Below are 228,463 nucleotides of genomic sequence, written 5' to 3' on the forward strand. Positions count from 1 at the left end.
CGTTTTCTCTCCCCACCCCCTGCCAGTATGAAATCAAGCAAGATTATTTGTGGGTACATTATTTGTTCTTCTTTTCTGGGAACTTACCGTTACAAAATTCTTTCCCCCCCCTCACTAAAAACACAAATATACACATGCAAATATTTGTTTTCCCCTCTGCTTCCCACGCTAACAAGACTGATTAATCAAGTTACATATTATGAAGTCCCTGCTTAGCGCTCTGTAACTTTCCATTTGCCTGTCGGTATTGACAACAGGGACGCGGGTGGCGCTGTGGTTTAAACCAGTGTTTCCCAAACTTTTTTGGGCAACGGCACACCTGTTTACTGAAAAAAAATCTCACGGCACACCACCATTAAAGCCCCGCCCCGTGACGTCAGCGCGCAGCGTCACGCCGGGAGGGACGCACGAAAGTGAAAGTTTTTTCCCTCCCCCTTGCCGGGGAACCTCCAAGCTTTGGGGGTGGGAGGAGGCAGCAGAGCGAGGGACTGAGGGACGGCGGCAACTGAGGCGGCGGCGGCTGTTGTGGTGGTGGCGGCGATAGCGGGCGGAGGAGGGGGCGGCGGCGGGGCTTGAGGAGCCGTCGCCGGGAGTTGCTGCTGCTGTTGTTGCTGCTGCTGCCCGGACATGCCGGCCTCCTCCTCCTCCGCTGTCTCGCGCTCCTCCCTTTTTCACGCGCTGCCCCGCCGCTCGGCACCACCACCGCGGAGCCGCCCCCGGCTCGACGCGGATCCTCGCCGCCGCCGCCTCTCACCGCCCGACTCCCTCCCACGGCACACCAGCCAATGTCTGACGGCACAGTAGTGTGCCGCGGAACACCGGTTGGGAAACACTGGTTTAAACCACAAAGCCTAGGACTTGCCAATCAGAAGGTCGGCGGTTCGAATCCCCGCACCGAGGTGAGCTCCCGTTGCTCGGTCCCTGCTCCTGCCCACCTAGCAGTTCGAAAGCACGTCAAAGTGCAAGTAGATAAATGGGTACCACTCTGGCTGGAAGGTAAACGGCGTTTCCGTGCACTGTTCTGGTTCACCAGAAGCAGCTTAGTCATGCTGGCCACATGACCCGGAAGCTGTGCGCTGGCTCCCTCGGCCAGTAAAGCGAGATGAGCGCCGCAACCCCAGAGTTGGTCACGACTGGACCTAATGGTCAGGGGTCCCTTTACCTTTACTATTGACAATGGTGCTATTAAAGAATTGAAGGCAATCTAGTTTGAAGCACAGCCAATTCCTTTGTGGGTTAACAGGCAGCTGTTGTAAGATTTGGGTTGTAGGAAAAAGGATGGAGAAGGCATTTGTCTGTATGTCTATCTATCTATCTATCTATCTATCTATCTATCTATCTATCTATCTATCTATCTATCTACAGTATCTATCTATCTATCTATCTATCTATCTATCTATCTATCTATCTATCTATCTATCTATCATCTATCTATCTATCATCTCTCCCTATGCCTTTGCCACTGGAAGAACACAAGTACTGACTGCCTGTTCATTCCTGGGCCCAATTCAAGATGCTCACTTTAAAGCCCTAAATGCCGTAGGCCCCCAATATCTGAGAGTGCCTCCTTCCCGAAACCCTCTCGGGTTTTAAGATCAGCAGAGAGGACCTTGAGGTAGTTTTGCCTCTGTCAGAAGTTTGGGGATGGTGGCGGCCCAGCAGAGGGCATTCTTTGTGGCAGCCCCAAGTTGTGGAATTCTCTCCCAGCAGAAGTGCACCTGGTACCTTCATTGCAGCTTTTGGCGAATGAATACATTCTTTTTCCCCTGGACTGTGACACCAGAAGGGTGTGCGGGCTGGCTAATATATCGTCCAAAACCAGTTTGAAGTCCATATTGTGATACAGTGGTACCTCGGGTTACAGACGCTTCAGGTTACAGACTCCGCTAACCCCGAAATAGTACCTCAGGTTAAGAACTTTACTTCAGGATGAGAACAGAAATTGCGCAGCCACAGCGTGGCAGCGGGAGACCCCATTAACTAAAGTGGTACCTCTGGTTAAGAACAGTTTCAGGTTAAGAACAGACCTCCAGAACGAATTAAGTTCTTAACCCGAGGTACCACTGTATCAGTTTTAGATTTTGACCTGGCAATATATTGTGAATCAAGATATGTGTTAGGGCTGGGCGATATAACCTCCAAAACCAGTTTGGAGTCCATATCAGGATATTGGTTTCATAGTTTACCTGGCAATATATTGCAAACCATGGCGTGCTCTGCAAAAAGGTGGGGAAACCGTGAAACCAGCCACTGCTTCCCCATAGCTCCATCCTTATTTCAGACATTGCGATATATCAGAATATCGTGATGTTTAGCTGGTGATATATCACAAAATTGAAAGCCAGATATAGTCTAGCTCTACTATTTGCCGCTACGTAGTTCCAGACATTGTGACAGATCGGTATATCGCGGTGCTGAAAAGCAGATATTGACCCAAACAAGAGTGTGAGGGCCCACCCTGTTTCCAGGGCTCACCCTATTCCTGCAGTGGTGATGTGCTTTAACTATCTTTAATGCAGAATTTAAAATTGCCATCTCCCCTGGGACCTGCTGGCGAAGAAGAGTGGGGGGAAAAATGTCACACCAGATGGATGCCCCAGCAGGAAACCCCCCCACCAGCTCAACCTGAGTGCAACTTTCCCCATTCTGACAGGGGAAAAGGGATATTGCAGAGCTGGGGGAAATGGCAAAAAGGGCAGCCGGAATGATTCAGGGAGGTCCTAGAGGCCTCCCACGTCCTTCCCAAAACCTAGTTAGTGCTTCCCCAGCTTTGGGAAGGAAGTGGGAGTCTTCTAGGACCCTGGCCCTTCAAATAGCCAGCTTTGGGAAGGCAGCATGAGGGCTGGTGTGGGTGTGCAATCCCTGTTGTGTTCAGTGGGGCTTCCAGCCAACTGGGTTTAGCAGGCGTTGGAGACCAGAGGCGGTCAATGGGCCATATCCTTCTCTTTCCCCACAGGCCATGTAGACAGGTGGACAGGCTAATCCTCTCATAGCACCTTGACCCATTTTTGCACAGCACAATGTACCAAAGCCTCATGTGATGGCCTGGGAATCTGATTCAGAGGCTGAACCGGAGGAATCCCAGCCTGCACAGGAGTCCCTGCCTCCAGGGCCGGCTGAACTGGGGCAGGGCCTTGATTCTGAGGAGCCTGCACCTGGGCCGGATCCTCAGGAGCAGGCACCAGGTGAGTCCACTCTGGCTCCAGAGGTGGTTGAGGACTCAGTGTCTACAGGTGAGCCTCCCCTGGGGCCCAGTAACCCTTCAGCCTCTCCTGAACTGCAGAGGCTCAGGGCAGAGAGGCAAAGGGAACTGGTTTCTCCCAGGAGGAGTGCTCGCCTTAAGGCCAGGGGAGGCGGGGCTCCTGGGGGCCGGGACCGCCCCTGGCCTCAGAAAAGATAAAGGCCAGTCAGCCTGGTCCCAGGTTGCGGGAGCAACGTTGTCATTGAAGAGCTGTTTCGGCCAGCATCCAGTCCTGTTCCTCCAGTGTTCCTGTTCCCTGCCCGGCTTCCTGCTTCTGGCCTTCCAGCGTTCCTGTTCCCCGCCCGGCTTCCTGCTTCTGATCTTCGAGTGTTCCTGTCCCTGCCCGGCTCCCTGCTTCGGACCTCGCCTCGCACCTTGTGGACTATTTCCAGGCTAGTGACTCAGGACTGAACCTTGACTACGGTAGCAGTAACCTTCCCCCCGGGACCAGCACTCCTCAACTCTCTGCCCTCTTGTTGCTTTATGCAAGGCCAACAACTCAACCTTCCCCACACTTGGCGTCACGCATGACATACGGGGAGCAAGCGAGCATGGCTTGGCCAGACAGGGAGGCCTGGTGGCCACAGTGGCCCGGAGTGCCTTCCATCAGCTTCGGCTGGTGGCCCAGCTACGCCCCTATCTGGACAAGGAACCTACCCAGACCCTGAGATCAGCTTCTGAGGCCCTCCTTCGTCTCTCACCTCCTCAAGAGGTTTGGAGGGTGGCAATACGAGAACGGGGCCTTCTCTGCAGTGGCTCCCCATCTGTGGAATGATCTCCCCAGGAAAGTTCGCCTGGCACCTTCATTGTACACCTTTAGGTGCCAGGCAAAAAAGTTCCTTTTTAACCAGGCCTTTGGTTGATCTGATTTACATCCTATGCCCTTTTAAAATGTGTTATTTTTGTAGGTGGGTGGGGGGCTACTGGGTTGTTGTTTTTATTTTTATTATGTATTCCGTGGTTTTATTTCTTGATTTTATTCTGTGAACCGCCCTGAGACCCCCAGGTATAGGGCGGTATATAATTTCAAATAATAATAATAAGCGAACCTTCCCCCTCCGCAAGGGGACTGTTGGCGAACATTCCATAACATCAGGACAATGCTTGGAAGCAACTCTCTTATTTCTCCTCGCGGCGAATAAAGCCAACCCTCACGTGAATGTTTACTTCGTTCAGGATTTATTTTGCAGCCACCGCCACCAAGACAGGATGGGCGGTTGGTGACAGGAAGGCATTCTACCTACCCCACCTTGTAAAAAACCCACTGCCTTTCCGTAAAGTCCCATTTCCAAAGGACACATCTCCCCACCCGCATGAAAGATTCCTTGATCAGACCATAAGAAGTTCAGCATAAACAACATGAGCGGGAGTAACCCCTTTCATGGAAGCTGATTGGTGCACGGGGCACTTTCCCAGAATTCCAGTGGCTCTTTAGTCTGTTTTGGACATGGGGTAAAGGGGGGGAGAGCCAGTGCTGTGAATCCCACTCAAGCCCCACTCGCTCGACCCCCTCTTTTGGCTTCCGAGACACCTCCAAATATCCTGTGTACGCATATAAACTTTCAAACCTATCTTGGCACAAATGATGACTAGAAACTTGCTTTGATTTTTTTAAAAAACCAAACTCATCAACAGGAGGCAGAATTCTTTGTCAGATCCCAATTTCGGCAGATACATTGGGCAAAAGTTAGTAGTCCACAAACACTAAGTAGTAAGTATACTCGGGAGACGGGCTGAGTTAGTCACTTGTGGAAAACGGCATCGAAAAGCCGTTTTCGTAAAACGTCCATGCTAGTCGCTCGGGGCGTGTTAAGAATCGGTACCAAGCAAACAGGCTTTTACAAACAAGGCGGACTGTAAGCCAGGGGCAGAGCTTGAGGGCAGAGGTCCAGGGCCTACTCAGCAGAAGGAGCAGAGGAAAAGGCCTTCAAACACAGCAGGACTGGCTCGCCACATTTTGAAGTAATGCACTTTGCCATTTACAAAACAAAAACCGGAAAGTCCCATCGTGTCAAATTACCTTGCGCTATAAGTAGCCCCACTCGGTGTGGAGAAGGACACACATATGCCCCACCCTCACGTCCTTCTGCGTAGCGATCCTTTGAGCCGCTTCCGCCGCTTCCTCCTTCGCGGGAAGTCCAATCTCGGCCGGGCCGAAGCCTTTCCCGCCCTCCAAGTGCTGCGGGTACAGTTTCTGCCTCGTGTGCCTCCTCTCGTGGGTGCTGCAATGAGACCTCTGGCTGAAGCCCTTGCCGCAGTCCAGGCACTTGAAGGGCTTCTCCCCCGTGTGGGTCCTCCGGTGGCGGACCAGATCCGAGCGGTGGCGGAACGTCTTCCCGCAGTCCGAGCAGTTGTAGGGCCTCTCCTTGGCGTGCATCCGCTGGTGGCGGCCTAGGAGCGAGGGCTCGCTGAACTTCCGCCCGCAATCCGGACAGCGGTAGGGCTTGTCGCTGGCCGTATGGGTCCTCCTGTGCACCACCAGGTTCGAGCTGTCGCTGAACCCTTTGCCGCAGTACGAGCACTTGTAGGGCTTCTCGCCCGTGTGGGTCCTCCGGTGGCGGACCAGGTACGAGTTCTGGCAGAAGCTCTTGCCGCAATCCAAACACTGGTACAGTTTCTTCTCTGAGTGGATTCTCCGGTGTGCGATGAGGTTGGAGCGGTCGCTGAAGCTTCTCCCGCAGTGGAGGCACTGGAAGGGTTTTTCTCCTGTGTGGGTTCTCCGGTGTTTAAGGAGGTCAGAGCTCCGGCCAAACGCTTTCCCGCACTCGGTGCACACTTTCCTCCTCCGGTCCTTGTGGATCCTCTCTTGAGCCGCTAGGTCGCCAAGTTTCGGGATGACTCCCGGACAGGCCACCGGTTTGCACTCCCCGTCTCCCAAGGGGACGTCGTGTGGATTCTCTGATTTGTGTTGGTTTTCAAAGGAGCCCAACTGCTCAGGACATAGGAAAGGGTTCTCTCCGTACGACCCAGTTTTCTCAGAACATCTCATCCGAGGTTTCTCTTCGTCATTCTCGCTCGCCCACCCATCGCCTGCTGGGAATTAAGAGAAGGAAGAGACACATTGATAATTCCTTGCAAATAACAGAACTGAATGATGAATCGATTTCTTTATACAGTGGTACCTCAGGTTAAGAACTTAATTCGTTGCAGAAGTCCGTTCTTAACCTGAAACTGTTCTTAACCTGAGGTACCACTTTAGCTAATGGGGCCTCCTGCTGCCGCCGTGCGATTTCTGTTCTCATCCTGAAGCAAAGTTCTTAACCCGAGGTACTATTTCTGGGTTAGTGGAGTCTGTAACCTGAAGAATCTGTAATTCGAGGGACCACTGTACAACGTAAGGAGAGACTGGGCTGCTGGACCAAGCCAATGACCCATCTCATCCAGCATAAATGTTCACAGATGCAGGACAGATAAAATAACTTCTCCATGCGGCACACAGTTCATCTTTGGAACTTGGGTCTCACAGGAGGAAGTGTGACCACCAACTCAGATGACTTTACAAGAAGCCTGGTCCTGAACGGGGTAACTGTGCCCTGAGTGACCAGGTGCGCAGTCTGGGAGTGATTTTGGACTCCCACCCATCCATGGAGGCGCATGTCATGGATGGGCAGCTGTCTACCACCTCCATCTGGTATGCTGGCTGAGACCCTACCTGCCCGCAGACTGTGTCACTCGAGTGGTGCATGCTCTGGGTATCTCCCGCTGCAATGGGCTCTATGTGGGGCTACCTTTGAAGGTGACCTGGCAACTGCAACTAATCCAGAATGCGGCAGCTAGACTGGTGACTGGGGGCGGCCACTGAGACCATATACTGTAACACCAGCCCTTGAAAGACCTACATTGGCTCCCACTACATTTCTGAGCACAATTCAAAATGTTGGTGCTCACTTTTAAAGCCTTAAAGGGCCTCAGCCCAGTAGACCTGAAGGAGTGTCTTCATTTTTGAAAGGTTCAGCCTGCCATCTTGATTCAAAAGATGGCACTGGAGAGCCAGTGTGGTGTAGTGGTTAAGAGCGGTGGACTCGTAATCTGGTGAACCGGGTTCGATTCCCTGCTCCTCCACATGCAGCTGCTGGGTGACCTTGGGCCAGTCACACTTCTCTGAAGTCTCTCAGCCCCACTCACCTCACAGAGTGTTTGTTGTGGGGTAGGAAAGGAAAGGAGAATGTTAGCCGCTTTGAGACTCCTTTGGGTAGTGATAAAGCGGGATATCAAATCCGAATCCATAAAATGGCGTCCAGTGGTATCCATACATAACACCCTGCTCTTTTTCAAAAAATTTCAGGAATTTTGCGCAGAATTTGGCTGTGATATCCAAATGTGTCCAGATCAGTAGAGCATAAACAACCTTCCAAAATATATAGTAGAAATAAAATGTATTTTATTTCTCTCCACCCCCATCGTCCAGCCTGGACACTGAGGTCGGGCTCTGAGGGCCTTCTGGCGGTTCCCTCGCTGCAAGAAGTGAGGTTACAGGGAACCAGGCAGAGGGCCTTCTCGGCAGTGGTGCCTGACCTGTGAAACTGGGCAAAGGCCTAGGCCGTGTTTTGTCAGAGTACCCTGATATATTTATTTATGATAGCTTTGATATGCTGTGGGGGGTTTTAACCTCAGGCGATAAAAAACTAACACCCTGCAGGGGTTCCCAAGAAAAGTAAAATACAACAAAAACAAGAGAATATAATTAAAAAAAATAAAATGTGATCAGTAAAAGAGAAATACCGTTGCAAATTAAAAGCAAGGCATTTTTTTTAAAGAAGACTTCATAACTCACCAAAAGAGCAGGGGTGGGAAATGTGGCCCTCTGCACACCTTTAATTGGCCCTTGGAACCTTCCAGAGACCACACCCCCTGCACAGGCAGGAGGAATACTTACCCATCGAGCTGCCATCGCTGTCCTGCTTTGCCTCCCTGTACAGCTGCCACAGCCCCGCGTCTGATGGAGCCTGCTCCGCCTTGGGCATTTCCTGAAAAGGCTTTGAGATCTAGAACCACAAGGGAGAACAAAGAAGGTTTGTGGAAGATGCAAGGCAGACTAAAGGAAAGGTTTCTTCACACAAGAGAGCAGAGTTAAACTGCGGAACTCCCTGCCACAAGGAGGAGGAGCGGCCACCAACTTGGTCGGCATTAAAATAGGATTCTAAAACAAATTCTTCACATGTTGAATATGTAATTTCTGGGAAATAGTTTCTGGTGATGGTGTGTGTGTGTATGTGTGTCTCTGTGCTGTCTGTCTACATCCTAACACATACATAGAGCTGAAAAGTAAGTCAGGTCACATGCAGTCCATATGAGATTTTAACATAACATTTAGTGAATTTTCTGATGTTGACCATCCTTTTGAAGCAGAAGACAGTGCATCTGTAGAAAGGAGTGACTGACGGTTTGGGTTGCTGCAACTCTAATAAATTCTTGACCTCCGTTGGGCCCTGTTCCTGCAGGAAGACACATGTTTGTATTTCAGGCAGATGCTCCTAATCCAGGACTAATTCCAATGCTGTAGGAGTCACAGTTGTGTTAATCACCTGCACCTACAGAGGTCAAGAATTTTTTAGAGTTGGCTATTATGTGAACAATGAATACACTGAAACAGAATTGAGAGAAAATCCTCCAGTAAAACCAAATTTTTCTAAGCTCCAGAGGAATATTTTGTCATCTAACCCCAGGGTCACAAGATTCCACATTAATTGGGAGGACAACACTGAAAAACTGACAGATTCAGAGAGCAGCAACCCAAACCTTCAGTCGCTCTTTTCTACAGACGCACTGCCTTTTGGTTCAAAAGGATGGTCAACATCAGAAAATTCACTAAATGCTATGTTAGAATCTCATATGGACTGCATGTGACCTGACTTACCTTTCAGCGCTATGTACCGTAGATTCCGGCGTATTAGGCGACTGGGAGTATAAGATGACCCCCCAAATTGGCAGCTGCCAATTTGGGGGGTTGGTTTATATGCCCAGTGTTATACGTGGCAGTTTCGCTGGGCAGCGGCAGTGGGTGACGGGTTCCGCGCCGGGAGGAAGCTGCCTGGTGAAGCTGCCCAGCGATGCTAAGCTGGCTTCACTGGGCAGCTTCCTCCTGGTGTGGAACCCGTCACCCACTGCCGCTGCCCAGCGAACCCATACCCGGCGTATAAGACGATCCCCAACTTTTTGGAGGATTTTCCAGAGTTAAAAAGTCATCTTATATGCTGGAAAAGGTCCGTATAGTTAAAGCTATGGTTTTCCCAGTAGTGATGTATGGAAGTGAGAGCTGGACCATAAAGAAGGCAGATCGCTGAAGAATTATGCTTTTGAATTATGAGGCTGGAGGAGACTCTTGAGAGTCCCATGGACTGCGAGAAGATCCAACCTCTCCATTCTTAAGGAAATCAGCCCTGAGTGCTCACTGGAAGGACAGATCCTGAAGCTGAGGCTCCAGTACTTTGGCCACCTCATGAGAAGAGAAGACTCCCTGGAAAAGACCCTGATGCTGAGAAAGATGGAGGGCACAAGAAGGGGACGGCAGAGGATGAGATGGTGGGACAGTGTTCTCGAAGCTACCAGCATGAGTTTGACCAAACAGAGGGAGGCAGTGGAAGACAGGAGTGCCTGGCGTGCTCTGGTCCAGGGGGTCATGAAGAGTCAGGCACGACTAAACAACAAATACGTTGGAATCTATGATGTTAGGATGTAGACAGATTGAGAGAGGAGATGGCTGTCGATGGCTACTATGAGCCACAATGGCAATGCTCTCTCCCCGCTGCGGTTAGGGGCCCTGCTTCTGCGACCCCCCTAAGTCCTGAGGGACGGAAAGCTGCCTCACCTGCTGCTCCCACCTCTTGGGCTCCCGGGGCCTCCTCAGGAAGCCCTCGGCCAGGGCCACCGCCTGGGCGCAGGTCTCCGGCCCCCATTCCCTCACCCAGCTCTGGATCTCGGGTGGCAGGATGGTCAGGAACTGCTCCAGGATCAGCAGCTCCAGGATCTGCTCCTTGGTGTGTCGCTCGGGCTCCAGCCACTGGCGGCACAGTTCCCGCAGCCGGATGCAGACCTCGCGGGGCCCCTCGGCCTCCCGGTAGCCGAACTGCCGGAAGCGCCGGCGCTGGGACTCGGCGCTGACCAGGCCCGGCCTCGAGCTCTCGGCCTTTAACTTCCCGCTGGCGCCGTCGCCTCTGTCTCTGCCTTCCGGAGGGTGTTGGGGGGCTGCCTGCGGCTCTACCGAGAAGGGCCGGGCCGCCCAGTCCCCTCGGGGCCACATCCAGGCGTCGGCGGCTCCCTCAAAGGCCTTGCTGCTCTCCTCCCACGCCGCGGGCAGCTGCGGGTTGCCCCAGCCTGGATGCGGGGACTGAACCGCCTTCAGGAACTCCTGCCAGGGACCGTCCCAGCCCTGCGGGATCCCGTCGCCCGGCTCCTGCTTCACTTGCTGCGAGGCTGGCCATCGCAGGAGCTCCGCCGCCATGCTGGCTGGAACGGTTTTCCTGGCTCTTTTGTTGACGTCCTTGTCGGGTTTGGGGCCTGCTGTGTCGTCTTCCTCCTCGCCTGCTCTCTCTCCGGGCCGAGGCCCTTGCTCAAGCACTGGCTGGTAGGGAAGGGCTAAGGGCATGGCGGCGCCACTTCCCACGGCGGCCATCTTCTCCCTCTCTTGGCCTAGAAATGTTAAGAACGCAACAAAATCACCTCTCTAGATCAGGCCTAGCTGAACCCGGTTCTCGGTTTCCTACTGTGGGCAGCCTGACTACCTCGGAAGGCGGCAGGCTCTCTTTAAAGCAGGGGTTGGAGGGCCATTTGTTAGGGATCCTTTAGCTGTGGTTCCTGTTTTGCTGGGGGTTTGGCTAGATGACCCTTGGGGGTCCCTTTAACTCAACAATTCTATGGTAGTAATAAAAAACAATAAAAAGCCTAATGGAGCTGGACATAGGAAGCTGCTTTATATACAACTGCACTATGGCAACAGCTCTCCTCTGTTTCAGGTGAGGCCTTCCCAGCCGTACTTGGATTTAATCTGGAACCTTCCGCAAGCAAGGCAGAATCTCTAACTGTTCCTCCTTCTCCAGCATCAATGATTAATAAAACTACAGAGTTGGAGAAGGCCCAGCGTCATCGAGTCCAACCCCCTGCAATGAATGCAATTTCAGACACAGAGACTTTCCTGTTAGATTATCATGGCTACTGGCGATCTAAAACCCTGTCCACCTTGGAAAACAGATTTAATTTAAGGAGGAGCTTTGAGTTGCTAACTAATATTATTGTCACTGATTTATTCATCGCCTTCTGAACCACCCTCTCATGGTGATTCACATATAAGGTAATTGAAAGCAGTTAAAACAGACAAAGATAACAAATGGGTTTATAACAAGACTAAAATCCCTAGCAAAGAAGACACTTGTGGTAAAGACTCCCTTTATCCAGCTGGGAAAACCTGTTGGAATAAAAATGTCTTCCATGGTTGCCCAAAGTGCAGATTGACAGGGATGCTATTCCACAGAACAGGGGCAGCCACAATACAGGCCCTGCTCTGAGCTTATGGACAGTGGGCTTCTGAGATCTTTGGAACTTGCAGTGATTTTTTCTCCAGACAGCAGCGATATGCTGGGTACAGAAAGGATAAGGCGGTCTCTTAAGTTGTGGTACATGGAGACTGCAAGGAAGCTACCAGCATTTCTATTCTCTGGCAATGCTCCTGTGTTACTAACAGCCTCACACACGGTGGGTTCAACAGGTGCAGCTCCCCATCCAGATCACTGGGCAATCAGATGTAATAATAATAATAATAATAAATTTTATTTATATCCTGCCCTCCCCAGCCGAAGCCGGGCTCAGGGCGGCTAACAACAATCAAATAATCAAACAATCAAATAATCCAACATTCTAAAAACATTTCAATTATAACAATTAATTAAAATCAAATTGATGGCAACCGTTAAGCAAAATTCTGTGCAGGTTGCCAGAGGAGGGAGTCAGGCTGCGCCCTAACCAAAGGCCTGGTGGAACAGCTCTTTCTTGCAGGCCCTGCGGAAAGATGTCAGGTCCCGCAGGGCCCTAGTCTCTTGTGACAGAGTGTTCCACCAGATTGGAGCCGCAGCCGAGAAAGCCCTGGCTCTGGTTGAGGCCAGCCTAACCTCTCTGTGGCCTGGGACCTCCAAAATGTTTTTATTTGCAGACCGTAGGTTCCTCTGTGGGGTATACCAGGAGAGGCGGTCCCGTAGGTACAAGGGTCCTAGGCCGTATAGGGCTTTAAAGGTAAAAGTGACTGTGGGTTCCCTGTTGCAGTTACGCAGAAGGGGCTGAACGGAACCAGCACAGCTTGCGGAAGGGCAGTGCTTGGCATGTGACCGATGGGTCTCCATGTGCAGCAGTAGCATGAAATGTTATCTTATGATGCCTCCTGTTTCCCTGCTCACTGCAGTCAATACCAAGCTATTTCTTTTTACTGATTTATTAAATTTGTCAGTCGCTTTGTCTTGCCCAGGGCAACCCAAAGCAACTTAAAACACTGATTGAAATGGGAGCTACAAGGACCAATGGCCTGATTCAGAAAAAGGCAGCTTCCTCTCTTCCTCAAGGTTAACCGCAGCCACCAAATATATAAAAAAGCAAAACATAAAAGCCAACAGCGATCGAAGCCTCAAAACAAAACTGATCCAACTAAAAGGGGAAGGGAGGAAACAGCTCAGAGGCAGGACAGCTGTTCTGCATGCAGAAGGTCCCAAGTAGGTCTGGGAGACGGTGTCCCCTGCCTGAGACCCTGGAATGCATCAAACCAAGCTCTACTCATAATAGATCCACTCAAATGAATGAACCTAGATTAGTCATGTCTGTTCACTTTAGTGGATCTGCCTTGAGCAAGACTAGAAATGGCATCATGGGAGAGCTGCTGCCAGTCAGTGTAGGCAAGTCTCAGGCAGATGGAGCAACTTGGTATAAGCAGCTTCCTTTGTTCCTTTGCAACTTGTCCCCAAGGAATGAGAAACAAAATTAAATAAACTTGTCAAAAATCCCCTCTTCTGCACAACGGCTAAAAGACCCAGGAATCTCCCTTTCCTTGAGAAGGTACCTTCTACAGAGGCAGGCCACTGGCCCATCAAGCTAAATACTGTCTACACGGACTGGCAGCAGCTCTGGAGGGTTTGGGGGCAAGGGTCAACCCAACTGGAGATGCTGGGGACTGAATCTGGCACCTCCTACATGCAGTACAGATGCTCTACCCCTGAGCTACGCCCCTTTCGGTGAGGATCAACTAGTAACATCTCCGCGCTTCACCTGCTGAACATCTGCCTGCTGCGCTTAAAAAAAGAAGAAGAAAAACACACAGGAACCTGATTTGGGAACCTGCGAGAGGAAAATGAGCAGCTAGAGATGGGTGCAAGGTTAGTGACTGAAACAACCCACAAATATCCTAACCTGCAAAGGAACATATGCATTTTCAACCCCCCCCCCTGCAGGATCCCTCCGCCCCCCCCACCCAGGGGACCCCCCCATCTCCCCGCTCCCATTTTCCCAATCTCAAGGCTTTGCTTCTCCTCCTCCTCCTCGCCCGCCCGTCTGCCTTTTGTCCTTCAATGCAGAAGCCCCAGCTTAAGGCTCACCCTTGGAAGGCAGCACCCCTCCCCCACGTGGGAGGCAGGAGGCGGGGCAGGAAGGAAGGAAGCCAGGAAGAAAGAACCCTTCTCTATGGATCGCCTTCACTTCCGGCTCCCGTCTTTTCCCGCGACTTGTCTAGGCCCACGCAGCTCTTTGGCCACATTAACTCTTTCAGCGCAGGCACTTGGCCTCGCCGGTCTCTCAAAGGAGGGGCAGCGAGTGACGTAGCCCTTCCTTTCCGATGCAAAAAACCCCCCCAAAACTTTCCATTTTTATATGAAAAATTTTGCAAATGACTTTGAACTCATCCTTGCAGTATGCACTGTAGGGATATTGATTTATTGGTTTTTGGTTTTAAATCACCGCCTGCTTTTATCTACTATTTATTTCTTTTTTTAAAGTTGTTATCAGCTGCTTGTGGTGTGTCAGTTTGTTGCTTTGACGTGTATAACATTGTTTTGACAGCTGTAATGCTTCACCCCCCTTTTCTGTCTTAATTTTTTTTTTTTTTAAAGAAAGATTAACCTAAAATAAATGGGCAGTTGGAAGGGATCCCAGGGATCATCTTGTGGGATGTAAAGCTGCGGTCAAGTGCAACATTCCAACTAACGCCCTCCATGTTCTAACCAGTTGCTGTGACAACCAGTTTGTTGGTTGCTGGTAGTTTTGAAAGATAACTGCTCAGTTTTAGTCACCTCAGGACCAACTTTCCTCTGGTATAGTGTTGTGACGTGGGGTTTGTGATTCCAGCTCTCTTGACATAATATGCTGGAGACAGTTCTCTAGTACAGTGTTTCCCAACCGGTGTTCCGCGGCACACTAGTGTGCCGCGAGACGTTGCCTGGTGTGCCGCGGGAAAAATTTAAAAATTCGAAAGATATCCGGAGAGGCGGCCTTCAGGCGAGTTTTAATTTTAATTTTCCTTCTCCCACTTAATGCCCCACGCTCGCCCGAGCAGCTTGCAGTCCTCGGTAACCACGGCGACCCGAGGGAGGGGAGGGAACAGGGAAGTCGAGGGCGGCGGCGAGCCACGATGACGTCAGTGGGCCGCGCCGCCTCGCCCTGGCACGGTGTGAGAGCCCCGACTAGTGGCGCGAGCTTCGGAATAAGTGGGGTCCGCGTGTGCGAGACCGAGATCGCGGGTAAGGAGCTCAGCCCTGGGCAGGAGGAAGCGGGGCCGCGCGTGTGGGCCACATCCCCACAGAGAGCGAGCCTCCCCCGGCCCACCACTCCGGGCAGGTCCACTCGCATGAGGGGGCGGCGATGGCGACGGCCAGCAGCTTGCCTGCAATGCCATCCCTCGAGCAGGCGAGGAGCCCGGAGGCTACCAGATGCGAGTCCTCTTTCCCACCATGCTCGGGAGTCCAGAGCACTTGGTCGCATTCAGGATCTAGAGTGGGGAAGCGGGGCTTGTGTCTGGGCTGGACACATTGGGCTGCCTGTGCCGCTCGACCTGCGGGGAGAAATCAGGGTGGGAGTCACGACCGTGAGGCAGGGCTGCCAAGTGTGGCAGAAGAGGACACGGCCGTTGCACCTGTCCTTAGGTAGGAGCTTCTTCCGTGTCGACCTGCTGCCCTAAAGTCTTGGCTTTTTTCTTGGCTTTTTGGCGGTTGGCACAGAAGGAAGGCAAGGGGGAGGGGAAAAAATTGAAACTTACACTTTCGTGCGTCCCTCCCGGCGTGACGCTGTGCGCTGACGTCACGGGGCTGTAATGGTGGTGTGCCTCGAGATTTTTTTCATGAAACAAGTGTGCCTTTGCCCAAAAAAGGTTGGGAAACACTGCTCTAGTACAGTGTTTCCCAACCTTTTTTGGGCAAAGGCACACTTGTTTCATGAAAAAAATCTCGAGGCACACCACCATTAGAAAATTAACTGTGTGCCTATATTGACTATATATAAAGTAACGCTCTTTAATAGGCATCAAATAAACACAATGAAAGTATTTTATAATTACTTTATTATGAAATAGGACGCACCTACTTTTTTTGGGGGGGGGGAAATAAAGGAAAAAATTTTTTCCTTTATTTCCCCCCCCAAAAAAAAACCAGGTCGGGGAACAGTGGGATGGCAGTGCTGCGCCTCCCTGCTGTTCCCCGAGCTTGTGGGGCTGGCCCATGTCTGCCTGGCGCGAGGGGCGCTCTGCTTCAGGGCGCCCCGCGCGTCGGGCGGCAGGCTACAGCTACAGTCCGCAGCATGGGGAACCCTCTGTTTCAGGGCGCCCCATGCGCCCCCCGGGTGCGCAAGGCTTGCCAACACGAGCGCGGAGCACGGGGCGTCCTCCGAAGGGCGCCCCGTGCTCCGCGCTGCCAGCTGCCGCCCGCAAGCCTTGTGCTCTGGGGGGGGGGAGATCCCCTGGGTGCGCAAGGCTGGCCAACACCAGCGCGGAGCACGGGGCGTCCTCCAAAGGGCGCCCCGTACTCCGCGCTGCCAGCTGCCGCCCGCAAGCCTTGCGCTCTGGGGGGGGGGAGATCCCCTGGGTGCGCAAGGCTGGCCAACACCAGCGCGGAGCACGGGGCGTCCTCCAAAGGGCGCCCCGTACTCCGCGCTGCCAGCTGCCGCCCGCAAGCCTTGCGCTCTCGGGGGGGGGGGAGATCCCCCGGGTGCGCAAGGCTTGCCGACACCAGCGCGGAGCACGGGGCGTCCTCTGAAGGGCGCCCCGTGCTCCGCGCTGCCAGCTGCCGCCTGCAAGCCTTGCGCTCTCGGGGGGGGGGAGATCCCCCGGGTGCGCAAGGCTGGCCAACACCAGCGCGGAGCACGGGGCGTCCTCCAAAGGGCGCCCCGTGCTCCGCGCTGCCAGCTGCTGCCCGCAAGCCTTGCGCTCCTGGGGGGAGATCCCCCGGGTGCGCAAGGCTGGCCAACACCAGCGCGGAGCACGGGGCGGCCTCCGAAGGGCGCCCCGTGCTCTGTGCTGCCGGCTGCCGCCCACAAGCCTTGCGCTCCTGCCGCCCGACTCGCCCGCCTCCCTCCCATGGCACACCAGGCAACGTCTTGCGGCACACTAGTTGGGAAACACTGCTCTAGTAACACTTCTTTATTCAAGCAAACAAGACTGAGACCTGAGGAGGGGAGAGCTACATTTATAGGAACAGGGAACTAGCTAGAAGGATACATTTTGGAGGGAACAATATCAGGCAATCACAGTCCTGCCTTTTGGAGGAAACCAATAAGACAGAGGATCCAAATACAGCAGCTTAAATGAACCAATAGTAGCTGTACCCTCTGGAACCAAAAGGCAGTTACTTTACCCTAATGCAAATACAGACAATAATAATACAGATATAAAATCCTTTGACTCAGTACACAACAATAGTTTATTTGCTTGTTATGTAACTGAAGGAAGGTGAGGACAGGTGACCTCACCTAGGCCCGAAGTCACCCCCCCCCCAAAGCAGGCTCAAAGCTTCTCAGAGCTTTTCAAAATCATTTTTCTCAGCAGCTAAAAGGCATTAGCTAAGCATCAGAAACATTCCGCTTGCTGTAACTAAAAAGATTGCAACAAAGGTAGGGAACACAGTCCATTGTTTCTCAGGCCTTTCTGATGCCTTCTGGCCTTGCTAAAGAACCACATTGCAACTTACTTACTGTCCGGGAACCAGGCCAGAAGAAGAGATTGAAACATATCTGAACACTCTGAAACCCTTTCCTGGGAAGGGTTCCAAGAGTCCCAAGACAGCTTTCTGTTCATGCTCAGAGGAACTCCTGAAGGAGGAGAAAGGGGGAGGGATCTGCAATGGGTATATATGCTTGTGCACATGACTGTGAATTTCGTGCATGCTTTTTGTGACTTATCACACTTGCTCCTTCTACCAGTTCATGGATGGTAGAAATAAAAGCCTTTTCTCCGAAACTATTCCTTGAGTGTCTGTTGACTCCCACTTCCCTTTCCCAGGCGCAATATTTTTCCCACCCAAGGGCAAAGCCTCATAAGGCTACATAACCTCAGCCTGCCTTCAGGTACGGCTCTATAAACCTGAATGAATCTAAGAGTAAAATACAGTGGCACCTCGGGTTAAGAACTTAATTCGTTCGGGAGGTTCGTTCTTAACCTGAAACTGTTCTTAACCTGAAGCACCACTTTAGCTAATGGGGCCTCCTGCTGCTGCCGGTGGGCGATTTCTGTTCTCATCCTGAGGTAAAGTTCTTACCCTGAGGTACTATTTCTGGGTTAGTGGAATCTGCAACCTGAAGCGTCTGTAACCTGAAGCGTATGTAACCCGAGGTACCACTGTAGTTTCATGTTAACATGAATCAGATTCGTGTGTGTACAGTGGTACCTTGGCTTACATATGCTTCAGGTTACATACGCTTCAGGTCACAGACTCCACTAACCCAGGAATAGTACCTCGGGTTAAGAACTTTGCTTCAGGAGGAGAACAGCAGCAGGAGGCCCCATTAGCTAAAGTGGTGCTTCAGGTTAAGAACAGTTTCAGGTTAAGAACGGACCTCCAGAACAAATTAAGTTCTTAACCCAAGGTACTATTTCTGGATTAGTGGAGTCTGTAACCTGAAGCGTATATAACCCGAGGTACCACTGTATTCTTTAAGAGGGATTCAAAGGGATTTTTAACCAGGAAGGCATCTTTATTAGTAGAACTCAGACGAGTCAGCAACAAGCTGATCGCTGCATAAACTTATAAAGGGGATTGTTTAACTCTGCTAAAGGAAACCTTCCTACAATTGTATGCACTGCAGGGATGTTGATTTATTGATTTTTGGTTTTAAATCACCACCTGCTTTTATCTACTATTTATTTCTTTTTTACAGGTTTTATCAGCTGCTTGTGATGTGTCAGTTTGTTGCTTTGACGTGTATAACATTGACAGCTGTATTGCTGTTATGTACTGAATTGAATAGGATCCAAACTGCAGCAGTCTGATTGGTCCTAGAACAATAGGATTCAGAATGCAGCAGTCTGATTGGTCTTAGAACAATGCAGCAGTATGATTGGTTGGCAGGAACCACCCAATCATGCTCCAGATAGAAGTGAATCCACAACCTGATTGGCTTACAGTAGAATTCCAGAATTAGCCAATCATGTGCAGCCCATTGTGTAAATAATGTATATAAAGCAGATACTTTGAGGGGACTTTCATTCATTCCTCCTCACCACTATGAGCTGAATAAAGAGCATGAAATCACTTTGCGACTCTGAGTATATTTCAATTGCTATTGCTTCCCCCCCTTTTTTCTGTTTTAATTTTTTTTAAAAAAGATTGACCTAAAAGAAATGGACAAGTTTGAAGGATCCCAGAGATCATCTAATCCAACCCCCCTGCGATGCAGGAATCTCAGCTAAAGCATCCATGACAGATGGCCACCCAACCTCCAAGGAAGGAGAGTCCACCACCTCCCGAGGGAGTCCTTTCCACTGCTGAACAGCTCTGACTGTCATAAAGCTTTTCTGTGTGTCCATCAACTCCGCACGGGGTGGGGGCTTCAGATCAGCCGTGATGAAGCTCACTGAGTGAGCACCGGCTCTCTGCCTAACCTACCTTGCAGGGTTGTTGTGGGGCATAGCTGTCAACCGTCCCTTATTTGGCGGGAAACTCCCTTATCCCAGAGCCGTGTCCCGCTGCTGTCCCTTATTGATGATGTCCCTTAAATTTCCCGGGTTTCATGCTCGCCCGGCTTGGGAGGGAAGCAGCGGTTTGGGGTCCTCCGCCGAGAGAGAGAGCTGCCGCGTCTCCGTCTCTCCCAAGGAGACGGGCGGCGAGGGCGAGAGTCTCCCTCCCTCCCTCTCTCTCGGGGCGGGGAAGGGCCGATGGAACTCCTCGCGCCAGGACAACGGCAGCCCCGATGTGCTGCTTAGCATCCCCTCCAACCATGTAGTGATTTCCCCCTCTGCATCCCTTTCATGACTCTCTTTTTATAAATCATTTGTCCATCCATAGTTCAAATTTTTACTACAAGTTTTCTGTCAGTCCTACCAATGTATGTAACTCTTGACAATAGCTTTTCAACTAAATTATAAACGTTCCTCATTCTTTATGAAAGAGGTCCTCTTCCTGGTTTCCAATTCTGCCTGTAAGCTTTGCCATCTCGACGTCCTTCATCAGTTTTGTCTTCTTTGGTGGGAGTTGTGGACCCTTAGGATCATCTAGTCCCACCCCCTGCAAAAGACAGTCAGTGGCAGCCAAAGCAGCCTGGCTCCATCAGTGGCGGATTTCTGTATAAGCCAAGCAAAATCCCTTATTTTGGCTGCTGATCCCTTATTTTCAAATCTGTAAGTTGACAGCTATGTTGTGGGGTGGGGGGGTTGAAATGAGGAGGGAGAGAATATAAATGCAATAAATAAAACATCTTGACCGCCACCCTGGAGGAATGGCAGGTGAAAGTAATAGACTACCGTATATGGAACTGGCGGAAATGACTGGCAGAATCCGGGACCAGGGAGAAGAGTTGGTGGAAGAAGATTGGAAAAAATTAAAGACTATTTGCAGAAACACTGTAAAATTACTGAATGTTAAAATGATGTCGGATTGAAATGAAGTGGTTTTAGCAACAAGGTTAAAAAGAACATGTAAAAATAGATTGACAACAGATGAAAATATTAAGTTATAATGTGTTAAGATATAGAAATAAGATTAAAACAAAGAGGGAAAGGATTTGCTGAATTAAATATGTGAACTGGAATACAAAAAAGGGAGGCGTGAGGAGGTCAGGGAAATAAGTAAATGAAATATAAGGTATGAAAGGATGGATTTCTTTTTAACTGTTTTTTATTATTTCTTTTTTTTTCTTTTTGTATTTTGTATTTTTTTCCTTGTATCATTGTATCCTTTTAATTTTTCTTTTTTATATTCTTTTGTTACTTACTTTGTAACTTTTTTCTCTTTGTAAAACTTTAATAAATATATTTGGGGGGGAAATAAATAAAACATCTTGACCGAAGCGCTACCAAGGGGTGGATTTCGAGAGCTTGCGAGTCAGAATGGGGCGCGGGGGGGGGTCCTTCTCTGCAAAAAAAAAGCTTGCAAAAAAGTGCTGTTGGGTACAATCAACTTTGCACGGCTCCAGCCAGCAGAGGGCAGGTGGGGAAACCGGCCGATCGCCGGGGAAAATGCACTTTGCACTTTCCCAGGAATCCTACCAAGGCTCCTCCTCTTCCTCCCTTCCTCCTCTCCATTTCTCCCTCTCTCTCTGTCTCTTTCTCTCCTTATGTAAGATCCATGTGGTTCAGCGCCTAGGCTTGCAATCTGAAGTCGTCCTTGCAAATATAAATAAACCGTAAGTCAGGAGACTCTTCTCCCCACCCCCGATTTCCAATAGGGCGCGTTTTATTTGATATTTCAAGAAATGCTAGTTGATGCGCAGATGAGACTGGGGAACCGGGTGGATGCCGCTTCCAAGTTTTTAACACTTGCAAACCAGCAGCCAACTAATGAAAAACCCAAGAATATTGAGTCAGATCATCGGTTCACCACGCTTAGCGTTGCCTGCGCAGACTGGCAGCGGCTCTCTAAGGCAGTGTTTTCCAACCTTGGGCCTCCAGCTGTTTTTGGACTACAATTCCCATCATCCCTTGCCACTGGTCTTGCTAGTCAGGGATGATGGGAGTTGTAGTTCAAAAACAGCTGGAGGCCCAAGGTTGGGAAACACTGCTCTAAGGTATCTGGTATCTCCAGTTAGGGCTGAGAGAGACACTCCCTACCCCAAATCCTGGAGAGCTGCTGTCGGTCAGTGTGGACAGTATTGAGCTAGGTGGACCAGTGGTCTCGCTCCATAAAGCTGCCTCAGTTCCCAGAGGAGTTGTATAATGCTCCAACCATGCAAGGTTGACACCCACTCTGTGTGTGTGTGTGTGTGTGTCTGTGTTTGCAGTTTGCTTTCCTTTCATTAGCTAAGCCAGGAGCTCCTGGTCCCTGTCAGTGAAGCACTTCCTTAGAGCAGTGTTTCCCAACCGGTGTTCCGCGGCACACTACTGTGCCGTCAGACATTGGCTGGTGTGCCGTGGGAGGGAGTCGGGCGGTGAGAGGCGGCGGCGGCGAGGATCCGCGTCGAGCCGGGGGCGGCTCCGCGGTGGTGGTGCCGAGCGGCGGGGCAGCGCGTGAAAAAGGGAGGAGCGCGAGACAGCGGAGGAGGAGGAGGCCGGCATGTCCGGGCAGCAGCAGCAACAACAGCAGCAGCAACTCCCGGCGACGGCTCCTCAAGCCCCGCCGCCGCCCCCTCCTCCGCCCGCTATCGCCGCCACCACCACAACAGCCGCCGCCACCTCAGTTGCCGCCGTCCCTCAGTCCCTCGCTCTGCTGCCTCCTCCCACCCCCAAAGCTTGGAGGTTCCCCGGCAAGGGGGAGGGGAAAAACTTTCACTTTCGTGCGTCCCTCCCGGCGTGACGCTGCGCGCTGACGTCACGGGGCGGGGCTTTAATGGTGGTGTGCCGTGAGATTTTTTTTCAGTAAACAGGTGTGCCGTTGCCCAAAAAAGTTTGGGAAACACTGCCTTAGAGCATAGCTGTCAATTTGTCCCTTTTTTTAAGGGAAATCCTATTATTCCGAAGGGAAAAGTTGACAGCTATGCCTTAGAGCAGTGTTCCCCAACCTTGGGCCTCCAGCTGTTTTTGGACTACAATTCCCATCATCCTTGACCACTGGGCTTGCTAGCGAGGGATGATGGGAGTTGTAGTCCAAAAACAGCTGGAGGCCCAAGGTTGGGGAACCCTGCCTTAGAGCAAGATTGCCCTTGTATGTTTGCAGCCGACTCCATCACCTTTGCCCCAAGTGGCTGGAGCCAGAGAGACACACCAAGCCTCAGATCCTGGACTTTGCGATCCTGGAGTAGTTCCTGGCTCTCCTCCCCCTGGAGATGGAGAACTGGGTGATGGGATGCAGAAAGGAGACCATTTCCCTGGACAAAGGTTTCCGCCTGAGCCGGGCAGAGGACATGAAGCAGGAGGAGGAACAGCAGCAGGTGAGAGATGGCTTCATCCAGGTGCTTACACTTTAGGTCAGTGGTTTTGAATACAGTGGTGTCTTGGTTCTCAAACGCCTTGGTACTCAAACAACTTGGAACCCAAACACTGCAAACCCGGAAGTAAGTGTTCCAGTTTGCGAACTTTTTTCGGAAGCTGAACATGCTCCATTTTGAATGCCACACTTCCGTTTTGAGTGTTACGCTGACGATTTGAGTGCCACACTTCTGTTTTGAGTGTTAACGCTGAGGTCTGTCTGTTTTTGATATTTATTTTGCGTTTTCGTTTTTGCGGTTCTTTTTTTGTGACTGTGTGGAACCCAGTTCAGCTACTGGTTGATTGTGTGACTGCAGTACATGGTTTATTGCTTTCATTTTATGGATCAGTGGTCTCATTAGATAGTAAAATTCATGTTAAATTGCTGTTTTAGGGGTTGTTTTTAAAAGTCTGGAACGGACTATTCCATTTTGCATTACTTTCTATGGGAAAGCATGTGGGGAGGTTTACTTTAGCAGAGTTAAACAATCCCCTTTTTAAGTTTATGCAGCGATCAGCTTGTTGCTGACTTGTCTGAGTTCTACTAATAAAGATCTCTTCCTGGTTAAAAAATCCCTTTGAATCCCTCTTAAAGAATACACACACGAATCTGATTCATGTTAATATAAAACTGTTTTACTCTCAGATTCATTCAGGTTTACAGAACTGTGCCGGAAGGCAAGCTTAGGTTACATAACAAGCAAATAAACTATATCAGAGGGAAGTTGGTCCTGAGGTGACTGCAACTGAGCAGTTATCTTTCAAAACTACCAGCAACTGATAAACTGGTTGTCACAGCAACCGGTTAGAACATGGAGGCCGTTAGTCGGACTGCAGCTTTACATCCCACAAAGCACGCCTTGGTTTTAATAATAATAATAATAATTTATTATTTATACTCCGCCCATCTGACTGGGTCTCCCCAGCCACTCTGGGCAGCTTCCAACCAAATATCAAAAACAATGCAGCATCAGACATTAAAAACCTCCCTAAGCAGGGTCGCCTTCAGGTGTCTTTTAAAAGTAAAATAGTTGTTTATTTCCTTGACATCTGACGGGAGGGCGTTCCACAGGGCAGGTGCCACTACCGAGAAGGCCCTCTGCTTGGTTCTCTGTAACCTCACTTCTCGCAGTGAGGGAACTACCAGAAGGCCCTTGGAGCTGGACCTCAGTGTCCAGGCTGAACGATGGGGGTGGAGACGCTTCTTCAGGTATACTGGGCTGAGGCTGTTTAGGGCTTTAAAGGTCAGCACCAACACTTGGAATTGTGCTCGGAAATGTACTGGGAGCCAATGTAGATCTTTCAGGACCAGTGTTATATGGTCTCGGCAGCCACTCCCAGTCACCAATCTACAGTGGTACCTCGCAAGACGAAAAACGCGCAAGACGAAAGAGTTTTCCGTTTTTTGAGTCGTTCCGCAAGACAAATTTCCCTATGGGCTTGCTTCGCTAGACGAAACGTCTTGCGAGTTCTTGCGAGTTTGTTTCCTTTTTCTTAAAGCCGCTAAGCCATTAATAGCCGCTAAGCCGTTAATAGCCGCTAAGCTGCTAATAGCCGCTAAACCGCTAATAGCCGCTAAGCCGCTAATAGCCGTGCTTCGCAAGACGAAAAAAGCGCAAGACGAAGAGACTCGTGGAACGGATTAATTTTGTCTTGCGAGGCACCACTGTAGTTGCCGCATTCTGGATTAATTGCAGTTTCCAAGTCACCTTCAAAGGTAGCCCCACATAGAGCGCATTGCAGTAGCCCAAGGGGGAGATAACTAGAGCATGCACCACTCTGGTAAGACAGTCCGCAAGCAGGTAGAGTCTCAGCCTGCGTACCAGATGGAGCTGGTAAACTGCTGCCCTGGACACAGAATTGGAATGCTTTGGTTTTGGAACGGACTTCCGGAACGGATTAAGTTTGAGAACCAAGTTACCACTGTATGTAGGTCAGTGATCCACATTTTAAGCGCGGGGATACACAAGACCCTGGACTGGGATTCCGGTCTTGTTTAAAACTGCGCCCATGACTCTGTGGCACAATGCACAGGAGCGTGGGGGGGCAGTGGGGGCGTGACTCTGCCCACCTGCGATTCCCAAGCCTACCCGGAGCTGTCGGGTTAGGACGGGAGCTGCTCTGCTTTGCCAGCAGCATCCCCCCTCTTCCCCCTTCGTTTTGACAGCTATGGGGAGGCTTAGGAGTTGCAGGCGAGCGGCGCACCAAATGTCCACCATGGGTAGAACCCGAAGTTCCACACTGGTTGTCTCCACTAGAGGTTATGAGTGTAAAGAACATTAACATGAGAAGGAATTGGATTACCTACGGAGATTTACTAATTAAAGAAGGGGGGAAATGGAAAATGAAGCCATATGAACAAGTTAAAGATTATGTCTTTGATTGGTTGCATTATTTTCAGGTAAATGAAATGTTTAAAAAGGATTTTAAAGAGAAGGGTTATACAGAAAAAGAATCGAAATTTCAAACAGAGATAATAAATAGTGATTATAAGATAATGTCAAAAATGTTGTTGGAATGGCAAACAAAGGATGAGGAGATAAAGTCGGTTATGATACAGTGGGCCAGAGACTTTGGTTATAATATACAATTGGCTGACTGGGAAAAAGTATAGAATGAAAATATGAAATTTACTGCATGTACGGCGTTAAAGGAGAATATTATGAAAATGGTATATAGATGGTACATTACACCGGTCAAGTTTAAAAAATGTTTAAAACATGTAATAAGTGTTGGAAATGTAAAGAAAAAGAAGGATCGTTTTTCCATATGTGGTGGGAATGTAAGAAGGTAAAGGGCTTCTGGGAAATGATATATAATGAGCTGAAAAAGATGTTTAAATATACATTTGTAAAGAAACCAGAAGCCTTTTTGTTAGGAATAATAGGAAGAGAGATAAACAGAAGGGACTATAAACTTTTTCAATATGCAGTAACAGCGGCAAGAATATTAATGGCCCAAAAATGGAAACAAGAGGAAGAACCTGACATTTGTCACCATTGAAATTCATTTTGTTAGCTTGCGCCCAGTTCTCCAATCCTGTTTCCACAGCGGTCAACCAGATGCCCTAATGGGAAACCTGTTGGAATATTCTAGAAAAACTTGAAGATTGGACAGGCTGCTAGGCAACAAAAAAATCTCCCCAGCAACGGGTGCCTTTATTAAGGGCATGTGGTCAATAAATGTCAGTCTGTGTGTAAATGAGCAGAAGTGCAAATGAGTCGGCAATTGAGTTTCTGGCCAGATGGCTAGAGGAGAAGGAATTGTGTTGTTTTATTTGACCAATGTAATTTTTTTTTTGTAAATAATAAAGATTCTCTGTAGAAAGAAGCTCTGCTGTCAGCCTTAAAAGAATAAAACCCAAGAGTAGGTGCAGAGCATACCCATCATAGCTAGAGGCCTTCAATAGCTCTCTCCTCCAATAATTTGTCTAATCCTCTTTCAAAGCCATCAGAGTTGGTGGCCATCGCTTGCCTCCTTGGTGGGTGGGTGTGACTCCCCCGTGGGCGGAGCCAGAGGCAAAAAGTGGGTGGGGCAATGAATGTGACTCTTAACTTTCGTATAGTAAGCATCGTTCTAGCTGTGCAAACAAGAGACATGCTCACATTTCAAGTGGTACGTTCCAACCGGGGGAAAGCCCTTGAGGAGGTGTGGCCTTGGAGGGGGGGGTCAGAGGGCCAGGCAGAGAGGTCTGGAGGTCCACATTTGGCCTGAGGTGCCCCCCGCTGTTGCAAAGGTCTAAAATGCCCTCCGACCTTCTTTTGTCTCCCTTGCAGATGGTGAAAACAACAGAACCACAGAATTACAGAACTGGAGAATTAGAAGGGGCATCTAGTCAGACGCCCTGCGGTGCAGGAATCGCAGTCCTGGTCTTGTGGCCGCCACCCCCGGACGACAGCCCCTGCTCCGTTGCAAAAATGATGGTGACGTTTTCTTCCAGGCCGTCTTCTCCTCCGCGTGGAGCAGAAACTGTTTCTGCAGAGCTGCTGAATCGGTTGCAGGAAGAAGGAATGGAGAGCTGTGCAGGATCTGCCCCTTCCCCTCGGCTTCTGGTACTGTTGCCCGATGTGCAGGCTTTGAATGCTCTGCATCAGGCATAGGCAACCTCGGCCCTCCAGATGTTTTGGGACTACAACTCCCATGATCCCTAGGACCAGGGATGATGGGAATTGTAGTCCCAAAACATCTGGAGGGCCGAGGCTGCCTGTGCCTGCTCTGCATAGTTTCTGTTTTCTTTTTTTTTTAAAAAAAAATATTTATTAAAGTTTTAAAGGTTACAAAAAGAAAAAATAGAAAACACCATATTAAACAAAAACAAAACAACACATCACAATAAGGAAAAAGAAAAAAAAGAAAACAGAAAAATAAGAACAATTTAAAAAAAACAGCGAATCTTCCCAGAACTTATCTTTCATTTGCTTGTTTCCTTGACCTCCTCACACCTCCCTTTTTTGTATTCTAGTTCGGTTAGCTATTTCAGCAAATCCTTTCCATCTTTTCCAATTTTTGTCCTGTAATTTATCTTAATATAATGTAACTTTACTTTCCCTCCTTTCACCAATTAACAGTCTGTTATTTCTTAATCCTTTATAACATTTCTGCTAAAACCACATAACTTAATTCCAACATCCTTCTAACATTCCTTAATTTTACAATGTTTCTGTAAATAATCTTTAAATTTCTTCCAATCTTCCTCCACCGACTCTTCTCCCTGGTCTCGGATTCTGCCAGTCTGTTTCTGTTTTCTTTTTGCAGCTCTAATGTGTTCTTCCTTAGCTGCAGAAGAACTTTGGAAGAGCCTGGCTGCAATAGCCAGAGAGGTGCCACAGTGAGAAGCCTGCAAGCAAGACATGAGCTCAACAGCCTCACTCTCCCCACTTGTGATTTCCAGCACCTGGTATTCAGTCCCATTGACATCTTTAGGATTTCCTTTCAGTAAGAACATACAAAGAGCCGACTGGATCAAGCCAAGAGCCCATCTAGTCCAGTATCCTGTTCTCACAGTGGCAGTTTCCGAGCACAATACAAAGTGTTGGTGCTGACTTTTAAAGCCCTAAACAGGCTTGGCCCAGTATTTCTGAAGGAGTGTCTCCACCCCCATCGTTCTGCCCGGACACAGAGTTCCCTCCCTGCAAGAAGTGAGGTTACAGGGAACCAGGCAGAGGGCCTTCTTGGTAGTGGCACCCGCCCTGTGGAACGCCCTCCCATCAGATGTCAAGGAGATAAACAACTATCTGACTTTTAGAAGACATCTGAAAGCAGCCCTGTTTAGGGAAGCTTTTAATGGTTGATGTTTTATTCTATTTTCAGTATCTGTTGGGAGCCACCCAGAGTGGCTGGGGAAACCTAGCCACATGGGCGGGGTATTATTATTATTATTATTATTATTATTAATAATAATAATAATAACCAGATGCCCCAGTGCAGGAAATGAGCACATCAATGCTGCTCTCTCTACGCTTCCCAAAAAGTATTCAGAGCGCCTTTGAAAAGCTTTATTAGCTACCAACGATGCTTTGAAAGAGGATTAAACAAATTCAGGCCACTGGTGTTAACGAACCCTGACGGTTGTGGACCGGGCAAGAATGCTTCTGAATACCAGTTGGTGAAAACCACAGGAGAGGAGAAGGCTCTTATGCTCAGGTGCTGCTTGAGGGTTTCGTACAGATTTATGTCTTGCCAAATGCAAGGTGGTTCTTTTAGAATGAGATCCAGAAGCAATACGAAATACACAAGTGAATGAGAAGATTAAATATTTCATTCTGAAACAGCAAGCAATGTATATGGACCAAGCAAACACTTCAGTCTGCCACTTGGAAGCCCTCAAGAAGCCTCAGTTTGCACAGATCCGCGGCCATCAGTCCATGCATGAGCTTCATAGAAACCTAGCCCAGACCATCTGATTTTATATATAGCCTGTGTGGCGACTGGCTACATGCAGATCATCCATTAGCCATCCCCTCCCAATACCTCACTTTCTAAAAAAAACAATGTCCAACATCAAAGAAGGTACCGTATTTTTCACCCTATAGGACGCACCGGCCCATAGGACACTAGTTTTGGAGCGGGGAAATAAAGAAAAAAAAATTATTTTCCCCCCTGGGGCGGGGGAAGCCTGAGCTTCCCCCGACCCCGGCCCACAGAACAGGCAGCTCTCCACAAGCCTTGGGAGACCGTTGCGACTTCCCGCCGGGCTCCCACTGCTTGCGGATAGCGGATATCTGCCTGAAGCCCAAACCAGGTCGGGGAACAGCGGGATGGCGGCGCTGCGCCTCCCCGCTGTTCCCTGAGCTTGTGGGGCTGGCGGCGGGGAGAAGCGTGCTTCTCCCCGCCGCCAGCCTCCAAACCAGGTCGGGGAACTGAAGTCTTTGAGATGCAGGCTTCTATCCCCAAGCCTAGGGAGCCCAATGGGAACTTCCGCGGGCTCCCAAGGCTTGCTGAGAGCTTCCTGAAGCCTGGAGAGCGAGAGGGGTCAGTGCGCACCAACCCCTCTCACTCTCCAGGCTTCAGCGAAAGCCTGCATTCGCCCCATAGGACACACACACATTTCCCCTTCATTTTTGGAAGGGGAAAAGTGCGTCCTATAGGGCGAAAAATACGGTACCCAGCATTATCCTCCCAACTGATTATGGCAGCTGTGTGTGGGGCTTTACCGCCTCCCAGCATTTTCAGGACATTAAAGACTCTTCCCACGCCATCAAAAAACTTAACAAGAGCGAGGAAGGGGGAAGGAACAGAGGCAGGAAGGGTAACCGTGTCAGATCACTAAGTCCTCGATACATTCGAAATATATTAAAAAATTATCCAGTAGCACCTTAGAGATCAACTAAGTTTGTTCTGGGTATAAGCTTTTGTGTGCATGCACACTTCTTCAGATTCTTCAGGTATTCTTCAGATTCTTCACAAAATTTTACACCCAGAACAAACTTAGTTGGTCTATGGTGCTACCGGACATTTTTTAATTTTTATTTTTTTTCTGACTGTGTCAGACCAACACGGCTACCTACCTGATCCTCAATACATTTTTGGCTTCCAAATGCATTTCCCATAAAGTATGTAGATAGCCATTGTGAAAACAGGGAGTTGAAGTAGATGGGCCATAGGCCTGATCCAGCAAAGCTCTTGACATGTTCTCCAGCAAGGGTGACTCCTTTTCCAGGGAGAAACCGACCTTGTCTAGTAGCCACAACGGCTATGTTCCACCTCCACGATCGGAGGCACCATAACTCGGAAGTAACATTCGCTGGAGAACAAGAGAGGCCTCTTCTGCTCAGGTCCTGCATCCCATTGGGGCTTCTAGGCTCTTCAGACATCCTTTGGGTTCCGCAGTGGAACCTGCAGTCGCCTCACCTTACCTACCTCTATGGATTGCTAAATTATCTGTGAGATAAAGCTCTTCCCTTTTTTGTGCTTTCAGGGCCCGGTGACCTTTGAGGATGTGACTGTGCATTTCACAGAGGAGGAGTGGGCCCTTCTGGATCCGGGCCAGAGGGCCTTGCACAGAGAAGTCATGGAGGAGAATTACAGGAATCTGGCCTCTCTGGGTTAGTATCCTCCTTCTCTTAGCCTGAGGTTCCCCACCCACCCAGGACAGCACCATAAGATCATAGCACGAGGTCTCAGTTGTTGTCCCTGCTGCTTTTGAGCTCTGCTGACAGAGGCGCTAAGGATGAAATGTGTGACCTGATACATACCGAGGGCTTTGTTGATGTTGTTTAGTCATTTAGTTGTGTCCGACTCTTCGTGACCCCCTGGACCAGAGCACGCCAGGCACTCCTGTCTTCCACTGCCTCACGCAGTTGGGTCAAACTCATGTTGGTAGCTTTGAGAACACCGTCCAGCAATCTCGTCCTCTGTCGTCCCCTTCTCCTTGTGCCCTCCATCTTTCCCAACATCAGGGTCTTTTCCAGGGAGTCCTCTCTTCTCTTGAGGTGGCCAAAGTATTGGAGCCTCAGCTTCAGGATCTGTCCTTCCAGTGAGCACTCAGGGCTGATTTCCTTAAGAATGGAGAGGTTTGATCTTCTTGCAGTCCATGGGACTCAAGAGTCTCCTCCAGCACCATAATTCAAAAGCATCCATTCTTCGGCGATCAGCCTTCTTTATCGTCCAGCTCTCACTTCCATACATCACTACTGGGAAAACCATAGCTTTAACTATACGGACCTTTGCTGGCAAGGTGATGTCTCTGCTTTTTAAGATGCGGTCAAGGCTAGGTTTGTCATTGCTTTTCTCCCAAGAAGCAGGCGTCTTTTAATTTCCGAGGGCTAGATACAACTAAATAGTTATGCTAGTGGGGTGTAAAATGAACCCCACAAGTGCTGTGGGCCTATTTTTCTCTCCTCTTTTCTGCTTGTGTGGCCCTCCAAATCATTTCTGGCAAGTTGGGAGAACCTCAGGAACAACACGAGGGGATTAGGAGAGGGGAGATTTTGTTGCCTGGCAAGTGTGATGTCAAATTTGCTCTGGGCTTCCAGAGCTCTATAATACACAACCTTCAATTTTGAGGGTCTGATTTACAAAGCAAATTTATCTGACCTACCAAGACGCCACTGATTTTGGCAGCAGATGCAAAGAGATGAGGGGTGGGTGCAGCCCAGTGTTGAGGATGAAACCTTACTCCTTCCTGCTTCTCAGACCCATCTGAGAACTCCCAGCCCAGCTGATATGCACAGTTCAGGTGTGAGGTGGGGGCTGTGTGTGTGTGTCCTGTGTGTGTACATGCAAGGGTGTATGTGTGAGAAAGACCATGTGGAGTGGCCCTGCTCACCTTTGGCTACACTTACCACATTTTTCGCTCTATAGGATGCGCCCGACCATATGACGCACCTAGTTTTAGAGAGGGAGAACAAGAGGGAAAATATATCTCCCTCTCTGCTCAGCGCCCCTTCAGCAAAGCAGCAGGAGAAACGGAGCCCCTTCCATTTCTCCTCCCGCTTTGCAGAAGGGGTGCTGTGCAGAGAGGGAAAGATGTGCAGCACCTCTCCAGCGAAGCAAAGCCAGGAGAGCAAGAGGGATCGGTGCACTCCGTAGGCTTCGCGTTGCTTTCGCTGAAGCCATGGAGCCTGCATTCGCTCCATAAGACGCACACACCTCCCCTTAATTTTTGGAGGGGGGAAAGTGTTTCTTATAGAACGAAAAACACGGTGCCTTCGGCATGCGGCCCGCAGGAGCATTGATCAAGGGTGAACGCGGCCCAGTCTTAGTGCCCATCAACAGTGGCTGCCCCCTGGCTATCCTTCCTCTTCTGCTTTTCACACAGACATTAATTGGGATTGTTCTCAAACTTTGGTGTCCGTTCTTCCCTGATCAGGTCTCCCTTTGTATTCCTGCAGGTGATGGGAGGGAGAGCAGTGAAGAGAATGAACCCCAGGGAATTAAAACTGAAGCAGAAGAGAATTTGAGGAAGGACACTGTTGTTCCAGACGGTGCTGGCTTCAATGAAACTTTGATGCTGGAAAAACATCATACAGGCAAGAAACAGGAAAAAGTCTCTCCTTGTGTAAGAAACCCAGCTGGAATATTGAATCCCAGCACCCTTGGGAGAAAACATAATGGGGATAAACTGTTTCAATGTTCAGAGTGTGAAAGGAGCTTCAAGTACAAGTCACTTCTTCATCTACATGAAAGAACCCACACAGAAGGGAAACACTCTAAATGTTCAGAGAACAGAAAGAGTGTCCGTTTGAGCTCCAAGCTTCCTGCTCGTCAACAAATCCACACTGGGGGGGAGCTATATAAGTGCTCAGTGTGTGGAAATAACTTCGCTGATAGCAATAAACTGTCTAAACATGAAAGAATCCACACAGAAGGGAAACCACATAAATGTTCAGAGTGCGGAAAGTGTTTCCGACAGACCTACAACCTTTTTAATCATCAAAGAATCCACACTGGAGAAAAACCATATAAATGCACAGAGTGTGGAAAGAGCTTCACAGACCGTAGTGGCCTTACCCGTCACCAGAGAACCCACACAGGAGAGAAACCACATAAATGTTCCAATTGCGGAAAGTGCTTTAGCCGCTACAGTCACCTTCTTAGTCATCAAAGAATCCACACAGGGGAGAAACCGTATAAATGCTTAGAGTGTGGAAAGGGCTTTGCTCAGAGCTCTGCGCTTCTTTCTCACCAAAAAGTCCATTCAGGAGAGAGACCGTTTAAATGTTCTGAGTGCGAAAAGTGTTTCCGTCTGAGCTCCAAACTTCTTGATCATCAAAAAATCCACACTGGAGAAAAACTATATAAGTGCTCAGTGTGTAAAAGCAGCTTTGCGTACAAGAGACACCTTTCCTTACACTCAAGAATTCACACAGGATAAACCATATAAATGCTTAGTGTGTGGAAAGAGCTTCACTCAGAGCTGTGTGCAGTTAAATAAAGAATCCATTCTGGATGGAAACAGTATAAATGCTCAGTGTGTGGAAAAAGCTTAAGAGATCATAGTAGCCATTCTCATCATCAGAGAAGCCACATAAATGTTCCAATTGTGGAAAGTGCTTCAGCCGGAATAGTGACCTTCTTAATTATCAGACACTCCATACATGTGAGTTTGGGAAAAGCTTCAATTGTAGCCAAACCCTTGCTTTACATACAGGGGAGAAAGCATTTTCATGTTCAGAGTGTGGAAAGTACTTTGACCATAAGTTACTAACTACCAAAGGGCCCATATAGGTGAGAAGCTGTATGAATGTTCAGAGTGTGGAAAGAGCTCAGCTAAAGCAAGAGCCTCTTTAACCATAAAATAATCCATTTTGCAGAGAAAGAATATCATTGTTTGGGATGTGGAAAGGGCTTCAGCTGAAGGGTACGTCTTAGTATGGAATGTGGGTGACACTGTGATCTAAATCACTGAGCCACTTGAGCTTGCAGATCGTAAGATTGGCGGTTCGAATCCTCACAATGTGGGTGAGCTCCCGTTGCTCTATCCTAGCTCCTGCCAACCTAGCAGTTTGAAAGCATACCAGTGTGAGTAAATAAATAGGTACCACTGCGGTGGGAAGGTAAATGGTGTTTCCAGGCGCTCTGGCAATCATCACGGTGTTGTGTTGTGCCAGAAGTGGTTTAGTCATGCTGGCCTCATGATGCAGAAAAGCTGCTGCAGACAAACGCTTGCTCCCTCGGCCTGAAAGTAGAGATTAGCGCTGCCCCCCCATAGTTGAATTTGAATGGACTTAACCATCCAGGGGTCCTTTAGTGCAGTGTTTCCCAACCTTGGGCCTCCAGCTGTTTTTGAACTACAACTCCCATCATCCCTAGCTAGCAAGACCAGTGGTCAGGGATGATGGGAATTGTAGTTCAAAAACAGCTGGAGGCCCAAGGTTGGGAAACACTGCTTTAGTGTACATCAGAAACCTCATACAGGAGCAAAATCATATAAGTCCACTGAATGGAAAGAGCTTCAGCCACGTCGGTGGCTTTAGTTTCCAACAGTGAGTCCACACTGGAAAAGAACAATATACAGTGGTACCTTGATTCTCGAATGGCTTCGGTCCAAAACAAATCGGCTTCTGAACGCTGCAAACCTGGAAGTAAGTGTTGTGGTTGCGAATTTTTTTGGAAGCTGAACGTCAGACGTGGCTTCCAATCGAGTGCAGGAAGCTCCTTCAGCCAATCGGAAGCCGTGCCTTGCTTTTCGAACAGTTTCGGGAGTCGAATGGACTCCCGGAACGGATTAAGTTCGACAACCAAGGTATCACCGTAGTTGCCATGGAAAGAGTTTTCAGGTGAGTAGAGTTGGTTGCATATCACCACCAAATCCACACAAGGGAATAAGTCATTTAAACCCTCAGTCAGCTGTGGTATCTGTCACAAGGACAGCACTTGCACAGGAAAGACCATAGTCTCTTTTGCACATAACGACAAAGCATGGTTAACAGAAGAGCTTGCTGGATCAGGAAAACGGGCCCTCTCCACTCCTGTGGTTTCCTGCAAGTAAGGACAGAACATTGCTCACAGCACAGCCTTCCAACCTCCTCCATTGATGGACTTAAAGGTAAAGGTACCCCTGCCCGTACGGGCCAGTCGTGTCCGACTCTAGGGTTGCGTGCTCATCTCGCTCTAGAGGCCGTGAGCCGGCGCCGTCCGAAGACACTTCCGGGTCACGTGGCCAGCGTAACAAAGCTGTAGCTGGCGAGCCAGCACCGCACACGGAAACGCCGTTTACCTTCTCGCTATTAAGCGGTAATAATAATAATAATAATAAATTGTATTTATATCCCGCCCTCCCCAGCCTTAGCCGGGCTCAGGGCAGCTAACAGCAATAATTTGCGGTACCTATTTATCTACTTGCACTTAAGAGTGCTTTCGAACTGCTAGGTGGGCAGGAGCTGGGACCGAACGACGGGAGCTCACCCCACCGCGGGGATTCGAACCGCCGACCATACAATCGGCAAGTCCTAGGCACTGAGGTTTTACCCACAGCGCCACCCGCATCCCTATTGATGGACTTACCCTCCTTTAATTTCTCTAAACCTCTCTTAAAGCCATCCAAGTTGGTGGCCGTCACTGTTTCCTGCTGGAGTGAGTTCCACAGTTTATCTATGTAAAATAAGTACTTTCTTTACCTGTCCTGAATTTTCCAGCTTCATTGGATAGCCACAAGTTTTCGTGTTGTGAGAGAGGGATAAAAACTTTCCTCTATCGACTTTCTTCCTGCCATGCATAGTTTTGCAAACGTCTGTCATTCCATCTCTTGCTCGCCTTTTTTTTATAAATGATGTTTTATTAAACCATGGCTTAGTGATATCTGTGAAACTTACCCAGCAGTTTAACTATGGTCTGTTAAATATTAAAAGTCACCTGTTAGCAAAAGTTTGTAATCCTCATTTGACATTAGCCAGGGTTTTGTGTTATATTTGAATGCAGGAATTTACTGCTAAAAGCAACAGAGCCATGAATGAAGAGGGGCCAACAATGGAAATGGTTCTCAAGGTTTGGCTGCTCTGATGTTAAGTGACCATCCGCCCAGTGTCTCGGCTTCAGCTATGGCTTGTTAACTATGGTTCACCTTGACAGTAATAAACCACAGCTTAGCATTATGTGAGAGCTAAGCCAGTGAATCTTAGGAATGTTGGCTGAGAAACAGTTTCTACCCAAATGCAATTCTGGTTTTAAACGCAGTATAAGGAGTCTCTATAGTATATTGTATTTTAAAATGGGGTTTCAGAGTTTTTAGGGGTTTTTGAATGTCTTGTGTAGATTTTTCAATTTCATTGTTCTGTATGGGACAATGACAATAAAGAAAAATAAAAGGGGAAAAAGCATGGAATGATTGTGCCAAAAGATTCACACCGAAGGAACATCCTATAAATAACTAAGACCAGAGTGTTTTGAGCAATTGAACACTAGTCCAGGATTTCAAAGTGACGTCTGGGGGGAATTTCCAGATCTTTGGTATTCAAACTGAAAAATTATATTTTGGGGGGCATTTTCGTAAAAAAAGAGCTAAACTTTGGGGGTTTATTTTTAAAAAAGTTTGATAATATTTGGATCTTCCTAGAAAAAAACACAGCAACTTTTACTTTTTGAAATACGGCAATCCTAACACTAGTAAGAAGCAGAGGGAACTTCAGGGTGGTGGACCATAGCCAGCCTGTGGCAGAAACACAGGCCAATTGTAAGGGGATACAGCTGAAATTGACATCTCCCACATGCTCCTACTGAAATATATTTTAAAAACGAGGTATTCACGAAGAAAGGGGCATGGATAGCAAATGGGTTCAGAAGTGGCAACAGCATAACTAAAGTTTGGGGTATCAAATGTGTATCTGAAGAAGTGTGCATGCACACGAAAGCTCATACCAAGAACTAACTTAGTTGGTCTTTAAGGTGCTACTGGAAGGAATTTTTTTTAAAGTTTGGGGAGCGAGAGACAGAATAGCTCATCTCTTCTTTCATATTGACAGTGACATCCTCCAAGGAAATGTTTCGGCAGTGCCGGATTAAACCATGTGGAGGCCCTCAGGCAGCTGAAATCTCGGGGAGGAGCCTCGCAAATTATCTCCTAATAACGTTTTTTATTTTACCAAACAACTATTTTAATGAACCAAATCAATATTACTTTGATCTGTTGTCACAGGGTCCCTAAAAGGTCTGGGGCCCGTAGGCCTGCACTGCCTTTGGTAATCCGGCACTGTGTTTCAGCTGTGCAAGAGGGCGAAGGAAGCCAGCCGTGAATTAACTCCTCAGGAGATGGGCCACAGCTGAGTATGCACAAAGTCAGATCTGTTCAGATCCCCACACATCTTGGCCAGCCTTCCCCGCAAGGTTGCTGTGCATGATGGAAGGGGAGAGCCATGCATGGCATTAGGCGGTCCCTGGTGGGGTTTAAATGCAGTCCACTAAGATGAATGGTTCAGACTGAACCAGAGCAAACCCCCCCCCCCCCAATCCCTCCAGAAGACCCGGGCTGCACAATCCCAGACTCATACAGTGAAGAATACAGTTTTAATAATTATTTTCTTTTTCTATTATTTATTATTATTTTTATGCGTGTGTCTCAAAATCCATGCCTGACTTGAAACTACACACATATTTTTCAAATTTTTGACTTCCCTTTTGGGCAAATCTAGCACCACCTCTTTTGTGCAGGAATGCTCCTGCAACAAACAGCTGCATTAAAAAACTTTTTTAAAATTGCTGTTGCAGGGAGAGGGAGAGGGGAAGCAGGCGTGTTTTAATAATAATTTATTTATTTTCTATTTCTATTAATTATTATTATTTTTATGCGAGTGTCTCAAAATCCATGCCTGACTTGAAACTACACATATTTTTGTTCAAATTTTTGACTTCCCTTTTGGGCAAATCTAGCACATCACAAAACATGTATTTGAAAACATCATTTTCTAAAAATTTGCCCACAACGGAGCTAGGCTTCCTGGCTTACAGCAGCCCTGACACCTTCGGTTTTGCTCCTCCTGCAAATCTGAGATACAGGTAACCAGAAGTGCAATCCACTAAAATGAATGGTCCGGACTGAACCAAAGCTCCCCAGTCGCGGGCTGCACAATCCTAGACTCCCTGCTGCCTGGAGATTGCGATTGTTTTGTTGATTTGTTAAATTATTCTATATGATTGATGTTCTATTTGAGATGTTCTACTATGTAATATATTGTCGTTGTTATTTAATGCTTGTAAGCAGCTTTCGGATCCGTTTGAATGGAAAGTGGCCCAGAACTATAATCCAATCCAATGAATGAAATCCACCCCAGGGGAGCTTGGAATGGAGCCGAACTCTCCGCAAAGGGCGAATCCTCCCGGAAGCGAGAGCGCGGCGCCACCTGCAGGCCGGGAGCCGCCACGACAAGACAGAAGGTATTAATAGCACCATACCGCTCTTCTTTCCCCTCCCCTTCCAATCAGCGCGGAGCAGCTGGACGTTCTAAGTCCTCCCTTCGCGGTGGCTGCTGGGAGTCGTAGTTTCCTCCCGCCACCTAGACGGTGAGATTCCGCGGCAGCCGCGCTCGGCGGCACTGGCTTTCCCGTCGTGCCTTGGGGCGAGAGCGAGAGGGGCGCGGAGGGCGGCGGCGGAGAAGGACGGCGGTCGAGCGGCGCTTGAGGTGGGCGCAGCGGGGGAGGGGCGAGGTTTCTGGAGGCCGCAAAGGGGGCCTCGGGGGCCGCTCGGGGGATGATGAGGGAGGTGGGGGGAGGGGAGGGAGGGAGGAAAGCCCCGTCGCGGAATCAGACCAGTGGTCCAGCCAGCTCAATATTGCCTGCACGGGCTGGCAGCAGCTCTCCCTGGGCTCTTCCCGGCCCAACTGGGGATGGAGCCCGGGACCTTCTGCATGCCAAGCAGGTGCTCTGCCCGTGAGCCTCCTCCCTTCCCCCGAAGCTTAGGGATCCGCCTCCCACTGAATCTTGCAAAGGAGGCGACTGGGATCGCACAATGGAAGTTTCCACAAAGCTCCCTGCGCCCCAGTCCATTGGTCAGAGCAACAGTGTTGCCCACACGGACTGGCAGCGACCTAGAATCCTAGAGTTGGAAGAGACCACAAGGGCCATCGAGTCCAACCCCCTGCCAAGCAGGAAACCCCATCAGAGCACTCCTGACATATGGTTGTCAAGCCTCTGCTTAAAGACCTCCAAAGAAGGAGACTCCACCACACTCCTTGGCAGCAAATTCCACTGTCAAACAGCTCTTACTGTCAGGAAGTTCTTCCTAATGTTTAGGTGGCATCTTCTTTCTTGTAGTTTGGATCCATTGCTCCGTGTCCGCTTCTCTGGAGCAGCAGAAAACAACCTTTCTCCCTCCTCTATGTGACATCCTTTTATATATTTGAACATGGCTATCATATCACCCCTTAACCTCCTCTTTTCCAGGCTAAACATGCCCAGCTCCCTTAGCCGTTCCTCATAAGGCATCGTTTCCAGGCCTTTGACCATCTTGGTTGCCCTCCTCTGGACACGTTCCAGTTTGTCAGTGTCCTTCTTGAACTGTGGTGCCCAGAACTGGACACAGTACTCCAGGTGAGGTCTGACCAGAGCAGAATACAGTGGCACTATTACTTCCCTTGATCTAGATGCTATACTCCTATTGATGCAGCCCAGAATTGCATTGGCTTTTTTAGCTGCCGCGTCACACTCATGTCAAGTTTGTGGTCAACCACAACGTCTTGCGAGTTTTTTTCCTTTTTCTTAAAGCCGCTAAGCCATTAATAGCTGTGCTTCGCAAGACGAAAAAACCACAAGACGAAGAGACTCACAGAACGGATTAATTTCGTCTTGCGAGGCACCACTGTAAGTACGTAACCAGAGGTACCACTGTACTATGGTCTGTTATGTGGGAATTAAACTCTCGTTCCCGTTTGCAGAGTATGCGGAAGGCAGCCCTGGGTCATTTGACCTTTTAATTAGTTCTCTTTTCCCTCGTATAAAAACTACGCAAGACACTCCCTTTCAAAATTTAACATATAACTTAGTGTGCTTGCAGTTGCAGATTACCGTATTTTTTGCTCTATAAGACTCACTTTTTCCCTCCTAAAAAGTAAGGGGAAATGTGTGTGCGTCTTATGGAGCGAATGCAGGCTGCGCAGCTATCCCAGAAGCCAGAACAGCAAGAGGGATTGCTGCTTTCACTGCACAGCGATCCCTCTTGCTGTTCTGGCTTCTGAGATTCAGAATATTTTTTTCTTGTTTTCCTCCTCCAAAAACTAGGTGTGTCTGGTGGTCTGGTGCGTCTTATAGAGCGAAAAATATGGTAAATAGACAATGAGGGTAGGTGATACTGAATTTGCTAAAGCGTCTTACAGACTGGCTGAGGCAGACAGCTGCGCAACCAACATAACATACCTGCTGCTCTGTTAAGACTGTTCAGTACTAGCTGCCGTAACTGAAATAACTGCCATAACTGCCACAGAGTGTATGATGTCATGAGAGTTCTACAGCTCTTGCAGTTAACGCTTCATAAAAGCATTTTGGATGCTAACATCCCTCATGTTAAGCTTTTGGTTAAGTCCACTAGTTTTTAATCTGCTGATTTTAATCAATTTCCCCCCTATGAATATGTTTTATGTAAACAGCTTAGATTAAAAAAAAAATTCAATGGCATATAAATCTTGTTAAATGAAATGCTTTCTTTTAAACGTGAGCTCTTAATTGTTGTTGTTGTTTAGTCGTGTCCGAATCTTCGTGACCCCATGGACGAGAGCACACCAGGCACTCCTGTCTTCCACTGCCTCTCGTAGTTTGGTCAGATTCATGTTTGTGGCTTCGAGAACACTGTCCAACCATCTCGTCCTCTGTCATCCCCTTCTCCTTGTGCCCTCCATCTTTCCCAACATCAGGGTCTTTTCCAGGGAGTCTTCTCTTCTCACGAGGTGGCCAAAGTCTTGGAGCCTCAACTTCAGGATCTGTCCTTCCAGTGAGCACTCAGGGCTGATTTCCTTAAGAATGGATCGGTTTGATCTTCTTGCAGTCCATGGGACTCTCAAGAGTCTCCTCCACCACCATAATTCAAAAGCATCAATTCTTTGGCCTTCTTTATGGTCCAGCTCTCACTTCCATACATCACTACTGGGAAAACCATGGCTTTAACTATACGGACCTTTGTTGGCAAGGCGATGTCTCTGCTTTTTAAGATGCTGTCTAGGTTTGTCATTGCTTAATACAGGGTGGCAAATGTGACCTAACAGGCATTACTGAAACCTGGTGGGATGGGACTCATGACTGGAATGTAGAAATTGAGGTCTCCAACCTGTCACACCACAGCAGTGACCAGAGGAGGAATGACTTGTTGGGAAGAGCACAGGTAAAAAAAATGCCATGCTGCATCTATCTGCAGCAGCACAACCGGACTCCTTCATCTGCCCCAGCTGCAACAAAACATGTCTCTCCCATTTCAGTCTCCAAAGCCATAGTGGATGCTGTAACTCTCCGATGGTTTGACTTCACCCTTGAAGGCGCACTCTTCCATTGTCTCCCGAGACAGACAGATGCCATCAACAACCTGTTCAAAAGAAATATATCAACACGGAAGGGAGAAGGAGTAGCAATCTGTAAAGGATGTGTACACTTGGAGTATGGAAGGTGTATGGAGAGCATATGGGTACAAATTGTAGGAGTAGGAAACAGCAGTGACCTTACTGTGGATATCAGCTATAGACCTCCAAGCCAGACTGAGGACTTCGATGATGCTTTCCTCCCCTCCCCCCAAATGCAAACAGCGTTTTATTGATGTCATTCACTTCCAGCCCAGACAGCTTCCCTCTTCCCCGTAGTGAATGCCACCTTTTAAAAAATAAATAAAAATAAATCTTTTTAATTGAATTTTACATTGTACGTTTAAATTCAAACAATAAACATCATCATCATTAGGATTCCCTGAATCCTTTGACTCCCCTCCATCCTTCTATCGTTACAATTTTCAATCTTTTTCCGCTGCTTCCCTTATTTTGTCTATTTTTCTTAAATAATCCAATTTTACCTTAGTTTATAGTACATTACAAACGTTACTCAAATCCTGCCAAAGTTTTTAGTTGTTTACAGTGTTCTCTTAAGTACATTGTGAATTTTTCCCATTGCTTCTTAAATTTCTTCTCTTGCTGGTTTCTGATTTTCCCAGTCAATTTGGCCATTTCGGTGTAGTCCATCATCTTCATCAGCCATTCGCCTCTGGTTGGGACTTTATCTTCTTTCCATCTGTGGACCAGTAGTATCTGTGCTGCTGTCATCGCATACATGAATAATCGTCTCTGATGCTTTCCTATAGCAGATTACCAAACATTCGAAAAGGAGAGATATAGTAGTCATGGAAGACTTCAGCTACTCCAACATCAGTCCAGGAATCCATTTTATTGTGCATTCATGGGATTTGTGCTATTCCACAATTCCACCTGCAAAAGTTTCGAGCTAGTCGTAGCCACACTGCTTCATTCCCAAACAGTGCAGCTCACATACCTTCCTGCTGTAATCCCATAATTTTTCATACCACAAACGTATTGGTTTATTTGTTTCTTTTGTCCCTCTTTTGTTGCTCTAATAACGTGGGGATTTGGGGACGCATCACAGAACAAATTAGATAGAATGATTCCAAATGAGAACTTGAAGTCCCTTTGCCTTAACTGCAATCTTTGGATTGCTAAATTACCTGTGAGATAAATCTCTTCCCTTTTTTCCTGTTTTCAGGGTTTGGTGATCTTTGAGGAGGCGGCCGTGTGTTTCACAGGCCAGAATCCAGGCCAGAGGGCCTTGCACAGGGACATCATGGAGGAGAATTATAGGAATCTGGCCCTTCTGGGTAAGTCTCCTTCTTCTCTTGGCCCAAAGTTACTCACACACCCAGGACAGCACCATAAGATCACGACACAAGGTCTCAGTTGGAGTTGTTCCTGCTGCTTTGGAGCTCTGTTGACTGGAGGTGCTATGGATGAAACATGAGGCCTGATGCATAATGCGGGCTGGATACAATTAAATAGTTGATATGCCAGGGTGTAAAACAAATCCAGTGAGTGCAATGTGCCTGTTTCCATCCTCTCTTCTGCTTGTTTGCCCCTCTAAATCAGGTCTGGCAGACTGGGGGAAACTAGAAAATGGCAGGTTGTTTCATATGACGAGTCTTGTGCAATGTCAAATTCACTCTGAGCTCCCAGAGCTCTGTAATATAAAATGAACAACCTTCAATTCTGAAGGTCTGGTCTGCCCTCCCCACTGTCCACGGAGCAAATTTCTCTGACCTCCCAAGACCCCACTGATTTTACCAGCAGAGACAAAAAGATGAAAGATATTGGAGCGGACCCAGTACTGGGATAGGTGCAGCCCAGTGTTCCAATAATAATAATAATAAATAATAGTAATAATTGTATTTATACCCCACCCTCGCCAGCCAAGACCGGGCTCAGGGCGGCTAACACCAAATATAAAAAGATTGAAATACAACTTAAAAACAAGACTAAAATACAACATTAAATTGCAGCCTCATTTCAGCAGAAACTCAAAATGAGGAGGAAAACCGACTCTTCGCTGGTTCTCAGAGGTGGGGGCTGTGTGTGTGTACAAGGAAAGGTGTATGTGTGAGAGAAACAGTGTGGACTGGCCATACCCACCTTTGGCTGAAATTACCGTCATCTTGTGTCCCCCAGAAACATTGGTCAAGGTGGAATGTGGCCGTCAACCTTCCCTGCTCTATACATACTCCACATAAGCAGCCAGTTATCGCCCATCAACAGTGGCTGCCTCCCTTCCCTTTCTCTGTTTCAGATGGCTGTTAATTGGAATTGTTCCGTAATTTGGGTATCCGTTCCTCCCTGATCAGGTTCCTCTTTGTATTCCTGCAGGTGATCAGAAGGAGAGCAGTCAAGAGAATGAACCCCAGAGAATTAAAACTGAAGCAGAAGAAAATGTGAGGAAGGATGCTATTGTTCCAGATGGTGCTAGCTTCAATGAAATTTCAATTCTGGAAGGACCTTACACAGGCAAGAAAGAGGAAAATGTCTCTCTTTGTGCAAAAAGCCCAACTAGAATATCAAGCCTTAGCACCATGGGAAGAAAACATGATGGGGATAAACGGTTTCAATGTTCAGAGTGCGGAAGGAGTTTCAACTACAAATCACATCTTCTTGTACATGAAAGAATTCACACAGAAGATAAACCGTATAAATGTTCAGAGTGCGGAAAGAGTTTTTGTCTGAGCTACAACCTTCTAACTCATCAAAGAATCCACACTGGAGAAAAACCATATAAGTGCTCGGTGTGTGGAAAGAGTTTCACTCAGAGCAGTACGCTTTTTAATCACCAAAGAATCCACACAGGAGAGAATACACATACATGTCCCAGTTGTGGAAAGTGCTTCAGCCAGAAAATTGACCTTCTTAGTAATCAAAGATTCCACACAGGGGAGAAACTGTATAAATGCTTAGAGTGTGGAAAGAGCTTCACTCAGAGCTCTTCACTCAGAGGAGAGAAACGGTATAAATGTTCAGAGTGCGGAAAGAGTTTCCGTCTGAGCTCCAACCTTCTTACCCATCAAAGAATCCACACAGGAGAAAAACCATATAAGTGCTCAGTGTGTGGAAAGAGCTTCACTGACCGTAGTAGCTTTTCTCGTCATCAGAGAATCCACACAGGAGAGAAGCCGCATAAATGTTCCGATTGTGGAAAGTGCTTTAGCCAGAACAGTCGCCTTCTTAGCCATCAAAGAATCCACACAGGAGAGAAACCGTATAAATGCCCAGAGTGCGGAAAGAGCTTCACTCAGAGCAGTACGCTTTTTAATCACCAAAGAATCCACACAAAGAAGCCACATAAGTGTTCCAGTTGTGGAAAGTGCTTCAGCCAGCAAAGTGACCTTCTTAGTCATCAAAGAATCCACACAGGAGAGAAACCGTATAAATGCCCAGAGTGTGGAAAGAGCTTCACTCATAGCAAAAGTCTTCGTAGTCATCAGAGACTTCATGCAGGTGAGAAACCATTTAAATGTGCCGAGTGTGGGAAAAGCTTCAGTCATGGCAGCAACCTTACTTATCATGAAAGAACCCACACTGGTGAAAGACCTTATAAGTGCTCAGAGTGTGGAAATAACTTCACTGATCGTGCTGGCCTGTCTCGTCATCAGAGAATCCACACAGGAGAGAAGCCACATAAATGTTCCATTTGTGGAAAGTGTTTCATCCATAACAGTATCCTTCTTAGTCATCAGAGAATCCACACAGGGGAGAAACCGTATAAATGCTTAGAGTGTGGGAAGAGCTTCACTCAGAGCAGTACGCTTTTTAATCACCAAAGAATCCACACAGGGGAGAAGCCGTATAAATGCTTAGTGTGTGGAAAGAGCTTTGCTCAGAGCAATGGCCTTCGTTATCATCAGAGGCTCCATACAGGTGGGTGTGAGAAAAGCTTTACGCATAGGGGAGAAGATTGTTTAAACAACTGTTAAATGATATGGGTCTACCTGTGTTGGAGCCAATCACAATATTTGAGGACAACCAGACCTGTATTCATATGGCTGAGTCCAAGAAAGTCACAACAGAGATATAAACACGTGGATCTCAAATATCATGATGTAAGAGACCAGGTGGAACAGAAACTAATTGAATTACGATTCTGCCCCACAGAAAAAAATCTGACAGATATACTGATAAAAGCCTCTTGCAGCATGTAACTGTGAATAACTGGTGAAACGGCTAGGTTTTCTGCCAGCAAATGAAAGCCAATATCATGAACAAAATTAAAGAAGGGGTGTTTGAGTAACTGGATATGAGAAAGGCTTAATTTCCTTTATGAGCGTAAATCACCCCTGGGTGAGGTAAACAAGGTGCAAGGTCAGCCAAGCCAGTTGCTATGGTAATGGCCCACTGCCCCTATATCTGTGGTTAATGCATGTAAGCTCAGTAGTAGAGTCTATTTGTTGTCCAGTGTTATGTCCTGAATTGGTGAGTTTACTTAGAATAATGGAAATGCCTTGTACTCTTATGTATCTGTATATATCTGTATCTGTAGAAGCCTACAAGCTGTGTATATCTATGTCTGTAACTGTTTTACTGAGCCTCATCTTCTACAACAGTAAACTATTTGGATCTTAAGCTGCTTCTGTGTGGTGACTGCATTATTATTTCAATACAGTGGTACCTCAGGTTAAGTACTTAATTCGTTCCAGAGGTCCATACTTAACCTGAAACTGTTCTTAACCTGAAGCACCACTTTAGCTGCTACCGCGCCGCCGGAGCATGATTTCTGTGCTTATCCTGAAGCAAAGTTCTTAACCTGAAGCACTATTTCTGGGTTAGCGGAGTCTGTAACCTGAAGCGTATGTAACCCGAGGTACCACTGTATATGTTTCCCATTTTGGGCTGCAACAGTGGATCAAGATACCGGTAAAAAAATCCAGGCTGGATTGTGAATCGTCGCCAAGTGGAACAAGAAACACCATGTCTTTTGGGTGTAAGTAAATAGATAGGGAGGGACGTGGGTGGCGCTGTGGCTTAAACCACAGAGCCTAGGACTTGGCAATCAGAAGGTCAGCGGTTCGAATCCCCGTGACAGGGCGAGCTCCTGTTGCTCGGTCCCTGCTCCTGCCAACCTAGCAGTTTGAAAGCACGTCAAAGTACAAGTAGATAAATAGGTACCACTCTGGCGGGAAGGTAAATGGCGTTTCCGTGCGCTGCTCTGGTTTGCCAGAAGCGGCTTAGTCCTGCTGGCCACATGACCCGGAAACTGTGCGCCGGCTCCCTTGACCATTAAAGCGAGATGAGCGCCGCAACCCCAGAGTCGGTCACGACTGGACCTAATAGTCAGGGGTCCCTTTACCTTTACCTTAAATAAATATGGAAGTTTTTAATGTGTGATGTTTTATTGTGTTTTTAATATTCTGTTGAGAGCCGCCCAGGGTGGCTGAGGGAACCCAGCCAAATGGGCAGGGTATAAATAATAAATCGTTGTTGTTGTTGTTACAACCAGTGCTTTTTCTGGGGGTACACAGAAACATTTTGTGAATCTAAGTTTGGCCTCATTGAGAGGCAGTATTTCAATATGAATAGGAAAATGAGAGTACCATTTTTTAAGGAAAAAAGCACTGATAACAACTTTATGGAGGGTGGTCATGCATAATGTGTGGAGTCTGAAAAAATACTCGTGACAGGAGAAGGATTTCTACATGGAAAGAACCCACTCATCTGAGCAGTGTGAAGCAATCTTAGGTCAACACACAATGACACACAAACCATACAGAAAAACGATTTAATTGCATGTTCTCAGCAAACATCACAAGTAGGCAAACCTGAGGTAGGGTGGCCTCTTTCATTTTTGCTTTTTTTTTGGTATGGTGGCGCATTTATAACTACAGTGGTACCTCGGGTTACAGACTCTGCTAACCCAGAAATAGTACCTTGGGTTAAGAACTTTGCTTCAGGATGAGAACAGAAATTGCGCAGCAGTGGCGTGGTGGCAGCGGGAGGCCCCATTAACTAAAGTGGTACTTCAGGTTAAGAACAGTTTCAGGTTAAGAAGGGACCTCCGGAACGAATTAAGTACTTAACCCGAGGTACCACTGTACCCCACCTAACACTCTCCTGGAAAGAAGGAGTAATGAAGCCATGAGCAAAAAATATTCTGGCAGTCTGAGATTCTTCTTATTGACGGCCCTGGCTCCATTCCCACCTCTCCCCGACCACATTATTAAGTTCTGCCCTTCAGCAATGTCACAAAGTTTAGGGGGGGAGTCAACCTCGTATTCAGGGGTCATCAATGTGGTGTCCTCAATCCCCAGTATGCCTTCAAACAGCACCAGTGAAAAGTTAATATCCTTTCAAAAATCCACAATCCAGGAGAAACAGCGTGACCCTGTGGTTCAGCTTCTGTTTGCATTGGTTTGGTTTCCCTATACAGTGTAGGGGTGGTGGGTAGATGTAGGAGTAGGGGTAGGGGTAGGGTTCCCATCTTGGCAGGGAACTCTGGGAATTGTAGCTCGGGTTAAAGGTTAGCATTAGTGTTAGAGTTAGGGTTATGGATCCCTTTTTGCCAGGGAACTCTGGGAATTGTAGTTCTGGTTAAGGGGGTAGGCGTAGGGTTCCTTTCTTGGCAGGGAACTCTGGGAATTGTAGCTCGGGTTAAGGGGTAAATGTTAGCATTAGGAATAGAGTTAGAGTTAGGAACTCTGGGAATTGTAGCGGTAGGGTTCCTTTCTTGGCAGGAAACTGGGAATTGTAGAGGTAGGGTTCCCTTCTTGGCAGGGAACTCTGGGAACTGTAGAGGTAGGGTTCCCCTCTTGGCAGGGAACTCTGGGAATTGTAGAGGTAGGGTTCCCTTCTTGGCAGGGAACTCTGGGAACTGTAGAGGTAGGGTTCCCTTCTTGGCAGGGAACTCTGGGAATTGTAGAGGTAGGGTTCCCTTCTTGGCAGGGAACTCTGGGAACTGTAGAGGTAGGGTTCCCTTCTTGGCAGGGAACTCTGGGAATTGTAGAGGTAGGGTTCCTTTCTTGGCAGGGAACTCTGGGAATTGTAGAGGTAGGGTTCCTTTCTTGGCAGGGAACTCTGGGAATTGTAGAGGTAGGGTTCCCTTCTTGGCAGGGAACTCTGGGAATTGTAGAGGTAGGGTTCCCTTCTTGGCAGAGAACTCTGGGAATTGTAGAGGTAGGGTTCCTTTCTTGGCAGGGAACTCTGGGAATTGTAGAGGTAGGGTTCCTTTCTTGGCAGGGAACTCTGGGAATTGTAGAGGTAGGGTTCCTTTCTTGGCAGGGAACTCTGGGAATTGTAGAGGTAGGGTTCCTTTCTTGGCAGGGAACTCTGGGAATTGTAGAGGTAGGGTTCCCTTCTTGGCAGGGAACTCTGGGAATTGTAGAGGTAGGGTTCCTTTCTTGGCAGGGAACTCTGGGAATTGTAGAGGTAGGGTTCCCTTCTTGGCAGGGAACTCTGGGAATTGTAGAGGTAGGGTTCCTTTTTTGGCAGGGAACTCTGGGAATTGTAGAGGTAGGGTTCCTTTCTTGGCAGGGAACTCTGGGAACTGTAGAGGTAGGGTTCCTTTCTTGGCAGGGAACTCTGGGAATTGTAGAGGTAGGGTTCCCTTCTTGGCAGGGAACTCTGGGAATTGTAGAGGTAGGGTTCCCTTCTTGGCAGGGAACTCTGGGAATTGTAGAGGTAGGGTTCCCTTCTTGGCAGGGAACTCTGGGAATTGTAGCGGTAGGGTTCCCTTCTTGGCAGGGAACTCTGGGAATTGTAGCTTGGGTTAAAGGTTAATGTTTAGGATTAGGGTTAGAATTCTAGTTAGCGTTAGGAACTCTGGGAATGTAGGTCTGGGAGGGGAACAAGGGCATCTCCTAACGACTCTCAGCACCCTATTCAAACTATAGCTCCCAGTTTCTTTGGGGGAAGAAGCCATGAGTGTTTAAAGCGGCTTCATATTGCTTTAAATGGTGTGGATGTGGCCCCAACCTTCCTCACCCCACTGCCCCTTATTAAGAAATTGAAAGGATTTCCCCATTCAAATCTCTCGCGAACAGGAAGAAGAACTTTGTATCTCATGCTATTTTGGGTGGTTTCTAACACTTGATTGTTGAGATCATATGAGCATTTCATTTGGAAAATTATTTAATAAAGATATATTTTTTATTAAAACCTTTGAATGTGTTTTGAGTGTATGGAAGTTTTAATTTCATCGTTGTGCGTTTTTACAGTGAAATGCATGGAGATATGTGAAAACACAAAAAAATAAAAATATTGCAGCTGCCAAAACAATATGATGCACTTAAAAGAAATGTGAAATCCAGATAAGGAGTTCTGACCTTATTTGACTGGTGAGTGAGTTTGTCTTTTTCCTCTTCCTCCCAGGTCCCTTTTTCCTTTTGTGCCATGACAATCGTAAGCCTGCGGGCAGGAACCACTATGTTCTACCTGCATATGTTTCAAGGCCCTGCACTTCTGAATACCATGTGCTGGAAACTATAGGAGAGAAGTGTTGTCGTCGCACTCGGATCCTGCTGTGGGGCTTCCCACTGGGGAATATGACCCCTCTGACCTGAAAAAAGCTCCCTAGCTTTGCAATATGTTAGTCGGACATAACTGTAGGGAAGGCAAAGCCAGCCTAGAACCAGAAGCCCATAATTAGCCGCAACCAATTAACAGTGTTACAGCACAGAGAGTCCATCACATCCTTGAAACCCACTTCGGTCAAACCTGCCCTGTTGCAGCAGGTTAACACAGGGGTCAGCAAACTTTTCAGGGCCAGTCCACTGTCCCTCAGACCTTGGGGGGGGGCAGACTATATTCTGGGGGTAAAAATGAACGGATGCCTATGCACCACAAATAACCCGGAGATGCATTTTAAATAAAAGCACACATTCTACTCATGTAAAAACACCAGGCAGGCCCCACAAATACCCCAGAGATGCATTTTAAATAGAAGGACACATTCCTTGTAAAAACACACTGATTCCCAGACTGTCTGCAGGCCAGATTTAGAAGGTGATTGGGCCGGATCTGGCCCCCAGGCCTTAGTTTGGGTTAACACAAAAGCAGGAAGGCAGGGGCCGCTAAACCAATTTTTGGGGAGGGGGTGTTTATTAACAAATCATGCTGCCAAAGGAGATATTTCAGACTCCAAGCATTATCTTTTCAGGGTGTCCCCGGTCCCCTGGCATGTTAACATTCACACATTCGCTCTCTCTCACACACACCCTTAAGATACAGTGGTGCCTCGCAAGATGAAATTAATTCGTTCCGTGAGGCTCTTCGTATAGCGGTTTTTTCGTCTTGCGAAGCAAGCCCATTGACAGCTTAGCGGATTAGCGCTATTAGCGGTTTAGCGGCTTTTAGCGATCAGTTGTTAAGCGGCTTATCAGCGGATCAGCTGTTAAGCGGCTTAGCGGCTTAGGAAAAGGGGGGGAGGGGAAAAAACCCGCGGGAACTCGCAAGACATTTTCGTCTTGTGAAGCAAGCCCATAAAGAAATTCGTTTTGCGAAGCGCCTCCAAAACAGAAAACCCTTTCGTCTAGCGGGTTTTCCGTCTTGCGAGGCGTTCGTCTTGCAGGGCACCACTGTATCAATGACTTTCCTTCTTTTTCCATGGTTCATTTTGCATATCCTAAATCCCTGCATATTTTACAAAAACGAAACCATTCAGTATTCCATTATTGTACCCATCAAAACTTGTTTAAACTGTTGAATTTATCTTAATGCTGTCCTAGCAGAGTGACTGGAATAAAGCAGGCATGAGTCCATAGAGAGATGAGAACCTTTACTGAGGTAAAATTTGACCAAAACAGTACATACAGCTTGAGGAGAAACATGTGAAGAGGTTTGTCTTTGTTAGGTCAGGCCTACGCAGGAGGAAGCTCCTTCAGAACCCTTCTCCCCTCCGCAAAGGTTGCAGGTTCGATCCCCATATGGGACAGCTACATTCCTCTATTCCCTGGGGTTTGACTAGATGATTCTCAGGGTCCCTTCCACCTCAACAGTTCTATGATCTGTCAGTCAGACCAGTCAGGGAATGAAGCCCTGAAGTCATACAAAGAATTCCCAGTTGTACTTCCAAGAATAATAATGCAACAAAAAAAAGAACAAACTGCTGTCTTTGGGCAAGAGGTAGTAGTAACAACATGAATTGCTCCAGCCCTGGAGCTTGATGTCTCCATGCCGCAAGATATCCAACTCTATTGTTCTGTTAGCAACACCAACCTTCATGTTTTCTTTAGTTAGGGAAGCGGGTGGCGCTGTGGGTGAAACCACAGAGCCTAGGACTTGCCGATCAAAAGGTCAGCGGTTCGAATCCCCGCGACGGGGTGAGCTCCCGTTGCTCGGTCCCTGCTCCTGCCAACCTAGCAGTTTGAAAGCACGTCAAGTGCAAGTAGATAAATAGGTACCACTCCAGCGGGAAGGTAAACAGCGTTTCCGTGCACTGCTCTGGTTTGCCAGAAGTGGCTTAGTCATGCTGGCCACATGACCCGGAAGCTGTACGCCGGCTCCCTCGACCAATAAAGCGAGATGAGCGCCGCAACCCCAGTCGTCTGCGACTGGACCTAATAGTCAGGGGTCCCTTTACCTTTTTTTAGTTACAGCTCCGGCTGAGAAAGCTCTGAGGATGTTCAGTGGCAGAGCACATGCTTCTCATGGTTCAATCCATGGAAGAATCACAGAATTGTAGAGTTGGAAGGGACCCTGACAGTCATCTAGTCTAATAGTAATAATAATAATTACTTATATCCCGCCTATCTGGTTGGGCTCCCCAGCCACTTTGGGCAGCTCCCAACAGAATATTAAAAACACGACAAAACATCAAACATTAAAAACTTCCCTAAACAGGGCTGCCTTCAGATGTCTTCTAAAAGTCAGATAGTTGTTTATTTCCTCGACATCTGATGGGAGGAAGTTCCACAGTCCTCTGTCTGGTTCCCTTTATCCTCACTTCTTGCAGAGAAGGCCCTCGGAGCTGGACCTCAGTGTCCGGGCTGAACGATGGGGGTGGAGACGCTCCTTCAGGTATACTGGGCTGAGGCTGTTTAGGGCTTTAAAGGTCAGCACCAACACTTTGACTTGTGCTCAGAAATGTACTGGGAGGGAGTGTAGGTCTTTCAGAACTGGTGTTATATGGTCTCAGTGGCCGCTCCCAGTCGCCAGTCTAGCTGCCGCATTCTGTATTAGTTGCAGTTTCCAGGTCACCTTCAAAGGTAGCCCCACGTAGAGCGCATTGCAGTAGTCCAAGCGGGGGAGATAACTAGAGCATGCACCACTCTAGCAACACACTCCAACCCCAGCAATGCAGGAATCCTGGCCACCGCAGTCCCTGAGCACAGGACCTCTGTTAAAAAACCTTGGAGTGCTGCTGCCAGTCAGTGTAGTCAGTATGGAGCTAGATAGATCAGTGGTCTGATACTGTGTAATGCAGAGTCCTTTGGAGAGGGACTATAGGAGAGCAACTGATTTCTCTGCAGAAAGACTCAGGTACAGCCCCTGGGCTTTCCAGGTAGGGCTGGCAATGTCTCCTGCCTGAAACCCTGGAGAATCACTATGTTTGGAGCAGGGTATGTGGGAAACTGTTCCTGTGAAATATTCTACAGAAGGAATATTTGAGTACTGTCAAATAACTAGTAACATTTCTGTTTTACTTTTTCATTTTTCACATCACTATGAGTGCATGTAACAGGTAGCAAAACCTATACATCTTTACACACCACCACAAGAGAAACAACCCAGTCCTCCTGCCCTATTTTGCTACAGTGAAATCCAGTGTGCACTTGGATTCCACATGTTTTTTTTTAAAGAACAAGAAAAATATTGAGCTTTGTGGCCTTGTAAAAGCTAACAGATTGACTGCAGCATGGTCATCTTTTGTGGACTATATCTTAGAGGGCTAATAGTCAAAGGGGAAAACAGTAAGGTGGTAGCTGAATGGCAATGAGGTTCAAAAAGTAGAGCTTGTGACTCTCTTGAGTTCAAATATGTGTAAAAACAGACACACCACTGACCTTTTGCAGTAGCAAACTGGTGATTTCAGTAATTATAATCTGTAGGGGAGTACAGAATCATTTGCATGAAACAGGCGAAGGTGGCAGACATTCTGGCACCGCTTAACTGACACAGGTGATAGAACAAATGCAGCCACCCCAAATCAACAGGGTATATTCAGACCTATTTCCAACATTATAGAAGAGTCACCTGGTCTGATCTTGGTGCCCTACCAGGGATGTTGTGAATGCTGTAGTCAAGGGCTGGACAGGCTAGTAGGCTGCACATTTTTAGGTGGCCGTTTATGGGCGAACCAGGGTCCTGATCCGAGTCCCGCGAGCGCTCCACTGTGTACACCATGTTCCAACCAGGTCTCTCTCCTTCATTTCAGCCAAGCACACCAGCACTTGACATAAGCTGATGGACAGGAAAGCAGGATTCAATTCTGCCTTGGCTGCACAGGTCTGCCCCCATGATGGAATGGGCAAGCGCAGCCAAAACAGGATGTAACCCTCTGCCTAGCAATGCATGGGGGATTGGGACCATTTCATTTTGCAAGCGTCGGCAGCAGGCTTGCAAAACACAGGCTTGTTTCTCCTCTCCTCAACAGCTGATAAGGAGGAGAGAAAGAGGCACTTTGCTGGTCCTGCGCTTGGAGCAAAGTGCTTGCGACGCTCCTTCTGCACGGCTCCCAAATGCCTGGCTGATGGCCACCAGGGAACACTGCAAGGGTTTTGACTGGCAAGTGCAGCAAGCCACCTGCCAGTCATGCGCCGTCGCGATGACATCATGTGATTGACAGGTGGTGTGTTCCACCCACCGGTCCCGTTTGGCCCTCTTGGTGGGGCCAGATAATGATCTGGCTCCCAGAGCCCAAAAGGATCTCCACCCCTGATGTATACGATTTCTCTTCCGTGTGGATTCTCTGATGATAAGAAAGGCTAACATTATTAGTGAAGCTCTTCCCACACTCTAAGCATTTATGTGATTTCTCTCCTGCGTGGATTCTTTGATGGGAAGAAAGGCCACTGCTCTGAGCGAAGCTCTTCCCACACTCCGAGCATGTATATGGTTTCTCTCCCGTATGGAGCCTCTGATGATTAGAGAGGGTATTGCTTCGGCTGAAGCTCTTCCCACAGTCTAAGCATTTATATGGTTTCTCTCCCGTATGGGTCCTTTGATGGTTAGTGAGGTGAGTCTTCTGGTTGAAGCTCTTTCCACACTCTGAACATGTAAATGCTTTCTCTCCTGTATGTAGTCTGTAGTGTATTGTTAAGGTTTGGCTACAACTGAAGCTCTTTCCACACTCTGAGCATTTAAAGATTTTTTCACTTGAATGGGTATTTTGATGGTAAGTAAGGTTACTGTTGTGACTAAAGCTTTTCCCACATTCTGAACATTTAAATGGTTTCTCGCCTGTATGGAGTCTCTGATGATTAGACAGGCTACTGCTATGAGTGAAGTTCTTGCCACACACTGAGCATATATATGGTTTCACTCCAGTGTGGATTCTTTGATGATTAAGCAGGTCATAGCTCTGACAGAAACTCTTTCCACACTCGCAACATCTAAATGGTTTCTCTCCTATATGAATTTTTTGATGGTAAGAAAGGCTGCTAGTATTAGTGAAGCTCTTTCCACACTCTGAACATTTATACGGTTTCTCTCCTGTGTGGAGTCTCTGATGACTAGAAAGACTACTGCTATGACTGAAATTTTTGCCACACACCAGGCATTTATAGGGTTTTCCTCCAGTGTGGATTCTTTGATGATAAAGAAGGCCATAGCTCTGAAAAAAACTCTTTCCACACTCAGAACATTTAAACGGTTTGTCTCCTGTGTGCATTTTTTGATGGTAAGAAAGGCTACTGCTATGAGTAAAGCTCTTTCCGCACTCTGAGCATTTATACAGTTTTTCTCTTGTATGGATTCTTTGATGAGAAAGAAGGTGATTGCTCTGGCTGAAGCTCTTTCCACAATGAAAACATTTATACGGCTTCTCTCCTGTGTGGGTTCTTTCATGATAGGAAAGGCTACTACTATTAGTGAAGCTCTTTCCACACTCTGAGCATGTATATGGTTTCTCTCCTGTATGGATTCTTTTATGTTTACAAAGGCTACTGTTATGAGTGAAGTTCTTTCCACACACTGAGCATTTGTATGGTTTTTCTTCTGTGTGGATTCTTTGATGAGAGATGAGGCCACTGCTCTGACAGAAACTCTTCCCACACTCGGAACATTTATATGGTTTTTCTCCTTTATGAGCCCTTTGATGATAAGAAAGGCTACTGCTGTGAGTAAAACTCTTCCCACACTCTGAGCATTTATAAGGTTTCTCCCCTGTGTGGATTCTCTGATGAGAATGAAGCTCACTCCTCTGGCTGAAGTTCTTTTCGCAATGAAAACATTTATAAGGTTTCTCTTCAGTGTGGACTCGTTGATGATATGAAAGACTGCTGCTGCTAGTGAAGCTCTTTCCACACTCTGAGCATTCAAACGGTTTCTCTCCTGTATGGATCCTTCGATGATTAAAAAGGGTACTGCTCTGAGTGAAGCTCTTTCCACACTCGGAGCATTTATATGGTTTCTCACCTGTGTGGATTCTTTCATGCACAATGAGATGTTTCCTGTAGTTGAAGCTCCTTCCACATTCTGAACATTTAAATGGTTTCTCCCCTTCATGCAATCTTCTAAAATTTCTAAGGTTTGATATCCTAGTTAGGGCTCTTGTACCTCGGGGGATTTTTGCCTGTTTCTTTCCTGTGGGACATTCTTCTGGCATCACAATTTCACTGAAGCCGGTGCCTTCTGGAACAACAGCTTTCTCCCTCAAATTCTCTTCTGCTTCAGTTTTAATTCTCTGCTGTTCATCCTCTTTGTTGCTCTCCCTCCCATCACCTGCAGGAATACAAAGGGAAACCTGATCAGGGAGGAACAGCTCCCCAAATTAGGGAACAATCCCAGCCATTTACTGTGTGAATGACAGAATGGGAAAGACAGTGGGGAGGCAGATCCTGCAATGTACAGGTAACAACCGATTTGCCTGTATTAAAACAGCTTTGGGTCTCAGGTCTGGCTCTGCAGCTGCAAGCAAGATTGATTACCTGACAGAAAGAGAGGTTCTCCTTGGCAATACAGTGGTACCTCGGGTTACATACACTTCAGGTTACACACTCCACTAACCCAGAAATAGTGCTTCAGCTTAAGAACTTTGCCTCAGGATAAGAACAGAAATCGGGCTCTGGCGACGTGGCGGCAGCAGGAGGCCCCATTAGCTAAAGTGGTGCTTCAGGTTAAGAACAGTTTCAGGTTAAGTATGGACCTCTGGAACGAATTAAGTATGTAACCCGAGATAGCACTGTACAGTCATAACTAAGAAATACTCACAGCAGGAGAATAACATAGCAGCTGGCTCCACTTTCCAAGGGTGTCACAACTAAGAGAAAACAAGTAGAGGGGAGCTAGAAACAGAGGGTGAAATGTAGAGATTCAGCAAGTGAAAAATACAGAGGGTGAAGGAGAGAAGAGGAAGAGGGGGAAGAGAGAGCAGTGTGAGACAGAGAATGGCAGAGGGGAAGTCTGGTGGAAGCTTTACTTTATTTATTGCATTTCTCTTCACCTTTTTCTCCAAGGAGTTCCAGGTGCCATACTCGGCTCTTCCCAACCTCAATTAACCCCAACAACCCTGTGATGAGAGACAGTCCCAAGAAACTCATTCTAGTGAGTTTCCTGGCCGAGTGGTGATTTGAACCTTGGTCTCCCAGGTTGTCCAGGCATAGGCAACCTCAGCCTGCCAGATGTTTTGGGACTACAACTCCCATGATCCTTAGCTTATTATTATTATTATTATTAATTATTATTATTTATACCCCGCCCATCTGGCTGGGTTTCCCCAGCCACCCTGGTTGGCTTCCAACACAATATTAAAATACAGTAACGACCCAAACATTAAAAGCTTTCCTGAAAAGGGCCTTCAGATGTTGTCTAAAAGTCTGGTAGTTGTTGTTCTCTTTGACATCTGGTGGGAGGGCGTTCCATAGGGTGGGTGCCACTACCAAGAAGGCCCTCTGCCTGGTTCCCTGTAACTTGGCTTCTCACAGTGAGGAAACTGCCAGAAGGTCCTTGACGCTGGACCTCAGTGTCTGGGCAGAACGATGGGGGTGGAGATGCTCCTTCAGATATACTGGACCGAGGCCATTTAGAGCTTTAAAGGTCAGGACTAGCTAACAGGACTAGTGGTCAGGGATAATGGGAACTGTAGTCCCAAAACATCTGGTGGGCTGAGGTTGCCCATGCCTATTCTAGCCAGACACTCCAACACACTGGTTTTACCCCAGAAGGGAAGGAAAACAGAATTAGAAGGGGTTGGTAAGGGAGGGAGGTCTGGGGGACAGGAAACCTTCAAGAACAGGCTGAATGAAGGGATTTCTTAAGTCAGGGAAAGGAAGGCAGGGGAGTGTAAGAAGAAGCACTTCCTGGAGGAAGCAAACTTACAAACAAGACAGGATCAAAGGTGACAGGCGGTCTCTGAAAGCAAGAGAAATTCTGGGCTTTTGACAATCCTTCGAACAGGCAGAGGGGGTAGGGAGCGACTGTAGTGCAAATAAACAGGGGACCCTAAACAACTGGGGAACGGGTTTTAAAGAAAGCACAGAGGAACAATTTATCGTTCAATCCATTTTGGACCACTCTGGTCCTTTGTTACACAGGAAGGCCAGGGTGGTCTGGAACGTAATGGACAATAAATTATCCTTTTCCCCCTACCCCATGGTTTTCTGAATCCTGAGACAGAAAGGATCTGGCATGGCTGCAGGAGATTCTTCACACAGATAATTAAAAAAACAAACCACCAATACTCCCTGCTTTCAGTAACTCAGCCAAGAAAACGAAGGAACCTTACCCACAGAATCCAGATTTCCATAATTCTCCTCCATAACTTCCCTGTGCAGGGCACTCTGGCCTGGATAAAGCAAAGCCCACTCCTCCTCTGTGGAAAAGGGCACAGCCACCTTCGCAAAGATCACGGGAGCTTGAAAGCTGGAAAAGGAGGAGCCTTCCTCTCACAGACTGCTGCATCCCAGGAAGGATACTGTAGAGCGGTAAAAAGGGACAGAAAAAAAGCCACCACAATGAAAACACTCTGGTTTTCTTTAAAGTCCACTCCTACGACAGCTGAGTACCATGCTCACCCAGGCCTCTCCCCTTAATAATAATAATAATAATAATTTATTATTTATACCCTGCCCATCTGGCTGGGCTTCCCCAGTCACTCTGGGCGGCTTCCACAAAAATATTTAAATACTGTAATACATCAAACATGAAAAGCTTCCCTAAACAGGGCTGCCTTCAGATGTCTTCTAAAAGTCTGGTAGTTGTTGTTCTCTTTGACATCTGGTGGGAGGGCGTTCCACAAGGCAGGTGCCACCACTGAGAAGGCCCTCTGCCTGGTTCCCTGTAACTTGGCTTCTCGCAGGGAGGGAACCGCCAGAAGGCCTTAGGAGCTGGACCTCAGTGTCCGGGCAGAACGATGGGGGAGGAGACGCTCCTTCGGGTATACTGGGCCGAGGCCTTTTATTTATTTAACCAGATAAACCAGGACATCTGGGCATCTTGGGGAAGGGCAGTGGCTCCGTGGGAGAGCACCTGCTTTGCATGCAGAAGGTCCTGGGTTCACCTCTGGGTTTTGCTGGGGAAGAAGATCCTGTGCCTGCCATTGGGGAGAGCCGCTGCCAGTCCGTGTGGGCAACACTGTTGCTCTGACCAATGGACTGGGGCGCAGGGAGCTTTGTGGAAACTTCCATTGTGCGATCCCAGTCGCCTCCTTTGCAAGATTCAGTGGGAGGCGGATCCCTAAGCTTCGGGGGAAGGGAGGAGGCTCACGGGCAGAGCACCTGCTTGGCATGCAGAAGGTCCCGGGCTCCATCCCCAGTTGGGCCGGGAAGAGCCCAGGGAGAGCTGCTGCCAGCCCGTGCAGGCAATACTGAGCTGGCTGGACCACTGATCTGATTCCGCGACGGGGCTTTCCTCCCTCCCTCCCCTCCCCCCACCTCCCTCATCATCCCCCGAGCGGCCCCCGAGGCCCCCTTTGCGGCCTCCAGAAACCTCGCCCCTCCCCCGCTGCGCCCACCTCAAGCGCCGCTCGACCGCCGTCCTTCTCCGCCGCCGCCCTCCGCGCCCCTCTCGCTCTCGCCCCAAGGCACGACGGGAAAGCCAGTGCCGCCGAGCGCGGCTGCCGCGGAATCTCACCGTCCCGGTGGCGGGAGAAAACTACGACTCCCAGCAGCCACCGCGAAGGGAGGACTTAGAACGTCCAGCTGCTCCGCGCTGATTGGAAGGGGAGGGGAAAGAAGAGCGGTATGGTGCTATTATTAACTTCTGGCTTGTCGTGGCGGCTCCCGGCCTGCAGGTGGCGCCGCGCTCTCGCTTCCGGGAGGATTCGCCCTTTGCGGAGAGTTCAGCTCCATTCAAAGCTTCCCTGGGGTGAATTTCATTCATTGGATTGGATTATAGTTCTGGGCCACTTTCCATTCAAACGGATCCCAAAACTGCTTACAAGCATTAAATAACAACAACAAGATAGAACATAGTAGAACATCTCAAATGCAACATCAATCATATAGAATAATTTAACAAATCAAATCTCTAGGCAGCAGGGAGTCTGGGATTGTGCAGCCCGCGACTGGGGAGCTTTGGTTCAGTCCGGACCATTCATTTTAGTGGATTGCACTTCTAGATACCTGTATCTCAGAATTGCACGGAGGAGCAAAACCGAAGGTGTCAGGGCTGCTGTAAGCCAGGAAGCCTAGGTCCGTTTTGGGCAAATTTTTAGAAAATTATGTTTTCAAATACATGGTTTGTGATGTGCTAGATTTGCCCAAAAGGGAAGTCAAAAATTTGAACAAAAATGTGTGTAGTTTCAAGCCAGGCAAGGATTTTGAGACACTCGCATAAAAATAATAATAAATAATAGAAATAGAAAATAAATAAATTATTATTATAAATTATCATTAAAATACTCCTTCTTCCCCTCTCCCTCTCCCTGCAACAGCAATTTAAAAAAAAGTTTTTTAATACAGCTGTTTGTTGCAGGAGCATTCCTGCACAAAAGAGGTGGAGCTTTTTTGGTTTTTCTTTTTAAATGTGAAATTATGGCCATTGACCCAAAGTATTTCTGATGAGCTCAAATGTAAATGTTTAATTAAGCTCATAAATGCTTTCTCCAAAACCTTGCACTTAAGCAGTTGTATAATAAAACTCCTTCTATGTAGGCAAATACTTCTAGTGAAATAGGTAAAAAGGTAAGGTAAAGGACCCCTGGATGGTCAAATCCAGTCAAAGGCAACTGTGGGGTTGCGGCCCTCATCTCACTTTCAGGCCGAGGGAGCCAGCGTTTGTCTAGATAACTTTCTGGGTTATGTGGCCAGCATGGCTAAATCTCTTCTGGGAGCCAGTGTGGTGTAGTGGTTAACAACAGTAGACTCATAATATGGGGAACTGGGTTCGAGTCTCCGCTCCTCCACATGCAGCTGCTGGGTGACCTTGGGCCAGTCACACTTCTCTGAAGTCTCTCAGCCCCACTCACCTCACAGAGTGTTTGTTGTGGGGGAGGAAGGGAAAGGAGAATGTTAGCCGCTTTGAGACTCCTTCGGGTGGTGATAAAGCAGGATATCAAATCCAAACTCTTCTTCTTCTGTGACGGAAACTAGAGTGCATGGAAATGCCATTTACCTTCCTGCTGCAGCAGTACCTATTTACCTCCCTGCACTGGTGTGCTTCCGAACTGCTAGATTGGCAGGAGCTGGGACAGAACGGGAGCTCACTCTGTCATGGGGATTCGAACCGCCGACCTTCTAATCGACAAGCCCAAGAGGCTCAGTGGGTTTGACCACCCGCGTCCCTACTTCTAGTGAACTATTTAATTGTCAGAGGAAAAAAGATTGGAGCATGCTCAGATACAATGATGAGGTCTAGTTCCTCATCTTTCACTCTCTCCCATAGTGCTTTATGTAAAGATGATGTGGTCAATACAAGAGTAAGAATTATGAACCTTCGGGGGTGGTACACCTTTGGGGTGTAGCACTCAGCACATGTCCAGGAAGTCAAAGACAGAAGATCATTCAGTTTGCTCTCGCAAACAAACATTGCAACAAACATTGCAACAAACATTGAAGTCATCTACTAAGATAATAGTACTGGTTGGAATGGATTGTAACACTTGCAGAGTGTTCTTTAAAAAATTGATCAGCTCGGATTTCCAGGAGTACACTGAGCAAAAGGCAAGTTGTTCAGTTAGCAGTGTTCCATTTACGGGGGGCCACTAGGGGGCGCATCGGAAGATGGCTGACAATAACATCTCTCCAACCCACACAAGGTAATTTGGAGGCTATGATGGGGGTAATTAGCCTCCTTAACCCCTCCAAGATTGTGGGGGGGGGGCAGCCCTTGCCTGCTGTGCCCTATACCACCCCCGAATTTGTGGGGATGGGGGCACTAGGCACAAAGCCCTCCTGTGGGATTCTGGCACTCCTCAATGCTGTCCCTGATTCGCGCCACTAGCTGCAAGAATCTTCAAAAGAAACAATTTGGACGAGATAAATTGCACATACTTCAAGGAAAGAGGGGGAGTAAAGACTGCTGACAGAAGAGATCTCTGATAAACAAGACAAGAATAAAATATGAGAAGATACGTCAAGATACGGTATGGCAAATGACTGACGGGGGAGGGGGGGAAAACCCTCCTTTCTTTCTCTATGTGATTAAACAAGAATCCCCTCCCCTAATGAGTCAGAAATGTCGTTTTAAGGACTTAAGCTGTGGATTTAAGGCTGTGTGGAGATAAACTTTCGAACCAAAGCAATGTTCCAAGACGAAGCTGGAAAGTTAAGAGTTTTGGAACGACACAGTTAAAAATGCCGTCGCCATTTTGGGAGGCACTGTCGGAGGTCTTGAGTCTGGGAGGAGAAAGAGAGAAACAAAGCTGTTTACATATCGTGGATTAACTCCTCAGTGGGAGACAACTGCCTAATTTATGATGGAAAGAGTGATGTTATCTACGAAGGAGATGATATATGGAAACCATCTGGACTTAGATTGGAAGAACGGGAAATTCACACAGGATTATTATATTTGTTTATCGGCTTAAGGAGACTAACAGAAGAGATCGTAAAGGAAAAAGAGAAATTATATGAACAAGATATGATGTGGCAACACCAAGATAAGACTGGATAGAACTATGAACTCTGTTTGCACTGATTGGGACTGATTTGGACATCAACGCAGTAATAAGATGATTTGAATCCCCCTTTGGATCTTGAAGTATGGGTCCCCCCAACAAAATTTAAAAATTTGGCTTTGCAATTCGGAATTTATGTGATGTGATTTAATTTGATGTGATTGGCCAGTTAATAAAAATTATTATTTTTTTAAAAACAACAGTGTTCCATTTACATGCACATACTTCCACTGCTTTCCCCCCTAAAAAAATGTCCAGGGGCACTCTCATTTTCCTACTCATATTGAAAAATACTGCCCCTCAATGAGGCCAAACTTTTATTCACAAAATGTTTAGGGGTATGCATACCCCTGCTTCCCCTAGAAAAAAGCACAGAATACTTCCCTTTAGGATCTATCAAAATTTTATTAATAACAAGTTGACATTTCTTAATTACAACCATGGCAACTCCGCAAGGTTTTGAGCCCTCTATGCAAACCTTGAACACAACGGCCCCGCGGGGTCACCAAATTGTCTCAAAGTAGTCTTATTAAGCTTTTTTACATTTCCACCAAGCACAGCAAAATGTCCCTTATTTTTCAAACTTCCAACAAACATTTGGAACTCCTTTCTACTTTCCAAATTATTTCACAGGTTTTAAATACCAACAGAACCTCATTTTATAAAATTTCTCTTGTAAATTTTGACCCTATGGTCCAGATGTTGCCACTGTTCCATCTGTATATTATAACCAATTTTTGCCCATTTAATCATGCATGCCTTCCTTAGCTTCTCCTTGCATTTCAGATTTCAACAAATGCTGATACATTTTTGCAACAACATGCTCGTCGTCTGTCTCTCTTTGGTCTTTACCAAGTCTTTTTATCCGCCTTTTCTATTAATACTAAGTTGGAGAACATTCCAACTATTTTCCCTCTTGTTTAATCTCAGGCAGAATTAGTTGTCCTTTTTTCCTGTCTTTCTTTTGAGTAAAGAATTGTGCTGTACAAATGGTTTGCTTGCACCCCCAACCATTTGTATCCCTATGTCCTTACCTGAATTATTCTCAAAGAATTATTTTAGCTTCTGTTTGCAGTCCTTTTCCTGTTGCAGCTACATTTCAATGAGTCACATCTAAAGAAACCATTTTTTTCTTTTTAAAAGTCACTATAACTGGATTGTGATCTGAAGAAATCTATGGCAATATGTCAACTTTATCAACCCCAGTAGCCAGTGTTTTAGATAACCAAAGTATATTTATAAAATGCTGTTTTTTCTTCATTTGGGGTACGGAGTTCTACAACCAAAGTTTGTCCAACATACATACCTTGTTCACCAGAAAGTATCAACAGAGTTGAGAATGTATATATAGAACAACTCACTTTCTTTTCTTCAGTCCTGTTAGTCCTCACCTAGGTTCTTTTTTATTCAAATAGTTTATACCCTTTCCCCTGTGTTCCTTGTAAACAATTCTACATGCAGTTTTTTTCCCTTCAAATTATGAAATATCCCTAGCTAAGCAAGTGATTTAGTCCATTCCTTTATCACCTAATTTTGTATCTTCAAATCTCCACTTTCTTGTATTTGTGTTTATTCAATTTCAGATTTAAATTTGCCCATAAATCTTTGTTCTTCAGAAGTAAAAATTACTCCCTCTGGTATGTCCCATCTAAGCTGGATTCCTTTCTGTTTCAGTTTACCTGTAAAAATAATTAGTCTTTTCTCTTACGCAATATCTTCAGGGGAATCTCTTTCAGAACAATTACATCTGTATTGACCATTTTCAGCCTAGTATCAAAACGTTGCTGTAAGACTTGGTGTCTTAGTCCCTGTCCCGTCCCCGCTCCAACAAAATGTAAAAAAGCTAAGAAATACAAATATATTAATTGTTGCAGAAGATTTTAGAAGTTAATGTTCAGTTGAAGCAAGTCTATTTCCTTCCAGGACTAATGGATATGCAATTAGAAAATGATTGTGGACGATTATTTGACTACATGATTATAGCAGCAAAACTTTTATTATGCAGAAAGATGGAAAGATCCTGCTATGGAGGAAGCGTTGTGGAAATTACTGGGCTTGGCTGAGATAGCAAAGCTGACGTGCTTAATCACAGAAAAATAATTCTTATTTAATATTTATTGGAAACCCCTTATGGGCTTTTTGTGGGTGGGGGGAATGAACTTGTGATATCTAGGTTTGGAGATTGAACAATATACAGGTTTATGGAAAGTATAATTTTGGAGTGAAAATTTTGAATAATTGTTTATATATAGCTGACAAAGGAGGAATTGGAATCCCTCCCTTCTTTTTTTTCTCTTTTGCCTTTTTGTATTTTAAATATATATTTTGTATTTGATACTAATCTTTGTATCTCTTCTTTACAGCTTCAATAAAAATACATTTTTTTAAAAAGAGGCCTTATTAAGAAAAGGATTTAATCACACACGTGTGTAAAGTTTCTCCCCTTAGTGGTTTCTTTGATGTTGAGCAAGATTTGATTTAAGACGAAAGCTCTTTCCACACTCCTTGCATTCATACGGCTTCGCCCCTGTATGGGTTCTTTGATGCTTAGTAAGACCTCCTGTTTGGCTGAAGCTCTTTCCACACTCCTCACATTTATATGGCTTCACTCCTGTGTGGATTCTTTGATGCTTCTTAAGGCTTCCGCTGCAACCGAAGCACTTTCCACATTCCACACATTTAAATGGTTTCACACCTGTGTGGATTCTTTTGTGTGCAGTTAGGTTTCCTTTTGTAGTGAAGCTCTTTCCACACTCCTCACATTTAAATGGCTTTTCCCCTGTGTGGGTTCTTTGATGTTGAGCAAGAAGTGATTTAAGACAAAAGCTCTTTCCACACTCCTTGCATTCGTACGGCATCGCCCCTGCATGGGTTCTTCGATGGGTAGTAAGACTTCCTGTTTGGCTGAAGCTCTTTCCACACTCCTCACATTTATATGGCTTCGCTCCAGTGTGGATTCTTTGATGCTTAGTAAGGCTTCCGCCGCAACCGAAGCACTTTCCACATTCCACACATTTAAATGGTTTCACGCCTGTGTGTATTCTTTCGTGCGTAGTTAGGTTTCCTTTTATAGTGAAGCTCTTTCCACACTCCTCACATTTATATGGCTTCTCCCCTGTGTGGGTTCTTTCATGAAGAGAAAGAGAGCTGCCAACGGTAAAGCTCCTTCCACACTCAACACATTTATATGGTTTCTCCCCTGTGTGAATTCTTAGATGTATAATAAGATAATGTTTCTTACTGAAGCTCTTTCCACACTGCGTGCATTCAAAAGGTTTCTCCCCTGTGTGGCTTCTTTGATGTACAGTAAGGAGTTGTCTCTGGCTGAAGCTTTTCCCACACTTATCGCATTCATACGGCTTCAAACCTGTGTGAGCTATTTTATGCTGGAAAAGATTTGAGCTATATTTGAACCTCCTTCCGCATTCCACACACCCATACGGCTTCTCCCCTGTATGACTGATTTGATGGGAACTAAGGCTTCCACTGCAACGGAAGTTCTTTCCACACTCCATACATTTATATGGTTTCTCCCCTGTATGGATTCTTTGGTGGAGAACAAGGCTTCCGCTATGGCCGAAATTCTTTCCACATTCCAAACATTTATATGGTTTTAGCCCTCTGTGTATTTTTAAATGTCTAGTTAGATAGCTCCTGTTTCTGAACTTCTTTCCACACTCCACACATTCAAAGGGCCTCGACGCTGTGTGGATTGTTTGATGTTTGTTGAGTACTGAAGTACAAGAGAAGCTCTTTCCACATTCCTTACATTTATATGGCTTCTCCCCCTTGTGTGTTCTCTGATGTAAAATGAGGTGTGCCTGTTGACTGAAGCTTTTCCCACACTCCATGCATTCATATGGTTTCTCCCCAGTGTGGCTTCTTTCATGGACAGTAAGGGCTCCTTTCTGACAGAAGCACTTTCCACACACCAGGCATTCATATAGTTTCTCACCTGTGTGGGTTCTCTGATGTACGTTAAGGGCTCCTCTCTGAGCGAAGCGTTTTCCACACTCCATACATTCATATGGCTTCAACCCTGTGTGGGTTCTTAGGTGCACCGCAAGTTTTCCAGCATCTCTGAAGCTCTTCCCACATTCTATACAATCATATGGCTTCTCCCCTGTGTGGATTCTTTGATGGATGGTAAGGGCTCCTGTTTGACTGAATCTCTTTCCACACTCCACACAGTGATATGGCTTCTCCCCTGTGTGAGTTCTTTGATGTATAGTGAGGATTTTGATACAACTGAAGCTCTTTCCACACTCCACACATTCATATCGCTTCTCACGTCTGTGAGTTCTCCGATGTGAAGTAAGGTCTTGCCTTTCACTGAAGCTCTTTCCACACTCCTCGCATTTATAGATCTTCCCCCTTGTGTGGATTTTGCAGTGTCTGTTTAAATTTGATATAGATGTGAATGTCTTCCCACAGTCTGGGCACTTTCCCCTTCTTCTCTTGTGGTCTTGTGGAACAGGGAGTTTGCGGACGTTGGTGCTCTGAGAAGCAGAGGTTTTATTTCTCTGGTTTCCCACATTCCTCTTTCGACCCCTTTTCTTTCCAGTCATCTCTCTTCCGACCTTTTTCCCCGCAATGTCACTTCAGAAGACTGTCAGAAATCGGCTATTATGGGAAAAAATGAAAAGAAGGTGGCTATCCTAGAAGTTCAAGATTTTAAAAAGGAAGTAAATATTCCAGTTTCTTCCCTAACTCTACAGTTTGATGTGAAGTATGGTTTTCACTACAACTGAAACTCTTTGTACCATTCATGCGTTTATAAGCATTCTTCCAGGTATGGAATCTCTTATCCTTAGGGCAGGACTGCAACGGAAGCACCTCCTAATTTATATGGTCTTCTCCCTTCTGCGGGTTCTGCAGTGTCTATTTAATTTATATTTCACTATTTCCCCCAAGACTGGATACTCTTCCCTTCTGTTCAGTTCAAAAACTTCTTGCGGGCGCCGGCATTCATGGGCACCAACACCTCAAGCAGCTCAGAATTTCTTCCACTTCTCTTTTCTTTCCTGCTGATTTTTAAATATTTGTCTCTTCATGTTATACTTGCTCCTTCCCAAAGAATTCTCACTCTCCTGCCCATCCACTGCATAGAAGGATTTAAAAACAAAACAAAACACCACATCAGGAGTTTGAACCAGAAACTAAAGATCGTGTTAGGGATAAAGACTAATTAGCTGCCTCCCTTAATTCAGTTTTCTCCCCTTTCCTCACTGCACGAAAACTGCTTAGGACACGAGTATGACTGCTATATTATTCACAGATATTGAAAGCAATATTGGTATGCATCTAATTGAATATAGTAAATAATAAACAGGACACTGAAAAATAGGTAACAGCGCTTAATGAGAAGTTAGCGTGGGTTTGTAAGAACAGCTAATGGATTCTGCTCTGAGACCTGCGGTTATAGGGCGGTATACAAATCTAATTAATAGTAATAATAATTCCTGGTTGGTTGGAAATCAAATGGGCGGGTTGTGACTGTTGTGGGAAAAGGTGTTCTAATTATGTGACCGGTTACTTATGAATATATGTTAGTTCAGGAGGTATAAAATATCATGTCTGAGAGCTACAACATTGCAGCCCCTTTGGGATTTCTGGATGTTTGTATTAATAAGGGCATAATTTTTCACTTAAAGCCACTGCCTGCTGGCATTCCTTTTTTTCAAATTTAATTTTTTCTCATATATAATTTTTCCTATATCCACTATGTCACTCTTTCTCTTATATTTATTTTCTCTATTCTTACAAAAAAAACCCCCGACACCTTCCGCACTCCCTCTATCTCTCTTTGTTTTGAAACAATTCTTCTGTCAAGTTGGCTGTTCCCAAAACAAAGTTCTGTTCACACAAAGAAGAAAGATTCAGGTAGGTAGCCGTGTTGGTCTGACGTAGTCGGGGGGAAATAATAATTGTCCAGTAGCACCTTAGAGACCAAATAACAAACTTAGCTGGTTGTTGGTCTCTAAGGTGCTACTGGACAATTTTTTAATATTTTTCAACAAAGAAGAAAGTTATTTTTAGCCTTTCCTGCTAGTCTCTGCAGCGGAAGGCGAGGTGGAGGGGAGGAAAGAGACCTTGGAGATGGCTTTAGTTTTTTAAGCTTCTTTTCTTAAATCCAGTCAGGTAGCACCTCTAAAATGGGACGCAGGTGGCGCTGTGGGTTAAAGCCTCAGCGCCTAGGGCTTGCCGATCGAAAGGTCGGCGGTTCGAATCCCTGCGGCGGGGTGCGCTCCCGCTGCTCGGTCCCAGCGCCTGCCAACCTAGCAGTTCGAAAGCACCCCCGGTGCAAGTAGATAAATAGGGACCGCTTACCAGCGGGAAGGTAAACGGCGTTTCGGTGTGCGGCTCTGGCTCGCCAGAGCAGCGATGTCACGCTGGCCACGTGACCCGGAAGTGTCTCCAGACAGCGCTGGCCCCTGGCCTCTTAAGTGAGATGGGCGCACAACCCCAGAGTCTGTCAAGACTGGCCCGTATGGGCAGGGGTACCTTTACCTTTACCTTTAGCACCTCTAAAAGCAAATTCAAGCCTTCACCCAATGAATAACTACAACAACAACAACAACAACAGGGCAAGAAGAAGAAGAAGAAGAAGAAGAAGAAGAAGAAGAAGAAGAAGAAGAAGAAGAAGAAGAAGAAGAAGGCAGCCAAGGTATCAAGAGGAATTATCCCTCTAATAGGGAATTGAAGAAGGAGGCCAAGGTATCAAGAGGAATTATCCCTCTAAATAGGGAATTTTTCTTCCACTCCAAAGCCCCCTCTCCTGCTCTGCATTCCCTTCCTCCTTCTCCTTTCCTGTCATGGGATCTCCTTTGCATTCAAAGGCACTCTGCACTCCTCACACCTCCCCTTGGGGCTGAATGGGGTATTTGGGATATCAGCGGCTGCCTCCTTTCCCCGGCCAGACCCTGCCGGCCAGTGCAGCCAATACTAGTTGAGCCAAGGAATGCAAGTCAGTTTCCTCCGCTCCTACTGAAGCAGCTCGCCCTTTTGAACCCCGAGGGAATCTCGCTTCGTTTGCAACGGAAGAGACCACAGATCATGGGCAGAGGGACACACTTTGCATGCAAAAGTGGGGCAGACAAACACACACACGGAAATCCCGGATAGCCGCTGCCAGTCCGCGCAGGCAACGCTGAGCGAGGTGAACGGTTAACTGATGGTCTGAACTCAAGATTGTTGAGGTTTTTTCCTTGGCTGATTGATGGTTTGTTGTAATAAATAATAATAATAATAATAATAATAATAATAATAATAATAATATATTATTTATACCCCGCCCATCTGGCTGGGTTTCCCCAGCCACCCTGGGCGGCTGCCAACAAAACACTAAAATACAGTAACTTATTCAACATCAAAAGCTTTCCTAAACTCGGTTTGCAGCCGGGTTTCAAATGTGGAAGCGGCATCCACCCACTTCCCCAGTTCTGTCTCACCCAGGCATCTAGCATTGCTTGAAATGTCAAATAAAACGCTCCGAGGCCCTATTGGAAAAGGGGGAGGAAGGCTCCTTACTTACAGTTTATTCTTATTTGCAAGGCCGGCTGCAGATTTCATGCCTACACCAGGGATCTGGCATAAAAAGAGAAAGAGAGATTGAGAAAGGGCGGGAAGGAGGGAGGAAGAGGAGGAGCTTTGGTGGGATTCCTAGGAAAGTGCAAAGTGCATTTTCCCCGGGCGATCTGCCAGTCTCCCCACCTGCCCTCTGCTGGCTGGAGCCGTGCATCATCATCATCATCATCATCATCATCCTCCTCCTCCTCCTTTATTTATACCTCGCCCACCTGGCTGGGTTTTCCCCAACAGAATATTAAAAACACAATAAAACATCAAAATTAAAAACTTTCCTAAACAGGATTGCCTTCAGATGTGCACACAGACATACACACACACCTCAACACATAAAAAAAAATAGGCGATGTGTTTTTTGGAATACTAAGTTTTATTTCTAAACAATATTTTTGCCCTTTTGATGCTTCGGAGTCCAAGAGAACAAGTGGGAGCAACCAAGAGGCTCCGAAACGGTTAACAGCAGCGACAGGGCTGCCGTTCCTAGAGCGGAACGAAAGGCTGGCGAGAGAGGAGGAGCTTCCGCTTCCTGTTCCGGTGGAAGTTGGGGCAGCTGCGTCTGTCCGTCCTCGCAGAGGCGCTGGAGGCGGGTAACTGGGGGGAGTCGCCAGGTCAAGGGGCGGAATTGGGGGGCGAGAGGGAGGAGGAGGCCAGGAGGAAGAGGCGCAAAAGGGAGGGAGCCACGTCCCTCCTGGGGGGAACAAAGGGGCGACGGGGAAAGGTCTTCATCTCCTGGGAGGGGAAGAGGGAGACTTTGAATGGATCGTCCTTAAATTGTAAGTTTCCCTTCCTAGGGAACTTGAAGGGCTGCCACAGAATGTCCTTCTCTCTTGACTGCAAATTTGACAGTCTTAACACTCTTAACTGGGGCTAAGACATATCCAGCCCCATTAATAATAAATAATAATAATAATAAATTTTATTTATATCCCGCCCTCCCCAGCCGAAGCTGGGCTCAGGGCGGCTAACAACAATCAAAAATAGTTCAACATTCTAAAAACATTCATTATAAAATTAATTAAAATCAAATTAATGACAACCATCAAGCAAAATTATGTGCAGGTTGCCAGAGGAGGGGGGTCAGGCTGCGCCCTGACCAAAGGCCTGGTGGAACAGCTCTGTCTTGCAGGCCCTGCGGAAAGATGTCAGGACCTGCAGGGCCCTAGTCTCTTGTGACAGAGCGTTCCACCAGATTGGAGCCGTGGCCGAGAAGGCCCTGGCTCTAGTTGAGGCCAGCCTAACCTCTCTGTGGCCTGGGATCTTTAGGATGTTCTTATTTGCAGACCGTAAATTTCTCTGTGGGACATACCAGGAGAGGCGGTCCCGTAGGTACGAGGGTCCTAGGCCGTATAGGGCTTTAAAGGTTAAAACCAGCACCTTAAACCTGATCCTGTACTCCACCGGGAGCCAGTGCAGCTTGTATAGTACTGGATGAATATGATCTCGTAGCGAAGACCCCATAAGGAGTCTCGCCGCGGCATTCTGCACCCGCTGGAGTTTCTGGGTCAGTCTCAAGGGCAGCCCCACGTAGAGCGAGTTACAATAATCCAGTCTGGAGGTGACCGTCGCGTGGATCACCGTGGCTAGGTCAGGGCGAGAGAGATAAGGAGCCAACTGCTTAGCTTGGCAGAGATGAAAAAATGCCGCCTTTGTTATAGCTGTAATCTGCGCCTCCATAGAGAGGGAGGTATCGAAGATTACACCCAAACTCTTAACGGACGATGCTGGCACTAATTGCACCCCCGCAAGAGATGGGAGCTGCCCCCTCAATCCCATATCGCTCCGTCCCAGCCAGAGGACCTCTGTCTTCTAAGGATTTAACTTCAACCGGTTCCCACGTAACCATCCAGCCACAGCTTCCAGACATCTGGTCAGTGTATCTGGGGCCGAGTCAGGATGGCCGTCCATCAACAGATAGAGTTGGGTGTCATCGCCATACTGATGGCAACCCAGCCCAAAACTCCGGACAAGCTGGGCGAGGGGGCGCATAAAGATGTTAAAAAGCATCGGGGAGAGAATCGCACCCTGAGGCACTCCACACACCAAGGAGTGGCGCGATGACAATTCCCCCCCAAGCGCCACCCTCTGTCCCCGACCAGAGAGAAACGAGCGCAGCCATTGAAGGACTGTGCCCTGGATCCCCAAGTCGGCAAGGCGGCGGTCCATTACTTGCACACGTGCCATAAAGGACCAGAGCAGTACATTTAAGATATATTCATGCCACAACTGCATTTCAGTTTTCTGTGCTTTGACTTTCACTGCCTTTCAATAAAGGGTACAGTGGTACCTCGGGTTACATACGCTTCAGAATACAGACGCTCCAGGTTACAGACTCCGCTAACCCAGAAATAGTACCTCGGGTTAAGAACTTTGCTTCAGGATGAGAACAGAAATCTTGCTCCTGCAGCACGACAGCAACAGGAGGCCGCATTAGCTAAAGTGGTGCTTCAGGTTAAGAACAGTTTCAGGTTATGAAGAGACCTCCGGAACGAATTAAGTACTTAATCTGAGGTACCACTGTATATCCAGGTACCTAAATGAGCAAGTTTGTTCTGTAGCTGGCTGATCTAAGCACCATTTATACTCTTGTTGGCCGGAAAATCATAATCTCAGCCTTATGTTAATTTATCGGCAGGCTTTCTTGTTACACTATGTGCTGAACACCTCCAAGTTATTTTTGAGGCCCAATCAGAAAAGTGAGTGGAATACAGTACTATATCACCGGCATACATCAAGATTGAGTTCTTTCTGTTCCTAATTCTTGGACACGGGGAGTTTGTATTGCCTAAACATGGCACCAAATGATTAATATAGAAGTGGAAATGAGTGGAAGCCAGAATGCAGCCTTGCTTCACTCCTAACAATGTTCCTAAAGCATTAGTCTTACTGTCATTTAAGCCTACTCTGAGCTTCATTTCTGCATTGTTCTTGTATAAATAGCAGAAGTCTGCAGTTGATGTTGGCTATTTGACATTTCTCTGTTTCAATTATTCTTAATGTTCTTAGTGTGTTTCCTTATAATATAGTTCAGAGTAAAACATTGGTCCATGGTACAAGCAGTGACCCTCTTAAGGTGCATTCAATTGATGCGCAATCGCTGACACGGGGAACAGGGGCGGTGAACTCAAAGCAATCTATGATATGATACAAAAATCAAAGGCACTCTAAAACAAAGCAAAACAAAAGCTATATGAATGTTTGTCACTCCAAACCCAAATTTTGGAGTCGCTTGCATCAAGGGCTGCTGTTTAATTTCCTCTCTTTCCTGCACTTTTCTTTTGCTAACTGCTACACTTGCAAGGGCAAAAAATTATGTTTCTGTTAAGTACAGCAGTTTCTGCAAGAGCATTCCAGGCAAAAGTGGTAAAAAAGAATAGAGAAACAACCAACTTCAGGTCCACATTAAAGTCCAGTATTACTGAGGCCTTATTTATTTCCATGACATCTGATGGGAGGGATTTCCACAGGGTGGGTGCCACTACTAGGAAGGCCCTCTGCCTGGTTTTCTGTAACTTCACTCTGTGCAGTGAGAGAACTGCCAGAAGACCCTCAGATCTCAGTGTCCAGGCTGAATGATTGGGGTGAAGATGCTCCTTCAAGCATTTTATCAGTTTGCCTTTTTATTCCATCAGGAGATGTTGAGGGGATGCTGGCAGAAGGGGAACAATCAGAAGTGTCACCGAAAGGATCCAAAGAGCAGGTGGAGCAAAGGAAGCTGAGGGTTCGAGATGGAGGCAGCTGGCAAGAGGGGAGACAAAAGCAGAAGCCGGAGGGTAAATCAGGTGTGTCTCAGGGTGGTGAAAATCAAATTCACAGAGAGGAGAAAAAGCATGAATGCACAGTGTGTGGAAAGAGATTTGGTTATCGCTCAAATCTTACTTCACATCAAAGAGTGCACACAGAGGACAAACCTTATAAATGTGCAAAGAGCTTCATCAACAAACTCATAGAGGGGATGAAAAGGATGATGAAGAAGAAGAGTTTGGATTTGATATCCCGCTTTATCACTATCCGAAGGAGTCTCAAAGCGGCTAACAATCTCCTTTCCTTTCCCTTCCTCCCCCACAACAAACACTCTGTGAGGTGAGTGGGGCTGAGAGACTTCAGAGAAGTGTGACTGGCCCAAGGTCACCCAGCAGCTGCATGTGGCGCAGCGGAGACGCGAACCTGGTTCCCCAGATTATGAGTCTGCCACTCTTAACCACTACACCATACTGGCTCTCAGTGTGAACCTTATAAATGCTGGGAGTGTGGAAAGAGCTTCCGCTGCAACAGTGCCCTTACTGAATTCATGCAGGGGAGAAACCTTACAAATGTTTCGAATGTGGGAAGAGCTTCAGTGGCAGTTGCTCCTTTACCTTGCATTAAAGAATTCATACAGGGAAGAAACAGGAGGTCTTGTACTTGACTGCTTATGTTACATCGCATAGTTTTGTGTGTGTGATAGGAACTGCCTTCCATTTTCCTCCAGGTTCTGGTGTCTTTTGAGGAAGTGGCAGTATACTTCACCCAGGAAGAGTGGTCGCTCCTGGGTCCAGCTCAGAAGGCTCTCTACAGGGAAGTCCTGCTGGAGAATTATGAGGAATTGGCTTCTCTGGGTAAGCATCCTTTGGTTGAGAGATGTGTATGTTTGTTTCCCCAAACCCGTTGACCACTTAAAACGTTAAAGAAAAAGAACCTCAAAGCAGTTTGCAGAAAGAATAAAGCAATAAAATTATCAGGAAAATAGCTAAAAAAACAACTATGGTGGACGCTCGGGTTACGAACACGATCAGTGCGGGATGCATGTTTGCAACCCGCAGTGGCGCGTCTGCACACGCGCAGGTTACGATTCAGCGTTTCTGCGGGTGCGCAAAGCGCAATTTAGCCCTCCTGCACATGCACAACCACCAAAACCCAGACATAACCCGTTCTGGTACTTCTGGGTTTCGGCGGTCTCAACCTGAAGCGTCTGTAACCTGAGGTATGACTGTATTTAAACCATTCCAAAAATGATTGAAACCAACACTGCCCTAAAAACCAGATTGAAACACACGGCAACTGTCTTATTTGCCTGGAAAAAGTGATGTAAACAAAATGTTTTTACTTGTTGTTGTTCAGTCATGTCCGACTCTTCGTGACCCCATGGTCCAGAGCACGCCAGGCACCCCTGTCTTCCACAGCCTCCCACAGTTTGGTCAAACTCATGTTAGTAGCTTTGAGAACACTATCCAACCACCTCGTCCTTTTTCATGTTGCAAGCTGCCTTGAGCATGGTTTAGTTATGGAAAGGTGGCCTACAACTAGAGAATTGTTTAGTTGCATCTGACTCTTCGTGACCCCCTGGACCAGAGCACGCCAGGCACACCTGTCCTCCACCTGTCCTCCACCGCTTCCCGCAGCTTGGTCAAATTCATGCTGGTAGCTTCGAGAACACTGTCCAACCATCTCGTCCTCTGTCGTCCCCTTCTCCTTGTGCCCTCCATCTTTCCCAGCATCAGGGTCTTTTCCAGGGAGTCTTCTCTTCTCATGAGGTGGCCAAAGTATTGGAGCCTCAGCTTCAGGATCTGTCCTTCCAGTGAGCCCTCAGGGCTGATTTCCTTCAGAATGGAGAGGTTTGATCTTCTTGCAGTCCATGGGACTCTCAAGAGTCTCCTCCAGCACCATAATTCGAAAGCATCAATTCTTGTTTTTATTAGCAGGTTCAAAATAGAGAGCCATGAAAAACATACCCCTAACAATGATGTATCTTCTGCTTTTCCCTCAAAGAAGGGCCTCTGTTTCCTCAACCTCGCCTCATCTCCTGGTTGGAAGAAGAGGAAGAGGAGTTTGTCCAGAAGAAAGAAGCAGGTGGGTTCCTAAAGAACACAGGAAGTGCATCGAGCCCGGCTTCCTGTTCTCGAGGTGGCTAAGCAGATCCCTGTGGGCAGGCCACGAGCTGTGAGCACAACAGTTGTGATCCCTGTTGTGAGGTTTTTTGGTTTCCCGTTAATTGAATTACTTGTTTTTTTCAAATTACAGTTTTACAATCACATATCCAACATACAACAATCTAGTCCGTTTCAAGCACTGAGCTGCTCTGTGGTTGCTCAGTCATAACTGTTTATATTTATTATCTGCTTTGCTCATAAAAAGGACCCAAAACGACTTAACAAAGAACTCAGATGTGTTTCAGAGTAAAACATTCCTTCCTCGGGAGCTGGAAAACTGGGCAAGCTGCTTCCAATCAGTCCAAGAACCAGCTTGAAAAAGTAGTTGAGCAAACACACGCCACCTTCCTTCCACGTACATTTTGAAGGGGAAAAACAAAATGTTTTATCCTGCTACCTTTTCCATGCCACTTTTGCAGGTAGTCGAAAATGCCGCAGGTCCTCTCCTCTTTGGGATGAAGTGGAAGGAATGGCCCTCCCTTCAGCTCAGGTAATTGGGTCTGGGGGGTCTCCTCCTGTGGCTTCTTCATTTGTTTAATCGGTTGGCGTTTTCTGAGGCAGCATGGTAGAAATAGAGTAGAAACGTTAACTCCATACAGCAGGGGCACAGAGCCTCTGCCCACAGGTTCCAAATAGGTGGTTGGCACAGATGGTGAGCCCTCCCCTCTTATTGGGATCCCCCTAGTGGAGCTGAGGAGCTGACTGGCGCCGACTCTGAGCCCTGCTTTGTCTGTTTGAAAGCATGGTTTTGAGAATAATAAGAATTTATTATTTATACCCCGCCCATCTGACTGGGTATCCCTAGCCACTCTGGGCGGCTTCCAACAGAATATTAAGAGCATGATAAAACATCAAACATTTTTTCCTTTTTTGGGGGGAAGGTACCATCAGAATTATGGATATTTCTTCCTTTTTTCAGAGTCTGGTATGCTTTGAGGAGGTGGCTGTGTACTTCACCAGGATCGAGTGGGCTTTGCTGAATTCAGGCCAACAAGAACTCTACAAAGATGTCATGCTGGATAATTACAGGAACTTGGCCTCTCTGGGTAAAGATCCCTCTGCACTCGCTTTCTTGAATTCCTTATCGTTCTCTCCATATAGGAAGTCCATGGTCAGTTCTGGCTAAGCCAAGCCTTCCTGTGCTAGCAGCCAAAATTAGACAGGAGACTGAGTGTTAGAGATTGTGTGTAGAGATAAGGTTGCTGCTAAGAGCAGCTGCAGACACTCAGTGAAGTGCAGCATTCTTTATGCTTAGACCAGTGTTTCCCAACCTTTTTTGGGCAAAGGCACACTTGTTTCATGAAAAAAATCTCGAGGCACACCACCATTAGAAAATGTTTTAAAAATTTTAAAAAAATTTAAAAAATTTAAAAATGTTTAAAAAATTAAAGTATCAAAGCTCCCACAACGAAATTAAGCAATCCCCACACAAGTTATAACGAGATCTATAAAGAGTAGTTTAGTATCACGAACAGCATGATGGACGTAAACAAAATAAAATATTGACTCTAACAACCCCACCCGGCCTAAATCTCCTGCGCGCACCGATGCCCACGCAGGCATTTCCAGCAGCTCTTCCTCCTCCACCTCTTTTTGCGTTGCCAGCAAAGAAGGAATGAGGAAGAAAAGGCGCAGCGGCGAAGAAGCGCGCCTTCTCAGAATGCCGCTGCTGCCCGAGGACTACATTTCCCAGAATGCCGCGGCCGCCCAGCCGCGATGCGCCCTGATTGGACGGCGTTGCTAAGCCGCTCGGCGCCGGGGCTGAGCGTTCGGTAGAGGCGCGCGCCATAAGACGGGCGTCGCGCGCGGAGCCTGGCTCGGGTCGCCAATGCTGCGGGCGGACATGGCGAGCTGGGCGGGACTCGGGCGCGCGCTGGGCGCCTGCTGCCTCCTGGGCCTCTTCTGCGGCGCCGCGCTGCCCTTCTCGCTGCAGGGCGCGAACGAGAAAGCCATCATCAACGAGAGACCCATCATCGGTGAGTCGTCGCGCTCTGCGCTTGTAAGGGGCCGAAGCGAGCGGCGATGGGATGTGGGAGGGAGCTCGCTCGCCGCCCCGCGTGTGCTCGCCGCCGCCGCCCCGCCTCTCGCCGCCCGACTCGCCCGCCTCCCTCCCACGGCACACCAGGCAACGTCTCGCGGCACACTAGTGTGCCGCGGAACACCGGTTGGGAAACACTGGCTTAGACCTCATTTAGCTCTGTATATAGTTGTATAATAGTTGTAGATACAATAAAGAAGATATTCTACAGAGCTGCTCTCCGAGTCGTTTATGCTCTGCTATACTCTGCTGTGCGACGACTGTCTTCTTGTTGGAGTGAATCCGGTGCTCACAACTCTAAGCTGTGAGTCCACAGCACTTTGACCTGTTACTGTCCAGAAGGTGGTCTCTGGAAGTGCTACCCAGCTCGCCTAGCCCAGTCGGGGCTGAAGTGCATGAGTCCAGTTGGTGGTACTTGCTCAAGGGCGATGCTGACACTGAGGTCATTTTGGGCTAAAGAAGATTTTCCCTTGAGTTTTCACCTACGCATTTGGTCATTGATTCTGCTCGTATTGTTATATATATATCCATATACAGAGATTTCTCAGAATCTGAGGACTTTCTCCCACCCTCTCCATAGAGTCCTATTTTAAACATTTAAAACCACATCATCTTCTAAACTCTTAACTTTTATATCAATCCATATTATCCATGGTAGTTGTTACGCTACAAGTGAAATCAAAATCCTGCCAATGTTTCCATCTGCTTAAAGTGGTTTCTTAGATAGCTTATAAATTTTTCCCATTCTTTTGAAAAGCTTTGGTCCTCTTGGTTCCTGAGTTTTCCTGTCAGCTTTGCCATTTTGGCATAGTCCATCAGCTTGGTTTGCCATTCCTCTCTGGTAGGGACCTTGCCTTCTTTCCATCTCTGGGCTAGCAACATCCGGGTGGCTGTTGTTCCTTACATAAAGAGTCTTTTCCGGTCCTTTGGGATGTTGGTACCTGTAATTCCTAATGGAAAAGCTTCTGGTTTTTTAACAAAAGTTATTTAAAAAATTTTTTTCATTTCTTTATATATCATCTCCCTTGCAGTCCACTGCCACATTTTCTTTACATTTCCAGGAGATATTTGTACTTGTCCTATACATTTTTGCCAGTCAAATACCAGCGGTACATCATTTTCATAGTTTTCTTTCAAAGCACAACATGCCGTGAATTTCAGCTCTGTTTTCCATAACCTTTCCCAATCTGCCATCTGAATATTACGTCCCAGATCCTTTGCCCAGTGTATCATTACCGACTTGACCAGTTCATCTTCTGTACATGGTTTGGATTTTCTGCAAACCTATGCAGTCCTGGGTGCCGTCAATAACGCTTTTTGCTCTCTTTCTTTTTGTTCCATGAAGAAGGGCCACTGATGCCCCAATCGGACCTCATCTCCTGGCTTGAAGAAAAGGAAGAGTGGTTGGTCCAGAAACGAGAGGCAGGTGGGTCCATGGGTAGAGAAGAAGATGGAGAGCGGCGAAACCTGTGGCTTTTCGGAGGTTGCTGAATTAGAATCCCCATGGGTGGTTTCGTCATCTCCTGGTGTTTTTGTAGTACATTCTACATAGAATCAAAGAATTGTCGAGTTGGAAGGGACCCGGAGGGTCATCTAGTCCAACTAACTGCAATGTAGCAATCTTGACTGAAGAATCCATAACAGTGTGGATGGAGTGATTGGTGATAAATGGAGTTGGTTTGGAGATGGATGGATGTTGCTATAACCACAGTTGCTTTGGTGATGTGGTTGGTGTCAGTGGTGGATGGCTATGGTTGCTTTAGTGGTAGATGGAGTGGTTTGGTGATTGTGGGAGTTGCTTTGGTGACACCAGACTGATGTCTATAGGTCCATCTAGTGCTCCCCCTCTCCCATTCCTGTCCTGTTTCGAATATCTGGTCCTTTGGGTTGGAGTGGAGGTATGGAAAAGAGATAGCATGGTTTGGGTTTTCTATAAATCTAGAACCTAAAAAGCCTAGGACCCTCGTACCTATGGGACCGCCTCTCCCGGTATGCCCCACAGAGGACCTTAAGGTCCATAAATAGCAACACCCTAGAGATCCCGGGCCCTAAGGAAGTTAGATTAGCCTCAACCAGAGCCAGGGCCTTTTCAACACTGGCTCCGGCCTGGTGGAACGCTCTGCCTCATGAGACCAGGGCCCTGCAGGATCTGATTTCTTTCCACAGGGCCTGTAAGACAGAGTTGTTCCGCCTGGCCATTGGTTTGGAATCAATTTGATTCCCTCCCCCTCTTTCTTTTTTCCTTTCTCCTCCTGTGATGAGGCTGCATTTTAATGTTGTATTTTAATCTTGTTTTTTAAGTTGTATTTCAGTCAACTTGTTTTGATTACTGGTTGTTAGCCGCCCTGAGCCCGGTCTTGGCTGGAGTGGGTGGGGTATAAATAAAATTAGTATTAGTATTAGTATTATAAACATCTGCACTCACATGGGCCATCAATAAAAAATTTTGCTTCTTTTTTAATCCCATCAAGTAGGGCCTCTGATGCTCCAATCAGACCTCATCTTCTGGCCTGAAGAAAAGGAAGAACTGCTGGTCCAGAAGGAAGTGGCAGGTAAGTCCTTGGATATAGAGCAAGGATGGGGGAAACTCTATGGTCTTCTAGCTGTTGCAGTAATGCAACTCCCATGAGTGGTTTCGACATCTCCTGGCATTTTTGTAGTTCATTCTAAGCAGAGTGGATGGAGTGGCTGGTCATGGGAGGAGTTTGACGATTGAGAGGGTTTTTTGATGGATGGAGTGCTTTGGCGATGGTGGGAGTGACTGGTGGAGTAATGGATGATGGTCAAATTGCTTTGGTGACCCCAGATGGATGTTTTAAGGTAGGCACCCCCAAAGGTAGGCACGGCCCTCCAGATGTTTTGAGACTACAATTCCCATCATCCCTGACCACTGGTCCTGTTAGCTAGGGATGATGGGGGTTGTAGTCCCAAAACATCTGGAGGGCCGAGTTTGCCAATGCCTGCTTTAAGGTCTGTGCATTGCTCTCCAATATGCTTGTCTTCTTTCAAATATCTGGGTGGTTGAGATGGTGTCAGGGACTGGACTGAGAAAGAATGATGTAATCCCCCCCCTTTTCCTGAACCTTCCCAAGGGCAGGAGGACAGTATTGATTTAGTTTGCAGAGTGGCATAGCCCAGAGGGGGAAAGCTGGGAAATACTGAGTGAGGAACAGGAGAGAGACAGCTGGCAGATTTCAGTCCTTGGACATCATTTCTGATGCCACGCCCCCCTTCCCCTAAGACTAGATGGACTTGGAAAGTGATGGAACAGAAAGCGCAACGGCAACAAGCTCAGATTACCCGTTGTAGGAGTGATGTAGATTAATGGGGACAGAAGGGGTAAACCTTTCCTGGGAGCAACGCCATTTTTTAGCATGATATGCATTCCTTGTCTCTCGCTGTGATTATTAAAGAACTTATCTGGTAAGAGCACTCTTTTCGTTTGATCTGCTTAATTACTGCCACCCGGAGAGGGATCCGATTCCCCGAAGCCTGGCAGATGGGATGGAGGGCTGAAAAGAGAATACATGGTTCAGAGTTTCTTCGACCTTTTGCAGGTGGCATCAGTAACAGTTTTTGCTTTCTTCTTATCCCATTAAGAAGGGCCTCTGGTGTCCCAATTAGACCTCACCTGGTTTGAAGAAAAAGAAGAGTTGTTGGTCCAGAAGAAAAGGACAGGTAAGTCCTTGGATATAGAAGATGGATGAGAGAAACCTTGTGGTCTCCAAGATGTTGCTGAACTGGAACTCCCATGAGTACTTTCATCTTCTCCTGGTGTTTTTGTAGTACATTCTGTGTAGAGTGGATGGAGCTGGTTTGGTGATGGATGGATGTTGCTCATATATAGTTGCTTTGGTATGGAATTGGGGTTGGTGATTGATGGAATTGGCTGTTTTGGTGATGGCAGAAGTAACTAGTGGAATGGTTTGATTGTTGGAGTGGTGGTTTGATGATTGAGAGGGAGAGATTTGTTTTGGCAATGGATGGAGTTGGTTAGGTGATAGTGAAAGTGGTTGGGGTCAGATGGGATGGTTCAGTGGTTAGAGCAGATGGAGTGGTTTGATGACTGAGGAAGAAATTCAGAGTGATTTGCGCTTTTTACAGGATCTTCATTTTCTGTCTGCCCCCTCCTCATGCAGGTGATGGACAGGACAATGAGAATTATCAGGCACAATATATAACGTCAGAAACAACCACACATAATATGGGGAAAGAAATGTTTGGAAATCAAAGAGAAAGGCACAAGGCGAACCAATCAAAGCCTAGGCAGAAGAAGCAATCTGCTTCCCAGGGGGCTGAGGTCCATGAACTCCTGACCCCTCCAGAAGACTGTAAAGATAATAAGAATATTACGTGTCCAGTGTGTGAGAAAATATTCCAGTATAGATCACAGTTAAATACACATAGCAGAAGTCACACAGGAGAGAAACCGTACAAATGCACAGAGTGTGGGAAAAGCTTCAGTACAAGCAGTTCCCTTACTGCACATAGAAGAACCCACACAGGAGAGAAACCGTATAAATGCATGGAGTGCGGAAAGAGCTTCAGCCAAAGAGGAAGTCTTATTGCCCATCAAAGAACCCATACAGGGGAGAAGCCATATAAATGCATGGAGTGTGGAAAGAGTTTCAGTCAACTTGGACATCTTATTTCCCATCAGATAATCCATAAAGGGGAGAAACACTGTAACTCCGGACAGGTGGACTGTGGAAAGGGCCTCCATGATAGCATAGCCTTTACTGAACATCAGAGAACCCGCACAGGAGAGAAGCAGTATAAATGTCTGGAGTGTGGGAAGAGCTTTGATATGAGAGGAACCCTTGCCAAACATCAAAGAATCCACACAGGGGAGAAACCATATAAATGCATGGAGTGCGGAAAGAGCTTCCGGGCGAGCTGGACCCTTTGTATACATAAACGAATCCACACAGGGGAGAAACCATATAAATGCTTGAACTGCGGAAAGAGCTTCCGGGATGGCGGAACCCTTGCCAAACATCAAAGAATCCACAAAGCGGAGGAAAGATATATCTGCACAGACTGTGGAAACGTCTTTCGAGGGAGCGGTAGCCTTACTTTACATCAAAGAGTCCACACAAGGGAGAAACAGTGTACTGGGTGGAACCTTTCCGAACATCAAATAATCCACATGCGAGAAACCATGTAAATTTATGGAATGTCAAAATGCCTTCTAGTATACAGTTACTGACTCATCCTTTTATGCATGAAAGCATTAACCTGAGTCAGAAATGAGCTCTAGTTAACTGCTCCCAGCAGCCATTCTTTTCCCCTCTCTCTTTCTCTCTGACTTCCTGAAAGACACCATTACCCGGCATGGCTCCCAGCTCGAGAAAACCACACGAATGAATCTTTCTACAAGAGTTTTCTACAGTTCCCGTCTTTGCTAACACAAAAGACTACATGGTTCCTTTTTTGTAACGAAACCAATTTCTTTTCAAACAGTTTGGAACCTTTTCTTCGTTGCTTTTACCGCCAATGGGTGGAGACTTTTTTGCTGTAACTTCTGAAACCAGCCCAGCTGCTTTCATGGGGAACATTTGTTTAAAGGCAAATGAGGGCAGATGTAGAATCTAACCAAATTTTTATGTGCTTGGTAAAAAGGTAAAGGGACCCCTGACCATTAGGTCCAGCCGTGGCCGACTCGGGTTGCGGTGCTCATCTCACTTTATTGGCCAAGGGAGCCGGCGTACAGCTTCTGGGTCACATGGCCAGCATGACTAAGCTGCTTCTGGCGAACCAGAGCTGCGCACGGAAACGCCATTTACCTTCCCGCTGGAGCGGTACCTATTTATCTACTTGCACTTTGACGTGCTTTCAAACTGCTAGGTTGGCAGGAGCAGGGACCGAGCAACGGGAGCTCACCCCGTCGTGGGGATTCAAACTGCTGACCTTATGATCAGCGAGTCCTAGGCTCTGTAGTTTAACCCACAGTGCCACCCGCATCCCTATGTGCTTGGTACCAATCGGCAATTGTGCTAACTCTGTATGAGAAAGTAAATCTTTTTGTCCGAACGTCTCTGCAGCATCAGGTTATGGGGCTCAGGCAACATGTAGGTTGGAGGTTTTCAACCTTTTTGGGTCCACAGCTCCCTTGACCAACTACCTTCTTTCTACGGCACCCCTGTGGGGCTTAGCAGCCCAGTTAGGTCACTCCTTGCCTGCAGAGCTGGCAGACTCTCTCCCTTTTTCCAACACCCTCCCTTGCGGGGTGTTTCATCAGTCTCCTCTCCCCCCTCCTTGGGAGTCCTCCAGCCGTTGCTGCCGCCTCTTTAACGAACTTGTCTAGAGTAGTAAGCTCTTTCATAGAACCATAAAATTGTAAGGTTGGAAGGGATCCTGAGGGTCATCTAGACCAGCCCCCGACAAAGCAGGAATCTTTTGCTTAATGTGTGGCTCAAACCCATGGCCCTGAGACTGCAGACCTTGGACTGAGTAAATGTGAACCTATCCAGATGATGCAGGCCAGCAGTACAAAGCTGTCAAGGACCAATAAATTCCTGGCATGCACAAAACACATTGGGGTGAGATATCACTACATCTGTGAACATGTCCATTGTGGAACCAGTTTATTGCCCCATCAGACAGCTGACATACTGAGCAAAGCTTTACATGTGAGAAGCTTTGAGTCAAGATGGGACTCTTAAGGGGGAGGGACTTAACATGCTATGTTTGTATGTTCTTTGCATGTACACATCCGCTTGTCAGAGAGGAGAAACTGGCAATATACTTCATATCTGAAGAAGTGTGCATGCACACGAAAGCTTATACCCAGAACTACTTAGTTCGTCTCTAAGGTGCTACTGGACAATTTATTTATTTATTTTATTTATTATTATTTTTTGCAATATACAGTTACTGACTTACACCTGTGTGCACGAAATTGTTAACTGGGGGCCAGAAAGCAGCTCGTTAACATGGGAGAGACTCCTAGCAGCCTTTGCTTCTTCCTCCCTCTCTCTTTTGCTCTTGCCTTCCTGGAAGACGCCAGTAGCCAGCATGGTTCCCAGCTCAAGAAAAATCTACATCTTGTTACATTAAATTAAACTTAATTCTTTTTGTAATATAACTTATTTATTTTCCTTTTAAATTGCTTGGAACCTTTTCTTCCTTACTTTTACTTCCAATGGACGGAGACTTGTTTGTTGCAGCTTCTGAACCTCTGCAAGTAAAATCTTCACTTTTCCAAAGCTATGTGTCTGAGATTTATTCTAGCCTAAGTATTTTCATGGGGAACAATTGTTTGAAAATGAATGAGGGCAGATATAAAATCTAACCAAGTTTTAATGTGCTTGATACCAATGTGCTACGAGAAAGAATATTTTTTTCAATCTCTCTCTCCAGCATGGGAAAAACATATGAATGTATGGCATGTGGGAGGTGTATGAACACCTTACACTGTATCAGGAGTGGGAACATCCAGTCTATGCTTGTCTCTCTCAGGCAGGGCCTCCCATTAGCCTCTAACTCTTATTCCGGCACCCCTTTGAAACATCTCCATTCTCCCAGGTGTTTCATAAAATCATACAGTTGGAAGAGACCCCAAGGGTAATCTAGTCCAACCCCCTGCAGTGCTGGAATCTTTTGCCCAATATGGGGCTCACACCCATGACCCTGAGATTAAGAGTCTCATGCTCCACCTACTGAGCACGTCCAGGTCTTAGGATGTGTTGAACTAGTTTTAAAGTTAACATGGTATTAGCTAGGTTTCCCCCCCCCCCCCAATTATTTCTAGCTTTAATATTTGAGAGGCTTTAATTCGGCTGTCATTTGGTGTTACGTTTTTGTGATTTTTTGTTGTAAGAAATCGTCAGAGTAAGAAGTCTGCAAGCTCTTCCCATCTTGGGCGACTGATGTACCGGGTACCTGTTGTCTCCATGAGCCTCCCACCTTTTTCTTCTGCTTTGTCACAGCCCATCCCAACTCTTTATTTGGCAAGAGAAACACTTACAGCAGCTTCTACAGTTACACACACTTCTCTAGGCAGCAATCCGTAGGAGGTCTGAGCCCTATAGAGTAGTTGCAAAAACAGAGGTGGTTGCAACTTTTCCTTCTGGCTTATATACTGTCCTTTGATGGGTTACACACCCACAACCTTATACTTTTATTGTATGGAAGACAACAATGCTCTTTTTGAGATTCTCTATTATATGTTACTCTTTTTAATTTATTTTTTCACTATTATCATTTAGCCTCACCTGTCATTTTTAAAAGGCAATGTCTTCGGTTTTCCGAAAGGAGCTTATGTGCTTCTTTACCAAACGTTGACCCTATTCTGAACTTAAAACTGCAAAGCGTAATGCTGGTGGTCAACAAAAGACGTTTAAAGATTCAAGGCAAATCTTTAAAAATGTAGTATAAACACTGACAACTGGGAAACCCTGGCCTGCGAGCGCTCCAAAGGCTTTGAAGACACTCGAACTCAGGACCTCAGGCGAAAGGGAAAAATGTGCTAAGAGGAAGGCACATTTGGCAAACTCTCACCGTGATCAACTGCTGCCCGGAAACCTATATCCCCACTGTGGAAGGATGTGTGGACACAGTCACTTACGGACTCACTGTTAAAACCGTGTTTATGGAAGACAATCTCTCTCGGCTACAAAAGTTGCCCGCTCACAAAAATAAAAGCAGGTTTGAATTCCTCACACCCATTTTTTGTGGCTGTCATTGGAGATAATGAAGGTGCACCCTTTGAGGGTGCAACGTATTTTTAAGACCCATTGCTGATTCCCCCCCCAAAAAAATAACCCCCTAAATTTCACCACCTGAAGTGACACGTGTCCTGGCTAGGGCTGGTCAAACGCTCCCGCCTGCAGGGCTGCTGCCAGTCTGTGCCTGCAATAGTAGGTGGGCCAGTACCTAATCTGTATAAGGCAGCTTCCTGTGTCCCTGCAGCAGGGCTTCTCCTTCCAGACAACTTGAAAACACGCAAAAAGATACACCCAACCCACTTGCTTTGAATCCCGCGCTCCATCTCATGACTCCTCCTGGCGCTCCCCTGGCGTCGCTTTGCCAGGGCAGGAAGCGGCCGCCCCTTCCTCCTTTCGCTGCCTCTCTAGGACGCCGCGCGTCTCTCGATTTAACCCCCAACAAGCCGGCAGGCGGTGAGAAGATGAGCCCGGCTGGATCAGGAGGTGCAAAGGAAATTTTGGTTTAGGGTAACAGATGCGAAGGACGCAAATTACCTCCATCCCCCTAGGAACGGTATTTCAGGAGCCATAGAAATCCCAGAATTGTAGAGTTGTTGGAAGGGGTCCCGAGGGTCATCTAGTCCAACCCCCTGCAATGCAGGACGAGGCAGCTGTTCCTGCGACCAGGCGCCAAGCAACCCAGATGATCAGATCACATCTCTTTAAAAAAGCAGGATAAGGCAGCAGGATTGTGAACCTCACCTTTAAATATATTGTTCATTGTAGTGTAATATACTTTGCTAATGTTTCCCTTTGCGGAATTCATTGTTTTCTGTAGCATACAACCGAAATGAACGAACGACTCTGTTAATTAGAGCCTTCTTTCTTTCTTTCTTTCTTTCTTTCTTTCTTTCTTTCTTTCTTTCTTTCTTTCTTTCTTTCTTTCTTTCTTTCCTTCCTTTCCTTTCCTTTCCTTTCCTTTCCTTTCCTTTCCTTTCCTTTCCTTTCCTTTCCTTAATTCATCTGGCCATCTGTCATGGATGCTTTTTAAATTAATTAAATTTGTATATTTGGTTGACCTGATTGACATCCTATACCTTTTTAAAATGTGGCTCTTCTTTGGGGGGAGGGATGTTATTGGGTTATTGTTTTTATTTTGATTTTATATCTTGTGATCTTTTTTGTGAACCGCCCTGAGACCTCCGGGTATAGGGCGGTATATAAATAATAATAATAATAATAATAATAATAATAATAATAATAATAATAATAATAATATACCACACATCATCTGCTCTCAACATAAAAATAACAAAATGCCTAAAAATAACAAGAGCAAATAATAATAATAATGCACACAAACCTGTAAACCCCCTCCTCCCCCACATTGCTGGGGGTTGGACTAGATGACCCTCAGGGTCCCTTCCAACTCGACGCTTCTCCGATTCTCCAGTTGATGCTATTGTCGCCACTTTGAAAAGACCAAACTATTTTACATGCCATCGGGGAGTTTCTTCATCCCTGCTGCAGGAAATTCAGAGGTGCAAGAACATTGCTCTAGTGGCCACGGGTAGCCTTGCTCATGAATTTGCCCGGCCCTTTTTAAAAGTCTTCCGAATCTGTTGGCAACAACAACACTCCTGTGGGAGGGAGTTCCACAGTTCAAAGCTTCCACTGTGTGAGGAATGACTTGCGTTCACCTGTCCTGAACCTTTCCTCATTCCTCCTCCCTGGGTAACCCTGCTGGTTATAGAGGTCCTTCTCCTCCTAGGAGACCCAATGGGGGCCCACCCAATGAAGCTGAATTACAGCTCATCACTTGTATAAAATACAGTGGTACCTCAGGTTACAAACGCTTCAGGTTACAGACCCCGCTAAACCAGAAATAGTGCCTCGGGTTAAGAACTTTGCTTCAGGATGAGAACAGAAATCGTGCTCTGGCAGTGCAGCGGCAGCGGGAGGCCCCATTACTTAAAGTGGTGCTTCAGGATAAGAACAGTTTCAGATTAGAACGGACCTCCAGAATGAATTAAGTTCTTAACCCGAGGTACCACTGTATTTTACTGGGTCCCCAAAGGGACTTTGGCACCTAGAAGTTGACCCCTATGTAGCCCATCAACCCTTAGTGTGGAGCATGCGTAGGCAAACTAAGGCCCGGGGGCCGGATCCGGCCCAATCGCCTTCTAAATCCGGCCCGCGGACGGTCCAGGAATCAGCGTGTTTTTACATGAGTAGAATGTGTCCTTTTACAGTGGTACCTCGGGTTAAGTACTTAATTTGTCCCGGAGGTCCGTTCTTAACCTGAAACTGTTCTTAACCTGAAGCACCACTTTAGCTAATGGGGCCTCCTGCTGCCGCCGCACGATTTCTGTTCTCATCCTGAAACAAAGTTCTTAACCCGAGGTACTATTTCTGGAGTCTGTAACCTGAAGCATCTGTAACCTGAAGTGTATGTAACCCGAGGTACCACTGTATTGAAAATGCAGCTGGGTTATTTGTGGGGGCTGCCTGGTATTTTTACATGAATAGAATATGTCCTTTTATTTAAAATGTATCTCTGGGGTATTTGTGGGGCATAGGAATTTGTTCATATATTTTTTCAAAATATAGTCCGGCCCCCCACAAGGTCTGAGGGACAGTGGACCGGCCCCCTGCTGAAAGAGTTTTCTGACCCCTGGTGGAGGGTCTATGAGGATAATTTTTTCATGCACCAAGTGTCCCCCGCACATGGGAAGGGTTAAAGTAGCAAATGTGCCATTCCTAGAGAGGTGTGCATGTGAGAAGTCATGTTTTAAAAAAGAGAATATCTGCTTTTCCGGTTCCTCCACCTCCTTCCCTTAATTATTTCCTCTTTTACTTACTGGAAACAGAAAGCTGGCTGTCTTGAGACTTTCTCCTAGCCGGAGATTCAAGGTGAAGCTGGCTGGTGAGTGGAGAAGAGGAAAGCTGAGGTGGTGCCCCCTAGAAAAGCTGCCTTGTCCCCACATTCTGACCCTTGGTGCATCTACCCTAGTGCTGTCGACACTGGCTGGCAGCAGCTCCCCAGCGTATCAGGTGTGTTTCTTACCTGGACATGCCGAGGGGACATTGTGCATGGAAAGCAGATGATCTGAGAGGCAGCAGCCCTCTGCTGACATAGGAACATTCACCCAAAGAATTCGGGAAACACTGTTTTGTCAGGGAGCTGCTGAGAGCTCTCAGGTGACATTTTCTATTTCCATGCCTGCAGAGCTACAATTCCCAAGATTTCCCTGGCAAGAGGGAATGGTTTTTAAGCCACACTGGTCTCCTAACATCTCTCAGCACCCGCTGGCAGACGAAATTGATGGAACATGTAGAAATGGCTAGTTTAACTGGAAGAATAAGTGATCAGGAAGAAAGAACTTTAAAAATAATAATGGGGAATTGCGGAATGTTCGAAAAACTACTGTAAACCACTTTAAACTAAAATAAATTGAGCAGTTAATTTATAATGGAAGGGAAAACCAGGAGAGGAAAAGTGAGGATTAATTAGAATATGTGGCAGTAAAGGGAAAATAAAATGAACCATAGAAGGGAGTGAAGGGAAGTTGAATATGCTTGTATGGTTTAAACTCTGTAATTTATGTAAATGTAAAATGTAGAATGATAAATAAACCGCTCTCTACCCTTAGCAAACTATACTTCCCAGGATTATTTGTGGGAAGCCATGGCTGTTTAAAGTGGTAGGATAACACCTTTAAATAACTGTTCCTGTGGAAATCAGAAAGAGACCTGCCATCCTGGTATTTTGTTGTCTGCTGTTTCTCCAAGACTTTGAAGAGAATTCATTTGATTCCATGTCAGTCATTCGTCCTGTATTTTATGATTTGATAGTGTTAAGGTTTTTAAACGTTTTTTAATTATTTTAATTATTATTATTATTTATTAAACTTCTATACCGCCCTTCACCTATACTGTGCGCTGCGAGAAGCCAAGTTACAGGGAACCAGGCAGAGGGCCTTCTCAGTGGTGGCGCCTGCCCTGTGGAACGCCCTCCCACCAGATGTCAAAGAGAAAAATAACTACCAAACCTGTAGAAGACATCTGAAGGTAGCCTTGTTTAGGGAAGCTTTTAATGTTTAATAGGTTATTGTATTTTAGTATTTTGTTGGAAGCCGCCCACCGTGGCTGGGAAAACCCAGCCAGATGGGCGGGGTATAAATAAATTATTATTATTTATTATTATTATTATTATTAATTATTATTATTAATCCATAGATCTCAGGACAGTTCACACCATGAAGATACAAGATAAAACCACAAAATATGTAATAAAGAGAGCAACAACAACCAAAACAATAAAACCCACCTTCCCTGCCACCCCATCTCAGAAACACATTTGAAAGCGTATAGGATGTTTCTGAAAATGCAAATAACAAATTAAGAAATAATAAGAATAAAAGGGTATAGGATATTCTGTGATATTTCCATGATTTTACTGGACACTGCCACACTAAATAAATAAAAAAGAACTGGGGGTTTTATATCTATTCTTCTAAATAAATAAATAAAATAGTTTGGTCTGTGTTCTTTTCTCCTGCAGGCAGATTTGGTGTTTATTCTGGAGTTTTCACCGCATCTTTGGCAAGAAAACAATAGACGCCACCCGAGGAGAACTGGGCACCTATTACTGCTCCAACAGCTATAACTGCCCTTCTACAGAATCAGGTCACTGGTCCAGCAGGCTTAGGACTTTTTTTAGCTTCCAAGGTTCAGGAGGAAGATTCCCCATCCTTATCTTTGGGTGGTGGGCAATGGAAATGGCAGAGGGGTTTGTCATGGCATCGCCGGATTCCCGAGAAGAAGTCCCTTCCGGGCAGGAAGGACGGCCCAAGATCAAAACAGAGGAGACAAGCTTCTCAGAATTTGAACCCGAGATTGGGGCGAAAGGGTCCGAAAGAGCCCCTCGCGTCTTCCAGGCGGGGAGCATTCAGGAATTGCTTCGCAAGGCATCAGGGAGACAGCTGACGCAGGTTCCAGGCGAAGGGCTCCTTCAGGAATGGGAGAGCCAGTGGCAAGAGTTCCTGGGGACCTTGGAGTCCCCCAACTTGAGGTGGGAGGCCACCCAGCTTCCGGAGGAGCCCACCCCCTGGGACGACGCCAAGGCCTTTCTTGCCTCCTTTGAGCAAGTGGCCCAAGCCTGCCGGTGGCCCCAGGAAGAGTGGGCGGCCAGGCTGCTGCCGGCCCTCAGCGGGGAAGCTGAGCGGGCCTTTTGGAGCCTGGAGGCCAGAGACAGAGAGGATTATGGGAAAGTGAAGGCGGCCATCTTGCGCGGGGACGCCCTCACCAGGGAGAAGAACCGCCAGTACTTCCGGCGCTTCTGCTACCAGGAAGCCGAGGGGCCGAGAGGGGCCTACAGCTGCCTCCAGGATCTGTGCTGGCGGTGGTTGAAGGTGGAGAGGCACTCCAAGGAGCAGATCCTGGAGTTGCTGATCCTGGAGCAGTTCCTGGCCATCCTGCCAGTGGAGATCCAGAGTTGGGTCAGGGATCGTGGCCCAGAGACCTGCTCCCAGGCGGTGGCCCTGGCGGAGGATTTCCTGCTGAGGCAGCTGCAGGTGGAGGAACAGGAGCAGCAGGTGAGACAGGGTAGTGAACCCCCATTATAATTCTGTTAAATCTCAGGAATGGGGTGGGGAACGTACAGAAGAACCTGGACCATCTCGTCTAGCATCTTAATCTCACAATGGATCCTTAGCAGGACCTGAGGTCAACTGCCCTCTCTGCACTTGCATTCCCCAACAATGGACGTTGTTGGTCTTGGCCACGAAAGGTCTTCATCAATATCAATGTGACAGCCATTTTGTGTGACGCGACACACAGCCAACATAGCTGTTTTGTGTCGTGCCGCCCTCCACTGGGGAGCCGTTTTGTGACGGGCGGCCATTTTCTTGAAATTCCAATTGTGTCCTCTGGCCTAGAAAGGTTGGTGATTGCCTCTTGCCATATGAACCTACCCGGACCCTGAGGTCATCTTCTGAGGCCCTCCTTCGTGTGCCACCTCCTCGGGAGGTCCAGATGGTGGCAACGCGAGAACAGGGCCTTCTCTGTAGTGGCTCCCCACATGTGGAATGTTCTCCCCAGGAAAGTTCACCTCTTGACTTCACTACACACCTTTAGGCGGCAGGCAAAAACATCCGTTTTTAACCAGGCCTTTGGTTGACCTGACTGACATCCTATACACTTTTAAAATGTGGCACTTTCTGGGGGGTTGTTATTGGGTTGTGGTTTAGATTTTGATTTTATATATTGTGATCTTTTTGTGAATCGCCCTGAGACCTCCAGGTATAGGGCAGTATATAAATTCAATAAATAATAATATTATATTGACAACTTTCAGCGCGATTGGCGGGTGCCAAATCCGATTTAAGCTCACAGCGGCCACACTCTTGATTTTTCTTGCTGTATTTTGTGCCTGATTCAGGTGCCTACAGAGGCGAATGTGAATCCCCCCAAGGAAGAGGAGGTTCTGGAGCCCGAAGAGGTGCTGGGGCCCAGCTGGGAGATCAGTGATGCTAACCATGCTGGTTTTCTGTTGTGTAAGGCTGTCTTCTTCTTCGTTAGACCAGGGATGGAGAAATCTGTGTTATTAGATGACTCCAATTCCCACAATCCCCATTTCTGGCATGCTGGAAATTCAGGTGTTCTTGCACGACTCCAATTCCCATAATGCTCCTTTCCGTTCTTCTGGGACTTCTCCCATAATTCTGTTCTGGGGCTTCTCCTTACCCTCTAGATCAGATCTGAGGAAGCCACAGGGGGCACATGGGAGGAAGAAGAGGAGGGTTAAGGTTAGGGTTAGGGTTGGGGTTAGAGTAAGGGAAGGGACGCGGGTGGCGCTGTGGGTTAAACCACAGAGCCTAGGACTTGCCGATCAGAAGGTCGGCAGTGATCAGAAGGTCGGCAGTTCGAATCCCCACGATGGGGTGAGCTCCCGTTGCTCGGTCCCTGCTCCTGCCAACCTAGCAGTTCGAAAGCACATCAAAGTGCAAGTAGATAAATAGGTACCGCTCTCGCGGGAAGGTAAACGGAGTTTCCGTGCGCTGCTCTGGCTCGCCAGAAGCGGCTTAGTCATGCTGGCCACATGACCTGGAAGCTGTACACCGGCTCCCTCGGCCAATAAAGCGAGATGAGTGCCGCAACCCCAGAGTCATCTGCAACTTGACCTAATGGTCAGGGATCCCTTTACCTTTAAGGGTAAGGGTGGGAGCTAGACTAAGATGCCTTTGAGGTCTCCTTCCAACTCTACAATTCCAGAGAATTATTAACCTGGTGATTAATCAATGCAATAAATAAAAATTAAAATAAAGTAAAACAAATAAAAATAATACAATAACTATTTTCTGCATTGGCTGGGAGAGGAACTTGATGCCCTTTGGGAACTCAGCCGCTTCTGCAATTCTAATTAAATAATGTGTCGACGTTTTAAAAGTTGTGCCATGTTCTTTCTTCCTCTTTGCAGGCAAACCCCTGCTAGACGAGCCCGTTTCTGAGGACGCAAAGACCCGCCACCTCTTAGAAAGTTCCTTGCAGCGAGAACCCCAGGGACCGCCGCTGCAAAGCCCAGGGCGAGACATTCCCTCGTCCAACAATCAGGAAGAAGTACCCAGAAGTCCTAATGGGCTGGCAAGAGGGACAGAAGCAAGTCCAAAGAAAACAGCTGCCTGGGAGCTGCCAGGGACCCCGGAGACCGAGGCCACCGCCTCCCCAAATGGGAATAGCGTCAAACCGAAGCCGCCGCTGGGCCTCCGCCCTGGGCCAGGACCCTACAAATGCTCCGAGTGCGGGAAGAGTTTCTGCCGGCGCTCCTACCTGTCCCAGCACCACCTCATCCACACCGGCGAGAAGCCCTACGAATGCTCCTACTGCCAGAAGGCCTTCCGGGCGCGCTCTCACCTCACGAAGCACAGGCGCCTGCACACGGGCGAGAAGCCCTACAAATGCGGGGACTGCGGCAAGGGCTTCCACCAGTCGTCCAACCTCCAGAAGCACATGAAAATGCACGTGGGCGCCCCGATCTACCGGTGCCCCGATTGCGGGAAGAGCTTCGGCCAGCGCGCCAAGTTTTGCCAGCACCGCAAGGCGCACGCTGGCGGGAAGACCTACCGGTGCTCGCGGTGCGGGGAGAGCTTCGGCGAGCTCCCGCTCCTCCGCGCGCACCGGCGGACTCACGCGGCGGAGCGGGCCTACCAGTGCCCTACCTGCGGGAAGGCCTTCGATCACCGGTCCAGCTTCCTGAAGCACAGGGTGACCCACACGGGGGAGAAGGCCCACAAGTGCCCCACCTGCGGGAAGGGCTTCAGCCAGTCCTCCAACCTTCGCAAGCACCAGAAGATCCACACCGGGGAGAAGCCTCACAAGTGCCTCACCTGCGGGAAGTCGTTCACCCAGAGCTCGCACCTCAGCTTCCACCAAAACACCCACAAAGGGTTCAAGTCGTACAAATGCTTAGATTGCGGGGACAGCTTCACCGACAGGTCGCACCTTATGAAACACAAGCTGAGCCACGCCAGCACAAAAGCGGCAACGACGGCCTGAAACCCCCCTTAATTTTATAAGGCGGGTAAATTACGTTAATTTTTTAAATTTATATGGAGCTTAGGCCTTTGCACGTTGACTGTTTCCCTCCAGTCCACAAATTCGTTAGGAAGACTTGGGCAATCCTCTCTCTCGTTTCTGCTCCCGCACTCAGCCCCTCTCATCCGCAATATGTGGGGCAGATGATATTGATCTACCTTAACAACAACAACAACTTTATTATTTATACCCCACCCATCTGATTATTTATACCCACTCTGAGTGGCTTCTGACACATATTTTAATGTATTTTTAATCTTTGTTGGAAGCTGCCCAGAGTGGCTGGGGAGACCCAGCCAGATGGGCAGGGTACCAATAAATTATTATTATTATTATTATTATTATTAATACAATAAAATGTCAAATGTTAGCAATAACAATCTGATCCGATACAAGAAAAATGAGAATAACTTTTCACATAACTTGTATCAAAGAAAGCAGTATACAACAATCCATTAAAATCAAAGAGTAAACCATTAAATAGCAGCAAATAACTACGGTAAACCTTGCAGGAAGGTTATAAGTCTGGAAGCAACACTAGGTGCTTGCATAGTGCCTTCGGTGAGGGGTTTCGGCAGAAAGACCAAAGTGGCTTGGAGGTTTAGAGGACCAAAAAAAAGGGGGGGTGAAAGGGAAAGGGGCGGAAAGGAATTGGACCTTCTAGAGTCATTTTAATAATAAGTTATGACCAGATGAATCAGCATTGATTTCCCCCCACCCCGATGAAATTGTTGTTTGGATGGCTTAACTGTGATTTAACTGTGAAATCTGATTCTTAAAAGATGAATTGGCAGTGAAATTGTTGCTTTGCAAAAATACTTTGCGATACCTTTTGAGATTTAAATATTTTTGATAGCGGATGCTTTTATGCACCATTTCATCAGATGCCTGCAGCATTATCTTAAGATACCTCCCCTTCCCATGGTTTAATCTTCCCCTCCTCACGAGAGCTGCAGCGTCCGTTAAATTAATTAAATAAGCAGATTAAATCAGTTTTAATATATGTTTGATCGAGCGCCTCTCCACCCCAAGATACTGTTGAACTAAAGCTCCCACCACTCTGAACCATCAGTCGGCTTTCCCCCCCAGGCTCCCCCCACCTCAGCTCCAGTCAGCCCCAGCCAACACAGCCAGTGGTCTGGGATGATGGGACTTGGGAGTCCAGCAATATCTGGAGGGCACCAGATTGGGGGAGGTTTAAGGCCTTGTGGCAGGGAGTTCCGCAGATGGGGTGGCTAATTCCTTGTTGGACTCCGACTCCCATCAGCCCTAACGAAGATCGCCAATGGCAAGGAATGATGGAGGTGGTAGTCCACAGGCCCACCCTTGCTCTAGACTAAAGAAATATCCTTAATGCTTAATAAAAAAGTTATCTGTTTTATTCTCTCTTTCTTTGCCTGTCTTTTCCCTTTGAGACAAAATTACAGGTCTAAAAGGTGATTTTGCACGGTCCATTTAAAGTACCACACTGCTTTCCCAAAGAGCTGTGGGAACTGTAGTTTTTTAAGGGTGCGGAGAGAAGTTAGGAAACCCCTATTTTTCCTATTTCTCTCACAGAACTGCAACTCCCACAGCTCCCCAGCAAGAGGGATCGGTTGATGAATTGTCCTAGCTCTGTGAGGGGCCTTCTAACAACTCTCAGCACTCTCTTTTTATACATATATACTGTACAGTATCAATTTTTATTGAGTTTTCCATTTTCCATTTTAATTCATTACTCACATTCACAACTTATATTATTTGCTCAAAGTGAGCTTTGACTTCCTTCCATCCCTCTTTCTGACATCCCTATAACATTTAACATATCTATCGCATTTCCATAATTACTTCGTTATCATATTTTAACCTTAAGAAATCCCAATCTCATTTATAAATCGGCATCTTGATTTCACATTACAAAACATTTCACGTTGATGCTACAAATGTTTTCATATAAATAGTTTTCTTTCAAGTAATAAATTTGCTCCAGTCCTTTTGGAATTTTTCATCGGGTCGGTTCCTGATTTTCTCAGCACTCTTAACAAACTACAGTTCCCAGGATTAAAGTGTTGTGACAGGTCAAAGGGCATAGGCAAGACTGACCTAGACATGACATCCCAGGATTAAAGTGTTGAGAGTGGCAGCTGCCTCGGATGTAGAAGCAGGAGATCTGCACCATTTTCGATAAAAATAATTTTATTAGGAATGGATAATGCTCACAGTGCTGTTTGCTTTAAAAAAAAAACAAATACAAAAACACAGTCCCCTGCCGCTAGGAACTTGCAGTGTGAATTTCAGGGAAGAGCTTCGCTTCATTTCAGGAAGAGATGAGGACAGCAGCTGCACACACGTCCTGCTTTCATAGCACAAGGCTTCCCCACAAAAAATCCTGGGAGTTGTAGTTTGCAGAACTACAATTCCCAGCACCCTCAATAAACTACAAAGCCTAGGATAGGCGGGTAGTGATGTATGGAAGCGAGAGCTGGACCATAAAGAAGGCTGATCGCCGAAGAATTGATGCTTTTGAATTATGGTGCTGGAGGAGACTTGAGAGTCCCATGGACTGCAAGAAGATCAAACCTCTCCATTCTGAAGGAAATCAGCCCTGAGTGCTCACTGGAAGGACAGATCCTGAAGCTGAGGCTCCAAGACTTTGGCCACCTCATGAGAAGACTCCCTGGAAAAGAGCCTGATGTTGGGAAAGATGGAGGACACAAGAAGGGGACAACAGAGGACGAGATGGTTGAATAGTGTTTTCTCATGAGTTTGCCAGCATGAGTTTGACCAAACTGCGGGAGGCAGTGGAAGACAGGAGTGCCTGGCATGCTCTGGTCCAGGGGGTCACGAAGAGTCGGACATGACTAAACGACTAAACAACAACAACAACAGGATAGGCGGGGAGGGGGGGGAGAAGGATATGCTTTAAATGTATGTTGCATACGCAAGGAAAATATGAGTTTTGAGAAGTGGGGAGTGATGGAGATTAGTCATCCCCTGGTCGCTAGAGTGGGGGGGAAATATCCTTGGCGGCTCATGCAACCCACTATTCTGAATAATGTTTTTATAGGGTAGGGGGCAGTGTTGATGCCTTTGAGACTTTCAGATCTTTTGCTTTTGTGATGGCTTTCTTTGGAGGAAGGAAACTGAATCAATAGTAACAAATTAATTCCGAAGGGAGGCTCCAGCTTCAAATTGCTGGACTAAAACTTATCAGGAAGTTTTATTCATTTGCAAATGAAGACAGACAATGGTTGCTTACAGGTGTTAACCAAGAAAGCAAAGACCAGGGTGATTGCATTATCACCATTTACCAACACTGAATGGGGCACTTGGGCTTGTTCTGCATAGAGTTCAACTTTTAGCTGAATTGTCTCAGGAGACTTACACATTTCCTTGCAATCTGTCTGCACCTTTCGTTACTTATTTCCCTCTGCACGCCACTTAGTGATGCAATTACAAATTTGCTGCAATGTAATCCTACGCGTATTTTACTCAGAAGTAAATCCCCAAGGTGTCACAAAACACAGCTTTGTGAAAAGAGAATAGTAAGGTCTGTAAAATCTGAGCATTGTTAACTAGAATGTTGCGAACGTACAAAGACAGGATAAGCAAGCTGTATTGGAGTAAATATGATTTAAAATTATGATTAATGATTTACATGGATCGAGAAAGGAAGATTAATTGTATTTGATTAATTGGGAAAATAGTCAGGTAAATGCCTAAACAGGAACTGCACATGCAGACGATGGAAACAGGAATGGATGGTAAAGTAATTTTTAAATTGGTGTTAAATTCTAATTAAATTGTTAATTTAAAATTTGGAAAACTAATAAAAATTGATTGGTTAAAAAAAAGAGAAGTAAATCCATAAGAAATATTTGTTATATGTTTGCAGCACTATCTGTTGACGCTGCCTGTTAAAAGTTGCCAGTCCATGTTCTGCAAAATTTTGGCGCATGTCACACCACATGCCCCTGAGCATGGGCAGAGTGCCACCCCAAACTCCACTGTTGAGGAGATCTAGATGGATCAATGGCCTGGCTCAGGTACAAGGCAGCTTCCTATGATTCTCTCACCATTTGGCTTGTAAAAGTAGGTAGGCAAAAAATCGAGAGAGAAATGTTCCGCGGCAACTCGCAAGTTAAGCCCCAGTGGAATCTGGGAAGCACAAACAATCCTCCTATGCTGTACACTAAACGCCAGGTTCTTTTTTTGGGGTGGGGGGTGGGGGGTATATTGCCTCTGAACCTGGATATTCCATTTTTTAAGAAAAGGAACCTATCATGTTCAGCAGGATCTGCAATGAAGTGTGGCAGTATGAAATGCTGGCTGCTGTTCAGGTTTCTAACCACTCCACTTTAACAGTGACATTCCCTCTAGTTCTGAACCTCAACAGGTGGGTCCAATCATTATTTAGCCAAAATGGAAATATAGTGGTACCTCAGGTTAAGTACCTGATTTGTTCCGGAGGTCCGTTCTTAACCTGAAACTGTTAACCTGAAGCACCACTTTAGCTAATGGGGCCTCCCGCTGCCGCTGCACGATTTCTGTTCTCATCCTGAAGCAAAGTTCTTAACCTGAAGCACTATTTCTGGGTTAGCAGAGTCTGTAACCCGAAGCATATGTAACCTGAGGTACCACTGTATACATGAATAGGCCTGGAGAAACTCTTAAGTTTTGCCGAAGTGCCTAAAAGGTTATTGGCAAGAAGAGCCCTTAACTAGTGGGCGAGGGAAACAGCCCACAGTGGACAGTTGTGTTCAGTGGTGATAGAATACAACCTACTTGCTTGTTGCGGGGGGGGGGGGGGGGAGAAGAGATGGAATGGAGTATTCTGGTATAGGGCAAGGCTGGCTGGCAAGCACCTTGTTGTCAAGAACAACACACAGGATCAATTGAGCAACTACCCAATTTTTAATAGCTCCAAACATAACAAGCTCCAAACTTGTCACAAAAGACTTTTTTTAAATTTAAGATTACAAAAAACTTGAGAAAAGAAACTTTATAAATAAAACCTCAACATGTTTTGATAGGAGTATAAAAGCGTGGGCATTCAGAACTTTAGACACTCAACAAGGGAACCAAAAAAAAATTAAAACGGTTTCATTGGTTTGCAACTGGTACCTGCAACGGGTACCTGCTGTTTGGCTCATTTCTAGGATGCTTGGGGGAAAAGCTAGGCTACTACTGAACATTTAAACAGACGGGCACAATAGTGGTAGACTAATGAGAGAACGAGAACAATACATTAGGATCAGCTTCTGGGACAGATATTATCTGGATTCACACATCAATAGCCAAACCACAGTGACTGTGCTTGAGGCTGATTTGCTTCTACCACCGCCACCACTTCCTGGTTCGGCCAAACCATAGTTTACTGTTATGTTCAAATCAGGCAGATGGTAGCATACTGAGAAGGGGGAACTTGCTGCCCTCTCGATGCTGTCAGACAACCAATCTCCATCCTTTGGCCATGGTGGCTGAGGAAGATTGGAATTAGGAGTCTTGAGGGCTGAAACTTCCCCACCCCTGGCTCCGGCAAACCATTGTTTGCCCAGTTCGAAATGTGTGTGACCCCAAGTTACCGTCACTGTGGCTGAACTCTGTGTTGCCCATTAGATGAAAAACAGCACTTTTGTATGGGGGCATATCAGTGTGTTAAACAAGTCTGGGACCAAACCATCTTTCTGGGGGTTCAAGAGAATGTAAATATAGTTATTAAATTTGGGGGACTAAGGTATGGCTTATCCATACAGTAGAATGAAGTGGTATAGTCCTGGAGGTAGTGGAATGGGCTGTACCATTTTGGAACCCAGGCGGGATTCCACATTTAATTTTAACGGTGCCTGGAGGGGGAGAAGAGCTCAAGTACAAAAACTGATCCAAAATAGAATGTCTCCCCCATGACAAGGGGCGTTTTTCTCATTTTTACTCACTAAGGTTTGTTTAACATGGCAGAGCTTTCGAAAATGGTACCCCCTACCAACATCCTAAAATAGTACAGTCCACTTTCAGCCCCCAGCCCCCTCAGGATGCTTCCCTCTAATTCTCTCCCCACACCCTAATCTCTGGAGTAGGCTTTTCTCCAACTGATGCTATTGAGAAGAACCGGCCAAATTTTTTTTCCCTTCAGAAAGGCAGATTCACAGAAACACCAGAATGCAGATAATTAAAACACACATGGAACATGAACAGTAGAATTAACTCCTGCTTGCAAAAAGCTCAACATGCCCCATAACATCCCACTACCAACCTCAAATTCAAAACTGCTTCTCCTACTTGATCTTCCCTTCTAACACGCTCCACACTCCTTTAATACATTCCAGGGGCTTAAAGCCATGTAAAAAAGACCCTGATATATTGCCTAAGCTTGGTCACTAATTCAGAACAGGATAATGCAACATACAACTTTTTTGGGGAGGGGTTGCTTTATTTTGGGATAGTTTCACCATGAGGAAGAAATAAGAGGGGCGGGACATCCTGCCAAGCGATGCAGAATGTTTACATGTGGAAGAAACACATGCTTTAAGAGGAATTTCGAAAAGAACTCATTTTGGCTGGACGGTGGCTGGATTTTGGGGTGGGTGGGTGGCCCTACACGATGGGTTGGGTCACCCCTGATCCATTTGGGCACAGCTGCCTCCTCCACATAGGCTGCCAAAACCAGGAGATGCACTCAGGTGGCCAGAAAAACAACACACATTGTTGGCAAAAAGAGGAAGGAGCTGGAACGAGACTGCAGGTCCTGTCTGAGGCAGACTTTGGAAGCTGGGATGTTCTGGACCACAAATCCCACCAGGAATTGTGGTCCAGAACATCTGGAGGGCGCCAGGGTTGGCAACGAGAAGCCCCCTTCTCCGCTTCTGCCCCAGAGAGATTTAACCCTGCAACGCTATCCACTCCCACCCCCGTTCCTAAAATCCCGCTAATTCCCTCCCGCCAAGTCGCAGGCCGCTCACAGCTTCCCCTTGCTCTTGGTGTGGATCAGCTCGTGCTTCTCTCGCTGCCACTTGCGGTCGAAGCCCTCCCCGCAGAAGGGGCACTCGTGGGGCTTCTTCCCGGTGTGCTGGCACTCGTGCCGGACCAGATCCGAGCGCCAGCAGAAGCCCTTGCTGCAGAAGCAGCACTCGTAGCGCTTCTCCCCGGTGTGGAGCATGCGGTGGCGGTTGAAGGTCGCCAAGCCGTTGAAGCCCCGGCCGCACTCGGGGCACATCTTGATCTGGCTCTTGGGGGCGGCGTCTGGAGGGGGGGAGGGCTTCTTGAGCTTGGGCTTGACATCCCGAGGAGGAGGAGATGGAGGAGATGGAGGAGGCGGCGGCGGCGAGGGAGGGGTCTCAGCCAGGTTCGGCAACTGGGCTCGCTTCAGTCTATCCGAGCGGCGCTGCTCCTGGGTGCCTCCGGCCTGCTTCCAGCGGGACGGCAGGACTGCGTTTGCTCTTCCGGGAAACCGGGCTCGCAGCTTCACTTCCCCGTAGCGGCCCCACTGGAAGGTCTTCTTCTTCCTTGCCACGCCGGCCTGCCCGTAACCTACCAGAAAGACAAAGTGTAGTATCATAGAGTTGTGGAGAGTCACCTAGTCTTACCCCTGCAATGCAGCAACCTCAGCAAGCAATAAAGGGGGGAAAATATTACTTATACCAAGCATCCCCAAACACAGCCCTCCAGTTGTTTTGGGACTACAATTCCCATCATCCCTGACCACTGGTTCTGTTAGCTAGGGATGATGGGAGTTGTAGTCCCAAAACGTCTGGAGGGCTGAGTTTGGGGGTGCCTGACTTATACCCTGCCCATCTGACTGGATTTCCCCAGCCACTCTGGGCGGCTCCCAACAAAATATTAAAAACACGATCAAACATTAAAAACTTCCCTAAACATGGCTGCCTTCAGATGTCTTCTATAAGTCAGATAGTTGTTTATTTCCTTGACATCTGATGGGAGGGTGTTCCACAGGGTGGGTGCCACCACTGAGAAGGCCCTCTGCCTGGTTCCCTGTAACCTCACTTCTTGCAGGGAAGGAACCGCCAGAAGGCCCTCGGAGCTGGACCTCAGTGTCCGGGCTGAGCGATGGGGCTGGAGACGCTCCTTCAGGTATACTGGGCCAAGGCCATTTAGGGCTTTAACGGTCAGCACCAACACTTTGAATTGTGCTCGGAAACATACTGGGAGCCAATGTAGGTCTTTCAAGACCGGTGTTATATGGTCTCAAGAGGCCGCTCCCAGTCACCAGTCTAGCTGCCGCATTCTGGATTAATGGTAGTTTCCGGGTCACCAGACCTGCGTAGAGCACATTGCAGCATCCATGACAGATGGCCACCCAACCTCTGCTTAAAAACCTCCAAGGAAGAAGAGGCCACCACCTCCTGAGGGAGACCGTTCCACTGTCAAATGGCTCTTCCTGTCAAAAAGCTTTTCCGTATGTTTAGGACCTTCCTTTAGGTAGGGATGGGGAGCCCTTTTTAGCCCCAGGGGCCGCACTGCCTTCTGGGCAACCATTCGAGGGCCAAATATAAGTAGTGGTTAGGGCTGGAGCCAAAAGAGATTTATTTAGAGCATTTTTTACCCACTCAGAAATACTCCCAGAGTGCCTTGCATACAACCAATTGCGACATGACCATCCCTGCCCACAAGCATACAATCTGAAATGACAGGGCACAAAAAGAAAAAAGGGATGAGGGGAGAAGAGGGGGGAAAACTAAACAGAAGCACCAATAAATAGTAGTTTTTATAAAGATCAGGTGGTTGTCTCTAGCTCATTTCCTGTCAAAAATGTTATGTTAACTACACACACCAATCAATGCACTCCTATTTCTCTGAAACAGAAAATCTTTACACAAGCTGGTTGCAACATATGCCCTACAGCTGGTTGATAGAATATAAAATTTTGTTTGTGTGTGGGTGTTTCCTCTATCCTTTTTTTATTTTGCTCTCTATTGGCTTTGTTTGGCTTTTATTGTAGCATATGTTGAAAACCTTGAATAAAATTGATTAAAACAACAACAACACCACTGCTCCACACTGGATCTCTTTGGAGCCAGGGACACCCCCTCTTCCCACCACTAATTCTAGGCAAAACTAAGACCCCTGCTTACCTGTGTAAGTCTTGCGTGATGATGAACTGGGCTCCTCTTGGACCTCCCTCGTAGCCCAAGTTTGCAGCGGCACCGTTTCCAGCGGAACTTCCTGCTTCTTGCGAAGATCTGCAGCCTCTTCCTGCTCCTGGGAAAAAATAAAGAGCAGAAAAAGGGAGACCACTGAGGAGCGGAAGAAAAGGAACAGAAGGCAAAGTGCTCAGGTCACCAGTGTGGTGCAATGGTTAGAGCGCTGGATTATGACCTGAGAGATCAGGGTTCGAATCCCCACTCGGCCATGAAACATACCAGGCGACCTTGGGCCCAGTCACCATTCTCTCTAGCCTGAGCTACCTCACAGGGCTGTTGTCAGGGGAAAGAGGAGAAACATGTAATAATAATAAACTAGAAGCAGCTCTTTAGTTAAGGCACTGAATGTATTCAAGTTTGGCTAGCTGTTTCCGGTGCTCCTTGAATGGAGTTTCTCCCAACACTGCGTAAGAGAGACAGATGGAGATAATCAGATAATGATGGGGGAATTTCATTATCTGTTTTCCTCTTTGGTTGGAAGAGGGACCAAGCTCTCACCCGCAGTTTGCCTGGCGGTCTGGCACTTGCTTCCCATTGGAATGGCACTGGGTGCATGGAGTACTCTGGCTGCCACGAAACCCCCTCCCCCATCCCGTTCCTGGAAGCTCAGGTTATCCTGTTAATTGGGCTTTAATTGGAGCAAACTACAGGCCAGAGACAATGAGATAAGAAACTGAAAACAACCCAGCTACAAAGATGTAAAAGGTTTGAACTGAGAGCAGATTTCTGAGAGCAAAGGGCCTTCTCGGTAGTGGCGCCTGCCCTGTGGAACTCCCTCCCAGCAGATGTCAAGGCAATAAACAACTACCGTATTTTTCGCTCTATAAGACGCACCAGACCACAAGACGCACCTAGTTTTTGGAGGAGGAAAACAAGAAAAAAAATATATTCTGAATCTCAGAAGCCAGAACAGCAAGAGGGATCGCTGCACAGTGAGAGCAGCAATCCTTCTTGCTGTGCTGGCTTCTGTGATAGCTGCGCAGCCTGCATTCGCTCCATAAGACACAAACACATTTCCCCTTACTTTTTAGGAGGGAAAAAGTGAGTCTTACAGAGCAAAAAATACGGTATTTTACTTTTAAAAGACAACTGAAGGCAGCCCTGTTTAGGGAAGTTTTTAATGTCAGATGCTGTATTGTTTTTAATATTTAGTTGGAAGCCGCCCAGAGTGGCTGGGGAAACCCAGCCAGATGAGCAGGGTATAAATAATAAATTATTATTATTATTATTATTATTATTATTATTATTATTATTATTATTAGGCCCCAGAGGCTCACTCAACTTGAACTGGAAACTGGGGGTTGGACAAAAACAATCCTGCATTGCACAGGGTTCAGTGAGATGATCCTAGTGTGTCCTTCTATTTCGCCAAAAAAAGAAAAAGCGAAGTTGAAGCCATTGGGCTTTGGTCGCTTGCACTGCTGGGATATTTGGCTTTTGCAACCATTTGCTGGCTAGGAGCTGTTTGCAAGCCTGGGGGGGGGAGTAATGCAACCTTCTTACCGGTTCTTCCCCCCTTTCGGCCGCTTGCAACCTCCTCAGGAAATCTTCCGCCAGAGCCACGGCCTGCAGGCAGCTCTCCGGCACACGCTCCTTGACCCAGTGGTACATTTCCTTCGGCAGGACGTTGAGGAACTGCTCCAGGAGCAAGGCCTCCAAGATCTGCTCCTTGCTGCTCCTCTCCGTGTTCAGCCACTGTTGGCACAGCTCCTGGAGCCGTGCAAGGACTTCCCGGGGCCCGTTGGCCTCCTGGTAGCAGAAGCGGCGGAACTCCTGGTGCTTCTTCTCGCGCGCCAGGGCCTCGCGCCTCAAGATGGCCGCCTTGACCTTCTGGAAGTCTCCGCGGTCCTGGGCGTCCAGGCTGATGAAGGCCTTCTCCGCTTCCTCGCCCAGGGCCGGCAGCAGCCGGGTCACCCACTCCCTCCTGGGCCAGTGGCAGGCCACAGCCACCTGCTCAAAGGAGGCCAGGAAGGCCCGGGTGTCGGCCCCTGGGGCCAGCTCCTCCGGGGTCTGCTCCTCCCAGACGGAACCTTCCAGAAACTCCTGGAACTCGGTCTCCCACTGATAGTGACCGCTGCTCCCTAGTCTCGGCTGGCTCTCTTGGCGTACCGCGTAACCCCCGGCGTCTGCCGAACGGCTTGCCGAGGGGCTTTCGGGGGTTCCTGCCTCACCGGCCCCCGATTTGAGACCTTTGGGGTCCTCCCGGAGCCGGGTGCGCTCAGCTTCGGCCCTCCAGCGGCGTGTGGCGGCCATTTTAGCTCTGCCGGCTGGAAGTTCTGAAGCTCGCAGCAAACGAATGGCAAAAAATGGCAACTTTTGTGCAGCTGCTCCCGACTCCCTGGGCAAGACTTGAAAAGCCGTGCAAGGGTTTCGCGGCCTGCAATTTTGTCGCCGAAGAACCGGGACAGCTTGCAAGCAACTTATTTTTGTTTTGTTTTCAAAGGCTCCGTTCCTGAAAGAGAACACAAAACAGGGATGTCAGAAGGAACTGAAACTCACACGCCAACAGCCACTTCCCAAGTCTTCTGAGCACTAGGAAATTTCACACTGCACCTTGCTGACAGACCTGGAAAAGGCAAAACTTGCAAGAGAGAGAGAGAGAGAGGCTCCTCTCGCTCTCTTTGCAAAGTCTTTTGCTACGCTTTTGCTGCTAAACCTCACATTGGGCTGGACCAGGAGATGCACAGCATTCATGCTAAATTGCTACAAATTAAAAACTTCTGCAGGGAATACAAGAAGGTTTTTAAGCGGAGGTTGGAGGGCCATCTGTCATGGATGCCTTAGCTGAGATTCCTGCATGCAGGGGGGCTGGACTAGATGACCCTCGGGTCCCTTGCAGCTGCTCTACAATTTTATGACCTAGGTAATGGAAAGGGCTGTAACCTCAATGGTAGAGCATCTGCTTTGCGTCCTGCAGTTCCCAGGTTCAATTCCAGCATGGGCTAGGAAAAGCCCCTGCCTAAAGTGCTGCCAACCAGGGTAGACAGAACAGAACTAGACTGACTAAAGCTGATTTGGGATAAGGCAGGACTGAGCTCAGCAACAGAACAGCTGCTCCGCAGGCCTAAGATCCCAGGTTCAATCCTGGCATTGAGGGCTGGGAATTTCCCCTGCTTGACACCCTGTGGGACACTTCCAGTCAGCATAGGCCAGTGCTTCCCAACTGTCTCCCACTGTCTTTGGATTACAGTTCCCATCATCCATGACTAGGGATGATAGGAATTGTAGTCCAAATAAAAACACACAGCAGGAGACCAAAGTTTGGGAAACCCTGGTGTAGACAAGAATGTGGCGGACAAAGGTTCTGTCTCAGTATGAGGCAACTTCCTATATTGCTCAGCCCAGGGAACAAATGTGGCCCTCCAAGTCCCTCTACACGGCTCTTGGGAAACTCTCCCCAAGCCTACATACCCTCCAACATTTCTCTGATGCAAACAGGGACCCTTTTTAAGCATCTTTGCTGAAATTAACCTGCTATATTGAGGGGAAAAACTGACACACCAGCAACTTTGTCAGCTGTGGCCCCTGGCTCCATCTATGTGGCCCCCAGAAGGTTGCAACGTGCAGAGGGCCAAAAGTGTTCCCACTCCTTGCCTCTAGACCTTGCTTCCAAATCCCCTTCCCAGGATTCCTCCTGCTAAACCTGGTTTTAAAACTTCCACATTAAAACAGATCCACCATCGAGCCTCAAACATTTAGGCCCCATTTGCACTACACTGGGGGGGCAATTTGAATGAAATATTGGGAGGCCGGTTAAGGCTCACCCCACATAATCGATCACATGACATGGTGCATGCACACCATTCGAATGGCAATGCCCATCAACCTTTTGGGGGGGAGGCTGGTCCCCTCAAATATTCAATTGTGGGGAGCCCGGAGCCCCCAAAGCCCCTGGGAGTTTGCTCCTAGGCACTGTGCATTTGAAGCAGCCATCATTCCACTTTAAACAGCCCGACATAACTCTGGGAGTTGTAGTATGTGAAGGGTGCAGAGAGATGTCAGGAGACCCCGTTCCCCTCAATTTCCAGAGTTCTCTGGGAAGAGGGATTCGTTGTTAAACCACTGTGGGAACTGTAGTTCTCCAAAAAGAATGGGTGCGTGTGTCTCCTAGCAGCTCTCAGCACTCTTATCAAACTACAGTTCTCCATGATTTATTTATTTTGGGGGTGGGGGGAGAGGGAACTATGAAAGTTTAAAGTGGTATGATACTGCTTTAAATGTGTAGGGCAGAGGACCTAATCCAGGGATAGATAGATAGATAGATAGATAGATAGATAGATAGATAGATAGATAGACAGACAGACAGACAGACAGACAGACAGACACACACACAAACACACACTTGTTTTTTAGATATATATATAATTAAGTTACCACAAATTCACATAAAATTCAAATACATATTTTTTTTCTTTTGTTTTATTTACTTCCCATCCCACTTTCCACAGGTACCCCCCCCCAATCTTTTAAAACCATTAAGGCTAGTGCCTCCCCCATTCTCCGACTTCCTGTGTTGTTTTTAAAACAGATGTTGGCTAGCCAGAGATTGTGAAAAGCTGTTCTGAGCCCTTTCAGGAATGGAAGGTGCCTCCAGGGCAGAGATTGGCAAATCCCATTTTACCACTTTGCTTTAAATAGATTTGGGAGGGCAATCTTTTGTCTCAAGTACACTGCCATTGTCCCCGCCAGGACTGACACAAAGCCAGTCTGAATGTGTTTGCAAGAGGTCTCCTCAGGACAGGTGTTGACATGGAAATGGCTGTAGTAGCACAGGTGAGGAGTTTTTCTAAAAAGGGAAAAAAATCCCTGCTGCCTTTACATCTTACAACTTAACTGGTTTTTAAAAATAAATTTGAAGAGTGAAAAGCTTTTAAAAAGCAACAGCGCTGTTCTAATCATACGGTGAGATCTTTCGATGAAGGGTGGTATATATATATATATTACTGCTTGGAGGGTTGTTTTTTTACAATGACGCAGTGTGCAATTTATTTACTAAATAAAAAAAATATCTGTATCAGATCCATGTTGCTAAGCACACATTTATCATGTAAGCATGCTGCTTTTCAAAACACATTACAAAACAACAACAACATCCTATGCCCTTTTAATTTTTTTTTGTGGGGTTGCTGTTTTTATTTTTATTAGGTATTTTCTGGTTTTATATCTTGATTTTATTCAGTGAACTGCCCTGAGACCCTGGGGTATAGGGTGGTATATAAATTCAATCAATCAATAAACAAACAAGACATTTTTGTGACTAATTTTTCCCTGGTTTAATATTTGTTTTGCACACTGCCTTGAGTTCATTGGATGAAAGGTGGGACTCAAGTATAATAATAATAAATAAAACAAAATAGTTGATACCCCCAGCTCTCCGCCTAACCTACCAAACAGTGTTGTGGCAAGCATAATTAGATTGGAGGGAGATCTCCCCTTAACCCCCATCCCATCCCAAATATCTGTGAGCACAAAGGAAGGATACAAACAGTGTATAAATGCAATAAATAATTTTTTAACCCTGTTTTATTTGCTCTTATGTGTTTTTATATCCCCGCTTTTCCAAAGCGGAATTAAGATTGCTGGAAGAAATATCAACAACCACAGATATGCAGATGACACAACTTTGATGGCAGAAAGTGAGGAGGAATTAAAGAACCTTTTAATGAGGGTGAAAGAGGAGAGCGCAAAATATGGTCTGAAGCTCAACATAAAAAAAAAACGGAAGATCATGGCCACTGGTCCCATCACCTCCTGGCAAATAGAAGGGGAAGAAATGGAGGCAGTGAGAGATTTTACTTTCTTGGGCTCCATGATCACTGCAAATGGTGACAGCAGCCACGAAATTAAAAGACGCCTGCTTCTTGGGAGAAAAACAATGACAAACCTAGACAGCATCTTAAAAGCAGAGACATCACCTTGCCAACAAAGGTCCGTATAGTTAAAGCTATGGTTTTCCCAGTAGTGATGTATGGAAGTGAGAGCTGGACCATAAAGAAGGCTAATCGCAGAAGAATTGATGCTTTTGAATTCTGGTGCTGGAGGAGACTCTTGAGAGTCCCATGGACTGCAAGAAGATCAAACTTATCCATTCTTAAGGAAATCAGCCCTGAGTGCTCACTGGAAGGACAGATCCTGAAGCTGAGGCTTCAATACTTTGGCTGCCTCAAGAGAAGAGAAGACTCCCTGGGAAAGACCCTGATGTTGGGAAAGATGGAGGGCCCAAGGAGAAGGCGACAACAGGTCCATGGGGTCACAAAGAGTTGGACACGACTAAACAACTAAACAACAGCAATTGTCTAGTTGTAGGCTGCCTTTCCATAACTAAACCACGCTCAACAAGAAAAAAAAATCTATACAAATATAGCAAAAGTGGCAATAGGTAGCAAATAAAAACATCTCAATAGAGTGAAGTCCCATCCTAGGGAGAAAAAGGCTTTTTATAATAGGCGTTTTGAGATCTTTCCCAGTCTGCATCTGTATTGGAATCATTTGGGAGATGTTTTTGGTTTTAAATATGTATATTTATTTTAAAGATGTTTTATTACTGGGCTGCTCTGGGAGGAAGGGCGAAAGATGAAATCTTCACCAACTGTACACCAATTAAGAGATTTTTGAACTATTAAGCAGGACACACATATAGGATTTTAACTTAACAAATTTTAATATAGGATCCACTCTATTTTTGCGATTGTAAGCTGTTTTAAATCGTTTTTAATATTGATTTTTAGTTGTAACCCTACCTGGGACTTTACGGTGAAGGTCGAGCAATTATTAATAACGATTCAAGCCATCAAATCATTACTAAATTTACACCCCACTTTTCCATACGGTTTTCACAGCTGCTGTCCAAATCGTTACTCTAAAAAAGCATTTAACTATTAATAGAAAACTTAAAAATATATTTTTTAAAATAAGAAAATGAAAGCAACAGGAATTAAAAATTCAGCTGAAGAGAACAGAGAGGATTGCAGAACTGATGGATAAGAATAAGGATTATCATTTGGGGTCAGACTAAAAGGAGGGGAAACCCAGGACAGGATTCAGTGCCGGTCCTACTCAAGAGTAGACCCATTTGAGTGTATAGCCATGTTTCATTACTTGTCCACTTAATCACTGATGCTTTGGATAACAGCACAGTTATCAACAAGGGCCATTGCACCATTGGTTTTTCTGTTAATGTTTGTTTTGAAATTCTTCACAGAAATAAAAAACAAAAAAACCACCAAAACCTTCCAACCTATGTCAATTCATTTCAATAGGCCTACTCTTGAGTAGGACTAGCACTGAAAACAACCCGCAGCCATCTCATCCACGAATGCAATGTCTTCTCCGTAGGGAGGAATAAAAGCCAGCGCTGCTCACACCTTTCTGGAAACTGGTATTTAGAAGGTAGACTGCATCTGGCAATAGAGGCTCTATCTATTCAACCCTTGCCACCATTGCCGCAACACATGCCAACCTGGTTTTACTTGTAAAAGGCACCATTTACAACACCTTTCCCCATCTGGCGACTTCCAGTTGCTTTGGGCTGGAGGAATGCGCCATGGCATAGCGACAGAACAGCTGCTTTGCATGCAGAAGGCCTGCGCAATAGTGAGCTAGGCATTATTATTATTATTATTATTATTATTATTATTATTATTATTATTATTCCTTTATTCCAGTTTAAACTGCTTTCCATTTGGAACCCTGAGGACTAGAAACTTAAAAAAGCAGTCGCAGCTCAGTGTTGAAGCGTCTGCTCCGCACGCAAAAGGGTCCCAGCATCTCCAAGCAGGAAACCTTGGAGAGCCGCTGCCAGCCCGTGTAGGCAAAACGGAGCTCAAATGGGCCAATGCTCCGACTCAGCATCTTATGGACTCCATCCAACCCCCATGGCTTGTGTTGACCATCCCCCTCCCCCCAAACCTGGCGTTTGGGCTCAGCCTGCACAGTTAAGCATAAAAGAGAGTTGTAGTTGCAGCAACAACAGCAAAAATCCCCATTTGGAAGGAACCCATATAGTGGCAGGGCGTTCCAAGGGCCCAGCTTTCACCCAGCCCCAGATAATGGGTTCAAACTCACCACCGCTTCCAGCCGCCCTCCAACACCCAGTTTGCTGGAATGAATGGAATAGACTGAGACCAGACAGGGAGGGGCTCCTTCAACAGGTTGGTCCCTCCCACCAGCCCCGCCCGCTTTTCACAAACTTTAAAAAAAGACCTGGGGAAATTTTGGGGAAGGGCATATCTCAGATTTAACCCATTGTAGGACCTCCCAGAGAAGGGTGGGGGGAGGATTAAGGAAAGAGGGACTCTTATCTGTTCAACAAGATTTGTATACCGCTTGTTCATAAAACAAAGTATTTACATTCACCGGTTTACATACAGCCAATGTGAAATATTCCTATATATCAAACTTGAAAAGCAGCAGCTTTGATAAATAAAAATGCTCTCCTTCCAGGATCCAAAGATGTGGCTGGAGTTTTTAAAGAACCAGAGACCCCGGTGTGTGTGAGCCTGGCAAAGCTGCTGAAAGGAAATGGGAGCTGGCTCGCATGATAATAGGAGACAAAGTACTGTAAACGATTTAGGAAATATTCTACAGACTTTTCCCCCTCTGGCGGGGCTCCTGTGGTTTTAACAGGACAGCACTCAACAGGTTTAATACTCTCTTTACCTTTTTACACCTGGTGTGTATGCATGTTAATTGTTTTTAGAACAGTTTTTGATTTTTGCAGTTTATAAAGGTAAAGGTAAAGGTACCCCTGCCCGTACGGGCCAGTCTTGACAGACTCTGGGGTTGTGTGCCCATCTCACTTAAGAGGCCAGGGGCCAGCGCTGTCCGGAGACACTTCCGGGTCACGTGGCCAGCGTGACATCGCTGCTCTGGCGAGCCAGAGCCGCACACGGAAACGCCGTTTACCTTCCCGCTGGTAAGCGGTCCCTATTTATCTACTTGCACCCGGAGGTGCTTTCGAACTGCTAGGTTGGCAGGCGCTGGGACCAAGCAGCGGGAGCGCACCCCGCCGCAGGGATTCGAACCGCCGACCTTTCGATCGGCAAGTCCTAGGCACTGAGGCTTTAACCCACAGCGCCACCTGCGTCCCTTTGCAGTTTATAGTTTGTTTAAAAAAAAAAGAAACCCCAGGGTCACCTAGTCCAACCCGCTGCAATGCAGGGATCTTGAACCAACTTGAACCCTTCCAACTCTAGAATTTCATGATTCTATGTTAGGAATATAAAAACAGTTAAAACCACTGCACGCACATACATAAAAGCAATTATTTTTTTAAACAAACTATTTGCAGTTTATAGTTTGTTTAAAAAAATAATTGCTTTTATGTATGTGCGTGCAGTGGTTTTAACTGTTTTTATATTCCTAACATAGAATCATGAAATCCTAGAACTGGAAGGGTTAAAGTTGGGCAAAAGATCCCTGCATTGCAGCGGGTTGGACTAGATGACCCTGGGGTCCCTTCTAACTCTACAATTCTAGGATTGTGTATTCTAGGAACACCGCGCAGTGCAAACATCTCAACACAAGCATCCATGACAGGCGGCCATCCAACCTCTGCTTAAAACCCTCCACCTTCTGAGGCACTCTATTCCACAGACACTTTTATTATACAGTGGTACCTCGGGTTACTATGCTTCAGGTTACAGACTCCACTAACCTGGAAATAGTGCTTCAGGTTAAGAACTTTGCTTCAGGATGAGAACAGAAATCTTGCTCCGGCAGCACGGCAGCAACAGGAGGCCTCATTAGCTAAAGTGGTGCTTCAGGTTAAGAACAGTTTCAGGTTACAAACAGACCTCCGGAACGAATTAAGTACTTAACCTGAGGTACCACTGTATTGTGGATTGCTTAAGTTGAGTCAGGTCCCTTAACTTCTTTTCTTTTCGCCAATTATTTTTATTGATACTCCAGAATTTTTAACAAATTGTCACCAAATTAATACAAATTCAATATGTACAAATTTGAAAGTTGACTTCCCACCCCCCGCCCGCCAGATGTCCCCTCTATTTTTCTCTCTTATTTGCTGCTCCCAATAAAATATTGTTTTACAGCTATCATTTCAAAATACATTCACCCCTTCTCCCTACACATCACCTGCTCAATTACCAATTTCTGCTATGGCTTTTATACATCGTTATAACTTGTCCTCCAAATAGTTGAGTAGAGTAAATCCTCTTCTGTCTTATCTATAGGAGTTGTTCATCGATTTTCAGGTCCCTTAACTTCAATGGGTCTACTCTGAGTTAGGACTAGCATTTGCTCCAGAGTAGACAGAGAGAGGTTTTCCTCTCTCTTTCCTAATACCAGAAATTTGGTATTAACCCAGTGAGGCTGAACGGTGAAGGACTTCTTCGCGCAGCACAGTTAAACTGCAGAACTTTAAAAGAGGATTGGACAAAGTCATGGAAGATGAAGGAGTTCTCTTTTAAAGCACATTCAAAGCATTTAAATAAACATTTGCAATTTTATTTACAAAAAAAAATAAACCTAACAGTATGACAATATAGAAGTATATATAAACACCGTTTATATATGGAGATGGAATCTTTCGAGGAGTTGGAGACAGCGCTTATAAGTGGTCCATGTTTCACAAGCAGATAGTAGTACAATAGTTTTGTAAACAAGCATTTTGGTTTTCCTGCGAATGTCCCAAAATTTTTACACATCATTTGGGAAGACAGGCAAACTAATATCAGTGTACTGGAAGAAGCAATGATTCTTCAACATCAAGAAGATGAGGGGAAATCGGAATTTTACAAGAAGTTGCATGAGAGCATGCTGGAATATCTGGACTTTGACAACATCATTATGATGGGAGATATGAACGGAATTGTATCAACCAACATGGATAAGTCGCAAAGTCAAAAAGTTACCAAAGATGGCAGACTACCAAAGACCTTTTTTGAAATGACAGACAATATGGACTGGATTGACATTTGGAGAACGAGGAACCCCTTGGAAAAGGAAGGAACATTCTTCTCTGAAGCCCATCTGACCTGGACAAGAATTGACCAAATATGGATTACTAGATGTCTGGCACCTAAGGTCAGAAAAGTGGAAATCTGCCCAAAGACCTGCTCCGACCATAACGCCTTGAGAATGGATCTGACACTAATACCATCCGGCTCCTTTCGATGGAAGATGAATGACAATTTATTTAGAGATCAGGAGATTATTAAGAAGGCCCAAAAAGTTTTGAAGGACTATTTTGAAATAAATTTGAACACAACGGTGGAAAAAAGAACAATTTGGGACGCGAGTAAAGCCGTGATGAGAGGGTTCTTAATACAACAGAATGCTATTAAGAAAAGGAAACAAAATGAAAAGAAAGATAAGATCTTGGAAAAAATAAAAGAGCTAGAAAAGAAGCTAAGAGGAAACCCGAAGTCGCAGCCGACTCTGAGAGAAATTAAACTCCACCAGGCACAATATGCTAGACTGATCAATCAGGAAATAGAATGGAAGATTAAGTCAATGAAACAAAAAACGTTTGAATCGGCTAATAAATGTGGGAAGCTGCTGGCCTGGCAGTTGAAGAAGAGACAAAAGCTGAACACAGTTACAAATCTGGAAATTGAAGGAAAAAACATCCAGAACCCTGTGGAAATCAGGAAATCCTTTCAGAAATATTTCAAGAAACTATATACTCAAGGGCCGCAAAATGAGGTTGAGATTGAACAATTTTTGGAAAAAAACAGCCTTAAAAAACTCACACAAGAAAATAGATTACTCCTGAACAGTCAAATAACACGACAAGAAATTGAACATGCCATTCAGAATACGAAGCTGGGCAAATCTCCAGGACCAGATGGTCTTACCTCCAAGTATTATAAGATAATGAGTGACTATTTGATTCAACCTTTAATGGAGGTCAGCAACGAAATTTTGGAGGGAAAGAAGGCGCCGGAATCGTGGAAGGAAGCTTTTATCACGCTGATACCAAAATCAGAAACTGAAAAGACACAACTTAAGAACTATCGCCCCATCTCCCTTTTAAATGTGGATTATAAAATATTTGCTGATGTTTTGGCAGGAAGACTTAAAAAAGTTTTGAATGAAGTAATTCACAAGGACCAGGCTGGCTTTCTCCCAGGTAGACATATGTTTGCAAACACAAGGAACATTATTGACATTTTGGAACTTTTGCAAACAGACATAAACACTAGAGCAGTGCTGATATTCATAGACGCGGAGAAGGCCTTTGACAACATCTCTTGGAAATTCATGAAGGGAAACTTAAAAGAAATGGGAGTGGGGCGGGGTTTTGAAAATGGGATTGATGCGATATATTCAGAACAAAAAGCTAAATTGATAGTTAATAATGTGGTAACGGAAGAATTCAAAATTGAAAAAGGAACACGACAAGGCTGCCCGATTTCCCCTCTGTTATTTATCTCAGTTCTGGAGGTGCTCTTGAATATGATTAGAGGTGACCGGTCGGTGAAGGGGATTCAGGTCGGAGCGAAACAATATAAACTGAAAGCTTTCGCAGATGACCTAGTTTTGACATTGCAGGAGCCAGAATCTAGCACGAAAAGAGTTTTACAACTGATACATGACTTTGGTCAGGTTGTAGGATTTAAGCTAAATAAACAAAAAACGAAGGTGTTAGGAAAAAATATGACAGAAATAGAGTCAGAACGGTTTCAGAGAGAAACAGAATTATCACTGGTGAAAAGGGTAAAATACCTAGGGGTTAATATAACAACCAAAAATCTGAGTCTATTCAAAGATAATTATGAAAAATGTTGGTCTGAAATTAAGAGAGACTTGGAAAGCTGGGCAAAGCTGAAGCTTTCCTTGTTAGGCCGAATTGCTGCAATTAAGATGAATGTGCTGCCAAAGATGTTGTTTTTGTTTCAAACATTGCAAATTGTGGACAAAACGGAGTGCTTCCGGAAGTGGCAGAGAGATATTTCCAAATTTGTCTGGCAGGGCAAAAAGCCCAGAATCAAGTTTAAGATATTAACAGATGCAAAGGAAAGAGGGGGCTTTGCCCTGCCAGACTTAAGGTTGTACTATGAAGCCGCAGCTTTCTGCTGGCTAAAAGATTGGCTACTTCTTGAGGACACTGATGTTTTAGACCTGGAAGGTTATAACAATGCGTTTGGTTGGCATGCATATTTATGGTATGATAAAGTTAAGATCAACAAGGCCTTTAAGAACCATATTGTCAGGAAAGCAGTGTTTAATGTCTGGACAAAATATAAAGACTTATTGGAAAATAAAACACCAAGGTGGCTTTCACCTTTGGAAGCTAAGGCCCGAAAAGGAACCAATATGGAAGCCTATTGGCCAAAATATTGGGAATTGCTAGAAAAAGACGGAGACAATTGGAAATTGCAGAGTATGGAGAAAATGAAGGATAAAGTGCGAGACTGGTTACACTACGCTCAGATCAAGGAAGTTTTTAAAAGTGACAAAAAGTTAGGATTCCAGGTGGAGAAATCGAAGTTGGAAACAGAGTTGTTAGAACCTAAGACTAAGGTACTTTCAAGAATGTATAACTTGCTGTTGAAATGGAATACACAAGACGAAATGGTTAAGTCGGCTATGATAAAATGGGCACAGGACATTGGGCATAACATTATGTTTGAGGACTGGGAAAGGTTGTGGACCACTGGGTTGAATTTTACTGCATGTAATGCTTTGAAAGAAAATGTAATGAAAATGATATACAGATGGTACATGACCCCAGTTAAACTTGCCAAAATATACCATTCGTCAGATAACAAATGCTGGAAATGTAAGGAAAATGAAGGAACATTTTACCATCTCTGGTGGACCTGCCCTAAGGTGAAGGCCTTCTGGGAAATGATATATAATGAGCTGAAAAAGGTATTTAAGTATACCTTCACTAAGAAACCAGAGGCTTTCCTCCTGGGCATTGTCGACCAGAAGGTGTTAAAGAAAGACAGAACATTTTTCATGTATGCGACAACAGCAGCAAGGATATTACTTGCCAAGAATTGGAAAATTCAAGATCTACCCACACTGGAAGAATGGCAGATGCAACTGATGGACTATATGCAGCTGGCGGAGATGACCGGCAGAATCCGAGACCTGGGAGAAGAAAGGATGGAAGAGGACTGGAAGAAATTTAAGACTTATTTACAAAAATATTGTGATTTAATGGAATGTTAAGAAGGATGCTTGGTTATAAACAATTGGCCATCATTAAAATAGATCAGGAAATGATGACAAGAGAGATTAAGAGAAACAAAGTTGAAGGACAATTATTTTAATGTATTTTATTGGTATACAAGTTGGAAATAAGATGATAATTTGCTTGACAAAAATTTATTAATGACGTAAATGGGAGCGGGAGGCGTGAGGAAGTTCAAAGATGACAGGAAACTTTGTTAAAGCAAAATAATATTGTTTATTACTAATGTACTTTTTTCTTTTTTCTTTAAAAATCTTAATAAATATTTATAAAAAAAAAAAAAAAGAAGCAATGATTCTTCAACATCAACTTCATTGGACTGGTCATGTTGTGTGGATGCCTGATGATCGTCTTCCAAAGCAACTACTGCATTCCAAACTTAAAAATGGAAAGCGTAATGCTGGTGGTCAACAAAGGAGGTTTAAATACTGTCTCAAGGAAAATCTAAAAAAAATGTAGTATAAACACTGACAACTGGGAAACACTGGCCTGCAAGCGCTCCAGTTGGAGAACAGCCTTTACCAAAGGTGTCATGGGCTTTGAAGACACTCAAACTCAGGATGCAAGGGAGAAACATGCTAAGAGGAAGGCATGCTTGCCAAATCCACACCATGATCAACTCCCACCCAGAAACTAATGTCTCCACTGTGGAACGACGTGTAGATCCAGAATTGGCCTCCACAGTTACTTACAGACTCATTGTTAAAACTGTGTTTATGAAAGACAAAGAAGATATATAAACAGCAGAATGTAATAGGAGATGTAACAAACCAGGGATGGAAGTCAGCAGGGAAGGGAGAAATTGAAATCTGAATGTAATGTAATGATTATAGATAATGTTATGGGGGGGATCAATAAAAATTATTTTAAAAAATAAAATAAAGCACAGTCAAAGCACATTTTTCCCCTCAAAGAATTCTGGGCGCTGTAGTTTGCGAAGGGATTCTCAGAACTGTCACTCCGCGACAGATAAACTACAGGCCCCAGAATTCTTTGAGGGAAAGAATGTGCTCCAAATGTGTTTTAGATGTATAGTGTGTAACACAGCTTTAAAGCACATTTTAAGCCCACAAACAATCCTGGCAACTGTAGTTTGTTGAGGGTGCTGGAACTGTAAACTCTGTTGAGAAGTAAACTACAGAGACCAGAATTCATATAGTGTTTACAGGCAGCCAAGGATTGCGGCTTAAGTTATTTGGCACCAAAGCCTTACTCTGTAAAGTCTTAGGTGCCATTTGTACATGTGTTTATTGGAAAGCTGATCTAAAAAAAATGTGCATAGCAGCAGACAACCAAACATAACTTTTAAGAAGTAAATTAAATTTAGAATTGATTCATCACTTCTGTACGTGTCAAGCCAGAAGTAAGCCACAGTGAGTTTAATGGGACTTACTCCCAGGTAAACACTGCAGCCTTAATTGACTTTTTTTTAAAAGTTTTCCAGTTATCCAGGTAAACAGGGTATTTCTGTATGCCTACTGGCAATACAGATTTGATTGACTGGTTGTTAAATTTATATGCTGCCCTTCCTCCAAGGATCACAGGGTTTTTGAATGTCTGATGTAGATTTTTTCAATTTTGTTGTTCTGTATGGGACAATAAAGGTTATTGTATCGTACTTTATGATCCCAGTCTGTACCTGTGCTCAGTTTGACATTGTTCTGCCAAACGGAATTGTTAGTAATTGTTGTATATATGGCACTGTATTTACATCAGGAATTGTTTCTACATTTCTTCATTTATTAATGGCCTTTGACAAAAATGCCTCAAATCGATTTAGACATATAGAAATATTTTTAAAGCAGTTTTTTAAAAAAAGAATAAACCTAAAAATAGGTTTCAAAACTTTTCAAATAATGAACATCAAAGGCAAGAGACTTTCATCCAGTTGGAGAAGCTTGTGGAAACAAACAAACAAACAAAAATTGTCTAAGGGGCAGAGCCTGAATGACCTGGTGGGATTTTTGTTTTTTGACATATGGCATGATTTTATCTGCCCGCCCTCCCTAGATTTTATCAAATCTTTTTCATACTACAATAAAATACTGTACAAATATTGAGGCGTATGGCCAAATTTTTACCAACATGCAAATATCTGGCTCATTTAAGACTATATGGAACCTGTGAGGGAATTCACGACTGGAGAATCCTTTTATTTATATAAATCTTTATTATTTGCAAAGGGAACCTCTCCCTTTAGAGGCTATTATTATCCTTTTAGAGCTGTGCTGCATCTTTTTTCCTTCCCAGGCTGCGATGCTTTGCGGCTTAAATATTTCGCGCTTCGTTTTCTTTCCTTTTGTTACTTTTGTTGCCTCTAGCGAAGAAAATGAAAATAATTCAGAAAGGGAAAGGAACAAAAAATGCCCCCATTTTCTTCTTCTTCTTCTGGAAAACACAGCACTCTGAAAAAGGAATGCATGGAATTGCTTTTAATTGTTGATGTTCTCTCTTCCGGGTATTTTTAGGAGGAAGCACAAACAGAATTAAAAAAAAAAAAAGCCGCACCTGTTGAATTTCTGCCTGCTTCGGACATGACCTGCCGGATAGCAACCTGGTCTACTGAGGCGGCAGCTGCAGGCGTTTCAAGAGCCCCTCCTGCTTCTCTGGGAGCTGAATTTACCCAAGAAGGGTTAACCCAATAGATCCGGTGACAGCTGCTAGAGAGGCCCCAGACATCTGGGAGGAGGGAGAAATGCAAAAAAAAGAAAGACCAGGGAGTCCCTTCCTTTCCTGTTCCGCCTTCACCCTCCATTCCTTCCCAACCTTTTGCACAAAGTAGATTCATCTCCCCTTTTAATTCCTCCAGGTTGCATTGAAGGCGCCTGAGGACCTGAGAGGCTGGGGCTGCTGGAGTGAGTACAAAAATAAATGCAAATATTCCTATTTGTTTTTTTATTCCGTTCATCTGTTTTGTGCAATGCAAGGGAGAGGGAGGGAGCCGAGCAAGGGGGGTGAGGGAGGCAGGGGAGCTGCTCTGAATGCAGAAGGCCCCAAGCATCCCCATTTAGGGCTGGGAATACTCCTTCCCCCGAGAGCTGCTGCCGACCAGGGTAGGCGATGCTGAGTTGGGCAGCCTGGCGGGTCAGTCGGTAGAGCACGAGACTCTGCCATCTCAGGGCCCTCACCATTGGGCAAAAGATTATTGCATCGCAGGGGGCTGGACCAGATCGCCCCTGGGTTCCGATTCTGCAATGCTGTGATTCTATGACTCTTTACTGCAGCTTCCCATTTAAGCAGCTCTTCAATTAGGACCGGGAGGACTGGAATCTTCACTCTGCCTTTAAGGAAAGAGATAATAATAATAATAATAATAATAATAATAATAATAATAATAATAATAATAATAATAATAATAATAATAATTTATTATTTATACCCTGCCCATCTGGCTGGGCTTCCCCAGCCACTCTGGGCGGCTTCCAAAAAAATATTAAAATACTCTAATACATCAAACATTAAAAGCTTCCCTAAACAGGGCTGCCTTCAGATGTCTTCTAAAAGTCTGGTAGTTCTCTTTGACATCTGCTGGAAGGGCGTTCCACAGGGAGGGCGCCACTACCGAGAAGGCCCTCTGCCTGGTTCCCTGTAACTTTGCTTCTCGCAGTGAGGGAACTGCCAGAAGGCCCTTGGAGCTGGACCTCAGTGTCCGGGCAGAACGATGGGGGTGGAGACGCTCCTTCAGGTATACTAGACCGAGGCCGTTTAGGGCTTTAAATGTCAGCACCAACACTTTGAATTGTGCTCAGAAACGTACTGGGAGCCATTGTAGGTCTTTCAAGACCGGTGTTGTGTGGTCTCGGAGGCCGCTCCCAGTCACGTCTAGCTGCCGCATTCTGGATTAGTTGTAGTTTCCAGGTCACCTTCAAAGGTAGCCCCACGTAGAGTGCATTGCAGTAGTCCAAGCGGAGGAGATAACCAGGGCATGCACCACTCTGGGGAGGCAGTCTGCAGGCAGGTAGGGTCTCATACTGCGTATCAGATGGAGCTGGTAAACATCTGCCCTGGACACGGATTTGACCTGTGCCTCCATGGACAGCTGTGAGTCCAAAAGGACTTCCAGGCTGCGCACCTGGTCCTTCAGGGGCACAGTTACCCCATTCAGGACCAGGGAATCCTCCACACCTGCCCGCCTCCTGTCTCCCAAAAACAGTACTTCTGTATTGTCAGGATTCAACCTCAATCCATTAGCCGCCATCCATCCTCCAACCGCTTCCAGACACTCACACAGGACCTTCGCTGCCTTCACTGGCATGCAGAAGGACTTGGGTTCAATCCCAGTTGGGAGGCTACCCAATCTCAAATGGGAGGCTACCCCCTTCCTGAAACCCTGAAGAGCTGCTGGCAGTCAGTGCAGACAGTACTGAACTAGATGGACGGGTACTTTGGCTTTTTATTGCCATAGCTCATGCAGAAGCTCTTGGGTTCAGTCTCTACCGGTATCTCCAGGGATGGGAGAGACCCCCTGCCTGAGCACTGCAAGAGCTGCTGCCAGTCAGTGTGGATGTAGAATCATAAAGTTGGAAGGGACCCGAGGGTCATCTAGTCCAACCCTCTGCAACGCTGGAATCTTTTGACCTACGTGGGCTTCGAACCCACAACCCTGAGATTCAGAGTCTCATGCTCTGCTGACTGAGCCAACTCTATCAGTTCCGTGGTTGGTGGACCTACGGATTGACTTAGAATAAGGCAGCTTCCTAATCTCAGTCTGGGGTCGCCAACCTGGTGCCCACAGACACACAGGCTGAGCCTTGCATGGCGCTCCTTTCCCTCCTACCAATCAGATAGGCATGAAGAAGGCTGTGCCTTGTAGCTGATAGAAAGACCGGTGTTTTATTTATATATATATATATTATTGCTCCACCTTTCCCCCCTGACAAGGACTCAAAGCAGCCTACAGATAAAAATTGCAGATGTCCCTGGCCTGGCCTTGAAAACAGGAAAAAGTCATGGAAGTAGTGTGACACATTCACACCACCCATTAAAAACCCTGTCAGTGAGTTTAACCATTCATAGAGTTGGAAGGGACCACGACAGTCATCTAGTCCAACCCCTTGCGATGGAGGAATCTTTTGCTCAATGTGGGATTCGAACCCATGACCCTGAAATTACTAGTCTCATTCTCTACCAACTGAGCTACCGTGCCGCTTTAGACAGGTATGGCTTCTTCCCCCAAAGAATTCTGGGAATTGTAGTTTATTAAGGGAGTTGGTAGGAGACCGAGAAGGCCCTCTGCCTGGTTCCCTGTAACTTGGCTTCTCCCAGCAAGGGAACCGCCAGAAGGCCCTCAGCTCTGGACTTCAGTGTCCGGGCAGAACGATGGGGGTGGAGGAGACGCTCCTTCAGGTATACTGGACCGAGGCATAAAAAAAAAAAATCTGTTTTTTTTTTTTTTACAAAGGTTATCTTAAACATTTTTTTTCAATTCATTATCTCCTCCATTCTTTCCTTTCTCTCCCCACAGCTACAATTTTGTGCTTTGTGACCTGTACCCATCACGGCCACTTGCAAATAACCGCTGGCTGCAGGATCCCTTAGTCAAACAGCAGCGTCTCCATCACCCCACACGCCGTAGGATCACGGAACGGTCGACAGAGCCAAGGAACCTTCCTCTCTCTCTCTCTCTCTCCCACGGCGGTCACTGTCCCTCCAGGCTGACGGCCGCCACTCCGCCACTGGAGCTGAGGCAGGCCTGAGATGGGATAAGGTCTCTACCAATGGCCTCCAAGAAAGCCGTTCCAAAAGAAGGGGGTGCGCCGCCAGCCCTGCGCCTCCAGGCCGCTCGAGAGCCCCGGGTGAAAATGGAGGAGAAGAGCCTGGCCTGCGGTGCCAAGCTGGGCGAGGGGGCGAGGAAAGGCCCTCGTGCGGCACCAGCCGCTGGCGCCCGGGAGTTCCTGAGGCGGGTGACGCCGCAGCAGATCAAACAGGAGCCGGACGAGGGCTTGGCCCAGCGCTGGGAAGCCCAGTGGCAGGAGTTCCTGAAGGTGGTCCAGTCCCCTCACGCTGGGTGGGGGAGCCCGGAGCTGGTGGCTTTCAAGGACCCCAAGGGCTTCCCGGCCTCGGGTGGGGCGGCCCCACAGGGATTCGTGCGGGGCGGCGGCTGGAAGGTCAAGGAAGAGGTGCTAGAAGAGGATGTGGCCAGCGCTGAAGCCCAGCGCCACCGGTTCCGGCACTTCAGCTATCGGGAAGCCGAGGGGCCGCGGGACGTCTGTGGGCGGCTCCGGGAGCTGTGCTACCAGTGGCTGAAGCCGGAGAGGCACACCAAGGAGCAGATCCTGGAGGCGCTGGTCCTGGAGCAGTTCCTGGCCATCCTGCCGTCGGAGATCCAAGGCTGCGTCAGGGAGCGCGGGCCGGAGACCTGCGCCCAGGCGGTGGCCCTGGCCGAGGGGTTCCTGCTGAGGCAGCAGGAGGCGGAGAGACCCCGACAGCTGGTGAGAGGAAGTGGCCCTTCTTGGGTCACATTCATGCCATATTTATTAATTTATTGAATTTATGTACCGCTCTATGGCTGGGTTAAACCACAGAGCCTAGGACTTGCCGGTCAGAAGGTCGGCAGTTTGAATCCCCATGACGGGGTGAGCTCCCATTGTTCAGTCCCTGCTCCTGCCAACCTAGCAGTTCGAAAGCACCTCAAAGTGCAAGTAGATAAATAGGTACCGCTCCAGAGGGAAGGTAAACGGCGTTTCGGTGCGCTGCTCTGGTTTGCCAGAAGCGGCTTAGTCATGCTGGCCACATGACCCGGAAGCTGTATGCCGGCTCCTTCGGCCAATAAAGTGAGATGAGCGCCTCAACCCCAAAGTCGGCCATGACTGGACCTAATGGTCTAGCGTCCCTTTACCTTTACCTTTACTGCTCTATACCTGGAGGTCTCAGGGTGGTTCGCAGAAAATATCTCACACCAGTAAAATTACAATAAAAACATTTTAAAAGTAGCCTGTAGGCTGAGTGTCAGACTGAGTCCAAACCAAAGACCAGGCAGAACAGCTCTGTCTTCCAGGCCCTACAGAAAGATGTCAAGTCCCGCAGGGCCCTGGTCTCTTGTGACAGAGCATTCCACCAAGTCGGGGCCAGTACTGAAAAGGCCCTGGCTCTAGTTGTGCTGTCCTTGGCTCAAGTGACTTTTCTTCTTTTAAGTTCTCAAAGTCCTTAACCTAGCTCAAAGCTAAGCTAGCCTAAATCATTTGAAAAATTAGACTTTAGAGCTGTCTTGCCCCAAAATAGTGACTGTAACCTTGGTTGGGGTTGCTGGGAGTTATAGTTCAGTACCCAGAGGGCCTGAAGTCCCCTACAAGCAGGTCTGTTGTTCGGGCGAAGGTGGCTGGGTTTGTCCAAATCTCTTTGTGCTTCAGTTTTAACCAGCGAACCTTGTTGGCAGGTTCTAGATTCCTTTGAAGAAGTGACGGTGAATTTCCCGAGGGTGCAGCAAGTTTGCCTGAGTGCTTCTCGGAAACAAGGTAAGAACAGAGACGCCCAGCTTGTTTCTTCGTTCCAGGTGGGGTAGCTGTGTCAGCGGCAAAAAGGACATAGGGGGATGGACTGGGCAGCAAGGGCATTAAAATACAGAAGGCTAAAAAGGCATAAAAGAGAATTGCTGAACAGCAATTAAACAACAACAACAACAATTTTTTATTTATACCCTGCCCATCTGGCTGGGTTTCCCCAGCCACTACAATAGAACTGATGCAAGATAAAAACGGATCTATTTTTTATTTATAGTTAAAAACAGCACAGTGCTATTTAAAAAGCCCATTCACTTGAAAAATGTCTGCAAAAGCCTGTTGGGCTACAACAGTCTTCTCTTGCCAGTGGAAAGACAACAAGGAGAGAGCCGGTCTGTTTGATCATTCCCTTCCTTTCTTAATTAAATTGGTAAGGTTCGCAGGCTCTGAAGGACTTGCCCACAAATTTATTGACAGCTGCACGAGTTGCTATAGCTAGGAAGTGGAAGGGGCAAGGTGAATATCAAATGAAAGAATGGTATAAAGAGGTGTGGGATATGGCCATTGATAATAATATGTGCTATTAAGGTAAGATGGGGAATACGCAGGAGAAATGATTCTGAGGAGATACGGAAGGTGTTTGTAGAATTTGTACTGTTAAAATGGAAAGGGGTCAAACCATCGCAAGAGGAGTTGACATTTTGGGAGGTTGGATGGTTACAATGGAATGGTCTCAGTGGTGGGGTGCACATTTTTATTTCAATTCTTATTTATTATTATTACTTTGCCAAAATAATAAAATTATTTTTTAATAATAAAATAAATTGGCAAATTATTATTATTATTATTAAGCAGCAGAATATAACTCCAATGAGAGCCAATGTGGTACCCTTTGCATGTGCCCAATTTGTGTCAACTGTAGTCTTCCATATTCTCCACAGATACTCCACCCCTAAACCACATCATCCTATGCAGCAATTCTGAATTTGAGCAGGGGGTGGACTAGATGGCATCTAAGGGCCCTCTCCAAACTCTTGTGATTTAATTTTTTAATTCATTTGCATTCCTTTAACCCCCACCACAACCATGCAATGCCGGGTTAGGCTGAGAGACAGGGACTGTGAGCTTCGTGGCTGAGCGGGGATTTGAACACTGCTCTCCCGGATCTTACTCCAGCACCCTTAATTGCTGACTTACCGATTTATAATTTTGCAGTTTCCCTCCACTCATTTATTTTTTGTAAATATATTTTTATTAATTTAAAATAAATACATTTATGAAAAACAGACATACATACAAGTAAACAAACATACAACCAAACAAACAAATAACAGAAAAATAAAAAACCCACCACCACACTATATTATAGTACACTGGTACCTCGGGTTACATATGCTTCAGGTTACAGACTTCGCTAACCCAGAAATAGTGCTTCAGGTTAAGAACTTTGCTTCAGGATGAGAACAGAAATCGTGCTCCGGTGGCGCGGTGGCAGCAGGAGGCCCCATTAGTTAAAGTGGTGCTTCAGGTTAAGAACAGTTTCAGGTTATGTACAGACCTCTGAAACGAATTAAGTACTTAACCCAAGGTAAAGGTAAATGGACCCCTGACCATTAGGTCCAGTCGTGGCCGACTCTGGGGTTGCGGTGCTCATCTCACTTTATTGGCCGAGGGAGCCGGCGTACAGCTTCCGGGTCATGTGGCCAGCATGATTAAGCCGCTTCTGGCAAACCAGAGCAGCGCACGGAAACGCCGTTTACCTTCCCTCTGGAGTGGTACCTATTTATCTACTTGCACTTTGACATGCTTTTGAACTGCTAGGTTGGCAGGAGCAGGGACCAAGCAATGGGAGCTCACCGCATCGCGGGGATTCGAACCGCCAACCTTCCGATCGGCAAGTCCTAGGCTCTGTGGTTTAACCCACAGTGCCACCTGCATCAAACAAACATACAAACAAATAACAGGAAAATCAAACAAACCACCACACTATAAGATATAAGGAGATTAATATAATTATCGTCATATATACTCCTGGTATTGAACACAATTATAAAATTTATAGAAAAGAAATTTAAAACGGACCTCCAATTAACCTCACTGTACTTTGTCTATCCATTACTTTATACCGCACAGTTACATCTCCACTCTTTTCTTTGGTTCCAGCGGGGAGCAGACTGCTCAGTGAGCAGGAGAGGGAGGTCCTTCTGCAACAGCAGGAATACCTTGAACGGGAGAACCCTGGCGGGGCGTTGGCGCCAAAGCCACGTGGGAGCCTATCTCAGCACCACGAGCTGGGGAAGGCCTCTGAGAACCAGCTGCGGCTGGAGAGGCACCCGGCCAAGCGCCCGCCGGAGGCCGTCCCATGCCGGGTGGGCTACAAGGACCTGGGCGAGATCCTCTTCCAGGACAACCAGCGGCAGAAGCGGTGCGTGGTTCTGCGCCGGAGAATCCACACGGAAGAGCGCCTGTACAAGTGCCAGGACTGCCGGAAAAGCTTCGACCACCGCTCGCACTTCATCCGCCACAAGAAGATCCACACGGGCGAGAAGCCCTTCCAGTGCGCCGACTGCGGCAAGAGCTTCAACCGCAACTCCAACCTCACCACCCACATGAGGACCCACACGGGAGAGAAGCCCTACAAGTGCGCCGACTGCGGCAAGAGCTTCCGCTGGAGCTCGGACTTCATCGTCCACGAGAGGACGCACACGGGGGAGAAGCCCTACAGCTGCGCCGACTGCGGCAAGGCTTTCCGGCGCAGCTCCAACCTCACTGCTCACGAGAGGACGCACCGGGGAGAGAAGCCCTACAAGTGCTTGGACTGCGGGAAGAGCTTCACGCGGGGCCTCTACCTCATTGCGCACAAGAAAACGCACATGGGCGAGTGAGGGGCGTGGTTTCTCCGGGGGTGGGTGGGGTGTTTCGGCATGACCCACGTTTTGGATGGGGTAGGGGGCCGGCTTTGAGCTGCACCCATCTAGCAAGGCAGCGACACAGGAGGGCTGTTTCTTCAACACCCAGCTTGGGAGCTTCCTGGAAGCATCCGATTGGCTGGGATCCCGGATGCCAGACTTAGACCCTCTCCGTCAGATCCAGTGGGCTCTCCTTGCGTTTTCTTCGTGTGAAGATAAAACCAGGCGGCTGCGTCTTCGAACTGCAAACAGCCGGGCCTGGTTTTGGATGGTTGGCAACCTTCCCCTGCTCTAGGCAACTGCCTCATACCAGGTGATGCTATAAGTCGGTCTAGTTCGGTATCTTCCACTACAGAGATGGGAATCAGATGAGGCTGGACTCCCAGATCAGCCCCAGGCAGCCTGGCTCAATGGTCAGGGGCGACCAGAGTTGTTATTACAGCTGAACCTCGGTTTCCGAGCATCTCAGAAGCCGAACATTCGGAACCCAAACGCCGAAAACCCAGAAGTAATTGCTTCCGTTTTTGAATGCGCCTTGGAAGTTGAACGGCTTCCTAGGCACGTTTTTCATTTCTTCCCATTGACTTTGCGGCCAGCCCATTGATCCTCTGTTTTCGAACGTTTTGGGAGCCAAACGGTCTTCCGGAACGGATCACGTTCAAAAACCGAGGTACCAGTGCATTATTGTCATTCCAAATTGTATCGCCTTCCACGCATGCAATGTACAAAATTCAAGGACAGTAGCAGAGAGGTGGTTTAAAAAGACACAGACCAGAACATGAATTTGAAAACTCCAAACCACACACTTGCTACTTCAGGGAGCGTGTGGCCCCGTTCAGGGCAGGCAACTTAGCAGCTTCCTGGACTGGAGAACCTCTCACTTTATTAATCCTCTCCCTCCCTCCCACTGCATCCAGGCCCCAGGCCCAGGTCTTCCCAGCCATTCCTGATTCAGATGTTTCAGAGAGACAGAGTTAGGCATGCATGCATGGATGCCTTTAGTTTCGATGCCTGCGTTGTGGGGCGGTTGGACTAGATGGGTTCCCTTCCAATTCTGTGATTCTATGATAGCTGTCATAGTCCACGCTGTTGTAGTCCAATGGCATCAGGAGGGCCACGCTCCATCAATGCCAGCTCTGACCAGCAGAAGCTCTCCAGGCAGAACATCTTCCCCATCACTGACTCCTGGAGCCGGGAACCTTTGGCCCTGCAGGTGCCATAAAACTACAACTCCCATCAGCCCCAGGTGGTACTGTCCAATGGCCAGGGGTGGTGGGAGCCGTAGTCCGGCAAGACTTTGAGGGCGCCAGGTTGAACGCTGGACCTTCTGTGTGCAAAGGAGTCCAGCTAAAATTCCTTTGCTAGACCGTGGCAGATCTCCTTCGCCCGCCATTTTGGGGGAGGCATCAAATTCAGCTTTCATTTTAAAGCGAAAACTAAACTGAGTGATAAAAAGCAAAGTGTGTTAAGTGTTTAAAAGTTTAAAAGTTTGTGGGCAAAGTCTGGAGAAGCCTCATTAGCTAAAAAAGGGAGTCCGTAGGGTTTCTAGCGGCTGTCTGTCATGTGGCCGAGACGTGGGATAAATTTCTGCCGTGTATGCAAATATATGCAAAGGAACTTCCACTTTTCGGCTACTGAGGCTTAACGTTAACTTCTTGCTTTTAAAAAATACGACGCTGCCCTGATTTGGCTGAAACGACTGGGCTTACGCAGGAGGAAGCTATTCTGCCCCAAACAACGTGCCACTAAAAGCCAATTCCAGCCCCCAGATTTATTACTATTTATTTATACAGTGCAATCAAATGTACACCACGGTTTACAAAACTCAGGCCGTTTTTTGGCAACTGGTTGTAGCTAATGCTCATGGTGGTTAGGAATAGAAGCTGAACACCAGATTTTTTTGGGGGGGGAATGGAGGAAAGACAAGGTGAGTGGGCTGTTGCCTTTTTTTGTTGTCTCTGGGGTTTTTGGAGATGTCGTAACTGGCTACTCTGGGAAACGGATGCCTTTGGCCTGATCCAGTCTAAAATTTTGAGAAGTGAAGATGACCGGCTGAGGTGGGTGGGAGCCAGGAAAAGTCATGGAAAACGTGGACACCACAGCACCCCCTTTTCCCCCTCCACCTGTGAAATGGGTCTAAAAAGCGAAGCAGCACGAGAGGGTCGGAATTGCATCTCATCCCCAGAACTCGGCACGCGAGAGAATCTCTCTGGACCTTAAAGGACTTTGTACCTCTGAGGCGTGGGCTAGGCCCCTTCCGTTGCATCCCGAGCTAGTCCTACTTATATCCAAAACCAATGTAGTCAATATTTATGCCTTGTATTTTCAAACACTTGCTCCTTCTTCTTCTGCCCCCTTTCTCCTTCCCTGAGAATTTCCCTCAGGTTTTCAACCTTTGATTCCCAGGCAATGTTAACTTTCCTTAGGTGGTCTTGTAATAAATTCTTCCCTCTTTATGGCAACATATATTTATCTCTGTATATCTATATACTTGAAAAATGATGGCTGAGTGTATCTCCTACCTTTGTTTGTTTGATTTTTTAAAAAAGACAACTAATAATAACAATAAGTCGAGATTAAACATTCTTTTTTCAGTCTGCTTTTGTGCCTGGGATGTTAACAGCAAGGGAACTGGGGTGTGGTTTTATTTATAAACCCTTGTAAGGAGATCCATGACGTGTTGGCAGAGGTGGGGGGAAAGCCCTGGCCCTCCAGATGTGGCGGGTTGTAGTGGTTAGTGTTGTTTTAAGGTCCAGGAGACGCGGGTTCAAATCTCCCCGGCTGTGAAGCTCACTAGGGTGAGCTGGGGCCTGTCACTGCCTCTCACAGTGGTTGTTGGAATTAGATGAGGAGCAGAAGAACCAGGTATACCAACTTGAGTTGCTTGGAGAGAGAAAAAAGTGGGCTATAAATGCAAATAAATAACAAACTCTCATCATCCCTGACCATTGGGCATGCTGGCAAGGGCTGAGTCAGAGTCCAACTGCAGCTGGAGGGCCCCAGGTTCTCCCTCCCTTTGGGAGTCCTCATGGTAAAGGGACCCCTGACCATTAGGTCCAGTTGCAGACGACTCTGGGGTTGCGGCGCTCATCTTGCTTTATTGGCCGAGGGAGCTGCCGTACAGCTTCCGGGTCATGTGGCCAGCATGACTGAGCCGCTTGTGGCAAACCAGAGCAGCGCACAGAAACGCCATTTACCTTCCCGCTGGAGTGGTACCTATTTATCTACTTGCACTTTGACATGCTTTCAAACTCGAACCACCGACCTTCTGATCAGCAAGTCCTAGGCTCTGTAGTTTAACCCACATCACCACCCGTGTCCCTTAGTTGAGACTCCTTAGGGTAGTGATAAAGCGGGATATCAAATCCAAACTCATCTTCTTCTTCATTTTCTTCACATCTGACTCTGATGTTACCTCAGCCGGAGCAAAGATGCATCTCTCTCACAGCGATTTGGCCATGCTCTCCCCATCAGACTTGGGCACAAGCACAGCACTGCCTCCCTGCTGCACCAGCCGCTCTGCCATGGCGCGGCCTAGGCCTGAAGCCCCACCGGTCACCAGGCCAACCATTCCCTTCAGGCTCCTCAGCGCTGCCGCCATGTTTCTCCCCGGAGCCCCCCCAGCGCATAGTTGAACTATGGAACTCACTTCTGCAGGAGGCAGTGACAACCACCAAGGTGCTATTTTCAATTAGAGAAAGCTGAGTTAAGGAGACACAATAGAAGTTTTTTGAATCTATGCATGGAGAAAGCAAGTGGGTTTTTCTCCCTCGTAACACTAGAAATCATGGACATCCAATGAAGCTGAGGGACACTCTGCCTATCTTCAAGGACCCTTCACTTTGACAGACTGGCCCACGCCATGGCAAAGGTGGACCAAAGACCAAAACTCTAGTGAGGCCATGTTGGTTAAGGCCGACCACAGAGGTGGAGAGGACTGCATGCCTAACTGGGGCAGTAGGAATGGAATGGAGTATACCTGAGGGAGAAGCGGAATGGAGTATCTTGGACGGCATGGCTGGCATTCAAAGAACCACAGCACACACTGCGATGTGTTCTTGCAGGGAGCCCCTGTCATTCCACAAAAATGGCATTTCTATTTATAATTCTCATAGGGACCGGGAGTGGCTTTCTCCTGACACAAAGGCAGCTAGCTCCACTTAAATGTAGGGGCTGTGCACTGCAGAATATCTGGATACCATGACAGCTCAGAGAGAACCTCCCTGTTCAGAGGTAAAGGTAAAGGGACCCCTGACCATTAGGTCCAGTCATGGCCGACTCGGGGGTTGCGGCGCTCATCTCGCTTTATTGGCCGAGGGAGCAGGCGTACAGCTTCCGGGTCATGTGGCCAGCATGACTAAGCCGCTTCTGGCAAACCAGAGCAGCGCACGGAAACGCCGTTTACCTTCCCGCCGGAGTGGTACCTATTTATCTACTTGCACTTTGATGTGCTTTTGAACTGCTAGGTTGGCAGGAGCAGGGACTGAGCAACGGGATCTCACCCCGTCGTGGGGATTCGAACTGCCGACCTTCTGATCGGCAAGTCCTAAGCTCTGTGGTTTAACCCACAGCGCCACCCGCGTCTCTGTTCAGAGATACTATACCTTTAAGGGGCAAACATCAAGCATCAACTTCCTGTGTTTGTTAGAGGAATTGGATGGATTGGATCAGGGGTCAGCAACCTTTTTCAGCCGTGGGCCGGTCCACCGTCTCTCAGACCATGTGGTGGGCCAGACTATATTTTTGGGGGGAAATATTGTGCCTATATTTGTGCCTATGTCCCACAAATAACCCAGAGATGCATTTTAAATAAAAGCACTTTCTACTCATGTAAAAACACCAGGCAGGCCCCACAAATAACCCAGAGATGCATTTTAAAGAAAACCACACATTCTACTCATGTAAAAACACGCTGATTCCCGGAAAGTCCATGGGCCAGATTTAGAAGGCGATTGGGCCACATCCGGCCCTTAGGCCTTAGGTTGCTTACCCCTGGATTTGATGCTAGTCTAGATGAGATCCAGAATGTGTAGAGTTCTGGTCATCATGCCTTAAAAAAATATATTGTGGAGCTATAAAAGGCTCAGAAAACGACAACCAAAGTGATTGAGTGGGATGCAACAATTCATATGTGTGGAAGGTTACATTTGGGATTTAGGACAAAAGGAAATGCTTCACACAGCAGTGTTAAACTTTGGAACCCGTTGCCACAGGGAGCAGCAACAGCCACTGATGTAAGGGGATTAGACAGATTAATGGTGGATAAAGCTCTCCAGTCAGAGGCAGTATGTGCCTTTGAATAAGAGTCGGGTGGGAAATGAAGGCGAGGAGAACCCACATTACTGCATTATTTCGGAAGTTTCTTTGGGGTAATTGTCCACCTTGTATATCACACAAGTTGCCTCATCTGCAGAGGTGGCTCTGGGTTCTAGACATGTCAAAGAGAGAAAGCAGCTAGGCCACTTATTTCACAGCCTCATTAACTGCGAACCCTGAAATTTGGGGTCCTGTTGGGATTTCTGGGTGTTAACTATGAACCCCTGTGGGATGTATCACCAGTTTGGGGCAGCCCTACAAAATGCAGGGGTTCAGTTAACAAAGCTTTTGATTACAACAAGCAGAGCAATGTGCTCCTGCGAAATTGACTTTATGGGGTCACCCTGATGTGAAGATGTGGTTCGCATGTGGGATTTTGTACACAAGATCAGCTGATGGGAACAGAGGGAGAATTTTTTTACAAATAGCCTTTACTGAGGGCAAGATGCTATTTACCAATGGGCGCCCAATGGCAATATTCTCAATTACAATACCTGTCGGTGTCCATTTATGGTCCCAGGCTACCTGAGAGATCGTATCTCCCTATATTGAACCTGCTCATGCACTAAGACAGTGAGCCTCTTCCCAGCTCAGACAGTAGAGCATAAGAATCTCAGGGTCATGGGTTTGAGTCACACGTTGGGCAAAAGATCCGGGCTGCTATCAGGGCAAACTCTATTTTAATTGCAGGTTCTAAATGTGTTCTGCTGGATTTCAGCTTTTGTTCTTAACTAGTTTGCTTTTATTACATTATTGCATTTTATAATGCTTTTAAACGTCGGAAGCTGCCTTGAATTCCACACGGGGAGAAAGGTAGGAGATGAAAACATTTAACGGTAATACTAAATTGCTGGGGGAGCGGGGGAGTAATTGGATCGTAACAAAACACCAGACAGAGTTGCTATTGTTTCTCAATATTTATTGGAAGCTTGTAAAGTAGGAGATCAGCAACTTAAGGAGCAGAACAGACAAATAAAGAGTGCGTCAGAAAATGCATTTTACAAAGAATAAATTGTACTGGGGAAAACATATGCAGCGGCTGCAAAGCAGGTTAACTCCAATCCAAGTCACAGAAACACTAACTCTATGTACGCCAACCTGGTTTGGTAACTGATTTGAACATTTGGAGCACATATTATCAATGCATGTGTAAATTAAGATGGATGCACTGATGTTTATTGTGCTGTGCATGTGAGCTAATTATTTGGCTCCTTCCCTCTCTCTTTTCTTTAAACAAATTTGTATATAAAAAAGGGGTGTGAGTTTTTTGGATCTGAGTTTTTTCTACTCTAACAGTTTGATAGCCCATATAAGTATTGGAAACTAGTTCCCTTAAGAAACTGGGTTCTTACACTGTGTAATTAGCATTTCCATATTAATTAATTTCCATATTAGCCTGCGTTTCACTACAGGCGGTTATGTGTGTATGTCCAAAAATGGAGAATTTGGTGTATACTATACCAGGAGTGCCTGATATTTTCTTCTTTTAATTGTTGGCCGGATTTTAACTGAACTCCATCATGAAGGTATTTATTATGCTAGGTATAGTTCCTTTCCCAATTGACAGATTAATGACACTTATCAGAGCTATAAAAAGAGAGGATGATAAATGCACTGGGATGAATTAAGTGTCCACACATTCAGTTTTTCAATCCAAAATTTAAAGGTACATTTTAGGCAAGGGTCGTAAATTCTCTAATGGAGATAAATGAATTTGCTCTAATTTTGTTTAAAGGTATTTAGTTATTTTTCCATTTCAATTCATTGTTTTTTGTTGTCATCACTAAGCTGATAATTTTGAAAGGCCTTACAAATGCTGTAGATAACTTTGGCTGTAAATCTTGAATTCCTCCCCACCTTCCACGTAGAAATGAATTGAATAAATTCTGCCTCAAGTTTAGCTTTTGGAATTTCAGTAGGCAGAACTTTAAATTGATATGAATTTGGATCTAACAATCTTATGGCACCTACTCTTCCTAGCCACGCCATACTGAAAAAAAAAATCCCCCCACCACTCCCAACATTACTTAATATTTATTAATAAAGGATTTAAAAAATCATTTTGAGACTTTTTAGGGATAAGCACTCCTATGACACTGTTGTTTATTGGAAGTGGTGTCAAATGAGTTACTTTTTTGTTCTTCTCTGGAAAGTCCAAAACTTTGCTGATTTTTCAATAATTTGCTTAACCACATTGTTAGCCTATAATCAAGGCACCACACCTAAGAATTCCCCTCTCGTATTTTGATGGTTTGAAAGTTACAAATTTGTTATCAGAAGCTTACTCTAAAGAGAGAAGGAATTTTATGTTACTTTATATAACGGACAAAATTCAACGTTTGTGGATTGGGTCAGTGACCGACCTGTCCTTAATAAAACCTACCTGGTCTAAATGAATTACATTTTGGAACTATATTACAGTCTTTTTACCAAAAGGCTAGTAAACAAGCTGGCATTTTGTCTGACTAAACTAAACTAATCAAAATGAGCCAGGAAATTTGGAAGTCAGCAATGGGGGTGGGAGGCCTTTTCTGTGGTGACCCCCTCTGTTAAGTTGCTCAGGCGCACTCTTGAGGGCCTACAATTCAGAGTGAGACGTCTTGTGTTTCTCAAGGCTGGCCCTGCAAAAAAAACTCTCCTCACATTCGGAGCATTTGTAAAACTTCTTTCCCATCCAGATTTTCTGGTGTCTTGCGAGGCGTGACACTCGATCAAAACCTTTCCCGCAGTCGGGGCATTTGTGCCTCTTCTCTCCCGCGTGGATTCTCTGGTGACTCGCGAGGTGCAACGCTTGACCAAAACTTTTCCCGCAGTCGGGGCATTTGTGCTGCTTCTCTGTGTGGATTCTCTGGTGTCTCACGAGGTGCGACGCTCGACCAAAACTTTTCCCGCAGTCGGAGCAGATGTGGCGGCTCTTCCCGGTGTGGATCTTTTGACGTCTCATTAGGTGTGACGTCTTGCTGAATGTTTGCCCATGCTCAGGTTGTGGGGAGGCCCCCCCTTGCACATCGGGGAGCAATTTCATTCCCCCATGACAGTTTCTCCTATGGTAACCAAGATATGAATTCCATCTGAAACGCTTTCCACAATCGGTGCACTTAAAGGGTTTCTCTCCAGTGTGGATGCGCTGATGTCTTATTAGTTGCGATATCCACCTGCACTCTAGCCCACACTCGGGACACGGGCATGAGTTCCCTTGTCCACTGGATACTTTGTGCGAAAGAGGGACCAGTTTCTGTCCCTGGTGAGCCTTCTGCCTATGACGGGAAAGAGATGAACCCCACATGAAACACTCCCCACAATCGGTACACTGATAGGGTTTCTCTCCAGTGTGAATCCGTTGATGTGCTTTTAGCACTGATGAGTGGGAGCATATTTTCCCGCACTCAGGGCATTGGTGACATTTCTCCTGCCCACCAGATACGTTTTTCTGGACGGGGGAAGATTTCATTTCCTGATGCATCTCCTTTCTGTGACTGGCAAGACATGAGCTGCGTGAGAAACGCTCCCCACAGTCGGCGCATTTGTAGGTCTCCTCTCCAGTGCGGAGGCAATGTCTTATGAGGTGTGAAGCCTTGCTGAACCTTCTTCCACACTCACAGCAGCGGGAGGCTCGTGTGCTGGGTAGTTTTTTCAGAAGAGGGACCAGTCTCTTTCCCTGGTGAATCCATTTTCTATCAGCACATTTATAAGGTTTCTCTCCAGTGTGAACAACTTGGTGTCTTATTAGGTGCGATGGCCTGTCAAACGTTTTCGCACACTCAGGGCACGGGTAGGATCTCCCTTGTCCACTAGATTCTTTTGGCAGGGGGAGGGTCAATTTCTTTTGCTGGCGACACACCTTCCTATGGCGAATATAACCTGACTGCCACATAAAACACTCTCCGCAATCCATACACCGATAGGGTTTCTCTCCAGAGTGGAGACGTTTATGTATTTTCAGCTGTGATGGCTTGAAGAATATTTTCCCGCACTCGGGGCATGTGTGGTATCCCTTCTGCCCACCAAATACATTTTTCCGCAGGGTGGCAGATTTCATTTCCTGATGCACCTCCTTTCTGTGGCTGTCAAGAGATGAGCTCTGTGAGAAACTCTCTCCACAATCTGTGCATTTATAGGGTTCCTCTCCAGTGTGGTGTCTTCCAATATTTTTAAGGGGCTTCTCAGCTGAATGCAGTATCAGGTGTTTTCTCAGGTGTGTTGGGCAACTAAAGGTTTTCTCACAGTGGGAACATTTGTGCAGTTTTCCCCGAGTGCGCGAGGCCTTCCCACTTCTCTTGCCATTGATGGCTCCCTGGTAGATCACAGTTATACTTGCTTCCCTGTCAACCTTCTCACAAAGAACAGATCTTTGCCCATCTTTCCTCAGGTAGATCACCTGCTGCCGTTCCTCTCTGTGACTAGTCTCCAAGACGTCTCCCTCCTTCCAATACTGGGGACTGTTGTCCTTGGCTCTCTCTGCCGACACACCCCATGACCCCATCTCAGGTGGAAGGTTCTCCTGCCCATTCTCTTCAGGCAGATAATTCTCGCTTCCATCTTCCTGCACTGTCCCAAGATCTGTTGAAATGACAAAGAGTTCTCCTGTTAAGCGTTTACATGGACCAAGAGAATGATGAAGGGCACGTTTTCTGTCTACCTAAGTCTTGCCAGAAACTATAACAGTAAATAATTACTAACTCTCATCTTTGTAGTTTTATCTACAGTCATACCTCGTTATGTTTGCTGCAGGTTAAATCTTTTCAGGTTGCGTTCTGTGGCGACCTGGAAGTACCGGAAAGGGTTACTTCTGTGTTTTGACACTCGCGCAGACGCTCAAAATGACGTCACGCGCATGCGCAGAAGTGACAAATCGCGACCCTACGTTCTGCTCATGTTGCGAATGGGCCTCCAGAACAGATCCCACTCGCAACCAGAGGTACCACTGTATTTTGACTATTGGCCTTGTGACAAATTTCACGGTTACGTTTTGATTCTATAAGGATTTTCTTCAAGCTCTGACCTGAACAGAAAGGTCAGATTGTTATTGTACTTTCTTTGCAACAGGGTGGATTTGATTTAAATCATTAGTCAGTAAGACTTAATTTAAATCTTTTCTTTCTTTTTTTTACAGAAAGACTCATTCTTGCTGGTATAATCTTAATATTTACAACCAGATGAAGGTTTCATTTTTGGAATAATAAATTTTCAGAGTAGTTTTTACAGTTATATCAAAAATTGCAGATTTGGTTATACTATTAGAAATACATAGACAGATAATTATGAAATTATTGTGAGGTTTAATAAGTTAACTGTTTATATTTGGACAACTTTTCTGCTGTGCTTTATTGGAAGGAGAAAAACAATTATTTCCTTAATAATAATTTAAACAATTTATTTAACTAAAGCAATAACATTATAGCATATGTATCCATATTTGTTAACTGATGTGGTTAAACATTTTTTAAAAAAACTAAACCTTAAGACTGAGTTTTAGCACACATGAAAAATTTAAAACAAATCTTTATTTCCTGATGAATAGCCTTTGGACTATAATGTAACTTAAATAGAAAACTATCTTTAGAAAGATGTTTCCTCCAAAAGCATTTTATTTTAAAAATACGATTTAAATTTTAAAATTATTTTTTAAATCATTGATTTTTATGCACCACTCTTTGCAATTTTATTTGTTTTGAATGTATCTTTACACTGGATCAAAACTGTATTTCATCTACTTAAGATATTTAGAAGTGTTTCAGATTTTTTTAAAAAAAGATTCTTACCCAACTTAGTTTGATTTTGTTGGCTGGTGGATAGCATTATCCAAGTTGTGCCTGCTAACCTCTGTAACCTTTTCCTTCTATTTCTAACGATCAGGCTGAGCATGCCATTCCGCTGCGGCCAAAACAGCCACATACAAAGAGGAAAGTACCCACAGCCTTGTGGGGGAAAGCCCAAACGCTTGCAGAAATAAACTCTGGCTGAAGGAATTCTTACCAATGTCAGTGTCATCCTCCCATGATTCACTCTCTGTCTCCTGAAGATTCACAGATCCTTCCTCTGGGAGCGCAGCCACCTACAAGAATAATGCAAAACCCATCAGGCAGGGGGGTCGTGTCTTAACAGAACCATTCCCCTCGATCAATTAGCACCTATTAAAGATATTTGCACAGTATGGAAATGTAACATGGTTCATTTTCAGTGGAGGAAACTGAAATGTAAAAGTCGCTTAAATAAACCTGCTAAATCACCTGTTAAAGTTGCTTAAATAAACCTGCTAAATCACCAATTTAGGATTTTTTCCCGGGGAATCCAGCGGAAGTTTTCAGGAAAATCTACATGACTTTTCTGTTTTGGCAGGCTGACATGTGATTTGGTTCCATCTTGTTGTTGTTGTTGTACACCAGCTTTACATTTGTGTGTGTGTTGCTGTTTTTAGGTGTTTTAAACAGGTATTTTAATCTTACTGCTTTAACACTGCTGTGTTTGTTACACTGAGCTCCTCTGGGAGGAAGTGCAGGCCGCAGGGTATAAACTTTTGTGGAAATTGGGGTAAAAATGTGTGGGATTTTAAAAAAGTCATCTCCATGATGTGGATTTGCCAGAAAAAAATCTGATGCCCTGTGGGTTCAATTTAGCAAATTTATTTAAGTTACCTTTAAATTTTAGCTTTGTTCACTAATCAAAAATACGTCGGGGAGGTCCACCCTCACCACAATGCACTAATCCAATGTTCTCCCTGTCACAACCCTGTGAGGTAGCACAGGCTGCAAGAGAGACGGCAACTGAGCTAAATGGGAATTTGAACTCAGGTCTTCTCAGTCCCACGCTAACCACACTGGCTCTCTGACATTTTTTTAAGCGGACTGAGCCAGCACCAGGTGAGATCATTCCAAAGGCAGGTCCCAGCACCAAGGTGCAGCTTCCGGATACAGTCACACCCTGGTTCTCGAATGAAATCCGTTCCAGAAGTCCATTCAACTTCCAAAACATTTGGAAACCAAGGCGCAGCTTCCAATTGGCTGCAGGAAGCTCCTGCAGCCAATCATAAGCCGCGGAAGACGTTCGGCTTCCACAAATACAGTCATGCCTCATGTTACGTTTGCTTCAGGTTGAGTCCTGGGGTGACCCGGAAGTATCAGAAAGGATTACTTCCTGGTTTCGCCGCTCGCGCATGTGCAGACCCGCAAAATGATGTCATGTGCATGTGCAGAAGCGGCAAATTGCGACCCGCGCAGATACGGGTTGCGTTCCTTTCAGCTTGCGAACGGGCCTCTGGAACAGATCCCGTTCGCAACCAGAGGTACCACTGTAGTTCGCAAACCGCAACACTCACTTCCAGGTTTGCGGGGTTTGGGAGCCAAAACGTTTGAGAACTGAGCTGTTCGAAAACCAAGGTGCGATTGTACAACAAAAGCTGTACAGCAAAAGTGCTGTACATTCCCAGACCACCACCACCCCAACTTCTGAGGGTGGTGGAGCAACCAAAAGGGCCTTCTCTCCTTATCTTAACACCCAGGAAGGTCTGTAGGAAAAGTGGTGGTCTTTCAAATATGTGAGACCCGAGTTACTTCTAAGTACTATGGAAATTGTCTACTTGTGAGTTAAGGCCTGTGAAAAAGGCAGAGACCGATTTCATCCTGGATTCAGCTCTCTCTTACCTGCTCTTCTCTTCTCTCAGGCACCAGGTGCCTGATCAGGAAATCCTCAGCCAGGGACACTGCATGGGTGCTGCTCTCGAGGCAGTGCTCCTTCATCCAGCTCTGCATCTCTGGCGGCAGGACAGCCAGGAACTGCTCCAGGATCAGCAGCTCCAGAATCTCCTCCTTGGAGTGCTTCTCGACTTTCAGCCACCGGTAGCAAAGCTCCTGCAGCCGGGCATAGGCCCCTCTGGGCCCTTCGGCCTCCTGGTAGCTGAAACACCGGAAGTGCTGGCGGTGCTTCTCCCTGCTCATGGTGTCTCCTTGCAAAATGGCGGCCTTTACCTTCCCATAATCCTCTCTGTCTGGGCCTTCCAGGCTTTTAAAGGCCTGCTCGGCTTCGCCACCCAGTGCAGGCAGGAGTCGGGCCGCCCACTCTTCCTTGGGCCACCGGTAGGCTTCAGCCACTTGCTCGAAGGAGGCCAAGAAAGTTGGAGCATCGTCCCAAGGGGTGGGTTCCTGTGGGGCTCCCGAGGGAGGAAGCTCCACTGTATTCAAGTACTGTTGCCACTGTGTTTCCCATAGCTGGGTTGAATTCTCTTGAGGTTCCTCCTTCACATTAAGCCAATCTCCCGAGCTTCCAAGGGAATACATTGCTTCAAAAGACTGACTTCCTCCTCCCTCATCCATCATCGGCTTGCAATCTGCACCCTCTTGTTCCACCATCGTTGGATCTAAGAAAATAAATACAGCAGCACCAATGAGATGCATCCACAGTCTCGAATCCCAAAGTGGCATTTCAGATGCCACAGGGAAGGCCAGTGTCAGAAACTCAGATATATAGGCTAGGTGCCAAATGGCTCCTCAAACGAAGGTTACAGTGGTTGTCACCTGAGATTTTTTGGGGTTTTTTAAACATTTTTTTCCAAAAGATGTACAGTGGTACCTCCGTAACATAATTTTGGGTTGCGAACGCAGCAAAAAACCTCCGGGTTTTGCTGCGCATGCATCCGCAAAAACACTCTGCGCACTTTGTGCATGCGCAGAAGCACTCTATTGCGCCGCACACGTGAGCAGAAGCAGCACCTCTGGATACAGACTTTTCAGGGTAAGTACGGACTCCCAGGGCGAATTAAGTTCGTATCCAGAGGGTGCACTGTATTTATTTGTAAACAGCAGATCAACAACTCAGCATGGCAGTTAGAACTTGCTATTTGGGTAAAACTAAAGTTTCAACTAGTCGCCACTAAACTTTGTTGTTTTTAAAAAATACAGTGGTAGCTCAGGTTAAGACCTTAATTCGTTCTGGAGGTCCATTCTTAACCTGAAGCACCACTTTAGCTAATGGGGCCTCCCACTGCTGCCACACCACCGCCATGCTATTTCTGTTCTCATCCTGAAGCAAAGTTCTTAACCCAAGGTACTATTTCTAGGTTAGCGGAGTCTGTAACCTGAAGCATCTGTAACCCAAGGTACCACTGTAATTTTTATTGAGTTTTACATTTTTATCAATGACATATTCTTATATAAAAAAAGAAAATAATAATACAATGCTCAAACATTTTTGAGTTTGAGTATCATACGCAAGTAACAAAATTTTAGCAGAGATTAAATTTTGTGCTTCCGCAGGGACTGAAAATTCTAAACACATAGCCCCACTGGACTGAATCAGATTAATTCAATTAATAAAAATAAAAATTGCCAAGTAAACACTGAATTGTAGATACAGGAATCTGCCAAGGAATCTTTTTTTGGGTGGTGGGTGTGTGCTTTTAGAGCAGCCCCCCACAAACTGAACACCCTCCAGATAGGCAAGTTAATAGACATGACTAACTTAATGGGTCCACCCTGAGTAGGACTTACTATGATTTATTATTACCTGCCCTCCACACCAAGGTCACAGGACAGGTTACAACAATTAAAACAGAACGGGAAAAACCAGTTTAAAATAAGTTAAAAGTCAGAGAGAGAAGAGACTTAAAAAACCTACATGCCGGATACAAGCTAACATTAACGTGGAATGCTTCCCAGCTCCTTTGGGAAATGAAAAACGCAACATCACAAATCTAGCCCCAATCGATTTAGGAAACCAAAGAGGGGAATCCTTTTAGGATCAGTTTAGGAACGGAGGCGATCTCCCCAGTCAATATGGCGCGGGGTAAACATCCCCACAAACCCCACATCATTTCTGAATATCTGAAAAGCACATGTGATGTACAAACAACACTGGTGGGATTTCAAGAAGCACTGTGAAAGCAGAGATATATTGTTAAAAACAAATATGAGTGGGAGGGAAGTTTAATGGCAATATAAACAGAGGAATGCGTAAACTGAGAAGTAATTATGGATGATTGTCAGAGAAGCCAAAGGAAGTCTAAAAAGAATCAAATTTGTGAAAATTTGACATAATTGTATATTTGTGTTGGAAAATAATAATAATTTTTTTTAAACCCCCAACTTAATTTCTAAATTTCGAGCCCAATTTTCTACATGTCGGCTCAGAGGCGAGCCCCACGAAGTTCAATGGGGGCTTATTCCCAGAGAAGCGGGTACAGGATTACAACCTGCAACCCTGCAGGATTACAACCTTTACCCTGCAGGAGGATCCCCATTGAATCCCACGGGGCCTTACTTCCGGGTAAAAACGTGGCAGCAATCCTAAGCAGCCTCTCTGGGGAGCCAGCCCCCTTGAATTCAGTGGGGCTTTGCTGGCACACAGGATCAGATACCTGCTCACCTCTCTCTTATTCTCATTATTGCCAGGAATTCTTATTTTTATTGCCGTTATTAATTAATATTATTGTTATTACCGAACTATCCTCTCCGCAACTCACCTACCTGGTCGCAACCGCTCTTCCCGCGCGCTCTGCAACTGCCGATATCGCTCCCGGAAACGGATCTCAACGCTCTGACCAGGCCGGAAACCGGAAGGGTGGGCAACCCCAACTCTATGACCTTTATAGTTTTGGGCCGCTCTAGGACTCTGCAGAGACCATGGAATCTGCAAAGTCCTCTACCAGCTGGGTTTTTTTAGGGTGGGATTTTGGGGACGCTGATTGCAAGTTACCAGCTTTTTTCTCTCCCATCTCTGTCTGTAAAGCAGCAAATCGCCTTTTCCCCTCTCCTCCTGGTTGTTTCTGTTTCCTTTTTCTATCTTACTTATGTATTTGTTTCTAGAGTCTTGTGGAACTGAACAGTCAGAGGGTCATTTATTATAGCATGAGCTCTTTTTTTTTTGACAAGTGAGGATAGTGGGACTGAGAGCTTGTGCCAGGGGGAAATAGATGCCACAATATTCTGAATTTGCTGCGAGAGAGAACATGATACCCCTCTGGAAATTGTTTTTATTTTATTTTTGTTTATTTATTTGCATATTTATTTATTATCATTACAGTGGTACCTCGGGTTACACATGCTTCAGGTTACATACACTTCAGGTTACAGACTCTGCTAACCCAGAAATATTACCTTGGGTTAAGAACTTTGCTTCAGGATGAGAACAGAAATTGTGCTCTGGTAGCGCGGTGGCAGCGGGAGGCCCCATTAGCTAAAGTGGTGCTTCAGGTTAAGAACGGACCTCCGGAACGAATGAAGTACGTAACCATAGGTACCACTGTATTACTATTATTATGAATTTATTTGTTGTTTAGTCATTTAGTCATGTCCGACTCTTTGTGACCCCATGGACCAGAAGCACAGCAGGCACTCCTGTCTTCCACTGCCTCTTGCAGTTTGGTCAGACTCATGTCCAGGCTGAATGATGGGTGTGGAGACACTCCTTCAGGTATACAGGGCCGAGGCCGTTGAGGGCTTTCAAGGTCAGCATCAACACTTGGAATTGTGATCAGAAACATGCCGGGAGCCAATGTAGGTATTTCAGGACCGGTGTCTACAAATAAGTCTACAAATGGCAGCAATTGAGCTTTAATTTACACATTACAAAGCATTGTGTAGGTGATGTTTCAAGTCCCTGCCCTCTTCTAAAATAAAGGTCCTTTTAATGGGTTCCAAGATTTCAGTGTAAAGTTATCGTTCTGTTGAAAACTTCAGCAAATAAAGCTTTTTTTTAAAGTCATCTTTATTAAGCACACCAGAAATCTTGGTTCAACGTACAAAATTTTGCTAGGAAACAGAGCAAACCACAGATTACTGAGGACTCCTCCTTGAAGAAATATACCCCGCTTGTCACGCAAAAAGACTGCTCACTGTCTAGTCGCAAGAATGCCCTTTTCTATGGGCTTTTTCCTGGTTTCAGCAATTCCCCCCGGTGCAGAGTCTCTGGTGACTAGCAACCTGCAATCGCCCGCTAAACGTTCTCCCACAGGCCACACATTTGTAGGATTTGTCTCCGGTGTGGGTTTTCTGATGCCTAGTAAGGTCTGAGCTGGCGCTAAAGCTCCTCCCACAATCGGGGCAAATGTAGGGCTTCTCCCCTGTGTGGATTCTCTGATGTCTTACAAGGTCCGACCGCCAACCGAAGCTCTTCCCGCACGCCAGACACTTGTAGGGCTTCTCTCCCGTGTGGACCCTTTCGTGGGAGATGAGGTGCGAGCTCTGATTGAAGCGTTTCCCGCAGTCTGTACAGGCGAATGGCTTCTCCCCGGTGTGCGTCCTCTCATGCTTGATGAGATCCGACCCGTATAGAAAGCTTTTCCCACACTCCGGACACTTGTACGGCTTCTCTCCCGCACGGGTTCTCCCTCTGCTTTCGAGGAATTCCCCCGCGTGGCTCTTGATCTGAACAGCGTTGATTTCGGCTTCCCACAAAGAGCTCTCGACAGGTTGTGGTTGCCTGGGCTTTTCTTCACAATTCTTCTCTGGCTTGTCTTCGGTGCCATCGCCTGCAATGTATTTTTTAAAGGGTGAAATGAGTAACAGACTGGACAGGAGTAGACAAACTGAAACTCAGCCTAGTGACGACGACGATGATAATAATGATAATGATAATAATAATAATAATAATAATAATAATAATAATAATAATAATAATAATAATAATAATAAATAAAGGTCAGCACCAACACTTTGGTTTTTTTATTGTATTATTTTATTAAAATAATTCAACATTAATACAGTGGTACCTCGGGTTAAGTACTTAATTCGTTTCAGAGGTCCGTTCTTAACCTGAAACTGTTCTTAACCTGAAGCACCACTTTAGCTAATGGGGCCTCCCGCTTCTCCCACTGCTGCATGCCACCAGATCGCGATGTCTGTTCTCATTCTGAAGCAAAGTTCTTAACCCGAAGTACTATTTCTGGGTTTGCGGAGTCTGTAACCTGAAGCGTATGTAACCCAAGGTACCAGTGTACATACATATTACGAATATACAAACAAACTTACATTTCATACAGTCCTTAAAAAATATTCATACATACCCACACTCAATCCCACACATACTTCCTTTTCCCACCACCATCCCTCACCCCTCACCCCACCCTTGTGTTCGACTTCCAGTCTACTCAATTGCAGTTTCTTTCCACTTCTATTACTTTCTTACACATTTTAAAGCCAACTTTCTGCTTCTTTTTCTGTTACACAATGTTATCCATCTTATTTAGTATTTCAGTATTTAAGATGGAACTTATTTTTTCTAATAAGAGTTCTGATTTTTCAATATGATTTTGCAAATATCCTTAAAACACCAAATTATTGGAATATTACAATATATCCAAAACAATGGGAGAAATCAGAAGGATCCCAAAAGAGAAGATAGACAAGGACTGGAAGGTGTTTAAAGGAGCACCAACACTTCGAATTGCACTTGGAAACGTACTGGGAGCCAAAGCAGGTCTTTCAGGACCGGTGTTCTATGATCTTGGCGGCCGCTCCCAGTCACCAGTCTAGCTGCCGCATTCTGGATTAGTTGCAGTTTCCAGGTCACCTTCAAAGGTAGCCCCACGTAGAGCGCATTGCAGTAGTCCAAGCAGGAGATAACCAGAGCATGCACCACTCTGGTGAGACAGTGTGCACACAGGTATGGTCTCAGCCTGTGTAACAAATGGAGCTGGTAGATAGCTGCCCTGAACATAGACTTGACCTGCGCCTCCATGGACAGCTGTGAGTCCAAAATGACTCCCAGGCTGTGCACCTGGTCCTTCAGGGGCATTTACAGTCTGTAGGACCATAGCTCAGAGGAATAAGGTCCCAGATTCAATACTCAGCATCTCCAGGTAGGGCTGGGAAGGTCCCCTACTGGAATCCCACTCCCAGCTGCTGCCAGTCAGTGTATACAGTACTAAGCTTGGTGGACCAATGATTTGACTCAGTATAAGGAAGCTTCCTATGTTCCTGTGTTAGGCAGAGGTGTTTGGTTTGTCTAGACTGGAAGGTGGTGCTCTGCCTGTTTTGGACAAGCTCAATTTGCCATGAAATGCCAGGTCCATATGGTTACAAATATATAACAATATTATAGAGGTGCTGTTAGATATAGGTATTGAACCCCCAAATTTGGGGTTGTCAGCACCATGTGATAACAATTTAAACCATTGGTGTTGACCTTTAAGGCCCTAAACGGCCTCAGCCCAGTATACCTGAAGGAGCGTCTCCACCCCCATCGTTCAGCCCGGACACTGAGGTCCAACTCCGAGGACCTTCCGGCAGTTCCCTCCCTGCAAGAAGTGAGGTTACAGGGAACCAGGCAGAGGGCCTTCTCAGTGGTGGCACCCATCCTGTGGAAAACCCGCCCTTAGATGTCAAGGAGATTAGAAGACATCTGTAGGGAAGTTTTTAATGTATGATGTTTAATTATGTTTCCGTATATGGTGGAAGCCACCCAGATAGGCTGGGGCAAGGCAGCCAGATGGGTTGGGTACAAATAAAATTATTAATAATAATAATAGTGTCTGACCTTGTTGCATGCTGCCCTCGGTACACTCCTGCGTGGCGTCCCCGAAGAGGCGTCCTTTTTGCTCAAGGCACGGCGGGACCTCCTCTTTCTCGGGGAAGTCCACCACGACTTCCTTGTAGGGTTCCAGTTCCTGAAAGAGCAAAGAGTGTCTCTTTTGCTTATTTAGTTCATAAAATCTATATGCCGCTGACAAAAGATAAAGCAGCAAAATCAAGAAAAAATTACAACCCTGCTTTAAAACATACTTAAAACACCAAGAAGGCCCTCTGTGTGGGTTGAGGCCATTTAGGGCTTCAAGGGTCAGCACCAACACGTTGAATTGTGCTTGGAAACATACTGGGAGCCAATGTAGGTCTTTTAGGACCGGTGTTATGTAGTCTCGGCAGCCATTCCCAGTCACCAGTCTAGTTGCCGCATTCTGGATTAGTTGTTGTTTCTGGGTCACCTTCAAAGGTAGCCCCATGTAGAGCGCATTGCAGTGGGTGTTGGGGGTCTTCGCGGTGCTTATTTGCAGAGCAATTCGCTTTAAACTACGGAACTCAATCTCACAGGAGACATTAATAGTAACCAACTTGGATGGCTTTAAAAAGGATTAGACAGATTCATGGAGGAGAAAGCTATCAGTGGCCACTAGCCGCAATGACTGTGTTCTGCAATCCCTCCTGCAAAGCAAATTCAAGTAAGTTTTGAGGGGGTTTTAAAAGAAGAAATACTGTCATTTTACGCTAAGCGATATTTTCTGGCAGAATATTACTGAACTTCTTTCCTGGAACAGTTTTGCTGATTATTGTTCACAATTGTCAAACGGTTAGAGACAACATACTGAAGAAAGAAGAAAGAGATGTAAAGGTGAATTAGATAACCAAGAGACGTGTGGTGAATGCGGTGGAAGTCTTTTATAATATTTTAACTAGGATTTATATATTGTAATGTTTGAAGTATGAATTTGGAATTATTATGAAAAGTATTTTTTTCTCTTCATTCTTTTTTTCATTTCTTTCTTTCGTCTTTCTTCTTTTCTAGTCTGCATTCTGGAAAATTATGAATGTTTTTATGTATGGTTATGTATTGTTTCTATTTCCTTTTTTTCTTTTCCATTTTTTTGGTAAAATCTAATAAAATTTAGTGGAACGCGGGTGGTGCTGTGTGTTAAACCACAGAGCCTAGGACTTGCTGATGGGAAGGTTGGTGATTCAAATCCCCGCGAGAGGGTGAGCTCCCGTTGCTCGGTCCCAGCTCCTGCCAACCTAGCAGTTCGAAAGCACATCAAAAGTGCAAGTAGATAAATAGGTACCGCTCCGGTGGGAAGGTAAACGGCGTTTCCGTGCGGTGCTCTGTCATGCTGGCCACATGACCTGGAAGCTGTACATCGGCTCCCTCGGCCAATAAAGCGAGATGAGCGTCCTAACCCCAGAGTCGACCACGACTGGACCTAATGGTCAGGGGTCCCTTTACCTTTACCTATGTATTGTTTCTATTTCCTTTTTTTCTTTTCCTTTTTTTGGTAACATCTAATAAAATTTATAAAAAAATTAAAAAAGAGAGAAAGAAAGAAGAAACAGGACATTAAGCTTATCCTCTGGCTGCTCACCTGTCGCTCCAGCCTCTCAGCGTTGAGCTGCCTCCTCAAGAAATCCTCCGCCAGGCCCGCTGCTTGGGAGCTGGTCACTGGTTCCTCTCTGCGGACCCAGCCCTGCATCTCCTGGGGGAGGATGCTCAGAAACTGCTCCAGGACCACCAACTCCAGGACCTGCTCCTTGGACCTTCTCTCTGGCTCCAGCCACAGATGGCACAGCTGCCAGAGTCGCCCACATGCCTCCTGAGGCCCCGCGGCCTCCTCATAGAGGAAGTGCCTGAACCGCTGGCGATTGGCCTCTGTCCTGGCAAAATCCCCCTCGTCCCGTTGGCTACTGGATGCCATTTGAACGCAGGCCGGATGGGCCTTTCGGCCGGGCCTTGGCAAGAGCCACCTCCCTGTCTCCTCTAGAAGCCACGGGCCATGTCCAGCAGTGCCCACCAACGCCCTGCCGTTGTCCGCCTGCAGGGTGGATTCCCCCAGCTGTGGATCCCTCTGTCCAGAGCGAGGGAACTGCACAGCCTTCAGGAAGTCCTGCCATTGGGTGTCCCAGCAAACCGGCTCCCGCTTCATCTGCTGAGGAGCAGCCCACCAAAGGAACTCCTTCAGACTCTTGGCCTCAATGGTGTGAGGGATTCCTCCTGCTCCTTCTCGTTGGCCAGGGCCTGCCAAGTCCAGCTTCTCCATTTTGATTCCCGGGACCTTGAAACTTGGGCAGACGAGCTGCGTTCTCCGTTCCTCCATGGCCATTTCCCCTGCTCAAGTCGGAGAGAAATAAAATAGGTTACAGATCAGTAAGAAGTTTCCTGATGAATTGTTTGGGAGTCATTTTGGACTCCCAGCTGTCCATGGAGGCGCAGGTTAATTCTGTGTCCAGGGTGGCTGTTTACCAGCTCCACCTGGTATGCAGGCTGAGACCCTACCTACCTGCATTCTGTCTTGCCAGAGCGTTGCACGCTCTGGTTATCTCTCGCTTGGACTACTGCAATGCGCTCTACGTGGGGCTACCTTTGAAGGTGACCTGGAAACTGCAACTAATCCAGAATGCGGCAGCTAGACTGGTGACTGGGAGTGGCCGCCGGGACCACATAACACCGGTCCTGAGAGATCTGCATTGGCTCCCAGTACGTTTCCGAGCACAATTCAAACCGTTGGTGCTGACCTTTAAATCCCTAAACAGCCTCGGTCCTGTATACCTGAAGGAGCGAGCATCTCTACCCCCATCGTTCAGCGCCGAGGGCCTTCTGGCAGTTCCCTCATTGCGAGAAGTGAGGTTACAGGGAACAAAACAGACGGCCTTCTCGGGAGTGGCGCCCGCCCTGTTGAATGCCCTCCTATCAGATGTGAAGGAAATAAGCAGCTATCTTATCTTTAAAAGACATCTGAAGGCAGCCCTGTTTAGGAAAGTTTTTAATACTTAATGCTGTATTGTTTTTAACACTCGATTGAAAGCCGCCCAGAGTGGCTGGGGAAACTCAGCAAGATGGGCGGGGTATAAATAATAAATTATTATAATAAATTATTATTATTTGCCTCCTATGCAGTAGAGGTGACTGACATTTTTAGATCTGTGGCCACTCTGCGTCTTTTCATTTTTATTTTTGCCTTTAACGATAGTACAGTATACTCAAATTTATTCAAAATCGCCTGGTTTTGATTTGCGCTAATATTTCAAGGGCAGTATTGAAATCACTCTCAGATCACTCTGGGATTTTTGAGCAAGTGACATTTTGAGTATCCCAGGTCACCTGCCCGCAGCCCCTGTCGAGACACAGAAAAAGAATTGTGCACCCTCACATTTCATTTTTCGAAAGGATCTGGAGAAAGGTTGGCTCTGGTAGAATGAATCTGAGCCCGGTTACTATTTTTAAATGGTTTCCCCTCCCTATTTTGCATTGCATTGCATTGCATGAATTAATTCCCTTCCACCACGCCACTATGAATGATCCTAGCTTTCAGCTTATGGCTTAAATCACCCACCTGTCTGTCTTCTGCAGGAGTCTAATGCCAGGAGGAGGGCGGGGCTTAGACCCAGGAAGTTGTCCTCATTGTTTACTTCCCCCATCCAAATTTCCTGGGCCGCTCCAAGAAACGGAGCTCGGTGGATTTAACCCTTTGAAGGAGCAAAGACCGGACCCAGAAGCTAACAGAACAGTTTGCATTAGGAACAGCAGCCTCCCAAGCAGTGAGCTGTTTTTGCAATGGTTTTTATTGCTGCAGGAGAGCAGCAAGGGGCATAGATCAGTGGCGGAGCGTCTGCTTTGCATGCATCCCCGGCATCTCTAGGTAGGGCTGCAAAACTAGGGAGCTGCTGCCAGTCCGTGCTGGCAATATAGAGGTAGGTGGCCGGTTAATGGTTAAATCAACAGCCGCGGCTCAATTCCTAGCGAGGCAAGCGAGGGGAGGAGTGGGGCGGGATAGAGGACAGCCTTCCATGCATTTCCTGGCCTGCTTTGCAGCTAAAATGCTGCCTGGCTGAGATTTATTTTTGGCATTGCCAGGAGGTTGGTGCATGGGGTGCAATGAATGAGGTGCGTGTTCAGAAAGTGCTGCCTAGTGGGTGGAGCATGTGCTGCTCGGCATGCAGAAAATTCCCATGTTCAGTCGCCAGGGCTGGGAGAGACAGACTCCCTGCCTGAAACTCTGGACAGCTGCTGCCAGTCAGAGTTGACAGTAATAAGCCAGTAGCCCGACTCAGTATAAGGCAGCTTCCGAAGTTCCTGAGAGTAGCAGTTCCTGAATTGTATCAGCAAGGAGTCCCCGTCCCTCCATCCCCCCCCACACACATACAATTCATAGAATTGTAGATTTGGAAAGGACCCCGAGGGTCATCTAGTCCAACCCAACTCGAACCCATGACCCTGAGATCAAGAGTCATGCCTTGGAATGTGGGTGACCCCTTTCCAAGTTCACGGTGAGCTCTGGTCCCCCTTTTTCTAGAAAAATAGCTCTGGGTGGAAGGCCAAGGGCAGGCCCATCGTTCTCATCTGTCCTCTGGCCCACCGCACACTAATGAGGGAAAGAGCTGTGTTCGAATCCTCCCTGCAAGCGGAAATGGCTCTAGCAGGAGTTGGGGAACCCTCAGCCTCCTGCCTTCAGTTCCCAGCTGCGTTAGAGCAGTGGCTTCAAATGGGCTTGACCCCTGAGAGCGAGGAACCACACGCCCGTCGTCTCGAGGAAGAAAGCCATGCGGGCGCCATGGGGCAGTTTCTGAGGTGGACTGTGGAACAGATGAAGCAGGAACCGACCGGGGGGCTGTTGTCTCGGCACTGGGAAGCCCAGTGGCAGGCGTTCCTGAAGGCCTCGCGGTTCCCCGGGTCGGACCGGGGCGATCCACAGTCTGTGCTGTGGGGTGGCGGCAAAATGTTTCTTCCCCATCGTTCCATCGGCCGGCAGATTATGGCAGAGCAGGAGGCTGGCTCCCCAGCTGCGCTCGGTGCGGAGGCCCAGCGCCAGAGCTTCCGCCGGTTCCGATACCAGGAGGCTGAGGGCCCCCACGAGGTCTGCAGCCGCCTCTGGTACCTGTGCCACCGGTGGCTGAAGCCCGAGAGGCACACCAAGGAGCAGATCCTGGAGCTGGTCATCCTGGAGCAGTTCCTGGCTGTCCTGCCGCCGGAGGTGCGGAGCTGGGTTCGGGAAGGAGGCCCGGAGACCTGTTCCCAGGCGGTGGCCCTGGCGGAGGAGCTCCTTCTGGGGCAAAGAGAAGCGGCGGAAGAACAGGTGAGGGAGGGTGTGCTCACCTGGGCCCTGTGGGACCAGGTGACCTGAACAGCTTGGGATAGCTCTGCTGGTAGAGCACGAGACTGTTGATATCAGGGTCGTGGGTTCGAGTTCCACCTGGGCAAAGGATTCCTGCATTGCAGGGGGTTGGACTAGATGACCCTCGGGTTCCCTTCCAACTCTACAATTGTTTGAAAAGCTATACATATAGGGTGGAATTCAACTTAGCGCTAAGTGGGATGTGCATGTACGCAACAAAGTCTGTTCACACAGCAGAATTCCCCCCCTCCTCCCGTTCTCCTACAAGTTTAGGGGGTTTCCTCAACCCTCCAGAGCAGATTTGGGGGTGAAATATACTCAGAGTCGAGTGTGGATTTCATGCTCTTTATTCAGCTCATAGTAGTGAGGAGAAATGGAAGGTCCTCCAAAATGTCTGCTTTACTATATACATTATTTACACAATGGGCCCCACGTGATTGGCTAATTCCGGGTTTTTCCTGTAGGCCAATCAGGTTGCGGATTCATTTCCACCTGGAGTTGGTTTGGGTGGCTCCTGCAGACCAATCAGACTGCTGCATTCTGGATCCTATTGTTCTAGGACCAATCAGACTGCTGCATTCTGGATCCTATTGTTTTAGGACCAATCAGACTGCTGCATTCTGGATCCTATTGTTCTAGGACCAATCAGACTGCTACATTCTGAATCCTATTTTTCTAGGACCAATCAGACTGCTGCATCCTGGATTCTATTGTTCTAGGACCAATCAGACTGCTGCAATTTGGATCCTATTCAACTCAGTACACAACACCGGGCTACGGGGGGGAGGGGCAGTGAGTGAGTGGACCTTGTTCTATACGCACAATTTACTTGAATCTCCGCCCAGACAATTATCGTTGTATTATTTATTTTTGTAGACAATATGTACTTCTACAAATCGATTGTTTAACGCAGGCTTCGTCAAACTCGGCCCTCCAGATGTTTTTGGCCTACAACTCCCATGATCCCTAGCTAGCAGGACCAATGGTCAGGGATGATGGGAATTGTAGTCTCAAAACATCTTGGAGGTCCAAGGTTGAGGAAGCCTGGTTTAATGGTTTGAATTGTCTTTTTCTTGGCTGGCCTCTGCCCTGAAAGTGGCAGAATAAGTTTTTTAAATTCAGTGAAGAAGCATAGACTGTGTTCTCTTAGCTGTTCTCTTACCTTTGCAAAACAAACTGAAAACGCTGCCTACTATTTCAGGTGAAATTTCCTGATGATGAAGAGGAACAGGCGTCATCTGAGTCTGGACAGGGGCTCGTCCGTGGGGAGATCATACAGGAGAGCGGAGATTATGCCATTTCTCTGGGTCAGCATCTGTAGTGTGGTATTTCAGATATTTATTTCCTTTACCTGAAGGATATTTACCTTTCTCTTCAGCCAAAAAGGGTCTCCAGAGTGGCTAACAGAGATCTGTAATGGGAGAATCTGAAAGACAGTGCAGAAAAGGAAGAGGGATTGGGAGGGAGGAGGAGACTGAGATTCCTAGTTGAGATTCCTACATTGCAGGGGGTTGGACTAAATGACCCCCTGGGTCCCTTCCAACTCTTAAGATTCTACGAATAAATGAAAAAAACCAACACGCAGCCAAGCACTCCGGCATAATTACAAAGGTTGCCAGAGTGACTTACAAAGATCATTAACATTGCAGCCCCTGCCCTCAGGCTTACAGTCTGAAAGACATGGCACAAAAGGAAGAGGGTTTAGGAGGGAAGAGGACAACACACAACTTAGTTACAAAGCTGTTCTTAAGACCAGCTGGAAGGGGCCATAAGGTGCTGGTGTCTCAGCTGACCCAATGGGATTCCTTTCCTTTCCCTTCCCTTTTCTTTCTTTAGTTTTTTATTTATATTTTTCAAATTTATACATTTTATTAGTTTTACAATCAATTTACCGGTAACACTTCAAAATTGGACTTCCTTCCCCCTCTTTCTGCGGTTCCTTAATATATTCTTTAAAAAAAATATCTTCTGCATATCCAAATTCATTTAAGTTGCTCCTTTAATTATCTTCTGTAAATAAATACTCTTATAAAACTGCAGGTTATTACAATAATCCTGCTAATGGTTTTATCTGTTCGCAATTTATCTGTAAATATTCAATAAACTATTTCCATTATTTTATAAAAAGTTTGCCAGCTTGATTTTTTTATTCTTCCACTTAGCTTCGCCATTTTTGCATATTCCGTAAGTTTTAATAATAATAATACATTTTATTTATAACCCGCCCTCCCCAACCAAGACTGGGCTCAGGGCGGCTAACAACCAATATAAAAACAAATTGATTGAAATACAACTTAAAAAAGAAGATTAAAATACAACTTTAAAACATTAAAATGCAGCCTCATTTCAATGGAAACTCAAATCAAAAACATTTTTTGGGGGGGATGAAAACGTCAAGTCTTCAACAAGGCTAACTATCCAGACTGGTCCTCCATGGGCCAGAAAAAAGCCAGGGAAGTCCTGAAATAGGAGTTCCTACACAGGAAGGAGAAAGGAAAAAGGAAAGAGGGGGAGGGAATCAAATTGATTCCAAGCCGAAGGCCAGGCGGAACAACTCTGTTTTACAGGTCCTGCGGAAAGAAATCAAATCCCGCAGGGCCCTGGTCACATGAGACAGAGCATTCCACCAGGCCGGAGCCAGTGTTGAGAAGGCCCTGGCTCTGGTTGAGGCTAATCTAACTTCCTTAGGGCCCGGGACCTCTAGGGTGTTGCTATTTATGGACCTTAAGGTCCTCCGCGGGGCATACCGGGAGAGGCAGTCCCATAGGTACGAGGGTCCTAGGCCGTGAAGGGCTTTAAAGGTCAAAAGCAGCACCTTAAATCTGACCCTGTACTCCACCGGGAGCCAGTGCAGCTGGTAGAGCACTGGGTGAATATGCTCCCATGGCAGAGACCCCGTGAGGAGCCTCGCTGCAGCATTCTGCACCCGCTGGAGTTTCTGAGACAGCATCCATTTTAGCATCGGACTTCTGCTGTAGGTGGTTCGAATGGCTGTTGCCGGGAGAGACCAGGGGTTCTTTAGCTGTGACTCCTGCGTCGTAGGGGGTTGGACCAGGTCCCTACAATTCTGTAGCTCTGAACATATGCGCACGCACACCTGTACATACTCATTTTATTCTTATTCCAACAGATGATGCTTGGGGGACTGAGAAGAAATGGGAATCGCATGAGGTGTGGTCAGGAGGAATTAAGAGCAGAGAGGAGGAAGCTGACACTGAGAACCGAGAAGACGTCCTCGAGGGGGCGAATCGAATGGAGATGTGGAACCAGAGACCCGTAGCCGGCCAGCTAAGCCAGTTTGGAGCGTTCTACAAGCTCTCGGCCCATCAGAAACCGCGTCCAGAGAAGAAGCAGAGTACCTGCGTTGTTTGCGGAAAAGGCTTCAGCCGCAAGTCAAACCTTCTCCGACATCAGAGAATCCACACGGGAGAGGAGCCCTACAAGTGCCCGGATTGCGGGAAGAGGTTCCGCTGGAGCACGAGCCTCATTGCGCACCAGAGGATCCACACGGAGGGAAAGCCCCATGAGCGCGGGAAGAGCTTTGACCACAGCCAGAACTTTGCACGGCACCAGAGGCTCCGCCACAGGAAGAAGCCACACAAGTGTGTCGATTGTGGGAAAAGTTTTAGGCGGAGATCGAATCTGGCTATTCATCAGACGATCCATGCAGGAGAAGAAGCTTTCGAGTGTGCGGACTGCGGGAAAAGCTTCAGCTACAAGTCAAGTCTCAGCAGGCACCGGAGAGTCCATGCAGGGGACGAAAGATTCAAGCTTTGCTTTCGAATCCAGCCTCACTAGACATCAGAGCATCCACTGCGGGAGAAGTTTCAGCGACGAGCAGAACCTTCTTGCACATCAGATCATTCCCGCCGGCACATAAGCAGCCAGACTCTGTTCTAAGAGGCTGGAATAAAATAAAATATTTTTGCCTTAAGGGTGGCGGAAATGTTTTGTTTTTTTTCAAAAACTTTTATTGATTTTCACATTTATCACATAAAAAAGGAAGAAAAAGGAAGAAAAACATTACAATACACAAAAACAACATAGAAAAGACACACAAAAAAGAATTTTTTACTTCCAAATCCTAATTTCATTTCATTGATAACTGACTTCCTCGAATCCCCTCTAACTGAATTTCATTATATCTCCTGTTTAGCAGTTCTCCAAATTGATATTTCTAATAATATTATCTTCTTACATTTACTAACTTCTTCTCCTTTATTAAAATTTTAATCCTTAATGTTTATTAACAACATATTCTTATTCTACCCCTAAGCCTAATTATTACTTCCAATAAATTTCTCTTAATCTTATGTTAGAATATTGAGCCAAATATTCTTTAAAATTCTTCCAGTCCTCTTGTGTCTCCTCTTCTTTCTGGTCGCAGATTCTTCCAGTCAGGTCGACTGGAATCCATCATCTTCATCTGCCAATCTTCCATTGTTGGTATCTCTTGCGATTTCCAATTTTTGGCTAATAAAAGTCTTGCCACTGTCGTGGCAAACAAAAACAGTCTGACATCTTTTTTGGGCAATTCCAATCCTTGGGTGGCGGAAATGGTTTTGATACACTAAGTCACATATTCTCCCTTTGTGACCCGGATGCAAAAAGAAAGCAGAACACAAGTGCGCACACAAATTTGTATTGTGAAGTGCGGGATCCTATCCCTCTTTGTTTTCTCCCAAGCAAGCCACAACGCCTTGCCCTATTAGGGCTACTCTGCTCTCTTTATTTAGGGAAGACAACAAATATTGAGCAGACAAACAAACAAACAAACAAATGGTGCAAGAAATCTTGCATTCTACACCTAGAAAAGCTGTAAATTAAAACAACTTCTGACACCAATGTGATGTGTTCCCGGCAGTGAGGCAATGCCAGCCTGAGTCTAGTTCCCTTTGGGAAGAGGAATTGCTGGAGAATTAGGGTGTGCTGCAATATTTTGTTGAGTTGAGTGATCGTCCCTTCCTAGCCCGCAGAACTGAACCCACACACACCAAGAGCAGCTTTTCAGAGCATGGAGATAAACTTGACTCCCTCCCAAGTTTCTACAGTTCAGGCAGCCTTTAAGCAGTGGAAACGTTGACAGCCATATCTCAGTAGAGCACTTTTACATGGAAGCACAATTTAATGAATTGGTGTTGCTTCCCTCGAAATCCCGGTTAGGCTTAGGGAGGAAAGCTTCCATTCCTAGGTGTTGTGTTTGGGGTAGGGACTGGGGCAGCAACACCAAGGCTGTGTGTTGGATTGTAGCTTGCTGCTTTGCATGGTTCAGTCCCCAGTATTTCCAGGTAGGGCTGGATACATCCCTTGCTTGAAAACCAGGATAGCCACTGTCAATTGCTGTAGAAAAAGCTGGACTAGACAAGCTTTTGTTGTTGTTTTGTCATTTAGTTGTGTCCGACTCTTCGTGACCCCCCTGGACCAGAGCACGCTGGGCACTCCTGCCTCCCGCAGTTTGGTCAAACTCATGCTGGTAGCTTCAAGAACACTGTCCCACCATCTCGTCCTCTGTTGTCCCCTTCTCCTTGTGCCCTCCATCTTTCCCAGCATCAGGGTCTTTTCCAGGGAGTCTTCTCATGAGGTGGCCAAAGTATTGGAGCCTCAGCTTCAGGATCTGTCCTTCCAGTGAGCACTCAGGGCTGATTTCCTTCAGAATGGAGAGGTTTGATCTTCTTGCAGTCCATGGGACTCTCAAGAGTCTCCACCAGCACCAGAATTCAAAAGCATCCATTCTTCGGCGATCAGCCTTCTTTATGGTCCAGCTCTCACTTCCATACATCACTACTGGGAAAACCATAGCTTTAACTATACGGACCTTTGTTGGCAAGGTGATGTCTCTGCTTTTTAAGATGCTGTCTAGGTTTGTCATCGCTTTTCTCCCAAGAAGCAGGCGTCTTTTAATTCCATGACTGCTACCAGGGAATAAATCAAATTAACCTAAATGGAAGTCTCATCAAGCATACAGAGGGTTGCAGTATAAGACCCAGATTTGCAACCTCAGCTTGGAGGCTTGCTGGGCAACCTTGGACCCGAATTTCACACACAAAAACCACATTTTTGCAAATAATATGAAAATGAGTGTTAAACCTGCACTGTATTATGTTATATTTCTGGAAGTGTGTTCTATGTCAGGTTAAAGCTCAAATGCAATGTATAAATTTGCAGTTAGGGTCATGCCATGAGAACAGATCAAACTGCCCCTGTGAATGTAGATGTGTGAATGACGCAGATAAAAGGAACTAAATCAAACAAATGCCTCCAAAGTAGCCATGCCCACTGAGTTCAATAGGGCTACTCTGAGTAGGGCTGGCGTCCAATGCCACCTCCTGGCTCCAAGTCTGAACACACTCAACCATTGCACCATACTTCTGGAACTCCTCACTGCAAGATGTGACTGCAAGGTCATTTGTTTTGTTTTCCCCCAACTTTGAATTGATATTTTATTGGGGGGGAAATCAAATATAAAGCAGCAAAGTGATGCGAAAAGAAAAAAAAGGACAAAACACACAATCTTGTAATAAACGGGGGACAATGACATTATATGAATATATTCAAAAAGACATAACCCATACATTATTTTATAAATTCGATATTATTATCCTAATACCAATGTAAATATGAATCGTCTATTACATTTTGTATAAATTCGTTCCAAATATTGTCGTATTTATCCAAGCAGAGTCTACGGCTGTGAGCAGCCTGTTGCAATATGATAATCATATTATCAACCCACGGATTTGTTATTTCTCATTACAGATTAAAGGTGATCATGTCTTTACTCTTCCAGTTCATCGGTATCAGCCTCTTGACTACCATTAGAGCGCGTAAAATCCATTTTTGTTAACTTCCATATAGTAGGTATACAGTTCAGAAGAATATTCTCTGCTGAATTTTAAAGTGTTTTCTTCCCTGAACAGTCGAGTCATACAATCCAGCACTGCAAGATCGGGTGCTGGGAACTGTAGTTCTGCGAGGAGCAAACTATAACTCCCGGGGTTCCTGGGCAGGCGGAGCTGCGTGGGAATGTGCTTCAAAGGCGTGGTGTGTACAAGAGGAAAACATCCGTGCAAATGAATATCCACGCGTTTCTGAGTGGCAAGGGAAGCTTTCGCAATTCCCATTTACAAGAGAGAGGCACTTGTAAGGATCAACTGAGAGCGGAGCGGCCTCGATCTCCCGGGAACGATCCATTCATTCAAAAGCAAATAAATAAATAAACGCAAAAGAGACCAGGATGTGAACCTAGCATAGCACAGCCCCCTTCCTAGTCTGGCTCCACCCTTGCCCGGAAACTGCCTTTTGAAAATGCATGCATGGTGTCCCCCCCGCCAACACCCCCAAAATCCTCCAGCGATATAAAGATTTAGGGTGCCCCATCTGCACTGAGGAAGGATCTGGAGCGATCTGGTGAGTTGAAGGAGAGCTGGCTGGGAGGGAGCCCCTGATCCGAGGGGAATCGTCGCGTTGTCAAAAACAGGTTAAGAATGAGGCGTAATTATTACAATAACACTGAAAAGCAGGGAGGGTGGAACATTAGAAGCCGCCTTAGACGGAGTCTGTCTTGCTCAGTGCTGCCGACACTGGCTGGCAGCCGCTCTCCTGCATTTCAGGCTTGGGACCTGGAGATGCTGGGGATCGAACTTGAGACTTCCCGCTGAGGATCCTGGCCCCATCGCTTAATAATTTCCCAGCACCCTCCCTGTTGTAGCAGTTGTAATGTGCTGGGCTAGATGTCGTATGATTTTTAATCCAGTTTTTAATCACTCCTCTTATTTCGTACACATTGCATTTATTGCATTGCCGTTTGGATTCCACAGGATCTCAGTTCTAGCCCCGCAGAAGAAATAAAAAAAGCAATAAAAAATAAAATTGGGGTGGGGAGAAGAGTATTTAATGCAATTGGATGAGGCTTGTCTCCAGACCGCAGAAAAAGCGCACATGCACCAGAGCCCATTCAGTTCAATGGACCTGCTCTGAGCATGGCAAAGATTGCATGCTACCCAATAGGATTTACTTCTGAGTAAGTGCGGGTCCGTAAGTGTGGGACGTGGGTGGCACTGTGGGTTAAACCACAGAGCCTAGGACTTGCTGATCAGAAGGTTGGCAGTTCGAATCCCTGCGATGGGGTGAGCTCCCGTTGCTCGGTCCCTGCTCCTGCCAGCCTAGCAGTTTGAAAGCACGTCAAAGGGCAAGTAGATAAATAGGTACCACTCCGGCGGGAAGGTAAACGGCGCTTCCGTGCGCTGCTCTGGTTTGCCAGAAGCGGCTTAGTCATGCTGGCCACGTGCCCCAGAAGCTGTACGCTCCCTTGGCCAATAAAGTGAGATGAGCGCCGCAACCCCAGAGTCGGCCACAACTGGACCTAACGGTCAGGGGTCCCTTTACCTTTACCTTTAAGTGTGGGTCCGTCCAGTTCCTTAAACTTTATTTAAGCAGCACAGATGGGATTTTGGCTGCACCTTCTAAGGCCCCATCGGCTCTACACCATAGCTTAGCACAAAGAATCCTGGGAATTGTAGTTTTTAAAGGGTGCTGCTGACAGTTGTTCGGAAACCCCTATCCCCCCCCAAACTACAATTCCCAGAGTTTCCTGGGAAGAGAAATTGATTATTAAACCACTCTGGAAATTGTAATTCTGCGAAGGGAATAGGGGTCTCTTCACAACCCTCAACACCCTTAGCAAACTACAGCTCCCAGGGTTCTTTGGGCCGAAGCCAGGACTGTTTAAAGTTCTGTGATACTGCTTTAAATGTAAACTGCAGACGAGGCCAACGATATTTCAATAACACCCGCCCCAGCCCCAAAATTCCCACCGTGGGTCATGAAATGCAACGTCCTTGCAGTGGGAGGGGGTTGGACTAGACTTCCTTTGACGTGCCTATATAATTCCAAATTTTATTTATGTATTACATTTATTTTATTTCTTAAATGTATATCCTGCCATTATTACTATTATTATTATTATTATTATTATGATTGATTGAATTTATATACCAGGGCAGTTCACAGAATAAAATCAAGATATAAAACAAAATGCATAATGAAAATAATAAAACAATCCAATAGCCCCCCTGCTCCCAAAGGAGCATATACGGGGATGGGGACGTATTGCTTCAAATTTGCATGTATTACATAATTTACATATTCTCTGCATATATTTAGCATAGGTAAAGGTAAAGGGACCCCTGAATTAGGTCCAGCCGTGGCCGACTCTGGGTTTGCGGCACTCATCTCGCTTTATTGGCCGAGGGAGCCAGCATTCAGCTTCCGGGTCATGAGGCCAGCATGACTAAGCCGCTTCTGGCGAACCAGAGCAGCGCTTCCTGCCGGAGTGGTACCTATTTATCTACTTGCACTTTGATGTGCTTTCGAACTGCAAGGTGGGCAGGAGCTGGGACCGAGCAACGGGAGCTCACTTTGTTGTGGGGATTCGAACCGCCGACCTTCTGATTGGCAAGTCCTAGGCTCTGTGGCTTAACCCACAGCGCCACCCGTGTTAGCATAGGTGGCCATTATTTCTAGGAACAGTGCAGGGGTGGGGAACTTCAGGCCAGGAGAGAAAATTCAGCCCTCCAAGCTTCTCTTTCCAGCCCTGTAATGTCTCCCCAGCTCTCACCCCTCATTGCCCTGCCTCATACCCTCCCTGAGTGGTTTTACCTGATCCGACTGTGCCCTTGAACTCAGACCCTAACCTTGTTTGGATGGAGAGGGGTTTGTGTTGATACTAGCTGACCGTACGAGGGGAAAATCTACATTTGCCGCTCTAACCCCTGATGCCTCTGGGCCTGCTCAACACTCGCATGCGGCCCTCGGGAAGTTGCCCAGAAAGGAATGTGGCCCCCGACTTGAAATAGGGGCTCCTGTGGGATCATTCACTCTCCCATCCTCTTCTTTCCCCCTCCAGGGAGGAAACTCATCGTGACTGTTTAGAATCTCGCCCTTCTTCTTTCTAGAATTTCCTTCCCTGTGGCGCCCTCTTTGTGAGATCAGCCCGGGATGAAAATGGAGGAGCAAGACCCGGCGGGCGAGGGGACGAGGAGGAACGATCCCTGGGCACTCCAGCCCGAGACCGTGGGGGAATTCCTTCCGAAGACGCCTGGAGAAGAGATTAAGCAGGAACCGGACGAGGGGTCCCTGCAGCAGTGGGAGGCCCAGTGGCAAGAGTTCCTGAAGACGGTGGAATCCCCTCCGTCGGGACGGGCGTCCCCGAGTTTGGCGGAAGAGGCCTGGGACGACACCAAGGCCTTCCTGTCCTCCTTCGAGCAAGTGGCCAAAGCCTGCCGCTGGCCCAAGGTGGAGTGGGCAGCCCGGCTCCTGCCGGCCCTCAGCGGAGAAGCCGAGCGTGCCTTTGGCAACTTGGAGGCCGCGGACAGAGAGGATTATGGGAAAGTGAAGGCGGCCATCTTGCGAGGGGACGCCATGCGGCAGGAGGAGCAGCGCCAGCACTTCCGGCGCTTCCGCTACCAGGAGGCCGAGGGTCCTGGAGGGGCTCACAGCCGCCTCCGGGAGCTCTGCCAGCAGTGGCTGAGAGTTGAGAGCCGCAGCAAGGAGGAAATCTTGGAGCTGCTGATCCTGGAGCAGTTCCTGGCCGTCCTGCCGCCCGAGATGCAGAGCTGGGTCAGGCCGCGTGGGCCGGAGACCTGCTCCCAGGCAGTGGCCCTGGCGGACGACTTCCTGCTGAGGCTGCGGGGGACCAAGAAGCTGTCCAAGCAGGTGACGCATGTTCGCTGCCGGGCTTGTGGTGCAGCGGCATAACTGCCGGCCCATTCAGCAAAGCTAAGCAGGGTCTGGTGAGGTTTCGAATTGGATGGGGGATCGCATGTTGAGATGGGAGTTGGACAAGATTACTCTTGAGGTCCCTTCCAACTCCATGCTGGAGCAGGGGTTGAGAAGGGAAGCTGCTGGCCATGGTATATTATTATTATTATTATTATTATTATTATTATTATTATTATTATGTTTTGCTGTTTGATGAGAATTTGCCTAAGAACCCCATGAATGCTAACCTCCAGTTCCCTGATGAAGGAAAGGCAGGCTATTGGTGTACATAGTGGCAGCCATTATTATTATTAATAATAATAATAATAATAACTGAAGTATTGAGGTCCTGAGCTATGTTAGTGACAGATTTGTTTTTGAGAGGTGCACATATATGTGGAAAATGGTAAAGGTAAAGGGACCCTTGACCATTAGGTTCAGTTGTGGCCAACTCTGGGGTTGCGGTGCTCATCTCGCTTTACTGGCCGAGGGAGCCGGCATACAGCTTCTGGATCATGTGGCCAGCATGACTAAGCCGCTTCTGGCGAACCAGAGCAGCGCACGGATACGCTGTTTACCTTCCCACCGGAGTGGTTCCTATTTATCTACTTGCACTTTGACGTGCTTTTGAACTGCTAGGTTGGCAGGAGCAGGGACCGAGCAACGGGAGCTCACCCCGTCGCGGGGATTCAAACTGCCGACCTTCTGCTCGGCAAGTCCCAGGCTCTGTAGTTTAACCCACAGCACCACCCGCGTCCCTTCATATATGTGTACATGCAATTAAAAAAGGAAAAAAAATTCAGCCGTCTTTTATTCTTCTCCCCATAAGTGATGAAGGAGCAGCCATGAACTGGGTGTGAAAGAGGATTAGAACGATCCCTTTAGTTCTCCTCTGTGTTACAGGCGGCATTTGAGGAGACGGATACAAGCCAAGCCTTGTCTGAGATGGAGCAGAAGCAACTGTGCGTGGAGGCAAAGCAGGAAGATGACAACAGGGAGGCAAGCCTGTTGGGTAAGAAGGGGGTGGTTTCTGGAACCTTCTGGAATGTTCTGTAACATTCTTAACCTCAGACCCCTAAGACTCTTCCCAGACCACATGCCCCTCTACCTGAGGTCACACCTGTCATAATCATAATCATAATCATTATTATTATTTATTGAATTTATATACCGCCCTATACCCAAAGGTCTCAGGGTGGTTCACAAAGAAGCCACTAGCCTGGCTCTACAACCTGCCTTGAATATTTTTACCTACAATTCCCACAATTCCCTGAGAGGAGGCATCAGGTTGTTGTTTTGAATACTTAAATGTATTTTGTTCCATCATACATATGATATACACACACAAACGTAAAAAATACAGAAATATCAGAAAGAGGACCATGTGTCTCTTCTCTTAATCTGACAAGAAAATTGGAAGGTGTGAGAAGACGTTTGTGAGCAGAAACATTAAGAGGTCCATTATTTCCCATACTGGTACTGCCAAAGAACCCTGGAGGTTAGCTGTTATTGGTGGAAATGATATTGTACGCACAATATTAAAATGCTCCATATCTTCCAGGCCTCAGAAACCATTATATTGTGGGTTAGATTTTCTGCCATCTCCTGGTTCCATGCATTTTTACACACCAGATATATCTGCAGGCCTTCCAGAATCTTCCGTTTTTGTGCTCTGCCAGCAGCCATGTTGCCAATTCTTTAGGTTATATATTTAGAAGTGGAAGCTGCAAGGTCATTTGTCCAGTATTTCTTTAAGGTAATAGATACCTCCTGATACACATTGGACCAGAATTTTTTTTACCAGTGAGCACTCGCAAAATAAGAGGGGGGAAAATATTCCTCATGCTCAACATCCCCACGAGCAAAGATATGTCATTCTTGAAGGAATTGATTGTTCAACCACTCTGGGAATTGTAGCTCCGTGAGGGGAATAGGGGGTCTCCTGGCAAAACTCAGCAGCCTCAACAAACTACATTTCCCACAATTCTTTGGTACAGTACTGCTTTAAATGTATAATACAGAGTAGGGCCTCTGAGTCGGCCCTAACCAAACCTCAGAGGAGCAGAGCAACATTTATTTGTTTTATTGCATTGCATTTATAGCCCACTTTTTTTGTCCATGGAGCCCAAGATGGCATAATTTAATCCCCACCAACTGAGAGGCAGTGACTGGCTCAAGGTCTCCCAGTTCGCTTCATGACCCAAGTAGGGATTTGAACTCTGGTCTCCTAGGTCCTAGTCCAGAATTTTAACCACTACACCAGGCTGGCTTATGTGGTAGGTCAACATTTTCTCAACATCTTTGAGGTCCTCACATTCCTTACCCCTGCTTTAGAAGACCGGTTTGAGAGATTTAGCGTATTTTTCGCTCCATAAGACGCACTTTCCCCCTTCTAAAAAGTAAGGGGAAGTGTGTGTGCGTCTTATGGAGTGAATGTAGGGGGGAGGAAGGCAGGAAAACCCCCCAAAAGCCGCACACAAGTTCTGTGCGGCTCTTGCGGGCTTTTCCTCAGGAGGGAGAAAGGACTGACGCGGCCAGTCAGTCCCTTCACCCTCCTCATAGAAAAGCCCGCAGGAGCCGCACACTCCTTAAAGGGTGCGCGGCTCCTGTGGGCTTTTGCGGGAGGTGGGGGCATTGCCATAGCCGCGCGCAGCCTCTCCCTGCCGGAGAGGTTGCGCGGGGCTAAAGAAGCCATAGCCCTGCGCAGCTTCTCCCGGCTGGAGAGGTTGCACGCGGCTATGGCAGAAGCCAAGACAGTGAGCGGGATGCATCCCACTTGCTGTCTTGGCTTCTTTGCTCTTTGGGGCTCGGGTGGAGGGGGGTAAACCTGGGCTTCCCCGGCAGCCCCGAGAAGCTCGCAGACCAGCTTGGGGAGCAGCGGAAGGTTGCCTTCACTGAAGCCTGGAGAGTGAGAGGGGTTGGTGCGCACCGACCCCTCTCGCTCTCCAGGCTTCCAAGGTAGCTGCCTGAAGGTGACTGAATGCACCTTGAACGGCACCTTGTTTTAGGGGGGGAGAACAAAAAAAAATATTCTCCCCCTCTCTGCGCAGTGCCTCCCGCTTCGTTGAAGGGGCGCTGGGCAGAGAGGGGGAGAATTTTTTCCCCCTTGTTCTCTCCCTCTAAAACAAGGTGTGTCCTATGGTCGGGTGCGTCCTATAGAGCGAAAAATACGGTAGTTTTCTCTGTTGGGTCCTTTATTGAGTTCCTCCTCTTAATTTCAACAGGCGATGAGTGGAACAGCAAGAACGAAGGGGAGCTGTGTGGGAATTTCTCAGGAAGAGCCAAGTACGAAGAGCTGAAAGAGAATTTCTGGAGCCAAGAGAGACCTGCATCCATCCCTCGCCAGGGTGGAGACTTCCACGAAACCCTGGTCCAAAAGGAAAACCAAACAGAAAAAAGAGGGAGCGAGTATCCCAGTGATCACTGGGGAATCTACACAGAGGAGAAACAAAATAAAACTGCAATGTTTGGGAGGGACATTATTGAGAGCAGACAGCTTACCAGATGTGCAACACTCCAGAAGGAGGAAAACTCTTATATATATCTGGATGGTGGAGAGTGTTTCAGTCACGGTTCAGATTTTAGATCACATCAAGATGCCCCCAGAGGTGACGAACAGTATAAATGCTCGGACACAAACAAGAGCTTCTGTGATCAGTCCGACCTTCCTAAACATCCGAGAATCCCCAAAGGGGAGAAGCAGTATAAATGCTTGGAGTGCGGGAAGTGCTTCGGTCGGAGCGCGCACCTCACTTCGCACCAGATAATCCACACCGGGGAGAAACCGTACCAGTGCCTGGAGTGCGGGAAGAGCTTCGTACAGAGCGCCCACCTGGCTTCGCACCAGATAATCCACACCGGGGAGAAACCGTACCAATGCCTGGAGTGCGGGAAGAGCTTCAACAAGAGCACAAACTTCCTCAGGCACCAGAAGCTCCACAAAGGGGAGAAACCACACCGGTGCACGGACTGCAGCAAGAGTTTCTCGGACAAGCCCAGCCTCATCCAGCACCAGCGAGTCCACACCGGCGAGAAGCCCTACAAGTGCTTGGAGTGTGGGAAGAGTTTCAGCCACAGGGGGAGCCTTAGTGCACACCAGAGAATGCACACAGGGGAGAGGCCATATATGTGCTCCGACTGCGGCAAGAGCTTCCGCGACCAGTCGAGCCTCATTAGGCACAAGAGGATCCACACCGGGGAGAAACCGTATACGTGCTCCGAGTGCGGGAAGAGCTTCAGCCAGAGCACCAACCTCACTTTACATCAGAGAATCCACACGGAAGGGAAGATGCCCTCCGAACCTGCCCACATGCTTAACGCAGGAATGGCCGTCTTAGTATTTTCCACGAATCCTGCCAACGGTCTGGTGGCATCGTAGAAGTCGAGACGGTTATTGCGGCATGTTAATATGCCACGGACTAGAATTCCCTTAATCACATGTACGTTATTAGGACAACAGATGGATCTGTTCCTTTCGGAGCCACACCCATCCTGGGTTTCTGAAGCTAGAAAGGTAGTTAGAAGCAACAGAGGCTTAACAGTAGTTGCTTTTAATGTTCTCTCCGGAAATTTTTGTTTGTTGGTGCGTTTTGTTGGCATGGCGTGAATCACTTCATGGTAATTCATTTTATGTAAACAGAATAAAATAAGGATAAAACTGTGTAACAATTTGGAGTGAAAACGGTTCCGGTCAAAGCACTCTTCTGAAAATTGCATGAAAGTACCCACATGGGGAAAATGGGCGAGATCTGCAACAAAGTGTTGCATCGTGGAACGCCTCCTGTTCAGGGTGCCAGCCTGCCAGCCATGCCCTTTTGCAAGATACTCCGTTCTAACCCTCTCCAACAATCAACATTCTGTGGTCCTTGAGCATTCCCAGTTTTCACTGAGATGTTTTGGGTCGTCTCCTCCCCGGCCCCCTCAGTTAAGAGATTTTTCTCCTCTAAAGATACTTTGCACTTCTGCAGAATTTAGGATTCCCTGAGCTTGCTCATGCCTCTTTGTTGTATGGTGAACCTTTGGCCCTCTGGATGTTGCTGTTTGGCTGTGAAACGGACTCCCTCATGAGGTGGTGGACTGTCCTTCCTTGGAAGTTTCTAAGCAGAGGTTGGAAGGCCATCTGTCATGGATGATCTAGTTGAGATTCCTGCATTGCAGGGGCTGGACTAGATGACCCTGGGGTCCCTTTCCTTCCAACGCTGCAATTCTAGGAGCAGAGCGGGTGACAAATGTTCATAGGAAGTGGTCTTAGTCCAGGCCTATTTCTCAGTCGAGCCTAGGACCTCTGCCTCTAGAGTGACAATGGAAGCTGGTCCGTGAGGGCCAATGGGGCACTGCCCCACCAACCTCAATCTGCCCACAACTAGCCCACAAAAACCTGTCATCCTGTCCAGAAGGTGGCCCTGGCTGTCACCTTCCTTTTCCTCACTGAGTGCTGCCCCTTAATGAACTCAGCAGGGAAGCAGAAGATGGAGAGAAAACTACAATTGGGTGCCATTGCCTCTGGTGCCACCTACTGCAATACACTTTATGTGGGGCTACCTTTGAAGGTGACCCGGAAACTACAACTAATCCAGAATGTGGCAGCTAGACTGGTGACTGGGAGTGGCTGCCGAGACCACATAACACCAGTCCTGAAAGACCTACATTGGCTCCCAGTACTTTTCTGAGCACAGTTCAAAGTGTTGGTGCTGACCTTTAAAGCCCTAAACGGCCTCGGCCCAGTATACCTGAAGGAGCGTCTCCACCTCCATCGTTCTGCCCAGAAACTGAGGTCCAGCGCGGAGGGCCTTCTGGCAGTTCCCTCACTGTGAGAAGAGAAGTTACAGGGAACGAGGCAGAGGGCCTTCTCGGTGGTGGCACCTGCCCTGTGGAATGCCTTCCCATCAGATGTCAAGGAAATAAACAACTATCTGATTTTCAGAAGACATCTGAAGGCAGCCCTGTTTAGGGAAATGTTATGGGGAGTTTTAAATGTTTTATGACATTATTATTATTATTATTATTATTATTATTATTATTATTTTGGGAGCTGCCCAGGGTGGCTGGGGAGGCCCAGCTACTACTGTTGGGCTTCCTGTTTTCTACCTTATCAACCCCAAAGGACACCAATCACCATGGCTGAGAAGAGGAATTCTGCTGCAGAACTTGTGTCTCTGGTGGCCACATTCATCCCCTATGCTTAAAGCGCTATGATACCACTTTAAAGAGTCATGGCACCCCCCCCCCAATTATTCTGGGAGCTGTAGGCTAAGGGTGCTGAGAATAGTGAGGAGTCCCCAAAGTGCTTCAATTATTCATTCCTCTTCCCAGGGAACTCTGGGAATTGTAGCTCTGTGTGGGGGAACAGGAGGTCTTTCCTAACAACTCCCAACACCCTTAACAAACCACACCTCCCAGAATTCTTTGTGGGCAGCCGTGATAATGCGGTATCTTCGCGCTTTAAGGGGCATATGGGGTGTTAGGGAGGGGTGGTATCTCTGGTGGAGGTCAAGTCCTGCTCCTTCTGGGGTCATTTGTCCACCTTTGGTCCCCACCTGCACTCAGCTCTCACCTGGGGCTCCTAGAAGCCGCCAGCATGCGACAGCGGCCACGATCCCAGGAAACGGCTCCAACTGGCTGGCTAAATCAAGCGAGTGCAGCCGATGGGTCTCAAACCCTCCGTGAGTTAGGGACTTCCCCTGCATGCAAAGACAGTCTGTGGCGCATGGAGCAGGTGAGACCAGGAGCGAGTCTCACAGCTGAGAAGATGGCTTCTGCATGTGCTGCAGGTAGCCCATCTAGGAGAAGGAAAACTCTGATCCTAAAGCTCTGCTGCCTCACAGGGTGCCTTCAGGAATAGAAAAGGCTCAGGAGTAAACCCTTTCACAAATCCAGAGGGGAGTCCCTCCTTCCAAGCTGGTGTCAAACATCTTGCTCTGCTTTCGTTTGGACCACATCAGTGAGGTGTGTGTGTGTGTGGTGGGGGGTCACTGCCCAGGCTTGTGACCCGGGGAGGTCACTTTGGTGCTGTTAACGAAGCAGTTTTGCTTCACCCCCGGAGGCACACTCCATTGTCCCTGGAGACAAACACAAGCCAACATAGAGCCTTAAACCCATGGTGTGAATGAGGCCCAAGCCTTTCCCTCTTCCCCTTGCTACCCGATCCGTTTACAGTGAAGATGGATGTTCGAGAAGTCGGATAGAGAGAACTTTCTCCCACCTTTTTGTAGCACTGGAACTTGCGGACATCCCATAATGCTGAAGGCTGGAAGACTCAGGACAGATAAAAGAAAGGACTTCTCACGGTGCACAGTTGAGCTATAACAACAACAACAATTTATTATTTATACCCCACCCATCTCGCTGGGTCTCCCCAGCCACTCTGGGCGGCTTCCAACACAATATTAAAATACAGTGGTACATCAGATTACATACACTTCAGGTTACAGACTCTGCTAACCCAGAAATATTACCTCAGGTTAAGAACTTTGCTTCAGGATGAGAACAGAAATCGTGTGGCAGTAGCGGGAGGCCCCATTAGCTAAAGTGGTGCTTCAGGTTAAGAACAGTTCCAGGTTAAGAACGGACCTTGGAACGAATTAAGTACTTAACCCGAGGTATAATGCCTCAAACATTAAAAGCTTCCCTAAACAGGGCTGCCTTCAGATGTCATCTTAAAGTCAGGTAGTTGTTGTTCTCTTTGACATGTGGTGGGAGGGCGTTCCACAGGGCGGGTGCCACCACCAAGAAGGCCCTCTGCCTGGTTCCCTGTAACTTTGCTTCTCACAGTGAGGGAACCGCCAGAAGGCCCTTGGAGCTGGACCTCAGCATCCGGGCTGAACGATGGGGGTGGAGACGCTCCTTCAGGTATACTAGACCGAGGCTGTTTAGGGATTTAAATGTCAGCACCAACACTTTGAATTGTGCTCAGAAACGTGCTGGGAGCCTCGGCGCTGGACCTCGGCGCTGGACCTCAGTGTCCAGGCAGAAAGATGGGAGTGGAGACGCTCCTTCAGATATACTGGACTGAGGGACTCCCACCAGAGTCCCAACTTAGATAGCTTTAAGAGAGGATTAGGCAAATACCTGGAGGACAAGGGCTTTTGATAGCAACTAGCCACAGTTGGAGGCCGTAATGCTTGCTGGAAACTGCAGGAAGGGAGAGAGATGTCAGCAACAGTAGCCAGAATGCTGACACGCACAGCTTCACTATCATGAGGACTAGCAACGAAAAACCAAAACCAAAAAGAAACTTTGATTCACAAGGAGATGCACGTATTCCCCCAGTATTCGTCGTTCTTATGTAGTGCGCACGGTGACATTTGCAATACATTGGCTTGATCCAGCAGAAAAATATCCTTAAGATGCTGGGGACTGAATTACTGCCTGGAAAATGCAGATCCTTTGAAAACTGCCACGCTCCCTTCTTCCTGTGGTTTGGAGCCTTGCAGCCCTGACGGGGCTTTCCTCCAAAGGGTTAAGCTGACAGAGCTGTTGCTTTCCTAGAAAGAGCAGGAAAGGGATGCCAAGGAGCATTAAGGAAGGGGGTGGGAAAAGGAGGGTGTTGTTGCTGCACCCCTGGCCTCCTTTGCAGCTCCAGGAGAGAGTGGAGGGCAGAAAAAAAATCCTGAATTTTGGAAGGTGCATGGACAGCTGACCAGGTAAAAAGGATGGGGAGAAGCTGGTTCCAATAAAGGGGGTGGGAAGCAGAAAAGGGGAGGGGGAGGGGGCTCCACAAGGACCCCCAAACTCATCACACATCCCATTCCCTTCATTTTTGGCATCCCAGTGTCAGGAGTCTCCTTTTCCACTCAGCTGCTCCCTGATTTGACAAGCGAAGAAGACCCAAGTGGGTGGCTATTCCAGGCAGCGTTTATTTCTCTTAGGGCAGGTGGGAGGAGGCGCTTTGTTTCAGCTCATGGGGTGCCACCCCTTTGCGGCTGTCTCCTAGGGGCCAATGCCAAGGGTGATGGGCAGGACCAGAGGAAAAGTAGATGTGATTTTTTTTTAAGCTTTGTGTATAAGGGGAGGGGTGGTACCTCTGGTGGGGGCATGTCATGCTCCTGGGGTTGTTTGCCCACCTTTGGTCCCCAGCCTGCACTTGGCTCTCACCTGTGGCTCCTAGAAACTGTCAGCATGCATATATTTCATTCCACAATTGTTAAAAATAATATATGAAATATATGAAGAAATCAAAAAGATGTTTAAAATATCTTTTAGTAAAAAACCGGAGGCATTCCTTTTAGGTATAATCACAAACGATATTCCTGACAATCATAGGAAAGTATTCCTCTACGCGACAACAGCTGCCAGCATGCTCATAGCAAAAAAATTGGAAAGGGAGAAAAATTCCATCAATGAAAGAATGGCAAATTAAATTTCGTGAATATATATAATCATAGAATCATAGAGTTGGAAGAGACCACAAGGGCCATCGAGTCCAACCCCCAGCCAAGCAGGAAACACTGTCAGAGCACTCCTGACATATGGTTGTCAAGCCTCTGCTTAAAGACCTCCAAAGAAGGAGACTCCACCACACTCCTTGGCAGCAAATTCCACTGTCAAACAGCTCTTACTGTCAGGAAGTTCTTCCTAATGTTTAGGTGGAATCTTATTTCTTGTATATAAATCTGGCAAGACTCACAGCATTCATAAGGGGACAATCGGACCAAAAATTATTAAAAGAATGGGGATGTACTAAAGAGTATATGAAAAAAACATTGTTCTGGAGTAAGCCTATCGGTATGTAATGAATGATGCTTTGCAGGGATAAAGAAAGAGAAAAATGGTGTAAAAAGTATAAAGATAGAGGTAATCTGTATTAGACACAACAACTTAGAGTAAAAATTTTGAGGTCTTAGAATAAAGGAAGGAAGTCAATATGTGTATATGTATGTAATGGGACGCGGGTGGCGCTGTGGGTTAAACCACAGAGCCTAGGACCTGCCGATCGAAAGGTTGGCGGTTCGAATCCCCGCGGCGGGGTGAGCTCCCGCCGTTCGGTCCCAGCTCCTGCCTACCTAGCAGTTTGAAAGCACCCCTAAGTCCAAGTAGATAAATAGGGACCGCTTTATAGCGGGAAGGTAAACGGGTTTCCGTGTGCGGGGCTGGTGCTGGCTTGCCAGATGAGCTTAGTCACGCTGGCCACGTGACCTGGAAGTGTCTTCGGATGGGCCAGCTCCCGGCCTCTTGAGCGAGTTGAGTGCACAACCCTAGAGTCGGGCACGACTGGCCCATACGGGCAGGGGTACCTTTACCTTTTTATGTAATGACTAGATTAGAATGATGATATCGTTTTATTTGTAGATGTGTGGTTTGTTTTTTGTGTTCTTTTTTCTCTGTGTTTTGTTTTGCTTTTCTTGTCTGTACTGTTTTATTTTGGATTCAATGTTTGTAACTTTTGTTGTAATTTTGCATTGAAAATCATAATAAAACAATTTAAAAAGCTGTCAGCATGCAACAGCAGATGCAATCCTGGGAAACGTATTTGACTGGCCGACTAAACCAGGTGAGCGTAGCCGATGGGTCTCAGACCCTCGGTGAGTTAGGGGCTTCTCCTGCAAGTAAAGACAGGCTCCGTGGAACAGATGAGACCAAGAATGGGCCCAACAGTCAAGAAGCTGGTTTCTGCGCGTGCTGCAGAGAGAGGGAAGTAGGGCTCCCCCACCTGGGAAGGCAGCCCATCTAGGAGAAGGAATGCTCTGATCCTAAACCTCTGCTGCCTTGCAGGAAATATTCAGGAGAAGAAAAGAGTCAGGAGCAAACCCCACACAAATCCAGAGTGGAACCCCTAAGGCGGCTGGATAGCACCTTGTTTGCCTCCTTCCAAGGTGGTGCCAAACATCTTGCTCTGCTTTCCTTTGGAGCGCATCAGTGAGGCCGAGAGACGGGTCTTGTTGTCTGGGCAGCCCAGGATCTTCAGAAACACTGTCCAGGCTTGCACCCCGGGGAGGTCACTTCGGTGCATAGCTGTCAACTTTCCCCTTTTCTTGCGAGGAATCCTATTTGGAATAAGGGAATTCCCCTTTAAAAAAAAGGGAAAAGTTGACAGCTATGCTTCGGTGCTGCTGACGTAGCAGTTTGACCTCACCCACGGAGGCACACTCCATTGTCTCTCGAGACAAGATGGCTGCCAACCAGCCGCAGTTGCTCATCCTAACCTACCTCTGTTGTGGGGATAAAACAAAGAGAGGGGGAAGCTCATAAGCCCCCTTGCTTCTTCCTGACTCTTTAAGGGTTCTGGGATCCGATGGAGACAATCTTACGTCAGGCGCTGACAGTTTACCTTGAGCTCATTCTCCTTTTCTTTTCTCGCTGATCTCTTCCCCCATTTTTGTAGGTCGACGCACCTCTTTTGCGCGAGGGATGGAAATGGAGGAGCAAGAACTTGCAGGTCCCACCTCAGCGGAAGGAAAAGGAAAAGCCCTTCACGTCCTCAAGGCTAGGGGTGTTGGGGAATTCCTGCAGAGGAGACCCTGGGGAGCCGTGAAGCAGGAACCGGCCGAGGACTCCCTCCATCACTGGGAAGCCCAGTGGCGGGAGTTCCTGAGGACGGTGGAGACCCCCAAAGAAGTGTGCTGGGCGTCCCCTCCGCCACCAGAAGAGCCCAGCCCCTGGGACGACGCCAAGGCCTTCCTGGCCTCCTTCGAGCAAGTGGCCGAAGCCTGCCAGTGGCCCACGGAGGACTGGACGGTCCACCTCCTTCCGGCCATCAGCGGAGAGGCCAAGCAGGCCTTTATTGGCTTGGAGGCCAGAGACAGGGAGGATTATGGGAAAGTGAAGGCGGCCATCTTGCGAGGGGACGCCATGAAGCGGGAGAAGAACCGGCAGCGCTTCCGGCGCTTCTGCTACCAGGAGGCCGAGGAGCCGAGAGGGGCTTACAGGCGGCTGCAGGAACTCTGCCGTCAGTGGTTGAGATTCGAAAGGCACTCCAAGGAGCAGATCCTGGAGCTGCTGATCCTGGAGCAGTTCCTGGCCATTCTGCCGCCAGAGATCCAGGGCTGGGTGAGGGAATGTGGCCCGGAGACCTGCTGCCAAGCTGTCACCCTAGCGGAGGATTTCCTGCTGAGGCAGCGAGAGGCCGAGAGGCAGGTAAGCCAGGTGAGGCCACTTGGCAGAGTTTGTTGCCAGGTTGCAGGTGAGACATATTGAAGTTGGTGGTGTTGAAAGTGCAACAGCAGTGTGGGACGACGTATGCTCCGGGTGAGGCACAAACTCACAACCTCGGAGAGCTAGTGTGGTGTAAGGGTTAGAGCAGGGGTCAGCAAACTTTTTCAGCAGGGGGCCGGTCCACTGTCCCTCAGACTTTGTGGGGGGCCGGACTATATTTTGGGGAAAAAATATTAACGAATTCCTTTGCCCCACAAACAACCCAGAGATGCATTTTAAATAAAAGCACACATTCTACTCATGTAAAAACACGCTGATTCCCAGACCATCCATGGGCCAGAAGGCGATTGGGCCGGATCCGGCCCCCGGGCCTTAGTTTGCCTTCCCATGGGTTAGAGTGTCAGACTGGGACTTGGGAGACCAGGGTTCAAATCCCCACTCGGCCATGATGAAGTTCGCTGGGTAACCTTTAAAATTCCTAATAGAAAAGCCTCTGGTTATTTTAAACATTTTTTTCAATTCATTATATATCATTTCCCAGAATTACCTTACACATCCACCACATATGATAAAAGGTGCCTTCTTTTTCTTTACATTTCCAACGGATATTTGTACCTGATATTTGCTAACTTAAAGGTAAAGGGACCCCTGACCATTAGGTCCAGTCGTGACCGACTCTGGGGTTGCGGCGCTCATCTCGGTTTACTGGCCAAGGGAGCCGGCGTACAGCTTCCAGGTCATGTGGCCAGCATGACTAAGCCGCTTCTGGCGAACCAGAGCAGCGCACGGAAACACCACTTACCTTCCCGCCAGAGTGGTACCTATTTATCTACTTGCACTTTGACGTGCTTTCGAACTGCTAGGTTGGCAGGAGCAGGGACCGAGCAACGGGAGCTCACCCCTTCGCAGGGATTCAAACTGCCGACCTTTCGATCGGCAAGTCCTAGGCTCTGTGGTTTAAACCACAGCGGCACCCACTTCTCATTTGCTAACTTGCTTGGTGTTAAATACCAACAGTACATCATTTTCATATAATTTTCCTTCAACGTACAGCATGCCATGAATTCACAGCAGGTTTTCTGGGTACCCTTAGGCCAGTCACTGTCACCCTAACCTATCTCACAGGGTTGTTGTGGGGGTTAAATGAGATGGGGAAGAGCCATGCACGCCACCCCGAGCCCCTTGGAGGAAAAGGTGCAATAAATTAAAACCATAAATTATAAATGTAAGTACTCCATTAGGTTTTCCTCTATAAGGAGTTCTGTTTTCTAGGGAAACTCAATCCTAATTTGTCCTTCAGGATATTTTTTTTTTGGGGGGGGGAGAATAAATAACCCCTTATTACTCACCTTCCTGGCCATGTTGCTTGCTTGTTTTGATTTAAGCCATTTATATGCTGCTTAAATGCAGTAGTCTCTAAGTGGTTTTCTAAGATACAGTACAGGAAAAGTAAACATCAGTTAAAAGTATGAAATCAGACTGAAACTGACTGCTGGAATTTATTTTTTTTAAATGTCTTTAGGGAGCACTGGAACTTCAACAGGGAATATGTGCTGGCGGGAGTCTGTCCCCATCAACAGTCCGCATTTTACACCAGCTGGAGCCTCCAGACCAGGCCCAAGAATGTCCCCACATGGAGCACATTGAAATACCGTATTTTCCGCCCTATTGGACGCACCAGCCCATAGGACGCACCTAGGTTTTTTTGGGGGGGGGAATAAAGGGGGGAAAATTTATCTCCCCCCCCCCCCCAGCCGTGGATGTCTGTCCGAAGTGCAGGCTCCCCAGGCTTGCTGATAGCTTCCTGAAGCCTGGAGAGCGAGAGGGGTCGGTGCGCACCGACCCCTCTCGCTCTCCACACTTCAGCGAAAGCCTGCATTCGCCCCCCCATAGGACGCACACAGATTTCCCCTTCATTTTTGGAGGGGAAAAAGTGCGTCCTATTGGGCGAAAAATACGGTAATTGCGTCTGGAGGCTATCGACGCTTGGATCACTGTGGTCAGGCTCCCCCTGTCCAAGAATGGCTTCCTGACCATAGCTGGTAAAAGGTACCGCTAGCCATAGAGGCCACCTCAGTTTCCAGTTCTCTAAATCAGCCTTTCTCAACCTGTGGGTCCCCAGATGTTGTTGAACTACAACTCCTATCACCCCTAGCTAGCAAGGCCAGAGCTCAGGGATGATGGGAGTTGTAGTCCCAACAACATCTGGGGACCCACAGGTTGAGAACCGCTGCTCTAAATGCTTGGGGATGATGGGACATTTAGTCTAGCAAAATCCAGAGGTTCACAGGTTCCTCATCCCTGATATAGGAGTCTGAGAGGAGAGGAGATAGCCACCTTCAAACATCTGAAGGGCTGTCCCATGGAAGATGGAGCAAGCTTGTTTTATCCTGCTCCGGAGGGTAGGACCTGAACCAATGGATTCAAGTTACAAAGAAGGAGTTTCCGACGAAACATCAAGAATAACTTTCTGACAGTAAGAGCTGTTTGACAGTGGAACAGACTCCCTCAGGAGGTTGTGGACTCTCCTTCCTTGGAGGTTTTTAAGCAGAGGTTGGGTGGCCACCAGCTTTAGCTGAGTTTCCTGCATTGTGTGGGGTTGGAGACCCTTCCAACAATTCTGTGATCTCAAAAAGGTTCTTCTCTGCTGTTTCAGGTGGTCTTTGAGAAGGCAGCTCTGAGTTCCTCTGAGGCAGGCCAGGCCCCATCTGAGGTCGAGCAGAGGCAGCTGTGCAGGGAGGCCAAGCAAGAATATGACAACGATATCGATGAGGAAGAGGCCAGCCTGCTGGGTAAGGAAGGATAAGCCTTGCTTGCACCCAAGTTCTTGAGCGCTCTGTAGTTGCTGACCTCTACATTGCAGAGAGCTGGGCTAGATGCTACAACAGGCAGAAAATTCATAAAGTGGTCAGCCAAGACCCGATCTTCAAGTGCTTCACAGGACAAGACATTTGGGGAGTCACCCCTGCTTTATTGCTTTGTAGATCAGAATTGTGGAACTCTAGATGTTGCTGGACTAGAATTCCCACCAGACCTGACCATTGGCAGTGTTTGCGGGGAGCTGTAGTTAACCAGCATCAGGGGGGCTTTTCCATTCCTCACCTATTTGCTAACGATCACCTCTGCTAATTAGAGTCTCTTGGTTTGAACTCTTGCTAGTTCTTTGCCTTTTTTATATACATTTTTATTATTTTTTTAATATAGTAATTCCAACATTCATACAGCTTAACTTCTCATCTTATACAATATTTTTCGACTTCCCTCAACGCCTCTGATGATTTTCCTTTCTTTGTCACTTATTATGCATTTCTTAATTTCATATTACCTTTAATTATCCTTAACTAATAATTCACCTCATTGTCTTCTGTGCAATATTTCAAATAATTCACCTTACAAAACTTCTTGCAAACCTACTAGTGTGATCTGTTCATCACAATTACTTTTCAAATAGTCCGCACATTTACTCTGGTCTTCTGAGAATCTCTGGTTTCAAATCCTTCCTGTTAGTTTATCTAATTCTGCATAGTCCATCAATTTCATCCTCCATTCTTCTTTCGTCGGTAGTTCTCCTTGCTTCCATTTTTGTGCCAGTGATATTCTTGCTGCCATCATTGCATATAAAAACAACTTACAGTCCTTTCTGTTTCTATTGTCTCCTACAATGCCAAGTAAAAATGCTTCTGGTTTCTTAATAAATGTATATTTCAACATCTTTTTCATCTCATTATATATCGTTTCCCAGAAGTTTTTCAATTTTTTACATTCCCACCACATGTGATAAAATGTCCCTTCTTTTGCTAGTTCTTTGCCTTTATCCCAGCAGGAGCTGTGTGGGACGGCGAGATCGAGGTGGAGCCAGACGCAGCATCTTCAGAAACACTTCTGCATCAGGAGGTGGAAGATCACTCTGAAGATCGAGGCAGGCCAAACAGGCAGCCGAGAAGGAATCTGGAACCAAACAAGAAGAGGAGGAATAAGTCCGTCGCCATTCAGGTCGGCAACTTCCACGAATTCCTCAGCCAGCAGAAGGGAAGGAGGCCGAACAAGTGCCTTGTGTGCGGCAAAAGCTTCAGCTGCAAATCGAGCCTGAAGGCCCACCAGAGAGTCCACACGGGCGAGAAGCCGTACAAGTGCTCCGAGTGCGGAAAGAGCTTCATCCAAGTGTCAAACCTTACCGCACACAAAAGAACCCACACAGGGGAGAAGCCCTACACCTGCTCGGAGTGCGGAAAGAGCTTCAGCAGGAGCGACCACCTGACTTTACATCAGAGGACACACACGGGGGAGAAGCCGTACATGTGCGCTGAGTGCGGGAAGAGCTTCAGTCAGAGCACCGACCTCACCTCACACCAGAGAATCCACACCGGAGAGAAGCCTTACAAATGCTTGGCGTGCGGGAAGAATTTCAGCCGGAGTTACCGCCTCACTATCCACCAGAGGATGCACACAGGGGAGAAGCCGTATAAATGCCTGGAGTGCGGCAAGAGCTTCAGTCGGAGCGACCATCTCACTTCACATAAGAAAATGCACCCGGGGGAGAAATCATAAAAGCGAAGCTTTCCCCACACATAGAACAGGCACGACTACCATGTCTGAGAAGCCTCTCACAGTGGAGAAACTGTATAAATGCTCAGAGTTTAGCAAAAAAACCAAAACCCTGTTACAGTGGAACCTTGGTTTTCAAATGTAATCCGTTCCGGAAGACTGTTCGACTTCCAAAACATTCGAAAACCAATGCGCAAAGGGCGGTCTGCAATTTGAACGGAGAAAATGGAAAATACCTCAGCAGAAGCCGTTCAACTTCCAAGGCACGTTCAAAAACAGAAGCAATTACTTCGGGGTTTTCGGCGTTCTAAAAGTGAAACGTTCAGCTTCCAAGACGCTAGAAAACCAAGGTTCCATTGTACTTTAAATAAAGTCTGGCGATGCATCTTGGAAGTTCTGGTGTGTGGGAGGTGGGGTTTGTTTCAAAAATTGGAATCGAAGCAGAACAGATCCTGATGACAGCAAACATTTGAAAATATATTGCCAGTTCTCCAGCAAGCAATTAAATTGCCAAAGGAGGTAGTATTCCAGCTGCTTTTCAGTTATATAAAAGTTTTGTGTCAGCACTCACCTTATGCAAAAACTACATAAAAAGAGAGTTTTCCTTGATTTTTTTCTTAAAAAAACATTATGTACTGTTATATTCACCTCGTATTTATTTAAGCAGGCAGCAAACTGTCCTTTACAGATCTTTCTCCTCTGGATAGATTTGCATGCTGATATGTTAATATGTTCAGGCTTGTTTTTAAGCAACAACAACAATAAACAATGTTAATACGTTTCTCAGAGGAGGTTGTGCTTGGCTGGAGTGATTCCCAGAGGCAGTAGTGCTTCTGAATACCAGTCGCTGCAAACTACAGGAGGGGAGATTTGCTGCTACACTCAGCTTCCAGGCTTCCCATCAGTTCATCTGCTCAGCCCCTGTGAGAAAAGGATACTGGACTAGATGGGCCCTTGGCCTGATCCAGCCTGAGAGCCAGTGTGGTGTAGTGGTTAAGAGCGGTAGTCTTGTAATCTGGTGAACCGGGTTCGCTTCCCCGCTCCTCCACATGCAGCTGCTGGGTGACCTTGGGTCAGTCACACTTCTCTGAAGTCTCTCAGCCCCACTCACCTCACAGAGTGTTTGTTGTGGGGGAGGAAGGGAAAGGAGAATGTTAGCTGCTTTGAGACTCCTTAAAGGGAGTGAAAGGCGGGATATCAAATCCAACCTCTTCTTCTTCAGCTGCCAGGCTCTTATGCTCTTATATGTGGTATGTGAGTTGGATTCAGGTGGCCTGTGGCAGTATCTGTGGATATGTGGTTGAAGCCGGGAGGGGACACATTCCATCTCATTCCAAACATGAATACTACTAATAATAATTTTATTATTTATACCCCACCCATCTAGATGGGTTTCCCCAGCCACTCTGGGTGGCTCCCAACAGAATATTAAAAATATGGCAAAACATCAAACATTAAAAACTTCCCTAAACAGGGCTGCCTTCAGATGTCTTCTGAAAGTCAGATAGTTGTTTATTTCCTTGACATCTGATGGGAGGGTGTTCCACAGAGCGGGCGCCACTACCGAGAAGGCCCTCTGCCTGGAATTGTTTTTTAAAAAGGTAAAGGACCCCTGGACGGTTAAAGTCCAGTCAAAGGCGACTATGGGATTGCGGCACTCATCTCACTTTCAGGCCAAGGGAGCCGGCGTTTGTCCACAGACAGCTTTCCGAGTGATGTGGCCAGCAGGACTAAACCGCTTCTGATACAACGGAACACTGTGACGGAAACCGGAGCACATGGAAACGCCATTTACCCTCCTTGGAATTGTACAGCTGGAAGGTCAACCTATGCAATGCAGGAATAGTCATGATTTTTAATTGCCTTTTAATATGATGTTTTATGGTACTACTGTTTGAATACTTTAAAATGTAAAGTAGAAAATTAATAAAAATTATAGAAAAGAAAAAAGTTAAAAACAGCTATCTGAAACATCCAATAAATAAATAGCTAGCACCAAGAATGACAGATCGAAACACATATCGACATCCTATGTATCTGGGTAAAAGGGACCCTGACCATTAGGTCCAGTCATGGACGACTCTGGGGTTGCAGTGCTCATCTTGCTTTCTTGGCCGAGGGAGCCAGCGTACATCTTCCGGGTCATGACTAAGCCGCTTCTGGCAAACCAGAGCAGCGCACAGAAACACTGTTTACCTTCCCGCCGAAGCGGTACTTATTTATCTACTTGCACTTTGACGTGCTTTTGAACTGCTAGGTTGGCAGAAGCAAGGACTGAGCAATGGGGATTCGATCGCGGGGATTCGAACTGCCAACCTTCTGATCAGCAAGCCCTAGGCTCTGTGGTTTAACCCACAGCGCCACCCGCGTCCATGTATAAAGGTTTGTTGTTGTTGTTGTTTAGTCATGTCCGACTCTTTGTGACCCCTTCGTGACCCCCTGGACCAGAGCACGCCAAGCACTCCTGTCTTCCACTGCCTCCCCCAGTTTGGTCAGACTCATGTATAAAGGTAGGATTGTCTAAACAAGAATGTTTTGAGCGGGAGCTGAAAAGAAAACAGTGAAGGCCTTGCCTGCCCAGTGTCAAGAGGCAGGGAGTCCCAAAGAGCCACACTGAAAGATGGATTTATTACAAGTGCTGAACGAGTGTTATGGGGCATTTGTAGCAGTATCAATGCCGCAGGTTGAAGGCGCTGAGTGGGCATATATGGGGCAAAACAGTATCACAAGTGAGCTGGTCCCAAGTTGTGAAGGGCTTTATATACTAATGGCAACAGCTTGGGAGAAGAAACAGCTAAGGAATAAACCCTAGACAAATCCGGAATAGAGTACCTAAGGACATTGGATGGTGCCTTTAGCAACTCCTGCTGGTGCCAAACGCCTTGTTCCGCTTTCCTTTCACACCGGAGGTCTGCCCAGATGTATTGCTCTGCTTTTCTCTGGACCACATCCGTGAGGCCAAGAGGCGGGTATGGTCATCTGGGCAGCCCAGGACCTCCACACACGCTGCCCAGGCTTGCACCTGGGCGTGGTCACTTTGGTGCTGCTAAAAAACACAGGAGGCAGCAGTTGCAAGTTACGTGCATCTGCAGCCACAGCAGGCGCTGAGATTCTCCATCCGTTTGACTTCACCCCCCCCCCGCGCACTCCATTGTCGACAGATGCCAACAAAAATTGCATTTTAATTCTTTGCATTCTGTGAATCGCTCCGAGAGAATTGCCAGAGCCCCAGAAACTCAGTCATTAAATTTTTTGCAAAAGGAGCAAAACACTGAAAGCTTGTGCGCGACCTTTTCCCCCCGGTACGCGCGTCTTTACGCAGCCACCTTTCCCCCGGTCTCTAACAAGGAGGATGTCAACACCAGACGCCCCTCCTTACGTCTCTGTCTCCTCCTCCGGAAACGGCCCTTTCACACGTTCTTTCTCTCTCCCACCCCAGCTTCTACGATCAGTTTTTCTTCTCGAAAGCCTATTGTGTGTGTGTGTTTTGGTGGGGGCGCGCGACCAAAGGTTCCCGGGGAAGAGCCGGCTTCTTGGTGAGTTACAACTCTGAACTGCAAGCGGGGGGTGGAAAACAATTGATCCCCAAAGTGGGGTGTGGGGAGGGAGAGGGGAATGTTGCATCGTTTCATGAAGTGGTCAGAGGGGGGCTCGATGGGGCGGCGGGTCGAATCATTTCTTTGCATTGTCTCCTAATGTCACAACCTAAAATAGACGTGCGAGTCTGGGAAAGATTCCGGAAAGGATAACCAAAATGATCCGGACGATAGAACAGCTCTGCTGTGGATAAAAGATTAGGAATACATCAAGGCTTTTTTATTTTGGAGAAAAGGCAAGTCAGGGGTGTGAGACCTAGTTGAAGACATAGCTGTCAACTTTTCCCTTTTTTAAAGGGAAATTCCCTTATTCTGAATAGGATTCCTCGCAAGAAAAGGGAAAAGTTGACAGCTATGGTCTAGAATTATGTATGGCTGACTGTTTTAACCTTTCTCTTTCTGTTTGTTTTTTTTTAAATGATATTTTATTAAATTTCAACAAGAAAAAAGGTTACAAAGACGACAAAAGAAAATAAACACAAGAGAAGTACAAAAACAAAAAATTCAACTCGAAAAAAAGGAAAAATAAAAATAAAACCCCTCCTTTCAAATTTTCCAACATTCTTTTACTTATTTTCCTGACTTCCTCACAAAACAAGAAAAAAAGGAAAAATAAAAATAAAACCCCTCCTTTCAAATTTTCCAACATTCTTTTATTCCAACATTCTTATTTTCCTGACTTCCTCACACCTCCCTCTTTGTATTCCATTTAAAAATTTATTCAGCAAATTCACCCTTATTACTCAAACCACTTCATTTTTTACATCAATCTCATTAATCTTGTCTTATCCTCTTAATCTTTAAAATTATTAAATTTAAACCATATTTAACTTTTCTGCTAAAGCCAATTGCTTCCTTTCCCGCATCTCTTAATATTTCACTAATATTACATTAATTCCATAAATATAGGTTTATTACAAAAGAGCATTTCTCATTCTAAGTTTATCCAACGTCCCTTTTCCTGGTTCCGGATAATGTCAGTCCTTATATCATTATATCCCCCTCAGTCCGGTGTTCTAATATCTGAGGCCCTCAGGTCACTTCCAGGCCCCCTCTGCGGGTTTTCTTGTTTCTGTTTGTAATTACATATATCCTTATTCCCTGTTGGGTTCTTTCGCATTTTCTTCTCTTTCTCTTTGGGGAGCCAGTCTCTGGGGAGTTCCGTACAGTAGTATTCTTCATTTCCTTTTATCCAGTTGTCCCATTCCCCGGTGATGCACTCCCCAACATTTCGTTTGTAATCCAGAAAGCAATTATTCCAAAAATGATCTTCCACCTGTTTCACTGTCCCACCAGAGATAAAAAATTTCTTAAATCCAAAGTTTAGCCAGTGTCCTCCAAGTTCCCTTTCCCAGTGTTGCAACTTTTGATCATGTAAGACTTTAAGTCTCTTTGTCTTTTGAGGTCCATTCGCAGCCTCTTCCATATGTCTCTGCCCTCGCACTTGCTCTGTTAAGCCAACTTCCTGAATGAATTGTTGTGCAGTTTCTGTAACTACATCTCCCATTGGCACCTCCTTGCTGACTGCAGCTGTTATATAGTCCATCTTTTGATTCATCAAAGACACTTTCTCATCCAGCTGCAGCAGCACATCATATATTTTGTCCAGGGCAGATAAAACTTCCTTTCTAGTCATTTCTGTCAAGGTCAGAGAGCTAGTCCCATGTTCTGGTTTTCCCACTTACAATGTTCTCTTTATAAATTGTAACAAAACACACTGGCAGGTTTCCTCTAGGGGGTGTAGTTACTTTTTGGCATCCATTTTTAAAATGTAACCAGCAAGGAAAAAGCTACTTTCGATTTTCATATATTTTGTTTCCTCTCAGCATAAAACAAACAGGCAGAAGGCAGCATTGGAGTTATTTTTCCCCTTTTCCAATTCTGTCTGTCAAATTTTTCTATATTCAAGTTGTAGGCATCGACGGCAGTTCCTTTCCTGTCATTCCGTCCCCAGGTTAGGGACCGTGGAGACTTACTTTCTTGACACACTCTCTGCAGGATTAAAAAGTCAATTTCCCCCCCCCCTTTCCTCCTGCTGGCTGGGGGGTTGATGGTTAAGAGTGCAGAAAATTAATCTTTCTCTTTCTGAACCAGGTTCTATTACTGTATACAATCAATGTACAATCTATGTGCCCAAAATGCCACGAACATCAGTGTTTAAATAGTTAATTTTTAAAACATTTCTAAAATGAAACCATGTTATCACTACAGAGCCGAATAAGTGTTATAAATAGATGGAAAAGGTGCTTAATAATGGGAGCAGATACTTCGACGGGGCTCTGACTTGTTCTAGATTTCCTTTAAAGCTTTTTCTTGTCACTTTTCCCTAAAATGCATTCATTTTATGTCTTCAGAAATATATGCAATCAGTTCCCTGCCTTGCAACTCCTGACTCCCTTCGGATATAATAAGTTGCCAGGCTCCACTATTTTATACTTTTTCTAAACCCCTCTCCCTCCTTAAACATTGTTTAACAACATTTAACTGTCTCCTACACTTTCCTTTATTAGATCTAATATTAGGTTTCTGATACTTCCCCTGTGCCTTTGCGTAAAGGAGTCTTGCTTGATCTTGCTGACTTGCTCTTGTCATTATTGTTGTTGTTTAGTTGTTTAGTTGTGTCTGACTCTTCGTGACCCCCTGGACCAGAGCACGCCAGGCACACCTGTCTTCCACTGCCTCCCGCAGTTTGGTCAGACTCATGCTGGTAGCTTCGAGAACACTGTCCAACCATCTCGTCCTCTGTTGTCCCCTTCTCCTTGTGTCCTCCATCTTTCCCAACATCAGGGTCTTTTCCAGGAGGTCTTCTCTTCTCATGAGGTAGCCAAAGTCTTGGAGCCTCAGCTTCAGGATCTGTCCTTCCAGTGAGCACTCAGGGCTGATTTCCTTCAGAATGGAGAGGTTGGATCTCCTTGCAGTCCATGGGCCTCTCAAGAGTCTCCTCCAGCACCATAATTCAAAAGCATCCATTCTTCGGCGATCAGCCTTCTTTATGGTGCAGCTCTCACTTCCATTCATTACTACAGTGGTACCTCAGGTTACACACACTTCAGCTTACCTATGCTTCACTAACCCAGAAATATTACCTTGGGTTAAGAACTTTGCTTCAGGATGAGAACAGAAATCGTGCAGCGGCAGCAGGAGGCCCCATTAGCTAAAGTGGTGCTTCAGGTTAAGAACAGTTTCAGGTTAAGAACAGACCTCCAGAACGAATTAAGTTATTAACCCGAGGTATCACTGTACTGGGAAAACCATAGCTTTGACTGTATGGGCCTTTGCTGGCAAGGTGAGGTCTCTGCTTTTTAAGATGCTGTCTAGGTTTGTCATTGCTTTTCTCCCAAGAAGCAGGCGTCTTTTAATTTCGTGACTGCTGTCACCATCTTGTCATTATAGAGTCTCACAAACACAGTGGAGAGATGAGCCAAGGTGTCCCCAGGATGAAAATGGAGGAGCAAGACTCTGTGAACTGCATGGTGAAGACTGGGTTTGGAGGGGCAGGAGCAGCCCCTCATTCCCCACAACCAAAGAGCGCCAGTGAATTCCACCTAAGGAGGCCGGAAGAACAGATCAAACAGGAAGAGGATGAGGGAAAGTTTCAGAGGTGGGAAACCCAGTTGGCGGAGTTCCTGAAGACAGCAGAGTCGCCCTACTCAAGCTGGGGGACCCCATGGTTGCCGGAGGAGCCCACCCCTTGGGATGACGCCAAGGCCTTCCTGGCCTCCTTCGAGCAAGTGGCCGAAGCCTGTCGGTGGCCCACGGAGGACTGGACGGCCCACCTCCTTCCGGCCCTCCGGGGAGCAGCCGAGCAGGCCTTTAGCAGGCTGGAGGCCGGAGACAGAGAGGATTATGGGAAAGTGAAGGCGGCCATCTTGTGGCAGGACGCCATGCGGAGGGAGAAGCAGCGCCAGCACTTCCGGCGCCTCTGCTACCAGGAGGCTGAGGGGCCGAGGGGGGCCTACAGCCGGCTCTGGGAGCTTTGCCACGGGTGGTTAAGGGTCGAGAAGCACACCAAGGAGCAGATCCTGGAGCTGCTGGTTCTGGAGCAGCTCCTGACCATCCTGCCCCAGGAAATGCAGAGCTGGGTGAGGGAGCGCGGCCCTGAGACCTGCACCCAGGCAGTGGCCCTGGCCGAGGACTTCCTGATGAGGCAGCGAGAGGCCGAGAGAGAGGAGAAACAGGTGAGGCCGTTTCACAGCTGCCTCACACTGAGTCAGACCATCGGTCCATTCAGCTCCGTGTTGTTTGACATGGGCTGGCAGCAGCTCTCTAGGATACAGTGGTACCTCGGGTTACATACGCTTCAGGTTACATACGCTTCAGGTTACAGACTCCTCTAACCCAGAAATAGTACCTCGGGTTAAGAACTTTGCTTCAGGATAAGAACAGAAATTGTGCTCCGGCGGTACGGCGGCAGCGGGAGGCCCCATTAGCTAAAGTGGTGCTTCAGGTTAAGAACAGTTTCAGGTTAAGAACGGACCTCTGGAACAAATTAAGTCCTTAACCCGAGGTACCACTGTACTTATTTGTATGTTTTGTCTTGTATTTTATTCTGTGAACAACCCTGAGATTTTTCAATGAAGGGCGGAATATAAACCTAATAAGTAAATAAATAAATTTTCGGACTGGGAGAGGTTCCCAGCCCTACGTAGAGATGCCAGGGATTGGAACCTGCACACAAGGCAGATGTAGAAGGTACAAAGTTCAGTCCCTGGTCTCCAGGTGAAGCTGGGAATGTCCGCTGCCTGAAATGGTGGAAAGCTGCTGCCAGCCTGTGTTGACAATACTGAGCTAGATAGACCAATAGACTGACTCTGTATGAGGCAGCTCCTATGTAGCCAATGTGGAGTTTGACCATTCCTACAGGCAGAGCTGTAGCTAGGTGATCTTGCGCCCCTGGCAGAACTGTCCAGATTGTGCCCCCTAGCCACATACAAATTAGTTCTTCTTTCCACCTCACCTCCAACCTCCCCATTCAATTCACCCTCTAATAATAATAATAATAATAATAATAATAATAATAATAATAATAATTTATTTCTGCCCCACGCATATGGCTGGGTTTCCCCAGCCACTCTGGGCGACTTCCAACAAAATATTTAAAAAACCATTTCTTATGAGGCAATAATCAATATTTATATTTATGAACGTATTTTTAGCCAATTTTGTGGGTGGGCCCCCATTACCTGTGCCCCTGGTGGGGGCCCACCTCAACACCCCCTAGCTAGAGACGTGCCTACAGGCAAGATCTTAATTTTTTTTTAAAAGGGGGGGATTTTAATTCACAAATTTCAGTATCATAAAGCACAACAATAGCAAAACAAACAGTTGCAGATCCCTGATGTGTTGCCGTGACAGTATATAATTGGAAAGAAGTGATGAGCATTAAAATTGGGTAAGCAGTAAAAAAAACTGGTATCGGACACAAAGGTAAAGGGACCCCTGACCATTAGGTCCAGTCGTGACCGACTCTGGGGTAGCGGTGCCCATCTCGCTTTATTGGCCGAGGGAGCCGGCATACAGCTTCCGGGTCATGTGGCCAGCAGGACTAAGCCGCTTCTGGCGAACCAGAGCAGCGCACGGAAACGCCATTTACCTTCCCGCCGGAAGGGTACCTATTTATCTACTTGCACTCTGATGTGCTTTCGAACTGCTAGGTTGGCAGGAGCAGAGACCGAGCAACGGGAGCTCACTCCGTCGCGGGGATTCGAACCGCCGACCTTCTGATAGGCAAGTCCTAGGCTCTGTGGTTTAACCCACAGCGCCACCCGGGTCCCTTGGTATCGGACATAGCCCCTCCCAAATCCAGGGTGGGTAGTTGGACCTTGTGGAACTCTCAGGAGGATCATTTATGAAAGTTAGGAATGCAAACCGTACTCAAATTGACTCAGTGCAGTTTGGCCTCTCGCTCTCCATGTATCAGGCAATAATAATAATAATAATAATAATAATAATAATAATAATAGTAATAATAATATATTGAATTTATATAGCGCCATATACCCGGGGGTCTCAGGGTGGTTCTCAGAATAAAATCAAGATATAAAACCACAAAATACATAGTGAAAATAAAAACAACCCAGTAGGTGAGCAAGACATGCTTATGCCAATACACAGTCACTAAGCCCTGTGCCCAACTCACCATTCCCCTGTCATTCCCCCTACATTAATCCCCTAGTTTCCCCTTCCCACGTTAGGTTACTGTTGTAAGCTGCCCAGGAGGGTGGGGTATAAATAATAAAATTATTAGTAGTAGTATTGCAACTACTAAGCTCACTTGTCACTTTCCCAATCACATTTCTTCATGCAAATCCAGGATGGTTGTGTGGCTCTACAAATCTTCCAATGCGGGCTGCGTGATGACAGCCTTACCTTTTTATGTATATAGGGAGAAAAACCAGAGACCATTTTCCAGCCGCCAGCCACCATTGAGCTGTCTGCAGCAGGGAGGGAAAAGAGGAGATGATAGGAGAAGAGGAGATTATGCAGATGACATAATCAATTTTAAATTTTGTATCCTGTATGCTTTCATAATCGAAAGTAACTCTGGGACGTTTTTGTAGTAAATGGCAAGTAAACCCATGTCATCCCTATCCCCCTCATCTTGCACTTTGTCTTCCATCCAGATCCTGATGCCGTTTGTGGAGGTGGCTGTGAGTTTTACCGAGGCAGACCCGGCCTCGGCCGACCTCAAACCGAGGGAGCTGTGCGTGGAAACTAAGCCAGGAGGTGAAACCGTCCTTTTGGGTAAGTCCAGTGGCGTAGCGTGGGTTATCAGCACCCGGGGCAAGGCAAGTAATTTGCGCCCCCTAACCCATGGATTTGCGCCCCCTAACCCGTGGATTTCCCTAACCCCCAGATGTTGCGCCCGGTGCGGCCGGCCCCCCCTGCACCCCCCACGCTACGCCACTGGGTAAGTCTGCTCCCTTGCCCTCGAGTCCTTGGATGCTCATAGAATCGGAACGTTGGAAGGGAGAAAAACAGAAGACAGAAAAACAGTTAAAAACGACAGTTACTTGAATAACAGTCACAACAGAATGGAATGCCTCTCTCATGTGACCCACAGTCTGCCAATCACATTAGAGCTACTGCCAAAGGAAAAACTCCATGCTAAAAATATACGACATAATTCAACGTAAGCTTCTTCTTCTTTGGCGATCACTCATAGCAGAGTAAGATTGTCTTCCAGAAACACGGTTTTAACAGTGAGTCCATAAGTGACTTTGGAGGCCAATTCTGGAGCCACACATCCTTCCAAATTGGGGACATAGGTTTCCGGGTGGGAGTTGATCATGGTGAGGGTTTGCCAAGTGTGTCCTCCTCTTAGCACATTTCTCCCTTTCCTCCTGAGTTCAAGCGTCTTCAAAACCCATGACACCTTTGGCAATGCTGTTCTCCAGTTGGAGCACTCGCAGGCCAGTGTTTCCCAGCTTTTTAAGATTTGCCTTGAGACAGTCTTTAAACCTCTTTTGTTGACCACCAGCATTACGCTTTCCATTTTAAAGTTCGGAATAGAGTAGTCAGTTTGGAAGACGATCATTAGGCATCCACACAACATGACCAGTTCAACAAAGTTGATGTTGAGGAAACATGCCCATTTTAGAAAATTAAGCTGTTAACGTTATTTACAGTAGCTGGCTTTTTTCTCTCATTTGCCCCAGATCATGGACAAGGAGATGAAAGCAAAGGAAAAAAATACCATCTTGAGGATCTAAAGCCCATGGAGCCTTCTCAAAGGAGAGCCAGAGAAAGCTTTCCTCAAGATCATGGGGAAGAGGGAGCCTTTGAGGATGAGCACGGACCTCGGGGGCAGCTGGCTGACCACTGCCTCGGGAGCGCGATGATGGATCGATCCATTTCCATGTTGGATGAGGAGGCCTTCCAGGGGAACCTCAGGTGGCAGAAATCAGACTCCCTCAGCGTCCCGAAGGAAGCTTTCCAGCAGGGCCCCATTACGCATGATGCTCAGGAGGGGTCCTACCAGCCCGCAGAGTGTGGGAAGGTCCTCAGCCGCAAGGACCATCTCAAGAGGCACCAGCAGATCCACACGAGGAAGAAGAAGTCCTACCAGTGCTCCTACTGCGGGAAGTGCTTCCGCCAGAAGTCGGACCTCGTCTTCCACGAGAGGATCCACACGGGGGAGAAGCCGCACAAATGCTCCACTTGTGGGAAGCACTTCCGCAGCCCTTGTCACCTGATCGTCCACGAGAGGACCCACACCCGGGAGAAGCCCTACAAGTGCTCTGACTGCGGGAAGAGCTTCAGCAAGAATACCAACCTCACGGTGCACCTGAGGACCCACACCGGCGAGAAGCCCTACAAGTGCTCCACTTGCGGGAAGAGCTTCATCCAGAAATCCCACCTCGTGAAACACGAGAGAATCCACACCAGGAAGAAGACGTGCAATGGCTTAGCTTGAAAAGAGCTTCCGCCGGAATGAGCTCCTTCCCAGCCGCAACGGCTGCTTTGCTGGAGGAGAGCTGGACCATAAAGAAGGCTGATCGCTAAAGAATTGATGCTTTTGAATTATGGTGCTGGAGGAGACTCTTGAGAGTCCCATGGACTGCAAGAGGATCAAACCTATCCACTCTGAAGGAAATCAGCCCTGAGTGCTCACTGGAAGGACAGATCATGAAGCTGAGGCTCCAATACTTTGGCCACCTCATGAGAAGAGAAGACTCCCTGGAAAAGACCCTGATGTTGGGAGAGATGGAGGGCACAAGGAGAAGGGGACAACAGAGGACAAGATGGTTGGACAGTCTTTTCGAAGCTACCAGCATGAGTTTGAGCAAACTGCGGGAGGCAGTGGAAGACAGGAGTGCCTGGCGTGCTCCGGTCCGTGGGGTCACGAAGAGTCGGACACGACTAAACAACAACAAGAACTTCCAGGGAAGGTGTACCTCACGGACGAAGCTGCAGGAGAACGGCACGAGCGTTCATCTGGGAGATGAGTTTTGGTCGTTATTTTGCCTTTAGCGAACCTCAGATAACCCACCAGGAATAAATATCCACCCAGAGCTGCCCATTGGGGTTGGTAGGCTGGAAAGTGGGGAGGTTGACAGTAGGTGGCGCCAGAGAGCCAAAGACAGGCAGAGCTGGCTAATTCTAGCTTCACTGCCCCCACCTCCCTGTCTTCTTCCCTGCTGAGTTTGACAAGGGGCAACACTGAGACTGAGAGAGCAAGAGCTGTAACTCAGTGGCAGACCTTGCATGTCCCAGGTTCAAGCCCCTCCGTTTTTGGGTAGGACTGGAAGAGAGTCCGGGCTGAAACCCTCAAGAGCTGCTGCCAGTCAGTGTGGACAGTGCTGAGCTAGATGGACCCCGTGGTGTGACTCAATATAAGGCAGGAGGAGGAGAAAGCTTAAAGGCAGGGCTGGGCTGGGTGGTAACTAAGCAGAGTGCTGAAGGAGGGCAGGCTTAGGTTGCCCTAATCGACCAGCCTTCAGTGTGTGGGGTCAAAATGAATTCACAGCAGCCCTTACGTATTACAAAAGGCACAAAGCAAAGTGGAACCCTTCCGGAAAAGGTCTTCTGTGCGAGTCTTCACTGACTCTGAACCCCATCCAACTTGACTATGGGAAAACTATCCAGGGAGAGGGAATCTGTTTTTCCTTGACTCTCCCTGGGATTTCAAATCTGGCTATTTGAAGTGCTGGAAATAATCCCTATTTTTTTGTTTTTGTTTCACAGGTCCAGACGATTCCCCACTTACGCGCGGGTTTCATTCCAGGGCCATGAAATCCTCTAAACACCCTTTAAATGCCCCCTGTGCCACATTCTCTTCGAATCCAGACCAAAAATACTGTATCAAAAAATATCAGCAACTAGAGTTGAAGCTCTGGGGCTGGCTGGAGGCTGGAGGATGAGCAGAAAAGCAGCCGCTGATGTGGTCTCCTCTACAGCTCCCTGCCACCGTTTCCGGGTTTGAATTGAATTGTTTGTTTCCTGGCGCCATATACTGTACGAGGTCGTGCATGAGTCGAACACACATAATGGGTGGGTGGGAGAGGAATGCCTGTGCTGACTTTGTAAAAAAGGTCCCACCTCCCTGCAGAGGGGAAGGGTCGCGGAGAAGTCCAGTTGCACCAGGAAGTGATCTGACCATGGCACTTCTTTGGTTTCGCTTTTTACTTAGTGTCAGATCACCAACATCCGTAGAGGTAAACACCAGGTCCAAGGCATGTCCGCGGCTATGAGTTGGGCCAGACTTATTCAGGGACAGCCCCATGGAGGCCATGCTTTCCACGAAGTCCCGAGCGGCCCCTTGTAAGGTTGTGTTGGTGTGCATGTTAAAATCCCCCAGGACCCACCACAACCTGAAGCAGCTCGGGCAGGGAATCCTTGGTGCAGCGGGGAGGTCGGTACACCAAAAGGAATCCTGTACTGCCCCTATTGCTCAGCTTCCAAAACATGCACTCAGAAAACTGGGTCTTCCCAATAGGACGCCTGGTGCAGACTAATGACTTCCTAAAAATCACTGCAATCCCCCCCCCCCAAGCAGCGGCAAGGGCAGCAGAAAGGCACTTGCGTGGTTAGTTCACAGCAAGCAGCAGTTTTAGAGTAGGGTCCCCTTTCCCCTCCCCAGGAATCCAGCCCCACAAGTTTGCCCACGTATGTTGGCAGAAACAATCTCCATTCATGATAAATAGAAATTGTCTCTGCACTCTTATCTAGCACTCCTGGCGCCATTCCCGGGGTCTGTGCGTCAGCACAGCCAAGACAGTTGCAACCTGGTAAGATAAGTTGGATGTGCCACCCCGTCTCTTATTCGGGACTGACAAGGCCATCTTTTATGCCTTCATGGACTGAGAAGAGGAGAAGGCTTTGTTCATTTAGCTACTTTGTGTTATACAGCAAAAGCTAATGCATTTTAAGTTTGCATCCTCAGAGAAAGAAATACAGCTCTAGCTAATGCATTTTAGCTACTGAATCCTCAAAGAAAAAATTTGGGAAGTCTTGGGGCCTAGTTGTTTTGGGTAACCTGTCCCTTCATTCCCCCCTCTTATTTTTGACAGCCTTCCGGCTCGTCCCAAGGCACTGGCTGGTATTCTCGGGCTAGTGCTATAATCTGGGGCCGAACCATTTGTGACACCATTTTATGCATCATATTTTGCAAGCATTGCAATAAGCAAGGTACACAGGAACAGAAAAAAGCAAGATTATCAAGGGGCCTAGTAACATCTCTGGCAAGACTACGGGTGGGGCCTGAGTTTTCCTCCTGGCCTCTGCAGCTGATTGTGAAGTCTTCACCAATGCCGGCAGCATACTGCCTGCAGGGGCCTCATCCTCGTACGAAGGGTAAATTTTATTTTTTTTCTAGAAAAAAAAGCCATCCTCCCATAAAACTGTATATTCAAAGGGAAAGAAAAGAAAATGTCCTCTTTCAATCCATGCTGGATTGTTCTGCCGTGCGTAGAGGTGCCAGCTTCCCGGGGGTGGCACCAGCAGGGCGATCATCTGGTGGGCACCGAGAAATGGTGAGCTGAAGGGGCTGGTGTAGATCAGTTGTAATAGCCCAATCTGACACTGCCTTCTTTACATGAGTATAAATGAATGAACTTTATTACGGTCTCAGACCAGAATTAAAAAAACATATAGATAAAATAGCAGTTAGGATTTTTTAACCGATTATTGTTAGAGCAAATGAGGACAAGGAAACAGGCATAGGATAAAACATTTAGATAAAATACAAGATTAAACACGGATAATGGATGGATAAAAAACTGATAATTGAAACAGATAAGAACTAAAAACAAACAAATACACGCAGTTAAAACAACTGTAAGAGCATAAGAACTAAAAGACTCGCAGTTAAAACAACTATAAGAGGCTGCAGAGTAGAAGCCTCTTAAATAGAGGACACTCACAACATTAGAAACTGCTGTGCAAATATGGTTGTTTGTTTAGTCGTTTAGTCGTGTCCGACTCTTCGTGACCCCCTGGACCAGAGCACGCCAGGCACTTCTGTCTTCCACTGCCTCCCACAGTTTGGTCAGACTCATGTTTGTAGCTTCGAAGACACTACCCAAACATCTTGTCCTCTGTCGTCCCCTTCTCCTTGTGCCCTCCATCTTTCCCAACATCAGGGTCTTTTCCAGGGAGTCTTCTCTTCTCATGAGGTGGCCAAAGTATTGGAGCCTCAGCTTCACGATCTGTCCTTCCAGTGAGCACTCAGGGCTGATTTCCTTAAGAATGGATTGGTTTCTTGCAGTCCATGGGACTCTCAAGAGTCTCCTCCAGCACCATAATTCAAAAGCATCCATTCTTCGGCGATCAGCCTTCTTTATGGTCCAGCCTTCACTTCCATACATCACTACTGGGAAAAACCATAGCTTTTACTATACGGACCTTTGTTGGCAAGGTGATGTCTCTACTTTTTAAGATGCTGTCTAGGTTTGTCATTGCTTTCCTCCCAAGAAGCAGGCGTCTCTTAATTTCGTGGCTGCTGTCACCATCTGCAGTGTTCATGGAGCCCAAGAAAGTAAAATCTCTCACTGCCTCCATTTCTTCTCCTTCTATTTGCCAGGAGGTGATGGGACCAGTGGCCATGATCTTCGTTTTTTTGATGTTGAGCTTCAGACCATATTTTGCGCTCTCCTCTTTCACCCTCAATAAAAGGTTCTTTAATTCCTCCTCACTTTCTGCCATCAAGGTTGTGTCATCTGCATATCTGAGGTTGTTGATATTTCTTCCGGCAATCTTAATTCCGGCTTCGGATTCATCCAGCCCAGCCTTTCGCATGATGAATTCTGCATATAAGTTAAATAAGCAGGGAGACAATATACAGTCTTGTCGTACTCCTTTCCCAATTTTGAACCAGTCAGTTGTTCCATGTCCAGTTCTAACTGTAGCTTCTTGTCCCACATAGAGATTTCTCAGGAGACAGATGAGGTGATCAGGCACTCCCATTTCTTTAAGAGCTTGCCATAGTTTGCTGTGGTCGACACAGTCAAAGGCTTTTGCATAGTCAATGAAGCAGAAGTAGATGTCTTTCTGGAACTCTCTAGCTTTCTCCATAATCCAGCGCATGTTTGCAATTTGGTCTCTGGTTCCTCTGCCTCTTCTAAATCCAGCTTGCACTTCTGGGAGTTCTCGGTCCACATACTGCTTGAGCCTTCCTTGTAGAATTTTAAACATAACCTTGCTAGCGTGTGAAATGAGTGAAATTGTGCGGTAGTTGGAGCATTCTTTGGCACTGCCCTTCTTTGGGATTGGGATGTAGACTGATCTTCTCCAATCCTCTGGCCACAGCTGAGTTTTCCAAACTTGCTGGCATATTGAGTGTAGCACCTTAACAGCATCATCTTTTAAAATTTTAAATAGTTCAGCTGGAATACCATCAGTTCCACTGGCCTTGTTATTTGCAGTGCTTTCTAAGGCCCATTTGACTTCACTCTCCAGGATGTCTGGCTCAAGGTCAGCAACCCCACTACCTGGGGTTTGCGAGACATCCATATCTTTCTGGTATAATTCCTCTGTGTATTCTTGCCACCTCTTCTTGATGTCTTCTGCTTCTGTTAGGTCCTTACCGCTTTTGTCCTTTATTATGGTAATCTTTGAATGAAATGTTCCTTTCATATATCCAATTTTCTTGAACAGATCTCTGGTTCTTACTATTCTGTTGTTTTCCTCTATTTCTTTGCATTGCTCGTTTAAGAAGGCCTTCTTGTCTCTCCTTGCTATTTTTTGGAAATCTGCATTCAATTTCCTGTATCTTTCTCTATCTCCCTCACATTTTGCTTGCCTTCTCTCCCCCGCTATTTGTAAGGCCTCATTGGACAGCCACTTTGCTTTCTTGCATTTCCTTTTCATTGGGATGGTTTTCGTTGCTGCCTCCTGTATAATGTTGCGAGCCTCCATCCATAGTTCTTCAGGCACTCTGTCCAGCAAATCTAAATCCTTAAACCTGTTCCTCACTTCCACTGTGTATTCATAAGGGATTTGATTTAGATTGTATCTTACCGGCCCAGTGGTTTTTCCTACTTTCTTCAGTTTAAGCTTGAATTTTGCTATAAGAAGCTGATGATCTGAGCCACAGTCAGCTCCAGGTCTTGTTTTTGCTGACTGTATCGAGCTTCTCCATCTTTGGCTGCAGAGAATATAATCAATCTGATTTCGATGCTGCCCATCTGGTGATGTCCACGTGTAGAGTCATCTCTTGTGTTGTTGGAAAAGTGTGTTTGTGATGACCAGCTTGTTCTCTTGGCAGAACTCTATTAGCTTTGCCCTGCTTCATTTTAACTCCAAGGCCAAACTTGCCAGTTGTTCCTTTTATCTCTTGGTTCCCTACTTTAGCATTCCAATCCCCTATAATGAGAAGAACATCCTTCTTTGGTGTCACTTCTATAAGGTGTTGTAAGTCTTCATAGAATTGGTCAATTTCAGTTTCTTCCGAACCAGTAGTTGGTGCATAAACTTGGATTACTGTTATGTTAAAAGGTCTGCCTTGGATTCGTATCGAGATCATTCTATCATTTTTGAGATTGCATCCCAGTACTGCTTTCACAACTCTTTTGTTGACTATGAGGGCCACTCCATTTCTTTTGCGGGTTTCTTGCCCACAGTAGTAGATATGATGGTCATCCGAACTGAATTTGCCCATTCCCATCCATTTTAGTTCACTGATGCCCAGGATGTCAATATTTATTCTTGCCATCTCATTTTTGACCACATCCAACTTACCCAGGTTCATGGTTCTTACATTCCAGGTTCCTCTGCAATATTTTTCTTTACAGCATTGGACTTTCCTTTCGCTTCCAGACATATCCGCAACTGAGCGTCCTTTCGGCTTTGGCCCAGCTGCTTCATCAGCTCTGGATCTATTTGTACTTGTCCTCCGCTCTTCCCCAGTAGCATGTTGGACGCCTTCCGACCTGAGGGGCTCATCTTCCAGCGTCATAACTTTTATATGCCTGTTGTCTTTGTCCATGGAGTTTTCTTGGCAGGGATTCTGGAGTGGCTTGCCGGTTCCTCCTCCAGGTGGATCATGTTTGGTCAAAACTCTCCACTATGACCTGTTCGGCATAGTTCATAGCTTCTCTGAGTTCTTCAAGCCCCTTCGCCACGGCAAGGCAGTGATCCATGAAGGGGCAAATATGGTTAAAACAGACAATTATAACAATGTACAACACTGAATTTAGCAACAATGTACAACGATAAACTGTCCCAGGGAGTTGACTCAGAATCACCCATGGAACCGTGTTTGGGGCTTTTCATGCCGGACTATTTTGAATTGGGCAATAGTCTGCGCCTACAGATCTGTACACAGAATCTGGCGACCATCAAGGTCATCTTCTTGTCTTTGCCTAACAGCAAAAGGTCAAATTTTTGCTTTTGCGGGAGGTCGGCGAGCCTCAGCAGTAGGGGATCCATGCCTCTTCATAAGAGGGACATCTAAAGAACAAGTGTTCTGGGCTTCCTATCTCTCCCAATGGACAGGTGCAAAGTCTCTGAGCATAGGGGACTTTTTTAAAAGCTCCATCCAGGACCGGCGAGGGAAGAGCCGAGCTTCTGGCGAGTGTAAAGGCCCTTCTTGCAACCTTAGATACAAGAAGGAAGAGATATGCTGCCGGTGCAGCTATATCTCTCTCGATTCCTCCAATTCTATAGTCGGGGCCCCTTGCACAGTCCTGCTGTCCCTCGGTGTCTAATATTCTTTGCCTGACCATAGCTTTTTCCTGGCCCAAGCCCAAACTTAGAGGGCTTGAGGGGCAAAACCCAGTTTCCGGAGGGTGTTCAGGACTGCAGTCTGCCAGCCTGACTGGAATTGGTCACAGAGGATCGATGGGACTATCCCTCGGGGGAATCCTCAAAGAAAGAATTTGGGAAGTCTTGGGGCCTAATTGGGGGTGACTACACAGTCAGGTTTTGGGTAACCTGTCCCTTCAGTATACTACTACTACTGCTACTACTACTGTTAATAATAATTTTCAGTAGACCAATGGTTTGGAGTGATAGACAACAAAATTTGCTCCTTCTTTATACTGTCCATGTAATGTGGTTTGCTGTTGGAAATACAGGGATTGCTGACTTTAAAAAAAAGAGAGAGATGGGGCAAATTGATGGGGCCGGGCAGTCTGCCTAGCGATGGCTATAAGTTGCAAGAGCCCAAAGAGAACTTCCATACGCAGAGGCAGTGTACCGTTGAATGACAGCTGCTGAGCGATAAACAGTGAAGAAAGGTTTCTGGATGCATCTGACTGGCCCCATGTGATGGCCTGGGATTCCGATTCAGAGGCTGAACCAGAGGAATCCCAGCCTGCACAGGAGTCCCCACCTCTAGGGCCGGCTGAACTGGGGCAAGGCCTAGATTCTGAGGAGCCTGCACCTGTGTCAGATCCTCAGGAGCAGGCACCAGGTGAGTCCACTCTGGCTCCAGAGGTGGTTGAGGACTCAGTGCCTACAGGTGAGTCTCCCCCTGGGCCCAGTAACCCTTCGGCCTCTCCTGAACTGCAGAGGCTTAGGGCAGAGAGGCGAAGGGAACTGGTTTCTCCCAGGAGGAGTGCTCGCCTTAAGGCCAGGAGAGGCGGGGCTCCTGGGGGCCGGGACCACCCCTGGCCTTAGAGAAGATAAAGCTCAGTCAGCCCGGTCCCAGGTTGCGGGAGCAACGTCGTTGTGGAGTACCTGCTCTTACCCAGACCTAGACCTGAACTTCCAGTGTTCCTGTTCCTCGCCCGGCTTCCTGCTTCTGACCTTCCAGCGTTCCTGTTCCCGCCCGGCTCCCTGTTTTGGACCTTCCAGTGTTCCTGTTTCCTGCCCGGCTACCTGCTTCTGATCTTCGAGTGTTCCTGTCCCCGCCCGGCTCCCTGTTTCGGACCTCGCCTCACATCTTGTGAACTTCTACCAGGCTAGTGACTCAGGACTGAACTTTGACTACAGTAACAGTACCTTCCCCCCCGGGACCAGCACACCCCAGTTGGGAGACAGAATGCTGGGCTTGGCGGCGAATCTCACCACCAATGCGGAGAACGGGTTTGTCAGAGCAGGTTGTCGGATTTGTAACAGCAGGGATCATTCAGTTAGTAACCCAAGGGTTAATTCCCTCCCAGTCAGTTAACCAAATGGTTGCAGAGATGTTGCTTAGCAACCAGCCATGATCTTTGCTGAGGTAACACGTGCTCTTATTGGCTGTGCGATTCTGAGGGAGTTCCCTCCTGTACTTGGTTAGTCATTGTATGTCTTCCTGCTATGTACAAGGCCTGACCGAAACAAAACCCTCTGCTTATTTCTCCTCAAATTATACCCTGTTCCTATTCAGTTTACTTGATTAAATACTATCTTTTTGCTCTGGACTCCATCTGCTTTATTCAAGTCATTCCTCTAACAAGCTAACTTTTCATTAAAAGCCATACATGCGGTGATACGACCCCCATCCCTGCAGTTGCACATCAGCCGCGAATCCAGTATTATTTTTATTATTACCTTTTACAACATCCAGGTATACAGGTTTATCTGGGATTCTTTTGCATTCATAAAATAATATTGGGTGGTGGGGAGGTCCTTGCCCCAAGGAGCTTGAAAGCAGGGGTGGGGAACATTTTTGAGGCAGAGGGCCACATTCGCTGCTGGGGAATCTTTTGGGGGCCACATGGCACTGGTATGCGGGCAGGTTTTTACATACATCCTGCAGGCAAACAAGAGGCCTTATTGGAGTTCAAGGCTCCAGCCTAATAAGAGTGGGACATGCCAGAGATGTTGACTGGGGAATGTTCTGAGGGCCACATGGAGATGCCCGGGGGGCCGCTTTTCGGCCCGCATTGGAGGTTCCCCACTCCTGCTTCACAGCATAAATATGAAGTGTGGCCTAACCTTATAAATGATAAAAACCACAGAGTGCTTTCCTTCTGAGGCTGACTATTTGAAATTGAGAAGCAACACTGGATCTTAGCCAAAAGGCCGAGAATACACAGGCCCTGGTAGGTTATGAGAAAGCTAGAGCAATAATCTGCCAACGAATTTGGGGTGTGGAACTGCAATGCCACGTGAGCGAGATGAATAAACACCCAGCAATAAAAGATAATGGGAGAGGATTTACCCCAGCAAATTATTTGTCATAACTACAAATACCTAAATACAGACAGTCATTTACCCTCGCTAGATTCAGCGTGCAGGGAAGATTCAAGGGTAAACCATACGTGGAACGAGTCTGCCCCTGCGGCTTGATGGAGGTAGAAACTGTCTCTCATGTCTTGTTACGTCGCCGTTTCTACGGGGATATACGCTCGGTACTTATCACTCCTGTTATAGAAAACTCTCCAAATGGGCCCGAACTTCAATGTCTAAAACTCCTGGTAGAGGACAAAGATCTAGAGATCACGCTAAGGGTGGCCAAATTCTGTGCGACTGCCATAAAACTTAGGGGACAAGCTGTGCTACCAAAATGATTAAGGTTTTAAATGATAATTTTAGGTTATATTTTAGTGATCAAGATTTAATATATTTTTTTAACTGCCGCCATATCTGAATTGTCTCTGTTCTACCCAATTGCAATTCAATGTATCCCTCTTGTGTTTTATGATTTTCCTGATATTGTAAGTGATCTGGAACTCGTCTGTGACCGTAACAGAGAGATCAGCGCGTCCAGGCTTCGCAGACCTCTCAGCAAGCAGCGGGAGCCAGCGCTGGGCTCCCACGGCTTGCAGAGAGCTGTCTGTTTGGGGGCTGGAATCGGGGGAAGCTCGGGCGGGCCTCCCCCGCCCCAGCCCCACGCCTGGGGGGGGGATAATTTCCCCCCCTTTATTTCCCCCCCAAAAAACTAGGTGCGCCTTATGGGACGGTGCGTCCTATAGGGCGAAAAATACGGTATTTAAAGAAATACAGTATGATGATTTCGTGAGCAGGATCTGAGGCATGATCAGCAGAAAGAATTAGGACTAACTATACTACATTTTTACCAGACATTGACATTTTGAACAAGCCACTACATTTTTAATCCTTTGCAAATCCTTTCAAGCGACTGCTTCAAATTTACCTTTTCAGGCCAAGAGTTCTTTCTCGAGGTAAATATATGTATACAGTCCCTGATCACTATAAAAGCTATTTAACGTTTTTAAGTTAATTATGTTGTGGACATGATTGTACAGTCGTACCTTAGAAGTTGAACAGAATCCGTTCCGGAAGTCGGTTCGACTTCCAAAGCGTTTGAAAATCAAAGCGTGGCTTCTGATTGGTTGCAGGAAGCTCCTGCAGCCAATTGGAAGCCGCGGAAGCTGCGCCGGATGTTCAGCTTCCAAAAGAACGTTTGGAAACTGAAACAGTCACTTCTGGGTTTCAATCGTTCAGGAACCAAAATGTTCGAGAACTAGGCTGTTCGAAAACCAAGGTACGACTGTAGTTTGCAAGAACACTTTTACAGAATATTGGATAAAGGAATATACCTACAAGGGGAATGAAGGATGAATGAAAGGATGCTATAATATTGTTAAGATATAAGAGATAGATTAAAGGGGGCAGGAAAGGGGGAGAAAATAAAACCAACCATGGAAAACGGGATGGGAAGTTGGAAAAACAAAACCATATTATGTTTTGAAGAGTATATGTGGATTTTTTTCTTTTCCCATTGAAATCTAATTTCTTAAATAAAAATAAAAATAAAATAGGGACCATTGCCATTTAAAAAGAAACAGCTGGAGGGTGCCAGGGTGCCAAAGGCTGTTATCAAGTGTCCAGCCTTGCACTAGGTACTGTACAAGCTGGGTGACTTACAAAGGATGTCTAGAATATAGATCAGTATTAGTGAGCTGTAGCAGGCCTAATGGAGCTTCTAGATGTCCCAGACAAAATAGGTTCATCCTTCCTTTTTGGGATACGGGCAAGTCACTGGTGATAGCCGCTTTTCAGAGAATGAACATTCATGCAATTGCAATTCCATGATTCTCTAAGATCCATCTTGATCCCCGAAGTTCTCTTTCAATGCCTCCTGCTGGCCTGCTGGATCTTGCTAAAGACCCATCAAGTTTCCCACATTCAGGGACCACTCAGTTTGGAAGCAGGACCTGAATACAACAGGCCCAGACCAGAACAGTGGGCTCATCTGGTCCAGCACTCTGTTCTCACTGTGCTCAACCAAATGCCCCACCATTACAAGACCTGAACGCACCAGCACGACTCTCCCTGTTTGTGATTCCCAGCGACTGGCATTCAGAGGCATATAGAGCTTCTGGCAGTGAAGGGAGAACACAAGCCATTGCAGCTAGTAGCCAGTCACCAGTGTCAAAGCAATGGTTCTTCAACATCAACTTCGTGGGACCGGTCATGTTGTGTGGATGCCTGATTGTTGTTTTCCAAAGCAACTGCTCTATTCCGAACTTAGAAACGGAAAGCGTAATGCTGGTGGTCAACAAAAGAGGTTTAAAGACTCTCTCAAGGCAAATCTTTAAAAATGTAGTATAAACACCGACAACTGGGAAACACTGGCCTGCTAGCGTTCCAGTTGGAGAACAGCCTTTACCAAAGGTGTTATGGGCTTTGAAGACGCTTGAACTCAGGATGAAAGGGAGAAACATGCTAAGAGGAAGGCACACTTGGCAAACCCTCACTGTGATCAACTCCCGCCCAGAAACGTATGTCCCCACTGTGGAAGGAAGTGTGGATTCAGAATCAGCCTCCACAGTCACTTACGGACTCACTGTAAAAACCGTGTTCTTGGAAGACAATATTACTAGATTATGGTAAAAGGTAGAGGGACCCCTGACCGTTAGGTCCAGTCGCGGACGACTCTGGGGTTGCGGCGCTCATCTCGCTTTATTGGCCGAGGGAGCCGGCATTTGTCTGCAGACAGCTTTCCAGGTCATGTAGCCAGCATGACTAAGCTGCTTCTGGCAAACCAGAGCAGCACATGGAAACACCGTTTACCTTCCCGCTGGAGTGGTACCTATTTATCTACTTGCACTTTAACATGTTTCGAACTGCTAGGTTGGCAGGAGCAGGGACCGAGGAACGGGAGCTCACCCCATCCTGGGGATTCGAACCGCCGACCTTCTGCTCGGCAAGTCCTAGGCTCTGTGGTTTAACCCACAGCGCCACCCGCGTCCCTTCTACTCGATTATGAGGGATCGCCAAAGAAGGAACTGATAGCCTTAACCTCCACTGATTTCTCCAGCTCCCTTTGCAAAAGCAGATGCTGCCATTTCTTGTGTATGTCAGATGAAGATGTCCTGCCTTTTGTCTCTCCTGGATCTCCCACCATTCGGCTTCGCTGGACATTAGTGTTATGGGCAGGAAAGAAGAACTTCCCTCTGTCCACGTTCTTCACAAAGCCAGCCAAGCTGGTGGCCCTCCTTGCCTCTGTGGGAGGGAGTTCTGTAGTTTAACTGTGCACACTGAGTGAAAAAGTACCTTATTTTGCCTCTCCTGACTCTTCTGACATTTGGCTTCATTGGGTGTCCACAAGTTCTAGTCACCTTTGAAGGTGACTTGGAAACTGCAATTAATCCAGAATGCGGCAGCTAGACTGGTGACTGGGAGTGGCCGCCAAGACCATATAACACCGGTCCTGAAAGATCTTAATTGGCTCCCAGTACGTTTTCGAGCACAATTCAAAGGTCAGTGTTGGTGCTGACCTTTAAAGCCCTAAATGGCCTCGGCTGAGTATACCTGAAGGAGTGTCTCCACCCCCATCGTTCTGCCCAGACACTGAGGTCCAGCGCTGAGGGCCTTCTGGTGGTTCCCTCGCTGCGAGAAGTGAGGTTACAGGGAACCAGGCAGAGGGCCTTCTCGGTAGTGGCACCCGCCCTATAGAACACCCTCCCAAGGCAATAAACAACTATTTTACTTTTAAAACACAACTGAACGCAGCCCTGTTTAAGGAAGTTTTTAATGTCTGGCGCTGTATTGTTTTTACTATTCGGTTGGAAGCCGTCCAGAGTAGCTGGGAAACCTAGCCAGATGGGCGGGGTATAAATAATAAATTATTATTATTTTATAAGAGAGGGTGAAAACCCTCTTTCCCCAAAAACTGCATAATACTATACCCCTCTATCATCACGTTCCTCACTTTTTAGTCTTCTACGCTAAAAAGCCCTAAATGGTGTAACCTTTCCTTCACGGAGAGTTGCTCTGGCCCCTTGATTGTTTTTTGGTTGTGTGCGTGCAGACAATTGCTCCAAAAATAAATAAATAAAAAATCAAAATAGCCATGGAAGGAATGGAGAATATTCTTTATTGTGTTAGCAACCGAATGCTTCTGCATTACACAATGTCTAAACACAGGACATTTTTGCCCGGGTGAGAAATCCACTCAATCACTCATTGGCAGCACTGATCTCCTGCATCTCGCCCCGCTGCCATGGAAAAATAACCCCCCTGCAGTCCATGCCATCGTTACAGCTTAGCGCGCAGTGTGGATTCTCTGATGTCTATTAAGGCAAGTGTTGCGAGAGAACCTTTTTCCGCACACCGGGCACTCGTGGGGCTTTTCCCCCGTATGAATCCTGCGGTGCGTGTTAAGGTTAGCTTTCTGGCTAAAGCTTTTCCCGCACCGCGAGCACTCGTAGGGTCTTTCTCCGGTGTGGATTCTCTGGTGAGTGTTAAGGTAGGAGCTGCGAGAGAACCTTTTCCCGCAGGTGGGGCACTTGTGAGGCCTCTCGCTCTCGCATCTCTTGCGGTGCCCGAGAAGGTGGAACTTCTGGCCAAACCGCTTCCCGCAGTCGGAGCACTTGAATGGCTTTTCTCCCAAGTGAATGTTCTCGTGCTTAAGGAGGTTCGCGCTCTGGCCGAACCTCTTCCTATACGCGGTGCAGACGCTTGGTCTCTTACCAGTGTGACTCCTCCGCTGGTGTGCATCCTCCTTCAGATCCTGGAATGTGCCCCCAAACAGGACAGACACACCGACTTCTCGCCCCAAGTCCGCTTCCTGGTGCCCACCTGGAGCGCTTCCCTGCTCGCGGAAACAGGAAACGTCCTCTCCTGCTCTCCAAACCGACGTCCCGCATGTTGACAGATGCTCACGATCTTCCGGGCTGTACCTCTCCGCTTTGTTGAGGTTCGTCCACCCTTTAGCTCCTGAACGGGAAAATAAAATTTCAGATAAGTGCTGGAGATGCAAAGAGGTTGAGGGTACGTTTTTTCATATGTGGTGGACTTGTAAAAGGGTAAAAGAGTACTGAGAAATACTTGTAGAATGAACTGAAACAAATGTTTAAAAGTACTTAAAAACAACAACAACCAGCGTTTTTTTTTGTTGGGGATAATTCAGACGGAAATTCCCAGGTTTCAAAAAATGGTTATTTATGTATGCAACAACTGCGGCCCGTGTTTTCTTAGCCCCAAAATGGAAAATGAGTGAGGTCCCAACCAAAGAAGAATGGCAACTTAAACACAGCTTGCGGATTTACACAGCTTGCGGATATACACAGCTTGCGGATTTAACATATAGAATAACAGAACAAGAAGAACATACGTTTAAAGAAGATTGAGAAATGTTATGGTTCATTTTGCATATCTGTCAGGGGCTCAGGAGCAGAAGCACAGGAAAGGGAGGAAATGGAGAGCGAGGGGGAGGAATCCGAAGGAAACGTAAGCGATGACAGTGGTCCGAGGTCTCTGAGTCTTTCCAGCGAATCGGAAGACTCACAGAAAGGGGCTCCCATGGTCAGAGCAAGGGGATGCCTAGGGGGACACCCCAGGAAGAAGGGGCCAGAGGGGACTCTGAGAGCAGCAGTTGGAAATCAGGACCAGCTTCCCCACCAAAGAGCAGTAGGGGGGAGGAGTCCCAGGTATCGGGATCAGGCTGCTCACCGCCAGCGGGAGGAGATGAGTCAGGATTGGCCACGCCTCCATCGGAGAGCGAGGAAACGGTCGAGAGGAAGGTTGGAAGCTGGGCGCGTGCGCCAAGTTCAAATGTACAGGCGAGCGGCACAGTCGGTAGCCCGGATAGGGAGCCAGGTCCTAAAGCCCGCCGAAAGGAGGGACAGGAGTCAGGGGGGTCAGCGTCAGAGGAGTCCAGGAAGGAGGAGACACCGGGGGGCAGAAGGACCCAGAGGAGAAAGGAGCGACGGAAGAGGTGGAGTAAGGCGAGAGTCTTAAACTGGTGTACAGGGGGTGGAGATTCAGACGGAGCTTCGCCGATCTAGCTTCTAGACGTGGAGCTGCACGCTGCAGCTTGTAAATGGAAACTGAACTTCAATAAAGACTTTTGTACATTACAACCGGCTAGCGTTGGTCCTCTGTGAGCAGCTGGAGGCAGCTCTGACAATATCATAAATCCCTGCATATTTTACATAAACTAAACCATTCAGTATTCCATTATTCCATCCATCAATGCTTATTTGCATTGTTGAATTTATCTTAATGCTGCTAACGTTTTCAAGTGTACATAATTTCCCCCCATATATTCAATAAACATTTCCCAATCTTTTCTAAACGTATGTTCTCCTTGTTCTCTTATTCTATATGTTAAAACAAAAAAAAATTCTTTCCAGTAGCACCTTAAAGACCAACTAAGTTAGTTCTTGGTATGAGCTTTCGTGTGCATGCACACTTCTTCAGATACACACTGTGTATCTGAAGAAGTGTGCATGCACACGAAAGCTCATACCAAGAACTAACTTAGTTGGTCTTTAAGGTGCTACTGGAAAGAATTTTTGTTTTGTTTTGACTATGGCAGACCAACACAGCTATCTATCTGTACCTGGATCTATATGTTAAGTCTGCAAGCTGCGCATATTCCATCAGCTTAAGTTGTCATTCTTCTTTAGTTGGGACCCCGCTCATTTTCCATTTCTCGGCTAAGCAAACACGGGCTGCAGTAAGGTAGGCAGTTTGAAGCCCCGCGATGGGGTGAGCTCCCGTTGCTCTGTCCCAGCTCCTGCCAACCTAGCAGTTCGAAAGAACACCAGTGCAAGTAGATACATAGGTACCACTCCGGCAGGAAGGTAAACGGCGTTTCCGTGCACTCTAGCTTCCGTCAGTGTCCCGTTGCGCCAGAAGCGGTTTAGTCCTACTGGCCACATGAGCCGGAAAGCTGTCTGTGGACAAACACCAGCTCCCTCGGCCTGAAAGCGAGATGAGCGCCGCAAACCCATAGTCACCATTGACTGGACTTAACCGTCCAGTCCTTTTACCTTGCATAAATAACCTTTCGTTGTCATATTGTCAATCTATTGACTAAAGGGGATGTGATCCCCTTGTCTGCCCATGAATTTGTCTAATCCTCTTTCAAAGGCACCCAAGTTTGGGGGCCAACACTGCGCCTCCTGGGAATGAGGCAGCTTAACTATGAGCTTAAGTGAAGAAAGATATCCTTTCGGTGGTCCTGAACCTTCCAACCTATTCCAAGTGTCTTAAGACACACCTTTGCCATTCTCACCTGTTAAGAGGGCCTCTCCGTGGTCAGCTTCCTGCTTCGTCTCCCGGCGCATCTGCCGGTGGGCGGGGTCAGAAGGAACCAGTTCCGGCTCGCAGAAACTCAGGACCACCTCCTCAAACGGCACGCTTACCTGAAATAGCAGAGGAGATTCTCTAAGGACAGGAATTAGGGCACGGGTGGGAGGGGGAATCCCCCGACCCGCAAGTTGCATGCGGCCCTCTGCCAGACTTCCTCTGGCCCTTTGAGTTCCCCTCCAGCCCATCAGCTTTTCAGCAAGGGACCACATGAGCAACAGAGGAAAGGTTTGCGATTACGGATGGGAGATGCTGTCCTTTATTATTCTCACCTTCTCAGTCTTTCAAGTTCCTTTCTCCACATTTTTACATAGGTTCACTGGTTCTTATTTTAAATATATTTATATATTGGGTTTTGATCAAAATGATGATTGGTGGAATGATCTCTCTAGGGAGGCACCTTCATTATACAGCTTTAGGCGTATAACGTTCCTCTTCAACCAGGGCTTTGGCTGATTAACATCCTATAATCCTATGTTTTTGGGAGGGGGAGAGCGAGGATTCTTGGTTTGTTTTGGTCTTGTTCATGTTTTTATTACGTATTTTGTGTTTTTACAATGTACAGTGGTACCTCAGGTTAAGTACTTAATTCGTTCTGGAGGTCCGTTCTTAACCTGAAACCGTTCTTAACCTGAAGCACCACTTTAGCTAATGGGGCCTCCTGTTGCTGCCGCGCCGCCGGAGCATGATTTCTGTTCTCATCCTGAAGCAAAGTTCTTAACCCGAGGTGCTATTTCTGGGTTAACGGAGTCTGTAATCTGAAGCGTATGTAACCTGAAGCATATGTAACTCGGGCTTCCCCCGCCCCCAGCCCCACAAGCTCCGGGAGTGGAGGCAAGGTTTCGCTGCACTCCGGGGGCTTCAGGTAGCTATCCGCAAGCCTTCGGAGCGCAGCGGGAGTTCCCGCTGCGCTCCGAAGGCTTGCGGATAGCTGTCTGAAGCCTGGAGAGCGAGAGGGGTCGGTGCACACTGATCCTTCTTGCTCTCCAGGCTTCGCGTCGCTGGAGAGGCGCTGCATAGTTTTCCCTCTCTGCCCAGCGCCCCTTCAGCGAAGCGGGAGGAGAAATGGAAGGGGCTCCTCCCTGTTCTCCCCCTCCTATGGTCCGGTGAGTCCTATGGAGTGAAAAATATGGTAAACAGCCCTGTGATCCTCGGATGAAGGGTGGTAAAGAAATTTAATGAACAATAAAAAAATTAAAAATCTGCCCCCCTTCCCCAGGTTACTGGCTGCTCATCTGTTCCCAACTTGGGGAAAGCAAAGAACACAAGGAGCTCACCTGAGGTTTTGGCTGTTCTGCTTTCTGCTGCCTCAGTAGAAAGTCCTCAGCCAGAGCCACTGCCTGGAAGCAGGTCTCTGGCCCCCGTTCCCGGACCCAGCTCTGGATCTCTGGAGGCAGGATGGTCAGGAATTGTTCCAGGATCAGCAACTCCAGGATCTGCTCCTTGGAGTGCTTCTCCACCTTCAGCCACCGCCGGCAGAGCTCCTGGAGGCAGCTGTAGGCCCCTCTCGGCCCCTCGGCTTCCCGGTAGCAGAAGCGCCGGAAGTACTGGCGGTTCTTCTCCCTGCTGATGGCGTCCCCGCGCAAGATGGCCGCCTTCACTTTCCCATAATCCTCTCTGTCCCGGCCCTCCAGCCTGCGGAAGGCCCGCTCGGCTTCTCCGCTGAGGGCCGGCGAGAGCCGGGCTGCCCACTCCTCCCGGGGCCACTGGCAGGCTTCGGCCACTTGCTCGAAGGAGGCGAAGAAGGCCTTGGTGTCGTCCCAGGGGGTGGGCTCCTCGGGCGGCTGCGGGACCCCCCAACCCATGTGAGGGGACTCCACTTCCTTCAGGAACTCCTGCCACTGGACCTCCCAGCGCTGAAGGATCCCTTCCCCTCCTTCCTCTTTCACTTGGTGCTGGGACGGCATCTTTTGCAGGAATTCTCGGATGCAGCCACTCTGGTGGGGCTTCCTCACACTCTCTGCTCCCTCCACCGGTTTGGGGGCTGCTTGGCTTGGCTCCTCCATTTTCATCCCTGGCGCAAGCCTCTCGCGCAAGATCACAGAGGGGGCTGAACAGGACGTCCTGGCTCCCTGGGTAAAAGAGGCATTTATATCATTATTAATATTATTTACTAAATTTATATGCTGCCCTATAGCCGCAGGTCTCAGAGAAATGTGAGTGATTTATTTGAAATGTTAGTAAAGACACTCAAACAAGGCAGACAAGAGTCTGGAGAGAGGTCCTGCAACAACACTTTACTGAGAAAACTGAACAAAATAAGCCCACAGGAATGAAAACACACTACAGAGTATGATCTGAGGAGAAAAGACATAGGGAAGACCCCAATGTACAATTGCCAACTGTCCAGAAAAATACAACCTGGCCTGCCCCTCTTCCTTTAAGACAGTTCTGATCCCCAGAAATCAGACAGCACAGCTTTTCATGGCTTCAAAATAAACATCATAAGGATCACCTGACACATCTTATACCTGCTGTTCCTCCAAGGGGCTACATTACAAAATGGAAGACAATGGCCGCTGCTGTCTTTCCATAGCTGTCAACCTTCCCTTTTTTTGTGGGAAATCCCTTTATTCCAGTGCCGTTTCCTGCTGCTTTCTGGATTGTTAGATATACCGTAGACTGTCCCCAGGACAGGTGAGGCTGCTGATCTCTTATTTTTGAAGCTCCCTGGGACAGGTGAGGCTGCTGATCCCTTATTTTCGAGGCTGCTGATCCCTTATTTTCAAATCTGAAAGTTGACAGCTATGTTTCAGCCCAATCCGGCAGCAAGCCTTGTCTCATGTTCTCATGTTAGCGACAGCCCTGGGAGGTAGAGACGCAACCAGCCCAAGGTCACCCAGTGAGCATTGTGTCTGAGGGAGGAGGGCTGGAACCTGGCTTGCTATTATCCTAGTCTGACTTTCGCAAGAGCCCTCAGGATCAGGCCAGCGGCTTCTCTAAGTCCGGTGTCCTGTTCTCACAGTGGCCGACCTGTGGGAAAGAAGGAGCTGAGGGCTGTGGTTTCCAGCAACTGGGATTTCTATGCACTGGAACCCAGGAAGCTGCAGAGAGTCAGACCCCTGGGTCCATTGTCGTCAATGACAGCCAGTGGCTTGCCAGGGTTGCAGACGGGGTGTGTGTGGTGTGGAGTGGGCATCGCTTGCCCTAACCTAGAGCTGCTGGGGGCTGCAAATATTGCAAGGCACCTGCTCATTGCAACCTTGGCTGCTCGTTTCTTTCCAGCCACCGAAGGAATCGCTCTTGCTTCTTAACTTCTTGCATCTCTCCTCCCCCTTAAAAAAGCAAGCAAAAGCACAATCTGCAATTTGAAGCAATTTCCAAGAACTCACCTAAAAATCACACACACTCACTCTCTCTCTCTAGATGAGCCTCCAACCAGGGGAAAGGAAGAAATGGCACACAGGAAGTGAAATTGTGACTTTTCACGTCCTGCCTCGCCTGCCTCTCTCTCTCTCTCTCTCTTGCACATCCCCACACCAAAACATGCACACCCACACTTCCGCATTTCCACCCTAGGAAGCCTAAACACACCTCCCAGAACCCCTCTAGGACTGGCAAGGAGCTCGCTGGTTTTAACTCTTCGAAGACTTTGAGTGGGTTGCGGGTGTTTGCCCTCGCGTGGCTGTGAGGCTCAGTGGGTGGAGCACAAGCTGGGAAATGTGCATTTTATCTATTCTATACATTGATTATTGACTGCGTTTAAATCATTCTAAACATTTCGTGCTGGTTCCTTTTGGTTTTTGGTTTCAAATAGGAAATGTTTTTTGAATATGAAATGTTGAAGAATTATAGAAGCATAAACTATCTGACTTTTAGAAGACATCTGAAGGAAGCCCTGTTTAGTGAAGTTTTTAATGTTTGATGTCTTATCGTGTTTTTAATATTCTGCTGGGAACCGCCCAGAGTGGCTGGGGAAACACAGCCAAATGGGCAGGGAATGAATGAATGAATAAATTATAATTATTATTATTATCCCAGAATTTCAGAGTTGGAAGGGGATCACTGAGGATCTTCTAGTCCAACCCTCTGCAATGCAGCTGTCCCATACAGGGATAGAACTTGCAACCTTGGCGTTGTCAGCACCTGCTCTAACCTACTGAGCCTGCCACACACAGAGAGACAGTGTGGTGTAGTGGTTACTGCGATGGACTATGATCAAATCCCCACTCTGCCATGAAACTTGCTGTCACCAACTCTCAGTCTAACCTGCCTCCCAGGGTTGTTGCGAGGATCAAATGGAGAGGGAGAGAACTACATAGACCACCTTGAGCTCCGTGGAGGAAGTAACGCTTCTGAATACCAGGAGGGGAAAGATGCTTTGTGCTTGAATCCTGCCTGCGAGTTTCGCTTTGAGGGCATCTGGTTGGTCACTGTGAGAACAGGATGCTGGGCTCAATGGGCCCACTTTGGCCTGATCCAGAAACCAGGCTCTTCTCATGCTCATATGTATATATGCATGTGTTTGTGTTCGTATAATTTTATTACATATATATAAATTCTATTTCATAGAAACATCAAAGCGGTTTACAACAGAAATACATTAAAACATTAAAAAGTAAAAAGGGAACCAGGCAGAGGGCCTTCTCGGTAGTGGCACCCGCCCTGTGGAACGCCCTCCCACCAGATGTCAAAGAGAAAAATAACTACCAAACTTTTACAAGACATCTGAAGGTACCCGCTTAGAGAAGCTTTTAATGTTTAATAGGTTATTGTATTTTAGTGTTCTGTTGGATGTTGCCCAGAGTGGCTGGGGAAACCCAGCCAGATGGGTGGGGTATAAATAATATTTTTATTATTTTACTATATATATTTTTTGTTGTTGTTAAAAAGCAGGCATCAGTTGTGGAAGGGTGTATTCCAAAATACTGGCAAGGAACTAGTGGAATAGGAAAGTCTTCAGCAGCTCTTGTAACGATGAAGCAGAAGATGTCTGCTGAATGTCTATTGGCAGAATATTCCTCAATAAGGTAAAAAAGGTAAAGGACCCCTGGACGGTTAAGTCCAGTCAAAGGCAGCGCTCATCTCGCTTTCAGGCCAAGGGAGCCGGCGTTTGTCCACAGACAGCTTTCTGGGTCATGTGGCTAGGATGATTAAATTGCTTCTGATGCAACGGAACACTGTGACGGAAACTAGAGCACACAGAAACGCCGTTTACCTTCCTACCGGAGCAGTACCTATTTATCTACTTGCACTGGCATGCTTTCAAACTGCTAGGTTGGCAGGAGCTGGGACAGTGCAATGGGATCTCAGTCCGTCGTGGGAATTCAAACCACCGACCTTCTGATCGGCAAGCCCAAGAGGCTCAGTGGTTTAGACCACAGCGCCACCCTCAATATTGGGCCGATGACACTATAGGCTCAGTTTCTTGTTGCCGTCAAATGAGCCTCATTAGCTCAGGGAACAGCCAACGATGCTCCTGTGTACGATCTCAGTGATGCAGCCAGGATCTAAGGCAGGCATAGGCAAACTCAGCCCTCCAGATGTTTTGGGACTACAACTCCCATCATCCCTAGCTAACAGGACCAGCGGTCAGCGATGATGGGAATTGTAGTCTCAAAACATCTGGAGGGCCAAGTTTGCCTATGCCTGATCTAAGGGTTCAGGCGATCCCTGAGGTGCCCTGGATCTAAGTTGGGTTTTATAAATTAAGACAAGGACCTTTAACCTGCCTCAGTAGCAAATGGGCAACCAGCACAGAAGCTTGAACCACTGTGCCACATGATATCGGGCAGATGCCCCCACCAGCAGCCTGGCTGCCACTTTCTATACCTGGACCTGGTACAAGGAAGACGGGCAGGTGTGGATGGGCCAAGGGCAGGCTGAGTTTGGGGGATAAGTGACTCATTCTCCCTCATGGACCAGCCTCTCCTGCTGGGTGGTCCTTCTTTCCTTGATATTCCTCCGAGGAAGCCCCCTCAGTTTCCAGGTCTGGTCTCCAGACCTAGACCCTCCCAGGAGCTTGTGACTGACACCTGTCTTTCAAACCTCTTTGCCTTTGGTTTTGAAACTTAAGAAGTATATTTTCAGAACCCACCATATTTTTCTGATTTTAATGTGCTTGAAACATCACGGTTTAATTGCTGCAACTCGCCCTTCACCTGTAAAACTGAAAAATCATTTATTTCTTCTATAGGTGTGGTTTAAGATTATTATTCTTATTTATTAAATTTGCATACAGCCGTAACTTGGAAGTCGAACGGAATCCATTCTGGAAGTCCGTTCGACTTTCAAAACGTTCCGAAACTAAAGCACGGCTTCTGATTGGCTGCAGGAAGCTCTTGCAGCCAATCAGAAGCCACGGAAGCCCCGTCAGATGTTCAGCTTCCAAAAGAACATTCGAAAACCGGAACAGTCACTTCCGTGTTTGGGGCGCCCGGGAGCCAAAACGTCCGAGTACCAAGGCGTTCGGGATCCAAGTTATGACTTTACTGCCCTATATCCGCAAGTCTTAGGGCGGTACGCAAGAGTGTGTGTGAATGTAAGAGAGAAAAAATGAAAATGAGCAATGAACACAAACAAAATTCCCAAGGCAAATGTATTATTTTTTTTACTCTAGGAAATATTCATTTAGGAGGGGAAAAAACAAGTACAGGTTCACAACAGCACACACGCGTGCAAAATACATTATCACAGTTATTAACCTATTTGGCTTCTCACTTGCCCTTCGCCACAAGGGTGGAATACAACCATATAAAAATACAAGGTTAAAATCAGCTTTAAACGATATACCTATAGAACAGACTGGATGCTGCACCTCTGGCCGATGATGAAATCTGCATGACAAAGATGCCGGATGTGAGGAGGGAATTCCACAGTTTAGGGGCCGCTGCTGCAAAGGCCCTGTCTCAGGCTGCCACCCACCAAACGTCTGACGGCAGAGGGGCTTCCCAGAGCAGGGTCCCCTCTGCCCATTTTAACACGTCTGTAGGGAAGGAGTTGGTCTCCCCGATATTTAGGGCTACCCCTGGGCTTACTTTTACAGTGGTGCCCCGCAAGACGAACGCCTCGCAAGACGGAAAACCCGCTAGACGAAAGGGTTTTCCGTTTTGGAGGCGCTTCGCAAAACGAATTTCTTTATGGGCTTGCTTCGCAAGACGAAAATGTCTTGCGAGTTCCTGCGGGGTTTTTTCCCTCCCCCCCCCTTTTCCTAAGCCGCTAAGCCGCCTATCAGCTGATCCGCTGATAAGCCGCTTAACAGCTGATCGCTAAAAGCCGCTAAACCGCTAATAGCGCTAATCCACTAAGCTGTCAATGGGCTTGCTTCGCAAGACGAAAAAACCGCTATACGAAGAGACTCGCAGAACGGATTCTTTTCGTCTTGCGAGGCATCACTGTAATCTTGTTTTTAAGTTGTATTCATTCAACTTGTTTTATTATTGGTTGTTAGCTGCCCTGAGCCCGGCCTAGGCTAGGGAGGGTGGGGTATATTTATTAGTATTAATTATTATTATTACGTGGCTCCCCCCTTGTGAATCCTTTCATGCCTAGCCAGGGTGGTGTGAGTGTTGAAGCTCTTCCCACAGGCCGAGCAATGGTATCGCTTGGCCCCCGCGTGCGCTGTCCGCTCGTGGAGCATGAGCTGCTGCCGCTGGCCAAAGCTCTCCGCACAAAGGGAGCACTTGTGCGCCAGCTTCTCTCCCGCGTGGCTCTTCTTATGTCGGATGAGGCCCGGGCGGGAATGGAAGCGCTTCCCGCAGTGCGGGCAGGCGTGGGGCTTCTCGCCCGTGTGGACCGTCATGTGCGCCAGCAGCACCGACTGGTAGCTGAACCTCTTGCCGCAGGTGGCGCACTGGTGCGGCTTCTTCTCGCCCGTGTGTATCCGCTGGTGCACCAGGAGGTGCGAGTTGCAGCTGAAGCGCTTCTCGCAGAAGGAGCAGCCGTAGGGCCTCTCGCCCGTGTGGGTCCGCTCGTGGCGCGTCAGGTCGGAGATCTGGACAAAGGTCTTCCCGCACGACAGGCACATGAACGGCTTCTCGCCCGTGTGGATACGCTCGTGCATGAGCAGGTTAGAGTTGCAGTTGAAGCGCTTCTCGCAGAAGGAGCAGCCGAACGGCTTCTCGCCCGTGTGGGTCCTCTCGTGGCGCGTCAGGTCAGAGACCTGGACGAAGCTTTTGGGGCAGTAGGCGCACTTGAAGGGCTTCTCCCCCGTGTGGGTCAGATTGTGCCTCAGGAGGTTCTGCTTGCGGTTGAAACTCTTCCCGCAGTCGCCACACCGGAAAGCCTCTTCTTGGAGCGGGGCCCTCTCGCGTCTGGGTCGAGAGACCCTCTCTGCTGCTGTTCCCAGGTGCTCGCCGTCCTGCCGGTCCTCTGGACAGTCCAATCGGCCGTATTTCTCGTCACACTCCCTCGACTGGTCATCATAACCTGTCGGAATAGGGGAAAAACCACCCAAAGCCGTTTTGTTAGTCTTCACTAAGGGGACGACTCGTGGGGTCTGAACTGGATAAAGGCCCCAGCTAAAGAATAACTGATGGAATATGCGTAGCTTGTAGATCTAACATATAGAATAAGAGAGCAAGAAGAACAATAGAAGGTTGGGAAATGTTTACTGAATATATGGGGGGGAACTATGTACACTTGAAAATGTTGGCAGCATTAAAATACAGTGGTACCTTGGTTCTTGAACTTAATCTATTCCAGAAGTCCATTCGACTCCCAAAACAGTTTAAAAACCAAGGCGCCAATTCCGATTGGCTGCAGGAGTTTCCGGAACTCAAGCAGAAGCTGCGTCGGAAGTTTGGCTTCCAAAAAATCTTCACAAACCGGAACACTTGCTTCCAGGTTTGTGGCGTTTGGAAGCCATTTTGTTAGGCAACTAAGCCGTTCGAAAACCAAGGTACGACTGTAAATTCTACAGTGTAAACAAATTCTAAGGTTGTTTAATGAATATTTCAAATTGTAAAATAGAAAACTTAATAAAAATAATACATGAATTGGTGAAAAGTGAAAAGCTATTGCAAGAATACCAAAAAATTACACACTACAGTGTAATACCCTAGGAAAGAAACATTTCCTGCCATTATTTATCAACGCAGGGGGGTGGATTAGATAACAATTGGGAATCCTTCCAAGTGTACAATTCTATGAAAGAGTTACCCAAGGATGGGCTTTGTGACCTGTGATTTTTTACCAAAGTGTAAAGTGGTGCGTGTTGGGGCAAAAAAACGACAACAAAAAAACCCCAAAATTCGTATCTGTCTATGCACTTGCTGGGTCTGAACTGGCGACAATGTACCATAAACAAGACCATGGGGCTGTAGTGGATAGTTTGATTAAGATGTTTACCCAGTGTGTGTGGGAAAAATAAAATAAAAGGGGAATTTCCATAAACAGTTCTGGCTCTGGCCTTGCCCACCTCTAGCTTGGGCTCCCTAAATTTTTTTAAATACCAGGTGTGACTGGAAAGTTGGGTGAACGGTCACAGAAATCGGACAGCGAGAAATATTCAAACACACAATTGGCACCGGAAACCCACGAAATGCTCACAATTGTTTTCGGAGATGAAACTGTAACTTGAAAGACGGTGTACGAGTGGTTTAAGCATTTCCATGAAGATGACCCTAGGTCAAGCAGAACGGCGGCAAATGTAAACAGAGTTTGTGAGTTATTGATGTGGGATCGGTGTTTGTCCGTCGGAATGATGGCGGAAGAATTGCATACACTGCGTGAAATTGTTACTGAGGTTACTGAGTTGTCCCACCCTCCATATTCTCCCAATCTGGCCCCACCGGATTACTTCCTTTTTCCAAAACTGAAATCTGCACTGAAAGGGCACAGATTTCCCAACATTTCACACGTCCAAGCTGCTGTGCCGAAGGAACGGAAAGCAGTACGAAAAGAGGACTTGGAGATCCCGGGCCACAGGGAGGTTAGGCTGGCCTCAACCAGAGCCAGGGCTTTTTTGGCTGTGGCCCCAATCTGGTGGAACACCCTGTCACAAGAGACTAGCGTCCTGCGGGACTTGACATCTTTCTGTAGGGCCTGCAAGACAGAGCTGTTCCACCAGGCCTTTGGCCAAGGCACAGTCTTTGTAATCCTCACAGAACTCTAGCCCAATGAATTGATTTTAGAATGCATTTCAATTAATTGATTGTGATTTTATGTAAACTGTGTTGTTTTTACTGTTGTTAGCCGCTCTGAGCCTGGCTTCGGCTGGGGAAGGCGGGATATAATTATTATTATTATTATTATTATTATTATTATTATTATTATTATCATCATCATCATCATCCAGAAGTTTCCCACAGTTCTACGAACGTTGTCAGCGGTGCAATGTATCCAAGGCAGCTTACTTTGAAGGCCTATAAGGCCTGTGTGTTCAAATATTTCTCGCCGTCCGATTTCTGTGACCATTCACCCAACTTTCCGGTTGCACCTTGTAGAATAAATCACTGGCTTCATCCCCCAAAAGATCACCCTTCGAGGGGATGTCACTTTGACAAAAAAAAAACAGTAGTTCCCTAACCCTTCATCCTGTCTCTTACCAGGGCGGGTTTGTTGCTGGGCAGCGATTTCTGTGTCGTCTCCTCCACAAAGCAAGGTTTCTTCATTGCTCTCCGGACAAGATTCCTGCTGCTCCTCTTGCCCAGGCTGACTTCCTGGGAAGTTTTCCTGCCTGTGACTCGGGGAAACATCCTCTTCCTCTGGCTCCACAGATGTTCCAGTTGGATCTGCCTCCTTCAAATCCTCTTCTGCACATTTCTCCTCCTTCCTTACATTCATCCAACCTTTCGTTGCTGGAGGAAAGAAGCGGGGGGGGGGGGGTCATTCGCTTGGGCGTAAATGGAAATGTAGAATTAAGGAACGAAGACCAGGAAATTGCCATTGCTTGCCAGTTCCAGGGCTAACTGAAATCACTCACACTAGTGTTTAAAGCCTTGAATGGCTTGGGACTTAGGCGCCAAATATTTGGGAGAGGGTCTCCTTCCCTACTGATCCTCTCGGCTGTTTAGATCAGTTTAGACTTTAGATCAGTTGTTTGACGTCCCTAAGATGTTTGTGACAGGGGTCTGTGGCAGTTCCTGAGATTCCCTCCCCACCGAGTCTCGCCTGGTGCCCATTTCAATTTTTTCTAAGAGGTTTACAAGAAACGTTAACATTGTCCATAAAAGGTTAAAATATTTAGAAGCGGTTCACTTTTTAAAAAATGCATATTAAAAATATCAAACTGTGGGTTGTCTTATACACGGGGCAATCTCTCCCCCCCCCATTTTCTTAAATTGGAGTCCCTTAAAATATGGAGCGTCTTCTGGGAGAAGAAAGGATTGAAGAAGATTGGAAGAAATTTAAGATTTATTTACAAAAATATTGTGATTTAGTGGAATGTTAAGAAGGATGTTTGGTTATAAATAATTGGCCATCACTAAATTGGATCGGAATTTGACGATAAGCGAGATTAAGAGAAGTAAAAATTTGTTGGAGAATTGTTACATTATATTTAAATCAGTGGTTATAAAATTGCAAATAAGATGATAATTTGCTTGAAAATTTTTTATTAACGATGTAAGTGGGAGCGGGAGACGTGAGGAAGTCTAAAGAAGTTATGAAATTTTGTTAAAACAAAGCAATGCTGTTTATTATCTTTGTATTTCTTTTATAAAAAACCCTAATAAATATTTTATAAATATATATATATATATGGAGCGTCTTATACATGGAAAAATACGGTTTTTCTTTTCTTAAAAAAATGATTTAAGAATCTTCAAATTCCTGTAATACAAAAGTAGCAGCTCCGGGGTATGTGTGGGTGTGTGTGTGTGTGAATACAGCCATAGCTGAAGCCAAACCACAAACTCCCACAAGCCCAAAATCTAAACCCACAAGCAACCTTACCCAACAGCTCCGCATCCCTCCTGACTTGCTCCTCTTTGGCCTGCTGGCCAAACACACTCCACCCGACGTCAGACAAAGTCTGTTCTGCCTCAGAAGACTCTGCCGGAGCCGGAGCCTCTTCTTGTGGTGGAATCAGCCCCTGAAATTGCACCAAGGATATCTTTTTAGGGTGGAGAAACAAGATGAGACTGAGAGAATGACTCCTATGTATGTCTCCAATGTCAGCTCAGAGCCACTGAAACTGAAGCACTTACTTATTGGAAGAAAGGGTCAAATCAATGTATGTGAAGGACGTGCAGCCATGCACGAGAATAGTGAAAGGTGATGATTGGAGCAATTACAGCAAGCTTCGGATTTTGCAAGGTGTTTCAAAAACTGATATATGCATACATTAAATGTACACAACATAACCCCCCCCCCTCATTCCAATATGCTGCAATATGTTAGGGTTGCCATACATCCGGAATTTCCAGGATATAGCCCGAGTACTGCAGTCAGAAGCAGTGTCCAGGCGCAAATTGTTTAAAAGTCCCCAAAAATCCAGACGTAGGGCAACCCATCTTGGAAGTCTAGAATTTCCTTAAAAATAGCTCAAAATAGCTCAGCTTTGGTCAAAAAGGAGAAAAAGAAAAAGAAAATAAAGCTCAACAATTTTGCCAAAAGTTTTTGAAACATGGCAACCCTACAACATATAATGCTTAAGAGAACACCTTATGAACTCATCGATATTTACATTGATGATTTCATGAGATTTGTTTCAGAACCTGGGAATCTTAAGGGGAAAAACCAGCAACATGGTTCCCTGGAAAATGTTCTGATGCCCATTTTTTTCTACCATACCCTTCTCTCTGCCACCCTCTTTGTGGAAAAATACATTTTCAGAAATGGATAGGGGGACTTCCGGTAAGAAGATGGCGCCTGAAGCAAGTCTCCTGTGCACATCAGCAGAGTGAGTAGGAGTTTTAAAAAAAATAAGGGGAAAAGATACACTCCCGGAAAACAAGCTTATATCCCAGCCAGATAAGGACTCCAGGAGTTGCTGGACAGCATTTTAAACATCCTCCCTTCCTTTGAGGCTCTTCTAAAGCCCTTTGAAATCCCGCTGAAGCCATCCAAAACGGCTGGACGGCAACTGTCGACACCTAAGACAGTCCCCTGCCTTTAGCCACCACTCCTGAAACCCAGCAAAAGCTATTCTTCTGCCTAGATAGGGATAGGGAAAATTTCCCACCACAGAATGCCATCTGGACTTCTTCCCTTCTACATCAGGACAGGTGATAATCTGCCCTGCCCTGATCCCGGGCTGCTCAGGATCCCGCTCACCTGTGGTTGCTGCCTTGCGGCCTCTGGCTGCCTCTGCAGGTAATCCTCGGCCAGGGCCACCGCCTGGGAGCAGGTCTCTGGGCTCCGTCCCTTGACCCAGCCCTGGACCTCCGCAGGCAGGACGGTCAGGAGCTGTTCGAGAAGGAGCAGCTCCAGGATCTGTTCCTTGGTGTGCTTCTCGACCCTTAGCCACCCGTTGCAAAGCTCCAGCAGCTGGCGGTGAGCCCCTCTCGGCCCCTCGGCCTCCTGGTAGCAGAAGCGCCTGAAGCGCTGGCGCCGAGTCTCCCTCCGGAAGCTGTCCCATTGCAAGATGGCCACCTTTACTTTCCCATAATCCTCTTTGTCTCCAGCCTCCAAGCTGTTGAAGGCCCACTCAGCTTCTCCCCTGAGGGCTGGCAGGAGTCGGGCTGCCCACTCCACCTTGGGCCACCGGCAGGCTTTGGCCACTTGCTCAAAGGAGGCCAGGAAGCCCTTGGCGTCGTCCCAGGGGGTGGGCTCCTCCGGCAACTGAGGGACCCCCCAGCCAGAGTGGGGAGACTCCAGGGTCCTCAGGAACTCCTGCAGCTGGGCATCCCAGTGCCGGTGCAGCCTGTCCTCTGGTTCCTGCTTAATCTGTTCTCCGGATCTCCGGTTTTGTCCTCTAGGGCCGGGGGCATTTCCTGCTCCTGCCACCCTTTCCCACACAGGTGGAGCGACATCCATTTCCTTGACTCTTTCACAGTCTCTGGGTTGAATAAGAGGGAAATGGGGTTGGGGCAAAAGCGGGTGAGGCTGCCACAAGGTGCTTTTCCTGTGAGGGAATAAACAGAAATGAGAGATGTTGTAAACAAAATCTGCCCTTCTTTCCTTATGGGTTATCCAAGAGCCCGTATAGAGTCCTTTAAGTCCTTAAAAATGTTCCAAATGCATGTTGGAAATGAAAGTAATGATATAAGTAAAAAAACTGTTCCTTTTCCCTTAGGGGTACCCAAGAGCCCATATAGACAAGAGTCCTTTTGTAGGTTCTCTATCGGTAGGAGAAAATAACAGAGGCCAACCAGAGAATATTGAGAAGCAAAGCAGCTAGTAAGCCTGATCTTTATTGAACTGTTGCAACAGGGTGCTCCCCTCACACGCAGGAGGACCCAGAACAAAGGTGTACCTGCCCTTATATAGACATTTTAAATTGCCTGCCCTGGAGTCCAAGACCACCCCCAGAAACATCATACATACATCACAGAAAAGGCGGTCTACAACAGAAATCTGAGTGTGTTGTTTATGTCCTGTCTGGCAGATTACCTGTTAATGGTCACTTGATTGGATTACCTGGGAAGCCTGGCCAGTCTTTTGTAATGACAAATACCGGTACTTAGTTCCTGAGCCAGGTCACAGACTCACCCTATTCATACACAGACATACCCTTAAGACAGGATTTGTGAACGAAAAGACAATGGGGAGGCTTTTCCATTTTCCTTTGACCTTTGGCCAAGGGTTCCCCATTATTATTACATTATAACAACATTAACTTACTTTGAATAAACATACACAAATTTATTGATTGTTAACATAATAGACAGATGATTTAAGGATCTTGATAATTTGATAATATGCAGAGAATAATATGTGTTGAAAAATCAGAGCGAGGAACTGAGGGAAGTCTGAGGAGGAGAGAGGGAGGGTTCCTTTTTGGGGAGGGGGAAATGGGGGGAAATCATGAAGATTATATGTTTTGATAATTTGTTATGTTGGAATTCTCAACAAAAACTATTTAAAAAACAACAGTATTAGCTTACAACTGTACTATAACTATTTACAAATGGCAGCCATACGAAATTGGATCTGCTGCAGGAAGCCCCCATTTAACTGGTGCAAATTCAGCTTTACACACTTGGCAATTTTATTTTTATTTGTAAAGGGGGTAGAAAGAGGGCAGGCGCCCAGGAAAAAAAGACTTTGGCAACCCTATTGAACCCAATATGTTCTTGGCTGTGAGCACTAGGGTAAAAGATTCCGGCACTGCAGCGGGCTGGACTAGATGACCCTCATGCGCCATGGCCAGCATGGAATGATGGGAATTGAAGTCTAGCAATATATGCCCTAATGTCAACAACCTCAGATACGCAGATGACACAAGCTTGATGGCAGAAAGTGAGGAGGAATTAAAGAACCTTTTAATGAGGGTGAAAGAGGAGAGCGCAAAATATGGTCTGAAGCTCAACATAAAAAAAAACGAAGATCATGGCCACTGGTCCCATCACCTCCTGGCAAATAGAAGGGGAAGAAATGGAGGCAGTGAGAGATTTTACTTTCTTGGGCTCCATGATCACTGCAGATGGTGACAACAGCAGTCATGAAATTAAGACGCCTGCTTCTTGGGAGAAAAGCAATGACAAACCTGGACAGCATCTTAAAAAGCAGAGACATCACCTTGCCAACAAAGGTCCGTATAGTTAAAGCTATGGTTTTCCCAGTAGTGATGTATGGAAGTGAGAGCTGGACCATAAAGAAGGCTGATCGCCGAAGAATTGATGCTTTTGAATTATGGTGCTGGAGGAGACTCTTGAGAGTCCCATGGACTGCAAGAAGATCAAACCTCTCCATTCTTAAGGAAATCAGCCCTGAGTGCTCACTGGAAGGACAGATTGTGAGGCTGAGGCTCCAATACTTTGGCCACCTCATGAGAAGAGAAGACTCCCTGGAAAAGACCCTGATGTTGGGAAAGATGGAGGGCACAAGGAGAAGGGGACGACAGAGGACGAGATGGTTGGACAGTGTTCTCAAAGCTACCAACATGAGTTTGACCAAACTGTGGGAGGCAGTGGAAGACAGAAGTGCCTGGCGTGCTCTGGTCCATGGGGTTATGAAGAGTCGGAAACGACTAAACGACTAAACAACAATATACGCCCTGGACTAAACTATAACACAGCTACGGTTTTGGAAACTTATTACGAAACCAACTGTTATGACACCCGCTCCTTTCCCTCCTCCTTCCTTCCCAGCCAGGGAACCTCCTGCTTCTACACTCCCAGTCACCCAGTCCCTGTTCCTTCCACGGACTTCCCAAGCCCACAATTGAGTCCATCTACTCCAGTAGTGCCTACACTGGCGGGCAGCGGCTCTACAGATCGGGAGCCCTGCCTTATCAGGAGACGCCGGGGATCGACCCTGAAACCTTCTGCATGCAGTGCAGATGCTCTACCCACTGAACCTCAACCCCCTTCCCAAGGAGCGCGCAGGAAGCCGCCTCCTACGGAGATGCACCGTTAGGTCCGCCCAGCTCAGCGCCGTCTGCACTGACCGGCAGCTGCTCCCCAATACAGCTGGCGGGGGAGGGAGGAAGAGCCCGCTGCCAGCCTTACCTGGAGGCGGCGAGATTTGAACCCAGGACCTTCTGCATGCAAAGGTGTCCTCTGCGACCAACTCCCAGCTGGAGAGCTTAATTAAAATAAACCAGTTTCCGGAGGAGGGCTGGGAGGAGGAGGAGGAGGAGAAGGAGGAGGAAAGCTCAGTCCAGCTTTGCAAAGGGGGACGGATCAAAGCGGAGGCGCGCTTTGTTTCCATTGCACAGCGCGCGGCTCACTCCGGAGTGAAGCCGGAATGGATGGCAGGCAGTTCTGCAGAGGGGCGTCCTTTCTAACCTCCAGATCGCCATTTCCAGGGAGGGAGGGGGATCCCCCTCCCCAAATCCAGGCTCTGCGCCCACCCCAAAAAAGCTCCCGCTTTCTGCACCTAGTGCAATGTTGTTTTCTCCACCTATAAGGGGGCCTTTTGGGGGAGCAGCCTCTTAATAGCCGCCAATTCTGGCTCTCCATTGAACAGGAAGGACAACCGATGAAGAAAGTGGGGGGGAAAGCGGGTCTGATATTCTGCCCCCTATATGGCAGCGCAGGCACTTGGGAGCCGGAAGTGAGAGCACCAAGCCGCCCTATGCTTTCCCCTTCCCTCTTTGGCCAAGGAGCCGCTACCTTTCATTGCGCGCAGGCGCATGCTCTCTATTGGTCCGCTTAGAGCAGTGTTGCCTGCACGGGCCGGCAGCGGCAGTTCCAGACCGGTGACGTCCTCACCTCTTTGGAAATGCCGCGCATATGGAGCACAGCAGGCTGCCCCGGTACTGAGCTAAACCATGGCATCCATTGGGTTCAGTATTTCCCACACGGACTGGCAGCAGCTTTCCCAGGTTTCAGCCCTACCTGGAGGCGCCAAAGCAAAGCAGGTGGTCCTCTTCCTTTACAGGGATGTAGTCAAACCATTGGTCCACCTAGCTCAGTAGTGCCAGCACTGACTGGCAGGCGCTCATCAGGATTTCAAAGAAACCTTTTGTCCCAGCCATACCTGAAGATGCCAGGTATGCATGGAAAGCAGGGTCTCTTCTCCTTGGCCCTTCCCCAGACACCCCACCCATATAATCCTACCTGCTTATTCTCTGCCCCCAAATCCATGATCATTTTGAGGGTTCCCTACCCGAAAAGGTTCCCCCCCCCCCTGCTCTGTGTGTGATTGGGTTTCCCCCCAATGTATTTCTCTTTCCTCTTGGCTTTCACATACCTATGTGGAGCATGTGGCCAATGCGGTTGATAAAGCAGTTAACACATTTATTAGATATTGGTTGTTGTTTAGTCGTTTAGTTGTTTCTGACTCTTCGTGACCCTGTGGACCAGAGCACGCCAGGCACTCCTGTCTTCCACTGCCTCTTGTAGTTTGTTCAGACTCATGCTGGTACCTTCGAGAACACTGTCCAACCATCTCGTCCTCTGCCGTCCCCTTCTCCTTGTGCCCTCCATCTTTCCCAACATCAGGGTCTTTTCCAGGGAGTCCTCTCTTCTCGTGAGGTGGCCAAAGTATTGGAGCCTCAGCTTCACGGTCTGTCCTTCCAGTGAGCACTCAGGGCTGATTTCCTTAAGAATGGATCGGTTTGTTCTTCTTGCAGTCCATGGGACTCTCGAGTCTCCTCCAGCACCATATTTCAAAAGCATAAATTCTTCGGCGACCAACCTTCTTTTTGGTCCAGCTCTCACTTCCATACATCACTACTGGAAAAACCACAGGTTTAACTATACGGACCTTTGCTGGCAAGGTGATGT

At 47.0% G+C, this 228,463-nt stretch overlaps 16 protein-coding genes and 2 long non-coding RNA genes across 38 annotated transcripts; 10 read left to right on the forward strand and 8 right to left on the reverse strand.

Moving 5' to 3' along the window:
- Nucleotides 1-4,403: 4,403 nt before the first annotated feature.
- LOC309364535 (uncharacterized protein) lies at nt 4,404-145,256 on the reverse strand. 3 transcript variants are annotated; one of them, XM_081902032.1, is made up of 4 exons: nt 145,166-145,256; nt 10,050-10,870; nt 8,118-8,226; nt 4,404-6,271 (listed from the first exon to the last, which is right to left on the reverse strand). In XM_081902032.1, exons 1-4 carry the CDS (start codon nt 145,239-145,241, stop codon nt 5,268-5,270), a joined length of 2,010 nt encoding a protein of 669 aa, XP_081758158.1. In that variant the 5' UTR covers nt 145,242-145,256; the 3' UTR covers nt 4,404-5,267. The 3 variants fall into 3 exon arrangements, with proteins under 3 accessions (XP_081758158.1, XP_081758157.1, XP_081758159.1); XM_081902031.1 differs by having other exon boundaries at nt 4,404-6,274; XM_081902033.1 differs by lacking the exon at nt 145,166-145,256 and adding an exon at nt 13,810-13,956 and having other exon boundaries at nt 4,404-6,274.
- LOC309365330 lies at nt 10,854-13,218 on the forward strand. Its single transcript, XR_014166014.1, has 2 exons — nt 10,854-11,978; nt 12,464-13,218. It is a non-coding gene; the product is annotated as an uncharacterized lncRNA (long non-coding RNA).
- LOC309364496 (uncharacterized protein) lies at nt 19,074-73,901 on the forward strand. Of its 9 annotated transcripts, none has more exons than XM_081901916.1 (5): nt 19,074-19,268; nt 22,498-22,704; nt 26,521-26,800; nt 30,166-30,292; nt 43,514-45,757. In XM_081901916.1, exons 2-5 carry the CDS (start codon nt 22,607-22,609, stop codon nt 45,109-45,111), a joined length of 2,103 nt encoding a protein of 700 aa, XP_081758042.1. In that variant the 5' UTR covers nt 19,074-19,268; nt 22,498-22,606; the 3' UTR covers nt 45,112-45,757. The 9 variants fall into 9 exon arrangements, 8 of the variants coding, with proteins under 8 accessions (XP_081758042.1, XP_081758039.1, XP_081758040.1 ...); XR_014165849.1 differs by lacking the exons at nt 19,074-19,268; nt 22,498-22,704 and adding exons at nt 20,776-21,031; nt 73,887-73,901 and having other exon boundaries at nt 26,689-26,800; nt 43,514-45,518; XM_081901914.1 differs by lacking the exon at nt 19,074-19,268 and adding an exon at nt 20,907-21,031.
- Nucleotides 52,737-59,474, reverse strand: LOC309364494 (uncharacterized protein). 2 transcript variants are annotated; one of them, XM_081901908.1, is made up of 3 exons: nt 59,235-59,474; nt 58,008-58,196; nt 52,737-56,005 (listed from the first exon to the last, which is right to left on the reverse strand). In XM_081901908.1, exons 2-3 carry the CDS (start codon nt 58,039-58,041, stop codon nt 53,895-53,897), a joined length of 2,145 nt encoding a protein of 714 aa, XP_081758034.1. In that variant the 5' UTR covers nt 58,042-58,196; nt 59,235-59,474; the 3' UTR covers nt 52,737-53,894. The 2 variants fall into 2 exon arrangements, with proteins under 2 accessions (XP_081758034.1, XP_081758035.1); XM_081901909.1 differs by lacking the exon at nt 58,008-58,196.
- On the reverse strand, nt 64,737-70,016 carry LOC309364497 (uncharacterized protein). The gene is made up of 2 exons (XM_081901921.1): nt 69,874-70,016; nt 64,737-67,440 (listed from the first exon to the last, which is right to left on the reverse strand). The coding sequence occupies exon 2, from the start codon at nt 66,905-66,907 to the stop codon at nt 64,784-64,786; it is 2,124 nt and encodes a 707-aa protein (XP_081758047.1). The 5' UTR covers nt 66,908-67,440; nt 69,874-70,016; the 3' UTR covers nt 64,737-64,783.
- Nucleotides 70,463-85,078, forward strand: LOC309364671 (uncharacterized protein). 4 transcript variants are annotated; one of them, XM_081902406.1, is made up of 10 exons: nt 70,463-70,513; nt 73,556-73,705; nt 74,395-74,521; nt 75,672-75,752; nt 76,252-76,322; nt 76,752-76,878; nt 79,216-79,296; nt 80,342-80,422; nt 81,471-81,548; nt 82,010-85,078. In XM_081902406.1, the coding sequence occupies exons 2-10, from the start codon at nt 73,652-73,654 to the stop codon at nt 83,035-83,037; spliced, it is 1,728 nt and encodes a 575-aa protein (XP_081758532.1). In that variant the 5' UTR covers nt 70,463-70,513; nt 73,556-73,651; the 3' UTR covers nt 83,038-85,078. The 4 variants fall into 4 exon arrangements, with proteins under 4 accessions (XP_081758532.1, XP_081758533.1, XP_081758531.1 ...); XM_081902407.1 differs by lacking the exon at nt 70,463-70,513 and adding an exon at nt 70,562-70,699 and having other exon boundaries at nt 73,556-73,696; XM_081902405.1 differs by lacking the exon at nt 70,463-70,513 and adding an exon at nt 70,563-70,699.
- Nucleotides 89,123-95,352, forward strand: LOC309364536 (uncharacterized protein). Of its 3 annotated transcripts, none has more exons than XM_081902034.1 (4): nt 89,123-89,444; nt 91,083-92,115; nt 92,961-93,075; nt 93,999-95,352. In XM_081902034.1, exons 2-4 carry the CDS (start codon nt 91,294-91,296, stop codon nt 95,072-95,074), a joined length of 2,013 nt encoding a protein of 670 aa, XP_081758160.1. In that variant the 5' UTR covers nt 89,123-89,444; nt 91,083-91,293; the 3' UTR covers nt 95,075-95,352. The 3 variants fall into 3 exon arrangements, with proteins under 3 accessions (XP_081758160.1, XP_081758161.1, XP_081758162.1); XM_081902035.1 differs by having other exon boundaries at nt 89,123-89,431; XM_081902036.1 differs by having other exon boundaries at nt 89,441-89,572.
- Nucleotides 99,988-106,927, reverse strand: LOC309364843 (uncharacterized protein). The gene is made up of 3 exons (XM_081902795.1): nt 105,754-106,927; nt 104,182-104,308; nt 99,988-102,619 (listed from the first exon to the last, which is right to left on the reverse strand). The coding sequence occupies exons 1-3, from the start codon at nt 106,501-106,503 to the stop codon at nt 102,048-102,050; spliced, it is 1,449 nt and encodes a 482-aa protein (XP_081758921.1). The 5' UTR covers nt 106,504-106,927; the 3' UTR covers nt 99,988-102,047.
- Nucleotides 123,868-131,359, forward strand: LOC309364788 (uncharacterized protein). The gene is made up of 3 exons (XM_081902694.1): nt 123,868-124,845; nt 125,790-125,868; nt 128,017-131,359. The coding sequence occupies exons 1-3, from the start codon at nt 124,132-124,134 to the stop codon at nt 128,736-128,738; spliced, it is 1,515 nt and encodes a 504-aa protein (XP_081758820.1). The 5' UTR covers nt 123,868-124,131; the 3' UTR covers nt 128,739-131,359.
- On the reverse strand, nt 134,981-144,604 carry LOC309364397 (uncharacterized protein). The gene is made up of 4 exons (XM_081901585.1): nt 144,536-144,604; nt 141,719-142,431; nt 140,055-140,133; nt 134,981-138,638 (listed from the first exon to the last, which is right to left on the reverse strand). The coding sequence occupies exons 2-4, from the start codon at nt 142,421-142,423 to the stop codon at nt 136,657-136,659; spliced, it is 2,766 nt and encodes a 921-aa protein (XP_081757711.1). The 5' UTR covers nt 142,424-142,431; nt 144,536-144,604; the 3' UTR covers nt 134,981-136,656.
- A 98-nt stretch (nt 145,257-145,354) lies between the features above and the next one.
- LOC309364841 (zinc finger protein 24-like) lies at nt 145,355-155,263 on the reverse strand. Its single transcript, XM_081902792.1, has 4 exons — nt 155,246-155,263; nt 150,136-150,875; nt 148,545-148,674; nt 145,355-146,538 (listed from the first exon to the last, which is right to left on the reverse strand). Exons 2-4 carry the CDS (start codon nt 150,868-150,870, stop codon nt 145,949-145,951), a joined length of 1,455 nt encoding a protein of 484 aa, XP_081758918.1. The 5' UTR covers nt 150,871-150,875; nt 155,246-155,263; the 3' UTR covers nt 145,355-145,948.
- On the forward strand, nt 152,184-157,813 carry LOC309364815 (uncharacterized protein). Its single transcript, XM_081902742.1, has 3 exons — nt 152,184-153,840; nt 155,081-155,186; nt 157,010-157,813. Exons 1-3 carry the CDS (start codon nt 153,133-153,135, stop codon nt 157,675-157,677), a joined length of 1,482 nt encoding a protein of 493 aa, XP_081758868.1. The 5' UTR covers nt 152,184-153,132; the 3' UTR covers nt 157,678-157,813.
- A 3,334-nt stretch (nt 157,814-161,147) lies between these two features.
- Nucleotides 161,148-170,407, forward strand: LOC309364554 (uncharacterized protein). The gene is made up of 4 exons (XM_081902122.1): nt 161,148-161,286; nt 163,833-164,592; nt 165,541-165,649; nt 167,862-170,407. The coding sequence occupies exons 2-4, from the start codon at nt 163,876-163,878 to the stop codon at nt 169,013-169,015; spliced, it is 1,980 nt and encodes a 659-aa protein (XP_081758248.1). The 5' UTR covers nt 161,148-161,286; nt 163,833-163,875; the 3' UTR covers nt 169,016-170,407.
- A 2,198-nt stretch (nt 170,408-172,605) lies between these two features.
- On the forward strand, nt 172,606-182,053 carry LOC309364637 (uncharacterized protein). Of its 4 annotated transcripts, none has more exons than XM_081902326.1 (5): nt 172,606-173,259; nt 175,065-175,126; nt 175,958-176,718; nt 179,384-179,519; nt 180,551-182,053. In XM_081902326.1, exons 1-5 carry the CDS (start codon nt 173,141-173,143, stop codon nt 181,273-181,275), a joined length of 1,803 nt encoding a protein of 600 aa, XP_081758452.1. In that variant the 5' UTR covers nt 172,606-173,140; the 3' UTR covers nt 181,276-182,053. The 4 variants fall into 4 exon arrangements, with proteins under 4 accessions (XP_081758452.1, XP_081758454.1, XP_081758453.1 ...); XM_081902328.1 differs by having other exon boundaries at nt 173,120-173,279; nt 180,548-182,053; XM_081902327.1 differs by lacking the exon at nt 175,065-175,126 and having other exon boundaries at nt 173,124-173,279; nt 180,548-182,053.
- Nucleotides 182,054-183,768: 1,715 nt separating this feature from the next.
- Nucleotides 183,769-193,551, forward strand: LOC309364724 (uncharacterized protein). Of its 2 annotated transcripts, XM_081902528.1 has the most exons (4): nt 183,769-184,812; nt 188,262-189,046; nt 191,492-191,612; nt 192,527-193,551. In XM_081902528.1, exons 2-4 carry the CDS (start codon nt 188,285-188,287, stop codon nt 193,282-193,284), a joined length of 1,641 nt encoding a protein of 546 aa, XP_081758654.1. In that variant the 5' UTR covers nt 183,769-184,812; nt 188,262-188,284; the 3' UTR covers nt 193,285-193,551. The 2 variants fall into 2 exon arrangements, with proteins under 2 accessions (XP_081758654.1, XP_081758653.1); XM_081902527.1 differs by lacking the exon at nt 183,769-184,812 and having other exon boundaries at nt 187,948-189,046.
- Nucleotides 193,552-195,432: 1,881 nt separating this feature from the next.
- Nucleotides 195,433-202,156, forward strand: LOC309365322. Its single transcript, XR_014166007.1, has 3 exons — nt 195,433-196,748; nt 199,953-201,074; nt 201,781-202,156. It is a non-coding gene; the product is annotated as an uncharacterized lncRNA (long non-coding RNA).
- A 4,845-nt stretch (nt 202,157-207,001) lies between these two features.
- On the reverse strand, nt 207,002-213,627 carry LOC309364775 (uncharacterized protein). Its single transcript, XM_081902673.1, has 4 exons — nt 213,578-213,627; nt 211,523-212,317; nt 210,172-210,301; nt 207,002-207,866 (listed from the first exon to the last, which is right to left on the reverse strand). Exons 2-4 carry the CDS (start codon nt 212,255-212,257, stop codon nt 207,193-207,195), a joined length of 1,539 nt encoding a protein of 512 aa, XP_081758799.1. The 5' UTR covers nt 212,258-212,317; nt 213,578-213,627; the 3' UTR covers nt 207,002-207,192.
- Nucleotides 213,628-217,588: 3,961 nt separating this feature from the next.
- Nucleotides 217,589-224,105, reverse strand: LOC309364881 (uncharacterized protein; the record flags this gene model as incomplete). Its single annotated transcript, XM_081902853.1, has 4 exons — nt 217,589-218,612; nt 220,733-220,984; nt 222,081-222,219; nt 223,404-224,105. The coding sequence occupies 4 exons, from the start codon at nt 224,103-224,105 to the stop codon at nt 217,699-217,701; spliced, it is 2,007 nt and encodes a 668-aa protein (XP_081758979.1). The 3' UTR covers nt 217,589-217,698.
- Between the last annotated feature and the right edge of the window lie 4,358 nt (nt 224,106-228,463).

Source organism: Podarcis melisellensis (genome assembly GCF_964234715.1).
Source record: "Podarcis melisellensis genome assembly, chromosome: 2".
Taxonomy (NCBI): domain Eukaryota; kingdom Metazoa; phylum Chordata; class Lepidosauria; order Squamata; family Lacertidae; genus Podarcis; species Podarcis melisellensis.

What these genes read in the sequence shown, in the direction of transcription:
- LOC309364397 (XM_081901585.1), bottom strand. Translation starts at nt 142,423, where the DNA reads ATGGTGGAACAAGAGGGTGCAGATTGCAAGCCGATGATGGATGAGGGA. An exon ending in CTGAGAGAAGAGAAGAGCAG is followed by an intron (nt 140,134 to 141,718) that starts GTAAGAGAGAGC and finishes TTATTCTTGTAG; the next exon opens with GTGGCTGCGCTCCCAGAGGA. An exon ending in GGAGGATGACACTGACATTG is followed by an intron (nt 138,639 to 140,054) that starts GTAAGAATTCCT and finishes TCATTTCAACAG; the next exon opens with ATCTTGGGACAGTGCAGGAA.
- LOC309364535 (XM_081902031.1), bottom strand. Translation starts at nt 145,241, where the DNA reads ATGGGGCCTCCCGCTGCCACCGCGCTACCAGAGCACAATTTCTGTTCT. An exon ending in CCAAGAGGTGGGAGCAGCAG is followed by an intron (nt 8,227 to 10,049) that starts GTGAGGCAGCTT and finishes TTGTGGTTCTAG; the next exon opens with ATCTCAAAGCCTTTTCAGGA. An exon ending in CAGCGATGGCAGCTCGATGG is followed by an intron (nt 6,275 to 8,117) that starts GTAAGTATTCCT and finishes CTTAATTCCCAG; the next exon opens with CAGGCGATGGGTGGGCGAGC.
- LOC309364843 (XM_081902795.1), bottom strand. Translation starts at nt 106,503, where the DNA reads ATGGCCGCCACACGCCGCTGGAGGGCCGAAGCTGAGCGCACCCGGCTC. An exon ending in CCGAAAGGGGGGAAGAACCG is followed by an intron (nt 104,309 to 105,753) that starts GTAAGAAGGTTG and finishes ATTTTTTCCCAG; the next exon opens with GAGCAGGAAGAGGCTGCAGA. An exon ending in ATCACGCAAGACTTACACAG is followed by an intron (nt 102,620 to 104,181) that starts GTAAGCAGGGGT and finishes TCTTTCTGGTAG; the next exon opens with GTTACGGGCAGGCCGGCGTG.
- LOC309364788 (XM_081902694.1), top strand. Translation starts at nt 124,132, where the DNA reads ATGGCCTCCAAGAAAGCCGTTCCAAAAGAAGGGGGTGCGCCGCCAGCC. An exon ending in CGGAGAGACCCCGACAGCTG is followed by an intron (nt 124,846 to 125,789) that starts GTGAGAGGAAGT and finishes CCTTGTTGGCAG; the next exon opens with GTTCTAGATTCCTTTGAAGA. An exon ending in GAGTGCTTCTCGGAAACAAG is followed by an intron (nt 125,869 to 128,016) that starts GTAAGAACAGAG and finishes CTTTGGTTCCAG; the next exon opens with CGGGGAGCAGACTGCTCAGT.
- LOC309364536 (XM_081902034.1), top strand. Translation starts at nt 91,294, where the DNA reads ATGGAAATGGCAGAGGGGTTTGTCATGGCATCGCCGGATTCCCGAGAA. An exon ending in TGGAGGAACAGGAGCAGCAG is followed by an intron (nt 92,116 to 92,960) that starts GTGAGACAGGGT and finishes TGCCTGATTCAG; the next exon opens with GTGCCTACAGAGGCGAATGT. An exon ending in CCATGCTGGTTTTCTGTTGT is followed by an intron (nt 93,076 to 93,998) that starts GTAAGGCTGTCT and finishes TCCTCTTTGCAG; the next exon opens with GCAAACCCCTGCTAGACGAG.
- LOC309364671 (XM_081902406.1), top strand. Translation starts at nt 73,652, where the DNA reads ATGGAGGCAGCTGGCAAGAGGGGAGACAAAAGCAGAAGCCGGAGGGTA. An exon ending in CAGGAACTTGGCCTCTCTGG is followed by an intron (nt 76,879 to 79,215) that starts GTAAAGATCCCT and finishes TGTTCCATGAAG; the next exon opens with AAGGGCCACTGATGCCCCAA. An exon ending in GGTCCAGAAGGAAGTGGCAG is followed by an intron (nt 80,423 to 81,470) that starts GTAAGTCCTTGG and finishes TATCCCATTAAG; the next exon opens with AAGGGCCTCTGGTGTCCCAA.
- LOC309364841 (XM_081902792.1), bottom strand. Translation starts at nt 150,870, where the DNA reads ATGGCCATGGAGGAACGGAGAACGCAGCTCGTCTGCCCAAGTTTCAAG. An exon ending in CTGAGAGGCTGGAGCGACAG is followed by an intron (nt 148,675 to 150,135) that starts GTGAGCAGCCAG and finishes TTGCTCTTTCAG; the next exon opens with GAACTGGAACCCTACAAGGA. An exon ending in CGAGGGCAGCATGCAACAAG is followed by an intron (nt 146,539 to 148,544) that starts GTCAGACACTAT and finishes AATACATTGCAG; the next exon opens with GCGATGGCACCGAAGACAAG.
- LOC309364815 (XM_081902742.1), top strand. Translation starts at nt 153,133, where the DNA reads ATGAGGGAAAGAGCTGTGTTCGAATCCTCCCTGCAAGCGGAAATGGCT. An exon ending in GAGAAGCGGCGGAAGAACAG is followed by an intron (nt 153,841 to 155,080) that starts GTGAGGGAGGGT and finishes CTACTATTTCAG; the next exon opens with GTGAAATTTCCTGATGATGA. An exon ending in AGATTATGCCATTTCTCTGG is followed by an intron (nt 155,187 to 157,009) that starts GTCAGCATCTGT and finishes TTATTCCAACAG; the next exon opens with ATGATGCTTGGGGGACTGAG.
- LOC309364637 (XM_081902326.1), top strand. Translation starts at nt 173,141, where the DNA reads ATGCCAAGGAGCATTAAGGAAGGGGGTGGGAAAAGGAGGGTGTTGTTG. An exon ending in AAAATCCTGAATTTTGGAAG is followed by an intron (nt 173,260 to 175,064) that starts GTGCATGGACAG and finishes CAATTTAAAAAG; the next exon opens with CTGTCAGCATGCAACAGCAG. An exon ending in GGAAGAGGCCAGCCTGCTGG is followed by an intron (nt 179,520 to 180,550) that starts GTAAGGAAGGAT and finishes TTATCCCAGCAG; the next exon opens with GAGCTGTGTGGGACGGCGAG.
- LOC309364496 (XM_081901916.1), top strand. Translation starts at nt 22,607, where the DNA reads ATGGAGAACTGGGTGATGGGATGCAGAAAGGAGACCATTTCCCTGGAC. An exon ending in ATGAAGCAGGAGGAGGAACA is followed by an intron (nt 22,705 to 26,520) that starts GCAGCAGGTGAG and finishes TTTGTCTCCCTT; the next exon opens with GCAGATGGTGAAAACAACAG. An exon ending in CCCCTTCCCCTCGGCTTCTG is followed by an intron (nt 26,801 to 30,165) that starts GTACTGTTGCCC and finishes TTGTGCTTTCAG; the next exon opens with GGCCCGGTGACCTTTGAGGA.
- LOC309364775 (XM_081902673.1), bottom strand. Translation starts at nt 212,257, where the DNA reads ATGAAAATGGAGGAGCCAAGCCAAGCAGCCCCCAAACCGGTGGAGGGA. An exon ending in CAGAACAGCCAAAACCTCAG is followed by an intron (nt 210,302 to 211,522) that starts GTGAGCTCCTTG and finishes CTGCTATTTCAG; the next exon opens with GTAAGCGTGCCGTTTGAGGA. An exon ending in CGGAGAGGCCCTCTTAACAG is followed by an intron (nt 207,867 to 210,171) that starts GTGAGAATGGCA and finishes TTTCCCGTTCAG; the next exon opens with GAGCTAAAGGGTGGACGAAC.
- LOC309364497 (XM_081901921.1), bottom strand. Translation starts at nt 66,907, where the DNA reads ATGACTGGAAAGAAAAGGGGTCGAAAGAGGAATGTGGGAAACCAGAGA.
- LOC309364724 (XM_081902528.1), top strand. Translation starts at nt 188,285, where the DNA reads ATGAGCCAAGGTGTCCCCAGGATGAAAATGGAGGAGCAAGACTCTGTG. An exon ending in CCGAGAGAGAGGAGAAACAG is followed by an intron (nt 189,047 to 191,491) that starts GTGAGGCCGTTT and finishes TCTTCCATCCAG; the next exon opens with ATCCTGATGCCGTTTGTGGA. An exon ending in AGGTGAAACCGTCCTTTTGG is followed by an intron (nt 191,613 to 192,526) that starts GTAAGTCCAGTG and finishes CATTTGCCCCAG; the next exon opens with ATCATGGACAAGGAGATGAA.
- LOC309364494 (XM_081901908.1), bottom strand. Translation starts at nt 58,041, where the DNA reads ATGGAGGAGAATTATGGAAATCTGGATTCTGTGG. An exon ending in TGGAAATCTGGATTCTGTGG is followed by an intron (nt 56,006 to 58,007) that starts GTAAGGTTCCTT and finishes GTATTCCTGCAG; the next exon opens with GTGATGGGAGGGAGAGCAAC.
- LOC309364554 (XM_081902122.1), top strand. Translation starts at nt 163,876, where the DNA reads ATGAAAATGGAGGAGCAAGACCCGGCGGGCGAGGGGACGAGGAGGAAC. An exon ending in CCAAGAAGCTGTCCAAGCAG is followed by an intron (nt 164,593 to 165,540) that starts GTGACGCATGTT and finishes TCTGTGTTACAG; the next exon opens with GCGGCATTTGAGGAGACGGA. An exon ending in CAGGGAGGCAAGCCTGTTGG is followed by an intron (nt 165,650 to 167,861) that starts GTAAGAAGGGGG and finishes TAATTTCAACAG; the next exon opens with GCGATGAGTGGAACAGCAAG.